This window comes from Pinus tabuliformis, chromosome 1_1, assembly GCF_031772625.1.
Source record: "Pinus tabuliformis cultivar Carrire ecotype Pingquan chromosome 1_1, CPIR1, whole genome shotgun sequence".
Lineage (NCBI taxonomy): Eukaryota > Viridiplantae > Streptophyta > Pinopsida > Pinales > Pinaceae > Pinus > Pinus tabuliformis.
In genome coordinates this window covers 522,209,600-522,497,957 of record NC_142297.1, presented here as the reverse complement: position 1 = coordinate 522,497,957, position 288,358 = coordinate 522,209,600, and positions in this window count along the sequence as shown.

The window sequence follows — 288,358 nt, the reverse complement described above, 5'->3', positions numbered from 1 at the left end:
AAACATGTTTCAACAACCTTATCTATGACTTAAATACATTCATTAATCAGCTGCTAATCCATGTCTTTGAGTGTTATTATGTCTCCAATATTGTTGCAAACCATGCTGATTCATGACCTAACTGTCCTGAAAACAAGGAGACATAGTTCCTCCTCTTTAGCCCTTAATCCTTTATGCTTATCTTCGAGTAGTTTTGCTGGCATTGTTTCATATATGTGGCAATGTGTTAGTAATCCATTAAAACTTGATTTTTCCACCTGTGAAAAAAAGGGAGCCTCGAACAAATGAAAAAGAGGATGAAACATAACTTGGTTACGAAAATAGTCTGTTTTCGTAGCACAACTTTTATACCACTTATGGAATACTTCTTTGAGCCATTATTTTTGCATCACTGCCATTCGAAACTTCATCTATGATCCTCATATGTCTACCAGCTTGGAATTTATCAGGCCTTACCTTCGAAATACATCTATAAAGTGCTAAAAGGTCACCTTCAGTAGTTTCATAGCACGCTACGAAACTGCTGTGTATGCTCTTTTTTCAACATGGTTTTCGAAAATCTGTAGTTTGGGAATTTCAAAAATTTTATAAAGACTGATATGATCACCAAAAATCAAAACAACTTAACCTTATAAGATGTTCTTCTTTAGAGATGACCTTCTTTTTAATACCAAAATTGTTTTAAGATATATCCTTTACTGCCCTTTTTCATCACCCTGTTTCATTATTGTTGTAGCCTTTCTTCAAATTTTGTTAACTGTATTTCTAGGTCTTCAATATGTCTCTTCAATCTCCTGTTAGTAGCTCTCAACTGAGCATTCATCCTCCTTACAAATCCAGCTTCTTTGATTGCAGGAACAGTCCAAGTAAAGTATTGAGTTTCACTATTGTCTATTTCTAGTCTGGAAACTTTTTCAACTTCCCAGAGGGCCTTTATCCTTTTGAAATATGTCTTCTCATCATTGTGCCTTCTTGCTCTCATCCTTAGTCTATAAATTTCATTATTAGTTTCTCTTAACATTTCTTCGTAACTGGTTTTTTTGTTTGAGTGGAAAAAAAAATTATTTTTGTCACCTTTAGGTATTGGTGATGAAAATTCTATCAACTCTTCTTGAACAACGGAAGCTTCCTCTATTTTCCCTAACTCAATATTGGACTCTTGTATCATTTTAGGTTGCTTGATTAAGGGTTTTCTAGGCTTGAACACAAATGTTGTAACATCATCCTCAAATTCCAGTTTCTTAGATGATTTCATCTTCTTTGACTTTCCTTTATCAGATTCTATGACATCTACCTGTACCAAAAGGGATTCTGCAATATCAATGGCTTTTAAAATATCATTTAAATTACCCTTCAAGCTTGGACTTTCTCTTGAGATCAATGATTTACCCTTCTCCTTTGTAATTTGATTTCTAGTCAATCTCCTTTGAACTGGTTTGTTAGCTGATTGTTCTTGTGTCCTTTCTTTAACTTCAACTATCTTTCCCTTCGTGTATTTAGGAGTCTCAAGAATAACCATTGATGTTTTTCTCACTTTCTCTTTCACCTACTTTCTAGGTTTCAGCTTAACAAATATTTTTTACCTAGACATTACAGACTCGCTAGTTTCTGCTGATGGGGTTTCTTTAACCTTAGGGCTAATGCCTGTATCTTGATTTTCCCCTCCAAAACCAGATCAAAACAAAAATGAATACCATTCTCTGTTGATCCTTTTAAGTTCATGTAAAACTATCAGTTTAAATAGACTGTGATGAAAAAGGGAAGTTTCATGTCCTTGAAATTTCATTTGCACTTTATCTGCCATCTTAGCTATACTCCGATACAGGAAGTAAGGCAAATCTAAAGAAATCATACTAGTAAATTGCAATAGGAATTTAAAATGACATGAATAAACCTTATGATATCTGCCCTCACAGGTAAAATAACGTTGAATGTTGACGAGCAAGTTGGCATAGATGTCTTTGACGTGGTTCCTTGGAATTGGCTTGGTTAAGTCTGTTTCTAAAAACTCTAGATTTAGGAACACTTTACATGGTTCCATGTCAAATCTGAAGTTTTTGAACCATATATCTTGCCCCCTAGGAATCTCTATAACCAAAGCTATGATCTCTGGAGAAATTTGCAAGTTTAGGATTCCAACCTTTGTGTTTGAGCCAGTGAAATGTAGTGCAAACTCTGTCACCTGAGTATGTCCTCCCTACAATTTTTTACAAAACTTCCAACATCTTGCTTTCTTGAAGGCTTCCACAACTGAGTTATCTCTAGCTAAGACCTCGGTGCTTTCAAGCTTTTTTCTTAAATAATGACCGGACATGTGACTTTTCTTTTCTTCTGTCATCTTTGCCTTTGAATTCCTGTAACAAACGAGCCTTGCTTGCTTATGGTGGTCAGCCTCGCTTGAATTATAGATGAGAGGAGCTTTGGTAAGAAATTACCATAAGCTTACCATTCAAAAGAAAATGATCTGTTTGAGAGTTCGCATGCAAACTATAAAAAGGAACTAGCCAACCCTTTTGAATTTGAAATTTCCTATCATGATGACCCCTGAAATCGAAATGATGAATTTTGGATGGCTACATGCTTAAGAACTGACTCCTAGCTAACACCTAATAATGAAAATTTAATAGAATCTTAATGAATTTATGTTTTGACAATATTTCTTACGAATCTGTGCTTTTGTAGCACATAGGGAAAAGTGATACGAAAATAGCAACATTTTCATAGCGCAAAACAAACATTTTACACTGTCTGTGCTACAAAAATGTGGTTTCGGGGCTAATTCCAAAAAAAAATTCAAAATGGTTTAAGATATGAGTTTAAAAACAAAATGTGAGACTTATGAGACATGGAATAAGGTTTTTAAACTTTATTTGGATCTGAAAACGAGGCCTCTGAGACTCTTAACCTATCACCTACCCATTAAAACATAGGCTGACTTGACACTTATCAAAGACCATGATTAGGAACAATGTAAAGTCTTATTTTGGTGATAACACATGCTACGACAGGGAAGGGACCAAGATGTGTTAGAGTTCACAAATACTTTCCATACCCTTCTCACAAAGTTGGGTATCAAGGATACTAAGTGGCATTTTATGCTCAAGTACCACGGCTATATACACAAGTACATCCAGGATGAGATGGAGTTCCTATACATTTCCTCACTCGGCATGTCGTAGTGGTAGGCTGTAAAGATTGAGCATATGTTTAAACATAAGAAGTGGGAATTTGGATCTACGAATCCAAAGTAAGGAAAAGGTGCCCCCAAACCACATAACAAGGGATGAAGCCAAGGCAGGGCTACCTAAGACAAACTGTTGAAGCTGCAAGAAAAGAAAAACACCACAAAGACAAAGAAGGACATGGGAAAATGGTGTGAGTTCCATAAGAGCTCCACTCACAATAAAAGTGAATGTTGGGCCAAGCAGTCACTGGTGGCTGAGCTGAAGGCTTCCGAATCAGACGTAGGTTTTGACTCTGAATCAGAACCCGATAAGGGGACTGACAAAGGGGATCATATCATTCATGTGGAGCCCAGTGCCATCATGGTCACCACAAAGATTCAGAAAATTGATCCTCAAGATCCAAAGGAGGGGGAATGCCTCTTCCACTCATAGATGTGGGTGAAAGGTTCTCCGCTACAGTTCAATGTTGATAGTGGGAGCCAAAAAAACCTCATTTTAGCAGAAGTCGTGAAGCATCTGGGCCTAAAGACTATAGCACCTCCACATCTGTACACCATTAGGTGGCTTCACCAAGGACGAGATCTTCACATCAACCAGTAGTGTCGCCTTCCCTATAACATCAAGCCCTTCACGGATGAGGTATATTGTGACGTTGCTAATCTTGAAGTTTTTGATGTATTGTTAGGAAAACCATAGTCGTGGAAGGGACATGTTGTATATGAGTCTAGACCTCACTCTGTGATTATTACTTTGGCTAATAAGTTGTACAAGATACCGGAGGTAGCCCTACCTACCTCCATCTCTTTGATCACTGCAAAGCAATGCAGTAAGATCATTTCCCAGACCAAGAAATTGGTTTTCCTTATGATTTTCCCCCAAGGAAAGAAGAAGGTTGTGGCCATAACTTCCAGGGAGGGCTCCTCTGCACAACAACAACAGATGGTTAAGGTTGTGGAGGAGTACAGGGAAATTTTTGCCTCACCCATAGGGGTGCCTCTGCACTGTCAGGTCAAGCACTCCATCGATATGACCCAAGGCGTGTCACTGCCCAATCGACTGATCTATCAACGTTCTATTATGGATAATGATAAGATCAAGAGGAAGATTTAGGAACTACTATAGAAAGGGCACATCAAGCCAAGCTCATCACCCTGTGGAAGCCCAATTGTATTGGTGCAAAAGAAGAATGGGACCTAGAGACTTTGTATTGACTATCGGGTGCTGAGAAAGATCATTGTTCGGAATAGGTACCCAATCCAGTGGATTGATGACCTTCAAGACCAACTCAAGAGGGCCAAATATTTCAGCAAGATTGACTTGAAGTTAGGTTATCACCAGGTTCCTATCAAACCCTTCGATGTGTGGAATAATGCCTTCAAATTTAAGGAGGACCTTTTCGAATGGTTGGTCATGCCATTCAGATTGACGAACATCCCTACAAACTTCATGGGACTAATGGACGAAATCTTGTTGCCCTTCACCAATGCATTCTTGGTGGTGTATTTAGATGACATCTTGATCTTCAGCAAGATTTGGGAAGATCACGTCCACCATATTCGACAGGTCCTTCAAACCCTTCGACAACACAACATGTGTGCTAACTTGGAGAAATGCACCTTTGGCCTGACCCACGTTCAATATTCTGGGGTACATCATTGATGAGCAGGATGTACATGTGGACCCATCCAAGATACAAGTCATTCGAGATTTGCCAGCACCAGCCACTCTAATCGAGTTTTGCAGCTTTTTGGGTCTTGTCAATTTCTACCATAGGTTCATGTTGGGGTTCTCTCATATCACTTGGATTTTAAGTCAAGTCACCAAGGGCAGAGTGAAAGAAATGTTATTTTAGTTGGAAACCCAGCAATGAGCATTCTCTGAGGTGAAGAATCGCCTCTATTCTGCACCAATTCTCACATTACCAAACTTCCAACAACCATTTGAGATTGAGACAGATGCCTTCGACTATGCTATTGGGGAAGTTCTTACTCAACATGGGAATCCAGTGGCTTACCACAATGAGACACTTTCAGACACAGTCCAAAAGTACCCCAATTACAATAAAGAAACGTATTCCATTGTGTAGGCTTGCTGTCAATGGAAGCATTACATTCTGGGGAAGGAAATAGTCATCCACATAGACCACCGACCTCTACAATTCATACAGACACAAGCAAAGTTGCAAAATGATCGCCATTAGAAATGGTCCATCTATCTTCAACAGTTCCATTTGAACATTAAGTATAAGAACGGTAGCACCAATAATGGAATTGATTGCCTCAGTAGACCACCGGTCATGGCGCTGATCACTATGCTCGACTCCTGTGGGCACGAGACATCAGGGTGACCACATGTTTACAAGAGTGATCCAGAATTTGACATCATATACCAAACACTCCTGGAAGTGAATAAAGTTCCAATTTTCACCTTCAGATGCACTATTAGGCCACTTGGGACACATATGTGTTCCCTCAAGTGAGCATGTCAAGATGATTTGGGAGGCGCACTACAGTAAGATCTCTGGACATTTTGGAGTAGAGAAAAAAATGGTGGTATTGTAGAAGTATTTTTATAGGCCAAAACTTCATCAAGATGTTGGGAAGTACATTAGATCCTACACCACCTATGCCATTTCCAAACAAACCATCAAGAAGTAAGGCCTGTATCCTCTTCTACCTACTCCTAGTCAGCTTTAGGAAACGGTCTCCATGGATTATATGTCTACCTTTCCTTCTACTAAGCACAACAACGATTGCATTTTCATGGTCATCGAAATATTCTCTAAGATGACCATCATGACTGCATGTAAGAAGAGTATCTAAGTAGAGGCCACTGCTAAGCTCTTATTTGAGCGCGTGTGGGTACACTTTGGGATCCCATAGTCCATTATCTCAGATTGAGACAACATATTCCTAAGTGCATTTTGGTCAAGTTTCTGGTCAACGCTGGATAAAAAACCCACGAAGTCCATGGCTTTCCATCCCCAAACTGATGGAAAAATAGAGGTTGTCATCATGATGGGATGAAAGCCTCCCCTATGTCCAACACAACTACAACAGAGCTCTCCACAGCTCAACAAGCCAAAACCTCTCTCAGGTAGGGCTTGGATTTTAGCCATTAATCCCCATTTATGTGGCCATACCATTTACAGCCACTCAGGTAGATTTGGCTCACATGTAGTTTGAAGCTGAAAGGGATAATAGATTCATTGAGCGCATTCAACACATCTGCCAATAGGTCCATGATATATTGGACAGATCCAGTGCTAAGTACAGGTAGCATGATGATCAACATCGAGTTCTGCACAAGTGCCAGGTTGACGACAAAGTTTGGCTTCATTTGTAGAGAGAGCACCTTGCTGGGCCACACCATAAGCTTTGCCCACTCTGATATGGGCCATACACCATCACCAAGTCCATGGGTGACAATGCTAGTGAGCACCAGTATTGCAAGAAGAATGCTACAACTCCTGGGCTACCAGCTTTACTTTATCAACCCGGGGTTTGTACAAACTTAGAGGTGTCAGTGCTATATGCACAAGTAAAAGTGATGGTTCTACCCTTTGTCACTATTCAATTCGCGAGAGACCACTAGGGTTTTCAGGCCAGTCTTCCATGGATTCATAAGAAGCTTGATTCCTTGATGAAAGATAGAGGAATCTACTCTAAGAGAGAGTTGATCTACTGCAATAATGAAAACGACTGAAATTCAATGCTAAGACACACCATTTCCTAATTAACTTCTAAGAAACTATGCTTTGCAATAATTTTGAATTGACGTGAACAAAATGCTACTATCCTAGGAATGGAAGTTAAAAACATTAAACATCACTATGGTGCATGTAAAGGACTGTAATAAATTTCTTTTTGTCTTTTTATGCTTTTCATGAAAAATCAACTGTGCAAGCTAATCTCTTTTGTTGATGTGGCAGGTGGCTTAGGGATGTTGGTGGATGGCTGGAAGGTTTACGAGATGGTTGGAAGTTTTGGGAGAAATTGGGTGACCTTGGGTGGATTCCTAGAGGTTCTCCCTCAATTCGGCCTCAAAACAGACCACTACAAGGAAACCTATAGGATGTACTAGAAACCTATAAGATTCCCTGTATTTCTACAGGATACAGCTAAGAGAAAAACGATGGGTGTTGGAGGTGAACGAAGGCATAGGGAAGGTAGTGGATGGGTGGAATGGAGTCATAAAAGGCCTAGGATTTCTCAGAACCCAAAACCAAGTTTAGGATATGGTTGGATTTGATCAACATGCTTGGGATAATTTCTATGTAAAATGATGGAATTGGTTAAGGTCTTGGTGAAAACAAGCAATGACTGTGTGCTATAGGATAAAATGCACGGTGTATGGAGAATGAAGATAACCTCAAAGGTCTTCCTGGGACCTTCGGTAGACTATAAGATTATCTACAACTGTCACAAAGTTACATGCATGTTCATAAACAATAACTAACTATCAAAGTAGGAGAAGTAGATTACCTCAAGCCTTCATGTAGATTTGCTAGAAAGCACAATGCAACTAGGTGGAAGTCCCCTAAGCCGGCTCCAGATCAATTCCTGCACATAGAAGAGACAAGAATAATCACAACATACAAATTTTATAACTAATACATGAATACATAAAAGAACATCTAATTATATATAAGTAAGCTACTCATGCTTAAAGGTATTGAACAAACAACTAAATGAATGATAGTACCAACACCATGGAGTAGACAGTACAACTGCAGTTTTATATTAATGTTGGAAGAGTGAATACAACCATCTGTTGCATCAGCCTTGCTTTACCCCTCCAACTTCTCTCTCTCTCTCCCTTCTTGCCAACTTCTTATGATTTGAGACAATGCTCAACAGTGAAGTATGTTATCCTTTCAAATGCTCTGACCTCTATCACCATAGCCCTAACTTTGCTTATGTAGCAATTAAGTTAAAGTTGCAAAGTTCCTCCTTGAGTTCCCTAGGGAAAAAGCAATGAAGTTGCCATGATTTTCAGCTCTTTCCCATTTTCCTCCTTCTTTCGGATTAGAAATCCTCCAAATAGGTCGATTTTTGGATGTTTCCTTGCTTTTCTTGAGTATTTTTAGGAACAAATATCTAGATATTTATGAGTCAATTCGTTTCTTTAACCCTTAGAACTTCACCAAGTTTCACTAACATTGTTCCCATACTAGAAACTTGAGTTAGTAGGGTCACTAACGCACCCTTAGACTTTCAAACAAGCTTTATAAAGCAGGTTGTTAGTGCACAGCCAATGTTAGTGTGGAATTAAGGTTTGTGATTGTGGTCTTTGCTTCAACTATCATGTCTTTCACCTCTGAGTTGATGAGGAGGTAAATTTTTTGTATAACAGATGCCCCTTAAAGTATGAGATCAGAGGCTACAATGATGGCCGAAATACTTTACTTTAACTGTAATTTTCCTTCAAAAGGAGAGAGAGGATCAGAGCGTTAGGTGGTATGGGAAACCTGATACAACATATATATATAAAACTGCTAAAATCATGTCCTGAGTTGGGAATTCCCATGCTCAGTAGCTATGTCAGAGTGCTTTTTCTCCAAAGAGATATGACGATATTGGTCACTGATAAGCACAATGCGGATCCGGTGTCATAAGAGAATCATTCTGATAAGTTGTCTCCAAAAAACAATATCTGAAACTTGTGAGAGGAAACAAGGCTGAGTGATGCAAGCCTCTACCCAAGGTCTTGATTTCCACTTCACCAAATAGAATAGATCGATACATGTGAATATATGCATTAACATCAAACATGCACAAAATCATCTGATTACCAGTCAATAATGGGGACCGTTAACAGACGTGAGGAAGGCCACCAATAATGGTGATGGTCTCCAAGATGCACAATACAATCTAACAAGTGTGAAAGATGTCTTTGTCATCGAACACCCGTAGAATCGCTTAACCAGGAGCCAATAATGAGAACCCCTGATCAAACACGAGGCAACCTACCACTAATGTCTGCAAGTACCAAGGCACTGAATGTGTTTTTTGGTTGTCTTCCTAGATAAAGTGTTGAAGTCGATAGGAAGAAACCTGTCGAAAGGTAGGCAATAATGTGTCCTACATCAGTTGACACGAAACAAGACAAGAATGATTTTGTTTTTTGAGGAATCTTTTGACCATTTAGGTCTAAGCAATAGAGGGCATGATGAAAGGATATGCTCGATGGGTTGATGGAGGAAACAAAAGGTTAACCCTTGAACAATAGAAGGCACAACAACAATTTTAACCAGGCAGCACTAAACTCATGAACACCAAAGAGTGTTAGGATACAAAGATGCAAGAACATCAAGGTATATTAGCTAAACTCATAGGATGGTAGGATTCATATTGAGAGACCATCAGAAGGAAGGTTTATCTGAGGGATTGCCATGTTGAAAGGAACAACTGCTGCCAAACCACGCTTTCTAATATGGAATATAGTTGTATTGTCCACTTTCCCTGTTTGATTAGTTTAATGAATCCAAATGGGTAAACTCATCGATCTTTTCATATTTAAAGAATATGAAAAGGACCATGAAAAGAGCGAATCTCTACCCTATTTGATTAGATTAACAAGTCTAGGCAGGCAAACTCATCGATATTTTCATGGTTTAAGAGTCTGAAAAGGACCGTAAAAAGAGTGACTCTATATCTTGTCTATGTAATTTGAGGAGTGTAAACTAGACAACTTGGTGGTGTTTTCATATTTAGAGAGTCTAAAAACATGGTAAAGAACAACTCCTTGGTGGTCCCTTTGTCATACTTGTTAACCGGGTGTGACAAAAGGTTAATAGTATGCCCAGATCGATTACTTTTCCGTTAGTTAATCTATTGAATCCGGATAAAGAGAAACCTATGTTCAATAGATGTCAACCTCATTTTGTTATAAGTACGAGGAGACAGACTAAAGTCATTTTTCGTCGTGAATTTTTAATGAGTCATGCGATGACAAACTCAATGCCTTCATCAAATTTTAATGAGTCAAATGAAGAAAACTCAAGGTATCTTTTTCAGCTTAGTGAGCGAGGAAAAAGAGGTAAAAGAAATGCTCATTCCTTCTTCGTGGATTTAACAAGCCCGAAGGAGGGAAAAAACTTTGGGATTTTTCGATTTTAAGAGCGAGAAATGGTCCCAAAAAAGCAAATGCTCTTGTTTGCTGCCATATATTGTTAACGAGCTTGGTGACAAAAACTCAAGATTTTTCAGTTTAACGAGCGAGAAAAGTACCTAAAAGAATGCTCTGGTCATCTTTATAAATGTTTAACAAGCCTAAAGATGAAACTCGAGATTTTTTCAGTTTAATGAGCGAGAAAAAAGTGCCTAAAAAGAATGATTTAATGGTCTTTTTCAGTTTAATGAGCTAGAAAAAGAGTGAAAAAGAGTTGCTCAGACCATCGTCGTATATGCTTAACAAGCCCAACGATGAAAAACTCGGGATTCTTCAAATTTTTAGAGCAAGAAAATATCCCATAAAAGAAAAATTCTCTTTTAAGAATAAATAAAATTACAAAAGCACATGCCTAGTGTAATACTAGGCATAATACCTTTTCAGATAGAGCCCATTTCTAGGCTCTCTGACCGGGACTCCTTCCCAGTCCTGCAGTTCATATGGCCCTTTTGAGAGGACTTTCTTGATGATATAGGGACCTAGCCATAAGGGTTGAAGCATTCTTTCCCCCAACAGGTCATGTTTCTGATCATAGAGAAAAACAAGGTCGCCCTCTTGGTAAGAATGAAGCTTAACCTTTTTGTCCAATTCAACATCTTGACGGGTTTCGTCCAGTTGATTAAGGTATAGTAAGCATTCTTCTTCGGCAGTTGTGTCAGGCAGGAGTTCAACGGCTATTTGCAGGGTAGGGATCTGAAACTCGATGGGTTTTTCATTGTCGTAAAGCTTGATCTCATGCGTGACAATATATGGATTGATACCAAGAATTTCCTCATGAGACCAGGTGAATACATCGCATAATTCCCTTAATAGTTAGGAGAATCTTGCAATTTCCTCAGGATTGCAATCGGCTCCAATCTGAATGTTTTCCACGATGCCTATCTTGACAAAAATATCGATGACCAATGTTTTTGAAATATTGCCCATGTTTCCTTCCACCTCCAAAGTTTGGATGATTGTATAGGGCGAGGAAATGATTTTTGGTATGTCAAGGGATAGGATTTGAAGAGGCATCATGTCTGAATCAGATATTGAAACACGATGGTGCCAATCCTCCCAAGGTCACTCTTTTAAACTCATGATTTCTCGAATAGCTTTGTCCATAGGTAGGACTTGATTGAGTAGATTGAAAGAAGGATCATTTATGGGAGGGGCAGTGGTACCATTTTCCATAACCAATGCGACCGAAGATGCGGATGCAGATTGAATGGCTTGGTAGGACAATTCAGCTAGTGACAATGGCATTTGGTCTCAGTATGTGTCAACGTCTGAAGGAGCCAATAGGATACATGGATCGATCTGTTCATGAGGAATAGATGAAGGCATGTTGACCGTCTATGAAACCTTGGGTGGCTGAAAAGGAAAACAACCCATGAGGGAAAAAGCCTTCAATAGACCAGTACCTATACTAACATAAGGGTCAGGTACACCACCCACTAAGGGTACAGAGCTGCTAGGTAACAGAGAGTAATCTAGGGTGCAAAAGGATAGCTGGTCCACTGTCACTATCTTTCCATCCAAGGGAAAGAGGATGATATGGAAGACCGAAGACACAATGGCCTTCATGGCATATTTCCAAGTGCGGCCCAAAAGCAGATTATAGTCGAGTTTATGATCCACGACTTCAATATCTACCATTACCATTTTCCCACTCAAGGTGATGGGATAGCTAGCTAGGTAACCTTTTGGGATGAAGGTGTGGCCGTCAAAAGCTTTAATGGAATTTGATGGTGGGAATAGGGTTGGAGAATCCAGGGCGAGCCAGAATGAAGCTAACATGATGTAGGTAGAAGCACCTTCGTCAATGACAGTTCTATGTATACTTTTACCTTTCGAAGAAATTTGCACTTGAAATGAAAGCTGGTGAGAAAGGGGAGGTTTACACTTTTCCATGTCAAAAATTGCAGGCATTGAATCTTGTGGGTCAATACCACCAATAGCTGAAGGCAAAGCTTTCCTTTGTGCTGGGCATGTTTGTAATACTTCGAGCACCGACATAGTCGATGGTGCTTGAACCAAGTCTTCTACAATGTTGTAGTTTTGAGTGGCACATGCAAATGTATTGTGTGTTGTGCATCGAAGTGACCCTTTGGGGGGGCGAATTACAAGGTCAACAATCGGCCTTTCGATATGCAAATCATTGGGTGGGGGTGGGTTGGACTTGAGGAAGGTTCCTCTACATGAGAGATAGGAGCTCCATAATATTTCGCTCATGTTTGTAGATCTATTGTTTCATATGTGTAAAGGTAGAAGATCCTTCACTAGCTGAAGGATGTTATGAACCATAGTTGCCCCCTTGTGAGGGTTGTGGTTGGTTTGCAATAAGGTTTTGCTGCTGCTAAGTGGGAAAAGGATTTTTGAGGACAGCGGGGGTCCAACCAGTATCCTTTTTAGCAATATATTATGTGCATTCTTGAAGACACGGACAACGATAGGTCATGTGGTCTTCAGTACAGATTTTGCAGGGAAATATGGTGACTTTATCCATTTCATCGTTAGGAGGTGCAACGGCCTTCTATTTTGGGTTTAGTTTCTTTATTGACTGCTCCTCAAAAGGAGCAATATTTGTCTTATTCTTCTTGTTCTTACCACCGGTCTTTTGTGTAGACTACATAGAGTTTATCGTGGTGGTAGGAAGAGCAGTCGATTTGGTAGAGGGGTCGAATGTCATCTAGGTAATGTGACCACTGAGTTGTTTTACAATAGCCCCGGAGGTTGCGCTGAGAATCCTGTCGGTGTACGCTCCAGGTTGCTGAGTAACGAAGACATTGGAGTTACAAGGGGCATTGGGGATTATGTCATAAAGAGTGCCATACTGCGAATATATTAGATCCAAGTGCTAGGCACGACGTATGGATTGATCTTCTGTGACTGCACCACCTAAAGCGACATCTTTAGCAATTTGCAGGTGTAAGGACTTGTAGAACCAGTCCGCTAAGAGATAGTCTAGGAGGGGAGATTTGAATAATCGCCACCTACATCTCCATTCATGTATATGATTGGAGATGTGGGTGGTGGTATCCTGACGTAATGAAGTGAGGAACTCTGTCTTAGTGTCATAGCGGACGGGTAGCTGGAAATGCTTTAGGAATTCCATCGCTAAAGTGTCGAAGGTGTTTACTGATGCACGTGGTAACTCAATGTACCATTTAGCTGCGTTTCTAGTGAGGGTGCAGGGAAAAAGATGTAACCGGGCACTATCATACACCATAGAATTTTAAACACACCAAAGATGGTAGGTGGTGATATGGGTGCCCGGATCCTCCCCTTTCTTTCCTTCGAATTTGGGGATGTCCGTTGGTATTTTATGTGGGAACGATGGCCAAAGTAAGTTGTGGTAGATGGGGTCGTTTGTGAGTTTGTACAAGTCAGGTATATCCAATGTTGCCAAGAAAGGCAGTGAGTGTGGTGCCCCCGACTCGGATGAGGGCGATGACAATTGACTTGAGGAGGCTTGCACTCCTCCCATCGTTTGAGTCCCAATATTACACGTGGTTGTGTGGTATAGTAGTTTCCTTGAGGTATGGCATTGTAGTGTGGATTTCCATGGGGATTTTGATACTAGGGTATAGAATTTCCCCAGGATAAGCAGTGCCCCCTTGACTCATTTGAAATTGTGAGTAGGGTGCCCCCATGGATTGGTTGGGACCTCCTTGAGGATTCTCGCCCGTCACAGAACTAACCATTTGTCCTTGATTGATATAAGGAATGCTCATGTCAATTAGCAACTAACCATGCATGCCTGAGAATGGAAGGGGAACTGTTATGTTCCCTACTAGCATATGTATATTGGGAATACCCCCAGATATTTGAATATGGGGAATTGAACTGTACAATGGCGGCCAACCATATTGTTGGTGGATGGGAACTACTCCCATATTGCTATGTTGAGCATTATAGGGAGCATTGTATGTAGCACATGTTGAAGGTATGTAGTTTGACACTAAAGGGGTGGAACACGACATTGGCTAGGTTCCACTCATAGAGGGTGTCATGTGAGTGGTTGTACGTGGGACAAATGGGATAGCGGGGTTCGCCATCAATGGTGTTGTGGTGACTACCAACTAGGGAAGCGGTGGAGGACCAAAAGTGTCCCTAAAGTCCCATGACCCGTTAGTCATCGATGGGATAGATGGAAATGTTCCAACTACCGAAGCAAGAAGTACAGGTACCACCGGAGCCAAGATTGTTGTAGGTTTTAACCCCGTACAGAAATTACCTGCATAAGAATTCTAAAACACAAAAAGTAAAAAATGCAAGAGCATAACACATAAAACACATATACACAGATATTTTCCCTTGGATCCCAAAACTGGGACTACCAGCTTGATTTTTCATTATATTTTCCTTTCAATGTTACAATACATATTTATACATTTTAAAGCATCCAATACCATGGACCGAAATCCATCACATCCAAAACCATGGACCGAAAACCATAGGTAGGTTTTCCCAACCTAATATAGGGTCCAAAAAAAAAATTCCTTGGGTGCTGCCCCGGACCCCATAGAGCGGGGCTACCCGCCCCCCTAAAACCCCCTACTACATAATCGACACAATGAAGGGGGGGCTCCACCCCCTCTCTAACCCCTCGGTTCACTACATAGGTTAGTCGTGGAAAGAATATAACGCAACCCAACATTCTCCCACTTGTTGTTTTCTTTCCAAAGGGGGCCATAGGAGAGCTTAGTCATTTTTCTAGCCCTGAAATGCCCATTATTTATCTACAGCAAGAGAACTTCTTAGAGCTCACAGATTTTGTCAATGCATCTACAATATTATTCAAAGTGTCCAACTTTACCAGCAACACCTTTTTGTCTTCTATAATATCCCTCACAAAGTGATACTGAACATCAATGTGCTTTGTATTTCAATATATGCAAGGTTCTTCGCCAAGAAAACTGAACTTTGGCTGTCATAGTCTATCCTTATAGTTCCCTATACTAACCCCATACTTGAACACAATATCTACAACCAAACTACTCCCTTGCTTGCATGAGTGGCTTCCATGTATTCTGCCTCTGTACTTGATAATGCCACTACAGATTGTTTCTTACTCATCCAACTGACTGCACCTCCAAATAGGTTAAACACATACCCACTGGTAGATCTTCTTTGATCCAGATCTCCAACCCAGTTTGCATCAACAAAGCCATGAATATCCAACACTCTGTCCAATCCCGGTCTTCCTTGGTAGCACAAACCATAATCACTAGTGCCACGCAAATACCTGAAAACCCACTTCACTATTGTCCAGTGCTCCTTCCCTGGCTTTGACATAAACCTGCTCAATGCTCCCACTGCATGTGTAATTTCTAGTCTAGTACAGACCATTGCATACATCAGGCTACCGACTGCACTTGGATGTGGAACACAAGACGTATCCTCTTCCTTTTCTTGTGTCTTGGGACAGTGTTCAGAAGATAATTTTACACCTACATGAATAGGAAGATTCACCGGTTTATTATCCTACATATTAAACCTCTACAGTATTGTCTCAACATACTTCCTCTAGTTTAACTAAAGCTTCCTCTTTGACCGATCTTTTTTAATTTCCATGCCCAAAATATAGTTTGCAGCATCAAGATCTTTCATGTCGAATTTGGAGGACAATTGGGTCTTCAAATCCTGGATAATTTCTTTGTCATTTCCAACCAACAACATATCATCCACATACAAGACCAGATAAATAACATGGTCACCAATTGATTTAAAATACACACAATGATCTGGTTTTCTTCTGGTGAAGCCAAGTCTCCATATAAATGTATCAAATTTCTGATACCACATCCTTGGTGACTGTTATAACCCATACAGAGACTTCTTTAACTTGCATACCCGTTCTTTCTTACCCTTCACTGCAAAGCCTTCAGGTTGCTTCATGTAGATCTCCTCTTCTAGATCCTCGTGAAGAAATGTTGTCTTCACATCCATCTGTTCTACCTCAAAAACAAAAGCAATAGCAATAGATAAAAGTAACCTAATAGAAGTTACCTTGGCAACAGAAGAAAAAATATCACCAAAATCAATTCCCGGCACCTGGGAATAACCTTTTGCTACTAGCCGAGCTTTGTATTTGTCCACCTTTCCTTTTGCATTTGTCTTCTTCTTGGACACCCATTTGCTGCCAATCGGTTTCCTTCCAACTGGCAACTCCACTAGATCCCAAGCCTCATTTTTGTGCAAAGATGCCATTTCATCAACCATGGCCTCTTTCCATAGTTTTCCATCCTCTGAATCTACTGCTTCCTTCACAGTTCTGGGATAATCGTCGGTAATAGATATAGTAAAATTTGAATAGAAAGAAGATGGACTATACCTTTTTGGTTGCCTTCTTTCTCGAACTGATCTTCTCAGACCTGGAGTTTGTGGCTCTTCATCTTTTGATTCCTCCTCTGCTGTAGAGTCTGATTCTTCCTCCTTTAGCTCAAATTCTATCATCTCAGGTTCCTTTGGTTGGATTTCATGTTTAATAACATCTTTCACCTCTCTAAACACCACATCTCAGCTGTACACAACCTTCCTTGTTGCTTGGTTCCAAGGCTTATAACCCTTTAAACCATCCTTATACCCAATAGAGATGCACTTTTCAGATTTACTATCCAACTTGGTTATTTCTCCTTTGGAACATGTACATATGCATCACATCCAAATACCCTCAGATGTGAAAGAGAGGCTTTCTTACCAGTCTAGACCTCTTGTGGATTCTTATCCTCCAACACTGATGAAGGTGATTTGTTGACCAGGTAACATGCTGTCTCCAATGCCTCTACCCAAAATTCCTGTCCTAACCAAACACCATTGAGCATGCTTCTTTCCCTTTCCATCAACGTCTTGTTCATTCTTTCTGTTACTCCATTTTGCTGATGTGTATTTGGAGTAGTCTTCTGCCGTGCTATACCACACTTCTTACAGGATTCTTCAAATTCCGTACTACAAAACTCTCCATCATTATCTCTCCTTGACACCTTTATCTTCTTCTCTCTAGTTTTCCACCAGAGCCTTAAATTATTTAAACCTGTCAAAGAAATCAGATTTCTTCTTAAGGAAATATATCCATGTATTCCTTGAGAAGTCATCTATAAATGATACATAGTACACAGACTTACCTAGTGATGGAACCTTCACAGGTCCAAACACATCCCTATGCACAAGCTCTAATATCTTTTCCACCCTCTTACCACCAGAGGGGAAACTCACACGATTCTGCTTCCCATATACAAAATTTTCACAGAAATCAAAATCTAGAGAGCTACTACTCATACCTTCTACCATACCTTTACCATGAAGTATTCGAAGGCCCTTCTCTCCAATATTTCCAAGCCTTCGATGCCACAACATGATATTCTCTCTAGAGACCACTATATTTTCTGCTCCACTTTCAGGAACCACAAAACTGTTGCACCCATAAAAAACGGTGCTACCTTGCAGCTTGTATAAAGTCCAATCCAAACTCCCCGCATCAATACCAATACCCCCTGAACCATCTTACAGGTATCCTTCTCGAACACTATTTTTACACCTGCATCATATAGCTTGCTTACAGAAATCATATTTCTAGCCAATGGAGGAATATGCAGAACACTTGCAAGTGTTCTAAGCGCTCCACCTTGCAACTTCAACTTTACTTTTCCACGACCAATGATTATAGCCTTCATATCATCCCCTAAGAAGACGTCACAACCATCATATTTCTCATACTCGCAGAACTACTCTCTATGGGGAGTGAAGTGAAAGGATGCACCTAAGTCAATCAACCATGCCTCATGATCTACATGTGTACTTGAAGAAGCCAAGTACACATCCCCACCTTCATCTGAGGTGGTTTTCGCCTCTGCAGAAGAAGCATCATCAGATGCCTTTCCTTTGTTAGGAGCTTTAGATTTACATTCCATTTTGTAGTGCCCTTCCTTTCCGCGTTTCCAGCACACCACCTTTACAGGTTTCCCTAGAGATTTAGATCAACCTCTAGATTCAGAGATCCCACTCGATGACTTTTTTTTTTTTTTTTTCTGTTCTGGGACCGACCTTGTGTAGACAAGGAATCACCATTCTGGCTCTCCATATTTTTCTGTCTCATCTCCTCCTTCAACAAGGATGAGACTATTTCATGAAACTGCAAGGCAGTTGCATTGCTACCTATTGCAATAACTAGACTATCCCACGAATCTAGTAGAGAACACAAAAAACTGATGCACTTATCTTCATATGAAATTTTAATATCAACAGATGCTAACTAACCTACCATATTATTAAATGCATTCAGATGCTCTGTCACCGAGTCTCCATCTTTCATCCTCAGGTTATACAACATTTTCTGCAGGAACAATTCATTCACCAGAGACTTAGATTGGTAAAAGCTCCCTAACTTGTCCCACAAAGCCTTTGTCGTAGCTTCCCCTGATACATTCAACAATACTGAATCTGAGAAACACAACCATATTGTGCTCTTTTCCTTCCAATTCAACTTCTTCCATTCTTCATCAGACACTCCTGTTGGTTTAGTACCCGGATCTACCTCGATTCACTAATCTTTATCCACCAACAGATTCTCCATCTTGAGTTTCCACAACTCAAAGCTCTAACCATTAAATTTCTCGATCTCTATCTTTCCACTGCTCACCATCTTCTTTAACCACCAAAATCAATCTCGCAGATCTCCCACTCAATAGGGTCTATCATAGGCCCAAGCGAAACCCCTCAGCAACAAAGGCATCCCCTTGAAGCCAAATCAGCTCCGATACCAAATGTAGGTTTTAACCCCGTACAGAAATTACCTACATAAGAATTCTAAAACGCAAAAAATAAACAATGCGAGAGCATAACACATAAAACACATATACACAGAGATTTTCCCCTGGATCCCAAAACCGGGACTACCATCTTGGATTTTCATTATATTTTCCTTTCAATGTTACAATACATATTTATACATGCCGAAGCATCCAATACCATGGACCGAAAATGATAGGTATGTTCGCCCAACCTAATGTAGGGTCCAAAAAAAAATATCCTGGGGCGTTGCCCCGGACCCCGTAGAGGGGTGCTACCCACCCCCCTTTAACCCGCCAATTCACTATGTAGGTTAGTCATGGAAAGAATATAACACAACCCAACATTTGGGTTTGACAGATTCATAAGAAATGGATTAAGGGAGGAAGGAATCCTTCGGTAAAGAAATTCTCTGGCAAACTTGAATCATTAGTTGTCCAAACAGATTCCATGTGACATCTAGGAGACTGATTCCCCAAAGATGGGGAATTCGGTTCACTAGAGCTTGGAAGATCTTCCACAATGAGTGGAGGAAGTCCTAGCAATCGTCTATATTGACAACGAGGGCCGAATGTAGCCACGTTGGCCGTTGATTTTTATCAATAAACTTGATCATGATATTTGTTAAAGTCTGAAAATGATAACGCTCAGGTTCCTAAAAAAATATAAAAAAATACACTAAGTTGATCAATCAGCAAACAGAGGGAAATTACCCTATCTGGTAAGCACCGATCACTAGATATGAAACCCAATATCTCAATGAATAATAGAGAAGGTTGGCCAGATGTACAGTTACGGTTACTCTAGAGATTCGCCCGAACCTCAAATTGAGGGGCCAACTACTCTCGTGAAGATGAGCACCCTCCCAAAAATTGAAGACAGAGTAGATCCGTCTATGTTAGGTACCAGGACAACTCGTCCCAGTCACCTTCTGTAAGTCCCTAAAAGTTTGGCCACTAAAGATACCTAATATCACAGACACCACCGGGGGGGACATAGTTGTAGACAGTACGTTGTGTGGGCAGGATACTTGAGTCCCTGACTTAGTTCCAAAATCCCCGAAGGGATCCCCAATACACAAAATACCCAAAGGAGTTGTAAGAGAAGGCGGTCTACCTTCACTTACAGTCAATTGTCGTCTCGTATTTTGCTCTGCTTTTACTGGAGTGGTCCCGGTAGTATGAGTGCAGAAGGAATTTTTCTGTCTTTTAATGACACTAGTTTGGTTTTCAACCTTGGGCAGTTTACTCACATTGCATATCCCAAGATCCTAGCCTGCACTAATGTTTGTTTTCTCAATAAAGAGTTACTGATTGATTTTAGGTAAATTTTATGTGTACTTGATTATGAGACTCTGACTCAATAAATCATGCACAAGACAATGCTTTAAAAAAATTTCAATTCGATGAAAACAAGTTGTATTCTACAGGTGATAGTTTTTCACATATTCATATTCTTTCTCTGCATCTTAGTCATTTAACACATGCATAACCAAAGGACTTCTTTCCAATGTTTCTTAATAACTACTTGAAACCAAAAATAGATCAAATTTTAACCAGTTAAACGGAAGGATGAATAAAAAATGTGGAACTTTCTTTCGTAAAAAAATCTTTTAAGAAAGAAAAAAAAAACTTATTTCCCAAAAAAAACTTTTTAGGACATCTATTTTACTAAAAAAATGTAGTAACAGATCTTCTTTCAGTCCATGAGAAGGCTTCCTATCCCTTTTGGCTTACAAACACAGCCGAAAATCAAGGTTTTGGGAGACTAAAGCTTTGTAGCAGTGGCCATAGAGAGTTAATAGGTCCACTAATGCCCCCTGTGAGCAGACACAGTACTTTATAAAGCATTGTGTAGTCTGCTAACCTGCATTAGTGTGGGAGAACAGTAAAAAATATGGCTTTCTAGATCAGGTTCGATGATGAATACATGTAGGCAAGATGCAACAAGGTTTTTGGTGGGTCAAAAAGGGAATGTAGAAGTTTAGGGAGCTCTTAGAGGGAGGAGAAAACCGAGAACTGTCCAGGAAAACTAGGAACTAGATGTATAGTCCCCAGCGGAGTCGCCAATTCTACTATAGGATAAAATGCATGGTTTATGGAGAATGAAGATACCCTCAAAGGTCTTCTGAGGACCTTCAGTAGACTGTGAGATTATCTGCAACCATCACAAAGTTACATTCATGTTCATAAACAATAACTAACTATCAAAGAAGGAGAAGTAGATTACCTCAAGCCTCCGTGTAGATTTGCTAGAGAGCACAATGCAGCTAGGTGGAAGTCCCCTAAGCCGGCTCTAGATTAAGTCCAGCACATAGAAGAGACAAGAATAATCACAACATACAACTCTAATAACTAATATATGAATACATAAAAGAACGTCTAATTACATATAACTGAGCTACTCATGCTAAAAGGTATTGGACAAACAACTGAATGAATGATAGTACCAACACCATAGTGTAGACAATACAACTGCAATTATATGTTATTGTTGGAAGAGTGATTACAACCATCTATTGCATCAACCTTCCTCTACCCCTCCAACTTCTCTCTCTCTCTCTCCCTTCTTGCCAACTTCTTATGATTTGAGACAATGCTCAATAGTCAAGTATGCTATCCTTTCAAATGTTCTGACCTCTATCACCATAGACCTAACTTTTCTTATGTAACAATTGAGTTAGGGTTGCCAAGTTCCTCCTTGAGTTCCCTTGGGAAAAAGAAATGAAGCTTCCATTCTTTTCAGCGCTTTCCCATTTTCCTCCTTGTTTCAGATTAGAAATCCTCCAAATCGGTCGATTTTGGATGCTTCCTTGCTTTTATTGAGTATTTTTAGGAACAAATATCTAGATATTTATGAGTCAATTCATTCCTTTGACCCTTAGAACTTCACCAAGTTTCACTAACGTTGTTCCCATACTAGCAACTTGAGTTAGCAGGGTCAATAACGCACCCTTAGGCTTGTAGACAAGCTTTATAAAGCAGGTCCTTAGTGCACAGCTAGCGTTAGTGTGGAATCAAGGCATGTGATTGTGGTCTTTGCTTCAGCTATCATGTCTTTCCCCTATGAGTTGATGAGGAGGTCAATTTGTTGTATAACACTATGGTTGGATGAAGTTGGAAGGTGGCTTCTCACTTGAGATCTCTTTCTACTTCTGAAGCACCTACTATGCATCAAACATGTATAATTGCCCAAAAAGTCATGTAAACAAGAAGAATTCCAATGATCTAGGAAAGAAAAATTTAATGAACTAGCTGACTACTTCATGCATGAGAAAACCTGCTGAGTAAAATGGAATAATGAATGAGATCTACTATAAGGTTTAAGATAGAAGAGATGGTGATTAAATCCTACACTTGCAAAACTGATCAAATTCTAGTTCAAGTACAGTAAATTCTAAATCTTATGAAAGAAATGAAAATCTGTCTTTTTGGGGCTGCATAAGGGTCTTTTCATCAAATCATGATTCCAGAAGGAAGAAGTGAGGCCAAAACACCTACTTACAGCTTTGTGGTACTTCTTTTATCCCTTATAATCTGCTATTGAAGTAAGGCACAAATCGAAGCAAACTAATAAACAACTACTCAAATCTACACTACTTGCAATGAAATACTTCTAAAAACAATTTAATCATGAATCTATGAAACCAAGCTAAGCATACAGATACAAGAAAAGAAGCCTTTTCTGCTAGGGTTGGGTCCTAACTCAAGAGCTTCAGCCCTCTGAGTTAACTTAGTGCTAGATGTTGGCTTATATGGGTCTGACCCAAGTTCGGAAGAATTATTTATCTAAGCAAATCCCGCAGCTACCAGCCGTTTTGGCAATAGTCCGCGAAGTGCAGACTGAGGTCTCACCCGAGGTAGTAGGGGAGGGTGCTGGAACTAGGTTTCTGCACCCTTGGGGTGTCTAGATGTGATCTATAGGGTTTGCGCAACCTTTTGGAGCGTCGCACTAGCCTGTTTCACTTAGATGTAAACCTGGAACACTCTTTGCTAGTTGTCAATGCGTTGTTTACAGATCTACTTTATGTGATGAAGTATTACTTAGAAAGGTATTTAAGCAAACATTTATTAGCTCTACTCAGTTGACATACCTAGATTAACCACAAATTTGTATGTATTCAAAATGTAAGCAGATGCACATCGGTCAAAAAGTAATATTAATCATTCTAAAAAGCTAGATCCACGATACTTCAGATTAACATAGAATTATATCAAATCAACTTATCTTTATTTCCTTTCTTCACCAATACATCTAGATCTGCCCTGCGCACTCGGATGCAGCGGTCCATGCACATAGCTGCGGACTCTTCCAGACCTCTGCGCACACAGCTACAGAGCCTCTACCCACTACCCTCACTCTCGACTCGGACTTACAGATGCTTACCGATTCTTCTCAAAAACCCATTACATGAAGATCATAACCAAGACTGAGCTACCTTTACCCAGAGAGCCTCGCTCTATTTATACCTTTCGATGGACCGTGATCCATGGGTGGGCTGACTCAAATTGCATTTCTTTACATTATTTTCAAGTGGACTACCCTTTGACTTTGACCTACTACACATCGCGGTCTGTGCTTCTCGAGGAATCTTTACCTTCACCTTTCCCAAAATTGTGGGCTTCACGCTCGATGACCATTGTGTAGGGCTTTCGCTACCCAATAGTCCCCCAACACAATCATCGTGACTCATCCCAAGTCACTCAGCTGGTGCTGATATCTTTGCGCGGAGATTGGTTAACAACCTTTGTGTGTTGTTGCTGTTAGCGGAAAATTCTTCTGTCATTTGCTACATTCATTCCACATGTGTTGCAGACACCTTAGTTATTGTCTCTGCTATCTCCATGGTGGCATACTCAGCCTACATGTGGGCTACCTGGCACTCAATAGTGGTTTAAACCACAAATGCTTCATCCAGCCAAGGCTAGAGATGGGCTTTAATCACTGCTTCCGTTTGTCTGGTGGCATCGCTTAGATTTTCAGATCCTGAGCCTCCCGTTTCTTAGCCAAGCACTACATAATTGCAACAGTTTGTACAGATCCTTGGATCTAATCATAATCTGGTTGAAGTTCACGAGCCTCGGTTTCCAATCGACGAAGTGTTGGATCCTCCTGAAGGGATGTGAGCGTAACAATCAACTGAGTGAGCAGCTCGATACATTCTTCCATAGACCGTGTAAGCATTGCATGCCCCATAGTGATAATGTTCCTACGTTGCTCCAGGATCTCTGGTGGTACTGTCGGTGGAACCTATAGTTTTAAGTCCGCAATCTGCATGCTGAGTTCGCACTGGATCTGTGCGGACTCCTCCTTTGTGCGTCAGAATCCAGTAGCCAATTTCTAGATTTGTGTCTCGACAGGCAAGTCTGCCACAATCTCTAGTTCACAGGCGCTCGAGCGAGCTTTTGATATGACCTTTTCCACATATTTCTTCTATGTAACTGCTTCGTCCCATTGAAGGCGCAGTTGGTCAATATTAATTTTTCATTCCTGGAGTACTTGTTTGGCGCGGGTGGTCTTGGCATGGAGCTCCATTGTGGCACTATCCTGGAGCTGCTACAAACTCTCTCGTGGTAGAGCAGTGACGTTTAATCCCAGCCCTTTAAGTCATCCTAGCACTACGCGGTCCTCTGCATTTGTGGTGATCAGTGCTCCTACCGGAATTGGGATGGAATGAGCCATTTGGGCCTTCAACAATGGTTCAGTGGTAGACATGCCAGGACTCTCCTGCGTAGTGTTGGTGCTTATTGGCACGATCCTTGTTCCAAGTTCCTGGAGTTGTGTATAGATCTCCCCCAACACAATCTGCTGCTCGGACATAGCTTCATCGATGGCATCCCGAGCGACGTCCCGCATAGTGTTCTCTATATCATTTAGGTCCCCCTCAGTGAGGGTGGTCACTCCACTATCCGTTGTGGATGCCTTTGCCTTTTTTTGTGGCTTTGTCCTTTCCTGTCATACTGGTCATTTCAAAGGTGAAGCCATGCTAGTTTTTGGTGTTGCTTTCACAGTTGTCTCAGTGGACGACTTCTGACTGGTCTTGGCCATTACCGATGTAGCCCCTCCTGGTGGTGGCTTTCCTGCTGCTGCCTGCGCCACTTCATGAGCTGCCTGAACTTCTGTAGTGAGTTATTCATTCCCTTTCTATTATGTGGCACGCTTAGCTTCCTCCTTTTGCCATTGGATAGTGGCCTCGTTGCACTCTACTGCCCCTAGTCTATGCCATGCCGGTGGCCAGGTGTCCAAAACCCCATCTATAATGTCATCAATGGCAATAAAGCAGAGTGAGGTCCATGCCTGTGTCGGGTCCTTGCACGCCCTAATGTAAATGCGATGCATGTCTGCTTTAATCTCGGAAATATTCTTCATGCTTTGATATATTTTTTAGAATAGGTGGGGTAACTCATTAATCCAATGTCGCACAATCGTGTCCATCAGTACCCAAAAGATTTTGATATCTCGAATTTGTCATGTGTCCCTTGTCACCTAGTGGGAAGCATATCACGTGGCTCCTAGAAATTCTATGCCCAACATCGGAAATTGGCTTTCTTCGAGTAAGTCAATGGTGACTAGCATGATGGACAGGAGCAGCCACGCATAATGGAAAGTCTTGCCCTCCTCCTGCACTTCGCAACAATTTGTCAAAAACTCTTCACACAGGAACTGTGACCAATTGAACCATACACTGGCTACGCATTCCTCAGCAAGTGAGAACTACAGTGGGAACCTTAGTGCCACGGCATTTCCGCATTAATTTTCCTGCCAACAACTGAGTGGCAACATGGACCATGTTGTCTGAGACACTATCAATGATGTACCCTCGTTGTCCCTTGGCAAGCTGATACTTCTTTTTCAATCACTCTATCATCACGACATCATTACTTCTATCAATAATTTCTCGAGGGTTTCTTCCATCGCAGGGAAGATGCGAGACCCAATGAACAAGTTCTGCAGTGATACTAACGGGTTTGATAACCCATAATATTTCCTCATGTACTAAACGGAGCAACTTCTTTATGACCAACATGGTGATCTAAGGCCGTAGAAAGTGAGGAATCGACAATAGACAGAACAACCTGGCTTTGTCCACCTTTTGCAACCACTCTTGTGGCTATAGTGTTGTCACCATCCCTTCTACATTATGCTCCATTAGTGCAGTTATTGCCAGGTGGGGGAATTTTATGATATTTGTGAGGTCCCAATCTTCAAACTTCATTATTGCAACATGGCCAACCACCGAATTTTCCACTGGGACAGCTTTGGGCAGAGACAGGGTAACCATTACAATGTTGACTTCATCTAAGTTTCCAGGTACCTTCATCTTCCCCTTGCTTGGTGGTACATACTTGGGTCATCGCACTCGCTGTATGGGGTCCTCCTCAGGGTTTAGTTCTTCAATATATGTGGGAGACTCTTCTACTTCCTCGTTGCTATCAAATGTAACAGTGTTACCCTTTTCCTCCATTGTAAACTTGCTAAAGTGCAGGTGTCACAGCGATCATCTTATCGGTTCTGGACCTTGAGGGTCCTTCCTGGCCTTTGGCGTCCAGGGTGATTTAGGGAGCTCGGCTACTTGTGGCATGGCTTCCTGTGGACTACCTATGGGAGGGTTTGTTTCTTTGAGGATTTCTTCCTAGTAATGTTTTGGCAATGCCTGAAACCACGAACTTGCTTTGAGGTGCTCGTCACTCATCGTGCACTTGTCTCGAATCCAAGGCGGCTTTCTTGCAGGACGGTAAATCATGGAAGTGTGACCCTTATTATGCTTATATATAATTTCAAATTTTCATTTGGTTGTTTCTACATGTGGCAACAAATAAATGCGATTTTGGTGGTTACTCCTCCATCTTAATTGCCTGTCACCCACTCCATGGTGTCTTAAATGGGCCATCATATCATGAATAGTACCGGTAATGGTCGCTTTCCACCTCTCCTTCGCGGTAGCGAATCCCCAAGGATGCAAGTGTGGTTCTTGTGTGTATGCGGTGGCCATATTACACAGCTTCGCAGCAACCTATTTTATAGTCCCACACCCTCTTCCAACTGCGCGAGGTGTTGGGACTATGCTACAGACAGATAGTTAGGTGGGTGAATCTCTCACACGGGTCTTCCATTTCCCGGCTAGCCCGGGCTGCGAGCACCCATTACGTTCCTTTGATTCTACTAACGAATTGCAGTGTGTGCATCGTTGTCCTCCCAGGTGTGGGCGCAATCATGCTAGCGGCGCCGTTGCTTGTAGTAGGGTAGGAGAGTTAGCCATGTCTATTTTCTTCATTAGCTCCTTTGTATAGGCGACTTCTAACTATAGCTTATCAATTACTTCATCTAACTTGACACTCTGTGCACGGAGTCTGGCCTCTGATGCTTCTAACTTTTCAATTTGCATTTTACCTCGCCAAATGGCTTCCCAGAGCTGTTGAATCCTTCCATGGGTGTTGTCCCTGGAAGGGTGGGTTGTATCTGTGCTAGGTTGCTTGGTTGTAATGAGACTTTCTTGTCCAGCTGTGTGATCCTCCGATCTGCGCAGATCCGAGTGGGTGGATGACCGCCTGATAAATACCCATATTCTTCGTCGTTGAGGTGTGCCCACTCTATACCAACTTGGCTATCGCGCACATCCTTCAGTCCCTTCTTAGAATCACCTCCTCCATTTCAGCTTCCATGACCCCCTTCTAGACGTGCGGAGCACATCTTCTAACCCACTATACTGCTCCCGTGCTACGCATACCTTGCCAAGTTGGATGAGCTACCTTTCCTTTGTTGCGGCACTTTCTTCTGGCCTTTGTCATTCCTTGATGGTTATGCGTCGCAATGATCGAGTCATCAAATTTCAGTTCAATGTCATAGCTTTTTTCAACTGGTTCTGCCATTTCTTAATCTCCTCATTAGAATCCATTATATAGGTGCTATCGCGTTCCCACACGACTCCTGGATCCTCTGCAGAATGCACCAGATTTGGGTTTTGTGTTATTATCTGGTAGATGCATCCTAGTTTGTCATCACTTCCCTCATCGTGCATGGGTTCAGTATATCATTCTCCTTCGGCTGGGTCCAACGGAACTATTACTCGCAGTCCCTTCTTTTCGAATGTAATTTTCTGCCCTTTTAAGTTAATGATCCCTTTCATGTCTGTCACCCAATCAATCCTGAGCAGTGCATGGTAAGGATTACTATCATCAACAACCTTTATGACTTTAAAATTGGTCTATGTACTTACACCATCGATATCCACGGTTACCCCTGGTAGTCGGCCCATTGGTTAGATCTTTTGTTGGTTGGCCATTCGTAGCTGAATCGGGGACCATTACAGTGCAGGCTTGCCTGTACATTTCCAGGTTTGCTTAGGTAATACGTTCATGTCTAGCCTAGGTCCAGGATGACCTGATCCATTTCATACTCACTAATTTGCACTATCAGTCTCATTTCCCCCCAGTGCACAGGGCATGCCTTCCTATTTTCTGGACTACCTATGGCTCATCCGATCCAACGCACCTTGTGATTAGCTCCTGGAGTTCCTGAACGGCTTTACTATCTCGTAGCAGTTTCATGCATGTTTCGAGGAAGGTAGTAATCATGGAGGGGTCCACACCTGGCCCCATTTGATCCCTCCTACCTGGAGTAGAGGCTTCCATGAAGCTCCTCTGAGCTTCTCCCGGCGTCTTCATCCTTGGTTCTAACTCAGAATCTGGTTCCTTTGAACAAGTGTCGTGCCTCATTCTGTTTTCTTCACCTTCTTTTCACATATCCCCTTTTGTAGATTCTCCACTTCTCAATACCATATTTACACTAGGGTCCCCTTGATGAGGTTCTGATCGCACCACCTGGACATTCTGGGTCAACGAAGATTGTAGCACTCCCTTTTCACACATTTGGGCGATTAGCGTTGGACAGTCCACCATTTCATGATCAAACTGTTCATAATAGGGGCACGAAATCCTAGTTGGGTTAGTGTAGTCGTGAGCATAGTGTCCTGGCCCTCCGCAGATATAATAGATCAGCTCTCCAAGGCCTCGCGTGGGATGCATTCCTCTTCCCTGGCTGTGTCCTTGCAATCCTCCTCACACTTCAGCCTACATTCGGTAAGCTGGGGTTCTTTCCATCATCAAGTCATAACTTTGACATGTTTTCTCATCGTGTCCTACTGACCGATAAAAATTGCAATATAGCTGCTGTGGGGTCTGGTTATACTTTTGTAATAAGTGGTAGTTATCTGTTGCATGTTTTCCATCCACTTGACAAATCGCTCACTAGAGCACAGTCGTGGCACTTGGTCGTTCTTGTTGTTATAGACATTTTTGGGCACTGAAACTCAAATCATAAATGTCCATAAAATAAGGGCTCTTAAGTCCCTAAAATTTTTGTTCCAACCTCTAAAAAAACAAGGTCAACTGATTACATATTCTCCCAGAAGTTCTTCATGAAAAACTGCTCATAACTGGTCAAAACTGGACCATCTCTCCTGCCCCATGGTCAAAGTGCACTGCATCCCACCTAAATACACACGGGACGTGTGATGTATCTTGAAAAGCCCTTCTATGGGGTGCGATGGGTGAGAGTGGCCAAATGGCAGGGTCAATCTGCAAGGTGGAGGATCATGGAATCTTCCAGAAACTTCTCCTGTGACACTTGCCTCTCTGCATTCGCCCAGGGATGAGTAAGAGATCATCAATCTCCAAGTGGAATCAAGAGCTATCAGAGAGATGAAACTAATCAAATCTCAAAAGCTAACTCACCCCCCTTGCAAACATCTATATATGGATCCCTCATCCTAGAGATATGGAGGCTAGAATTTTGTATCTTGTAAGGAAGTGCTGCTGGTTTCTTGGTGCAACATCATAGTGTTGTCTGATCTAAGATTTTCATGAGGTGAAGGGCTTTCTTGTTGAGAGGATGATGCTGGGTCAGAACAATTAGTTGTAATCCTCTTTGCTATTCTTGATTATTAATAAAGCTATTCAAGTTTTCCTCCACATTCTGGTATGATTGATGATATATGCATTTTTGTGGTCAATATATATCTGGTCCTATATTGTTTATGATAGTAGATCTATGTTCTTGGATAGTGTTATGTTTCTTTGACTCTACAGGTTCTCTTTGAAGCTCGATAGATGAGGAAGCGAGTGGCAAAGATCTATCAGAAGGGAGAGGAATCAAGCAAGGAACCAAGCGTAAGATAGAGGTTGGTCTCCTTTATTCCCCTCTTATCTATTTCTCATAAAGGAAAACGAAAGTGGTTTTAGTTTGTTTGTTTCTAAGGTAGCTACTAGCCTTAGTGGGACTAGCAGCCCTGCATAGACACTAGATTTCCTGATAAAAAAATGTCGACTCCACTGGGGAGCGAATAGAGTGTTTGTTTATCTACATTTGTTTACTTTATAAACTTACAGACAGAGCCTGAAGTCAAGCCAGCTAGCCTTCGAACTGCATTTTCTATGCAAGTGAAAAGTAGATCAATGCTGCTTCAGTCTATCTCCGGGTTTTGTTTATAAATTGAGCAATCAATTTACAAGCTCTCTAATTGCCCTTGTGGTCTCTCTAGTAACCTCCTTAGATCTACCCCAGTGATTGATTTACTGATTACCACTTACTCGGCCTAAATCCCTGAACTGAGTTGTAAACTGTGACCCAGAACCCAGTTAAAGTCTCGTCCCTGGTCTAGCGCACTATCTCTTCTTTGGATTCTAGATGCATTTCACTTCCTGAGTGTAGTAGGTGCACTGCATCTCTTTTTCCCTGTGTTATAGGTGCGCTGATCAAACAAGGCCTTTTCTGCTCTTAGATTTTGGTTTCTGTTTTCACTCTTTTCAGCTCTATTCAGGAGTTTTGCTACCTGTAGTCAGTACACCTCTATTGAAACCCCCTTCCTTGCCATTATTCCACCTCCATTGTGCAAATAGCTGTAAATGTTTTTATGTATTTTGAGCCATTTTCAATTCTCTTTTACAAAGAAGTAGCGTAATTGAACTGTCGTTTCTTGATATGAAAGTGTCGCAAGTGTCGTTTTCAGTCATAGAAGAGAATCTGATTGTTCTTGATAGTTTATTACACTGTTACTCTTGTATTTGATTTGAATTAGTAGTTTTTCAAGTGCTGAAAGCAAGTTTTCAATTCCAAATCGTAAAGTGTCGTCATTATCTTCATTTTGTCGCGAAAAGAAACCTGTTAGTAACGTCGCTTTGAAAAATAATTCAGATTTGTGCTTAGCTTTCTTTTTATCATTCACACATTAAGAAAGCTGAAAACAAATACATGCATGTGCATTTGCATTTAGACTGTTTGTTGGTTTGATTTAGGACAGTGCATATAGTGTGTGCTCTCTGCTCTATGTTGAAAGAACGCCATCTCTCTTTCCTTAGTAGCTAGGATTTTCATTGAAAAAAGAAGATTAAACGATTGTTTATCATCTTAGATTGCATTTCAGGAATTGTACATCTACATCACGTGGTGAACCTGAAAGGAAAATTTCTTAAACAAGATCAACTATAAAATAAATTTAATGAATCTAAAAACGCTTTGGAACCTAACGCACAAAATTTAGAAGTCTAGGTTAGAGACGTATTCCGGTGTCGTAAAGCCTGGTAACTATTGTTTTCATTGATGGTTGGGTGATTCCTCCACTTTTAGACGATAAGTGCCAGTACGGACTTGTGCTCCCACGTACTGTCGAGTATATATTGGGAGACCATAATAGGCTTTATCCTTTATCCATAGGAAGCCGTGTCTGCCGCCCTATTGATTGCAATGCACTGAACATAGCATTCGGGAATATTGACTGTCGTACCGTAAAAAGTATTCTGCAGTTTTGCAATTGGTTTGGTAATCCTTCTGTCTAGATTTCCAGAGTAGTCTCTTTCGTTCCTTTTCAGACTCCTTAAAGGAAAAGGTCCATCTGAGCACTTGTCACTTCAGGCTCATTAAAAATCGAAGGCAACTAGAGTCATCTTTTGTTTTTTCTAGACTCTTAAAAATTGAAAAAGCAAGTTGTGTCAAAGCATCTAAAATTGATTTTAATCATAATAAATATCACCTTTCCTATGTTGGTCTTAGGTTGAGAAAAATGGAGTCCACCAACCAAGGAGTTCCCCTTGGGGGAAATCCTAGTCATTTCTCCTCTTGGGGAGATGTCAGTGCATCCCATATGGCCACATTGTCACTTCCAGGATTGACAATTGGCTTGCCCGTATGGCTCTTCTCAACTTCTATCGTTCAAAACACTGTGATTCCTGAACAATCAAGTCAGCAACTAAATGATACCAGAGTTACCCCCCAACCTTCTACTTCATCCAATTCTTCCTCTCCTCCTTCCTCTTCGCTTGATGAAGCTAGTAAAGCCAAAAATCAAGTAACTGAGAAGAAGAAGGAGAAGAAGAAGAAAGAGAAGAAGAAGAAGGAGCCAAAGGCGAAAAGGGGCGACTAGGCATCGTCTAGCAAAAATCCACACACTGCACCATCCAGGCCTAAATCGCCATGTGTCATTTGCAAAGGAGACCACTATCATCGAGATTGTCCTTGCATCCCTTGGATCTTAAGGGACTGGTCTCCTCGTTTGCACGATCCGGTGTCATCAACCTCTGATGATCATGTTGAAAGTACACCGTCAAATAGTGAAAGTGAAGCCCCTGGACAAAAAGGAAAATAAATTTCCTTGTAAATTGTGTGAAGGCGATCATGTCGTCCACCATTTTCCCTTCTTAGACGAGGCTAAAAGAGTTTTGGACGATCATCCGATTTCACCATTACAGCTTCCTCCTGGATATAGGAAGCTCTTGCCGGGTCCGTCACTAGCTGAAAATTCGGCTGACACGCCCTTGTGGTTGGCCAAAGTTTCTATCATTGAAGATAAACCATCTAAATCCACACTAAACGAAAGTAAAAAGGTCGAGGCGGCAGTTGACCCAGTCTTGCCTTCAAAGGATCAATCTTCAGAGGATACAGTCACCGAAGAGAACAAGAATGACACCGTTCAAATTCTCTTCGCAAGCACAGACTCCGATGAACATGGGGGAAGTCTACCCATTCCTTTACCGCAGGAAGGAAGTTCTTCAGAGTTATATCCGGCCGTCTATTCGGTCCCACCTCCAAGCAACCTGGTTATTTCCTTCGATTGGAATCTACTAGGCAAACCCTGTTTACCGGCTAGTGTACCATTTCGTATCATTGCTCAAATATACAGAATGGTCATGGCCGGTACCATCATAGATGAAGGGGCTTCTGTGAGTATCGTTTCCTCAACTGCTTGGAAAGTGCTTGGTTCGCCATTGTTTTTACCTAAGATGAGAAATCTAACAGGCTTTGACAAAGGAACTAGTCGACCATTAGGGATCCTTCCCGATGTGCCGATAACATTGAGAAGGAAAACCGTTCGCCTGAACGTAATGGTAGTCCAAGGACCCCTAGATTATAATCTAATCCTTGGACGTGACTATATTTATTGCATGGGAGCCATTGTCTCCTCACTCTTTAGAGTAATGTGTTTTTTTCATGAAGGAAGAGTGGTCAAGCTCGTAGACTAGCTTTCATTCCCTAGTTCACACATAGCAAATAGTCATACACCAACCCTAAATGGTATTTTCATGCAAGGAATGTCTCATCAATCCCCAGTTTGTCCTCCTGATGAGCGCGAGTGATTCAGAGGATATGACTGAAACCCAGGGGGCATGCACCCTGGCCTGTTTCGACAGGAAAACCTTGGGTGTAGGGTAGGTTTCGGCAAAGGATATATGATTGGTCGACACACCTGTCCATTTAGGAAAATGGGGTTAGACTAGAATAAGATACCTCTGTTAAGGTAGGCCTTTCCCGATAGAGCAAACGTTTTTGTCTGCAAATTGAGGGGTAACCTAGAAAAGGTAGGCCTTTCCCGATAAAACAAATGTTTTGTCTACAAATTGAGGGGTAACCTGGAAACTCTACTTCACTATGCCTGGGGGCATGCAAACCTTTTGGCATGCAAGCGAAGAGTGACCATTTATTTTTTAAGTTTATAGGTCCTCTAACCCTTTAAACTCGTAGGATTGGTCGTTTCCTAACTTGCATAAAGAAAGGATGTGGGGCAAAGCTTTGAAAAAATGCCATTTTTATATGAGACATCCTTATTATACGACTGGATTATCGAGTAGTTTTAATGCGAAATTCAAGCTCGTTAAAAAATAAACATAATCAATGAGAAAATGTTCCCCCAGAGTTTAAGCTCATTAAAAAATGAACCATTTTCTGGTAAATAACCATCGTGAATGTATTATTATCAGCCTTTGAAGCCTTGGTCGTGTTCTCATCATCACCTCCACTTTGTTTTGGCCAATCATTCACCTCCATTTGATTGTTTACCCTTTTTGAGGAACAACTGCGAAGAGTGATCCTATTAGCCATCCTTGTGACACTGTCGTGATTGCAAAATTCCAAACCTTACCTGGAATCAGTTGTTACCCGAATTTATCACTCGTTCCTCAAAAAATGAGTCTCCTTTAAGCTCTTTTCAACTAACTCGTAAAATATGAAAATATTGCCGAGCCATTGGCCTCTCCAGCTCGTTAAAGTGACTGGAAGTGCTATCCCTCCTTTATATTTTAATCTTTTTGGACTTGAGGGATTATTACACAAAAAGATCGAGTGCTTGTTCTGTTCGACTCGTTAAAAGTACCGAAAATTCATCCCTTTTGTATTGTTTTATACTTTTTCGGACTCAAGGGATTGTATGACGAAAAAGGATTATTGGATTTCTCTTTACGTCCCTTTTTCTGACTCTCTAAAATTGAAAAGGACTGAGTTATCCTTGTCTTAAACTCGTTAAAACCGAATAGCGACAAACTTGTCCATACACACAAGAACGAGTTTCACTATCTCTAGGCTCGTTAAAACATAGCGATGGGTTTGCCCGAAGGGCAAATTATAGAACAAGCATATGTTATCCTCCTCAAGCTTGACAAAAATAAAGAGGTACTGGTCAACAATGACTGGGGAAAAATTGGGAAGAAAACTTGAAGAAACTTTATTGGTAGCAAGTCGCTCTTGAACATGACACTTTCACTCTGCATCCGAGTTGGATTGGGTTGTTCCATTCATTGGTCACATCACCATGGTTCCATCACACCATCCATATTTGGGCATCCATATTTGGGGTTAATGCTACCGATCCATCATGTCAGTGTCGCTAATATGTTCAAGAGAAGTCGCTCAGAGAATTCACTTGTGTCTCACCCACTGCAATACATTTACGCTTCATTCTTTCATGACCACCACCCTCAACCTTATATCACCAGATCGTTTTCACCTCCATTAAAATCATTTGCTCCATCCCGTGTCATTGATGTGGGATTCACTAAGGCCCTCCTATGACGGATCACTTCTTGTCAACATCAGCTCATTATCCAAGAAGTCGATCTAGGAACAACCATTTCAGTAATTTGAAGCTTGCATGCCTCAATGGCAAGTTTCTCACTTCCGGCGACAGGTTTACACCAATGGCCTTCGACCGAATGATTTTGCGTGGTGTTCAATGCCAAGTCTCTTATTCACACCACGTGAATTGTACTGCAGTACCTTGAGGGTCATCATCATTATTGGTGATTCCTCTTGTGCCTGTTAATAGCTTACATCATTGGCTGGTAATCAGGTGATGTCTTTCCATGTTTGACTCCAGAACATCTCTCATGTGGATCGACTTGTACTTTGAGTCAAGATCGAACGAGATTGAAGACCCCGGATCTAGTTTCATCCATATGGGCTGCCATATATATTCAAGAAAATAAAAACATCAAATGTACATCATTACTGCACATATAATCATCCAACCTAAGGGATGATGGCTCTACTAGAATCATCAGTCTACACTCAGACGATTGTCTGTCTTATGTACATGAAAATGAATTTATAAAGCTGAGCATGGGAATGCCCGCCTCAGCTAGATCATGAAAATATTATGAAGATAATGTATTGTATTGTATCTTATTACAGGTCGCCTTCTAGCTCGAAAAAACTTCAGAGCCTCATGATAAAGCAATTCACCCGACATCAACAGATTAACGACCTCATGCTTTAGGGGGCAACTTTTATAGACATTTTTGGGCACTGCAACCCCAATCATAAATGTCCACAAAAAAAGGGCTCTTAAGTCCCTAAAAGTGTTGTTCCAACCTCTAAAAGAACAAGGTCAACTGATTACGTCTCCTCCCAGAAGTTCTCCATGAAAACCTGCTTAGAACTAGTCAAAACTGGACCATCTCTCCTGCCCGATGGTCAAAGTGCATTGCATCCCACCTAAATACACACGGGAGGTGTGATGCATCTTGAAAATCCCTTCTATGGGGTGCGATGGGCGAGGGTGGACAAATGGCAGGGTCAATCGACAAGGTGGAGGATCATGGAATCTTCTAGAAACTTCTCCTGTTACACTTGCCTCTCTGCATTCGCCCAGGGATGAGTAAGATATCATCAATCTCCAAGTGGAATCAAGAACTATCAGAGAGAGGACACTAATCAGATCTCAAAAGCTGACTCACCCCCCTTGCAAACATCTATATATGGATCCCTCATCCCAGAGATCCGGAGGATGGAATTTTATATCTTGTAAGGAAGTGTTGTTGGTTTCTTGGTGCAACATCATAGTGTTGGGTGATCTAAGCTTTTCATGAGGTGAAGAAGGGATTTCTTGCTGAGAGGATGATGCTGGATCAGAAAAATTGGTTGTAATCCTCTTTGCTATTCTTGATTATTAATAAAGCTATTCAAGTTTTCCTCCACATTCTTGTATGATAGATGATATATGCATTTATGTGCTCAATATGTATCTGGTCCTATATTGTTTATGATAGTAGATCTATGTTCTTGGATAGTGTTATGCTGCTTTGACTCTACAGGTGCTCTTTGAAGCTCGGTAGACGAGGAAGCGAGTGGAAAAGATCTATCAGAAGGGAGAGGAATCAAGCAAGGAACCAAGCGCAAGACAAAGGTTGGTCTCCTTTATTCCCCTCTTATCTATTTCTCATAAAGGAAAACGAAAGTGGTTTTAGTTTGTTTGTTTCTAAGGTAGCTACCAGCCTTAGTGGGACTAGCAGCCTTGCATAGACACTAGATTTCCCGATATCACTTGTACTTCCAATTTCAACGGCATTAGGCCTCCCCCAGCTAGAAAATTTGCAAAAACAAGGCAATGGTCCTTGTCGTGCCCCTTGCTCTTGCATTTAATACATCCTACCTCTACGCGTGTCTCCAGCCAGGACACTCTTTCTTGCTTCAGGCTTTGTATTTCTAAACTTAGGTTTTGAAGCTGCATGAGGATTTGTTGAACTCCCAACCCTGGATCTGGCATGGGGGTCTCGTGCAGCCTCATTGCTGTCTCCAATGCCTCATCTTGGGTTGAGATCTTTTGCTACAATAGAGCCATCCTCAAATGTGGTATCAATGATGCCACAAACCACGTGCAATGCTGCGCATCCATCAATGTCATATTAGGTTCGTGAATAGTGCTCTTTAATCTCTAGTCCAAATCCCATGGGGTTTCGCTAGGCAACATTACGATCTCCTTGAACCCAATAATCGACTGGGTTTCTGATTTTGGTCATCCAAATTCTTTATTTAACGCATCTTGGATTTCTTCTATTCCCGCATTTAGATGATCGGCCGAGTACTTTGTGTACCATGTCAACGCACAGTCCTGTAATGCACTAACTAGGGTGGCCTTTTTTATGTTTTCATCTGTTATGTCCTGGGCGTCCCATATAGACCATATCACAAACTAGAACCGTCCTGGTTCTTCATTTCCTACACCCTTAAATATTGGTAGCTTGATCACACTCGCCATCTCGACTTTTGGTGGGGGTGGGGTTGGGGTGGGGTGGATGGGTTTGATGAAGGTGATGCAAGGGGTGGTGTGGATGGAGGTGGTAACAGTGGGAAGCACTTTTTGATCAACCAAAGCGCGCTCCCTTGTGAGAACCTAACAAGCTCTTTCTCGCATTCCCAGGAAATACCAGCTAAAGGATTGTTCTCTACTCCTTCTATTTCACGATAACCTCTTACGCTCCGCGTTACCCCAGGCATTAGTATACGCGCATAATCTGTTTTTCACACAACAACATCTTAATCCAAGTATTTAAGGATTTGATATACCTACCCCGAGGTCCTTGAACAAACCATCTTTCTTCTTCACTATATCTCACAATTGTATCTATTGCAAACTCATTAATAAATCCTCCAATTACCCGATCCAACCAATGATCTACCACATGTGTGATTTTATCTTCTGTGGCTTCTAGCCTGTGCACTAGTTCTGGGGTCCACACAATAGGCTGGTCCAGTCTACACCTTCCCCCATTGTCAGCTAGCCTTTTTATCCACTCGTATAGTTCTACTAGAAATGTCGCAAAGAAGATCTCGTGAATGTCTATGAATATATAGTGGTCCAGCCACTCTTCTTCTGATACTCGCGGGTTTCTATTCTCCTAAGTTGCAAAATCATGGAGCTTCAAATCCCACCACTCTTTAATCTCTTTGTTGATAGGGTTTCAACATCCCAACATCAGACACCCCTTAGGCAGATCCCAGTCCTAGAAACGGAACCATTTGTTGGCTTATATGGGTCTCATCCAGGTTCGGAAGAATTATTTAACCAAGCAAATCCCGCAGCTACCAGCCCTTTCGACAATAGTCTGCAGAGCGTGGACTGAGGTCTCACCCAAGGTAGTAGGGAGGGTGCTGGAACTAGGTTTCTACACCCTTGGGGTGTCTTGATGTGATTTGGAGGGTTCGCGCAACCTTTTACAACATCGCGCTAGCCTGTTTCGCATAGATGTAAACCTGGAACACTCTTTGCTAGTTATCAGTGTGTTTTTTACAAATCTACTTTATGTGATGAAGTATTACATAGAAAGGTATTTAAGCAAACATTTATTAGCTCTACTCAGTTCGCATACTTAGATTAGCCATAGATTCATATGTATTCAAAATGTAAGCAGATGCACATAGATCAAACAGTAATATTAATCATTCCAAAAACCTAGATCCGGGATACTTTAGATTAACACAGAATTATATCAAATCAACTTATCTTTATTTCTTTTCTTCACCAATACATCCAGATCTACCCTATGCACTTAGCTGCAGGGGTCCACACACACAGCTGCAGACTCTTCCAAGCCTCTATGGGCATAGTTATAGAGCCTCTACCCACTACCGTCACTCTCGACTCAGACTTACAGATGCTTACCGATTCTTCACAAAAATCCATTACATCAAGATCATAACCAAGACTTAGCTACCTCTAATCATAGATCCTCGCTCTATTTATACCTTTTTGTGGACCATGATCCATGGGTGGACCGTCTCAACATACATTTCTGTACATTATTTTTGGGCGGACTAGCCTTTGACTTTGACCTACTACACATCGTGCTCTGTGCTTCTCACAGAATATTTACCTTTACCTTTCCCAAAATTGTTGGCTTCCTGCCCCATGACCGTTGCATGGGGCTTCCGCTACCCAACACTGGATCAAGGAAAAGCTCATTCTTATTACCAAAATAGAAAATTACATCAAAATCTTCGACAATTTTGGAGCTCGAAAATAACTAGAGTTTATACAACCAAAATTCAAATCCTAATGAGGTTGTAGGCCTATCTACTTATACAACTGAAGTCCCCAACTACTTCCTTAAATTTAGGGAGGCTTAGATCCAAAACTCGAGATGAACTAACTCTCTATCTATCACTTGCTCGGCGGCCTTCTGATCTTCATGACTTGGCTACTTGCACTCCGAGCTGGTGGAATTAATGGAGGAATATTCGAATGGGGGAGGAGTAAATGAGGAGGATTTACCTCCTACAATCTCTCTCCCTTGTCCCATTTTAGTTTCAAACCTTAGTCTTTCCAAAATTCCTCGATTTTCTCTTCCAAACCTGCATTCAATGCATATTAGTTCACTAGGCATAATATATCACTTTAACTCATCTCATTAAACAAAATATAATTAAAACATGTAATAAGTTGTGAGAATAATTGGTTTGACTAATCTAGGAGGTGAATTAAGGCCCATACAATTACCCAATTATGAGGCTCATCATCACTCCCCTACTGAATGTGTTGCTCATCCTTTGAGCAACTTAATCAATATCCATGTCTTTCATAGCCCTAGTGGCCTCTTTGACATCCCATGCCTCTGTTTTGGTTTCCTCTTCTTGTGCATAGAATCCTACCCTCTTTTATACCTCCTCCCACTGGCTTCTTTCTTCTTATTTCTTCCTTCTTTCTAACATCCCTAAGAGTAGTGGTGGACTGAGTCTCAAGCCAATCCAATTGACTTTGAGCCTTTGAATGGATTTCTTATACATGGGTGTCCTGTTCAGTGCTTCTCGCATCCTTTAAGGAGAGTGGTATTCTCTGATCTTCAAAATGTATGGAAATGTGTTCCAGTTCTTCATGCAAGATTTCATGCTGTCATCCCCTAATAACCTGAACATGTCCTCAAAATGTGTAATTTCTTACTCTTGGGTAGAAAGATACCTAGCTGCAAGTTAAGGATAATTTGCAATTAAATTATGTGTACTGATGAGTGTCATTGGATTGGACGCTCAGCTCTGATCATAAGAGGCTCTGTTTTTTCTCTTGCCAATATCTTCTTCATTTCTGCAGCCCTTGCTTCCTCATGGTTCATCCATGATGGCAAGGCCATCAACTGTAAATCTCCTAGCTTGGTATTTGTTGGCTTATTGGGGCCTGACCCAGGTTCAGAAGTGTTTAGCAAAACAAATCCCACACTACCGACCCTTTCGACAATAGTTCGTATTGCGCGGAATGAGGTCTCACCTGAGGTAGTATGGGAGGGTGTTGGAACCAAGTTTCCACACCCTAAGGATGTCTTTATGAGGTCTAGGAAGTTCATGAACCAGTCTTGTGCACTTGTACTGTTCTACACAGCTATCTGACCTTCGCGTTGCCCTTATGCTGAGCGTGAAGAGGTGCTACCTAGATCCCTTACTCTTAGTATGTTATTATTATAGATCTGACTAAATTGAGTAGTCTTTATCAATCATTCAATATTCATAACAAATGTGCACAAACATAAACCTTAAAGAGATGCATAAAACCATAACAAAAGAACAAACCCATAGATCTGAGAGTAGATGCATAATATTTCAGAAAAACTTATCTTTATTAATTCTTTTTCCAGTTACAATCCACTTCCTACCCCGCGCACACAGCTGCAGGGGTTCGTGCACACAGCTGTGGACTCTACTAGGCCTCTGCACACATAGTTGCAGAGCCTACTCTTACTACTACCAACCACGACTCAGAATTACAGACTCGGAGCGAATATCACTTTTAGGAACCCATACACTTAAGATCAGACTCCATCAAAACTTACCTCTACCCTTAGAGCCTCGCTCTATTTATACATTTCCATGGTCTGCAAACCATGGGTAGGCCGACACACTCTATATTAAATTACAATATTTTAGGGTGGACTACCCTAGACTCTCACACTCCGTGCTCGCCGTTTGCGGGGTCTTACATTACATTGACCCAAAATTTAGCTTTTAAGCCCCAAAAACCCGCTATTGAGGGATACACTACCCAATCGGCCTCTAACAAAATCATTGTGACTCGTCTCAAGTAACTTGGCTGGTACGCTGATCTTTGTGTAGAGTCCCTCCAACAACTTCTATGCTTCACTTACGGTGGCAAGGCACTCCTCCATTGTCTAATGTATCAATTAGGCGCGACTCTCTGATGCATCATTGTCCAGGGAACCTTCTTGCCTTTGCCTAGATGCATTCTGCATTTGTACTAGCTTTTCCTTGATTATGGCGGTGACCAGGAAGTCTTGCTCGAGCCAAGGCTGAATGCGTGCTTTCAACATTGCTTCTTTCTGGTGCGCAGCATTCACCTGTTCCTTAAGAGTTTGGGCCTCCTTCATTCTGGTAAGGTGCTGAGTAAGGGCAACTATTTGTGTGGTCCTTCTAACATTGTCATATGCCTATTGTAGCTGCCATGCTTCTGCCTCCAGCTGCTATATGGTTCGATCTTGCTGTAATGAAGTGAGTGTGAGGAGGAGATGATCCAACAATCCTGTGTAGTCCTATACCACCTACTCTATCACTCCCAACCCTGATTGAATGGCACGTTGGTGTTTCTCTCTGACTTCTGGGGGTGTAGCGAGCTATGTCTTCAGTCGCAGCTTAGCGATCTACAAGTTCAACTCTAACTAAACTTTCATAGCCTCCTCTTGGGCCCTACGGAATCCTTCCACCATGTGATGAATATTTTCGACTACTGGGAGTTCCGCTGGCACAGCCAGCTTTGGTATGCTTCTACAGGCCTCCTTGATGGCCTGTTACAATCCTTGGTTGTGTGCAACCAAGTTGGCGCATTGTAGACTGATCTACTCTAGATTTCCCTTTTTCTCTTTTAACACCTAGAGGGTGCGGCCTTCCTTGGCACAGAGCTCAGCGGTTACCCCATCCTGTAGCTAGTATAGGATCTCTCTAGGAAGGGTGACCAAATTCAACCCACAGCCCTTTATCGTGGCCCCATCATCCTCGATTTCTACCAGAACTATTCCTTCTGGTAATCCAACGGTGCAGACCATGTGGGTGTGCATCAACTGAGTATCTTTGGATGGCCCCACCACACCGTGTGGTGAACAGACTCCCGAGAGTCACACTTGTAATGCCTACAGCTGCTCTCTAAGCGTCCCCAACACAATCGTCTACTCCTTCATCAACTCCTCCAGAGCATCCTTAGTGATATTGCAAACTGGTCCACTACTGTCAAGAAGATCTCCCTCCAAGGTCTTCGTTGTCTTTTTCCTTTTGCATGCGGTTGGCTACTCTTGGATGCACAGCCTCTTGAGTTGGTTCAATGTTGTTGTAAGGAGCATCTGTTCCTGTGTCTACACCTCCCCCTGTATGTCCTGCTCCATGGACATTTCCTGACCTTCCTTGATCTCCTCGGTGGCCGTGGTTGTGGTTTCTATCATCTGCGTTGTCACTACTGCCTCAGCTGCCTTCCACTGCGCGGTCGCTTCCTATTCCTAGCGCTTTCTCTCTGCCAACTTTGCGATGCACAACTTGGCTTCCTTCTTCCACTGTTATGCGGAAATCCTTTCTAGCTTTGCTACATCCAGAGCGCACCACTCCGGAGACCATGTCACCATTACCTCGAAGATTGCATCATCCGTTGCAATGAATGGAAGATTTACCCATATTTGGGCTAGATCCTTTCTCGCCCGGATATACAGGTTATGCATATCCACCTTGAATTCAGACATGCTTTGCAAACTGTTGTATACAGTTGGGGAAAAACATGGCCTATGGTTGATCCATGTTTAGATGCGCGCCTCCATGAACACCCAAAACACCTTGATCTCATGAACCTTCATCGCGTCTTTCGTTGCCTAGAGCGAGTTGTACCTCATGGCTTCGGGTAGGTTCTTCTCAACGGTGGGGAACTGGTTGTCCTCGGTAGCTCCCCTACAACCAATAGGATGGATAAGAGCAACCACGCATAGTGGAAGGTCTTACCCTGCTCTTGGGCCTCCCTACAATTTGTCGCAGAGAAACTACGCCCAATTGAACTGGACCCCCTCTGCACACTGCTCTACCAATGCAATTATAGATGCTGGCACCTCGTCTGCGTGACATTTCCTCATGAGCTTGCCAACTAGCAGCTAGGTGGCAACGTGCACCCCTCGGTCCTTGATTCTTTCTATTACATACCCTCACTTCCTCTTCTCTAGCTTATATTTGGCCTTAATAGCTTCTGCGAGGCCCAAGTCACTACTATTCCTGCTATGGCTGCAGGATTATTTCCTTCGATAGGCAGCCGGGAAATCCACTATATTAAATTAGCCTTGGTGGGAATCGGCTCCTCTAGCCAGAGATACCCATCATATACTCGACATAGTAGCTGTCGGATGACAAAAATTGTGATGGGCAAGTAGTGGTAGTGGGGTATCCACCTCAAATGGAGTAATCCAGGCTTCTCCACACCCTGTAACCACTTTTACTACAGTAATTTCTCCTTGTCCAATTGTGGGAACTTCTCACTATTCACGAGGTCCCAGTCTTTGAACTTTATATTTGGTAGTTGTCCCAGTGGCAGACCATCAAATATTATTTCATCCGGAAGAAGTGAGGTCTGGAGCGCACTCTTAGTGGCCTCTAGGTCCTTCTGTATCTTGGCTTTCCCTTTCCATCGGGGGATGTATGGGGGTAGCTTTATCACCGAAGGTACTTGGGAAACATTTTCTGCCTCATCATCCTGTGCTTCAATTTGAGCAATCAGGGCTTGCAAATCTTCCTCTCCCTCTGTGGTTTCAATGGTGACATCTTTTCCCTTTCTTGCCATTAACACTTTACTGAATCATGGGTTCCGTGGTGATATCCTAACTGGCCCCATTGTCTGCTTGTCTTTCTAGGGTCGCTACGTTCTAGGGAATTTGGAACCTCTGGTGCAACTCTCACCTCTCCAAGCACCTCGCGGGTCACATGGGGTTCTTTCGCAAATCTCACTCTCATTCTTGTAGCCGCCATCATTTTTGTACTGGGTCCGCTTGGTCATGTACTCTTGGGTGGCCAGGAAGCTTGGTGCTCAGTGCTCTATACTGGCTCAAATCTCAAATTACCAAGTTTTGCCTCGAGGCTACCCCATGGGATTTTATAGTAACTTTTGTGTTTGAATTCATCCATTCCCTCCATTTCTGAGTCATTAATACCTTCTTGGTGGAAGATCATCCCAACTCTAGCTCTTAATTTCTGTCTTAATGGCCCGCTGCTCACTCCTTGCTGTCTTAAATTCGACATCTTGTCATGAACAGTGACATTAACGGTCACCTCCTAGCCTACCCACGCAACAACACAGCTAATTCTACGTGACCGCGATCCCTGTGACATACTGGCCCTACGCGAAACCTCGTTTCTGCGCAACTCTCCTACAGACTCGTTTATAGTCCCACACCTTCGTTCAACTGCTTGGAGCACTAAGACTGTGCTTCCTACAGATAGTCAGGTGGTTGCACCCCCAGTGCTAGGCTTCAATTTTCCTGCTATCCTGGGCTACAGGCACCCTTCTAATACAGTTGTGTCTGATAGTGCGTCATGTTCTTCTTTGTATGCTACGCTCCCCTATTTAGTAAGGTGAGGTCGCAACCATGATAGCAGGGTCGTGCCTCTTTCTAATGTAGTAGTAGGGTTGGCTAGACTTGGCCCCATCATGCTTAGTTTCTCACAGTCTGCTTATGCAACTCTAGTTTCCAGTTTGTTGATTTCTTTGTCCAATGTCACGCTTTTCTTCCTCAGTCGTGCCCACTCTTCATCGAGTTTTTGAAGTTTCAAACTCCCTCGCTGAATGGTTTCCTGTAACTACCTAATTCCTTTACCCAGGTCCTTGCATCCTATCCCAACTGCGGAGCTATGGTCTGGGGATTCTTCTCTGTCCTCTTGGTTTCATCTCTGCTTGCCACTGTTGGGGTCATTTCCACAATCTGGTTTTTGCTTATGGTCCTATGGGCCCATCGAACCGTTGGTACGCACAGGTCACAATCAGTTCATCCCATCTGGTAAACCCTATTCATGATTTTGCATATCTTTGCGAAGGCTCTGATATGGAATTTTTGTAGCATGTGCCATGTTCCCTACGTTGGGTTTGGATTTCCGATCCTTAATTTGGGGTATGCTTGCAACTAGGTTCGTTGACACAGGTGCACATGCAAACTGCTTCATCTTGGTTTCCCATCTCACGTTTGATGTTGGGGCTTCAAAACTGTATGCGCATCTACCTTCTACATTCATGCTAGTTTCCCATAGTCTTCTGATGTGTACTCCACCATTGTGTGGGTGTCGCGTGCAACACCCATTTTAGCGCATCATACTGTCGTTGTTCTAGTACTGCACTTTCACACTGGTCTAAGGATTCCTCCACGTTTGTTACCCCATCATCTATTGGAAGCTCCCTTGCTTTGATTTTCATGCATCGTAGTGATCTAACCATCATGTCGCAACTCAGCATTGTTACTTCGTGCAACCAGTTCTTCCAGCGCTCTATTCTTCATATGAATCCGAAGTGTAGGAACTGTCGCTCTCCCATGAGATTCTCCCATCCGTTGTTAGATTTACCTGATCTTGGTCTTGCGTCATTATCTGGTAAATGCAGTCTAGTTCATCCTCACTGTCATAATTGCGTATAGATTCAGTGTAGTGCACTCCTTCGGCTAGATCTAGTGGAACTACTACACGTAGAGACTTTTTCTTGAATATCATCTCCCGCTTCTTCAGGTTGACGACTCTATTCATATCCGTGGCCCAGTCTATTCCTAGCAATGCGAGGTAAGGGTTGCTGTTGTCAACAATCTCTATTACCTCAAATTTTGTCTGCGTGCTCATGCATTCAATGTCCACTGTTACCCCTTGCAACCTTCCCATGTGCAAGATCTTTTGTTGGTTCGCCATCCATGCATTCCCACATCCGCTTTGGTAACACATTTACATCCGAACCCAAGTCTAGGATTACTTGATCCATCTCATACTTGCCAATCTATGTTGTCAATCTCATTTCCCTCCTAGTGTGCAATGCATTCTTTCCCAGTTTGCAGACTACGCACGGTCCACCCGACCGTGCACACCTAGTGATTAACTCTTGTAGTTCCTTGACTACCTCATTGTCATGTAGCAGCTTCATGCATGTCTCTAAAAAGGTAGTAAGCATGGAAGGATCCATCCTTGGCTCTGGTTGATCCTTACTACCTGATGTAGAGGCCTCTGTGAAGCTCTTCTTAGCTTCCATAAATGTCTCCTTTGAGCGTTCCAAGTCAAACCTAGGTTCATTTGTTGGAGCCTTGTGAACCCATGTATCTTCTTTGGGTTGCTTCCCCTTATCTTCCCCTATAGTCATACCACTTTTGAGCATCATGTTCACAGTGGGGTCTTCTTCGTGAGGTTCATATCTCATCATTTGGATGTTCTGGGTCAGAGTAGGCTGTACTACCCCTTTCTCGCGCATCTTTACGATCAGCGTAGGACAATCTACTGCTTCATGATCAAATTGAGCATAGTGTGAATAAGATAGTCTCGTCGGCTTGGTGCAGTTGCAAGCATAGTGCCCTTGTCCTCTGCAATTGTAACAGACTAGCTGTCTGCGGCCCCTTCCTGACCCCATTCCTCCTCTTCCTCGACCTCGCCCTTGAAATCCCCCGTGCGCCATCCCCACGGTTGGGTCAAAGGCCTCGTGTTTCTGTCTACATTCTATATACTAGGGTCCGCTCCATGATTAACTCATAGCTACAACACATACGCTCATCATGGTTCACCGATCTACAAAAATTGCAAAACAGCTCTTGGGGAGTCTGAGTGTACTTCTGCAACAAATGATAGTTGTCGGTCGTGTGCTTTCCTCCCACCTGACAGATCGCGCACCAGAGCATGGGTGCCACATTTGGCCTTGCCTGTGCCTCTGGTCTCAATGACATTGGTCCCCCTCCTACCAAATAGTTTACGAATACTGGGTAGTGATCCTTATCATGGCCCTGGCCTTTAAATTTTATGTATCGTGCGCTTCTGGCAAGGGTGCCCTATCTTGCTTCAAACTCTTCATCTCCAAGCATAGGTTTTGTAGTTTCACGTGGATCTGTTGGACTCCCAACCTAGGATCTTATATCGGGGTTTCATGCAACCTCATTGCCATTTCCAACGCTTCCGCATCGGTTGAAAGCTTCTGCTATGATAGTGTTGTCCTCAGGTGTGGTGTCAAAGACGCCAAAAACCACATGCGGTGCTGTGCATTCGTTAGTGTCATATTAGCCTCACGGATCGTACTTTTCAGCCTCTAATCTAGATCCCCGAGGGTTTCACCTGGAAGCATTGTGATCTCTTTAAACCCAATGATTGATTGCGTCTCTGACTTCGACTGGCTAACTCTCAGTTTAGTGCATTTTGGATTTCCACTATTCCTGCATTTGGGTGATCGTTTGAGTGCTTGATATACCACATTAGCACGCGATCCTGCAGCGCGCTCACCAATGTGGCCTTCTTAATGTTGTCATCCACAACACCGTGTGCTTCCCACACTGCTCTTACCATGAACCAGAACTGATTTGGGTCCTCATTCCCTAATCCCTTGAATACGGGTAGCTTGATCGCACTCGCCATGCTAAACTGTGGGTTTGGTGGAGGCGGGGTGGTTGAAGATGGAGGTGAAGTAGGTGAAATGGATGATGGTGTAAGTGGAGGTGATAACTGTGGAATGCATTGCCTTATCAAACTAACCACACTCCTCAGAGAAGCTCGAGCACATTCTTCCTCGCTCTCTCGTGAAGGTGAAATTAAGGGATTGTTTCCTAATCCTTTGATACCTTGGTAGATCCTTCTACTTTGCATTGCTCCAAACATTAATGTATTTGCATAACCTGCTTTTCACATAACAACATCTTAATCTAGGTATTCAGAGATTTAATGTACCTACCTCGTTGTCCCTTGAGAAAACGCCATTTCACTTCGCTATAGCTCACAGTCGTGTCTACCGAAAACTCAATGATAAACCCTCCTATTATCCGGTCGAGCTAGTGGTCCACGACCTGTGCGATCTTATCTTCTGATGCCTCTAGTCTGCGCACTAGCTCCGGAGTCCACACTATTGGTTGATTGATCTTGTACCTTCCCTAGCTATCGGATAACCTCGTGATCCAATCATATAGCTCTGAAGAGAAGGGCGCAAAGAAGATCTCGTGGATTTCCATATATACGTGGCGATCCAACCACCTCTTCTTAGATATTCGAGGAGTTTTTCTTCTTGTACCATGAATACATGAAGCTTCTAATCCAACTAATCTTCAATTTCCTTCTCCGTGGGGTTCTAGTGTTCTAACATCAGACATCCATTAGGCAGATCTTGGTCTAGGCAATGGAACCATTTGTTGGCTTATTGGGGCCTTACCTAGGTTTAGAAGTGTTTAACCAAACAAATCCTGCACTACTGGCCCTTTCGGCAATAGTCTGTGGAGCGCGGACTGAGGTCTCACTCGAGGTAGTATGGGAGGGTGTTGGAACCAGGTTTCCACACCCTAGGGATGTCTTGATGATGTATGGGAAGTTCGCGAATTGATCTTGTGCAATTGTACTATTTCACACAGCTATCTGACCTTTGCATAGCTCTTATACTGAGTGCGAAGAGGCGCTGTCTAGATCCCTTACTCTTAGTATGTTATTATTATAGATCTGAATGAATTCAATAGTCTTTATCAATCGTTCAATATTCATAGCAAATGCGTGAAAACATAAACCTTAAAGAGATGCATAAAACCATAACAAAAGAAAAAACCCATAGATATACAAGTAGATGCACAATATTTCAGAAAAAATATCTTTATTAATGCTTTTTCCAGTTACAATACACTCACTACCCTACACACACAGCTGCAGTTGTCTGCACACACGGCTGCAGACTCTACCAGGCCTCTACGCACACAGCTGCAGTGGTCTGCACACACAGCTGCAAACTCTACCAAGCCTCTGCGCACACAGCTGCAGAGCCTACTCTTACTACTACCAACCATGACTCGGACTTACAAACTCAGAGCAAATATCACTTTCAGAAACCCATACACTTTAAGATCAGACTCCATCAATACTTACCTCTACCCTTAGAGCATCACTCTATTTATAGATTTCCATGGTCTGCAGACCATGGGTAGGCCGACACACTCTGTATTAAATTACAATATTTTAGGGCAAACTAGCCTATATTCTCGCACTCTGTGCCCACCTTTTGCGGGGTCTTACATTACATTGACACAAATTTGGCTTTTAAGCCCCAAAAGCCCGCTATTGGGGGATTTGCTACCCAACAACATTAGGGTACCATACATTCATGTCTGTTAAGGCCATGTTATGAAAATAGAACTCAAACATCTTGGCCCTATCTTCCAATGTGCTTTGATCACAAAGATCAAGGAACTGCCTATAATCCTGAAATGGCAAGTGCCTCTTTGTGCTAGGGTCTTGATTTGGAACTGCAACCAATGTTCCTTAAGGTATAGGGCATAGGATTTAGCTGGCATCCTGCACTGGATTTCTTCCAAAGAGACTGGCCATGGATGCCAATTGATTCTCTCTTTCTTGCAGTTATCCTTTCAACCATGCATTTTCTATCTCTAACTTATTTTTCATTATGGCCTCTCTGTCTCTCAAGCTACTTAGTTCTCTGCCCATCTCTTTGAGCTTCTCCTCCATGTGACCAATGTCCTCCACCCCCTTGGACTTGGTAATCTGCATCCATCTATGAGTTCTGACTCTCTCCTTCTCAAGCTCAAAGAATAATGGAATGGAAAATTTTTGTGGAACGACCCTACCCCTCTCAATAAATCTGTAGTAGGAGTCAAGGTTAGGTTGGGGGCTAGGTTCCCTTAGCTCCATGTCTTCTTTTTTAGTTTCTTGTTTTAGGGTTCCCTCCTTATCCAATTTTTTAGTCTCCTATAGGTTTAGCAGTGTCTCTTGTAGGTCTGCTTCTGCTTCCTATAGGTACTGCTATGTATCTTGTAGGATTTATTTTCCTTTGGATGAGGTGGATCTAGTTACAGGCCTTCTCACATAGGTGATAGGAGACTTAGGGGAGGTTTGTGTTGAGGAACCTTCTTCTTGAGTTTTTATAGGAGAAGGCATTTTCTCTTGCTGTTTAGGTGAGTCCTCAATAACAATGGTAATTTTGGTGGAGTTTGGGGTTTCCCCTGCCTTATCCTTGTGCTTTTCCTTGTTCTAAAGTATAAGGGTGTATGCCTCTATCTTTTCCTTTTTGTTTTATAGGGGTGCTAAGAGCATTGAGGGCAGATGATGCCTCTCTCTTAGTGGGTTTTGGAGACACCCTAGGTGATTCCTTCTCATCTTCTTCCCCCTCTTTCCCATTTCCCTTTTCTCCTATGCCTTTCCCTTATTTTTCTCCTTGTAGATCCTCATCTTATTTATCAGTTTCCTCCTTGTCATATTCCTCTATTTCTTCATCATCCTCTTTCTCTTCCTCCTCATCTCTCTCATCTTCATCCCTCTCACTGATAGTAGGACCAACATCATATGTGAGGGCTTTGATATCCTCCTCTGTCTACATGTATCTGAAAATTGACCATTGGATAGGAATTATGATGTTGTGGAGGGCATCTTCTATAATGATTATAATTAATCCATGGTGAGATAACTTCTGGGGGTTTCCTTCCCTCACCATTATGCTTGTGTCTATCAGTGACTACAGAAGGAAGTATGGTATGTTGAGCCTGTCGTGAGGAGGTGTTTCTTGTTATACAACAAATTGACCTCCTCGTCAACTCAGAGGGGAAATACATGACGGCTGAAGCAAAGACCACAATCACAGGCTTGGTTTCCACACTAATGTTGCCTATGCACTGACAACTTGCTGTATAAAGCTTTTCTGCAAACCTAATGGCGCATTAGTGACCCTACTAACTCAAGTTTCTAGTATGGGGATAGCGTTAGTGAAACTTTGTGAAGTTATAAGGGTCAAAGGAATGAATTGAGTCATAAATATCTAGATATTTGTTCCTAAAAATACTCAAGAAAAGCAAGGAAACATCCAAAATCGACCGATTTGGAGGATTTCTAATCCGAAATAAGGAGGCAAATGGGAAAGAGATGAAAAGCATGGAAACTTCATTACTTTTTCCCTAGGGAACTCAAGGAGGAACTTGGCAACCCTAACTCAATTGCTACATAAGAAAAGTTAGGACTATGGTGATACAGATCAGAGCATTTGAAAGGATAACATACTTGATTGTTAAGCATTGTCTCAAATCATAAGAAGTTGGCAAGAAGGGAGAGAGAGAGAGAAGTTGGAGGGGTAAAGGAAGGTTGATGCAACAAATGGTTGTAATCACTCTTCCAATATTAATATAGAACTGCAGTTGTATTGTCTACTCTGTGGTGTTGGTACTATCATTCATTCAGTTGTTTGTCCAATACCTTTTAGCATGAGTAGCTTAGTTATATGTAACTAGATGTTCTTTTATGTATTCATGTATTAGTTATTAGAGTTGTATGCTGTGATTACGCTTATCTCTTCTATGTGCAGGACTTGATATGAAGCTGGCTCAGGGGACTTCCACCTACCCACATTGTGCTCTCTAGAAAATATACACGTATGCTTGAGGTAATATCCTTCTCCTACGTTGATAGTTAGTTATTGTTTATGAACATGCATGTAACTTTGTGACAGTTGTAGATAATCTTAAAGTCTTTTGAAGGCCCCGAGAAGACCTTTGAGGTTATCTTCATTCTCCATACACCATGCATTTTATCCTATAGTAGAATTGGTGACTCTTCTGGGGACTATACATCTAGTTCCCGGTTTGCCCGGACAGTTCTCGGTTTTCGCCTCCTTCTAAATAGCACCCTATACTTCTGCATTCCCTTTCTAACCCACCAAAAACCTTGCTACATCTTGCCTACATGTATTTATCACTGAATCTGATCTAAAAGGCCCTATTTTTGACTATTTTCCCACACTAACTCAGGTTAGCAAATTACAGAGTGCTTTATAAAGCACTGTGTCTGCACACAAACAACGTTAGTGGACCTATTAACTTTTTGTGGCCATTGCTACAGAGTGTTAGTCTCCCAAAACTTGATTTTCAACTGTGTCTATAAGCCAAAAGGGATAGGAAGCCTTCTCATGGATTGAAAGAAGATCTGTTACAGCATTTTGTTAGCAAAATAGGTGTCCTAAAAAGTTTTTTTTTGGAAATAAGTTTTGTTTTTCTTTCTTAAAAGCATTTTTTACAAAAGAAAGATCCACATTTTTTATTCATCCTTCTGTTTACCGGGTTAAAAGTTGCTCTTATTTTGGTTTCAAGTAGTTGTTAAGAAACATTGGAAAGAAGTCCTTTGGTTATGCATATTTTAAATGACTAAGATGCATGGAAAGAATATGAATTTGTGAAAAACTCTCACTTGTAAAATACAACTTGTTTTCTTCGAATTGAAATTTTTTTAAAGCATTGTCTTGTGCATGATTTATTGAGTCAGAGTCTCATTACATTTCATATGTCAACTCCCCTACCAAAGAAAATAATCAAGTACACGTAAAATTTACCTAAAATCAATCAGCAACTCTTTATTGAGCAAACAAACATTAGTGCAGGCTAGGATCTTGGGATAGGCAGTGTGAGTAAACTGCCCAAGGTCAAAAAACAAACTAGTGGTCATTAAAAGAGAGAAAAATTCTTTATGCACTCATACTACCAAGAACACTCCAGTAAAAGCAGAGAAAAATACGAGACAACATCGAACTGTAAGTGAAGGTAGCCCACCTTCTCTTACAACTCCTTTGGGTATTTTGTGTATTGGGGATCCCTTCAGGGATTTCAGAGCTGAGCCTGGGACTCAGGTATCCTTCCCACACAGCGTACTCTCTATGACTATGTCCCCACCGGTGGTGTCTGTGATCTGAGGTATCTTTAGTGCCCAAACTTTTAGGGACTTACACAAGGTGACTGGGACGAGCTGTCCTGGTACCTAACACAGACAGATCTACTCTGTCTTCAGTTTTTTGGAGGGTGCTCATCTTCACGAGAGTACTTGGCCCCTCAATCTAAGGTTTGGGCAAAGCTCTTGAGTAACCGTAATTGTACATCTGGCCAACCTTCTTTGTTATTCATTGAGATACTGGGTTTCATCTCCAGGGATTGGTGCTTATCATATAGGGTTATTTCCCTCTATTTGTTGATTGATCAACTTAGTTTATTTTTTGTATTTTTTAGGCACCTGAGTGTTATGATTTTTAGACTTTAACAAATATCACGATAAAATTTATTGATAAAAATTAATGGTCACAGTGGCTATATCTGGCCCTCGTCGTCAATATAGATGATTGCTAGTACTTCCTCCACTCATTGTGGAAGATCCGCTAAGCTCCAGTGAATCCTAGATCTCACACAGAATCTGTTTGGACAACCAACAATTCAAGTTTGCTGGAGAATTTCTTTATTGAAGGATTCCTTCCTCCCTTAAACGCTCAGCTTACAAATCCGTCGGACCCAATCTTGGCTCCCACGGTACCTGTACTTCCTGCCTCGGTAGTTGGAACATTTCCATCTATCTCGTTGATGACTAACAGGTCGTGGGACTTTAGGGACACTTTTGGTCCTCCACCACTTCCCTAGTGGACTATCACCACAACACCATTGATGGTGAACCCCCCTATCCCATGTGTCCAAGGTACAACCACTCACATGACACCCTCTATGAGTGGAACCCAGTCGATGTCGGGTTCCACCCCTTTAGTGTCAAACTACATACCTTCAACAAGTGCTACATACAGCGCTCCCTATAACACTCAATATAGCAATATGGGTGTAGTTCCCATTCACCAACAATATGTTCGGCCGCCATTGTACAGTTTAGAGCCCCAGATTCTAGTATCTGGGGGCATTCCCAATATGCACATGCCAGTAGAGAACATAATAGTTCCTCCTCCATTCTCAGGCATGCAGGGTCAGTCGCTAATTGACATGACCATTCCTTATGTCAATCAAGGACAAATGGTTAGTTCTATGATGGGCGGGAATCCTCAAGGAGGTCCCAACCAATCCATAGGGGCACCCTACTCACAAATTCAAACGAGTCAAGGGGGCACCGCTTATCCTAGGGCCAATTCTATACCCCGTATCAAAATACCCATAGAAATCCACACTACAATGCCATACTTCAAGGAAACTACTATACCATGCAACCCATGTATAATATTGGGACTCAAACGATGGGAGGAGCACAAGCCTCCTCAAGTTATTTTTCATCACCCTGGTCTGAGTTGGGGGCACCACACTCTCTGCCTTTCTTGGAAATGTTGGATATACCTGACTTGTACAACCTCACAAACGACCCCATATACCACAACTTACTTTGGCCACCAATCTCACATAAGGTACCAACGGACATCCCGAAGTTTGAAAGCAAGAAAGGGGAGGATCCGGGCACCCATATCACCACCTACCATCTTTGGTGTGTTTCAAACTCTATGGTGGATGATAGTGTCCGGTTACATCTTTTTCCCTGCACCCTCACTAGTAATGCAGCTAAATGGTACATTGAGTTACCACGTGCGTCAGTAAACACCTTCAACACTTTAGCGATGGAATTCCTAAAGCATTTCTAGCTACCCATCCTTTATGAGACTAGGACATATCTCCTCACTTCATTACATTAGGATACTGCCACCCACATCTCCGATCATATCCATGAATGGAGATGTAGGCAGAGGTTAGTCAAAGCTACCCTCCCAGACTATCTCTTAGCAGACTGGTTCTGCAAGTCCTTACTCCCACAAATCGCTAAAGATGTCACTTTAGGTGGTGTGGTCATAGAATACCAATCCATACATCATGCCAACCACTTGGATATGATATATTCATAGTCTGGCACTCTTTCCGACATAATCCCCAATGCCCCTTGTAACTTCAATGTCTCCGCTACTAAGCACCCTGGAGCGCACGCTGACGATATTGTTAGTGCAACCTCTACGGCTACTGTAAAACAACTCAATGGTCACATTGCCCAGATGACAGTGGATCCCTCTACCAAATCGACTGTTCTTCATACCACCATAATAAACTCTATGCAATCTACACAAAAGACTGGTGGTAAGAACAAGAAGAATAAGAAAAAGACCGCTCCTTCTGAGGAACAATCAACAAAGTAGTCAAACCCAAAACAGAAGGCCGATGTGCCCCCTAATGATGAAATCGATAAACCCACCAAATTTCCATGCAAAATCTATGCTAAAGACCACATGACCTATCGTTGTTCGCGTCTTCAAGAATGCACGGAATACATTGCTAAAAAGGATACTGGTCGGACCCCTGCTGTCCTCAAAAATCCTTTTCCTACTTAACAACAGCAAAACCTTATTGCAAACCAACCTCAACCCCTACAAGGGGGTAACGATGGGTGGAAACATCCTTCAGCTAGTGAAGGATCATCTACCATTTACACATTTGAAACGGTAGATCTACAAACACGAGCCAAATCTTATGGAGCTCTTGTCGCTCATGCAGAGGAACCTTCCTCGAGTCCAAACCCACCACCACCCAACGATTTTCGTATCGAAAGGCCTGTTTCTGACCTTGTAATTCACCCCCCCAAAGGGGCACTTCGACACACAATGCATAATACATTTTCACGTATTGCCCAAAACTACAACATTGTAGAGGACTTGGTGCAAGCGCCATCGGCTATGTGAGTGCTCGAAGTATTACAAACATGCCTAGCACAAAGGAAAGCTTTGCTTTCAGCTATTGGTGGTATTGACCCACAGGATTCCATGCTTGCAATTCTCGACATGGAAAAGCTTAAACCTCCCCTTTCTCACCATCTTGCATTTCAAGTTTTAAATTTCTTCAAAAGGTAAAAGTATACACCAAATTGTCATTGACAAAGGTGCTTCTACCTATGTCATGTCGGCTTCATGCTGGCTTGCCCTGGGTTCTCCAACCCTATCCCCACTATCGAACTCCCTTAAATCTTTCGACGACCACACTTTCATCCCAAAAGGTTACCTCGCTAGCTACCCAATCACTTTGTATGGAAAACGGTAATAGCAGACATAGAACTCGTAGACAAAAAACTCAACTATAATCTCTCGCTGGGTCGCAGTTGGACATATGCCATGACGACCATTGTATCTACTGTCTTTTGCATCATCCTATTTCCATTGGATGGAAAGGTAGTTACAGTAGATCAGTTGTCTTTCTGTACCCTTGAGTAGTCACCCTTACCAAGTAGCTCCGTACCCCTAGTAGGTGGTGTGCCTGACTCTTACATCAGTCTTGGTACCGGTTTATTGAAGGCTTCTTCCCTTGTGGGTTGTTTTCCTCTTCAGCCTCCGAAGGTTCCATAGATGGTCAACATGCTTTCATCTATTCCTCATGAGTAGACCGACCATGGATCCTACCAGATCCTTCAGACCTTGACACATATGGAGACCAAACGCCATTGTCACCAGCTAAATTGGCCTACCAAGCCATTCAATCTATATCCACATCTCCTGTCATGTTGGTTATGGCCAACGGTTCCACTTCCCCTCCCATAAACGCTTCTTCTTTTGATCTACTTGATCAATTCCTACCTATAGATGAAGATATTCGAGAAATCATGAGTTTAGGGGAGTGACCTTGGGACGATTGGCACCATCGTGTTTCGATATATGATTCGGACACGATGCCTCTTCAAATCCTGTCCCTTGACATACAAGAAATCATTTCCTCACCCTATATGACCATCCAAAATTTGGAGGTGGAAGGAAACATGGACAATATTTCAAACACATTGCTCATCGATATTTCTGTCAAGACATGCATCGTGGAAAAAATCCAGATTGGAGCCGATTGCAATAATGAGGAAATTGCATTCTTCACCTACCTATTTAAGGAATTTAGAAATGTATTCACTTGGTCTCATGAGGAAATGCCCGGCATAGATCCATCTATCAGTGCGCATGGGATAAAGCTTTGTGAAAATGCAAAACCCATTGAGTGTTGAATCCCTTCCATGAAAATAGGTGTTGAACTCCTGCCCGGCACTACTATTGAAGAAGAACGCTTACTATACCTTAATCAGCTGGACGAAACCCATCGATATTCCGAATTGGCACTCGAGGCTCACAAGTGCTGGGTAAAATCCCAATATGAAAAAAAAAGTTAAGCTCCATTCTTACCAAGAGGGTGACCTTGTTTTGCTCTATGATCAGAAAAATGATCTCTTGGAGGCAGGAACGCTCCAACCCTTATGGCTAGGTCCCTATATCGTCAACAAAGTCCTCTCAAAAGGGGCATATGAACTATAGGACTAAGAAAGAATCCCACTTGTAGAGCCCCGAAATGGGCTCTGTCTGAAAAAGTATTATGCCTAGTATTGCACTAGGCATGTGCTTTGTAATTTTATGTATTCATAAGTTTTGCTTCCCATTTTGGTGTGATTGGATTTTTTTGATATTTATTGGAGTACTTGTCTCATGCATTCTTCTCACAATGCAGATGTCTTCGTTACCCTCAGCATACGTAGGATAACCAGATGGTGCCATTCATCACACATGGCACATTACATCAGCTGCTTGGGTCATCTACACACCCGAGTAAGAACTATTTTTCTCTCGGGGAGTATTTCTTGGCACCGCCACCAACATTATTGTCGAGTACATGACCATCATTTCACTTCTCACATCAAGGGACATCTCTAATCTGGTGGTCAGGTTAGACTCCCAGCTAGTCATTATGAAATTGACAAATCGTTATCACATTCCTAATCCAACCTTGTTGCATCATTATCTAAGGGTACGACTCATGGGAAATCGATTTGAAATAATCACATATGAACATGTTCCTTGAGAATTAAATACAGTTGCTGATTCATTAGCTAAACTATGTATTAGATTAGCATCTGTCTCATTCTTTATAGAAGCATGCATGAAAAGTAAAAATTTACTGAGTTAAAAATTTTACTGAAACATTTAAGAAACATTTATGCCATCAAAATACCAGAATGTCTGTCTATATATATATATATATATATATATATATATATATATAGATAGATAGATAGATAGATAGATCAAAATCTAGTTTTTTACATCAAAATATTCCAAAACTTGGATGTTTTAAGTACAAAATGGCTACTAAGCCTAGCTACAAATAGCCATTTGGCTACACCAAAACCCCCGCTAAAAAGAGCCTATTTCTTCTGAAATGCTAAAACTACTCTAGCTATTCTCTGAAGAGGAACAAGAAACCGCTCAGGTACACCGACTGTGTGCCACTTCATATGAGCGGGAATGTCCCTCATATGAAGGGGGGGGGGGACACCCATGGTTAGGCCTTCTAGGTTCCTCAGAACCTAGCTAAGATTGTCAACATTGCCTCCTCCAGTAGGTAATTTACCTCCTCCTCTCATATGGCGATTTTTACCTGCAGGTCGTAATGGTGCCACATCTGTGTTAATCATAAAGTTTCATGTCAGTACTTATTTCGCCTATAAAAACATTACATAAACATTCAAAAGCTAAAAAATACTTAAAGTACTGTCAAAAATCATTCTCACCTTGAGGACCCCAGTTGGTCTTGGGTGCTAGCATCAATTCCGGGTCATCGGTAAATTCCATGCCCTAATAAGCATAGTCATCAATTATCACAATTTGGGCACGAAGCCACTGGAAGAAATATTCATAAAAGAAATGTCGGATCGGTCCTCCTCTGCAAGGATCAAGTGATGACCAGTGACCCTGCCTTGGCTCTCTCGGATCAAGGGGACCTAAGCTCATCCTTAGGCACATAACTGGTACCCTTTCAAGGAAAAATGAAACTATGATAGTACCATACCCAAAACTGTGTTGGGTACGAGTCTTGCATGTTGTTAATTCTGCCTTCAACTGGCGAAGCACTGCTTCACACCAGTGAACATTTGTGGTTTTACATAGTCAACTGCAAGAAACAGTTGGGCCTTTGTCGCAATGAGGGGACTCTTTAATCCCGCCAACCACACAATCAACCGTAAAACTGCCCTCATAGACCTGGACCTTATCCTCTCTATGGGGACTCTGTTGCTGACTAGTCCACTCTCAAGGGTGCAGTAGGATTGCACCAGCTCTAGGGTAGATCATGGATTTGGCCTACCACCACTGAGGTTTTCCTATGCCCCACGGCACGACAAACTAGTCAAAAAATATATGTCATCATGGTCAATAACTAGCTCCTGATCTCCAATCCTGAATAGTTGCTCGTGTTCCTCCCAACGCTGGATAATCCATCTCAATAAATCCTCCTACCCTTTCATCAGCTCCAAATTTGCATACTTTAGTAAACCACAGTGGTGCAATGCAAGTATGCATGCTGGAACATTTCACATCAGCAATTCGTGGCTATCATGGTCCCATTCTCTCCATAGGTGAGTCATTATGGCATAAAAAATAACCCTAAAAATAGTCTAAATGGGCCAAAATAAGTTTAGGAATCCTTGCATGAGGTTTTAAACTGTGACCATCAGCTCTAACTCCCCCCGCAATGATACAGGGAGGATTAATTCCCTCCAGTAGCTTGTACAGAGCATTTAACGCTCCCTACAGGCCATCTGGAGGGCGTTAGTGCGCAAACAGGGCTTTAGGGCACCTCAGATCTGCAAAATTCCACCCCTGAAACTGTCAAGAAAGGTTAAGCAATGCATAGAGCAAGGTTTTAGCCTCTACCTGGGACTGAAGGCATGTTGAATGGTCAATTGGATCTCTTGCAATGGTCCATGGAAAATCTGCTCCTCTTTAGCTCCAAAATGCTCTCACAAATCTCAAATAGTGAAAATGATGAATGTGAAAGCTCAAAACATTTCCTTATATTTATTTTTGGAGACATGATTTTTTGAAATCATTAAAGAGGAAGTAGTCCATTCTCCATGATTTTTTATCATGCATGAACCCATATGGTAAGAATTGCTGTCTTTTTATACCTTTTACCGCTTTTTTATTAAAGTACATTTAGGAATGAAAAGTAGCAAAAGCTGTATGAAATTCTCAAAAAGAGCACTTTTCTTTTATGGGATATTTTCTTGCTCTCAAAAAATGAAACATCTCCAATTTTGTCATCATTGGGCTCGTTAAACATATACAATAATGGTTTGATCAAGTCTTTTTCGCTCTTTTTCTTGCTCATTAAACTAAAAAAGACCATTAGAGCATTCTTTTTAGGCACTTTTTTCTCGCTTGTTAAATTGGAAAAATCCTGATTTTTGTCTTTAGGCTCGTTAAACATTTATAAAGATGACCCGAGCATTATTTTAGGTACTTTTCTCACTCGTTAAACTAAAAAATCCTGAGTTTTTGTTACCGAGATCGTTAAAAATATACGACAGTAGCAAGAGCACTTACTTTTTTGGGACCATTTATCGCTCTTAAAATCGAAAAAATCCCATTAAATCTACGAAGGAGGAATGAGCATTTCTTTTACCTCTTTTTCCTCGCTCATTAAACTGAAAAAGATACCTTGATTTTTCTTCATTTGACTCGTTAAAATTTGATGAAGGCACTGAGTTTGTCGTCGCACAACTCATTTAAAATTCACAAATAAAAATGAGTTTAGTCCATCTCCTCATGCTCGTAACAAAATGAGGTCGACATCTATTGAACATAGGTTTCTCTTTATTTAGATTCAATAGATTAACTAATGGAAAAGTAACCGATCCGGGTATACTATTAATATTTTGTCGCACCCGGTTAACAACTATGACAAAGGGACCACCATGGAGTCATTCTTTACGATCTTTTCAGACTCTCTAAATATGAAAAGACCACCAATTTGTCTAGTATGGACTCTTTAAATTACACAGACAAGATATAGAGTCACTCTTTTTACAATCCTTTTCATACTCTTAAAACATGAAAAGATCGACAAGTTTGCCTATCTGGACTCATTAAACTAATCAGATAGGGCAGAGAGTCACTATTTTTGTGGTCCTTTTCGAACTCTTTAAATATGAAAAGATCGATGAGTTTATCCATCTGGACTCATTAAACTAATTAGATGGGGAAAGTGGACAATACAACTGCATTCCATATTAAAAAGCGTGGTTTGGCAGCAGTCGTTCCCTTGAACAGGGCACTCCCTTAGATAAGCCTTCCTTGTGACGACCTCTCAATATTAATCCTACCATCCTATGAGTTTAGCCTATATACCCCAATGTTCTTGCATCTCTGTATCCTAACACTCTTTGGTGTTCATGAGTCTAGTGCTGCATGGTTAAAACCATTGTCATGCCTTCTATTGTTCAAAGATTAACCTTTTGTTTCCTCCATCAACCCATCAAACATATCCTTTCATCATGCTCTCTATTGTTAGACCCAAATGCTCAAAAGATTCCTCAAAAAACAAAATCATTTCTTGTCCCATTTCGTGTCGATTGATGTAGGACACATTATTCCCTACCTTTCGACAGGTTTCTTCCTATTGACTTCAACACTCTATCTAGGAAGACAACCTAGAAACTCATTTAGTGCCTTACTACTTGCAGACATTAGTGGAGGGTTACCTTGTGTTTGATCAGAGGTTCTGATTATTGGCTCCTGGTTAAGTGATTCTAGGGGTGTTCAATGACAAAGACATCTTTCACACTCGTTAGGTTGTACTATGCATCTTGGAGACCATCGCCATTATTGGTTGCCTTCCATGCATTTATTAATGGTCTCCATTATTTACTAGTAATCAGATGATTTCGTTCATGTTTGACGTCAACGAATATATTCACATGTATCGATCTATGTTGTTCGATGAAGCGGAAATCAAGATGTTGGGTAGAGGATTGCATCACTCAACCTTGTTTCCTCTCCCAAGTTGTGAATATTATTTTTTGGAGATAGCTTGTCAAAATGATTCTGTTATGACATCATATCCGTATTGTGCTTATTAGCAGCTAGTATCATCATATCTCTTTAGAGAAAAATCACTTTGACATAGCTACTAAGAAGGGGAATGCCTGACTCAGAACATGATTTTAGTAGTTATATATATGTGTGTTGTGTCAAGTTTTCCATACCGCCCGAAGCTTCGATCCTCTCTCTCTTTTTGAAGGCAGTTAAATTAAAGTATTTTGGCGATCATCGTAGCCTCTGATCTCATAATTTAGGGGGCACCTGTTATACAACAAATTGACTTCCTCATCAACTTAGATGGAAAACACATGATGGCTGAAGCAAAGACCACAATCACAGGCCTAGTTGACACACTAACGTTGGCTATGCACTGACAACCTACTTTATAAAGCTTGTTTGCAAGCCTAAGGGTGCATTAGTGACCCTACTAACTCAATTTTCTAGTATGGGGACAACATAATTGAAACTTGGTGAAGTTCTAAGGGTCAAAACAATGAATTGACTCATAAATAGCTAGGTATTTGTTCCTAAAATACTCAAGAAAAGAAAGAAACATCCAAAATCGACCTATTTGGAGGATTTCTAATCCAAAAAAAAGAGGCAAATGGGAAAGAGCTGAAAAGCATGGAAAATTAATTGCTTTTGCCCTAGGGAGCTCAAGGAGGAACTTGGAAACTCTAACTAAATTGCTATATAAGCAAAGTTAGGGCTATGGTTGGTGGGCTCCAGTATTGCAGCAATAATGCTGCAACTACTGGGGCTTCCTTCTTTACTTTTATCAACCCGATAGTTCGTAACAAACTTGGAAACAACGGTGCTATATGCACAAGTACTAGCTTTTACTGCAGGATGTCACTTGATCGGCTGGCGCAAGTTCGCTAGGAGCTTAAGCCAACTTCTATGAGTTTTCAGAAGAAGCTTTTACTATGATGGAAGAAAGCTAACTCTACAGGGGCTATTCTACTTGTAGAAAGAGAAGGAAAACTGAAATGAAACACAAACCCTAGCAAACCCTAGTTTACACACTAACCCTACTTTTGCAAGAAAAGATATGGAAACCAATGAAGTGAGTGCCATTGACTACTGAAAAGGTAAATTTCTTTTATTCAAGCTACTTCTGAAAAGAAATGAGAAGAAATCATCTTTTGTACTTTTGAATGTTTTTATGTGTAATTATTATGCTTGTGATTTATCTGGTTGTGACTGTGTAGAGGATTGGTGGCAAAGGAAGATGGAGTTGGTTGTTGCAGAGGTGGAGGAAGGTTTGGAGAGGTCCTAAGAAGCCCCTAGTACCCTTCTGAAGACTTTTAGTGCGATCAGACTTCGAAAAATCACTCACAAGAAATTCTACAGGAGGCTGTAGGGGATCTATAGGAGGTTTTACAGGAGGATCTACAAGAGTCAGACGAAAGTTGTTTTTGGAGTTTTGAAGGTAGAAAAATGATGGGAAAAGGGAAATGAAGGCTGGATGAGGGTGTTGAGGTGTCTAGAACTGGTCAAGGAAGATTAGGGATGAACATGATGGTTGAATTTGTTCAAATAGCAAGAAGGCAGCTTTATGGAAAAAAAACACAAAAATTAGGGCAGATTGGCGAAATGTGGCAAATGAGATGGGGAATCTATGAGGAGTGAGCTGGTGCTAGTTTTTTTATGGAGGAATGATGAGCTGGGATGTCCTGAAAGAGATCTGCACATTTACTTATCGAAACCGCCCAAAGAAAGAACTAAAAAAAAGAGTTTTCTCTAGCTTGACCTAATTTCTGACCTACAAACAGAAAAATGTTGAGCAGTACCTTATGAATAGAAAAGCATGAGGGATAACTATGGTAAAAGAACAAGAAATAATCTAAGAAAGTTAATCTGAACCAATATCAACTTTTCCAAATCAAGTTATCACACTAGTAGTTGCATGGAAGAGCAAAAACTATGTTTTTGGTGGCAGCAGTAGTGCCTTGACCTCAAATCATAGTCTTAGTAAGGGGGAAAGGAGATCAATAGTTGTTGTTGGCCTTTTTGAATCTATTTTTGTCACTGCAGAAACTTACTTAAGCAACTTGAAACAAAAACAACAATGGTAACCATCAAAATCAACCTAATCTAATGAAGTGAAACGAATCTATGCAATAGAAGTACAAAAAGAAGGTGCTGGGTAGCTTGGGTTGGGCCCTAACCCAAGAGCTTCAGCCCTTTGAAAGAGATGAGTGCTGGCTCAAAACCTGTTTCATCTTCATTATCAAAAATAACAGTTACATCACATAAATTGTTCTCAAAAAGAGCTCAAAAATAAGCTGAGCACCATGCTGCACAAAGGTGAAAAAATATACTAATAATTCGCTAACCTACTGAGGCTCTAATCCTTCTTATTTATACAAATTGGGACTTCCAACAATCCTCCTAAAATCAAGGAACTCGGCTTCTTAGAACTGAAGGTAAACAACACTCCTACTTGACTTGCTCGGCTGCCCATTGGAATCATCAATGTGGCCCTTTGTGCTCCGAGTTGCTGATGGAGGATTCGAGGAAAGGGGTCATTAATGAAGTAGACACCCCCCCACAAGTCCTCTTCCATGTTTTCCTTGAGTTTGGCTGTCATTTGCTCATTATTTCCTTGTCTTGTTCAAAATTGTCCAAAAAATCTACATAAAACACTCATTAGACTACATGGAAAAGTGACTAACCCAATTCAATCTATTAGCATAAATATATTAAAAAACATGCAAAAAACTAATAAGAATGGTGGATTAAGTCAAAATAAGAGGCAGAATGAGCCCATATAGTTACCCATTTCTAGGGCTCATCATCACCCCCTGCTGAATGGGTTGCTCATCCTCTAAGCAGCTAATCTATCTCTTCATCTTTAATAGCCCTGACAGATTCCCTGACATCCCAAGCCTCTGATGTAATTTCTTCCTCTCTATCATGGAAACCTGCTTTCCTATCCACTTCTTCCCATTGTTTCTGTTCTTCCTCCTCCTTAACACCTTCCAACAGTCCTAGTAGCAGTGGAGGGCTGAGTTTAAGTCCAATCCAGTTGGCTTTCAAATTTTCCATTGAGTTCTTATATAGGGGCACTCTCCTCATGGCTTTCCTCATCGTGTTTAGGGAGTGACACTCCCTCATCCTTAGGCCATGTGGCAATGTATTCCACCTTTTCATGCAGGCATGAAGGCAGTCATTGCCAAACAATCTCTCCATATCCTTGAAATGGGAAATAGCCTATGCTTGCTTGTCAACATAGTCAGGGAGAACATGAGGATTAGCTGCAAGGTGTTGGTGGGCATAGATGAGGGCTAAGGGTTCTGCTGGTTTGGATCTAATCATCGGGGGATCACTCAGCTCTTTTATCATCATTTTCTGAATTTCCACTGCTCTCTTCTCTTCATGGCTCATCCAAGAAGCCATAGCCATTAACTGAAAATCTCCCAATGCAGCATTTAGATCCCATAAATTCATGTCAGTGAGTGCCATGTTGTGTAGGTAAAATTTTGCTAGCTTTTCTTTATCCTCAACTAAGTTGTGATCACATAAATGCATAAATTGGCCATAATCTTGAAATGGTATTGTGCCCCTCTGGGCCAGTGTTTTAATCTAAAATTGGAGCCACTGGTCTTTGAGGTACAGTGCATATGATTTGGCTGGCTACCTGCATTGCAATGCCTCCATTTCCTAGTAGGCCATGCAGGCTAACTGGGCTTCGTTTTCCTGTAGCTGCCTTTTCAAAATCAACACTTCAGTTGCTGCCTGGGGTTATTTTTCTTGCTACTGTTTCATCAGTGTCTCACTATCTGTCTATGGTTATTCTTCTTGTTGCTGTCTCTATATTGCTTCACTATCTGCCTAGGGTCCCTCTTTCTGTTGCTATCCTTTCAGAGTTGATAGCTCATTACCTCCTTGAGGTTCCCTTTCTTGTAGCTACTTTTTCAACAATTCATTTTTTTCCTGTAGTTGAGCTCTTCTAATGCTCTCGGTATGCCTTACCATGCTCAATTCTCTGCTCATCTCTCTCAACTTGTTTTCCATGTGTCCTATGTCTACGACCCCTTTGGATTTTGCAATTTGCATGCAAGTGTGGGTCCTGACTCTTTCCTTTTCCAGTTCGAAGAAAAGCAGCACTGCAAATTTTTGTGGGATGATCTTTCCACCTTCCAGAAGATTGTAATAGGAGCCTAAGTTAGGTTGAGGTCTAGGCTCTGGTATTTCTTTTGCCTTACCTTCCTCTTGGGACTGTTCTTCTGCCTTCTTTTCTAGTTTCTCAGTTTCTTTAAGCTTAGCCAATATCTCTTATAGAGATATTAGTGCCTCTTGTAGGACTGCTTTAGAGTCCATTAATTTGATCCTTTCCTTCTAGGTTGATGTCTTAGGACTCCCTCTCTCGTAGGTGATGGATATTTTGGAGGTAGATTCATCATTTGTCACATTAGATGCATCCTCAATGATAATAGGTTCTTTCGAAGGTGGTTAGGGCTTGCCCACCTTGATTCCGGTGCCCCTCCAAGCTTTGAGATACATAGATGTTTGTCTTTTTCTTTTCCACTGTTTGCTTTTCTAGAGTGCTAAGTGCAGCAAGAATAGCTATTGCTTCCCTTGCTAGTGTCTCAGGGGACACTTATTGTTGTTGTTTTTCTTCTTCATCCTCTGTAGTTTTGCCTGTGTCTGTTGTTTCATCTTTTGTTTCTGCTGTCTCTGGTGGTGTTTTCTCCTTTTCTTGCTGAGTTTCTGCCTTTCACGTGGCAGTCTTTTTCTGAGTTGTCTTGGGCTTCTTCTTCTTAGATTTTGTCCTCTTCCTCTTCTCTGCTTTTGATGCTATTTTCTTCTCTGCTTTAGGTTCAACTATGGTTGTGTCATGTTTCTCCTCTTCTCTCTGCTTTTCCTCTTTTTCTTCTTCTACTTGAATATTTTATGCTTCCTCATGGATTTCCTTTTCAAGTTCCTCTTTCTGCTCCTCCTCCTCACTGCCAGATGGGCTGAGGTGATCAGTGACAGTTTTTATGTCATCTTCTCTAGTCATTTTCCTAAACATTTCCCAGGCTATAGGGATTGTGTATGTGTGGAGGGCATCCTCTACTAGTAATTTAATGAGACCATGGTGGGCCAGTTGGTCTGGAACCCCTGCATTCAATTTGGTGCCACACTCTATCAAAGACTGGAGGAGAAAATATGGTAGATTAAGTTTTCTACATGCAGATAGGTCCATTCCATATCTTAGTTCATGAAATAATCTAAAATTATAACCATAGACTATATTGTATCTCCCTTCATAGGAGATATATTTCATGGTTTGGTAGTTGACCTCACCCCATGGATGAGGTATAATTGTCCTTTTGATCCCATTCTTATCCTCTATAGGATGTTCATCAGGGTGGAAAAATGTCTTTTTAGCAACCTATCCTAGTGGTTTTTCTTCTTTTCTCCAAGGGAGCCCAAGTGGAAGACCTATGATTCTGCTGATAAATTCTGGTGTAAGCTCTATTGTTAGACCCCTGAAGCTGACTGTAGCATGGGTTTTTGAATGGGGTCTTAAAGACATTAAAAATTCCTTTATCACTTCCTCATCATACCCATGAATTCTCTCAAAGAAAGGCATCCAATTTTCCCTGGTAAAGAGGGATACCACTTCTGGGTATTCATGTAATTTGGTTGAGTTTAAAGGCTCCTTTCTCATAAAACCCTCTATCATGATGTTTAGTGACTGCTGGAAATTCTCAGGTGAGGAGGAAGGCAACAAATTTTCAAAACCGAAAACAGAGGAACAACTGAGATTTTTCTTTAGAACCAGAGAGAGTTGTTTGTGTTTCTTCTTTTTAATAAAAAAACAAATTGTAATTTTCCTGCCCTTCAAACCCTGTTCTCAACCTAAATTTACTTCTCGGGCTTTCTGAGGAAATCAATATTTTGACAAAATAGAGAGTATATAAAATAGTGTTTTTTCTTTCTCACAAAATAGACAGACTTCCCAATGCAAATTCACTTTTCAGGCTTGGTTTTCTATGGTTGCATCTCTTCTTTACAGGATAATACAAGGAAGAAAAAGACAAACTTTTAGTGTAGAGAGTAAAATGGAGGGACTGTATATAATTTGGAAAAACACATGTAGACTTTTTTTTCCAATTTCCCTTCCTTTTTCAACCCAGTACTTTGCTTCAAATCCCACCACCTTTTTTAGATATATCACATGTAGAGTGGGTTTTTGAGCCTACCTTTTTCTGAGCTTGAATTTAGAAAAAGTTTTGAATTTTGCCTCTGCAGAGCTGCTTCCTGACCTTTCTATAGAAAGGCTCCTGTAGACTATCTCCACTCATGTAGAGTGCGATAATGCTCCTATAGAGCCCGATAAGTGGAAGGGTTTTGAAAACTGGCAAAGAGAGACTGCTTCAATGTTCTGTAAGTGGTAGGTGAGTTGTTGCAGCTGATAACTCATCGATGCAAATGAAAACAAAAGGTGGTGGAGGCTTCTACTGCAACGTATTTAAGCTTATGGTGTGATATGTGGTGACAAGGTGAGGTGGAAGGAAGGGTACATTATCCCCATCTGGACCATCGGTCCCTACTGCAGTGCCATTATGGTATTTCATGTCACCTTCCCACCATCACTTCCATCATTCCCGTTATATGCCACCACCACTATCGGTTTTCAGTTTTTCTTCCCGAGTTGACAGACCACACGTGATGACTACACCTTCTAAACGATGTTTGAATTGGACGAGGCTTGGTTGAGCAGGATGAGGTTGGCTAGTTAGTTGGCCACCAATTTCATTTAATTGCGACCATCTCAATGGTTCATGCAATTTCTAAATAGTATTCGTGCAACAGAGGAACGGGTTTAGCCACTTACCTATTAGTCGCTATCGTGCTCTGCATGCGCAGACTTTGGAACTTTTTTTTTTATAGCTGTTGTTGCTGATTTTTGTGGCCTCTCAACTGGTGCCTTGGCTACCTTATACTAGTGATTTCCGATCAGGAACTGCTCCTTGCACGTTGCATACGTCTTGGCTACACTAACCCTGCCTCTGGAGCTTGTTTTTTTAAAGGCAGCTGTTATAGGAATCCTGCAGGATTTCCTATAGCTGCTTCTCCCTTTAAAATTTCTGGTTGATGCTTGAGAAGGGGCTAAAGAGATAGCTGAGGAAGGTGTTGAAGGAAAGGAAAAATGGCTGGAATGTATCAGGTAAGAAACAAGTGAAGAATGCTACTATTTTATTCGTCATTTTTTTCTTTTGTTTAAAAAACAAAAGAAACAGAATTTCTGTGTTTTCTGTGCAGGGAAGAAAAAGCGAGTGGAAATGTGGTGGTGTAGGGATGGAATGGAGAGTTAGGAGGATGAATGGTGGTAGGGAGGTCCACAGGCCTTCTAGACAAATTTCTAGCCCTCGAAGTCTTTTCTGAACTTGATTTTGAGCTCTCTGTGGTTTCTACAGGAGCCTCTTGTAGAATGCACAAAGTCTCCTGTAGGATGCAAAATTTCTAGAACAAGTGAGACTAAGGCCTAGGGAAAGACAATGGTAATGGAGAAATGAGCTATCAAGGGTGTATGTAGCCTAGCCATTTCCTTTTTCTTCTATGACCCCCTTGCACCATCATTTTTTTTTTTTTGAGACAGTTGGGGCACCTCTAGGAGCTTTTCACCCTCACTTCCTGCCTTGGGCACTTCCAAGAGGTTTTCACCCAGGGATTTTTATTCTTTTTTCTATTTTTTTTTTGTTTTTTCTCTCTCTCTCTTTTTTGTTTGTTTGTTTATGGTGTGGGTGGAATCGAGGTAGAGAGCTGCTCCACTACCAACATTGTTTTACTTAGATTCTCAATGAATTCCTGCTTGTAAAGGGGCTTCTTGTAGATCTTCAACCTATGCCCATTGACGAGCATGGGGGTGGCTTCTTCATCGATGGTCCGGATCATAACTAAACCATTATCATTGCATTTTTCTACTGTGTATGGTCCCAGCCATCTTGTCCTCAGTTTGCCCTTGAAATATTTATATCTTGAATCATACAGCAGTGCCCAATCTCCTTCCTAGAATTGTTTTTCCTTCAAGTGTCTATCATGCCATATTTTCCTTTGAAGTTGTACTACCTTTGAGTGGGTAAGGGCCTGCAATCTCTATTCATCCAATCCATTTAGCTGCAGTAACTTTTCCTTTTGTGCATGGCTGAGATCTAGGTCCAGCTGAGCTACCATCCTTAATGTGTTATATTCAAATTCTATTGACAACAAATCCTTCTTCTCGTACACCGGCTCAGAGGGTGTGAACCTTGTGGTGGTTTTCCATGTGGTTTTATAGGCCCAAGTGGCCTCAACCAATCGATCTGCCCAATCTTTTCTACTGCTACTCACTACCTTGGTCAAAATCCCTTCCAAGGCTCTGTTAGTGACTTCCACCTATCCATTTGCTTGCGCATGATAAGGGGTGGAAGTTCTGTGCTTAATTTTGTGGTGTGTGAGTAGGTCTATAATAAGATTATATGTAAACTGACTCCCTTGATCTGTGACTAATTCTCTTGGATAACCAAACTTGTAGAAGATATTCTCCCTCAAAAACTCAGCTACTTTTTCTTCTATTTCTACCTTGATTGCCTTTGTTTCTTCCCATTTTGTCAGGTAATTAATACACACAATGATGTAAGATTTCTATTTTGAAGGAGGGTTCATAGGACCCACAAATTCTATGCCCCACTTCTCAAATGGCTCAAAATTCACTTGAGGTTGCAGGGGCATCTCATCCCTTGGAGTAGGTTTCCCAATCCTTTGACATCGGTCACATTGGCTGATATAGCTTCTGACATCTTGATGAAGAGTGGGCGAATAGTAACCTACTTGCAGAATTTTGAAGGCAGTCCTCTTTGCTGCAAAATGGCCCCCACAAGGCCCAATGTGACAGGTTAGGAGAATGTCAAAAAATTCCTCCTCCCTGAAACATCACCTCAAAATCTGATCTGGGCCAAGTTTGAAGAGATTACCCCTAATTTAGGTGAATGGAGCACTTTTCCTCACAATCTTGCTTTTGTCTTTTGAGGATAGGTGTGGCGGAAACTGTGCTGAAACCAAGTAATTTTCTATATCAACAAACCATGGAGAGAGTAACGAGATAGCAAATACTTGTTCATCTGGCATTTGATCATCCACCATTCCTTCTTCACCTGCAAGTAGATCTAATCTAGATAGAAAATTAGCAACAACATTTTGCTTACCCAGCTTATCAACAATGGTTAAATCAAATTGCGACAATAAAAGTAGCCATCTAATAATATGAGCATTTACATTTGGTTTATTCATCAAATACCTAATTGCAGCATGATCAGTGTGTACAAATGTTTGATAGTAGGTGATGTTGTGTCCGAACTTATTTAGGGAATGGACTACAGCTAGGAGCTCCTTTTCAGTTACAGTGTAATTTAATTCTGCCTTGGACAAGTTTTTAGTTACAAAATATATGGCATAATGCAACTTTTCATCAACTTGCCCTAAGGCTACTCCTATTGCTTTGTTCGAGGCATCTGTATGAATGTGGAAAGGTAGGGCCCAATTTGAACCTCTCAAGATTGGGGTAGTTACCAGTTTACCTTTCAAGGTGTCCAAAGCCTCTTGACAGTTTTCAGTCCATATGAACTCAGCATATTTTCCCAAAAGACCAAACAATGGAGAGGCTAGCTTACTAAAATCCTTAATGAATCTTCTATAATACCTTGCTAAGCCTAGGAAAATCCGAACATCTCTTACCTTTTGAGGAGGTGGGACCCTTTGCATGATGGCAATATTTTTGGGATCCACCTGTAATCCTTGCTAAGAAATTGTATGACCTAGCACAGTCCCTTCAGTCATCAGGAATTTTCATTTTTCAGGACTGAGGGATAGGTTCGTCTCAATGCACTTGGCTAAAACTTTTGCCAGGTTAGTCACAACTTCCTGGAATTTAGAACCATAAGGGGTAAAGTCATCCATATAGATTTCCACTGAATCATGAACTAGTTCAGCAAATATGCTCAGTACCGCTCTCTAGAAAGTGGAGGGAGCATTTCACAACCCAAAAGGAAGGACCCGGTATGCAAAAGTACCCCACGGACAAGTGAAATTGGTCTTATCTTAGTCTTTCGGGCTGATTTGGATCTGGTTGTACCTGCTAAACCCATCTAGGAAGGAGAATAACTTCTTCCCTGCCAGGCCATCTAGCACTTGATCTATGAAAGGCAAAGGGAAATGGTCCTTCTTGTTGGCCTTGTTTAGTTCTTGATAATCTACACAAATTCTCCACTTCCCGTTTTTCTTTGGCACTAGCACCAAAGGAGAGACCCATTCGCTGTCAGAGATGGGGTAGATGATTCCTGCATCCAGCAACTTTTGCAATTCTTCTTTGAAAATGTCCTTAAGGGATGGTTTCATCCTCCTTTGAGGCTGCCTGACTGGTTTACAATATTCTTTAATGTAAATGTGATGGGTACAAACTGAAGGGTGGACTCCCTTCATCTCGTTATAGCTCCAAGTAAAAGCATCCAAGTGGTCTTTCAATAAGTTACACAGTTCTTTCTCCTGAGAGGTGGATAGGGATGAGTTGATCTTCAAGGTTCTTTCTAGGCTGAATTCCACATTCTTAACTTAGAGAGAGGTCAGATCAGCCACACAGAGATCAACTATAGGATTGGCTTGGGTTTCTTCCACCAACTACTCTAATGGAAACACATTGGGGAGAGGATTCTGAATCAAGTTTTCAATAAGATCATCCTTAGTTTGTGGGCCCCCCATGGTAGCTTCCACTCTATAGAATGGTGCAGAATAGATTTCATCCTCATCTTCCTCTTCCAACCAGAGAGGTAATCATGCTCTAACAAAGGTTGAGTAGGAGGATATAGGACTAGCTGCTTGGACATATGCCCATTCTTGATTGTCATGCTCCTAGCTTGACAACTGATGTAGGCATTTGTAGTAGCCAACCAAGGTCTTCCCAAGATGAGAGGATACCCAGTGAGCTTTGCCTTTGGCTAGAGAACTAGGAAATTAGTAGGGTACTCCCAGGAATCAATAGAGACCATTACATCTTCCACAATCCCCTCACGGGTCAGGGTGGAGCAGTCTACTAACTACAGTACTATTGTGGTCTTTCGCAGGGAACCCTAAAGGTTGAGCTTGAGCATAGTGTCCCTGGTCATCACATTAATGGCAGCCCCAAGATCAATCAAGGTATGGGGGATTATGGTGGCATTGATGTGGATATCGACTACAGGACTCCCAGGATCTAGATATTTCGGATAGATTACCTGCCCCAACATCAGGTCGGATAGTTGTCCTATGACATTGATAGTTGGAGCATCTCTCTTGCACCTACTTGGATGCTTGAAGCACTTCTCCTTGATCATCTTGTTGTATATAGGCACATCCTTTATGGCTTGGAGAAGTGGGATCTTTACACATAACTATTTTAATTCTCCCAAAAGTTCAGTTTCTTCTGGGGTCAATTATGTGGTTCCAATTAGTCTCTCAGGAAAGGGTGGAATGAATTTTGGTTCAATTTCCTGTTTTTCTCCCTCATCCTCCTTAGGAGGAGGTTGGATATCTAGGAGAACCTTCCCAGATCATAGGTTAATCTCCTGAATTTCCACAGCATAGGTCGAACATGATGTTTCTCCACTATATACCTACTGGGCCTGTCTGTTATTGGGGTTCAGGTTTGGTTGAGCAGGTATTTGGGGTTGTCTTGGTGGAGCAGGAGGCAATGGTTGTGGTTGAGCATGTGGTGGAGGCAAAAGAGCAGGAGGAGAGTTGTATTGGGGCCTCCACCCCTGATGAGGTGCATTCCACTGAGGTTGTGGCTGAGCATAAGAGTGAAATGAATGAGCAATTGGCGGAGCCTGGTATCGAGGAGGATATGATGAAGGAGGGGGTGTGGACCAGGAAGGGTGAGCAGGGGGACCCCAAGAAGGCATGGAAGTGGCTTGATTGGGGTTGTAATAGGTCTAGGATGTCCCTTGCATTCCATGCTGGTAAGGTTTGGGTCCATGTGGCCTCCTTTGGTTCATGAAAAATAGTGGTTCAGTGGCTCCTTCGGCCCCCCAATATGCAGCTTTAATTGCGGGCAAGGAAGGGCACTGATTTATACGATGGTCTTCTTCACAGACTAAACACACTTCTATAAAGTGTAATGGGCATTTTCTCCTAGGATGCTTTCTAGTGCACCTGGGACAAAAGATGGCCAAAGCTCTCTCGACTTCCTCTTGTTTCCTTTTGATATGCAAGGTATCCATTTGCATGGCAAGATTCTGCCTCATCTCACTCTTGAAATCTTCCAACCAATCCTCAAGTTCGTTTCTAAGGGATGAACTGGATGAGGGTGTACTGGCTAAAGGTTGACTTCCCCTACCTCTCTTTCTAAATGACCTAGAATGGTTTCTAAACATAGTCTTTATGTCATCATAAGGTAGTTGGTAGATGTCTCCCCCAGCCAACAAATGGAGGGTATCTAGAAGGTCTTCAGGGACTCCTCTGAGCAGAACCAACTTCAGAGATTCGAGGTCAAGTGTGAACCTGGCCCTTTTATAACTGAGTTGAAACCTCTCTTCATAGTCTTCTAAAGATTCATCACTTCCCCCGGTCATTCGAAAGATTTATTCCTTGGTATCCTTTGACCTACAGTAGTCCTGGTATTTGTTGTTAAAGGCTTGTTGCATCTAAGCCCAAGTTTTGATACTGTTTCCAAGTAATCCCATGAACCAACACAATGCTGCATCCTTAAGGGTAGAAGGAAATAGTTTCAACTTCTACTCGTCTTCTGCATAGTCATAGGTTCAACAGAGAACAACAAGTTCAAACAAAAAGGTATCAGGATCTTCGGTAGTCAATCCATGGAAGTGAGGTAAGGCTGAAAGACTTATGTTTTTCATTTTTGTGCCCCCATCGGTCTCTTAGATAGGAAAGGCACCTTCTATTCTTTCCCCATTTCCTCTACCGTTTTTGTTTTCAGCCATGGTCTCAGGAGGAATGGTTTCTTGCTCTTTCTCTATTATAGGATCTTCGTATATCTCTGGAGGTTCACCTATAGGTTCTTCTAGATCACTGCCACCAAAGAAGAGAGAAAGGTGACTTAGTGATGTGGTGGGGGTGTTGGGTACGAATTTTCCTAAATTTTCTCTATTCCTATGAGGCATGAAAACAAATTTCTTTTTGGGTGATTTTTTTTTCTTGTACCTACAAAACTGAAATGGATTGAACAACAAATTGCAACTAACTGAAATGGACTTACTGAAATGGAAATTGCAGAATTGAAATGAAAGCAGGAAATGATTAATCTACTCTTGCTGAAATGGAATTATAGAATGGAAATGAAAGCAAGAAATGCCTAATCTATGCTTGCTGAAATGAAATTGCAGAATGGAAATGAAAGCAGGAAATGCCTAATCTACTTTTGCAAAATTGAAATGAAACAACTACTCTACTTTTGCCGAAAGAAACTACTTAGCAGAATGTTGCAGTAGAAAATAGAAGAAAAGTAATAATCACAAAATAATCTAATGCTTCCCCGGCAATGGCTCCAAAAAGAGTAGTGGGCTCGAGTATTGCATCAATAATTATACAACTCCTGGGGCTTCCTTCTTTACTTTTATCAACCTGGTAGTTCATAAAAAACTTGGAAGTGATGGTGTTGTATTCACAAGTACTAGCTCTTACTGCAGGCTGTAACTTGATTAGCTGGCGCAAGTTCACTATGAGCTTAAGCCAACTTATATGAGTTCTCAAAAGAATATTTTACTGTGATGGAAGAAGACTAACACTAGAGGGGCTATTCTACCTGCAAAAAGAGAAGAAAAACTAAAATGAAACACAAACCCTAGCAAACCCTAGTAAACCCTAGTTTACCCACTAACCCTACTTTTGCAAGAAAAGAGGTGGAAACTAATGAAGTGAGTGCCATTGACTACTGAAAACGTAAATTTCTTTTATTCAAGCTACTTTTGAAAAGAAATGAGAAGAAATCATCGTTTTGTACTTTTGAGTGTTTTTATGTGGAATTATTATGCTTGTGATTTATCGGGTTGTGACTGTGCAGAGGATTGGTGGCAAAGGAAGATGGAGTTGGTTGTTGCAGAGGTGGAAGAAGGTGTGGGGAGGTCCTAAGAAGCCCCTGGTACCCTTCTGAAGACTTTCATTGTGATCAGACTTTGAAAAATCACTAAGGAAATTCTACAGGAGGCTGCAGGGGATCTACAGGAGGTTCCACAGGAGGATCTATAGGAGGAGGCTGAAAGCTATTTTTGAAGTTTTGAAGGTGGAAAAATGATGGGAAATGAGAAATGAAGGATGGATGAGGGTGTTGAGGTGTCTAGAACTGGTCAAGTACGATCAGGGATGAACGTGATGGTTGGATTTGTTCAAATAACAAGAAGGCAGCTTTATGGAAAAAAACGCAAAAATTAGGGCAGATTGGCGAAATGTGGTGAATGAGCTTGGGAATATATGAGGAGTGAGCTGGTGCTAGATATTTTATGGAGGAATGATGAGCTGGGATGTCCTGCAAGAGATCTGCACATTTACTTATCAAAACCGACCAAAGAAAGAACTAAAAAAAAGAGTTTTGTCTAGCTTGACCTAATTTCTGACCTACAAACAGAAAAATGCTGAACAGTACCTTATGAATAGAAAATAATGCGAGAGAACTATGGTAAAAGAATAGGAAATGATCTAAGAAAGTGAATCTGAACCAATATCAACTTTTCCAAATCAAGTTATCACACTAGCAGTTGCATGGAAGAGCAAAAACTGTGTTTTTGGTGGCAACAATAGTGCCTTGACCTCAAATCATAGTCCCAGGAAGGGAGAAAGGAGATAAAGACCTTCTATTGGCCTTTTTGAATCCTTTTCTATCACTGCAACAACTTACTTAAGCAACTTGAAACAAAAACAACTATGCTAACCATCAAAAGCAACCTAATCTAATGAAGTAAAACGAATCTATGCAACAGAAATTAACTCATGAATGGAAGAAAAAAAATATAAGTACACAAAGGAGGTGCTAGGAAGATTGGGTTGGGACCTAACCCAGGAGCTTCAGCCCTCTGAAAGAGATCAGTGCTGGCTTAAAACTTGTTTCATCTTCATTATCAAAAATAGCAGTTACATCACATAAACTGTTCTCAAAAAGAGCTCGAAAATGAGCTGAGCATAATGCTATTTAAATATGAAAAAAATACTAATAACTGGCTAACCTACTAAGGCTCTAAGCCTTCTTATTTATACAAATGGGGACTACCAACAGTCCTCCTAAAATCAAGGAACTCAACTTCTTAGAATTGAAGGTAAACAACACTCCTACTTGACTTGCTCGGCTGCCCCTTGGAATCATCAATGTGGCCCTTTGTGCTCCAAGTTGTTAATGGAGGATTCAAGGAAAGGGGTCATTAATGAAGTAGACACCCCCCCCTACAAGTCCTCTTCCCTGTTTTCCTCGAGTTTGGCTGCTATTTGTTCATTAATTCGTTGTCTTTGTCCAAAATTGCCTAAAAAATCTGCATAAAACACTCATTAGACTACATGGCAAAGTGACTAACCCAATTCACTCTATTAGAATAAATATATTCAAAAAATACAAAAAACTAATGAGAATGGTGGATTAAGTCGAAATAAGAGGCAAAATGAGCCCATATAGTTACCCATTTTTGGGGCTCATCAATGGTGATAAGGGTCAGAGCATTTGAAAGGATAACATACTTGATTGTTGAGCATTGTCTCAATTCATTAGAAGTTGGCAAGAAGGGAGAGAGAGAGGGAGAAGCTAGAGGGGTAAAGGAAGGCTGATGCAATAGATGGTTGTAATCACTCTTCCAATATTAATATAAAACTGTAGTTGTACTATCTACTCTGTGGTGTTAGTACTATCATTCATTCAGTTGTTTGTCCAATACCTTTTTGCATGAGTAGCTTAGTTATATGTAACTAGATGTTTTTTTATGTATTCATGTATTAGTTATTAGAGTTGTATGTTGTGATTATTCTTGTCTCTTCTATGTGCAGGACTTGATCTAGAGCTGGCTCAGGGGACTTCCACCTAGCTGCATTGTGCTCTCTAGAAAATCTACACAGATGCTTGAGGTAATCTCATTCTCCTACTTTAATACTTAGTTATTGTTTATGAACATGCATGTAACTTTGTGACAGTTGCAGATAATCTTACAGTCTGTCGAAGGTCTCGATAAGACCTTTGAGGGTATCTTCATTCTCCATACACCATGCATTTTATCTTATAGCAATTCTGCTCCAAACCTCAATTCTTCAAGAAGCCTAAAGTGATATCCATAAACCACACTATACCTACCCTCACATGATATGTATTCGATAAGGTGGTAGCTCACCTCATTCCAGGGATATGGTAGACTTGTTCTCCTTACTCCATTCTTTCCCTCAATGGGCTTCTCACCCTCTAAAAAGAATTTATTCTTGGCAGTCTCACTATCTCCCTTGTCTTCCTTTCTCCAAGGCACTCCTAGGGGAAGTGTGGTAATTCTACTTATGAGTTGAGGGGTGATATCTATGGAGAGGCCTCTCACCACAACAATGGTATCAACTCTGGTTACTGTAATGATGGAGAGAGAAAAATCTAGGGTCACTTCATCATCATACCCTCTTAATTTTTCAAAATACGCCATCCAATTATGCCTTGTGAAGATTTCTAACACCTGAGGGTGTTGGTGGATTCTCACAATGTTAATGGGATCCCTTCTATTAAATCCCCCTGTCATTTTCCTTGGTGAATTTTGAGGATCTGAGATGGTTGATACAATTTTTAAATGCAGATGTAAATAATTGAAATAACTCTGGAGACAATTCCCTTACACAATTGCCAAATTAAGTCAAACTAGGGGATTTTCTATTCAATTCACTTGGAAAAAGGGAATTAATTATAGATACTACCTCCTCATAGTGTTTGTTGTAGCCTACCCCCATGTTTTCCCCTCTGAAACTCCTCTTAGCCAATCCTGTAGACTGTGGGTCTATATCCCGTAGGATTCCTGTGTGATCTTGTACGATTTCCTATGCAATCCTATAGGAAGTCATGTGGAGGAGAAAGATAGTGTTTTCCTCTTATTTAGGTTGGTTGGGTATGAGAGCGACTTTACTAGAGTGAGCCTTGAGGAAATGAATGCATGAGTGCATGGGGATCAATGATTATTTCCTCTTATGGTCGAGTTGGGTGAGGTGGTGTGCTAAAAGATGAGGTACATTTTCCATTTTTGGACTGTTGGTCCCCACTACCACCTCATCATTCCCCTCTCCTCATAATCAACTCCCACTTTATGCATATGTAGCCTTAACTACTTTTTTCCTTCTCCTTTCTTTTCTTGACTTGACTGCTACCACATGTGGGAGGACCAATTGTTTTGTCTTTATTGACTGAACGAAGGTGGCCAAGTTAACTGGCCCCCTTTCACTTATAAAGAAACTTGCTCATAACCTTTACATATTTTGACTACATTATGCAAATGAGAGAGTGAAGAGAGACACTTATCTATGGTGCTAATAACTTGCTATAGTTTGTTGAAGACTTGAGGTGCTTGCTATGTGTTGGCTGCATGTTATTTCTCCTTTCTGTTTTCTATTTTTATTTATTTATTTTGATGGTTCCCTTGATGTGTAGGTACCTGGTGTTGAAGATGATGGTGTTGTTGCTTTCCTGGAGCTTCTTCTGCCCTTGGATCTTCATGCTGGAAGCTTGCTTCAAATCATGATTTTTATTCTGTGGGATAGGCTGCTACAGAGTTTCCTACAGGATGTCCTATAGCTGCTTCTCCATCAAAATTTCTAATCATTTCCTCTACTGGTATTTCGAGGATGATGACATGGATTGAGAGGAAGTCTAGGAGTGTGAAGAATGAGAAATACACTTAGGTGATGCTCCCTTCTACTCTGTTTCTTTTCTCTCTGTGTTATCTCTTGAAGACTGTGAATTTTTTTTGCTTTTTTTTTTTTTTTTGAAACTAATTTTTAATGGTGAATGCAAAGGTGTAGATAGGTATGGTAATGAATTTATGATGTAGGGATGTTATGGAAGATCATTTTCTCACCCTAGGGTCACTTCCTGTAGGATTCCTGAGCCATTGTTATTCCTATAGGATCATCCTGTAGGTTTTCAGGGGATCTTGTAGAAAAGACAGTCCCCTTGTAAACTAAGGTAAATGATTGAAAAACATGAAATAAATGGTGGAGTGATGAATGAAAATGAGTGGAAAAATAAAAATAGGAGTGGAATGGGTCCCTTCTTGATTCTCCTTTGTTCTCTGATCGTCCTCCATGTTGACCTGCAAATTGAAATTTTCATGATTTTTCTTTTTTCTCTCTTTTTTTTTTTGTTTTTTGTTTTGTTTTGTTTTGAAAACAACTAGCCTGCCTCTAAGAGGTTTTCATCCTAGTTGTTTTCCCTAGGCACCTCAAGAGAGGTTTTCAATTGGAGATCTTTCCATTTCCCCCTTTTTTTTCTCTTTTTCTTCTTGACACCATTGAGCCGCCCCAAAAGGTTTTCAACCCAATAGTGGGACTCCGGTGCCTAATGGAGGTTTTCATGTGAGTCTCCTTATTTCCATTTTTTCTCAGTGACTTGATTGGGCAGGGGCTGAGACTTGCTCCAATACCATCACTGTTTTACTGATATGATCAATGAACTCTTGCTTTGACAATGGTCTTTTGTAAACTTTCAATTTGTGTCCACTAACAAGTAAAGGAATGGCCTCTGCATCTATGGTTATGATCTGCATAGAACCATTATCATGACATCTTTCTATAACATAAGGCCATAACCATCTTGTCCTTAACTTGCCCTTAAAGTCTTTGTATCTAGAATAATATAACAAAGCCCAATCACCTTCGTGAAATTGCTTATCCTTGATGTTCTTATCATGCCAAATCTTCCTCTGAAGTTGGGTTACCTCTGTGTGTAGGAGGGTCTGCATTTTGAACTCATATAAACCATTCAACTAGAGCAATATCTCTTTTTGTGCACTTCTGAGATCTAGATCTAGTTGGGCTACCATCCTTAATGTGTTATACTCGAACTCAAAGGACAACAGGGCCTTTTTCCCATAGACCATCTCATAGGGTGTGAATCTAGTGTTGTTCTTCCATGTGGTGTTATAGGCCTAGGTGGCCTCAACTATTTTATCTTCCCAATCTTTCCTGCTAGTGTTAACTACTTTGGTCAAGATGCCCTCCAACACTCTGTTGGTCACCTTGACTTTCCCATTAGCTTGTGGGTGATAGGGAGTGGAGGTCCTATGCTTGATCTTGTGCTAGTTGAGAAAGTCTTCAATCATGTTGGAGGTAAATTGGTTGCCTTGATCAATGACCAGCTCTCTAGGGTATCCAAATTAGTAAAACATATTGTCCCTTAAGAACTCAGCTACCTTCTCCTCTATTTCTACCCTCATTTCCTTGGTTTCAGCCAACTTAGTCAGATATTCAGTGCACACAGTGATGTATTTTTTGTTCTTGGAAGGAGCATCAATAGGTCCAATGAAGTCCATGCCCCACTTATCAAATGGCTCGAAAGTCACTTGAGGCTGTAGAGGCATTTCATTCCTTGGAGTAGGCTTTCCCATCCTTTGGCACTGATCACAATGAATAGTATATATTTTCACATTCTAATGAAAAGTGGGCCAATAATAGCCTACTTGTAACACTTTGAATTTTCTCCTCTTTGCTGCAAAGTGACCTCCACACGGCCCATCATGATAGGTCAAAAGGATGTCAAATAATTCATCCTACCTGACACACCTTCTTAGGATTTGATCTGGGCCAAGTTTGAAGAGATTGCCCCCAATCCAAGCGAAGGGGGAGCTCTTCCTCACAATCTTTCTTTTCTCTTTGGAGGACAAGTTCAATGGGAACTGTTTAGATACCAAATAGTTTGCTATGTTAGCAAACCATGGAGAGAGAACTAAAATAGCAAACAAGTGCTCATCCGGTAACTAGTCATCAACCATTCCCTCCTTTCCTGCAGGAAAAGTTAACCTGGACAAAAAGTCTGCAACAAAATTTTCCTTGCTAGGCTAATCAACAATAGTTAGATCAAAGTGCTGTAATAAAGGTAACCATCTTATAATACGAGCATTCACATCGGGTTTATTCATTAAATATTTGATTACAGGATGGTCAGTATGTACAAATGTTTGATAGCCTGTAATATAATGGCTAAATTTGTTCAATGAATGTACAACAACCATGAGCTCCTTTTCAATCATTGTGTAGTTCAGTTTGGCCTTTCACAGGTTCTTACTAATAAAGTAAACGACATAAGGCAATTTTTCATCTATTTGACCTAGGGATGCTCTTATGGCTTTATGTGAGGCATAAACATGAATATGAAAAGGAATGGCCCAATTTGGGCCTCGGAGAATCAGTGTAGTGCTTAACTTGTTCTTTAGGGTGTCTAAGGCCTCTTGACAGCTTTTTGACCATATAAACTTAGAGTCTTTGGCAAACAACCCAAATAAAGGAGAGGCCAACTCATTGAAGTCCTTTATGAACTTTCTATAGTACCAGCTAACCCTTTGGATGATAGCTATTTTGTTTGGGTCCATCTGTAGTGCTTGCCAAGATATTGAATGACCTAGCACAATCCATGCAGTCATCAATAATTCACAATTTTCGAGACTGAGAGACAGGTTCATTTCAATGTATTTGTGTAGTACTTTACCTAGGTTGGATAGAGCCTCTTGGAAATCACATACGTAAGGTGTAAAATCATCCATATAAATTTCTACTGCATCATGGAATAACTCGAAAAAGATACTCAACATTTCTCTTTGGAAAGTGGCAGGAGCATTGCATAGGCCAAAAGGAAGGACACGATAGGAAAAATTGGCCCAAGGACAAGTGAAGGTGGTCCTATGCTAGTCTTCAAGGCTGATCTGGGTTTGATTGTACCCAATGAATCCAACTAGGAATGAGAAAAACATTTTCCCTGCCAGGAGATCTAGCACTTGGTTGATGAAAGGTAGAGGGAAATGGTCCTTCTTTGTGGCTTTGTTAAACTCCTTGTAATCAACACAAATCCTCCACTTACCATTTTTCCTAGGAACTAACACCAAAGGAGAGACCCACTCACTGTTGGGGATAGGATAAATGAATCCTGCATCTAGGAATTTTTTCAATTCTTCTTTGACTATATCTTTAAGAGCTAGATTCATCCTCCTTTAGGGTTGCTGGATTGGCTTGCAACCTTCTTCGATGTAAATGTTGGTGAGTACACACTGAGGTGTGTACTCCCTTAATTTCTTTGTAACTCCAAGCGAAGGCATCCAGATGTTCCTTTAGTACACACTGAGGGGTGTACTCCCTTAATTTCTTTGTAACTCCAAGCGAAGGCATCCAGATGTTCCTTTAGCATGTTGCACAACTTCTCCTCTTTGAGAACAAAAGGAGATGGATTTATTTTTAAAGTTCTCTCAGAGCCAAATTCTATGGTTTTGACACAGATAGGGTTGGAATCAGCGAAGCATAGATCAATTGGATGGTTGTTCTAGGTTTCCTTTACAACTTCTTCTAAGGACAATGTACTGGGAGTTGGACTTTGGAGTAGATGTTCTGTTAGGTTCCTATACCAATAGGAGTCATAATTTTGAATGACTAAGGTTAAGCCTTCTAATATTGTGCATACCTTTTCTTTCTGCAAATGTTTTCCATATTAAAAAAATAAAAAAATGTAAAGAGGTTATGTCCTAAAAGAATAATGAAAGGACAAAAAAGAATGAGAAAAGGTGAAAAAAGGAAAATATATGAACCCTAAAAAACAAAAAGAGACCATGAAAGTGAGCAAGTCTAAATGCAACTACTATTTAATTTTATGCATAATAATGATTGTGTGCAGCTTTTTATTCATGCCACAATCCATGGTAATCAAACTGTTTAATTTTGATTATATCATGCTTTGAATTTTATGTTTATAGTCAGAGAATAAAATTTGATCAAATAGTTTAATGTTGGAAGATCATTAGATAGGCAGAGAAAATAAAAGGAGCTCATGAGTTTAATTTAAGCCCTTGGATGATATAAGGTTATAAATAGATAGTTTTTTTATTAAAGAAAAGATAGAATAAAGGTTTGCTAGCCTAAATTAACCCAAATAAATGAAGAAAAAATGTTACGGTAAGAAATGGGTAAGTAGAAGAAAGGTTGATGAAGTATAAAGTTAATTGGATCAAAATACATGCATCATGCTTACATTCATATTTAAATATGTATGATCAACCGTGAAAGCAAAAACAAAGGTTTGCAAGTTAACGTGATTAACTCCCCTCATAAATTTTTCCCCTCTACTTACTAATTTCCTGTCCACAAGTTTGTTCTAGTACTTTAAATCCGACAAGTCAAAGAGGCTCAGAGCATTTCTCTGACTTTTGGTGGGACCAAACCCTCAGGTTAATGACTTATGGACACAAGTGCTAGAATCCCCTTCATAAAATCCATTCCCCCTTCATTTCCTTAATAAAACCCCCTTTTTCCTATGGTTAAACTCTTTTGCTTAGGAAAGGTAAAAACAACTCCATGTATATCCCTTTTCACCCAAAAACCCACAAAAACCTTTTATCCTAAGCATTGAGCATATGTGCGCTAAAATTACATTTTACCTTTTTACTTAAGGAAAAACCCACTCCACCACATTTCATATTAATTATTAACTTTATTATATAACTCCCCGATGAAACCCTTTTCCCGTATATTAACTAAATCCCTATGTAAATACCCCCAACCCTTAGTTTTAATTAAAACTAAGACATTTACCCCATATCCCAACAAAATAAGTTAAACCTACATTAAGCCCCGCCCGATCGTTTTAAACCCATGATTAAGTCTTAAATAAACCCATACCATCGACGATTAAGGCCCTGGGCCCCCCTTAGCCCATGCTTTTATCACCCGCGCACCTCCCTTGCCCGATTGTCACCCGATCAATATCCCCCTCATCCAACGGTCTACAGCCATATCACCTGTGCCCGATGGCTAGTCACGACCCACCCGATAAAGAGGTTTTCCCTGACCCCCTGAAGGCTATGTGTCAAGCGCTAGAGTATATCGGGTGACCCCTCCCGAAAATCGCCTTCGCCTCATAAGTGGTGCGATGACCTGGGAAAATGCCTCCCCGCTCAACTTGATAAACCACCTATTATCCATAATATGAATTTCCATGCCAAATTCAAAAATTTGCCCATTTAACCTTGAAAACCCTTGTTTTTGTGCCTTTCACCCCGTTTCACAGTAAAACCCATTAAACTCTTCAGTGGAAACTTGAACCTATGCAACATAATTCGTCCTCTGATTACATTCAAAACACTACCATGACTCGTTCCTCAGAAATCCCTGTGCCATAAAGCCCTCAATTGCCTTTTCTGTCGACCTGTGTTTTCTTAATAATTGTTGAATTTGGCAGGAAATTAGCAGAAGAACAAACCTTGGATAAGAAATTTCGATACTAGCATCGAGACTTGTTCACTCCAAGACTTGATAGGAAACCCATTCAAAAATCCTGTATTGAGAAGAAGAAGACAATTACACATAGAGCCGTGAGGAAAACATTCACACATAGAATTGACTGTCAAAATAGAGGAACCAGATAGAGTATGTAGTTAGAAGATAAACAGATGAAACATACAAAAACTTGACCAATCTCCAATACCAGATGCTGATACACATAAAAACTAAAGAATCTATTGTTGAAACACATCATAAAAGGTTAAAATGTACAATAAAAGAGAAATCACAGTAAAGGATATTGACATGTCAACAAGTCAAAAGTATCAGTGTTAAAGAGTATCAAGTGAAAGCATAAAGTAAATGAAGCCTCCAGCGTGAAAGATCCAAACAACAAAGAGCATAAATGGCTAAAACCAAACCATAAAGGCCAGTAGTACCATAATAAATGGGACAGCATGAAAGAAGTTCAATAGTTGTCTCTATCTTCTTGCCAGAAGATATTTGTATTTCCTAGATTAAATCTCAAGTTAGTTTGAGATATTTTGTAATAAAACTTTAGTATAAATACTTCACAATTCGAAATATGTAGTGTGGATTCTTAGAAATTTATATAGACTTCTTGATCAAAAGACTGTAAAGCTATTGTATCACTGACTAGACCAGCAAGCTGGATTGATGAATAAAGACAAGATGTTTCGCAGGATTCATGTGTAGAGCGAAGTGTGGACAAGTATTTTCTCACATTGTTGTTATATTTCTTAAAGTTTTTTCCACAATGTATATCTGAATCTGAATGTTATAACATAGAATGATATATTAGAATTTGCTTAATTTCACTATGTTTTAACTATTACGAATTTAAATGTTTTCTACTAATTATCTAAGTTAAGGAATTCTTAATTGATCCTTAGTTTAGGTTGTCTCTTTGTAATATATAGAAAAGGATTCTTAATTGCCCTTTATTTCTGACTATCCTCTATTCCTTGTATTAATCCTAGTCTGAGAATTCTTAATTACTCTCTCACCCTGGTTAAGACCTTTTCACTCCTCTGGCCCAAAAGACCTGTACTTTAATCTACTAGCTTGCCCTTTGAACACTCCCTTTAGTGAGTTAATTCCAGTTATGCTGCCCTTCTGTTGACTCCATAGCCTAATGGTCTAAAGACATCATTTTATCCATCTGTTTTAAGGATTCCACCATCCAATCTTCAATACAAATCAAAAACCCCCTGAACATTCAGAACTAGCCTAAAATCCCAGCAAACAAAAGTAAATCATATAGAGAGAGCCATCTCTGAGCCATAGGTTGGCTAGAGCTTATGCTTAAAACTTGGTTTGTGGTTACCTCGATCATTTTCTTTCTTCTAATAACTTCTAGAGAAAATTCTAAGTGATAACATGTTCAATCAAATCATCTTCATCCTGATGTGCTCTTCCCATGGTTGTTTCTAAGGTATAAATTTGGGTGGAATAAACTTCATATTCTTCCTCCTCTTCCAACCATAAAGGTAAATCATGTTCTAGAGATGGCTAAGAAGGAGGGTATAGGACTAATTTCTTGGACATATCCCCATTCTTGATGGTCATATTCCTAGCTCTGTAGCTGACGTAGGCATTGGTAGTGGCCAACCAGGGCTACCCAAGAATGAGAGGGTAACCAGTAAGCTTAGACTTTGGCTGGAGAACTAGGAAATCTGTAGGGTACTCCCAAGAGTCAATGTAGACTATGACATCCTCTACTGTTGTGGGGAAAAGTATCCGACTCGGATGACCCTATCCCTACTCTAAGGGTGACAGTCCTTAGCAACAACTGAAAGTAAAGCTTTGATTATTTTCCTTTATGAAAGTACAGAGAAGGAAGAAAAGATTGACCAACCGGTGTCTTTCGCTTTTGTCGATCCTATCCTCTCTCTTTGTCTCTTGTTCCCAGCTCCCTGCTTCCTTTGCCGGTCCAGCTACACACAGACCCTGCACAAACACGAGAGAGAAACTACAAGAAACATGTACTCATAACTGATGCATGGATTAGAGTGAATCAGATATACAAGTAAATACAATACATCAATGCAATACAAGCATATAGGAGAACATTCAAAGCTTTATTGATAGAAGTAAAAGGGTTCTGAGAAGGTTACAACCATCAATGGCTCCAATCCAGCAGCACCTCCCCAGCAGCAAGAAATCTCCTCTTCACCTCTATAAAAGCAATCACCCAATAGCTCTAACTGTAAACCAACATCACTTCCTTGCTTTGCACAAAATTCCAGCCTCCTCTAGACCTCATAGAAGAGCTCTATATATAGGAGAGAAGAAGAGAGGATGAGTCAGCTTGAGGCTGGCATGAAGCTGACTAGTGTCCTCTCCATCTTCAGTTAATCTTCAGTTCTTGAGTCCACTTGGAGATCCTTGCTTACACATGGAGATCAAGTACCTCTTACTCATCACAGGGCGAATCTCTTGAACCAAGTGTCAGTTTGGAAGCTTCCTGGGTAATTGACACCTTGCAGAATGACTGTGCCACTTGGCCAATCTCGCCCAGCGCAGGTAGCCTTCATTAGATTTGACTTCCAGCGCAGGTACAAGGAGGAGCAGTTGCATTACAGCGCAGATGCTCAGTGGAGCAGCTGACATGATCCAAAAATAGCCTGTTTCTGAGTGTTTTCAGGTGAGAACTGATGGGAAGTGCTGTGGTTTGCTGACCTTGTTCTTTTAGGGGTAAGAACAACATGTTTAGGGACTGAGGATCCCTGTAATTATCGACATTTCATGCTCCATGCTGCGAGGCACAAAAATGTCTATAACAGTTGCCCCCTAAAGTATGAGGCCGTTTATCGGGTGAAATGCTTTATCTAGAGGGTCCGAAGTTCATTCCAGTGCTGAGGAGGCGCCCTGTAATATAATACAATATAATACAATACAATACATTATTTTTTTCATTTTGTTTTCATGATCTAGCTGAGGCGGGCATTCCCATGCTCAGCTTTATAAATACATTCTGGTACATAGAACAGACGATCGTCTGATAGTAGACTGACAATTTTCTGCTGAAATTATCATCCTTTGAATAGGATGATCATCTACTGCAATGATGTACATGACAAATGCTTTTATATTTCCTGAATATATATCGCAGCCCGGATGGATGAAACTAGATCCGGGGTCTTCAAACTCGTTCGATCTTCACTCTAAGTACAAGTCGATCCATGTGAGAATTGCGCTGAAGTCGAACATGGAAAGACATCGCTTGATTACCGGCCAATAATGAAAACCGTTAACAAGCGCGAGAGGAATCACCGATAATGATAATGGCCCTCAAGGTACCGCAGTACAATTCACGTGGCGTGAATAAAGGACTTGGCGTCGAACGCCACGCAAAATCTTCTGGTCGAAGGTCATTGATGTATACCTGTCGCCGGAAGTGAGAAACTTGCCATTGAGGCATGCAAGCTTCAAAGTACTGAAGGGGTTGTTCCTAGATCAACTTCTTGGATAATGAGCTGAAGTCGACAAGAAGCGATCTGTCAAAGGAGGGCCTTGATGAATCCCACATCAATGACACGGAACGGAGCTAATGATTTTAGTGGAGGTGAAAACAAACTGTGACATATGATTCAGGGTGGCGATCATGAATGGATGAAGGATAATGTATGGTAGTGGATGGGACACGGTTGACACTTTCAGAATGACCTCTCTTGAACATATAGCGACACTGATGCGATGGATCGGTAGCATTACCCCAAATGCGGATGGTTTGGCGAGGACCATGGTGATGAGACCGGTGAATGAAACAACCCAACCCGATGTGGTACAGAGGAAAAGTGTCATGTTCAAGAGTGACTTGCTACCATTAAACTTTGATGTTCTCCCAATTTTTCCCCAGTCATTTCTGACCAGTACCTCTTTATTTTTGTCAAGCTTGAGGAGGATAACATATGCTTGTTCTATAACCTGCCCTTCGGGCAAGCCCATCGCTATGATTTAACGAGCTTAGCGATAGGGAAACTCGTTCTCGTCTAAAGACAAGTTTGTCGCTATTTAATGAATTTAACGAGTCTAACGACAAGGATAACTCGGTCCTTTTCATTTTTAGAGAGTCTGAAAAGGTACAGAAAGTTAACTCCATGATTCCTTTTTCGTCATCTAATCCCTTAAGTCCGAAAAAGTATAAAACAATACAGAAGGGATGAATTTTCGATTGCTTTAACGAGCCGAACAAGACAAGCGCTCGATCTTTTTGTGCAATAATCCCTCAGGTCCAAAAAGATTAAAATCTAGAGGAGGGATAGCTCTTCCGGTCGTTTAACGAGCTGGAAGACCAAAACTCGGCAAACTTTTCATATTTTACGAGTCAGTGAAAAGAGCTCAAAGAAGACTCGTCTTTTGAGGAACGAGTGATAAACAGGGATAGCAGCAGATTCCAGGTACAGGTTGGAATTTTCCAATCACGGCAGTGTCACAAGGATGGCTAGGTGAAATCACTCTTCGCAGCTGTTTCTCAAAAGAGGTAAACACACAAATGGAGGTGAATGATCGGCCAAATGAACAGTGGAGGTGACAACAAACACGACCAAGGCTTTTATGGCTGATGAATTTACGATCTCAAAAGGTTATTTACCGGTTCATTTTTTCTGAATGAGCTTGAACTCTAAAGGAAAGCCTGCTCATAACTTATGTTTATTTTTTAACGAGCATGAACTATGTGCTAAAACTGCTCGGATCTTGCGTTTATTTTTTAACGAGCATGAACTATTTGCTAAAACTGCTCGATATACCAGTCATAATAAGAACGCCTCCTATGAGATAACTATTTTTTAAGGAGCTTTATCTCACGAAGCTATGCTCCAATTTTGGCAAGTTTTTACTTTTGCCCCACAGGCTTTCTTCACGCAAGGTCGGAAACGGCTAATCCTACGAGTTTAAAGGGTTAGACCTACAGGTTTAAAGGGAGGACCTAAAAATTTAAAAAAATAAATAGTCGTCCCTTGCTCACATTCCAAAAGTTTGCATGCCCCCAGGTATAGGATAGAATTTCGAGGCTTCCCCTCCTCTCCCCTACCTATGCTTTTCTTTGGGTGTTCACAGCTATTTGTCACCTTGCCAATCTAATGTTAACGATACTAGTCTTCTCGTTATTTTAAGGGGTCTTATGCGGTACTCAGGCTTCCCGTCGGCCCAACTTTTAACGAACAGCTATTTATGACAAGAGAAGAACACTACTGAAAGACAAAACATTGGTATTATCGAGGGAGGCTTGCTTCTATCTTATTATCCGAAGAGGGTTCTATTTGCTGCCGCAAATCAATCTCTTTCTTCGGCGATGTCTAACATTAGGTTACTAAAGATGGTGGCCACTTGATGTAACAATAGAATCTCTTTCTTTGGAGACTGCCCCTACTTATCCTTTAAAACATATGTTTTAATGGGTGAGGCTTGACTTCAAAGATGGTTACTACTTGGTACAGCAAATGGTCCTCATCCTCGGTATCTTGATTATCTAGACAAGGGGAGTGAGAAGCTTATTATCTCACTCACATAACTTTGACAAAAGAGTATTATTCCAGAACAACCCCTCTTCCTTCTTTCAGACGGGGTACGGACTAGTCATATTCTTCTGCGGAAATTCTTCCTTATACCCAGGGTTTCTTCTGCTCGAAGCAGACCAGGGTGCATGCCCCCTGGGTCCTAGTCTTTCTTTCCGAATCACTCGCACTCATCGGGAAGGAGGACTGGGGGTGGAGGCGAATCTTGAGTAAACAGACCATTTAGTAATGGTATTTGACTATTTGCGATGCGAGATCCCGGAAACGAAAGTTGGTCTACGAGCTTGACCACCCTTCCTTCGTGTGGAAAACACATTACTCTAAAGAGTGAGGAGACTATCGCTCCCATGCAATAAATATAGTCACGTCCAAGGAGTAGGTTATAATCCAAGGGTCCCTGGACGACCAACACGTTCATATTAACGGTCTTCCCTTTCAATGTAACAGGTACATTGGGGAGGATTCCTAATGGTCGACTGGTTCCTTTACCAAAACCTGAGAGATTTCTCAACTCAGGTAAAAGCGCTGGGGAACCCAGTGCTTTCCAAGCAACAGAGGAAAGGATACTCACAGACGCCCCTTCATCAATAATAGTACCAGCCATAATCATTCTATAGATCTGGACAATGATTCTGAATGGTATACTGGCTGGTAACCAGGGTCTGCCTAGTTGATTCCAATCAAAGGATACAACCAGGTTGCTTGGTGGCGGGACCGAATATACGGCCGGGTATGACCCTGATGATGTTCCTTCCTGCGATAAAGGAATGGGTGCATTGCCCTGACGCTCATCAGAATCGGTGCTAATGAAAAGAACCTGGATGGTGTCATCCTTATTCTCTTCAGTGAGGGTGTCGCATGAAGATGACTCTTCGGCGACAGTGTCATTTGAAGATGGGTCTTCAATGACAGAGTCATTGGACGATGAAACCTCTGAAGGAAGAACCGGGTCAACTGTCGTTTCGACCTTTAGACTCTCATCTGGTCTGGATTCAGTAGGTTCATTCTCAATGACTGACACTTCAGCTGACCACTTGGGTGGGTCAACTGGATTTTCAACTATCAAGGGATTAGGCACGAGTTTTTGGTATCCAGGAGGAAGTCGTAACGGTGAAACCGGACGATCTTCCAAAACTCTCTTTGCCTCATCTAATAATGGACATTTGTGGATGGCATGCTCGCCTTCACACAATACACAGGGTGATCTTGGTCTCCCTCTTCGTCCTTCACTCTTGCTAGTTGACGGACTGCAATCAACATGTCTATCAGAGGTTGATGCTACCGGATTGTGCAACCTTGGGGACCAGTCCCTTAGTATCCGGGGAATACAAGGACAATCACGATGAAAGTGGGTCCCTTGGCAAATGACACATGGCGATTTAGGCCCGGTCGGTGCAGTGTGTGGGTTTTTGTCAGTTTTCTTCTGCTTGCCCCCAGTCGCCTTCGCCATAGGCTCCTTCTGCTTCTTTTCTCTCTTCTTCTTTTCCTTCTTCTCCTTGGGAGGCTGAATCTTGCCAGCTCTACCTCGCGAAGATGAAGGATCAGAGGAAGTATCGTAAGAAGTGGAAGGCTGGTGGGTAGTTCTAGATTGTTCTGACTGTTGATTCGACTGCTCATGATTAGTGGCGATCTGGACTACATTAGTTGAAAAGAGCCATACAGGTAGGCCGATTGTCAACCCTGGAAGTGACGATGTTGCCATATGAGGCGCACCAACATCTCCCCAAGAGGAGAAGGGATTTGGACTTCCGCCAAGGTTACTTCCTTGGTTGGTGGGCTCCATACTTTTCAACTGAAAGATCAACGTGGGAATAACAGGTGATTATGTTCCGCTTAAAATAAATTTTTATTAACGACGATTTTAGACACAAACTTGCTTTTTCATGTTTTAAGAGTCGAGAAAAAGCTAAAGATGACTCTAGTCACCTTCGATGTATTAACGAGCCCGAAGTGACAAATGCTCGGTTGGACTTTTTCAGTTATAGAGTTTGAAAAAGGCCAAAAGAAACTGCTCTGGAGATCTAGGCAGAGGGTGTGCCAAACCTTTCGCGAAACCACAGAATACGTTTTACGGTACGGGTGGTCGATCTTCGTGAATGCTGTGTTAACTGCATCGCGATCAGTAGGGCGGTCGACACGGCTTCCTAAGGATAAAGGATAATTGCCTATAGGGGTCTCCCAATATACGCGACGGTACGCGGGAGCACAAGTCCGTATTAGTGCCACCGACTCTCAAGAGGAATCACCCACCTTCGTAGAGATCGACAGTCACTATGTTTAACGACGCCGGAACACGTCTCTACCTAGACCTCTAGATGTTTGCGTTATGTTACAAAGCGTTGTTATGTAAATTGGGTTTATTTTAATGTTGATCTTGCTTAGCAGTTTGCCTTTAAGGATCACCACGAGATGTATATATACAACTTCCTAAATGCAATCTAAGATGAGAAGCAAAACTTTTCAATCTTTCAACTTTGAAAACCTTAATCTACTGAGGGAAAAGAAAGACACAACTTTTCGCACAGATCATAGAACACACACTAAAATGCAAATTTTCCTAAATCGTCAAGCACACAGTCAAATGCAAAATGCACAATGCATATATTTCTTTTCGTTATCCTTAATGTTGATGTAAGACAGAAAGGAAAACTGTTGTATAACTTTGAATCTAATTTCAAGCAGAAATAAACAAGCTTGTCCAAAATCAAAAGACACCTTAAGATCGACTTGTTTAGACACTGGAAATGTATAGATTCAAACCATAAAATGAAAAACAAACAAACTCAAACAGCCATGAACAATAATAAAACTAGCTCTTAAGATCACAAAGACACTTTTACAGTTCAGGATCTAAGAGGCCACAGCTATACTGGTTCGCTTTTCACAATGGGAAACTGTAACTGAAGTAAGAAATACTGAAAGAACAATCACAGCTTCATCACACAACTGAGGCGGAATAATGTCAAGGAAAGTTGGTTTACAGCAAGTACAATGACAAGCAATCAGCAGCAAAACAACAGTGAAAACAGGGCTCAGACACAGTGGGAAACCTCAGGAAGACATAGCCTAACTGGATCAGCGCAGGCTCTGGTCTGTCAGATTGAATTTCAGCGCAGTTCCCGAAGGGAGTACCTGCGCTGGAATGCAGACTGCCTGTGGACAGCCTGCACTAAGACACGAGAGTTGCGTTTACAAGGATTTCCGGGTCATAAAAAGCTCAAAAATGCACTGTTTTTGCTGAAATAAAAAGCTATAGGTCAAGTACAAGCTGAGGGATGATCAAGAGGATGAAAAGCTATCACAAAGAGTACAAGAGTCTTTTGTAGATCAGCTCTTCAAATCATGAATCTGCTCAAAAATGAGCAAGAGTAGCAGCCCCTCTACTTCGCTTTTGATATAGTCAAAAGCTTTTCGATTCGGTACTCTTTGGTTCAGGAAATGAATAGCAAAGATACTACAAACACCAACAAGATACTAGGCTCCCCAGCGGAGTCGCCAGTTTGTTGTGGGGAAAAGTATCCGACTCGGATGACCCTATCCCTACTCTAAGGGTGACAGTCCTTAGCAACAACTGAAAGTAAAGCTTTGATTATTTTCCTTTATGAAAGTACAGAGAAGGAAGAAAAGATTGACCAACCGGTGTCTTTCGCTTTTGTCGATCCTATCCTCTCTCTTTGTCTCTTGTTCCCAGCTCCCTGCTTCCTTTGCCGGTCCAGCTACACACAGACCCTGCACAAACACGAGAGAGAAACTACAAGAAACATGTACTCATAACTGATGCATGGATTAGAGTGAATCAGATATACAAGTAAATACAATACATCAATGCAATACAAGCATATAGGAGAACATTCAAAGCTTTATTGATAGAAGTAAAAGGGTTCTGAGAAGGTTACAACCATCAATGGCTCCAATCCAGCAGCACCTCCCCAGCAGCACGAAATCTCCTCTTCACCTCTATAAAAGCAATCACCCAATAGCTCTAACTGTAAACCAACAGCACTTCCTTGCTTTGCACAAAATTCCAGCCTCCTCTAGACCTCATAGAAGAGCTCTATATATAGGAGAGAAGAAGAGAGGATGAGTCAGCTTGAGGCTGGCATGAAGCTGACTAGTGTCCTCTCCCTCTTCAGTTAATCTTCAGTTCTTGAGTCCACTTGGAGATCCTTGCTTACACATGGAGATCAAGTACCTCTTACTCATCACAGGGCGAATCTCTTGAACCAAGTGTCAGTTTGGAAGCTTCCTGGGCAATTGACACCTTGCAGAATGACTGTGCCACTTGGCCAATCTCGCCCAGCGCAGGTAGCCTTCATTAGATTTGACTTCCAGCGCAGGTACAAGGAGGAGCAGTTGCATTACAGTGCAGATGCTCAGTGGAGCAGCTGACATGATCCAAAAATAGCCTGTTTCTGAGTGTTTTCAGGTGAGAACTGATGGGAAGTGTTGTGGTTTGCTGACCTTGTTCTTTTAGGGGTAAGAACAACATGTTTAGGGACTGAGGATCCCTGTAATTATCGACATTTCATGCTCCATGCTGCGAGGCACAAAAATGTCTATAACATCTACAATCCTCTCATGAGTCACTGTGGAGTGGTCTGCAAGTTGCAAAACTCTTGTGGTCTTCCTTAATGAACCTTGGAGGTTGATCTTGAGCATGGTATCCTTGGTCATCACATTAATGGCAGCCCCAATATCGATCAAAGTGTGTGGAAAAATGGTACCATTGGTGTGCACATCTACTACAGGGCTTCCAGGTTCCAAATACTTTGGATAGATTACATGCACCAACATTAAGTCGAACAGTTGTCCAATTACATTAATGGTAGGGGCATCTCTTCTTCGCCTCCCTGGATGCTTGAAGCACTTCTCTTTAATAAACTTGTTGTAAATAGGTACATCTTTAATGGCTTGGAGAAGTGGAATCTTGACACATAGGTTTTTCAATTCTCCCAGAAGTTTAGTCTCTTATGGGGTAGGCTAGAGTGGTTGGGTTAATCTTTCAAGAAAGGGTGGATTTACTCTAAGAATGCTTTCCTCTCTTTCTTTCTCAACCTCCCTAGGTGGAGGTGGAGGTTGGTTATCCCGGAGAACTCTCCCAGATCTCAGGTTAATTTCCTAGATTTCTACAACATAATCTGGATATGATGTCTCTCCACTGTATACTTGATGTGCCTGTATGTTTTTTGTGTTCAGATTTGGTTGGGTAGGAATATGGGGTTGTTTAGGTGGAGTAGAGTGCAATAGATGTGGTTGGGAAGGTGGTGAAGGAAATAAAGTTGGAACATTGTTGTATTGGGGCCTCCACCCCTTGGGCGGTGCATTCCACTGACATTGTGGCAGAGCATATGGTTGAAATGACTAGCTGGCTAGCTGGGAATGATACTGAGGTGCAAAGGACGAAGGAGGAGATGTATATCAGGAAGGATGAAAAGGGGGTCCCCAAGAAGGTATGGATGTGGTTTGGTTGGGGTTGTAATATGCATGCGATGACCCTTGCATGCCCTACTGGTATGGCCTAGGCCCATGAGGTCTCCTTTGGTTTATGTAGCAGAGCTGCTCACTGACCCCCTTGGCTCCTTGATATACAGATTTGATTCTAAGCAAAGAACGACACTTGTATTTGGAGTGGGTTTCTTCACAGACTAAGAAAATTTCAATAGAATTCAATGGACATTCATTCCTAGGGTGCCTCTTGGTGCATCTAGGGCATAAAATGGCTAAGGCTATCTCTGCTTCCTCCTGCTTTCTCTTAATGTGCATATTTTCCATCTATAAGGCAAGGGTTTGCAACATATCACTCTTGAAATCCTCTAGCATGTTTCCAATTTCACCCTTGATGGATCAATTGGAAGAGGATGTACTGATAATAGGTTGACTACCCCTACCCTTATTCCTAGCTGCATTAGAATGGTTTTTAAAGACAGTCTTGATATCCTCAAAGGGTAACTGATATATATCTCCTCCTGCTAACAACTGTAGGGTATCCAAAATGTCTTCCCTTACTCCTCTAAGCAGGAACATCTTCAGTGACTGAGGGTCAGGTGTGAACCTACCCATTTTCTAACTGAGTTGGAATCTTTCCTCATAATCCTCTAGGGATTGATCATTGCCTAAGGTCATCCTAAAAATTTCCTCTTTAGTATCTTTAGACCTGTAGTAGTCTTGATACTTGTTGTTGAAGGCTTGCGGTATCTGAGCCCAAGTTGTGATGATATCCCTAGGTAAACCCATGAACCAGTGCAAAGCTGCATCCTTCAGGGTATATGGAAATAGTTTCAACTTCTGCTCATCATTTGTGCAGTCATAGGTTTGGCATATGATAGAAAACTCAAATAGGAAAGTGTCAAGATCTTATGTGGTCAGGCCATGGAAATGAGGAAGGGCATAGGGGCTTATATTTTTCATTTTGGTGTCCCCATTGGTTTCCTTGATGGGGAAAGCACCCTCAACTCTCTCTCTATTCCCTCTGCCATTTCTGTTTTCAGCCATTGGTTCGGTAGGAATGGGTTCTTCTTCTTCTTCCCATGTAGGTTCTTCAAATATGTCTAGTTGCTCACCTAAGGGTTCCTCCAGTTCAGAGCCACCAAAGAAGAGGGAAGGTTGGTTGTTTGATGCACTGGGGGTATTTGGCAAAAATTTCCCTAAGTTATCCTTATTCCTATGATGCATGAAAGGAAATGTTTTTGGTTTGGTTTTGTGTTTTTTCAAACTTTGGGAAGTACTTTGCAGAAATGAAATTGCAAACTGAATGGAAACTGTTGACTGAATGAAAAGATAATTGTTGAATTGAAACCTTACTTGCAAAATGGAAAGGAAAGCATAAAATGTAGAATGAAAAAGGAAGCAATTGAATTACTTTTGCAAAAATGAAACTAATGGAATAATATTAGAAACAAGAAATAGAAGGAAGAAAGCAGTAATCACATATTACTCAAACACCTTTCCGATAATGGTGCCAAAAAGTGATGAGCACCAGTATTGTAGCAAGAATGGTGCAATTCCTAGGCTACCAACTTTACTTTATCAACCCAGGGTTCATACAAACTTGGAGGTGTCAGTGTTATGTACACAAGTAAAAGTGATGGTTCTTCCCTTTGTCACTTTTCAGCTGGCGAGAGACCACTAGGGTTTTCAAGTCAGTCTTCTATGGATTCAGAAGAAGCTTGATTCCTTGATGAAAGAGATATTAATCTACTCTAAGAGAGAGCTGATCTACTACAATAATGAAAAGGACTGGAATTCAATGCTAAGAAACACCATTTCCTAATTAACTACTAAGAAACTATGCTTTGCAATAATTCTAAATTGACATGAAAAAAATGCTACTATCCTAAGCATGGAAGTTAAAAACATCAAAAATCACTATGGTGCATGTAAGGGACTGCAATAAATCTATTTTTATCTTTTTATACTTTTCATGAAAAATCAAGTATGCAAGCTAATCTCTTTTGGTGATGTGGCAGGTGGCTTAGGGATTCTGGTGGATGGATTGAAGGTTTAGGAGATGGTTGGAAGGTTTGTGATACCATTGCGTAGCCTTGGGTGGCTTCCTATAGGTATTCCATCAATTTTCCCTCAAAATAGGCGACTACAAGAAAATCTGCAAGATGTACTAGAAACCTACAGGATTCCCTGTATTTCTACAGGATACAACCAAGAGAAAAGCGATGTGTGTTGGAGGTGAAGGAAGGCTTAGGGAAGGTGGTGTATGGATTGAATGGAGTGAGAAAATGCCTAGGATCAGTCAAAACTGAAAACCAAGTTTAGGAAATGGTTGGATTTGCTCAACATGCTTGGGAGAATTTCTATGTAAAATGATGGAATTGGTGAAGGTCTTGGTGAAAACAAGGAATGACTATGGTTGGATGAAGTTGGAATGTGGCTTCTTGCTATGATATCTCTTTCTACTTCTGAAGCACTTGCTCTACATCAAACATGTGTAATTGCCTAAAAAGTCAAGTAAACAAAAAGAATACCAATGAGCTAGGAAAGCATAATTTAATGAACTAGTTGTCTACTTCATGCATGAGAAAACCTGTTGAGTAAAATGGAATCATGAATGAGATCTACCTTAAGATTTAAGATAGAAGAGATGGTGATTAAATCCTACACTTGCAAAAGTAATCAAATATTGGTTCAAGTACAATAAACTCTAAATCTTATGAATGAAATGGAAATCTATCTTTTTGGGGCTACATAAGGGTATTTTCCTCAAATCATGATCCCAAAAGGAAGAAGTGAGGCCAAGACACCTACTGAGAGCTTTGTGGTGCTTCTTTTATCCCTTCTAATCTACTACTGAGGTAAGGCACAAATGGAAGCAAACTAACAAATAACTAATCAAATATACGCTACTTGCAATGAAATACTTCTAAAAACAATTTAATCATGAATCTATGAAACTAAGCTAAGCATATAAATACAAGAAGAAGAGCCTTTGTTGCTAGAGTTGGGCCCTAACCCAAGAGCTTCATTCCTCTGATTTAACTCAATGCTGGATCAAGAAAAACTCATTCTTATTACCAAAACAAAAAATTACATCAAAAGCTTCCACAAGTTTGGAGCTCGAAAATAACTAGAGTTTTTACAACCAAAATTCGAATCCTAGTGAGGCTCTAGGCCTCTCTGCTTATACAACTGAAGTCCCCAACGACTTCCTTAAATTTAGGGAGGCTCAGCTCCCAAACTTGAGATGAAAAATCTCTTTGTTTATCACTTGCTTGGTTGCCTTATGATCTTCATGACTTGGCTGCTTGCACTTCGAGTTGGTGGGATTGTTATCACTCAAGTTTTTTCCTTAGAAGTTATCAAAGAAGGAATAGTCCGAGGTAACCACAAACCAATATTTTAAACCTAGGTTCTAGCCAACCTAAGCCCAAAGAGTGCTCTCTCTTTAAGATTTAACTTTGTTTTGATATGATACTAGGCTAGTTATTAATGCTTAAGGATTTTGTTTTGATTTGTTTGGTGGAATTAAGGAAACAGATGGGTAGAGTAGGTATTCAGGCCATTGGGATATGGAGTCAAGTAGGAAAGGTTTAATAGGATTTAATTAATCACCGAGGTAAGATTTCACAAGGCAAGATAACATAGCAAGAAAAAATCTGAAGGTCTCAATGGATGAAAATCTTAACCCGGGCCAAGGGTAATGAAGAATCCTTGACAGGGATTAAGATGAAGAAAGCAGTATTAGAAAATAGCAAGGGCAATTAAGAATCCTGTACTAGGGGCCAATAGAGGGAATGAATTACAAAAGTAAAGGGATCAACTAAGAATTCCTAGATTTAAACAATTTAGTAGAAAACAATAAAGACACAAACAGTTAAAACAGAGAGCACTTAAGCTAATTTTGATGATATTATTCCTTGTTTGCTTTTAAGAATTATAAGAAACACATATGATATTTCATAACATAAAGGAAAACGATAATCAAAATCAAAGAAATGATACTTATTTGTTTCCCACAGTGCACATGAATCGAGTGAAATGTCCTCAGCTTTATTTAATCTAGTAAACCAGTCCAACTTTGATTACAATCATTCCTTTGGCTCAAAACAAAAAGTCTACAAAAATGCTTTTCAATCCACCCTAATTAATTCAATTTGTGAAGTATTTATACAAAATTTGATACAAAATATCTCATAACTATATAAGAATTAATCTAGGAAACAAAAAATATCTTCAACATGAAGATAGAGACAGATGGAAAACAGATTGTTTGTTGTCCCTTTATTTGTGAATGTGCTGGATACTAGAACTCAGATTTGGCTCTTGCAATTTCATTGGTCGTTATGTACTAGATTCACTCTTATCTTCACCTACTAATACTCTCTACATGTGCTTTTTCATCCTTTCATCCTTATTACCAGACTTTACCATAGTAAACATCTTTTTACTCCAGTAAGTCAGTCAAATTGGTCCACCATTCATTATCTGGTAATTTCACCCTAATCATCTTCCTGTAAACTTCATCATCTTCTATATACTTAGCAAAATTGGGTTTGTTGGTGAATAGATGTTTTACTTCATGCTCTATGTAGAATAGATTCTCTATACCATCATAAAGTACCTTTCTTGTAGGTAATGCTTTTATTGCTGAAGAACTTGCTTGACTTTTGGCCTATTTCTCTAATTTCTCAATATAGTCTTCCTGTATCATTAACTTCTCATGTATAACCATTGGGCTAGGAAGGCCTTTCTCTCTTAAAATGCCATATTTCAACATGAAGCTATCTATGTCTGCATGAATACTCTGAATTAAGGATTACGTTCCTTTTAATAAGAACTTTCTTTATTTCAATAATAGTAGTTGTTCTATCCTCAATCTCTAACTCGTCCAACTAGTATCTATTTATTCTATTTAAAAAATCAATCAACTGATTTTCCTCTTCAGGTTTATCTCCAAGTTCTTCTTTAGTCTTCTGTACAGCTTCCATAGCCATTTTCATTAATTCAGCCTGTTCAAATATTACTTGGATAGAAGGCCAAATATCATTGATGGAATCAATGATATTGGCCCACAATATATTTTTTATGTCTCCCAATGGTTTTCTAATGTCAAATCCTTCTCCAGGACTCTAGTTTTTTCCTCCATCCTTTTGTTTCTTCATTCTTCTTCTTTATTCTGAATTTGTGCAAGCTCGTAGTTTGTTTCCAAACTTGCCATTTGTTCTCTGATCTTTTTCAATTTTGTGGCCTGGATACTCATTTGTTCCATGGCTTTAAGCATTTCATCTATTTTTTCTGTTGATGTCCCTGCACTGGTTGATTTATCTGTGGTTGAAATAGTCCCAGCTACTAGTAATGCTCTCACTGGTGGAGGTGTTTGTGCCAAGGAAGTTGCTAGAGTGGAGGGTACTATTGTAGAAATTGTTGGTGTAACAGTCTGAGTGGTGGCCAGCTCCCTCTACTTATACTGTATTGCTTTTTCCAATTCCTTCTAAGTTTCTTTCAACTGATCATTTAACTTAAGGACTAGGTCCATAAGTTCTTCCTCTTTTTGCCTCTCTATAACTTCTGCAGTTTGAGGATAGTGGAGAGGAGGGATCTTAAGCTACTTCTTCAATGCAGCTATATCATCATTTTTCTTTTTAATCAACTGTTCTGCTGCTTTGACATCCTTGGGATCATGTCCCAACTCTATCACCAAATATTCTAAAGTTTTTATCTTGGTTTCTTTAGCCTAAGAGGAATCCTTTTCCAGTTGGAGCTATGCAGAGGTATTTTCAATGAGTTATGAAATTGATGTGCTATGATAGCCTTATTAGTCAATGTAGAATATAACATCTCACTAGTTTGTTTGTGCAGTTCTATTTGGTCAATAGGATGAATATCCTTGGCCAAAACTTCAAAATTAGTCTTTAAATAATCAGCCATGGATCTTAGTTGTTGCACAGTTGGCTTTAGGAAGCTCATCTGCATCTTTCCTTCCTTTATATCAAAGGCTGACATCAGCCTTGTCTGGTTTGTTGGGGCCATCTTCAAATAATGGGCATAGCTTTGCAGTTTTAATCTTTCATTCCTTGCTTTGATTTCTTTATATTTTTCTTTAATATCTAGGCTCTGTTTTGAAGGAGCTCTGAATGAAGACACCTCTGTGCTCTGTTGTCTTTCTAATACCTGGAACTGTGAGGTGGATGGTGAACCTCCTGAAGGGATAGTGTGCCCACTTCATGTCCTTTCTACCACTGTGTGGTCTTTTATTTCCTCAGTGTACTCTTGTTTTGCATATGGGTTTAACCTTTTCCTTTTAGCAAAATTTTGATCAATGGGTCTGTCAGAAGGAGTGGCCTCCTCTCTATCTATTTTAAGGTTTATTTCCTCTTTAAGAGGAGTCTGCAAGACAAGAGGATTGATCATGATTTGTTTAGGTTGAGCAAGCTCCTCTGAGATTTTTGGTTGTTCGGATTCTTCTTTTTGTTCTGACAGCTCCCGTTGTTTTGATGATTCTAGTTGGCCTGATGACCCTGCTTGTTTTGAATTCTATCCACTATGTTCCTGTGACTATCTTTGTGATGAGGTTTCTCCTGGCACCTGTACAAATGAGTCTTCATCAAGCCTTCTTTCTAAATCAACTAATACATTGTCAACTACAACTTGTGTGCTATATTGATCTGCCAGAGTGCCTTCCACCCATTCAGATTGATTGGCATATTGTTCAATTTCTAGGATCCTATGGTGGATATAAGGAGATAACTTATGTTTCTACCTTCTATTACAAATGAAGCTGTGGGGGTCATAGGCCCAGATGAAACTCTATTTTAATCTCAACCATTGGAGGATTTCATCTGCCTCCTTTCCTGCTTCTCTATTATTACAAATAAATAGGCCTAGATGATCTTTTATTCTTAGCTGGGCCTTCTTCTTGGTTTTGACAAAGTGAATCTCATCAGAATTGATCATTTTCCTGTAGTACTCCAGAGAAAATAATCGCATGGGGAGATATCTAGGTAATTTGTAAGGAGGTAGCTCACACCCATAAATTCTAATTTCAGTATGGTTTTGGTACAAGTACCAATCCCCTACTTTGTATTGTTTGGACAGTTGGAGAACCCTCTTAATGTCTGCACTAATTCTGGGAGGGGGACTTCCTAATAACATTGTAGTCACTGGATGTACAAATAGGTCAATAAAATCTGTGTATGGATAGTGAGAAGAACTTGACCTATGGAATAGAGAGGTCCAGAAGATGACAGATCTAGGATTCCCTTTAGTATCAAGTTTTTGGACAGAGAAGGGAAACTTATTAGTTTGGTAGTAGAGAAACAAACGATACAGGACTGATGAATATTTGAAGACTCTTTTATTTTCTAATCTCATAAACTGGTCATGCATTTTATCTGTGATGAATTTGGCATCATCAAACTTGACTGCAGGAGGTTGACCAGGGGTGAAAATTGACATGTAGGAAAAAATAATCTCATCTACATATTCATTAGTGGTAAAACCTAAAATGCATGATATCATTGTTGTAATATCCTTGCCCAACTCAAAAAAGACAACTGACACATAAGGAGGGGGGTCTTTTGGCATGTTTTTTTCTTCAATAATGAAAGTCTAGAGGATTTGGGTACTTCTTGAACTAGATAGCTTTGAGAATCTTTCAAGCAAATCAGCAATGGAAAGGGGGCTGAGATCTTGACTAGGTTGTAACTGTAACATTTCATTTATGGATTCAGGAGTGATGGTGAACAAGACATTTTGGTCTGGGGACATCAAAACTCTCATGGTAGGGTCATAATTTGCGTGACGATAGCAAATAATTTCTGGAAAGACTTGAACACTATGGAATTGGTATTTGGGTAGGTTTGATTCCCAGAGGCCTATCTTATCTACATGGTTCAAATAATTGTCTCAGTATCTGCAATACAATTTCATAGGGGTTTCGTCGAAGGTGAGGGGTTTCCATCCTTGGTTCTTGTGGATTCAACGATGAGGGCAGAGAATTTCAAGGAATTATGGAAAACTGGGTCATCTCAGTGAGTATCAAGACTGTCAAACAACTTAATTTCACTAAATTACTTAATTTTTTCAGCAATTTAGGTCAGGTTTAGTATGAAAACATGGTTTCTTAGTTGAAAAGGGGTAAACACCTGGTCTTGGTTGTATGAAGGGAAAAATGGCATTGGTGCACTTTTCGCAGGGAGCACACGGGTCTGCAATGATAATCTGGAGTTCAACAGCTTCTGGAGGTTGACAGTTGGAAGCAGGGTGACAATTTGGACGTACTCTGCTTGTGCATGGAGAACAGAAGGTTATTTTCTTGGTGAAATAAAAATAATGAGTATTTTTGGTTTTATTTGCAAAGTCAATGTTTTGGCGGGTATAATGGAAATCGACAGTTGGCGGCAACTAGCAAAGGTGACATTTTGTCATTTACTGGAGGTGGTAAATGGAGTTGGTAAGTGGAATATATTACACCACTTATGAGAGCTTGGCGGTATTGGGAGAGGTTTGCCCGATGCCGTTCATCAAGCGACACGTAGCAGCGGGATGAATAGTAAAATCGTTTACATTAGGCTGGTAAAGGTCGACATCGGGGGGCCGCCCAATATGAGTGTGAGCCATTAGACTTGAAGGGGTCAGATCATACTGTGGTCAAGGTAATGACTTGATTGGGAATTAATGGAGGTGCTTGACAGGATAATAATCATGGATTAGGGAGATTTAATGATGTCGGGGATGATTTGATTGGAGGATGGTTATTAATTAGTCACAATTTGATTAATTAATCCATTTTAACGCGGTGGAGGGTTATGGCTCTTAATTAATCATAGATCCATTAATTAATTCATCTAATTATTTTATTATGTTTTATATTTCAAACCATCGAGGCGGGATATCAACATATGGAATTTTTAATAATATATATGGGAAAGGGGTGTATTTTCAGGATTTAAATACATAAATAAAGTTAGATGTTAATATGAAAATGAAAACGGAAACGTGCTAAGTATAATGCTTTTCAAATATATTGACATTTCCGCATTTGAACATCATAACTTAGGCTTAAGTGCATTTGTGGGTTTTTATATGGGTGTAATTACTTTTCCCAAGCAAATAGTGATTTTACCTTAGAAAAAGGGGGTTTTTAGGGAAAATGAATGAATTATGGAGGGGGTGAATGTTGATAAGGGGCTTTAGCACTTAGAACCTGTAAGCTATTGGGCTGAGGGTCCGGTCCCTCCAAAATTCAGAGAAATGCCCTGAGCCCTTTTAACTTAAGGTTTTAGGTACTTTGATTGTTATTTGTGGGAAATTAGTGAAATAAGGGGTAAAATGAATGAGGAACTTAGTCACCTAACTTTGTAAATGTCTCCTTGTTATCCATACTTTTAAAGCAATGTGATGATGAAAGTAAATGATATAATGTTTTAACTAAACATTCATCATACATAATTCTACAACTATTTATCTACTTACCCAGCTACACATCCTACCATTTTTTCTACTTTTATTAGGATGCACTTGAATTGGCAAACCCTTATCAAACTTTTCTTTTCTTTTATAATGGAAATATATCAAAGTCTATCAATATTACATCTAAGGGCTCAGATTAAACTGTTGAGCTCCTTTTATTTCTCCACCTATCTACTAATCTGGCAAGATTAAACAGTTTGGTCAGATTTTATTCTCTATCTATAAACAAGAAATTCAAAACATGAAATAGCCAAGTTTGCATTGTTTGACTATCCATGGATTATGCCAAAGGTAACAAGCTGCACACAATATTTTTATTCTACATCAAAGAAAATGGTGGTGGCATTTTGACTTGCATACTTTCATGGTCTTTTTCTTTCTTCTTGGGTTCATTTTTCATCTTTTTTGACCTTTTTCCATTGTTTTTTAGTCCTCTGATTTTCTTTTAGGACATACCCTCTTTACATTTTTTAATTTTTTTGATTTTTTACAAATATGGAAAACATTTGAAGAAATCAAAGGTATGCACATATTACAAAGATAAACTAAGTCAATTATAAATTATGACACCTATTGGTATAGGAACATAACATGATTAATGGAGGAATATTCGAATGGGGTAGGAGTAAATGAGGAGGATTTAACTCCTACAATCTCTCTCCCTTGACCCATTCGAGGTTTAAACCTTAGTCTTGCCAAAATTCCTTGATTTTCTCTTTCAAACCTGCATTCAATGCATATTAGTTCACTAGGCATAATATCTCACTTTAACTCATCTCATTAAACAAAATATAATCAAAACATGTAATAAGTTGTGAGAAGAGTTGGTTTGAGTAAGCTAGGAGGTGAATTAAGGCCCATATAATTACCCCATGATGAGGCTCATCGAATTCCCTCGAGCTCAACGCCCCACCATTCCTTGCTTTGCACCTACTGTTCAATGTAGATATCCTTCGGCCATACTTCCCACCATTGCTGGACACATCTGATAGTGCAAAAAATCTCACACTAAGAGAGATAAACTTGGACTACATGAAATAGGCCACCATTGATCGGATCATGGACACAAAGATCAAGAGAACTCGCCAGTAGAAGATCCAACTATATTGGGTTTTCAAAGCTAGCCAACTCCTTCACCAAGGCAAGTGGCTCACCAGGGACCAAGTTTAGCAGAAGTTTCCCTATCTCATGGAGGCACTCAACACAATGGGGACCATTGCTTCCTAATGGGGGAGGAATTATCTAGGTGGATAGTGGTGGCCACCTGCCTATTACACTTGGACCCCAACACTATCTCTTTCAGTTTTTTAGTTTCCTTAATTGTAGCACAGTCTACTATTTTTTTCCATTATTCGGGTCCTAAACTTCTAGAACCATTTTGAGGCCCTAAATGACACTTTTAGGGAAAACAGATAAACCAAAAATGTCCCAAACTTGCATGACCATTTGTTTTTGACCTTCTCTTCAATATCTTTGAAACGAGGTATTATGATAGCCAAACGAAGATCGTATGACAAAGCTACGACCCCAGGAAGTTGATGTAGAAGTTTACCCAAATGGGGCCAACAATTTTGGCACTTCATCTCTTAGGGTTAGGTTTTTATATGTTTAGGGTTTTCCATTGTTTCTCAATAATAAATAGGCCTTTGAGACTCATTGTAAGATAGTTCAGAGTCATGTAGCTGCCACATCTCTCCTTAGAGATAAGCTACCATCACCCAAGTTATCTTATGTCCATTCTATTTGTAAGCATAGTAAATTATTTTTCTATTAATGAAATGAAGTGCTTTTCTACCGCATCTCTGTGTTTATGATTATATCTGTAAGTTTTTGTGTTCTTGTTTAAGTTCGGATCAAAACTTCACCCAGGATAGAGGCTTTGTCAAGATCTCAGTTGTTTTCTCATTGGTGGAGATATACTCGAGCTTCATTTCTCCCTTCCCATACCATCTGTTGGTACTAGATCTCAAGGTGCCTTGACCTATCATCAAGCTAGCATCTACACTTGACCAAACAATCCTACAAATTGGAGCCATACTTCTTCTCAACTTTCCAACCAAGCTGCAGTATACTTGACCACTATGTGCAATAGGTGTCTGCTTCTAGATCATCCAAAATATCACAACGGTGCCCAAACTGAAGTAATGTACAAACTTTGTCTATCTTCAACACTCCTTTTCCAATGTGAATTCCTGCAGTTGTACTTCTCTATTTGAGACATACTTCAAACCATAACTAATTATTCCATGACCAACTGCACCATGTTGGTACTTCAACACATGTTGAGCTACATTCCTTGGTTCAACCAAAAACTATTCTACTTCCTTTACTCAACCCATAATATTAGATGCATTGGTTACCCTAATTGGGTATTCTTTATTGAACAAATCCTGCCATGGAAATATTGATTTTCTCTTTCTTCCATTGATGTTATCATCTATCTATTCAAGATATTTCATCTTGAATTTTGAGCTCAACTCCCTTTGAAGCTAAGAAAATGGTTGGATAAGCCTTGAATTCTCACCCTAGACTAAATAGTTTGATCAATGCAACTCCCTTTGACACATGAGCTCTTCTACTTTTGTTAGAAAACAAATCATATAGGATCAACCTTGATCCATCAATCCAAGAGGAGTTTGTACAAATATTTCCTTCTATTTACAAGCATAATATTTCTTCATATACCTCACAATATTGAGGTATCTCTTATGTAAAATTCTTCTTTCATCAAAGAATATGATCTCTACATCCATCTAATGTAGTAACAAAAATCATAAAGATAATAAACTTTTAACAAAAGTGTACCTAACAAAAATCTCCCTTCATAGCCTTCTCCCTCTTACTGAGATAGTCCTTTGCCTTTTACTTCTTTTATGTTTCCATTATCTTGTGTGTCATTATTGTCTTCTTCTCGACATAGATAAAGACATATTTCAATCTTACTAATTTTTCTACTCACTCTGAACTTAGATCCCAACTAGGATAATATTTCTCAAAAAAAATCCCTATTCATGGGAAAGTCATCTTCTCGCAAATTTTATTTTTTCTTCCATCTATTTCCATAGACTAGGCAACCATTAATATATATCTACGATCCTCAATATGAAGCCATGGAAGAACAAATTTTGAGAATAATGTTTTCTCCCTCTTGATCTTGGCCTTCTTGCATCAACTTCATCCACAATTTCATCATGATATAATATCTTCCTTGCGTGAACTAAGATTTTTATCTTCAGTAGAAATGACCAATTCCATATTTCGCTACTTCCAAGGGCTTACAAACCCTAGATTTTCAATTTCATAACCAAATTTCAAAGTCCTAAAGTTGGAATTCCCTTCATATATCTAACGTTGTCAACAATGAATCGAGAGTGTCCAATGATGATATGCTTTCCTTCAATCATTGTAGCAGTGGTATTTTGTTCATAAGAGTTTGGCCTTCATTTAATGTATAAAGAATAATTTAATCATTCTTAGACAGTAGATGGAAGATATATTTCTTTGCATCAATACTTCCTTTGAAATAAAACCTTTTTATGTATTTATTCATTTGTGTCCTTGACCTGTCATAATGCAGGGTTTACAAATTAATTTATCAAGAAATCCTTATAAATTCTAAGCTTGAAGAGGGGCCCAACCTTTCCTTCTCAAATCGATATATTTGAATCAACTAAGTGAGCTTAAAATATTTATCTATAGATTCTGCCAAAATAATTTCTAGGCTTCATCAATTCAACAACTTGATATTCTGGGCTTAGTTAATCTTACGATAACTTCTCCCTCTATTTCCAAATATATCATCATCATTCTTAAGAGTCATCTCATCATTCTTTTCCTTTCATTGTAAGAAAACAATATTCAAAGGTATACATCAAATATACTTTCAACAATCAATTGCAACATAGAGTTTACGACATAGTAAAAAATTTCTAAGAAAGCACATGTTAATACTTCAATCTGAGCAAAGATAAAAAAAAAATTCCTTATGTGGATGTGATATGATCCATAACTTTCACAATAGAGTTGTCACTACTCTAAAGAATTAGCTTTACAATTCTTCTTGTAGGTTTAAATTCTCATGACAAATTCAAAACTATATACAATAAATTCCTCCTTTATACATGTACTAGTAATGAGGTTCATAAAGTTACTTCAGGCTTATATATCAGTCCAATTTGAGACATTTTCATAATTCCTTCCAAAAATTCACAAAAGGATGGCTTTGCTAGGATTTTTAGAGCGATATCATTTCAGATCCTTATCATATTAAGTGACTTGATTCAATATTAAGATAAGCATCATCGTCAATATCATAAACACCAACATCAAAATTATCCAATTCAATCTTCTTGACCTATAAAAATCATGGCTTCCATCAGTACCTATGGTACAACATCAATATCAACTAGTCACCATGATCTGGTCGATGCCTCAACCTCATGGTATCCTATCTATTCCTTGTTCAGGATCACATGACTAGTGCACATAGTCTACTTGAAACTACTTGAAACTCCAAATGGCCTCAACCTAGACTAGATGTCAAAACATGCTCTCTCTAAATGGATATCTGAGTAGCTCTCTAAGAGATTATAGAAAAGCTCTCAAAGATGTGAGCATCTCTTTGTAAGTAAAGAACTAAGTAACTCTCTTGTCGATGTGAGTATCTCTCTCAAATATCCTATAAACTCTCTCAGAGATCTGAGAAGGATCATGGGAGGCACCAACTAGACTCTACCGAATCATTCTCCCTAATTAGAATCACAATACCTGACATGGGGATAGGTTCCCTAATTATGGTCACAATACTCAACACATGGAGAAACTATATCCATGATGTAATTATCAGCCTTGCTTCCTCTCAACTAAGGAGGAAATTTTCTCAAGTCCAATATTGTCTCAAATGTGCATAAACTTCCTTATAGAAATATTTTTTTGATAGCATATCAGGTATTTGATCATTATACAATCTTGCAAGTAGACTCTCTAAATCCATATTGCTTCTCAATTTATAAATCCATCTAATATACTCAAGATCCACCATATGTGTTGACTTTCTCATTCATTATCATGAGGCCTATATTGAAACTGAATGTAGGAATCTGTATAGCTTCATAGGATCCATTATCACAGATGCATAGATATTCGGTCTCATTCCTAAGGTTTCTCGAACTATATAAATGATTGGTTTAGGGGATTAACCTTGATCTATCATCTTTTATCCTAAATCAAACAATTCAAAATAACACTTTCTATAGAGTTTATTACTCATATATCTCGATCATAGATACTTATTTAGTGCATTTATCAATGTCTTGCCTTCTTGTGAACTTATGTCCTATACGTATTACAGACCACAAGTAATTCTAAGGTGGACCCTTATTATCACCATTGTATATTTTTATGCCATAAATTTTGGAACAAAAGTAACTTGTTTATGTTGGATCGGAACCCTAATATAAGGTGCCACAATCTTTAGGTTTGTTGGTAGACATACATCAACTCATTGTCTTTCATAGGCTTAGATGTGAACTTTAACTTCCTTGCTTCACCAAGGCTCTAATACCATGTTAAAAAATAGATTACAATGGATACAAGTACTATTTATGAACTATGGGAATTACTTGTGAATATATATTATATATTATAATTCTTTTATCTTCATTAAGTAATCACACTTCAAAAATTCAACCAATAACCATGAAAAGAAAGTAGAGATCACAATGTGGAAAACATAGGATATGTGAGATCACATGTGTAAGATAGAGAGATATGTGATTGATGACTGAATGTATAAAACGAAAATCTTCAAGTGTATTTTATACTTAGGTGCCCAAGATACATGTCCTTTTGTAAATTAGATCATGTCTCATTGTAAATTAAATTCTAGTAAGTCTACACATTTACATTTTTACTCATATTTGTTAAAGTGTTGAAGAACACATATATAATAGTGGGCAGTAAATCTTGGTAAGTATATTTATTTACATCATGTTCCTTACCCCATAATTTACACAAATACTTGTTTAAATTTTGGTGGGTAGTAACTTATGGTAAATATGTTATTTACATGAATATGAGATATTCTCAAGGATCTTAATTTTAGGTGGTTTTGTTTATTTCCTTTATTTTAATTTCCTTTCTTCTAATTTAAAATTTAATCCAATTTCATGTTTTTACATAGTATGATAAACACATCAAGGATTATGAGGATTGATCATAGCTACATTCTTTAACACATATTCACATTTATTTTCTACACTCAGAGTGTGAGATCCACTCATTTCTAGACATCCACATATTGAACCTTCTTCTATTAGTTTCTTCTTATGTGTGATCATATACACATACAACTATTAGATCAATCAACATATATGCAAAAAATGAATTATCACCTTGGCTTGTCGTTTCTAATCTTCATACACAAGGCTAATGGAAACAATACACCTCAAGGTAGCACATAATTAATAATAAAATTAATGTTAGATAATTAGTACCATAATACACACATATATCAACATGAAAACATATTAAACGACACACATACTCAATCCACACAACAATTAGGTTTTTAACACCTATCACCCTTTTTTTAAAGCCTCATCTGATCTCCAAAGGTCGATTATTGAACCTCTTCTCTTATACCACTATGTAACATACCCACTTACCACCCATAGCCAACACCATGGATATAAGGAGGAAGCTACTATGATGTCCCAATCGCCAAAGTCCAATTATGGAAATGGGATCATTTTTTTATTTTTTATTTTTTTTAACTTCTCAGATCCCAAACTAATAAATGTCGTCGCATTTGTCTCATCAAGATATTTCTAACAATACAAAAGTTATGGCCATTTAAATATTGGCATATCAGTTTCTACCATGTCATCTTAACTTGCCACATGACACCCACATGGCCCCCACATTGTGCCACATGGTTGTCTAATAGATTGACATGCAACCCCCTTGACTATGTGACATTTCTATCAATAGCTGCCACCCTAGCCCGTGCCACCTCACTACTCATGAGACCCCCTTTCATGGCTTGCATACTATATATATATATATATATATATATATATATACTATTAAATCCCCCACCGTTTTGACCATATACATAACATATGACACAACACATGCTACATTCAATTAGGCCCTCATTTTTACATCATCTTGAGAATAAAATCTTGAGAGATCCCCTAGATACCTCTCGCAAGACCCTGATATGCTTTTATTCAAAATATCTGGGATGACAGGGATAATATGGCTAAGTATCCTCCTTGGTGACATATACTTATCATTCCATATGAACATAAACCTAAACATATGATCCTAAAAGGCCATATAATCCTAGGAAGAAAATCATTGGAGGTCCACGGAAAACTTCCAGGGTACTAGGAGTGGGATAAAACACCTCAACATTAATAAACAAGAAAATACCCCATCCTAAGACATAAATCCTGAACTTCCACCAAATGCTTCTCTTTTAAATTCCTATATTATTTCATCCTAGGTTGGCATCATACTAATCTTACCCTTCCAATCCTCTTGGGATAGAACTTCCTGCTCTAACATCTGCAAAGAAATTTCTTATTCCCCTAGGACATATTTCCTTAGGCATTCCTCGTTGTGATCCCTTTCAAATTTATAGGATGAGGTCACAAATCAAAATTTTTAAGATGACGCCGACTAACATTTCCCACTCTAGAACATTTTTCCCTTTTAGTTTTGAACCATTCCCCTCCTGAAATCATCGAGGTGAAATCATGTTAGCATCACACCCTCCATGTGGACCCTTGTGATAGTTCCATTTATGAGACAATTATCAGGTACTTGGCCTTACTAAAAACTAAAATTATGAGTGACACGTGTCCTACCACCATGGCACCATGTCACTCCTAGGCCATGTCATTTTCCATGTTGGCCATGGGCCACACCAAGTCCTCGACCCTTTGTAAACCACTCTTCTCTTATTCTAATCAAGTTTGGTGATTTTTTGCGTTTTCACTATTTTACAAAGGATTATGCCCTTTTTGTGTTTTCCTCCATATATATATATATATATATATATATATATATATATATATATATATATATATATCTATATATATATATATATATATATATATATATATATATATATATATAGATATATATATATATATATATATATATATATATATATATATATATATATATATATATATATATATATATATCTATATATATATACACACACACACACACACACTTTTCACTTGATTGTGAATGGGACCTACTACCATGTTACCCCAAGATTTAAATCATGGGAATTTTCCTTCTTCCTCCCTTTGAAACCTCTAGGATTCATCCTACATTGGAAATTCCCCATGGCCATCAATAGCCTTGATCTCCTCTACTCCTATGTTTGGTCACCACACTTGTTCATATGGTTGATTAAGGCTCAAATTCGTTTCCTCTAGAATCTTAAGATTTCCGTCACTCACACATTGAAAAATATTGATACATATGTAATGGGGCCTTTTCTTAGGACCTTCGATGCATAATATATATATATATATATATATATATATATATATATATAATATATATATATATATATATATATATATATATATATATATATATATATATATATATATATATATATATATATATATATATATAAAGAGAGAGAGAGAGAGAGAGAGAGAGAGAGATGAACACATATATAAGCGCTTTCAAGCTATTCCACCAAAACCTCAGATAGAATCAACCCATCCAAGTCTAAATATAACTAGAACATTATCTCTCTAAAGCTTAGCAAGAATTTGGCCTATCCTGACATTACTTATGCATATACCTATTACTATAAATTTAAATTCACTATCCTTCCTGAGCTTATAATTCCTCAGCCCATCTTTTTCTATGGCCTCTAACCATATAATGGTAATATGCATATATATACACAAACAAAGCTATCCCTCCTAAGCTTACAATGTTTTATCCCAACTTTACCTACAAAATATAATTAGATATATGTCTATATATAAATGGAGCTATCCATTGTGTGATTATGAGTAAATACTAGCTTGACCTAGCCATTTATATATATATATATATATATATATATATATATATATATATATATATATATAAACAAAGTTGTTCCTCCTAACTTTACCAATTTTAAACCAACCTCTGATAGATAAATCAGTTCAATAAGATATTCATTTGATTTAACATATATTTGTCTATCTATCCATACTCAGGCCGTTTATACCAATTAGAGACTGAGGATGAACACAAGAATTAACCCATTCCTGAAAAAAATGCTCAAGGAAAATGAAACACATTTTCATACAAGAATCAAATCCCTTAATATTATTCTAAACAGGTCATCATCTCTATGGCCGACATATAATATTCAATTTTTAGGATAATAGAAAAGCATTAACACCTCAAACATACATGATTTAACCATTCCTAATCGACTACATAGAGGTTAACATTACAAATTTACACAAAAATCAAAATTCCTTAGCATAACATATGCATTGAACCAACAAAGGAATTTCACCCAATCCTTAGATGTTACATAGGAAGCCATCACTCCCACTCTTACAAGAAATAAGCATTCCATTTATTCAAAATGGTATTTAAATATCAAAATAAATATTCATATAGCATTCACTAGAACATAAGGAATTATAACATGTATCTTATAGTGACAGATCTAGCAATTGAGATTGGGACTCTAACTCTCCAACCAACCATAGATTGACCTATATTGCATTTTATCGTGCTTCCAATCATCCTCGAGCTAGATTCTAGAGCTTGAGGAGCAATTCTTAACGATATAAAATCAATGTTACCAGCTAAAACAAGGCCTCCCAAGGCTACATGGCCTCCACCCACGAGCTAATTAGGTAATCACTTACATAGTGATCCACTTCCCTCAAATTTTCTCAACAATTATATCACAGGGTCTTAACTCAGTCAGCTTCAACATAGGGGCCATTTGTATGCATAGAAAATCATATCTCTAATTCAAGAGAGTAGTTTCATTATAACATGGAAAGGTTGATCAGCTAGAAAAATACTAATAAGTTTGTAGGTTCATGATTCCACAAGTCTCCTAGTCATTTCTTTAGTCCCAAATCAAGCCACACCTAGTCACAGGAGGTGAGTTTTTATGAAAATATGGGAAGGATATTTAGTTGTAAATATAATGATAGATAAATAGGTTCTTTAGTTGGCAAGCCAATGATAAATAAGTAGGTTCTTCCATCCATAATAATTCGAATGGTTTCATAAGGCAAGCCACTACTCAGCCATAAGAGGAGGAGAGCTCAATATGGGAAGGTTCCTCAACTAGATAAAATAACATGGAAGTAGAAAAATCTCCTTTTCATGTACTTATTCTGCGAGTGCAAGCACTAGTATTCCCAACATACGGCCACACCTCATGTTTCCTCATCCCCAAGTACATGGGTGTCTTTGTCTCTAAGCTAGTGCTTTCCTCAATTCCAAAAATTCCCAGTGGTTTCTTCAGTCCCAAAGAAAACCAATCTTGGTGGATTCATCAATCCTTGGCAAGCCACTATTCTTTATCCTTAGCCAGCAAGACCTCACGGGTTTCTTTAGGTGGTATGTTATTGAACAACTATCCCTATCAAATATTTTTCTTGTTTTTCCTTCTCCTTTCTAATGAATTTCCCTTTATTCCCTTGCCAACTCCTACCATTTCTTCAGTGGGATCATGAATGAATGAATTCCCTTACAAAATTCTCTCTTCATGTTGTCATTCTTATGTATTGAGAGGTATTTTTCCATAACCTCTTGTGTTCTATTATTTTCCACTCATTCTGACCCCCAACACATTGGCTCGGTCTACTAGTGCCACTTCATGGCTTGTCTCATCCTCATGTCATCTTCCATTATATTAGTTGTAACAAGCGACTGCCCCTCTTGTCACACATTCTACTCAAGGTGGTTTTGCTACCTAGTGAAAGCCACTCTAAAAATTTAATCCTTGTCTTCTTTTCTTATAAGTATTCCCAAGGCAGCATGACACTCATCCTTTGACCATTAGGTGTATAAATTTGTATATTTATCTCATTTAAGGTAGGAATTTTAGCCTCCAAGTTGAAATTAAATATCCCATCTTCCTTAAGAAATCTCCCTTCCCCAAGCTCTAGAACTCATGTCCCAATGTCTCATCCATTTTAATTTTAATAAAAAATAGTTACAATGTTTATAATAGGAGAATTTGAACAGGTGTTGTCACAAATCACAACTTATTTCCCTTAATTGGGTTCCATACTTAGTGAAATTTCAGAAAAATTATGTGATTTACACACCTCTTTAGAGAAATTCAAGAATCATTAAAGGAATCCTTATATTCAATGAAAAATGTGGTGATCTAGAGCAATTCAAATCAATTGTCTCATGTTTCCATGCAAGACATTCCTTTTTAATTTAGCTTCCATTTAATATTTTCACACGTCCCAAAGAATATGCTACATGATGAAGGGATGTTTGACTAAATTTCATTCATAAAATGAGCTTTAAAGTAGCTAAGAAATTTGTAATGTACAATTAAATGAACCACATATATCAAAGTGTATTATTAAATAAGAATATCAAAACTAGGAGGAAAGAACCATTTTTTTGAAATACCATCAATTTTGTCTCCCACTAGTATAAGAACTTTCATTAATATTAGTGGTTTTCAAATTTAAATCTAGAACAAATGTTGAAAAATAGAATTTGCACAACTTGTTTGGTGAATGTTGGGTGTGTCCCAGAGGTGTTTGATTTTACAAAATTATTTTCTTGGTATTCTTACTGCTTTGATGCAAAGAGCAAAACAATTCAAGTAGTTATTAAAGGGAAGAATCTAGTTTTCCTCACACCCAAGTTCTTTAGAAGGATGATGTGACTACCTAACCCAAATAAAAGCCTCAATCTTCCTAAGGCCAATTATTTTCTAGACTCCCAAGATGATCGGTTGAACTTGTTGAAATATTTCATGGTTTAGTAAGCCAAAATTCCTACTAATGTTTCAACAACTGACATATCCTTGTTAGCATAGCCTTATCTCAGTTTCTTTTGGTTAGTTGCATCATTAATGGGATGAGACTCAACATCCCTCATTTCTTGCTATGTTTTGTATGTTCCATATTTCTATTTTAAGGAAGTGATGTTTGACTAGGTAGAGGTTATTTCAATAAGATTTATTTTCAATTGGCCAATTATTTGAATATGAAGAGGATTTTTATGACCATTAGATTTAGTCATGGTGGTGGCTTTATATAATGTGCTCAAAGTTTTACCTTGAATAATTCAAAAGTCAATATTGCCAAGTTACACCCTTCAAGGTAAAAGAAAAAAATAAAAATATTCTCGACAATGGGACCAGTAAGAAGAGCTGTAAGGAAGGGAAGGGCCCTCAATAAGATGTTTTTGGTGTTTTTGTTTTGGGGTTTTTGCAAACTTTATACATTGATTTTTCAGCAAAGAAGGCAAATCCATTTCTAGGTACTACAGTATATCAATAGCCCCCATATTCCCTTCACGCAGTTCCTTATCCAATTGATCCGGGGAGAGATAGAGAGATAGCATTAGGGGAAAACACAAACCAACAAGTTGAATTTTATGAATAAAAAAATTAGTTTACCCAAATCGGGCATACCTATAAGCAACAATATTTAAATGTTGAATTGAACTAGTTCAATTTTGGTATAACATTTTCTAGAAACAAAAGGCTCTTGTAATTCCTCCTCCCGCATTTACCTTCCTTTACAAGATCTTTAGGGTAAACATGATATGTGCGCTACTATGAAATGACCCTACCTCCACGTTATAATGATGGAATTGGGGCCTAGAATATGACAACTTACTGACATCCCCTAGAGACTACAGACCAATCAGGAGATTGACAACCACCCCAGGTGATCAATCCCTAAGTTGAAACTCTTTTTCATTGACTTAACACACTAATTGCACCCTTGACACATCGTGCTTGCAGTATTTAGATACAAATACACCCATAAGCTTGCCTTCTAGTGGTTGTGACAAAAAATCCCTTATTATGTGCATGCAGACACAAGATCTATGCCACTTTTTTAGGAAAGCCTCTAGACCACTGCCTAAAGCTTCCTCTAATTTTCTAGAAACATAAATAAAATGATAAGAAGGCTAATGATTCAAAACCTAAACAAGATCTTGACTAGAACATGCCTAGTACATGATAGACATTTCATAAAACATATGGTAAACACACAAGTTATCGGGCACGAATGCATATATGATCATAAACTCCTAAACCTCATAGGAGAATCACCAAGGAGGTTCAATGCCATCTCAAGCTAGCTGCAAAAACACTTTTTAGCCCATGCATTCATCAACCATTCAATAAAATATCAAATCATGAACAAAATCCATAGTTAGAGTACATCATAGAACCATGCTTATAACCAACATATAAACAGAATAGAAACTATGACAAATCATCCATAAAATCCACATAATATCAAGTACATGTGCTCATTCATTACATTAGGATAATATCTCACATTAACTTATTCAAAATCGAACCATGTCAGGGACTTCCACATACCACCCAACCATAGATTGGGTTGAACCAAATGTTTCTTTTAGGAAATCACCCTTGTGCCATATTCCAAGCATGGATGTGGGATCTCATGGGATAAAACAAGACATAGCCAAATAAGGAATCCAGAAATTAAACCACCTCCACCCTCAAGCTACCGTGATCTCAACTAAACTGGTTCTGACATCACAAACCGAATGAAGCTTCGATGCCTTAGAATTCCTTACCATACTTTAAGGAATTGTCATGTCTCCACCCACTTATCGAGGGCTTCCCAAAGAAAACCATCTCCCTCCCAACCCAAGGGATTTTCCTAATACCACCTCACCTAGTTCCAAAACATTCCAACAATCAAACACTAAACCAATAATGAATCTCATCACACCATAGATATTTAAGAAATGGAAAGTCAATGTTGAAACCACTATCAAACTAGGAAAAATTGATGCCAATGACAGCAAGTGAACCAAATAAAAAAATGCATGTACCATGCATTAACATCCCAACAAGGAAATCACACATGTAACCTATTACCTACAAGATCTTCCTGCTGAAGTTGTTGATCCACCCTTTTCATTGTTTTCCTTCGCTCTCCTCTAATTGCTTTCTTTCCTTTCTCCAAATCCAAGTGAATGCTAAAGTGATCCAATAATGCTTTGTGTGTAATAGTGAATGAGAGTTAAAAATAAAGTGACAAAAGTTGTGAATTTTTTCTTTGATGCTTTTTTTTATCATTGATGTCTCATTTTTCTTCATTTTTCCTCTAATTTCCATTGCATGCAAATTTTTGTCTCTTCACCTTCATTTTCTACTATTTTCCTTCCTCTCATAATTAAATGCCAATTATTGCCTCTTTTCCTTTACGAATGCCTTTTCCAAATTCCATAGCCATTATTAAACCATAAGTGATGCCCACTAATGTTTTTTTCCAACATTTAGCTTGGATTATGTGTCCCATGACCTTGGTCTTATTTTTCCTTTATTATTCTTTATTACATGAAACTTTATCCCAAGGTTGTTACAAACCCCTCCCCCTTAAGGGAACATCACCCTCAGCATTCTATGACACCTATGACCAAAAAACCACTGAAAATAAAACATACTGCCTATGGAGATTTATAACATAGCTCGACGCAGTATTTACAATGACATCCTATTGAAAGAAAAACAAACATATTTCTTATTGGAGCTTTATAACACAACTCATTGTGGTATACACACACACACACGCACACGCAGATATATATATATATATATATATATATATATATATATATATATATATATATATATATATATATATATATATAGAGACAAAAAACTCATTTGCTTAAACTAACAAATAATGAAGGATACAAAGGCTGTATCTGATAAACCATCTCCCATGTAGCTTCATCACGCCCAAGGTGCTTCCACTGACCTTTAACTTTATCTATTGCTCAGATATGGTACGTGAGTTGTTTTTATTGCAATATGCTTTAAGACTTTCGCTGGAATTATCCCTCTCGTTCCACCTGCAATACAAACCAATCAATTACATGATAAACATCCTCCACATATCTCTTAAGTAGCGAAACATGGAAAACATCATGGACTTTCACTTTTGGCCATAGTTCATGTGTGTAGGCCACTGGTCCAATCCTCTCAGGGATCTTAAAAGGCATGCAATACAGAGGTGTCAACTTGGCACATGACCCAATCCTCAAGTTTTAGAACCCTATTTTCCACTCCAATGTAGTGAGATAAACCCAATATTGACTTACCTCAGTTGTTTGGCTAAAATGCATCCATTCTTACCTTTTTTTATTATTATATGATATTTATCCCATGATAAAAGGTTGGAATTACATGATTGAGTTATTTTTGATAGCTAATTTGCCAAAATATTATAATTGTGAGTTCATATTTATTTAATAATTGAGATAATTAAGAAAAATATCATAATTGTGAAAAAGGTTTCTAGAGTTTTCCATTGCGAAGGAGACCAACTTGACCACTTCTATATGAGTTGGCTAGGGTTCCATTATTCTATAATTTTCATAACTTCTGAAGCCCCTATGTGTCTAGATACAGTCTCCTAAAGGATAGAATGGGCCTATATAATCTTACCAAGAGGAAAGCGAGTTAGGTCAAGTATCCAAACTGTAGCATGAGAGCTCTGTTGTATTAGGAGAGGAGACAATACTACAAGATTGAGGAGAGGATCTCCTTTTTTGGAAGGTATATTGATCTACTTTCACTTATATGCTTAATAAAAATATATGTTCCTTCCCCTTATATCAATTTTGTATTAGTTTTTATGTGTGATTTCTAGATGTTTTGAGCCGACGATCTTCTGCAGAAGATCAATTGTCATCTCTTTTTAGTTGTGTGTGTGTGCAGGATTTCGATCAGAAGTGGATGAAGGAGATTGCTTGATTGAAGCGCAAGGATTTTGCATTAGGCCCAAAATCCCTCATCAACCTGCGAGTAGGCAACGCACTTGCTCATACTTTGTAGCATTAGAAATTGCATCGAAACTACATGCATGGACATCTAGATTGGGTATTGTTATTACATTGTCTTATCCATTCTCTTTTTTTTTTTCTTTTTTTCTATTTTTGTTGATCTTAATCAGGCATGAGATCGAGGAGCAATAGCTCCTTGTATATAAAATCCATTGTAACAGAATTGATGCTTTCAATGAGAGCATTTTTTGTTTGCCCTCGTTGTTTTTAGATATCCTCTTCTTCATTATGTTTTTTGGTTTTCATTTTTTCCCATTGAGTTCTCTGTAGTTAGTTGGATTAATTTTTATCTCCATTAATTTTACTTGCTTCAGATTTGAGCTGATCTTATATCTGAAGTTTTGTTTTGTTTTTTATATGAGAGAATAATAGATCGTGCGTTTAAAAACAAATTCTAGAATTTTTTGTACATAATTTGATTGAGTTGACCACATATATGTATTCCTCTCACAATTTCCTCCAGAAAAGGAACAACCACTGAAAATGGACTGCATATGAGGATTTTATGGCTAATTGAAGTTATCTAGTCAAATTATTTTCCCCATTTGTTGGCACAACACTACATCAGAATGACTATAAGTTTATGGTCATTGGCTTTCCCTTTTATGCAAGTGACCTGTCACTTTTTACATGGTTGATCCATGTGACTGGATTTCTAGCCTTGAAAACTCAAAAATTGCTCTCTGAAACTTTTGCCTCTATTTTGGTTATGTTTTCGCTTCCTGTTTCTTGATTGGATTTGTCTCAGATTTGTTCTCTGGTGTTTGATTTCCTTGGATTGGATTTGATTTTCATTGAGATATTTTTTTTTATCTATTTTGTCGTTATACCCTCTTATTTCTTTCTGGTCTATTATAGATATGTTGGATCTATGTTTTATGTTGCTACTAGTTGCTAATCACTATTGGTCTGAGAAATTTCTGGATGGATTATTTGAGGTCTTCCATAGCTAGTATATTTCAATGTTTTCCTGAAGATGTTTTTTGGGTTCTTTGGGTTGAGGCTTGGCTTTGGCCTCTAGATATCATTTTCACATTTTCTTGGTTGCTTTTAGTGACTCTTTCGATTTGTTTCAGATCTCACTTTCAAATTCTTTTGGCCTTTTTTTGTCACTTATTTTTTAGTGATATTGCTTTTATCTTAAGTCATTTTTGTCACAATTGGTGGCGTTGTGATTGGTTGAGTAGTTGTCATCTAGAAAAAGTTCATTTGAGTGTGTTTCCATTGCTTCTTATCACGCTCATCTGATTTTTTTTAGGCCTTCCTTCCTCTAGGGTCTGGTATTGAATTTTGTAGAAAATTGGCCTTTGTTGAGCCATTGTGCTACAACCCTAGCTTGTTGATATCGCCTTCATTTTTCACTTTTGGATTTCTTCTCAATTTCTTGAGTGTATTTTATTTTTGGTTTTGTTTTCCTATTTGTGAGGCTTTTGAAGTGCTTGGCGTTCTTGCTTGGGTACTTTTCTTTGGCCTCTTTTTGGTTATCTTCTCACTTTGGATTGATTCTTAGGTCAACAATTTATAAATTTTGGTTATTTTCATTCAAGAATTTAGTGAGAGGTGCATTATTTTAGGCATTGGTGTGTTGTGCAAAAATCTTACCCTCCTGTAGTTAGGATTCATTGAAGTGAAAAGAATAATTTTCATATAGGTGCATGAGGGTTATTGATCCAAGATATTTTACTTACAGATGCATCAGAATTACATATAACAGAGCTAATTAACCATGGAACTTAAAAGGACATAGACAATGTGAAAATAACTAGAAAAACATCAAACCATGACACATTAATTTTATTACGAAGTTCATCCAATTTGGACTATGTCTTCGGGCCTTGCTCAATAGTGGGGAGGCCTTCATTCATTAAGTGGCATAAAAAGAGATAAAAATATAAGCAGCATTCTTTACAATCCTTATACCTCTGATCTCGAAGATGGATGAAGAATGGAGAAACCAGCTTTAGAAATAGACAATACCACTAAACTCCTGGTGGAAAATCGTGCAAAACCACCTGTCCAAACACCCAATTAGGATAATCGGGCCTTCTGCAACTTCTCAGAACCTCCCTATTGCTCAAGGTGAGGTCTCAGCCTACTGCTAGCGTTAGGGTCTATTGCAATCTTCTTCTCTAAACTATTCATCTAGTGTTGTCTCCTTCTTCCAACAAAAAAGGGTATTTTATAAGCATGGCGACAATCCCACAATACCTGGGCAATTTTAACACAATAAACCAAGTTAAGTAGGTAGTATTGGGCTGAAATGATACGTGGATACAACCTTACAATTATGGCAAAAGCCCTCACAAACATGGCATGAAACTTCTTCAACTGTCCGTGGAAACCAACAAGTTTTACTATTGGCATTTCCAACCATTGGCAGACAATCCCAAGCCCAAACAATCTGGAACTTTGTGATACAATAGACCCACCATGGTTATAAATCACAATGTATAAATTATCGCATCTGGGAACCCCATCTCGAATCATAATATGCATTTTCCATTGGCAGATACCAAAATCCACACAATTGTGGGCCCACCAAAATTATCAAACCTAGGTCATAAAATATCAGGTCTTGAGCCCCATTGCAAATCACAATTGACGCTTTCTATCAGCGGATACCAAAACCCATACAACGACGGACCACCGGGATTATCAAACCTAGTCCATAAAATATCGGGTCCGGAGCCCCATCGCAAATCACAATCAACGGTTTCCCTCGGTGGATATCAAATTCTATACAACTGTGATATCAGCGGACCCATCGGGCTATGGAATATAGTGTACAACATATCGCATCCAAAACCCTATTGCAATCACAACTGGGATTAATCCTCGGTCTGCTTCATAAAAACTCTCCCCTTCTACAATTGCGATATGCAATATATCGCACCGCAACTAGGCTTTGCCAGGGGCTGATTCATAATGCTTGTCCACCTCCGATATGTGATATGTGATATTACAATGGAAAATCAGCAATGTTGAGGGCCAATTCCTTAACCCGCGACCTCTGTTTTCCCATGATGTGTGATTTGCGGGACCCAATGGCAGCCTGCCACTTGATGCTTTCCCATTTGCTGAAAATTTTTCCGTGTCATCTCCTCTTGCCACATGGACAAGTCAAACTTGAACTTTGACTTGCTCTAACTTCTTCATATGAACTCGGATTTGAGTGTCAACAACACTGTTTGAATCAGGATGACGATCACTTCAATCTAATGCTAAGTTTATCCAGATTCGTTCACTTTGAGTTTTGAGCCTTTTACCATGACATTGGTACTTTCTAAAGATCCAACTAGATCAATCCTCCCCACTAAGAGATTTTGGACCCCCAAAATCATTTTCAGTCCATTAGCAAGTGAGGAAATTTCTCCCACACTTTTTCTTTCTCCATCCATTGAACTTTACTCGAATGCATTCCTTTGAAGCCCACATGAATGTATTCCACCAAAAGCATTAACACATCCAACATGTTGTTTGTGTCCTCACCAAACCACACTTTCAACCACCTAAACGCAAAGCTAGTGCATCCTTTACAATCATATACAAACCATACATGACTTAAACAACTCCCTCACTTGCCAAGAGTTTATAACACACACTCTTTGGTAATGGATTACATAATAAAACCATTACCTAAACTACTTAGAAGAATAGGCCACCAACATCATCGTTGAATTTTGAAGTGATGGAAAACACATCATCACTTTTACATTTACTTGCAACACATGATTTACAAACTATGGCCATAACAAGCTACTATATCTTCAAAACCATATTTTACTTAATAAAGAAGACCACCATGAATGTGGTGGATTCATTTGTTGAAAATTTTCACCCGTTGGCTTCTTTATTGATGCTTTCTCTACATGGAGCATATGACACGTGGCTCCCTAGTGTCCCACCTCGTTGAAGTGACTATAATGATTATTTCCCCTCCAAACTTTACAAGTTGTCTTGGAGAACTTTCCCCTAATGTGCCTCTGATAAGTGTTCATGAATCCCTCACTATCATTAGAATGTGATGAGGTGTCCTCATCATCTGTCATTGGTGGGTCACTGGCTATTTTGGAGCATCCCCCAACTTCCTTCGTGACATACCCAAGTCTTGCATGATTATGAAATTCCTCCACTTTGATGGCGTTTACAATGCAATGGCCATTAATGTCGAGGCTCTTCCCCTGAAACCCCATTTTCTTCAATAGTTTGAATTTGATACCTGTAGTATGTTTTCCAAAAACAACAAAATCATAATTAGGAAAGGTACATGAAGCTAAAGAGTCACTTTCTACCTCACGCTGGTTATGTTGTAGCTTTCCAAGGCTTCGTCCTTGGCTTGCAACTGGCATAGAAACCTTTGTTTCTCCCTTTCGACTTCCTATAAGAGTCGCCTTAGCTTAATATTTTCTTCTTGAATGCTTTTGTTGATCTCCTCAAGTTCTTGGAGCCATGCCACATTGGGTGTCACTTTCATCTTTGGTACAATATCTATTGAGACCTTTGCTTCATCACCCAAATCAAAACCCAAATCGATGGGTCCATCTACTATGATCCCATGAGTTGTGATCTTCCTTTTGTCACCTGAATCTGACCCCAAGTCAATTGGTCTGCCTCGTGTAAATCCCAAAGTTGTGACCTTCTCATCTTCCTGTGATTTAGACTCATGATCTTGTTACATGATGGAACCTATATTTTTCCTCTCCTTTCTATCATTCCTCTTAGGTCTCAGCTCAGGGTGTAATTTCTAGTAGTTCTCTTCATTGTGTCCCTATTTATCACAATGTGTACAAGAGGGCTTTGCCCCTCTTCTCTTAGTTGTTGTGGCTCTTTTTGGGTGGTAATTTTGTTCATGTGTCCCCCTGCTCTCAAGATGCATGGCCTTCACTGTGGCCTCATCGATAGTAGCAGGCTCAAACAATAATAATGAATGTCATATGTAACTATGTAAGGAACCAATATAGTTAGTTACAATCTCTCTTGAATCTAATGGAATGCTCAAATTCAATGCCCGCTCCCTAAATTCTTCGGTGAATTTTTTCACATTTTCACCCTTGCTTTCCTTAGGTGTTGTCATTCCATTAATTCTTTTTGTTTATATCCCAGAGGATAAAACTAATTCTTCAATTTAGAAATAGAATTTGACCATGAGGAAAAAATGTTACCCATTTTTTTGTTGGCTTGCAATCTTCTCTCCGACCAAATGAGAGCGGTGCCACTCAATCGAAGGGATGCCAATTAGACCTTTTCCTCATCATATTTGGTCTACTGAATATGGAAGTAAACCTCTATCTATGTAATCCAATTGTTAAGATTTTCTACATTACATTCTCCAACATACATAGGAAAGTCAAAATTTACATATAGTTTAAGGAAAGGTCTTTTAGAGGTATGTTTGGAATCGTGATTGGAGTGATGAGAACTATCACTTGAAGATGGAGAGGGAAGGGGATCTTCTCCACCATCTCCATGATGTGCCGATTTTTGATCATTTGGATCTTTCTTCTCGTGCTGGAGGGCCTTCTCATACTATGAAAACAGTTTGTCCAATTTATCTACCATATTGTAGAATATCTTGCAGAAATTTTGTTCCTCTTCCCAATGGGCCTCTTCATTTGCCATGTTTCTTCTTCTTTGTGCATGTCCTACTTCAGGATCAAAGACTTAAGTGTTTCTTCTCCTTTTCACAACTTTTCTTGGGTTAGCATATACTCATGCAATTCACGTAAAAAATGACCTGCTTTGATACCGAACTTGATCTAAGATCTTTTCCTTACAAATGCATTGGAATTAGATATAATAGAGCTAATTAACCATTGAAATTAAAAGCACATAAACAATGTGGAAATAACTAGAAGAACATGAAACCATGACACAATGATTTTATTACGAAGTTCATCCAGTTTGGACTACGTCTCCTGGCCCTGCTTAATAATGGGGAGGCCTTCATTCATTAAGTGGCATAAAAAGGGATCAAAGTACAATAAAAATTCTTTACAATCCTTATACCTCCAAGATGGAAGATGGACAAAGAATGGAGAGCCCAGATTTAGAAAGAGACATTACCATTAAACTCTTGGCGAAAAATCGTGCAAAAACACCTATCCAAACACCAAATTTGGCTAATTGGGCCTTCTCCAACTTCTCGGAACCTCCCTGCTACTCAAGGAGAGGTCCCGACCTACTGCCAAGGTCAGGGTCTGCTGCAATCTACTTCTCTAAACTATTTTTCCAATCCTCTCTCCCTTCTTACAAAAAAAAGGGTCTTTTATAAGCATGATGGAAATCCCAACACAATAAACCAATTTAAGCAGGCAGGATTGGGCTGGAATGATACATGGCAACAACCTTACAATTATGGTGAAACCCCTTACAAACATGGCATGAAAGTTCTTCAACTGTGTGTGGAAACTGAGGGTTTTTACTATCGACATTTCCAGCCATTGGCAGATAGTCCCAAGCCCAAACAATCTAGCACTCTGCTTTACAATGGACCTGACTTGGTTATAAATCACAATGTATAAATTATCGCATCTAGGAACCCCATCACAAATCACAAAGGGAGCTTTCCATTAACAGATACCAAAATTCATACAACTGTGGACTCGCCAAGATTATAAAACCTAGTCCATCAAATATCGGGTCCAGAGCCCCATCACAAATCACAATCGGTGCTTTCCCTCAGCAGATATTGATGAGCCCCAAAAATGGACAATTATTTGGGCTCATTCAACCTCCTAATTTGACTTAATCCACCATTATCATTAGTTTATTGCATGTTTTGATTATATTTATGTTAATAGAGTGAATTTGGTTATTCATTATGCCAACAAGTATAATGGGTGCTTTGTGTAGCCTTTTTGGTCAACTTGGAGACAAAATTGAAGGTCTTAATGAGCACTTGGAAGCCAAATTCGTGGGAGAACAAGCTAGAGGATTTGTAGGAAGGTGTCCCCTTCATTTATGGGCCCTTACCTCGAATTCTCCACCATCAGCTCGGAGTTCAAGGGCCACCGAATCCATCAGCACAAGGGCAGCCAAGCAAGTCAAGTAGGACTGCTGTTAACTCCAAGTTTTGGGCAGCCGAGTCCCTAAATTTTAGGAGGACTATTGGGTCCTCAAATTGTATAAATAAGAGGGCTTAAGACCTCATTTCAGTTAGTCAATTTGGTTAGCCAGTGTAAGCCAATTTTGGCATGATGTTAGACTCATGATTATGATCTTTCAATAAAGGCAGGCAGCTTTGGATTCAATTATGAGTTTTTAAGGGAGCTATAGCTCTCAGGTTAGGGCCCAACCTGAGAGCAATAGACCTCCTCTTCCTTGTATTGCTACTTGTTTCCTTTCAGCACTTTATTTCCTTGTTTTGATATGCATTTAGAATTTACAGTCTACTGATTTGATTTCTTTTATGTGATTGAGTAGGATTAGTTTACCGTTCAAGTGCTTTTAGTTGTTTAGATTAGAGTAGGAGGATTGTAATTCATTAGAGTCAAAAAAAGGGTTGATAGTGCACTCGCTGCCATCTCTGTTTAGAGATTGGGGGTGTGGGCTGTACCAACCACCAAAAAAACGCAGTCTTATGCTTTCATGCAAGCTGCCACACAATCATTTCAATTGTTGATCCATCCATGCACTCCGCTCTTGAGCACTACTGCTTCATTCCAACACCATGCACGATTTTTCTCCACACTTTACATTGTTGTTCATTGGTTTAATAACACAGTTAGAATAGGTTGATGGAATTCTTGGTTTTGTGCAAGACATAGAGGATTTGTTTCCTTTACACTGCATTGCATCACGCTGTCATCTTCCTTCACTCTTCGACCGCACCTAAGACCACCTACTCAACCTCTGTTCGGCTCGTTTACCTTCCAGCACCTCTACTATTCACGTAGCTCCATCTTATTGACTTTTCATTACTTCCATCCTTCTATCCATCAACCGACTGTACCCACTCTTTCTCCATCTTGTTTCTCTGTCCCTGAACCATCACAAGCTTCCTTTCCATCCTACCTCTCCACCCATACCACTCCTCCACTCCTCCATCACCCAAAACTCCATCCACAGACCATCCTGTAGAATTCCTGAGTTTCCTGTAGGATCCCCTGCACACATCCTGTAGAAGCCTGGAAACTCGGTTGCCGAGCACCTGAATGTTGTGGACTTCTGTGGACTGATGCTAGGGATCCCCTGGGACCTCTCCTAGCCCTCCTGACCTTTCCCAAGCTTTCTTTCCCTTTGCACCACCTCTGCACAGCCAAACCCTAATAAGAACAAAATCATAATCACTCCAACCACTTAAGCAAAAATACAAAAGCAATGTTCTTTTCAATGGAAATAGTTTAAGTTCATGCATTTCATATCACTAGCAGTAATCACATCATTCTTAGACATGTGCACTCCCACCATTGCATCATAGAGATTAAGCTAGTCAGACAAAGCCTTCGTCCATCATTTAGAAAGCTTCTTCTGAGAGCATATAGAAGTTGGCTTAAGCCCTAGCGGACTTGTGCCAGCTGACCAAGTGACAGCTGCGACAAGAGCTAGTACTTGTGCATACAACACCGTCGCTTCCAAGTTTGTACGAACTACCGGGTTGATAAAATTAGAGATAGGAAGCCCCAGGAGTTGTAGCATTATTGCTACAATACTGGATCTCACCATCTTTTTGGCACCGTTGCCGGGGAAGCGTCAGAGTATTAGTAATTGTTGCTTTTCTTCTACTTTCTTACTCTTGCCTTCTGCTAAGTAGTTTACTTCATTTTCATTCTGCAAAAGTAGCATAGACATTTCCTGCTTTCATAGATTAGCATTTCCTGCTTTCATAGATTAGCATTTCTAGCTGTCATAGATTAGCATTTCTTGCTTTCATAGATTAGCATTTCCTGCTTTCCTAGAATAGCCTTTCAATTCCGCATTTCAATTCCGCAAGCGTAGACTAGCATTTCATTCCTGCAATTTCATTTGAGCAAAATAGATTAGTCCTTTCCTGCTTTCATTTCAATTCCGCATTTTCATTTTCGCAAGATAGTTAGTTGCAGTTTAATCTATTTCAATTTTGCAAGTAGAAGTAGAAAAAAGCAAAAATCAACCAAAAATATTTCATTTCATGTCTTGCAGGAGTAGAGATAATTTAGAAAAATATTTGCACAACACCCCCCACTGCTTCACACAGCCAACGTTCTCTCTTCTTCGATGGCAGTGATGAAGAAGAACCCCTGGGTGGACATCAAGGCATATTTAAAGAACCTCTAGGGGAGAAGAAGAAGAAAACATTCCTTTGGAGCAAATGGCTACAAGCAGAAATGTTGGGAGAAGTCCCTTGTCCAAAGATGAATTTGAAGATCAGATAGAAGATTTCAAGAGTGATATGAGGCAGTTTCTTGCCATGCAACTGGATACCTTGCGGATCCAAAAGAAGCAAGAAGAAGCCAAGAGGGCTTTGGCCATTTTTCATCCTAGATGCACTAGAAATCATCCTAGGAACGAATGTCCAATGCACCCCCTAGAAGTGTGTTTCATTTGTGAAGAATACCACCCTACAGATCAGTGCCCTTCCTTGCCCAGAATTAAAGTTTCATATCAGAGAACCAAAGAAGCCACTGAATCACTCTATCATATGAACCAAAGGAAGCTGCCTGGACCTAGATCTTACCAGCAGGAACTGCAAGGGACACCTGAGACCTATTATGACCCTTACCAAGCCACATTCATGCCTTCTTGGGGTCCCCCTGCTCATCCTTCCTGGTTCACACCTCCTCCTTGTTCCTTCATAGATCCATATTATGCCCAACCAGCTGCTCATTCATTTCACTCTTATGCTCAGCCACAGCCTCAGTGGAATGCACCTTATCAGGAGTGGAGGCCCCAATACAACACTCCTCCCACTTATTTTCCTCCACCACCTACTCATCCACAACCATCGCCTCCTCCTCCACCAAGGCAACCCCAAATGCCTACCCAACCACAATGCCATCCATCTCCATCTCAATTCCACACCTCCAATCAGCTACCTGTACCATTTCCAAAGCCATACAATGGAGTAGCTCAACCCCATTGCAAATCTGAGGCACAACATATCCAAACAACTCCTCTTGAGCCCAATGATCTTCACCAAAGCTTAGGAAGAGTGTTGCAAATCAGAGATTATATTGACAACATTGAAGGACCAAAAGCAAAAGAAGATGCCAAAGAGGAGATCAAAGAACCATGGGCTGCACTTGATGAAGAGAAGAGATCAGAATCAGAGATCAAGAGAGTTCCCTCATGGTTACCATCAAATCTTCCATGTATTCAAGAGAAAGATCAACAAAAAGAGGAAGATCAGAAGGTCATGATAGAAGGTGACATGAACAATGATCCAGATCACCAAAAGAACCAAGGATATCAAAGCTATATTGAGATATGGTTTCAGAAGGTCACTAAGTTGCAGCAGTACTTTCTTCCTCAGCTTTGTTTGATCCCTTCAACACCAGATCATTTGGTATCTGAGATCTGGATACTTGTCCAAGCATGCATTTCGAGCCTTCACATCATTTTTTCTCTAATCTCGATGTGCACATGGCTCCATTGGAAGTATTCTTATACTTGAAAATGATTTTGTTTTTCAAGTAGGGTAGGGTAGAAAAAAAAAGAGAAAAAATGAAAATAAGAGAAAAATAAAAATATAAGGTGAAAACCTCCTTGGAGGCGCCTTAGATTGGCGCATTGATTGAAAACCTCCATGAGGCGGTCAATGGGTTTGGAAAAAGAGAAAATAAAAATGGAATAAGATCCCTGGGTGAAAACCTTCCTTGGAGGCGCCCAGGGCAGGCAATTAGGGTGAAAACCTCCATGAGGCGCCCTAGTTGTTTTTCAAAAAAAAAAAGAGAGAAAAATAAAAGAAAAATAAAACTAATCTCCATTGGCTAATTTCAGGTTGCAAGAAGGACGTTTCATGACAGGAGGAGCACTCAAATCAAGGTCAAAGGAATTTTCTTGTGCCTTCTACAGGAAGCTTTGTATTTCTACAGGAAACATCCTATAGAACCTTTGGACGAGCCAAATCCAATTTCAAAAGTGAATCTAATGGTGAGAATCTATTGATCAGGCCTACAAGCACTTGTGTGTCCATCGCTTGCCTCTCTCTATCATTTTTTCCACCTCATTGTGCTTCTCATTGTGCTTCTACAGGAACTTCCTGTAGAAATTGTGGGAAACTAGACATGGATTTCAAAAAGTGGTTTGGCGAACATGGTAGCTTCCTCAAGGGTTCAGAATCCCTCATGCAATCTTCCAACTACTCCTCCATCATCTCCATTCTTGCATCACAGCCCAAGCTCAGTTTTCCCTTCCATGCAAACACATGCAAAGTGCCTTAAAGCAAAAACACATGGAGCAAAATTTGTTTTTTCCATAACTTGAAAACCATGCATCCATTTGACAAACCGTTTTATGGGGAATTGTACAAGGGTGATGGCAACATGCCTGAGCAGTTTCAGCCAATTCCGGTGCACGGTTTCCAAGAAATCAGCCTCCATCACCATCAGACATTTTTGCATTTTCTCCATATCCGTGCATTCATTTCAAAACATGTTTCATGGGGATATGCATGTGAGTAATGGTAACCTACCCAACCAGTTTCATCCAATTCCAATGCACAGTTTCCGAGAAATCGAGCTCTGAAATATTCAGCAATTTTCCATTTTTCTCGAAATCCGTGCATCCATTGATCACGATTTTGCTATGGGAGATGCATAATGATGATAGGAACATGCTCACCGAGTTTCAGATCAATATGGTTTACCGTTTGAGAGCAATGGTGAAAACAAGTTCTGGTTTTGTGACCATGCAGCGGCAGCAGCTTGAAGGTGCAGATCTGAACGTGGAAACAATTGCATGTAGCTCAGATCCAGCCAGAGGACACTTGCGCAAGGAAAAGCAATCAAAAAATCATCAGCCAAACCCTCATGCAATCAAAGGATCCAAGCATGTAGCAGCAGAACATGAGCATGCAGTAGCAAAAAGCTTCACAAGCAGCCGTTTGACTTCAGGTACGTGACTAAACCTTGTTCTTCTATTGCATGAATCTTATCTAAGCATTGCATGAATGAATGAGATGGTTGGATTCAGCCAGGAAGCTAGCCATATTCGATTGCACTCATCCAGGCAAAAATCACACATCATGCATGGATCAGTCATTCACGTGGAAGTTGGAAAACACAGTTAGTGGTAGATCTATTGAACTCTCGTGCACAGGACGTCAAATAATTAACAGAGAGAAGAAGACATGTATCACTGCAGTTTGAAAAATCTAGTGCACATGTTTTTGCCACCTCATCACAAATCACGGAGCAATTAAAGACGGCTTGGCTGAAACTCATGAACTGCTATTCATCTGCACTTTCCACATCCTCAACTGAAGTGTGCACAATTTGTTAATTGGTTCTCTATCATCAACTCATTTGATGATTGTTTTATTTCTCTTCGAAATTGTTGTAATGATCATGATGCGAACATTGAGCCGTGGAAGTTTAATGACAGCTATGTTACTATTATGGGTGTTTATGGGTTTCTTTGCAGGGTATGCATTGTCACGTCTATCTAAGATGTTCAAGAGCACAAAACAGAGGAGGAACACGCTGAAACCACATTCTTGTTTCCAGGCATTGCCTTTTGCATTTTCTTTATTCTCAATGCACCACTATGGGAAAAAATCAGCTGGTGTAGTTCCTTTCAAGACTATGTTTGCCTCAGTCCTTTTATGGTTTGGAATTTCTGTGCCAGCAGTTACTTTGGCTACAATGAGCCTACAATTGAAGATCCAATGAAGACCAATCAAATCCCCAGGCAGATTCTAGAGCAAGCTTGGTATATGCAGCCCATTTTTTTCAATACCAATTGGAGGCATGCTGCCTTTTGGAGCTGTATTCATTGGACTGTTCTTCAGATTAACTTCAATATGGCTGCATCATTTCTACAGTATATTTGGGTTCTTGTTCATTGTCTTTGTGATCCTCATTGTTACATATGTAGAGATCACCATTATATTGTGCTACTTCGAATTGTGCAGTGAAAATTACAACTGGTGGTGGAGGTCTTATTTGACTGCAGGCTCCTCAGCATTTTACTTGTTTCTCTATGCCACATTCTATTTCTTCACCAAGCTAGAGATGAAAAAACTTGTTTCTAGAATTTCATATTTTGGCTACATGCCCATCATGTCATACTCATTTTTTGTTCTGACCAGTATAATAGATTTCTATGCCTGCCTTTGGTTTGTACGGAAAATATACTTATCAGTGAAGATTGACTGAGGCTCTGCATGCAGCTACCATTTTTCAGAGGGGCCGTTTAAATTTCAAGGTTTGGACATAATCTGATCATGGTTCAGCCTTTTGCAGGAATATACTTGCACACTCATACCAAGGCTGAGAATTCACTAGGAAAAGGAACAGACAGTGAGGAAGAAGAGCAGAAGGGCGAGAAGACGAGGGCTGCCACAGCCAAGCTGAAGGAAAGGCACCCTCAGCCAAGTAGGCTAAGACAGTGCGGACTGTTTCTACAGGAAGACAGAGAACTGTTAGCAGACCGTTTCTACAGGAAGTTAGCAGACTGTTTCTACAGGAAGACAGAGAACTGTTTCTACAGGAAGTTTGACAAGAGGGAAGCCAAAGGAGAAATCAGCCGAGATGTTAGCCAAACAAGCCCCCAGGGCCATCAAAGACGAGGAGAGAGATTGGTTGCTCAGAGGATGAGCAACACTTTCAGTAGGGGGGTGATGATGAGCCCCAAAAATGGACAATTATTTGGGCTCATTCAACCTCCTAATTTGACTTAATCCACCATTCTCATTAGTTTATTGCATGTTTTGATTATATTTATGTTAATAGAGTGAATTTGGTTAGTCATTATGCCAACAAGTCTAATGGGTGCTTTGTGTAGCCTTTTTGGTCAACTTGGAGACAAAATTGAAGGTCTTAATGAGCACTTGGCAGCCAAATTCGTGGGAGAACAAGCTAGAGGATTTGTAGGAAGGTGTCCCCTTCATTTATGGGCCCTTACCTCGAATTCCCCACCATCAGCTCGGAGTTCAAGGGCCACCGAATCCATCAGCACAAGGGCAACCAAGCAAGTCAAGTAGGACTGCTTTTAACTCCAAGTTTTGGGCAGTCGAGTCCCTAAATTTTAGGAGGACTGTTGGGTCCTCAAATTGTATAAATAAGAGGGCTTAAGACCTCATTTCAGTTAGTCAATTTGGTTAGCCAGTGTAAGCCAGTTTTGGCATGATGTTAGACTCATGATTATGATCTTTCAATAAAGGCAGGCAACTTTGGATTCAATTCTGAGTTTTTAAGGGAGCTATAGCTCTCAGGTTAGGGCCCAACCTAAGAGAAATAGACCTCCTCTTCCTTGTATTGCTACTTGTTTCCTTTCAGCACTTTATTTCCTTGTTTTGATATGCATTTAGAATTTATAGTCTGCTGATTTGATTTCTTTTATGTGATTGAGTAGGATTAGTTTACCGTTCAAGTGCTTTTAGTTGTTTAGATTAGAGTAGGAGGATTGTAATTCATTAGAGTCAAAAAAAAGGGTTGATAGTGCACTCGCTGCCATCTCTGTTTAGAGATTGGGGGTGTGGGCTGTACCAACCACCAAAAAAACGCAGTCTTATGCTTTCATGCAAGCTGCCACACAGTCATTTCAATTGTAGATCCATCCATGCACTCTGCTCTTGAGCACTACTGCTTCATTCCAACACCATGCACGATTTTTCTCCACACTTTACATTGCTGTTCATTGGTTTAATAACACAGTTAGAATAGGTTGATGGAATTCTTGGTTTTGTGCAAGACATAGAGGATTTGTTTCCTTTACACTGCATTGCATCACGCTGTCATCTTCCTTCACTCCTCGACCGCACCTAAGACCACCTACTCAACCTCTGTTTGGCTCGTTTACCTTCCAGCACCTCTACTATTCACGTAGCTCCATCTTCTTGACTTTTCATTGCTTCCATCCTTCTATCCATCAACCGATTGTACCCACTCTTTCTCCATCTTGTTTCTCTGTCCCTGAACCATCACAAGCTTCCTTTCCATCCTACCTCTCCACCCATACCACTCCTCCACTCCTCCATCACCCAAAACTCCATCCACAGACCATCCTGTAGAATTCCTGAGTTTCCTGTAGGATCCCCTGCAGACATCCTATAGAAGCCTGCAAACTCAGTTGCCGAGCACCTGAATGTTTTGGACTTATGTGGACTGATGCTAGGGATCCCCTGGGACCTCTCCTAGCCCTCCTGACATTTCCCAAGCTTTCTTTCCCTTCGCACCACCTCTGCACAGCCAAACCCTAATAAGAACGAAATCATAATCACTCCAACCACTTAAGAAAAAATACAAAAACAATGTTCTTTTCAATGGAAATAGTTTAAGTTCATGCATTTCATATCACTAGCAGTAATGGCATCATTCTTAGACATGTGGACTCCCACCATTGCATCATAGAGATTAAGCTAATCAGATTAAGGTTTACTAGGGTTTCCGTGTTTTGGTTGGCTTTCAGTTCATTCTTGCAAAGTAGATTAATTTCCTTCAAGATAGCCTTCATCCATCATTTAGAAAGCTTCTTCTGAGAGCATATAGAAGTTGGCTTGAGCCCTAGCAGACTTGTGCCAGCTGACCAAGTGATAGCTGCGACAAGAGCTAGTACTTGTGCATACAGCACCATCGCTTCCAAGTTTGTACGAACTACCGGGTTGATAAAATTAGAGATAGGAAGCCCCAGGAGTTGTAGCATTACTGCTACAATACTGGAGCTCACCAGATATGAAAGTCCATACTACTACAATATCAATGGATTCACCGGGATATGGAATATAGTGTATAAAATATCGCGTCAAGAACCCTATCGCAATCACAATCAGGATTACTTCCAAGGCCACTTCATAAACACAAGCCCCTTCTACGATTGCGATATGTGATATATCGCATTACAACTAGGCTTTTTCAGGGGCTGATTCATAGCACTTTTCCACCTTCGATATGCGATATGCGATATGGAAATTGCAAATACGAAATGCTGGGGTCTATTCCTTAACCCACAACCTCCATTTTCCCATGATATTCGATATGTGAGACCCAATGGAACCTTGCCACATGGCACTTCCCCATTCGCTGAAAATTTTTCACATCATCTCCTCCTGCCACTTAGACAAGTCAAACTTGAACTTTGACTTGCTCTAAATTCTTCATACGAACGCGTATTTGAGTCTCATTCACACTATTGGAACTAAGATGACGAGCACTTCGATCTGATGTCAAGCTTATCCAGATTCTGCCAGTTTGAGTTTTGAGCCTTTTACCATGCCACTGGTACTTTCTGAAGATTCACCTGGATCAATCCTCCAGGATAATCCTAGATCAGTTACTAACAAGAGTCATTCACACCATCTAAGTTTCATGCTGCATCATAATTATGTAAACAACATCCACTTAAAATTAATGCGATAATAAAAGCAACTAGAATCTTCCTTTTCTTTTACTGGTAGTACACCAGAAAATATCTTAGGCTAAGGTGTTGGAGATAGGTGTGTGAGTTAACTGCTCCAAGACTACAAAACAAACTTTGTAGCTTGTTGTTGGGGAGATAAATCCACTTTTCATAGTGCAGTCTAGGAATCCCTTCTAAAAAGAGGCTTAAGCACAATGTCACACTTAGGCTAGGAAGAGTGACATGAAACATTTCTCTTAGTTTCGGGTGGCGTGATATAATGGAATTTGCATGCATACAAACAATGTTATTAGCATTTTCTATAGCACTTGGGGACCACTTGATAGGAAAATATCAAGGGGGTTTTGGTCTTATCTCTTTTAGTTAAGTGTCCTTCCCTTATGTGTGGATTTTTCCTATGACCATCCCCCCAGGTCGTGTTATTTAGCGGTAACCATAGTGGCCTATCTCTTAAGGCTCATACATAGGTGCAGGGTTGGGGTCGTCTTCTTTGTACCTGGGATAGAAATTAGTCATATGATCTTAGTCCTTTCAGGGGGATTTACATGGCTAGTGAGGGGACTTGGATCGAGTTCACAGCTAAAAGCGCTAAGAAACAGGTCGCTAGTATAATTGCTTCATCGCCAACTTCTTTGTATTTCAGTTTGCATGTGACTACATTTTAGCACATTTCTAGTGTTTTTTGTTTCACCTGAGTCAATAGTTTTGGCCTAAGATTTTTTTCACTAACATAATTGTATTAACTTATAATTTCCCCCCCTGGTTGAATTTATCTTCCCTTAGTCACATGTTCTTCAAAATTTTCCTCCTGAACTAGGTGGACTTATCACTCCTACATGAAGAGTGCCTATCAGTGCCCAAGACTTAGATCAACATATATTTTTGGATTCTATACCTAGTCCTTTTGGTAGTGATCTTATCTCTATTGAGACTTTAGTATATGATTCAGCTACTCCTACCAATCCATCCTTCATCAATGCACTAGCACCTGAGTTGTTATAGTTGAACACTAAATATTCTACACATGCTTATACTTTTTACCATTTTCAGATGTTTGTCCTATGGCAGAGTCTGAGACCTATTTACCTTCTCCATCAATAGTGTCATTTTCCATGTCATCATTGTCACCTCTTATTGGGGCCATACCTACTCCTTCATCTACACCTCTCACATCCTCTTGGGGCATTCCACCAGTTTCATCTATAGCTCCCATAAATTTCCCAAATTCTTCTGTGCCTACTCCATCTTCCATGCCACACATGGTTATTCCTCCTAGCCAACCGGTAGTGTCAGGAGTCTTCTCACCAAATTTTTCTCAATTAATGATTCTTGTTCCTCTGTTAGGTGTGGTTACCTCTAGAAATGTGTGGAGGGGATCATCTGTTATTCCTAGTCATCCTAGGGGAAATGTTTCTTCTAGCATGTCGCAAGCCTGGTATAGTTTGTTGTTTAGAGGGATGCCACCTACCTGTACTTTTCCTAGAGGGGCTAGCTTACTTGGAGGCAACCTTGCTGCTAGTGTCATCACTCATAAAGGTTATTCTCCTTATGTTGGTCCTACTACACATGCTGGTTTGTCTTATCCTCCTATTCACAACCTTATGGTAATTCATGCTCTTGGGGGTCGTTTTGCCTCTATGGGCACATACAGTTGGGGAATAATCGTTACACCATTCATTCTAGCCCACAATAGTCATATGTTGGGGTGAACCCATTCCTTCAACATCAATCCATGCATCACAATCTCTATATGGAGGGAGCATAAGGTTGTTCAGGGGCTTCTCCTTCCTATGATCCATTTAGCCAACTACACAATCCATTTTTGTCTTCTCTTAATCTACCGGATTTAGCTAAGTTGACTAATGACCCCATTAGACACGATCCCTAGTGGCCACCTATGCCCGACAAATTTCCTTCAGATATACCCAAGTTTGAAGGAAATCCTAGATAGAATCTGTCTACTCATACTACCACTTATCACTTACGGTGTTCATCTAATTATTTAGTAGATGATTTTATTAAACCTCACTTGTTCCAACAGACTTTGACTAAAAATGCTACCAAATGGTACATTGAATTGGATATAGAATCCTATGGTGACTTTTCCTCTTTAGCACAAACATTCTTGACATATTTTTTATTGCCCACAAGGTATGATATGTATTTTGACCTCTTTTCAAAGTTAAAACAAGATGATTCCACTTTTATTTCTGACCATATTCATGAATGGAGTCATCAAAAGAGGTCGGTTATAACCAATATTCTGGATGAGGTCTTGCGTAAATGGTTACTTCGATCTTTATGAGCTCATATAGCCAAAGACATGTCTATGTTTAGAGTAGTCACTAAGGAGAAAGGTATATTAGTTTCCTAGCAATTGGATTTGTTTTAATAATAGTAGGGTACACTTTATGAGGTACTACTCAACGCTCCCAGGCCTTCCATTGACCCACCAAACCCTACTCCTAGCCCAAATGTTGATGGTGTGATTGCTTTTTTTTTTGTGATTCCATGAGGCAATTTGATACCTATCTTGGGCACTTAATTGTTACATCTCAAGCCCCAACAAGTGTGTTTGTATCGAATAAAGAACTCTCTTCTAAGCAGTCCACCAATGTTCTTACGGTGAAGTCCACAGTACCTAAGAACAATCCAGAACCTGGTGGTAAAACAATAACAAGAAGAATAAAAAAAAGAATAAAACTACTCAGGAATCTCAACCAAATCCCCAAAATCAGGGAGGTGGCACCAATGAGTGTCACAGAAAGATTAAATTCCCTTGTAATATTTGTCAAGGTGAACATATCACTCACAAATTCCATTGGATGGATCAATTTCATAGGCTCCTTGCACCACCACAATCTACCCAACAACCTATTGTTTTAATCCATCCATTTCTTGCACAAACAAAACAACAAATGGTTGCCCAACCTCCTCCAACTCCACTAGGGGGGAAAGAGGGGCCATTTTCCTATACTACCCATAGTTCATTTGTCTTTACATGCAAAGGATACTTGAATCTAACCACATGATCTAAGTCCTATAATGTTCTTGAGTCTATTTCTTCTCCTAAAAGCTCACCTACTCCAACGACTTCCACTGGACCTCTCACATTAGATAAGCCTTTCGAACTAGTTTATCACCGCCCAAGGGTGTCATCTATAAGAAAATATGAAATCCCTCTACCCAAGCTACTCAACATTAAAGTATTGTTGAAGATTTTTCTCAAGCTCCTTCTGCCATGTCTACCCTGAAGGTTTTCCAAAGTTGTCCTTAGCAGCGCAAGACCTTGTTGTCTGCGATTGGGAGGGTAGATTTATCTGACTCAAGTATAATTGAGTTTAAGGTTGACAAGGATTCTATTCGAATTTCCCATTAGATTGATTTTCATATTATCGTGTGTGTTTTCCACAAGAATATTCATCGCACTTTGGTGGTTGAAGGCTCTTCCACTTGTGTCATGTTAGAATCTTGTTGCAAGGCTCTCATCTCTCCAATGCTCACCACATCCAATTCTACTCTTCAAGCCTTTGAAAAACATAATTTTGTACCTAAGGGGGTTCTTCCCAAGTTTTCCATTGAGTTAGGAGGAAAATTGATCCAGATTTAAATAGAATGCAAAAATTTACAGAAATAACCATAAATACAGAGATGCAGTAGAAATAATACTTCATTTCATTAATGTAAAATACTGAAATATGCTTACAAATAGAAAAGGAAATAAACCAGCTAGGGTGATGGTAGCTTATCTCTGAGAAGAGATGTCGCGGCTACATGCCTCTGAACTATGTTACAATGAGGCTTGAAGAACTATTTATTGTTTAGAAACAATGGAAAACCCTTAACATCCCAAAACCTAACCCTAGAAGATGAAATGCCAAATTGTGGGCCCCATTTTGGGTAAGTTGGTACATCAACATCCCGAGGTCGTAACATTGGCACTCAATCTTTGCTTGACACATACAATAGCTCGTTAGAAAGATCTATCCAAGAAATACAACTATGGGAAGAGAAACATTGGTCCATGGTCCCATGTTGCTCCCAAATTTCCCAAGAAACGTTCTTTAGGGCCTTAAAATGGCTTTGAAAGTTCAGGACCCAAAAAAATGCTAAAAATAGTAAATTGTGTTATAATTACGGAAACTAAAAACTAAAACAAATATTTTTTGGGGTCCAAGTGGGATAGGTGGGTGGCCACCACCATCCACCTGGATCATTCCTCACCCCTTAGGAAGAAATGGTCCCCATTGCGTTGAGTTCCTCCATCTGCTGAACTTGGCCCCTGGTGTGTTGTTCTACAACTTCTGATGTGTCCAGTAATGGTGGGAAGCTTGGTTGATGACGTTCCACATTGAACACTCAGTGCAATCAAAGGAATGGAGGAATTTTGTGCTCCAAAGAATTGTTTCCCATGACCTTGGTAATGTTGTAAGGACCATGTCAGAGTGGTCTAAGCTTCTGATGGGTTCTAGTAAGGTGTACTTTCTGTCGATGCAACTAGACTTTGTTGCCCTCTTGAAACTTGTGTGGTACCCCTATGGATGAGGAGAAGATACTCTTATGTTCTTTCATGACCGTATCACTTTGTTGCTACTACGTGGAGGAACCCTTCGCGGGGGTCATGGATGTGGTGACGATCTTCCCCTCAATTTGGGAGAAAAATAGATAGAAAATGAATTTCCTAGTCTGGGAGATGAGCTTGCTTCCTTTCTTGGCAGTGATCAAAGAGGTGGCGATAGGTGGGGCTACCTCCGGTATCTTGTATAATGAATTATGCAAATAAATAATGACAGCACTAGGCCTTGACTCATACACAGAATGTCGCCTCCCCAAGTATGGCTTCCCTAATAGTACATCACAAACATCTATAGGTGTAACATCACACAATACCTCGTCTGTGAAGGGTTTGATGCTATAGGGAAGGTGACACTGCTGGCGAACTCAGAGGTCTCATCCTTCGTGAAGCCACCTGATACTATACGGTTACGGGTGTGGTGTAGTCGGTAGGCCCAACCGCTTCACAACCTCTGCTGAAATGAGGTTCTTTTGGCTGCCACTATCAACAATGAATTGCAACAGTGATCCCTTCACCCACATTTGTGAGTGGAAAAGACGCTCCCCCTCTTCTGGATCTTCGGGCTCATTCTTCTTGACCCTTGCGGTGGCAACAATGGTGTTGGGATCTGTGTCATTGATCTGCCTCCCTTTGCCATTCCCCTTGTGGGGTTCTGACTCAGGGTCGAAGCATGCATCTGATTTTGAAGCCTTCAACTCGGCCACCAGTGACTGCTTGGTCCAACACTCAGTTGTGTTCTGAGTGGGGCTCTTGTGGAACTCACATCACTTTCCTATATCCTTCTTTGACTTTGTGGTGTTGTTCTTCTCTTGCAGCTTTAAAAGGTTGTCATGGGTCACCCCACCTTGGCTTTGTCCTTTGGTCTTCAGATTCACAGATCCAAAGTCTCGCTTCTTTTGTTTGAACTTCTGCAAGATTTTGACAGCATATCGTTATGCCGTGCCAAGTGAGGAGAAGTTTAGGAACTCCATCTCTTCCTAAATGTACCTGTGTATGCAGCCGTGGTATTTGAGTACCAAATGTAGCTTAGAATCCTTGATACCTAGCTTTGTACGAAGGGTATGAAAAATTTTTGTGAACTCTGGCAGATCTTGGTTCCTTCCCTGTCGTAGCGTGGTCCGCTTTATGTATTTTTCCACATAGCTTTTGACAGGGTAATACTGCTTCTTGATGGCATCCAAGAATGAATTCCAAGTGGGTTCAACTAAAAATACTGAGCTCGTACTTTCATCCTTCCGTTCGCAGTAGTTTTCCCACCAGTCCTTGACATAGGGGGCTACTTTAGAAGAGCAAAAACAATCTTTTCCTGACTCGAAAATTCATGAACAGAAAAATACCCATCTAGTATATTTAACCATTTATCTATGAAATCTACATCTATTTGACCCTCGAAGATGGGGATTTCAAAATTAAATTGTACCTTAAAGGGTGTGGCATTTCCAGAGTAGCTGTTGGAAGCCGATGCATCACCTTTGGGTAGCCGTTGAAGGATCTGGGAAAAGCTATCCATCATCGCATTCCTTTTCCGTTCAAGGGCTTCTTTGAGCAATATTTTGATAGGATCTCCTGCCCCTTTGTATTTATTTTAATCCATCATGGGAGGCTGTCGGGATTTGCGAGGATGGTCTTGCAAAGGTTCGACTACTTCAAGCCCTAACTCCTTGTATCCTGACCTAGTTGGAGACATGCAAAGAAAAACAAAGAAAAAGCAGACCGCTCTGATACCACTGATCCGGATTTAAATAGGAACACAAAAAATTATAGAAATAACCATAAATTTAGAGATGCAACGGAAATAATACTTCATTTCGTTAATGTAAAATACTAAAATATGCTTACAAACAGAAATGGAAATAAACCAGCTAGGGCGATGGTAGCCTATCTCTGAGAAGAGATGTGGAAACTACATGCCTCTGAACTATGTTATAATGAGGCTTGAAGGCCTATTTATTGTTGAGAAAAAATGGAATACCCTTAACATCCCAAAACCTTACCCTAGAAGATGAAACACCAAATTGTGGGCCCCATTTTGGGTAAGTTGGTACATCAACTTCCCGGGGTCGTAACTTTGGCACCCAATCTTTGTTTGATGCATATAATAACTCGTTAGAAATATCTATCCAAGCACTACAACTTTTGGAAGAGAAACATAGGTCCATGGACCCATGTTGCTTCCATATTTCCCAAAAGACATCGTTTAGGGCCTTAAAACGACTTTGGAAGTCCAAGACCCAAAAAACTACTAAAAATAGTAAATTTTTCTACAATTACAGAAATTAAAAAACTGAAAGAGACAGTTATGGGGGTCCATGTGGGATAGGTGGGTGGCAACCAACATCCACCTGGATCAAAAATTTTTCTACGTTGATGTTGAAGTCATCAACACTGCTTCGGATTATAACCTCCTCCTTGGCTGTAGTTGGTTCTATGCCATGACCGCAGTTGTCTCATCCATGTTTCATGTCATTTTATTTCCTCACAAAGGAAATATTCTTACCATTGACCAGCTTGACTATTGTGTGCCATCGGCCCAAATTTCCACTATGGGGAATTTAGTCCCACTTGTGGATGATAACCCTCATTTTTTTCGAAGTGTTGATGTAGGAATATTCAAAAAGGCATCTCTTATGGATGTTTTTCCTCAATTAACAATGCCCAACATTCCATCCTCCTCTTCTAAAGCTCCTATGCATATGATATTTTTTTATGCTTGTGGACCCCATATACTTGGTGATCCTTGGGTGGTGTTAGTTGATCCTACAGAAGTTGATTAAGCTAGTGAGCATCATTTTATACCTATTATGGAATAAAGTTCCCCTCTAGAAGTCCCGTCGACACCTCTTGATGTTGCTCAAAAACTCCATCCCAATATGGAATATGAACAAGATAATTTTCAGAAACGGGCCATCACTCCGCCTATTCCACATGACTCCCTTGATGATGAGTCTTGTTCTTGACAAGTCATCTCATAGGTCATGTATTCACCTATTTCTCATCCTAGGGAGATTATGTCTCTTCATGCCTCTACACTTCCCAAATTGGAAAAGGTAGAGCTGTAGAGCTTGGTATCCAAAATCTTGAATCGATTTAGGGGGAATGTATTCATTCTTCCTTAGAAGTGTCACCCATGGACCAAGTCAAGCTTTGGGATTCTAATGTTGAACTTTCCAATGAATTGCCCACTTTCTTACCACTTTTGCATGAGTGTCTTGTACCGCTATGTCTTGATCCTCCCTTATGTCCTTAGGTTAATTTTGAGATCATGACTATGTTAGTGTGTCCTTAGCATGGTTAACCTTTCTAGATTGGAAAGTTTTATTTCCTTTGGCATGACCCCAAAATATTGAGGAATATGGTCCCCTTACATTCCATCAGTTCACTTATAGAAACCTTTGGCCTGTGTCTAGCTATGGGCACCCTTTAGCGTTACCTACCATAATATGTTGTGCTTGTATATATTATACATATGTGTGTGCTACTTTTCTCCCTTTTTTGGTTTGGTGTGGGATGCAAGTATTTTTCATGCCTTATTTATGCCAAAAATCCAAAAAAATTTATAAAATTAGAAAAAAAAATGGTCTTTTTTTCCCTTATCCATGTTTATTAGTATTTAATTATGTGATTTAACCATGGGTATAGTCTTTCTAGATGGTTTTTACAAGACAGGGTGGCGTGCTTATTACAACATCCATTGGGACTTAGGTGGATTTCTCTGAACCTAGCATATAGGGGTAGGTCACATATCATCATCTTCATTGCATTTTTACCGTCGGTGCCATATTTATGCCTTAGATATGACCCTGTCAAGATATGACTTTAGCCACTCTCTTTTGTTCACATCATCTCTTCGTGGTAGAGCCTACCCAATCATGGATACCCTAGTGTAGCACCTCTTTGTTGTCATGGTGTCCATGCTATCATTTTTTATTACCTTTTAGAATCCCTCCTTCTGACCCCCCATGATTTTGAATTTGAGCCTCATGTCCTCTTCTTCATATTTTTCTGGCCGTACCCTAGGAGGATTCCACAGTTTATCCCTTCTGATTTCCACTTTTTATCAACTTATTTTTTACAGATTCAGCCTTGGTTTCTCTCTTCCATCGTCATGATCTTCTTAGCCTATCATTTGCTTTCACTTGTTGTTTTACCCTTTCATCAAGAAACCACTGTGATGAGTGGCCTTATTAGCTAGCCTCTTTTCCACATTATGTCATGAACAATTCCATCATTACCGAAACCAACTATTATTCTTTATACCACTCGTTCCTCCAGGAGGAGTTTCATTTAAGCTCTCTCTAGACTCCTTAAAATAGAAAATATTGTCTAGGGAACTTTTCTCCTTCACGCCTGTAGAAGTACTTGAAGGGTCATCACCTAGTATAAGTTTAACCCTTTTATGGACTGTGATAAACTAGTTATGAAAAAGGAATACCCTAGTATACTATGGATAGGAGGTTCTCCCTTGTATACTTTTATCTATTTTTGGGCTTGGGGGATAACTTTATGAGAAATGAACTTATAAAAAGACAAGGAAGGGAACATTTATTTCTAGTAGTCGTCAAATGGTAGCATCCTTTGTGTCACCCTTGAACATGGCACTTGTCTGCTTCATTATATCACAGTTGGGTTTTAGCTTTCCTAGGAGTTGTACCATACATATGAGTTTGTCTACTCCTCTGGCTGGTTACTCTTCTAGTCATATGGAGCATGCTTCAATGCTTCCTACATTGTTGCAAGATATCATAAGGTGCTCAATCGTCATACTGCCAAGTCGCTCTTGTGTCATGCCACTATGTGTTCAAGGGAAGTCTCATCCTGTTTTAGCTATTTTCAATAGTACATTGATCTTTTTGAGTCGACAATCCCTGTGTCAGTTTTACTTGATTGCTCCATGAATTCATCCATACATCACATCATCTTGGTCTATTCCATGTCAATATATGGTGGATACATCAAGGCCCTCCTTTGATGGATCTTCTCTTGTCTACTTCAACTCATTATCTAAGAGCTTGATCTAGGAACTACTAGTACCTTGGAGCTTGCAGACCTTAGTGGTTCCATATTCATTGCATTTTTATCGTTGGTGCCATATTTATGCCTTAGGTCTGACCCTGTCAAGATATGACTTTAGCCACTCTCTTTTATGCACGTCATCTCTTGGCAGTAGAGCCTACCCAATCATGGATACCCTAGTGTAGCACCTCTTTGTTGTCATGGTGTCCATGCCATGATTTTTTATTACCTTTGAGAATCCCTCCTTCTGACCCCCCATGATTTTGAATTTGAGCCTCATGTCCTCTTCTTCATCTTTTTCTAGCCATACCCTAGGAGGATTCCATAGTTTATCCCTTCTGATTTCCACTTTTTATCAACTTATTTTTTGCAGATTCAGCCTTGGTTTCTCTCTTCCATCATCATCATCTTCCTAGCTTATCATCCGCTCTCACTTGTTGTTTTACCCTTTCATTGAGGAACCATTGTGATGAGTGGTATTATTAGATAGCCTCTTTTCCTCATTATGTCATGAACAGTTCCATCATTACCGAAACTAGCTGTTATTCTTTATACCACTCATTCCTCTAGGAGGAGTTTCATTTAAGCTATCTTTAGACTCCTTAAAATAGAAAATATTGTCTAGTGAACTTGTCTCCTTCGCACTTGTAAAAGTACTTGAAGGGTCGTTACCCAGTATAAGTTTAAACCTTTTATGGTCTGTGATAAACTAGTTATGAAAAATGAATACCCTAGTATACTATGGATAGGAGGTTCTCCCTGGTCCACTTTTATCTATTTTTGCGCTTGGGGGATAACTTTATGAGAAATGAACTTATTAAAAGAGAAGGGAGGGAACATTTATTTCTGTTAGTCATCAAATGGCAGATCCTTTGTGTCGGCCTTGAAAATGGCACCTATCTACTTAATTATATCAAAGTTGGGGTTTTTCTTTCCTAGGAGTTGTACCATACATATCAGTTTGTCTACTCCTCTAGCTGGTTACTCTTCTAGTCATATGGAGCATGCTTCAATGCCTCTTACATTGTTGCATGATATCATAAGGTGCTTATTCGTCATGCTACCAAGTCACTCTTTTGTCATGCCACTATGTGTTCAAGGGAAGTCTCATCCTGTTTTAGCGATTTTCAATAGTACATTGCTCTTTTTGAGTCGACCATCCCTGTGTCAGTTTTACTTGATCGCTCCATGAATTCATCCATACATCACATCATCCTGGTCTATTCCATGTTAATATATGGTGGATACATCAAGGCCTTTGTTTTATGGATCTTCTCTTGTTTACTTCAACTCGTTATCCAAGAGCTTGATCTAGGAACTAGTAGTACCTTGGAGCTTGCAAACCTTAGCAGTGGGCTTCCTCGCGATCGACAGTGGTTTACACCATTGGCTCCTGATTGGTCAAGTTCATTGGTGTTCAAAATTAGCTCATTTATTTATACTTTGTGGATTGTAATAGGTACCTTGGGGTCCATTCTGCTCATTGGTGGATTCCCTTGTGTGTGTTACTGGTTTACCTTATTGGATAGTAATCAAGCCATTTCTACCATGCTCAACTTCAGTTCATATATTCACATGTTGTAGATTTGTACCATTGGGTCATGACAAAGACACTAGGGTAGGTACATCTCACTTTTATATGGCTATGCCCTATCAGTTGAGTCACATAGATCCACTGTGTGTGTCTTCTTGGCCATGTTCTAGAATTTCATGTTATGCATCCAAAGTGTATTTTATGGTGGCCATGTTTATTATATTTTTATGACCAAGCATCGGTATGTACAGCTCAGCAGTGTTATCCATAGAGTCGACACTTCAAAATTTGAGTTCCTCTAATCAAGATTTGTAGTCTTGGATCCTTCATCCCATTTTGAGCTTTCAGTATTATTGTCATGCAATTCAGCCATCAATTTCTCTTCTAACCTCATGCATTAGGGGGCATCTGTTATAACCCTATTTTCTACTCCAATATAGTGAGACAAACCCAATATCAACTTACCTCAGTTGTTTGGCTAAAATGCATCACCTATCACATTTTATTTTACTTATATGAGATTTATCCAATGATAAAACTATGGAATTAAATGATTGAGTTCTTTCTCATAATTAATTTTCCAAAATATTATAATTATGAGATCATATTAATTTTATAATTTCATAATTGAGAAAAAGTTCATAATTATGAAAAATGTTTCTAGATTTTTTCATTCCCAAGGAGATAAAATTGACCACTTGTGTATGAGTTGGGTAGGGGTCAATTATTTTAGAATTTTCCTAACTTCTCAAGCCCCTGGGTGTCTAGATTCATTCTCCTCAAGGATAAAATGAGCCTATATAATCTCACCAACAGGAAAGGGGGTTAGATCAAGTATCCAAATTATAGCGTGAGAGCTTTGTTGTTTGAAAGAGGAGACCATACTACAAGCTTGAGGAGAGGATATCATTTAATTGAAGGTATATTGATGTACTTTCACTTATATGGTTAATAAAAATCTATGTCCCTTCTCCTTATATCAGGTTTGCAGTAATTTATATGCGTGATTTCTAGATGTTTCGAGTTGACGATCTTCTACAGAAGATCATTTAACATCTTTGTTTAGTTGTGCTTGTGTTCAGGCTTTGGATCAGGAGTGGATGAAATATATATCTTGGTTGGACCACAAGGATTCTGCATCAGGGCCAAAATCCTTCACCAACCTGCAAGGAGGTGAGATGCTTATTCTTCGTTGCATTAGAAATTCCATTGAAACTGCATGCATGGCGATCTGGATTGGGGATTGTTATTTGACTCTATTATCTATTCTTTTTTTCTTTCTAGTGATCGCAATCGGGCATGAGATTGTGGAGCAATATCTCCTTGCATGTAAAATTCATTACAATAGCAAGGAGCTCCTCTTGGGCTTGATGTGTAAGTACACATGCTCCCCAACCTGAAACTCCTTGAATGCTTTGTAAACATGATCCAGGTGGATATTAGTGGCCACCTGCCTATTCCACCTAGACCTCAAGTTGGTTTCATTGTTTTCCTTATTTCTAGCTGGATTTACCTTTGTAGTCATATAGACAAAAGGAAAGTTCAAAATGGTCGCCATCAGAAATGGTTCACATATATACAATAGTTCCATTTGAACATCAAGTACAAGAAGGGAAACACCAATAATTTTGCAAACTCTCTTAGCCAACCATCGGTTGTGGCACTAACCATTGTGCTTGATTATTATGAACATGAGACTTTTAGCTGGCCGAATTTCTACAAGACCAATTCAGAATTTAGAAACACATACCAAATGCTACTCGAAGGCAAGAAATTTCTACATTCTCACCTCTAGAGTGGATTTTTATGCCAGCTAGGACACCTTTTTGTTCCTTCAAGTGGGTGTGCCAAGATGATTTTGGAGGTGCACTACAATCTGTTTGTTGGAAATTTCGGAGTATAAAAAACAATGGCAATGTTACAAAAGTATTTTTATTGGCCACACCTTCAATAGGATGTTGGCAAGTACACCATATCTTTCACTGCTCATGCCATTTCCAAACTGACAATCAAGAAGCAACACCTACATACTCCTATGCCTACTCCTAGTCGGCCTTGGGAATCCATATCAATGGATTACATGTCAGGCCATCCTTCTACTAAGCATGGAAACAACTGTGTTTTCATGGTCATCGACAAATTCTCTAAGATGGCCATTCTGGCAGTTTGCAAGCAAAGTATCACCATGGAAGCCACTGCTAATCTCTTCCCTGAATGAGTTTAGGTACACTTTGGGATCCTAAATTCCATTATCTTAGGTCAGGGTAACATGTTTCTCAGTATATTTTGGTGAAGCCTCTAGTTGATTTTGGATACCAAGCTTACTAGGTCCATGACCTTCCACCGCCAAATTGATGGCCAAATAGAGGTAGTCAACAGGATGACCATGCACATTTTCTGTATGTACAACTTGAAGCATCCACACACATGGGATGAAAGCCTCCCCTTTGTCCAAAATAACTACAACATGTCTCTCCATAGCTCAACTGACCATAATTCCATTTAGGTGGGGTTGGGGTTCCAACCATTATGTCCCATTAATGTGGCCATACCATTTGCAACTACCCAAGCAGATTTGACTCATGACCAGTTCAAAGCTAACAAGGCTAATGGCCTCATTGAGTGGATTGAATAAATCCTATAGTAGGTCCATGATATATTGGACATAGCCAATGCTAAGTATAGGCAGTGTCATGATCATCATCAAGTGCCATAGAAGATCCAAGTCGGAGACAAAGTCTGGTTACATTTGCTGAAGGAGCGCTTCATTAGGCCCCACCACAAGCTTCACCCACATCAATATGGTCCATACACCATAACCAAGAATGTGGGGGTTAATTCCTTTAAGCTTAGCATTCGAATATTCCTTGGCATGCATCCAGTATTCAATGTCGACCAGTTGTGCCCATATTTTTCTCCCATTATTGGACACATCCAACATTACTGAGAATCTCACACCCAAATAGCTCAATGAAAGTTGCATCAAATAGGAAAAAATTGACGGGATCATGAAAATATAGATAAAGAACACTCACCAGCAGAGGATCTAGCTATATCAAGTTGTTAAAGGAGGCCAACTTCTTCACCAATGCAAGTGGCTCACCAGGGACCAGGTTCAACAGAAATTTCCTCACCTCATGGAGGCTCTACACGTAATGGGGACCATTTCTTCCTAAGGGAGGAGGAAATATCCAAGTGGATATTGCTAGCCACCCTCCTATTCCACCTATACCTCCATTCGGTTTCATCATTTTCCTTGTTTCTAGTAGCATTTACTATTTTTAGTAGTTTCTTGGTCCTTAACTTCCAGAGCAGTATTGACCCCCTGAATGAAATTTTTTCAAGGTCCAGAATAGGCCCATAGAAATAGGTAGGTAGGGGCATATTTTAAATCCTATAGTACTTGGAAATATTTTTCCAACGAGGTATCGTATGCACCAAATGGAGATAATATGACCAGGTTATAACCCTGGGAAGTTGGTTTCCCAACTAACCCCAAGGGCGCCCATAAACTCTTGACATTCCAATTCTTGGTGTTAGAGTTTGGGTTGTTTAGGGTTTTCTCTTGTTGTTCAATAATAAAAAGGCTCTTGAGCCTCACTGTAACACAGTTCAAGGGCATGTATCTGCCACATCTCTTCTTAGAGATAATATACCATTGCCCAAGTTAGTTTATTTCCATTTTGTATATAAGCATATGTCAGTTCTTTGATATTATTGAAATAAAGTTGTATTTCTGCTACATCTCTATGTCTATGTTTATATATGTATTTTTTTGCATTCTTTCATAAGTCTAGATCAGTGATATCAGATCGAGCTTCTCTTTCTTTATTTTTCTTTATATGTCCCCAATGAGGCCATGGTAAAATGAGTTAGGGATTGACTGGTTTAACCTTTACAATACTAGCCTCGCAAACCCTCAAGGCCTCCTATGGTGGAAGAAAAGAAAGATGATGGAGTAGGATATCCCTCCCAAATATTGCTCAAGGAATCCCTCGAGTGACAGAGAAACATGATGATTGATAACATTTCCTAGATTCTTCAGCAACCACCCATAGGAAACACATCTTCATCCAGTAGCCACTCTAGAGGTGCAACTCCTATTAAGGTACAAGTTAACTTTTATATTTACATATTTGAAGGATAGATAGATGCAGATGTCATAGATAGATGGTTAAATCTATTGAAAGGATATTTTTCAGTTCATGACTTTTCCAATCAGGAAAAGATTACTTTTACACTCCTGAAATTCGCCCCCCATGTTAAGGACTGGTGGGAAACCTACTATGAACAAAAGGATGAGACAAAATCCTCACTATTTCTAGCCACACCCACTTGGAATTATTTTTAAGACACCATGAAGGAAAAAAATTACCCAGTTGGGAGCTATGCATACCAATACGTAAAGTGGACCACGCTATGGCAGAGAAGGGACCAATATGTGTCGAAGTTCACAAATGTTTTTTACACCCTTTTTACAAAGACGGGTATCAAGGATTTTGAGTGGAATTTGGTACTCAAGTATCATGGATTTCTAAATAAGTACATCCAGGATGTGATGGAGTTCCTGGACATATCCTCGCTTGGCACCACATATTGCTACACTATCAAGATCAAGAAAAAATTTAAATAGAAGAAGGGGGCTTTGGATCTACAAATTTGAAGCAAAGGAAAGGCACCCCCAAACCATAAAACAAAGAACAAAGCCAAAGCAGTGCGACCCAAGACAACTAGCCGAAGCTGCAAGAAAAGAAAAATACCACGAAGACAAAGAAGGACATGGGGAAATGGTGTGAGTTCCATAAGAGCCCCACTCCCAACACAAGCTAGTGTCAAGCCAAGTAATCATTGGTGACTAAGTTGAAGGCTTCCAAATTAGATGAATGTTCTGAATCTAAGTCAGAAGCCAACAAGGGGCATGACAAAGGTAAGAATATTATTGATGTGGAGCCTAGTGCCACTATCATGACCACCAATATCCAGAAGATTGAGCTCGAAGATCCAGAGGAGGGGGCGTGACTCTTTCTCTCACAAATGTGGGTGTAGGGTTCTCTGCTATAGTTCATTTTCCATAATGGAAGACAAAATAACCTCATTTAAACAGAGGTCATGAAGTGGTTGGACCTACTAACCACACCAAGCCTGTAGTTGTACACCATTAGGTGGCTTCACCAGGGGAGATATCTTCACGTTAGCCAACAATGTTTCCTTCCCTACAACATCAATCCCTTAACAGAATGGCATATTGTGTGATGTTTCTCCTATTTAACTTTATGATGTATTATTAGGCCAACCATACTTGTGGAATCATCATGTTTTATATGAGTCTAGGCCTCGTGCTATCATTATTTCTTTAGGAAATAAGTTATATAGGATACTAGAGGTAGCATTTCCTACCACCATCTCTTTGATCTCGATGAAGAAATGTAGTAAGATCATTTCCCATATCGGGAAATTTATATTCCTTATGATTCAACCCCGAGCTAAGAAGAAGACAGTGGACACATCCACAACCTCTAGACAGGGCTCCTCCACACGAGAACAATAAATAGACAAGGTCATCAAATAATATAGGAACATCTTCACCTTAGCCACAAGGGTACTCCTACATTGTTAGGTCAAGCGCTCCTACCCTTTGGTAGCCCGATCATTTTGATACAGAAGAAACATAGCACTTGGAGACTTTGTATTGACTATTAGGTGATGAATAAGATCATTGTCTAGAATATGTATCCAATCCCACATATTGATGACCTTCTAGACCAAATCAATGGGGCCAAATATTTCGGCAATATTTACTTGAATTCCAGTTATCACTAGGTACCAATTGAACCCTCCAATATGTGGAAGACTGCCTTCAAATCCAAGGAGGGCATTTCTGAATGGATGGTCATGCTTTTTGGGTTGACCAATGCCCCCGCAACCTTCATGCAGCGAATGAACAACATCTTCTGGCCCTTTACCAACTCGTTTGTGGTAGTATATTTAGATGACATCCTGATATTCATCCAGATTTGGGAAGAGCACATACACCATATCTGATAGGTCCTCCAAACCCTGTGATAGCAGAAATTGTGTGAAAATTTGGAGAAATACACTTTTGGTATGACCCAGGTTCAATATTTGGAGCACATCGTTGATAAGAGGGGCATGCATGTGGACCTAACCAAGATATAAGTTATTCATGATTGGACAACCCCTACCACTCTAACATAGCTCGAATGTTTTTTGGTTCTTTCCAATTTCTATCAGAGGTTCATGTTGGGATTCTCTCATATCACTTGGCCTTTAAGTCAAGTCAGCAAGGGTAGAGTGAAAGAAAATTTATTTTGGTATGAATCCCAACATAAGTCATTTGTAGAGTGGAAGCACTGCCTCTTCTTTGCACCTGCACTCACATTACCAAACCTGCAACAACCATTCGAAGATTGAGACAGATGCCTCTGACTATTCTATTGGTGTAGTTCTCACCACACAAGGGAATTCAGTCTCATATCACAACGAGACACTTTTAGATACAATCCAAAAGTATCACAATTATGAAAAAAAATGTATTCCATTGCGCAGGTCTTCCAGCAATGGAAGCAATACATTCTTGGGAATAAAATGGTCATCCACCTAGACCACTGACCTTTGTAGTTACTACAGACACAAGGAAAGTTGCAGAACGATCGCCATAAAAAATGGTCCACACATCTGCAATTGTTCCATTTTAACATCAAGTACAAGAAGGGTAGCACCAATAATGTTGAAAATTGTCTTAGCCGACCATTGATTGTGGCACTGACAATTGTGATCGACTATTATGGACACGAGACTTTGGGGTGCCCGCATTTGTACAAGAGCTATCCATAATTTAGAAAAACATATCAGGTGATGCTAAAAGGTAAGAAAGTTCCATAATTTCATCTCGAGGGTGCACTGCTATGGCACCTAGGCCACCTTTGTGTTACTTCAAGAGAGCATGCCGATATTATTTTGGAAGCACACTACTGTCGAGTTGTTGGACATTTCAGAGTAGAGAAAACACTAGCATTTTTACAAAAGTATTTCTATCGGCTCACCTTCGACATGATGTTAGGAATTCCATCATAACCTGCACTTCCCACGTCATTGCCAAAATGTAATAAAAAAGAAAGGCCTATATACTCCTCTTCCCAATGCCACTCAGCCTTGCGAATCCATCTCCATGGATTACATGTCGAGACTTCCTTCTTCTAAGAATGCAAATGGTTGTGTTTTTTTGGTCGTCGATATGTTCTCCAAGATGGTCATTATGGTAGCCAACAATAAAATTATCACTGCAGAAGCCACTATGAAGCTCTTATTTGAATGATTGTGGGTACACTTTGGGATCCAATAATCCATTATCTCAGACTGGGACAATCCATTTCTGAGTACATTTTGGTCACGCCTCTGGTCAATGTTGGATACCAATCTCACTAAGTCCACAACCTTCCACCCCCAAACTGAGGGCCAAACAGAGGTCGTCAATAGGATGATTGTGCACATTTTACGCATGTACAACTTGAAGCATCCATGCACATGGGATGAAATCCTCCCCTATATCTAACACAGTTACAATAAATCTCTCCATAACTGAATTGGACATAGCCCCTTTCAGGTGGGCATGGAGTTCCAACCACTATGTCCCACTGATGTGGCCATATGATTTTCAGCTACTCAGGAAGATTTGACTCATGTCCAGTCTGAAGTTGACAAGGCTAACAACTTCATTGATCACATTCATGCATCTGCCAACAGGTCTATGACATATTGGACAGAGCCAATCCTAAGTATAAATAGCTTCACGACCAGCGTCTGGTGCCACACAAGTTCCTGGTGGGCGACAAAGTTTTGTTACATTTGTAGGAGTGCCTTGCTAGGCCCTACCACAATATTATCCCTCTCCAATATGGGTCATACATCATCACCAAGGATGTGAGTAGAAATTCCTTCGAGCTCATCATTCCACCATTTCTTGGCCTACATCAAGTGTTCAATGTGGACCAGTTGTGCCCATATGTTGTTGGAAATAATACTGAGAGGGGGGGGGGGGGAATCAGTATTATCAAATTCTTTTCAATATACCTTCCAGATTTATACTTTAATTTATTCCTCAGATATTGATCATTAATTTGTATGTCAGTTCCATATAATAATGAACAAGAACAAGAAAAATAGATAGGCACACCAAAGAACACCAGATATAAGGTGGAAACCCAATGTGGGTGAAAACCACCTGCTGCAATATGTCTCTATCTTCTTTCAATTAGAAACTTCTTTTACAAGGATTTTGTACTGGTGTAGTCCTTTACCAGTACACAGGCTGCAACCTGCAGAGAGCTACAACTCTCTCTCGTTTTCCAGTCTCTCCTGGAAGGGAGCTACAACCCCCTTTGCTCTTTTACTTCTTTAAGGACCACGTTTCATTAATTTTCAAACTGGATCCAAGAAGATCAAATAATCATCAAGTACATGCAAATCACCCAAACTCCTTATACAATCAACCAATGAATCACCCAACTTCTCAGAATGTTGTAAAAAGAAAAGTAATACCAGAAATCTAAACCCAGAGCTCTGCAGCAATAGATAAAAGACAGCCAACAAATGTTTCAAGATAGGTCCGCAAATTCACCAATAGTGGCCTGTGAATACCCGCAACTCTTCTGTGTCTAAACTGCGTAGATCCGCACCTGGTCGGTCTATTGCTTTGGGTATCTCCGCACCATTCGTTTTGCTGCCCTCCGTACCTCTTCTCAGATCCGCACCTGCACTGCCCGCCTGACAGCGTACCTCTGCAACTGGTTCTTCTATTTCCCTGCGTATCTCTGCACTGTGCCTTCTTTTGTGATGCGTACCTCACACTACGCCTTCTGCTGCATTGCGTAGCCCGCACTGTGCCTTCTCCTGCACTGCGTACCCCCGCACTCACGCCGTGGATCGCTTGCGAACCTCTGATTAGGACAAAATTAACAGTCCTCCAATGTGCCACAGATAGTCGGATCCACAGATCTGATCATGCGCCCGAGAGATCACAACTTATCAATAGATTCTCCTTAATTTTTCTCCTTGATTTAGATCTAGCTTTTAAAACCAATCACCCAAAATTTTAGATCTTAAGATATTCAAATTTCGCAAGTGTCTAGCCAAGTGATCTCTTTTCCTTTTTATAGGCAAGCCCTTATTCAAACCATGGGACAAAACCATCGAAAACCAATACAAGGGATCCAAACAGGGGTTCAAATAATTTAGATCCTATACCACAGACCAAAACCATAGGATCATGAATGACAGGCTAAATACCAAGGGCCAGACATAGGAAACCCCATGTGAGCGCACTTCTCTGCATTGGAGTGAGTGAACTGGGGGACCGCACCTTATGAACGGACAACCTGCGGGTATGTTCGCACTTCCTGGACAGCGAACCTGCAGGTCCACACCTTTTGAATGATGCACCTATGAACCTCTTATTTTCCATCATTTTCAGAGCCTAAACAGTGTTTTTCCACTTGAGTGAGTTGCCATCAAGTACAACACATGTACGATGGAGCCAAACCAGAATCATAATGTCAACAATCTCCCCCTTTGGACTTGATGGCAACCTCAAGATCCTCAATGTCATTCTCTGCCTTTGACATCAAGGGCAAAGGGTTATGCTCCCCCTGAGAACATGCTTAGCCCTTTGCTTTGCTGATCATACTCCCCCTGACTATAGATCAGATCTGCAAAAGAAAAATTTCTTCAAGAAGAACCATAATCCACCATACACCATAAATGACCGTGAAAGAGATAGAGACATATTGCAGCAATATTCAAATCAGCATCCATGTTCTCCTTCTGTACTTCCTCCGAGATCTTCTACCATAATGCCAACAATGCATTATTAGAAGAATATATGCTCCCCCTGAACCTGTGCCATATGATCTTTGACCAATCCGCAACCCAGCAAATGTACGCGTATACCCCATATGAAACTTGTGTACAACCAACAATCTCTGAAATAGATGAGATTCAACAACAAGATGATGCATCAACAACCCCCAGCTTTAGCCTGAGGTATTCAAAGGTCTCCCTAGGCAATGGTTTGGTGAGTATATCAGCAACTTGTTCCTTAGAAGGAACATACTCCAACTTGACCTTTTGTTCAAGCACTTGTTCCCTGAGAAAGTGATACTTGATCGGTATGTGCTTGGTCTTTGAATGCATGACTGGGTTCTTTGAAATGCTAATTGCACTTGTATTATCACATATGATGGCGATAGGTGGAGTACAAGTGATCTGAAAATCCTGCAAGGTCTGCATCATCCAAAAGAAGTTGAGTGCAGCAGCCACATATTCCACTTCAGCTGTAGATAAAGCAATCGAACTTTGTTTCTTGCTGAACCAAGATACTAATCTGGAACCCATAAAGAATGCACCACCACTTGTGCTCTTCCTGTCATCCACGCTTCTGGCCCAATCTGCATCTGTATAAGCATGAAGTGTGAGATCTGTATCTCTAGGATACCATAAGCCATATTTTTGAGTTCCTTGAAGGTACTTGAAAATTCTCTTCACTGCCTGAAGATGAGTTTCCTTTGGATTTGCCTGAAATCTTCCAACTATTCCCATTGCATGCATGATGTCTGGTCGGGTACCTGTCAAATAAAGAAGACTTCCAATCATAGATCTGTAGGTTGGTTGATGCGCTGCTGCTGATTCATCATTTGCACTAAGGCTACATCCTGTGACCATGGGAGTACATATTGGTTTTTCATCTTCCATGCCATATTTCTTCAAAATCTGCTTGATATACTTGGTTTGAGACAAGAAGATCCCGCCTTCATTTTGTTGGATTTGTAGTCCACGAAAATATGTCAGTTCTCCAAGTAAAGACATTTTGAATTCTTTCCGCATCACCAAGGCAAAGCTTTGACTCATAGCTTCTTCATTCCTGCCAAAGATAATATCATCTACATACACAACAAGTATTGGCAATTTGTCATTTTCAATTTTTATATAAAGATTGCTATCTGCTGATCCCTTTGAAAAACCTTGTTGATGAAGATATTTGTCCAAGCGGTAGTACCAAGCCCTTGGAGCCTGTTTAAGACCATAGAGAGCCTTTTTTAGTCTGCATACAAGATTTGGATCATTCCCAAGGATGAACCCATCTGGTTGCTCAATGTACACTTCTTCTTCTATGTCTCCATTCGGAAAGGCTGATTTTACGTCCATTTGAAATACTTTGAACTTCTGAAAGCTTGAGAGAGCAAGGAACATTCGGATGGCCTCAAGTCTAGCAACGGGAGCAAAATTTTCTTCAAAGTCTATTCCTTCTTGTTGAGCATACCCTTTACAAACAAGTTTGGCCTTGTTTCTAATTACTTCCCCATTTTCATTCAACTTATTTTTGAAGATCCATTTTGTCCCTATGACATTCTTATCTTTTGGTCTAGGAACCAACTCCCAAGTGTTGTTCTTTTCGATCTGCTCAAGTTCTTCATCCATTGCCTTGACCCAGCATTCATCTTTGCATGCCTCTCTTACATTTTGTGGTTCAGTGGAGGAGAGTAATGCCAAATAGCTTGAGGCTTCTGCAATTGTTCTTCTTGTTTGTACACCTGCCTCTTTCTGCCCCAAAATCTGAGATTCTGGATGATTCTTCTTAACATACCTAGATGGAGTCTTCTCTTCTATCCTTATCTGTTCCTCTGGTGCCTCTTGAGGTTCTTCTTCATCATCAATCTGATTTGGAGAGTAGTCTTCATCCTCTTCGATATTTTCATAATTTACTTGCCTAGGAATGTATCCTTTTTCATCAACCACTACATCAATGTTGTCAACAATTCTTCCAAGTCTTTTATTGTAACACTTATATGCTTTGTTGTGGGGAGAATAACCAAGGAGAATGCCTTCATCTGCTCTAGGTTCAAGTTTGCCAAGCTGTTCATCATTATTCTTAATATAACATTTGCTTCCAAAATTTTTGAAATGCTTTACCGAAGGAGTCTCAACATACCAGATCCCATGAGGAGTTTGAGTGCTGTTCACTCGGACATTTTTTTTGTTGAGAATAACAACCGTAGAAAAAGCGGCTTCACCCCAGAAGGTTGCGGGAGTCCCAGACTCATCAAGCATAGCACGAGCCATTTGTTGGACCGTTCTGTTCATCCTTTCCACCACTCCATTTTGCTGAGGAGTCCTAGCTGTAGAGAATTCCATTCTTATTCCATGTTCTTCACAGAAATCGAAAAATTCATTTGAGGTAAACTCCCCACCTCTGTCGGACCTGAGGCACTTAATTTTGTGATCTGATTCATTTCAGGCAAGGCTTTGAAAGATTTGAATTTTTCGAATGCTTCGTCCTTGTGTTTCATAATTCCCAACCAAAACATCCTAGAGAAGTCTTCAATGAATAATATAAAGTATTATTCTCCTCGAGGTGACCTTGTCCTAAATGGACCACATACATCTGTATGGACTAGTTCAAGAGGCCTGCTGGTTGATCCTTCCTTCTCAGGGAAGTTAGTTCTAGTTTGCTTACCAAACTGACATGATTTGCATATGGTGTTGTCTAGAATTTTGATATCCGGAAGACCACGAACTGCCTGGTATTTGCATGCTTTCCTTATTTGTGAAAGGCTTAGATGCCCCAACCTCTGGTGCAATAACCAATGTTCATCATCCTTGCTCAAATAGCATTGTTGTTGTCCTTCCTCAAATATGTATAGATTATTTGGAGTTCTTTTGCCTTTGATCACTGTTTTTCCTGTATCAAGATCACGAACACTACATCCATTTGATCGAAATATTACCTCTGTTCCTTGATCACACATCTGACTGACACTTAGTAGATTATGCTTCAAGCCATCAACATACAAAACATTTCCAGCTTTGACCTTTTCTTTCAACTGAGCAGTGCCTTTTCCTTTTGTGGCTGCAGGGGTATCATTTCCAAAAGAAACTTTCTTTCCCTTTTCTAAAGCAGTATATGATTCGAGTTTTTCTTTATCACCTGTCATATGCTTCAAACTTCCGTTGTCGATGTACCATAGATTTTCTTGTCCTTCTGCATAGAAAGCTATTCCACATTTTTTTGTTTGTGGTTCCTTTATTCTCCATGTTCTGGTTCTTGAGGCTTGTTCCTTTGTCTACCGAAACCTGCTCCTGCATTTAGAATCTTCATGACTGAAGTTATTACAAATGGAACATTCAATTTCACTTTCAAGGGCAGAAAAGTTGTTATAGGTCCTTTTCTTAATCCCAGTCATACTTCTTTGTTTTTGAACTTCTCTAGTCATGATTGTCTTATAAGCAACACATTGAGCTACTTTGTGACCAAAGTTATGGCAAGAGAAACATTGGACATTGAAGAAACTTCAGTGATTATCAAATCTACCAGCCAAATAATTGTAATTTCTATTGTCATCCATTCTTGAAGCAAATTGAGAAGTTTTTACCTGTGGCTGGTTGTAGCTATTGTTCACCCTTAAGATGGATTGCCCCTGGTTTACCTGGTAGTCTTTGTTTATTCTTGATGCAATTCGTCCCTGCCTTACCTGGTGATCTCCATTGGGCTTTTGCTCATTCCTCCTTGTTGCATCAAGATAACTCTTTGAGGTGGACGCTTGAGATGTTTCTCCATTATAACCCAAACCTGTCTTGATTAGAGGAGAACATTGTACATTGATAATCTCATCCAGAGTTTCAGATCCTTTAACAAATTTAAGATTAAGAGCCTTAGTTTTCTCAATTTCTTTTCTAAGGCCAACAATTTCACATTCTAACTTCTCAAGAGATTTTTCTTTTTCATCAAGTTGGAATTACAGAGTATCAATGATCATATCTTTTTCTTCTAAACATATTTTTAGTCGAGAAATATCTTCATAAAAAACATCTACATCTATAGCGTCCATGTAATCATCATCTTCAAAGGCCATTAAAAGTTTATAATCATTACCTTGTTCATCTTCGTCACTATTTGATAGGCCATCACTGTCTTCATGAGTGTAGTAACTTTTCTTAGTTGCATTTTGTTTCTTGTTCCATCTAACAGGTTCCTTCCCTTTGTCAATCTTATCCTTGTGAGGACATTTGGCAGCATAGTGACCGACTCTTCCACAAGCAAAGCATTTGAAAGGTAACTTACCTCGGAAACGACCAGTACCCCATTGAAGATTTCTGACAAAATTTGATTCTTCTTCTTCTTCTGACACGTGTCCTGACTCATAGTACTCTCCTTTTCCTAAAGCCTTGAAGGTGGCTTCTCTCCTATTTGATGGACCTCCTTTCCTCATTTCATAAGCAGTTAGAATTCCATGCAGCTGTGACATTTTAAGGCTTTGTAGATTCTCTTTTTCTTCTATTGTAGAAACTTTAGATTCAAACCTAGGGGACAAAGATCTTAGAACTTTTTCAACCACAACAGCCTCTTTTATTTCTTCACCCAAATTTTTCATACAATTAACAATCTCATCTAAACGAAGAAAATAGTTAGCCACACTTTCATCATTATACATTCTGAGATTTTCATACTGAATCCTGACGGTTTGAAGTTTTACTCGTTTTACCTAATCATCTCCTTCATAGCTCAGAACAATATTGTCCCATATCTCTTTTGCGGATTTAAACTGCATTACCTTGACAAATTCTGATTGAGATAGGCATCCTAATAGAGTATTGACCGTCTTTACATTTGTTTCATATTTCTTCTTCTCAGCTGGATCTATAGGAGTTGCTGATGGAAAAGTATACCTTGTATCTATGATATCCCAGACTTCTGTACCAAGAGATTGAAGATAGGAAGTAACTCTTACCTTCCAATAAACGAAGTTTGTCCCATTAAAAATTGGTGGCCTGATTGATGCTTCCCTCTCGTAGTTTCTCATGATGAAAGATCTTTCTTCAAGTGATCAAGCTTCTTATGAAGAACCTGCTCTGATACCAATTGTTGGAAATAATACTGAGAGGGGGGGGGGGTGAATCAGTATTATCAAATTCTTTTCAATATACCTTCCAAATTTATACTTTAATTTATTCTTTAGATATTGATCATTAATTTGTATGTCAGTGCCATATAATAATGAACAATAACAAGAAAAATAGATAGGCATACCAAAGAACACTAGATATAAGGTGGAAACCCAATGTGGGTGAAAACCACCTGCTGCAATATGTCTCTATCTTCTTTCAATTAGAAACTTCTTTTACAAGGATTTTGTACTGGTGCAGTCCTTTACCAGTACGCGGGCTGCAACCTGCAGAGAGCTACAACTCTCTCTCATTTTCCAATCTCTCCTAGAAGGGAGCTACAACCCCCTTTGCTCTTTTACTTCTTTAAGGAACATGTTTCATTAATTTTCAAACTGCATCCAAGAAGATCAAATAATCATCAAGTACATGAAAATCACCCAAACTCCTTATACAATCAACCAATGAATCACCCAACTTCTCAGAATGCTGTAAACATAAAAGCAATACCAGAATTCTAAACCTAAAGCTCTGTAGCAATAGATAAAAGACAGCCAGCAAATGTTTCAAGATAGGTTCGCAACTTCACCAATAGTGGCTTGCGAATTCCCGCAGCTCTTCTGTGTCTAAACTGTGCAGATCCACACCTGGTTAGTCTACTGCTCTGTGTATCTCCGCACCATTCGTTCTGTTGCCCTACATACCTCTGCTCAGATCCACACCTGCACTGCTCACTTAACAGCGTAGCTCTGCAACTGGTTCTTCTATTTCCCTTCGTACCTCCGCACTGTGCCTTCTTCTGCGCTGCGTACCTCGCATTGTTCCTTCTGCTACGCTACGTACCCCCACACTGCGCCTTCTCCTGCGCTGCGTACCCCCGCACTCACGCCGTGGATCGGCTACGAACCTCTGATTAGGACCAAATTAACAGTCCTCCAATGTGCCACAAATAGTCAGATCCACAGATCTGATCATGCGCCCAAGAGATCATGACTTATCAATAGATTCGCCTTAAGTTTTCTCCTTGATTTAGATCTAGCTTTTAAATCCAATCACCCAAAATTTCAGATCTTAAGATATTCAAATGTCACAAGTGTCTAGCAAAGTGATCTCTTTTCCTTTTTATAGGCAAGCCATTATTCAAACCATGGGACAAAACCATTGAAAACCAATACAAGGGATCCAAACAAGGGTTCAAATAATTTAGATCCTATACCACGGACCAAAACCATAGGATCATGAATGACGGGCTAAATACCAAGGTCCAAACATAGGAAACCCCACATGAGCGCGCTTCTCTGCATTGGAGTGAGTGAATTGGGGGACCGCACCTTATGAACGGATAACCTGTGGGTATGTCCAAACTTCCTAGACAGCGAACCTGCAGGTCCGCACCTTTTGAATGATGCACCTGCGAACCTCTTATTTTCCATCATTTTGAGAGCCTAAACAGAATTTTGCCACTTGAGTGAGTTTCCATCAAGTACAACACCTGTACCTTGGAGCCAAACCAGAATCATAATGCCAACATACTTTCCTTGGTTGTTGGACATATCCAACATTGATTAGCACATGACACCCACAAAGCTCAACCCAAGCTGCATCGAATAGGATTGTTGGCCTCTTGGGGCCTAACCCAAGTTCAGAGTTAATTTAGCCAAACAAATCTTAGTACTACTGGCCCTTTCAGCAATAGTCGACGGAGTGCAGACTGAGGTGTCACCTGAAGTAGTATGGGAGGGTGCTAGAACCAAGTTTCCACACCCTGGAGATGTCTGATGAGTTCAAGTGGTCTACGGTTTGACCCTATGCTCGGGTTTCTTCGCGCACTTGCCCGCACTTCGCAACCTGATATACAGCCTTCACGCAGCCCTACCCAAGGGTTGAGTGTCATGCTCTGCGTTATTACCCAAGATATTACTGGTATTCCACTATTAGATGATTATTTTAGCGTATTTGTGTGCTTTAAGTTATACTTAACAACATAAACCATTCATACAGGTGCGCGCAGTAAATAAATAGTATATTTTTGCAAATTATATCAATCATTCATTAACTCAAGAATAGATACACAAAATGATTACAAACTTCTCTTTTTTAATTCCTTCCTTGGTTACAGACTCGATTCTGCCCTGCGCACTCAGCTGCAGACTACTAGGCCTCTACAAACTCAGCTGCAGAGCCTTCCCCTACTCTATCTACTTAGAGCCTCACTCTATTTATACAATCCCATGGTCTGTGGACCATGGGTAGGTCTATCTAGCTGACATTACATTACAAAACTAGGGTGGAAAACCTTGTGACTCTATCATACTTTCACGCCCCACGCCCTCAATTCGTGTAGCTTTACAACAAGATTGGGTCAAAACTTGGGCTTTGAGCCCCAAAAAATGCTTTATGGGGAATTCCATGCCCAACAAGCCCCTGACACAAACATCATGACTCTATCGACGCGACAATATTTACATGTAGTCCCTACAACTGTTCTCAAACTGAACAAAGGTCAGCACTGCACTGAGCTGCTACTTGCTGGATCTGCTGCATATGCTGTTATGAGACCTCTGTGTCTAGGGTGCTTCTCTAGATCAATCTGTGCATCCCCTATATGTGCACGATATTTCCTTCAATGTTTGTTGTGATGGTGAAGGCCTTGTCGATCCAATGCTAGACACACACTTTTAGGACTACCTCCTTATGTCATGCCACATCAACCTGCTCCTTTAGTTCTTTAGCTTGCTGCATCCTCACAAGCCACTGGGTGAGCACCACTATCTGCACAGTTCCTCAAACGCCATCATACTATTGTTGGAGTTCTCACACCTCTGTCTCTAAGAGTTGGATGTTGGGGTCCTCTTGTAGAGTTGTGAGGAACTCAAGTGATTCTTCCAACATGCTGGTGCAGTCTCGCACTGCACCTCCGATTTCCTCCAATCCCCCTGTGATAGCGCTAACGTGCTATTGTCTGACTTGCGGGGGAATGGATGGTTGCGCCTTTAGCTGTAGGTCGAAGATCTGAAGATTCAGTTCCAGTTGAACCTTTGTCATTTCCTCCTTTGCCTCACGGACTCCAGCTGCTAACTTGTGGATCCGCACCTCCATTGGTATATCTGCTGGCATGGCCAACTCTGGGATGCTTCAGCAAGCAGCATCTACCACCTACACCAGCTATTGATTTTTTAACGCCAATGCATCGCACTGCAAGCTGATTTTTTCAATATTTATCTTCTTCTCATTGAGGACTTGGAGCATGCGACTCTCCCTAGCACGCAGCTTTGTCATTATCCCATCCTATAATAGATATAATGTCTCACGTTGAAGGGCAGCTAGATTCACACCGAGACCTTTCATCTTTCTAACTGAAAACTTGTTGGCCTCATTTGATGTCACTAAAGCCCCTTCTCGCAACACTATTGTGTTCGCCATCTGCACATGCAACATCTATTCTGCTCCCATGGATCCAACTGCGAGGTTGATCGAAAGGGTACCAACCTAAGGGGGGCACGCTTGTAATTCCTGCACTGCGCTCCAAGGGCCCCCAACACAGTCTGGTGCTCTTGCATGAAATCTTGGAGAGGCTCATTTGTCACATCACACAATGTCTCACCGTTGTCATGAAGATCACCATCGGTTAGGATGATCGGGTCGATGGACAATTTCAAGGCCTTGACCTTCTTCCGCGATCCTGCTTGCTCTGCTGGATGTTGGTGCTTAACCTGTGTGGACGTGGTTCGTGGGTCCATGCCTCCTTCTTCTGTTTCTTCTTCCTCTACTATCTGCTCATTCGAAGGTTTTTCTTAGCCCTCACTCGCCTTCGTGGCTGCTTCCAGTGTTGTTGTTACTACTCTAGCCTTTTCCTGCTCGGTTGCTTTTTGTGCCACTTCCCGCACTGCTCGCACTTTGGCTATTGTTGTTTCCTTCCGTCATTTTTCAGCCAATTGTATGACACGCAACTTGGCATCGTCTTTCTTCTTTTGTGCTGCGGACCTCTCGAGTTCTGCAATGTCTAGGGCATGCCATTTCAAAGGCGACGCCTCTAAGACATCGAAAATAACATCATCAGTGGCTACGAAAGGTAGCTTTTTCCACTTCTTTGTTAGGTCCTTGCGCACCCTGATATATATGTTGTGCATGTCTGCTTTAAATTCTACAAAACACTGAAGACTATTGTAAACCGTAGGCAATAACTACGACTTATGGTTGATCCACATTCGGATGTTCACCTCCATGATGTTATAGACATTTTTGTGCCTTACAGCAATAAGCATGAAATGTCCATAATCCAAGGGATCCAAAGTCCCTAAACATGTTGTTCCTACCCCTAGAGGAACAAGGCCAACAAACCACAGCAATTCACAGAAGTTCTCCACCAGAAACTGCTAAAAAACAAGTCAATTCAGGATCAATTCGGAAGCTCTACTAGCTGCCTGCGTTGAAATGCAGAGGTTACACTGGCTAGTTGCATTGCAACGCAGGTAGAAGCACTACCAGGGTGCGCTGAGCGGTAAGTGACAAATTTCAGGGTCTCTTGTGAGAGGTGTCAAGACTGTGGAAGCTTCCAGAATCTTCCTCCATGACACTTGCCTTGATGAGTTTGACTAAGTGATGAGTAAGAGGCTCTTAGCCTCCAAGTGGAAGTAAGAACAGACAGAGAGAGAGGACACTAGTCAGATCACAAGCTGACTCATCTTCACTCCAAACATCTATATATAGATCTCTTCTCCATGGGATCTAGAGGCTGGAATTTTGTTATTGCAAAGAATTGTTGTTGGTTTGAGACTGGAATCATTGGGTGCTTAATGCTTTGAAGGAAGGTGAAGATAGGAATTTCATTTGTTGGGAAGGAGATGCTGGATTGGAACTCTCTTGGTTGTATCTCCTCCTGAACCTTGTTATTCATCAATAAAGCTATCTTGGTTTCTCCTATATACTGATGTGTCTTTGATGTATGATTGCATTAGTGTATTTGGTTTATTTCTAATCCTGAACTAGTTATGAATGTGAATATATGTCTTTGTGTAGTGTTCTTCTCTTGTGATCTTGCAGGAACCTGTTGAAGCTGGGCGAGCAAGAAGGCAAGTAGCTGGGAACTCCCAAAGAGAAGAGAAACTGGATCGAGGGACAAACGGAAGACACCGGTAAGTCCATCTATCTCTCTTCATTCTCATTTCATAAAGGAAGAATACTAGAATAGTTGTCTTTGTTTGTTGCTAAGGCACTGTCACACCTTAGGTGGATAGGATCATCCTGCATAGGCATTTTTCCCCACAACACATGAGCACCCAGAATATCTTGCTATCGCATATCCTTGTAGCATCCTTTGTGGACCAGAGCGAAGCATACTTCGCAGCCTCCAGTAAATCTATGTCAATTATGGGGAATTGACTGTCCTCCGACAATTCCCCTGCTACGAGCACTATGGGCAGCAACAGCCATGCATAGTGGAATGTTTTACCCTACTCTTGGGCTTCACGAAAATTCTCTAAAAATTTCATGCAGAGGAATTTAGATTAGTTAAACTGGACCCCCTCCACGCACTGCTCGGCCAATGCGACCACTGGAGCAGGTACCTCGTTTGTGCAGCGCTTGCGCATAAATTTTCCTATGAGGATATGGGTTGCCACACGTACTGCTTTGTCCATGATTCTAGAGATTGCATAACTCCTCTTCTTCTTTTCTAGCTTGTACTTCTTCTTCATGGCCTCTACGATGGCCAAATCACTGCCCTTTCCTTCCAATATGGCCACGGGGTCCTCTCCTTTGTATGGAAGCCGGGAGACATGATGAATTAAGTCCGCTATGATGGGGATAGGCTCCTCCAGCCATAAACACCCATGATGCACCAGGAAGAGGAGTTTCCTGATGACGAAAATGGTTATTGGGGCACAGTGGAAATGCGGCACCCAGAGTAGGTTTAGTAGCTCAGCCTTTTCCACTTTGCGCAACAACTATTGTGGCTCTAATGCCGTCACCACCCCCATAGTGTTATGCTTCATGAGGTTTCCAGTTTCTAGGTGAGGGAACTTCTCGTGGTCAATGAGGTCCCAATATTCGAATTTCATGGTCGACACGTGGCATGCCTTCAAACCTAATGCCATCTAGGAGGAGTAGGGTCTAGATTGAGCTCTTGGTCTTGTCCAACTGCTTGGGCACTTTTTCCTTCCCTTCTCATGGGGGGACATAGGTGGGAAGTTTTATTGCAGAGTGCCTAGGATGAGTATCTACCTCCATGCCTTCATCTTCTTCTTCTACTATTGTAAGATCTTGCAAATCTTATTCTTCTTCATCTGTTTCTATAGTGAAAGCTTTCCCTTTCTCATCCATCAGCAGTTTGCTGTGTAGCAGGTTCTACGGGGACACTCATACGGGAGCCATTTCTTATTTGTCCTTATTGGGTCTTGTCATGCGCTGTGATTTCAAGATTTTTTCCACAATACCGACACCTTCTGGAACATCCCTCATAGTTAGGGCCTACACGGCCTCCTCAGAGGCCACTTCTGCTATCCCCATACCATCCTTAGTCGTTGTCATTGTATCTGTGCCACAATCTGTCACTCACGAATTCAGGGGCTCAATCAATGCTCAGCTCACAGCACTCAGGGTTCTATTGAATCGCTCAATTCACAAATGACCAAGTGTTGTTTGCTAGGCAACCCTTTGTATTTTATAGCACTTTTTGAATTCGAATTCGACCATTCCCCCCAAATCCTATTCATTAATTCTCCCTTGGCGGCAGATTTTCCTAAACCTTGCCCATAAATCGCGTCTTAAATGCCTGTGCCTGCTGCATTTGGCCTCAAACCTAGCATCACATTGTGAATAGTGACTTCAACAGTCACTTTCTGGCCAACCCATGCTACAACGTAGCCCCTCGTGCAGAGTCGCGGACCTTGTGACTCTTTTCTTCTAGGAGCATCTCTAAAATCGCACAGCTCCCGGGCATAATAGTTTATAGTCTCATGCTCCCTTCCAACTGCATGGAGCACTAAGACTACCTTTCCCTTAGCTAGTTAGGTGGCCGCACCACCCATATAGAGTTCCATCCAGTCCTCTGTCATGGTTCCTGGAGAATCCCAACCTTTTATTGTTACGGTAGTCATCATGCACTTCACCATTTGCAATGTGCTACCCTGGTCACTATGCTTAGCAATATGCAGTCCAAGCCAAGGCATCCAACTGATCAATTCATGGAAATAGGCCATAACCTTGTCATCGTGATCGCATGCCTCCTACCTTACCATGACAATCTTCTTGCCAAAAACATCTTTCTTTATTTCGTCTTCCATCTTCTTGACTTCTGCATCCATCAAAGTGATTTTCTTCCTTAACCGTACCCTTTCCTCTTCAAGTTTGTGGAGTCTAAGGTTTCCCTCTTGGATTTCTTCCTCAAGTCCCATGCATTCTGTTTCTTGTGCCTGTGTGATCCCTTCGTTCGGGGCTTTGTGAGCCATCATATCTATGGGTACTACTCTGTGTGGAGTAGGTTTTGCATGCACCATAGGGATTACAAAATCTACTTCATACTACAGCTTCGGAAGTGCTAGCATAGTCAAGGTTTTGTGCATGGTCCTATAAGCCCACAAAACAGCTAGTATGCCTAGGTCCCAGTCAGTTCACTTCACATGGTGGACCACGTTCAGTGCTTCGCGTGCTTTGTCAAAAGCTTCTGCATGGATATGTTTCTTCGTTCTTGGTCTTACCATACTTCCTAGTCATTGTTCATTCCATTGCCTTGCCCATTCCTACTCACCGATCATGTTTCCTTCCATGTGAACAGTTTTCCTTCGTGCAAGTTGCATACCATATGCCTCTACCCATCTGGACAGGTGGGCGCCTGATCTGTTCTGTCCATCATACTCGACTTTCATCCACGTTTGAGGCTTTCCAAACTGCATGTGCATCATCCTTCTCTATTCGCGCGAGTCCTCAAAATTCTACTGGTGTGTACCCCACCACCTTGCGGGCGTAGCGTGCAGTACCCATTTCAGAGCATCAAACTACTATTGTTCTAGCACTTCTTTTTTGTTCAGGAAATCATCTACCTCACTCAACCTATCATACATAGGAAGATCTCTTACCTTTGTTGCCACATAGTGCAGCGACCTAGTTGTCATCGTGTTACAGTTGAGCTTGGTTACCTCGTGTAGTCGATTCTGGAATCGCTCTATTTCCTTATCTGAATTTGACGTGTAAGAGCTTTCACGCTCCCATGAGAGTTTGTCGTCCACTGATGGATTTACCTAGTCCTGCTCCTGCGGGGTTATCTTGTAGATATAGTCTAGATCTTCATCGTTATCATAGTCACGCACCGGCTCTATGTAGCACGATCCTTCTGCAAGGTCTAATGGTACCACTACGCGCACTAACTTTTTCTCAAAAATCATCTTGCGCTTCTTTAGATTTATCACTCCATTCATGTTAGTGGTCCAATCTATTCCCAATAGCATGATATAGGGATTGTTGTCATCAATAATCTGTATCACTTGGAAATCTGCAAGCACACTCACACCTTCGATATCTACCATTATTCCCTGCAATCTCCCCATAGGTAGGATCTTTTGCTAGTTCACCATTGCCTGCCCATGCGCTCCCATGTCTACTTTGGTAGGAAATTCATGTCTGATCCTAGATCCAAATCACTTGATCCATTTCATATTCCTCGGTTTGCAAGGTCAATCTCATCTCTCTTCCTATTTGTATTGTGCGTTTCTCGAGATTTTGGACTATACGCGGTCCCAACACATCTAGTGATGAGTTCTTGTAGCCCCTTCACAACCTTGCTGTCATGCAGCAACTTCATGCATGTCTCCAAAAAGGTAGTGAGCATTGATGGGTCCATTTCTGGTTCCAGTTTGTCTTTACTACCTAAAGTGGAGGCCTCTACAAAGCTCTTCTTAGCTTCCATGAATGTCTCCTTAGCACACTCCAAATCAAATTCTGGTTCCTTTGTTGGAGCCTTGCAAACCTAGGCACTCTCTTCAGTTTGCTTGCCTTTTTCATCTCCTGTCGTAATACCACTTCGGAGCATGATATTTACATTCAGGTCTTCCTCGCATGGCTCAGACCTCATCATTTGTAGGTTCTAAGTCAAGGGAGGTTGGGCGGTTCCTTTATCGTGCAACCTCGCTATCAGCGTGGGACAGTCCTCTGTCTCATGATCAAATTGGGTACAATATAGGAATGATGGTCTCATTGAATTTGTACAATCGTGGGCATAATGCCCCGGTCCTCCGCAATTGTAGCATATCAGTTATCCACGACCTCTTCCTAGTCCCATTCCACCTTGACCTCGTCTGCGCCCCTGAAATCCAGTGCACGCCATCCTTGCATTTTGATCAAGGGCCCGTGTTTCAGTCTAAAATCTGCAGGTATGAGTTTGATCCATCATCAGTTAATAACTTCCATAGGTGTGCTCATCGTGGCTTGCTGACCTACAAAAATTACAGAACAACTGTTGGGAAGTTTGCATATACTTCTGTAATAGATGGCAATTATCCGTAGCATGCTTTCCTCCTATCTAACAAATCGCGCACCATAATACAGGTGTCGTGCTTGGTCCGGCTTGTGCCTCCGGTCTCAATGGCATTGGTCCTCCTCTCGCCAGGTAGTTTGCGAATACTAGACAATGGTCCTTGTCATGTCCTTGGCCTTTTCACATTACACACCATACCTCCTCGCGTGCTTCTGGATGAGCTCTCCTATCTTGTTTCAAACTCTACACCTCTAGGCACAATTTTTTCAACTGCGCTTGGATCTATTTGACTCCTAGGTTAGGATCTTGTATCGGGGTCTCATGCAGTCTCATTGCGATCTCCAAGGCCACAGCCTGAGTGGATAGCTTTTGATGTGACACTGCGTTCCCTAGATGCGGTGTTAGCGATGCTATAAACCATGTGCGATGTTTCCCATCCATCAAGGTCATGTTGGCTTCATGAATCATACACTTCAGTCTCTGATCCAACTCCCACGGGGTCTCACCTGGAAGCATCATGATTTCCTTCAATCTGATGATCGACTGTGTCTCTGATTTTGGCCTGCTAAATTCCTTGTTTAGTGTAGCTTGGATATCCACGATCCCTGTGTTCGGATTGTCATTGGAGTGCTTAATATACCATGTCAGTGTGCAATCCTATAGAGCACTGACCAGCTTTGCTTTCTTTATATTGTCATCCGTGACTCCCTACACTTCCCATACAGCCTTTACCACGAACCACAACTGGTTCAGATCTTCATTCACTACTCCTTTGAACACCGATAACTTTATCACGCCTGCCTTTTTGAATTGTGGTGGAAGTCGAGGTGGTGTGGGTGAAGATAGGGGTGAAGATTGTGAAACTGGTGGTGGTGTAGGTGGGGGTGGTATGCGTGGAATTTGCTGCTTTATCAAACTAATCGCACTTCTTGGTGAGACCTTCGTGAGCTCTTCCTTGCTTTCTCGTGGAGGTGAAATCAAGGGGCTAGTTTCTAGTTCTGTGCTACCTTCATTTCTGTGGATCCTCCCACTTCGCGTAGCCCCAAATATCAATTTATTCACATAACCCACTTTTCACATAGTAACGTTTTAATCCAAGTGTTCAAATATTTAACATACTTACCTCGCGGTCCTTTGAGGAAGCGTTGTTCCGCCTTGCTATAGCTAACTGAAGTATATACCACAAACTCGGTGATAAATCCTCCTATAATTCGATCAAGCCAGTGATCCACAGTGCACGCGATATTATCTTCTGATGCTTACAGTCTGCACACCAGCTCTGGAGTCCACACAATAGGTTTTTCGAGCCTACACCTTCCTTGACTATCTGTTAGCTTCACGATCCACTCGTACAACTCAGAGGGGAAGGATGCAAAGAAAATTTTGTGGATTTCCATATATAAGTAGCAATCTAACAACTCTTCCTTCGATAATCACAGATTCCTATTTTCCTGTGCCATGAACCCGTGAATCTTTCTACCCAGCCACTCTTCAATTCCTTTCTTTTTTGAATTCCAGTGATACGATGTCAGACATCTCTATGAAGATCCCGGTCTTGGCAACAGAACCATTTGTTGGCTTATTGGAGCCTGACCAAGGCTCAAAGTTAATTTAGCCAAAAAAATCCCAGTACTAGGGAGGGTGCTAGGACTAGGTTTCTGCACCATGGAGAGGGTGCTAGGACTAGGTTTCCACACCGTGGAGATGTCTGATGAGTTCAAGTTGTCCGCATTTTGACCTTGCGTGTAGTTTGCTTCACACACTTGCTCACACTTCGAAACCCAATATACTGCCTTTGTGCAGCCCTACCCAGTGATTGAGCATCGCGCTCTGTGTTATTACCGAAGATCTTACTAGTATTCCACTGTTAGTTGACTATTTTAGCCTATTTTTGTGCTTTAAGTTATACTTAACAACATAAACCATTCATACAGGTGCACATAGTAAATACATAGTACATTTACAAATTATATCAATCGTTCATTAACTCAAGAGCATATATAAAAGATGATTACAAACTTCTCTTTATTAATTCCTTCCTCGGTTATAGACTCGACTCCGCCCTATGCACTCAGCTGCAAGGGTCCACGCACTCAGCTGCGGACTACTAGGCCTCTGCGCACTCAGCTGCAGAGCCTTCCCCTACTCTACAACCCAAAGATACACTTCACTTAGTTACATAGACTTTTCCCTCTCTACCCTCCTTTGTCTACTTAGAGCCTCGCTCTATTTATACAATCCCATGATCTGTAGACCATGGGTAGGTCTATCCAGCTCACATTACATTACAAAACTAGGGCAGACAACCCTATGACTCTATCATACTTTCATGCTTCGCGCCCGCAATTCGCGAAGCTTTACAACAATATTGGGTCGAAGCTTGGGCTTTGAGCCAAAAAACATGCCTTGGGAGGAATTCCATGCCCAACAAGGGCATAACTGACTAGATCATGGACACATAGATCAATAACACTCATGAGTAAAGGATCTAGCTATAGCAATTTTTCAAAGAAGGCTAATGCTTTCACCAGGGCAAGTGGTTCACCAAGGACCAACTTCAACAGAAATTTCCTCACCTCATGGAGGCTCTACATGCAATGGGGACCATTGTTTCCTAAGGTGGTAGAACTTATCAAGGTGGACATTGGTGGCCACCTGTCTATTCCACCTTGACCTCCATTCGATTTCATTAGTTTCCTTATTTCTAACAGAATTTACTACTTTTAGTAATTTTTTTGGGACCTGAACTTCTAGAGCAGTTTTGACGTTAGGCAATTTCCTACTACAAATCTTGTTATACTCGGCGATATCTTTCCAATGAGGCATCATATGCACCAAACGGAGATAATATGAAAAATTTAGGATCCTAGGAAGTTGGCTTCCCAACTAACCCCAACAGGGCCCAAAAACTCTCAGCGTTCCATCTCCTGGGGTTAGGGTTTTCGTTGTTTAGGGTTTTCTCTTATTATTAAATAATAAAACATCCCCTGAGCCTCATTATAACATAATTCAGAGGCATGTAGGTGCCACATCGCTTCTTAGAGATAAGCTACCATGGCTCGAGCTAGTTTATTTCCATTTTGTTTGTAAGCATATTTAAGTTCTTTGATATTAATGAAATGAAGTTTTATTTCTATTGCATCTTAGTATTTATGTTTATATCTATGTTTTTTTGCATTCATGCATAAGTCAAACTAGTTGAACCTTTGCAAGATCAACCTCGCAAACCTGAACGACCTCCCATGGTGGAAGAAAAGAAAGATAGGGTATTAGGAGATCCTTTTAAAATATTTCTCAAGGAAGCCCTTGAGTGGTAGAGGAATGTGATGATGGATAATTTTTCCCAAATCCTTCAACAACTACCCAAAAAAAACACATCTTCATCTAGCAACCACTTTGGAGGTGAAACTGCTTTTAAGGTACAAGTTAACTTTGATATTCCCATATTTGAAGGCCAGATATTTTTTGGTTCATGAATTTTCCAATCGAGAAAATACTACTTTTTCGCTCCTCAAATCTGACCCCCATGTCAAGGATTGGTGGGAAACCTAATGTGAACAAAAGGATGGGAGGGTATCCTCACTATTTTCAACTGCACCCACTTGGAATTATTTCTAGGACGCCATCAAGGAACAATATTACCCTCTCAGAAGCTATGAAGATAAATACATAAAGTGGATAACACTGTGACAAGGAAGGGACTAATATGTGTCGAAGTTCACAAATGTTTTTCATGCCCTTCGCACAAAGCTGGGTATCAAGGATTACGAGCGACATTTTTATACTTAAGTACCTTAGATATCTACACATTTACATCCAAGATGAGATGGAGATTCCAGGCTCCTCTCTTGATCTGAATTTAAACAGGAATGCAAAAAATTACAGAGATAACCATAAATACAATGATGCAGTGGAAATAATACTTCATTTCATTAATGTAAAACACTGAGACATGCTTACAAACAAAAAATGGAAATAAATAGTTAGGGCAATTGTAGCTTATCTCTGAGAAGAGATGTGGTGGATACATGCCTCTGAACTATGTTACAATGAGGCTCAAAGGCATATTTATTGTTGAGAAACAATGGAAAACCCTAAACATCCAAAAATCTAACGCTAGAAGATGAAATGCCAAACTGTGGGCCCCGTTTGGGTAAATTGGTACATCAACTTCCCAGGCTCGTGACTTTGGCATACGATCTCCATTTGACGTGTACAAGATCTCGTTAGAAATATCTATCCAAGAAATACAACTTTGGGAAGAGAAACATCGGTCCATGGACCCATGTTGCTCCCAATTCTCGCAAAAAACGTCGTTTAGGGCCTCAAAACAGCTCCGGAAGTTCAGGATCCAAAAAACTACTAAAAATAGTAAATTGTGCTACAATTAAGGAAACTAAAAAGCTGGAAGAAACAATGGTGGGGGTCCAAGTGGACTTGGTGGGTGGACACCAATATCCACCTAGATCATTCCTCCCCCCTCAGGAAGCAATGGCCCCCATTGCATTGAGTTCCTCCATGAGATGAGGAAACTTCTGTTGAACTTGGTCCTTGGTGAGCCACTTGCCCTGGTGAAGGAGTTGACTTGCTTTGACAACTCGATACATTTGGATGTTCTGTTGGCGAGTGTGCTTGATCTATGTGTCCATGATTTGATCAGTTGCAGCTTGTTCCATGCAATTTCGATTTAACTCTGTGGGTGTCAGTTTTTTTGCAATGTCAGATGTGTCTAGTAATGGTGGAAAGTATGGTCGAAGGTGGTCCACATTGAACAATGGGTGCAGGCCAAGGAATGGGGGAATGCTAAGCTCAAATGCATTATCTCCCATAGCCTTGGTAATGGTGTGAGGACCATATCAGAGTGGTATGAATCTTCGATAGGCTCTGGTAAGGTGTTACTTTTGCAAATGCAACCAAACTTTATCGCCCACCTAAAACTTGTGTGGCACCCGATGTTGATCATGTCGTTGCTTTTACTTGGCATTTGTTTTCTCCAAAATGTCATGGACTTGCTAGCAAATATGTTGGATGTTGTCAATGAAGTTGTTTGCCTTATCTGTTTCAGACTGGACATGAGCCGAATCTACATGAGTAGCTGCAAATGGCATGGCCACATCAATGGGAAATAGTGGCTGGAATCCCAAGCCCACCTGAAAAGGGCTATGGCCAGTCAAGCTGTGGAGAGCCCAGTTGTAGCTGTGCTAAACATAGGGGAGGCCCTCATCCCATGTGCATGGATGCTTTAAGTTGTACATGCGCAGAATGTGTACAATCATCCTGTTGACAACCTCTTTTTGGCCATCAACTTGAGGATGGAAGGATGTGGACTTAGTGAGTTTGGTGTCCAACATCGACCAGAGATTAGACCAAAATGTACTGAGGAACTTGCTGTCCTGATCTGAGATGATAGACTGTGGGATCCCAAAGTTTACCCACACTTGTTCAAAGAAGAGTTTAGCAGTGGCTTATTCTGTGATATTCTTCTTGCAAAGCGCCATAATGGCCATCTTCGAGAACCTGTCGACGACCATAAAAACACAGTCATTTCCATGCTTAGTGGAAGGAAGGCCTGACATGTAATCCATGGAGATGGATTCCCAAGGTTGACTAGGGGTAGGCAACGGCGTATAGAGGCCTTGCTTCTTGACTGTCGGTTTTGAAATGGTGTAGGCAGTGCATGATCTGATGTACTTCTCGACATCCTGTCGAAGATTTAGCCAATAGAAATACTTTTGCAGTACTACCACCATTTTCTCGACCCCGAAATTCCCAGCAGCCCGACTGTAGTGTGCTTCCCAAATCATCTTGGCATGCTTGCTTGAAGGAACACAAAGGTGACCTAGGTGGCATAACTGGGCATCCTGGAGGTGAAAATCTAGAACATGCTGACCCCCCAAGAGTGTCTAGTCTGTGTGGCCAAATTCTGGGTCACTTTTGTAGAGAAGTGGCCAATTAGAAGTCTCGTGCCCATGAGAGTTGAGTACGGTGGTTAAGGACATGATTGGTGGTCAACTAAGGTAATCTGCAACATTATTGGTGCTGCCCTTCTTATACTTGATATTCAAATGGAACTATTGTAGGTATGTGGACCACTTTTGATGGCGATCATTCTGCAATTTCCCTTGGGTATGTATGAACTGGAGGGGTTGGTGGTCTATGTGGATGATTGTTTCCTTCCCCAAAATGTAATGTTTCCATTGTCAGTAGGCCTGCACAATGTAATACATCTCTTTGTCATAAGTGGGATACTTCTGGACTATTTCTGAAAGTGTCACACTGTGATATGCCACTGGATGCCCATGTTGAGTAAGGACTGCCCCAAAAGCATAATCAGAGGCATCTGTCTCAACCTCAAATGGTTGTTGCAAGTCTGGCAATGCAAGCACTGGTGCCGAGCAGGGGAAATATTTCAACTCTGTGAATGCCTTCTGTTGAGATTTAGACCAAAATAATTTTTCTATCACTCCTCCATTGGTGAGTTGACTCAAGGGCCAGGTGATATGAGAAAATCCCAACACGAACCTACGGTAGAAGTTTGCAAGACCTAGAAAGCTTTGGAGCTCCGTTAGAGTGGTTGGAGAGGGCGAATCCCAAATGAATTGGATCTTGGCTAGATCCACATGCACCCCTTGTTCATCAATAATGTATCCCAGATACTAATCCTGGGTCATGCCAAAAGTGCATTTCTCCAAATTGGCACATAACTTGTGTTGCCGCAGTTTTTGGAGAACCTGTTGGATGTGGTGGAGGTGCTCTTCCCAACTCTGGCTGAAGATCAGGATGTCATCCATGTATACCACTACAAATGAGTTGGTGACTGGCAACAAGGTGTCATCCATTAGCCTCATGAAGGTTGCAAGAGCATTCGTTAATCTGAAAGGCATAACCAACCATTTGAAAAGGCCCTCCTTGGCTTTGAAGGCAGTCTTTCACACATCGGAGGGTTCAATTGGTACCTAGTGATACGAATTAGATCCTCAAACAATATTATAGTTTCTTGAACTCTGTAAAAGTCATACCAAAATTTCAAAGTGCTATGGATAATGAGCTTATCAGAAATGACCTCTGAACAATGGCAATTTGCGGCCAGCATGGAACAACGAGGACCCTCGGTCAAAGCACTCTGATTGTTGGCCCATGGAGACTACGCATGGATGCAAACTGGCAATTAGAAGCCTAGATCCAGAAACGGAGGCAGTTTCCAAAGCACTAATTGTTTATTGCAGTGGAAAACTCTCAGTGAAGGAAAGCCTTGAGTACTCAGTCACGAGGAAAACAGGAAACCATGCGAAATCCATTAGAAGGCAAGTCCTGCGCCCAAAACTGGCAGGATATCGTGTGCACTTTGAGCGTAAGTAGGTTTGGTCGAATCCCACAAGATGCCATACATGGGGTGACGCGTGTCCAGCAGATGTGAGAGAAAACCACTTACATTGCGTGAGTAATGGTCGAGCAACTTACCCACATGATATAGACGGAGGCCATAGGATATGGTGGCTCTAGATAAACAATGAAGAATTAACACAATGGAAGACCAGATTTGATGGAGAAATAGGCTGAGGTACATGAGATTTGAGGTCTGAGATGACCACTGAGCTGGCAGAAGAATCAGTTTCATAGGAAACCTTGGAGTAATGAAAATAACGACCATTTAAAGAGAACTGACACTCAGTTTGTGAGGAAATAGGTGGCCACCTCTCTGTGAAGCGTTACACAACGATGATGACGCAGAGCGGAAATGAATAGTTAGGGAGCAAATTGGCGTTAAGCCACGAATAGACAATTGCAAAGGAAAAACAGAAGTAGAGAAGAAGTGAATTGCAGAGAATGGAGAAGCCAAGTTGACCTGTAAAGTCAAGGCAGCATTGAGCAGATAGAATAGAGAGAGTCCAAGAGTCTGTGAACTCCAGAGAAGGCTTGAGAGATTCAAGCAACTCCTTTGTGTATACCTATCAGGTATTGAGTACCAAATTGGACTCATACCATTGAGACCAGTTGATATCGAGATTCAGTAAGGGGGAGTCTGTGTGCTCTAGAGGCTCGGGGAATCCATGTACCACCCTACTGATCATCATATATTAAAGTGAGACTCAAATTGAGCTCCTTATTGTAAAAACTTTGCTTTAAGACACAATAGAAAAGGCCACCATTGAAGGCTGTACTAGGAGACGTAGCCCAGGAGGATTGGGTGAACTCCTTATTAAATTTGTTGGGTTTTGTATTTGCTTATTGTGTTTCTCTTACTGTTTCAAGTGTCTATGTATTTCACAATTTTATCAATCCATTGCTTAAAATAACATAGGCATTCCCCAACACATGGGTTTGTAATACATTCATTAATTTCTTGAGGTCATCTAAGGGTGATTTTAGATCAAGTGGAATTAGAGCTTCTAGGTTGTTTAAGGTTAGACAAGCTTGTGCTGGATTTTGTTGTTGAATGCTAACTAGATCAATGCTTAAATTAGGAGAAGGAGAGTTGGTTGAGGCTAACCCAGAAATTGGAAGAGTCTATCCTTAGAAGAAAATGTTAGAGGAAATTCCCTTGGGGCTGGACCCTCAATTCATAGATAGTTTCCCGGCCATGAGGTCCATGGTAGAGGAAATGTATAGGGACTTTAGGAAACATAAAGATGAAGATTCATCAAGCTCCAAACAAGATAAAGGAGAAGAATAGTCTCTCCTCCATGACCAATCAAAATGCAAAGGGAAAGAAGAAAACTTTCTCACACCTCCTAATAGCCTTGAACATAAAAGGAAGACATATTTGATTAAATTGGATGTTAAATTTGATTTACCAAGATAGGATTGAGAGTTGAATGCAGAGAAGCTAGATAATTGGATCAGACAAATTGATGTTTATTGCAGAGTGCAGAGTATCGACTCATACAAGAGTAAGATTCAGCTGGTCAGCCTACACCTCAGAGGCACTGCCTTGGTATGGTGGGAAGGAAGGATCGAAGCTAACATGAAGAAACATGGTAAGATTCTTTCTATTTGGAGTGAATTTGTTTCTGCAATAAAAAAAAAGTTCTATCCACTAGCTTACATGCAGCAAGCCATGATGAGCTGGCAAACTCTTCGCCAATTGTAAGGGAAAAGTGTACAGGGTTACACCCAAGAATTTAGGAAGAGAGATTTGATTCTAGGAATTTCATTAGACTCACCTGAGACTCTGTTGAAGTACATAGGTGGTCTACATAGCTACATGAGGCACACTATCCTAATGTTTAATCCCAGTAGTATAGATGAGGTATCTGTTCAAGCTATGAATCTAGAAGCTAGAGGAAAGAGTGGGAACCCAGAATTTGGAGGATCATCCAAGCCCATTGCAAGCAAGAATAAGGAGAAAAGAAAATAGAAATGGAAAGAGAGGAAGTCCAACACCGCAAAAAAAAAGAAATTCTTCATGCACTCACTGTAAGCAGGATGGGCATGATGATAAGAACTATTGGATTTTGCATGTGGAGCTGAGACCAAAGAAGTTCGAGGGCAAGAAGAAGAAGACTGTTGTAGCTATTCAGAGAGATTTGGGGTCAGACTCAGGATATGAAACAATCATTGTAGCCACAGGTATAAAAGGTAAAAATTCTGAAGCATCTAGTAGTAATTCTACACAATCTATTAATGATGAAGAAAGCGAGAGGAAAAAACATGAGCTTTTCCATATTCGAGTTATTTCCAAGCATCAAAAGATTGATAATTTGTTTGATAGTGGCCCACAAGTAAATTTAATTTCTGAAGAAATTGTAAAGAAGTTATTATTGACTACACCTCACAAGAAACCATATCCATTAGGTTGGTTAAGTGATGAAGCACAACTACAAGTGACTAGACAACGTAAACTTAAGTTTCCTTTTGGGTCAACATTTGTAAATGAGGTTGAGTTAGATATAGTTCCTCTCGATATATGTGGAATTGTTTTAGGGAGTCCTTACTTGGATTTATGTGGAATTGTTTTAGGGAGTCCTTACTTGTGCGATAGAAAAGCTATTTTCTATAGAGCTTAGAAAAAGTATCTACTCGTTAAAGATGGAATTGAATACTTTGTAAGAGCTCATAAGCTCAAGAATAATTATACTCTCATAAACTCAGGGCAGATGAAACGAATTGTAAATTCATGCAAACGATTTTTACTGATGATTGTAAAGGAAAAGAAACCTGATAAAACGAATGTATTTGAGGGCTGTGTTGCTAAACAACAAGCTGATTTACAAAAAGTTGTTTCAGAGTATGATATCTTGTTTCAAGAACCTAAAGGTCTACCACCCAAAAAGGAAATAGTGCATGATATTAATTTTCAGCAAGATGCTCCATTGCCTAACATTGGAATGTATAGGTTGTCCACTTTAGAGAATGCAGAAATCAAGAAGCAGGTGCAGGAGTTGCTCAAGAAGGGGTTCATTAGACCTAGCACATCACCAAGTGGGTCACCAATCGTTTTGGTGAGAAAGAAAGATGGCTCGTGGAGAATGTGCATTGATTATCGAGCACTCAATAAGATAAGGATAAAAAATTGTTATCCCCTTCCTCGAATAGATGATCTATTGGATCAATTGAAAGAAGCTGTTTATTTTTCCAAGTTAGACTTGCATAGTGGATATCATCAGGTCAGAGTTGTAGAACAAGGTGCATGGAAGACTGCTTTCAAAACAATGTAGGGATTGTATGAGTGGCTGGCTATGCCTGTTGGCTTAACTAATGCTCTTGCTACTTTCATGAGAATAATGAATGATGTACTCAGACCTTTTCTTGATGATTTTTTTATTGTATATTTGGCTGACATTCTTATATTTAGCAAAACATGGGAAGAACATTTAATGCATGTTAAATAGACACTAGATGTTTTGAAAAGAGAAAAACTTTATGTTAAACTCTCAAAATGTGAATTTGGAAAAACATCTTTGAATTATTTGGGACATATAGTAGGGGGTGGTGAATTGAAGATAGATCCCTCTAAGGTTGCAGTCATTATAAACTGGCCTAAACCCAAATTTGCTATAGAAGTTAGAAGCTTCCTAGGAGTAGAACAGTATTGGAGAAAGTTCATTTCTAACTTTTCTTTAATTGCAGCTCCCTTACATGCTTTGATAGGATTGAACAAGGTGTTTCAGTGGGGAGGAAAATAGTAGAAAGCCTTCGACACCTTGAAAGAAAAGATTAGTACAACCCCAATACTAGCACTTCCAGATCTTCAAAGACCATTTGAGATCCAAATGGATGCCAGTGACTATGCCATGGGAGCAGTGTTGATACAACATGGTAAACCCATATGTTACCATTCTAAGACATTTAATTCTACAGTAGTTAACTATCCCACATATGATAAAGAATTGTATGCATTAGTACAATGTGAAAAAGTGGAAACATTACTTAATGGGCAAAGAGATAGTTATACATACTGATCATCAACCACTTCAATATCTACACTCCCAAACTAAGTTGCAGTAATCAAGAAACTATTGGTGGATGGGTTTTGTACAACAGTTTCATTTAGTCATCAGATATAAAAAGGGCATACACAATAAATTTGCAGATATGTTATCCAAACCAATTATAAATGCATCTACTATACTTAAGCATAACTCAGTGTTGCATGAGAGCTACATTGAACAATATGCTCAAGATATAGATTTTAAAGATGTATATGCAACTTTAAGTCAAGGAAAACGAATAGAAGAATTGGATTATCATGTTAAGGACCAACTCTTGTATCATTGTGGGAAGCTATGCATTCCACAAACAGAAAGAATAAAGATAATTCAAGAAGCGCACACTTATCTAATATCAGGTCACTTTAGGGTAAGTAAAATGGTTGCACAGCTGCAAAGATTTTGTTATTGGCCAAAAATGAATAAGAAAGTTTCTAGATATGTAAGAGGGTGTACCATGTGTGTTAAAATCAAGCCCAGCAATAGAAAACTAGGCTTGTACACTCCACTGGCAGTTCCTTCTAATCCTTGGGAATGTGTTTCCATGGACTTTGTTGGAGGATTGCCTAAGTCTAGGAAAGGTCATGACTATTTCTATGTTGTTGTGGATAGGTTCAACAAAATGTTTATTTTGATACCTTGTAACAAACAGATTACAGCTGAAGAAACTACAAATTTGTTCTTTTAGCATGTATGGGTTCATTTTGGATTACCCACTTCCATCGTATCTGATCGAGACACCTGATTTGTTGGGAAGTTTTGGTCGAGTTTTTGGGAACTGATGGACACCAAACTGAAGAAAAGCACAACCTTTCATCCACAAACAGATGGCCAGACAGAAGTGGTGAACAGGACAGTGATCCAGTTGCTTGGAGGCTCTTGTAGCAAGCATCCCAAACTTTGGGATGAACATTTGTGTTATGTGAAGCATGCTTACAACCAAGAAAAACATTCTTCTACACAGAGATCTCCTTTTGACACCTGTTTTGGTTTCACACCAAGGTCTCCCTTGGATTTTGTCTTTGGTAATGACATAGCAGTTGATGGACACAGTGATGTGGACAAGGCAACCATGTTCATTGAACAAATCCAAGAGATTAACCAGGCAGTATAGGAACAGATGGAAAAGAGCCAAGCAAAATACAAGGCAAGGCATGACAAGCATCGGATGCAACATAGTTTCCAAGTTGGTGATCAAATATGCCTGTATATTAGCAAAGACAGAATGCAAGGGGAAGGTAAAAAGCTAAAGCCAATAAGGTATGTACCTTTCAAGATACTTGAGGAGATTGGTGAGAATGCTTTTCACCTTAATTTACCAGCTTACATGCACATCTACTTAATCGTTAATGCAGATAACATGAGACTATTTGAATGTTCATTAATTGAAGATCCCAAAGAGCAGAGTCAATTGCCTTCTATTGATGATCTATTACCTGAATATCTCAATGAATTGCAGGAAGATACAGTTTTGGACAAGAAGGTAAGGATGATGCACAAGGAAGATGTTGAGTACCTCAAGATTGGACTCAAGGGTTCAAAGCCAAGCAGTGAAAAATAGATAGAGATTGGACAAGTGAGACATCTATACCCTCACTTAGTCGATGCTTGAAAACCAACTTTTGGTGGTCCAAAAGATTTTTAGTGGGAAGGTCGTGATCCAAATTGGATCCTCAAACACTCTTATAGTTTCCTGAACTCTGTAAAATCATACCAAAATTTCAAATTGCTAGGATAACAAGCTTATCAGAAATGACCTCTGGAAAATGGCAATTTATGTCCAGCAAGGAACAATGAGGACCCTCGGTCAAAGCGCACTGACCGTTGGCCCATGGAGACTGCGCATGGACGCAAACTAGCAATCAGAAACCTAGATCCAAAAAAGGAGGTAGTTTCTGATACGTGATTAGCACTATCGTAGGGAAAAACTCTCAGTGAAGGAAAGCCCTGAGTGCTTGGTCACGAGGAAAACAGGAAACCATGCGGAAACCATCAGGAGGCGAGTCCCACACCCAAAATGGGCAGGATATTGCGTGCACTTTGAGCGGTAAGCAGGTTTGGCCAAGTCCCATGTGATGCCATACATTGGGTGACGTGTGTCCGATGGATGTGAGAGAAAACCGCTTACATCGCGTGAGTAACGGTCGAGCAACTTACCCACGCGATATACATGGAGACTGTAGGATCTGGAGGCTCCAGATTAACAACAGAGAATTAAATCAATGGAATACTGGATTGGACAGAGAAATAGACTGAGGTACATGAGATTTGAGGTCCGGCATGACCACTAAGCTGGCAGAAAAATCAGTTTCATAGGAAACCTTGGAGCAACGGAAATAACGATCGTTCAAAGAGAACTAACATTCAATTCATGAGGAAACAGGTGGCCACCTCTCTGTGAAGTGTTACATAGCGATGATGATGCAGAGTAGGGGAATTCCAAAGGATAGAGGTAGGCGATCCAGAGAGTCGGGAAGCAGAAACGAACAGATGAGGAGCAGATTGGCTTTAAGCTATGAACAAACAATTTGCAACGGAAAAATAGAAGTAGAGAAGAAGTGAATTGCAGAGAATGGAGAAGTTGAGCTGACCTACAGAGCCAAGGTAACATCGAGCAGATAGAACAGAGAGAGTCTGAGAGTCTATGAACTCCAAAGAAGGCTTGATAGGTTCAAGCAACTCCTTTGTGTACACCTGTCAGGTGTTGAGTACCAAATTGGACTCATACCATTAAGACAAGTTGAGTTCGAGATTCACTAAGGGGGAGTCTGTGTGCTCTAGAGGCTTAGGGAATCCAAGTACCACCCTACTGATCTTCATCTATTAAAGTGAGACTCAAATTGAGCTCCTTATTGTAAAAACTCTGCTTTAATTCACAATAGAAAAGGCCACCACTAAAGATTGGACTAGGAGATGTAGCCCAGGAGGATTGGGTGAACTCCTTATTAAATTTGTTGTGTTTTTTATTTTCTTACTTTGTTTCTCTTACTATTTCAAGTGTCTGTGTATTTTGAAATCTTATCGATCCGTTGGTTAAAATAACATAGGCACGCCCTAGCACATGAGTCTGTAATACCTTCATTAATTGAGGTCATCTAAGGGTGATTTAAGATCACCTGGTGATATCATGACTTCAAATCGATCTTGCTGAAATATTTTGCACCCTTTAGTTGGTCCAAGAGGTCATCAATCCATGGGATCGGGTACCTATTATGGACAATGATCTTGTTCATCACCTGATATTCAATACAGAGTCTCCAAGTCCCATCCTTCTTCTATACCAACACGATCGGACTCCCACAGGGCGATGAACTCGAACCGATGTGACCTTTTTGTAGCAGCTCCTGAATTTGCCTCTTGATTTCATCATTCTCCATAACGGAGCACCGATAGATTAGTCCATTGGGTAGAGATGCACTTGGGGTCAGATCGATGGAGTGCTTGACCTGACAGTGTAGAGGAACCCCTGCAGGGGAGGTGAAGTCGTCCTCTTACTCCTCCACAACCTTGTTCATCTGTAGTTGTCGTGTGTTGGGGCCCTGTTGTTTCTAGGAAAACTAGTATTCCTATAGAATGCTAGCCCTCTAGGTTTCACATCTACCCTAGAAACAACAGTTTAAAGCAATTCAACGATTTCTTCTATGTGTAACAGATAAGAGAAAGATAATGGAACCAACCTGGAACTTCCGCTTAATCCCTTGCTTGCTCTCTCTCCCCCTTCATAGATCTCGCAACTCCTCTCCATACTTAACCTACTTGAAGAGTACCTGCATAAGTACAGCAACAAAGAACCATCAAATCATCGTGATCTATTACAACATAAACATTATAGAATCAGATATATAATGAACAAATGATAGCATTCACAAATGATAACATTCACAATTGCACAATCATATGGAAGAAAACTTGAAGAACTTTATTAATAGAAGGGAGAATTACAACCTATTTGTCTGATCCAAAATCATCCTCCTAGCTTCAATCCTTCTTCTCCTCATGAAATAGCAAGATCACACCAACAATACAATGCTCCTTCCTCAATTACAAACTATCAGCGCTTCCTTGCAATTCACAATATTCCAGCCTTTGGATCTCTTGAATTGGAGATCCATTTATAGATATGTGCAAGGGTGTGAGTCATCCATGGGGTTTTATTAGTGTCATTCCACTTGTTACAATTGGTTCCACTTGGAGATTTCTTAGATCCATTATTCATCCTTGGGCGATTTCAGAGAGGTAAGTGTCATAGGAGAAGTTTCTAGAAGATTCCATGAGCAACCACCTAGCAAACTGTCTCGGAAATTTGTCAATCCTCGCCCATCATGCCCTATAGAAGGCCTAATCAATATGCATCACATTGTGGTAGTGTACCACTCAGTATGCATCGCACCCTGCTAGTGGAGTAGTAAGTATGGTTTACTTTAGGCCATTTCTGGATGGTTTCTCAAGTGAAACTTTTGGGGAATGATGTATTCAGATGACTATGTTCCTTTAGGGCATGAAGCAACTCTTTTAGGGGTTGATGAGCCCTAGTTTATTGACATATAAGTGTGGGTTTGATGTGACCAAATATGTCTATAGCAGTTTCCCCTTAAAGCATGAAGTCATAAATATTGATGTCGGGTGAAATGCTTTATCATGAGGATCTGAAGTTTCGAACTGGAAGGTGACCTGCATAAGTTACAATACAATACATCATCATAATATAATTTTCATGGTCTAGCTGAGGGAGGCATTCCCATGCTCAGCTTTTTAAATTCATTTCATGTACATAGATGAGATATTCGTCTGCATATGCAGACTAGTGGTTCTTCAGATATAGAGTCATAATCCATGGTTAAGAGGACCATCTGTGTAGAGCCTTTGTAAATTTGATGTTTTTATGTCCCCGAATATATCACAGCTCGGATGGATGAAACTAGATATGGGGTCTTCAAACTCATTCAATCTTCACTCGATGTACAAGTCAATCCATGTGAAGAGATGTTCTGAAGTCGAACATGGAAAGACATCTCCTGATTACTAGCCAATGATGTACGTTGTTAACAGATGTGAGAGGAATCACCGATGATGATAATGACCCTCAAGGTACTACAGTACAATTTACGTGGTGTGAATATATGATCCGACATCGAACACCACACCAAATCCTTCAGTTGAAGGCCATTGATGTCAACCCGTTGCCTAAAGTGAGAAACTTGCCATTGATGTATGCAAGCTTCAAAGAACTGAAAGGGTTGTTTCTAAGTCAACTTCTTGGATAATGAGCTGATGTCGACAAGAAGTGACTCGTTGTAGGAGGGCCTTGATGTATCCCACATCTATGACACAAAATGAAGCAAATGATTTATGGAGGTGAAAATGAACTGATGACACAAGGTTCAGGAATGGTGATCATGAAAAAAATGAGGTTAGAGGTATTGTAGCGGATAATACATTAACTGGATGGTGGTTTCTAGACTGAATGACTTCTCTTGAACATGTCGGCGACACTGAGATGAACTGGCAGCATTAACCGAAAAAGATGGATGGTATGAAATACCAATGGTGGGATGACCGGTGAATGGAATAACCCAACCCAACTCAATAATGGTGATGAAATGAAAGTTTCATGTTCAAGAGCAACTTGCTACCATAAATGTTATAGACATTTTTGTGCCTCGCAGCATGGAGCATGAAATGTCAATAATTACAGGGATCCTCAGTCCCTAAACATGTTGTTCTTACCCCTAGAAGAACAAGGTCAGCTAACCACAGCACTTCCCATCAGTTCTCCACCTGAAAACACTCAAAAACAGGCTATTTTTGGATCATGTCAGCTGCTCCACTGAGCAACTGCGCTGAATGTCAACTGCTCCTCCTTGTACCTGCGCTGAAAGTCAACTCTAATGAAGGCTACCTGCGCTGGGCGAGATTGGCCAAGTGGCACAGTCATTCTGCAAGGTGTCAACTGCCCAGGAAGCTTCCAAACTGACACTTGGTTCAAGGAATTCGCCATGTGATGAGTAAGAGGTACTTGATCTCCATGTGTAAGCAAGGATCTCCAAGTGGACTTAAGAACTGAAGATTAACTCAAGAGGGAAAGGACACAAGGCAGCTTTATGTCAGTCTCAAGCTGACTCATCCTTTCTTCTTCTATCCTATATATAGAGCTCTCTCATGAGGTCTAAGGAGGCTGGAATTTTGTGCAAAGCAAGGAAGTGCTGTTGGTCTACAGTTAGAGCTATTGGGTGATTGCTTTTATAGAGGGGAAGAGGAGATTTCTTGCTGCTGGGGAGGTGCTGCTGGATTGGAGCCATTTATGGTTGTAGCCTTCTCAGAACCTTTTTCTTCTATCAATAAAGCTTTGATGTTCTCCTATATACTTGTATTGCAATGATGTATTGTTTTTATCTGTATATTTGATTCATTCTAATCCATGCATCAGTTATGAGTACATGTTTCTTGTAGTTTCCCTCTTTTGTTTTTGCAGGATCTTTGTGTAGCTGGGCCGGCAAAGGGAGCAAGGAGTTGGGAACAAGAGGCAAAGAGAGAGGACAGGATCGACAAAAGCGAAAGACATCGGTTGGTCAATCTTTTCTTCCTTCTCTGTACTTTCATAAAGGAAAAATATCAAAGCTTTACTTTCAGTTGTTGCTAAGGAACTATCACCCTTATAGTAGGGATAGGGTCATTCCGAGTCGGATACTTTTCCCCACAACAAACTGGCGACTCCGCTGGGGAGCTAGTATCTTGTTGGTTTATTGTGTTTCTTGCTATTCATCTCATAAACAAGGAGAGCACCAAATCGAACTGCAATTGAGTCCTTCAATTGCAAAGTAGAGGGCAGCTGCTCTGGCTCAGTTTCTGAGCAAGTTTATGATTTGAAGAGCTGATCCACAAGGACTCTTGTGCTCTTTGTGATAGATTTTCATCCTCTTGATCATCCCTTAGCTTGTACTTGACCTATAGCTTTTTATTTCAGCAGAAACAGTGAATTTTTGAGCTTTTTATGACCCGGAAACCCTTGTAAACACAACTCTCGTGTCTCAGTGCAGGCTGTCCAAAGGCAGTCTGCATTTCAGCGCAGGTACTCCCTTCGGGAACTGCGCTGAGAGTCAGTTTGACAGACCAGAGCCTGCGCTGGACCAGTTAGCCAGTGTCTTCCTGAGGTTTCCCACTGAGTCTTGGCCCTGTTTTCACTGTTGTTTTGCTGCTGATTGCTTGTCATTTGTACTTGCTGTAAACCAATTTTCCTTGACATTATTCCGCCTCAGTTGTGTGATGAAACTGTGATTGTTCTTTTAGTATTTCTTGTTTCAGTTACAGTTTCCCATTGTGAAAAGCAAACCAGTATAGCTGTGGCCTCTTAGATCCTGAACTGTAAAAGTGTCTTTGTGATCTTAAGAGCTAGTTTTATTACTGTTCATGGCTGTTTGAGTTTGTTTGTTTTTCATTTTATGGTTTGAATTCATACATTTTTAGTGTCGAAACAAGTACCTGTAAAGCGTCTTTGACTTTAGACAAAACTTGTTTGTTTACGCTTCAAATTGAATTCGAAAATTATACGACAGTTTCCTTTTTTGTCTTACATCAACATTAAGGGAAAAGAAAAGAAATACATGCATCTTGCATTTGCATTTTTGATAAGTTTGCGTGATTGATCTAGGAGAAAGTGCATTAGTTTGTGCTTTGTGCTCTGTGTGGAAAGATAATGTTTTTCTCTCCCCTCAGTAGTCAGGATTTTCAAAGCTAAAAAGATTGTAAAGCTTGCTTATCATTTTAGCTGCATTTAGGAATTTGTACCAATACATCTCGTGGTGATCCTGAAAGACAAACTGCTAAACAAGATCAACTTAAAATATATTGAATGAATCTAAAAACGCTTTGTAACATAACGCTCACAATAGAGGTCTAGGTAGAGACGTGTTCCGGCGTCGTTAAACGTAGTGACTGTCGATCTCTACGAAGGTGGGTGATTCCTCCTGAGGGACGATAGCACTAATACGGACTTGTGCTCCCGCGTACCGTCGCGTATATTGGGAGACCCCTATAGGCATTTATCCTTTATCCTTAGGAAGCCGTGTCGGCCGCCCTACTGATCGTGATGCAGTGAACACAGCATTCACGAAGATCGACCACCCGTACCGTAAAACGTATTCTGTGGTTTCGCGAAAGGTTTGGCACACCCTCTGCCTAGATCTCCAGAGCAGTTTCTTTTGGCCTTTTTCAAACTCTATAACTGAAAAAGTCCAACCGAGCATTTGTCACTTCGGGCTCGTTAAAACATCGAAGGCGACTAGAGTCATCTTTAGCTTTTTCTCGACTCTTAAAACATGAAAAAGCAAAGTTGTGTCTAAAAGCGTCTAATAAAATTCATTCAATACGGAAACATAATTCCCCTTTTTGTATTTTAGTTGATCAAGTAATCCGCAACCATGGAGGAAAGTCAACTAAAACTCCGTTGTTCGAGGAGACTCGCGAGTCAACCGTCTTTGTCTCCGGAATCGAGAGTAGTACGGATGAAGCGAACTCGCTTGACCGGGTCAAAATCTCCCATTAAAGTTAGAACAACAGTTCCGACAACATCTGAGATTCTGGTCACTCCTAATATTTCTGGAATCCCTGCCTCTATTGAAGAAGTTCAACAGCAACAGAGGGACAGTTGTACTGATCCTAGTCTGAGGACAAGTACTTGCATAACTGAACCAGTTCCATCTGAAACCGGTCCACAGAGTCTTGTTGCTCAAACAACTGTCACTGTCGAAACAACCCCTTCTTCGGCACCAGAAATATTTTACGGACCTGACGGTCTTCCTCTTCCTCCTGGTCTGATTGCAATAAAGGAAATCGTAGAGGACCAGCAAGCAAATACTCCAACTCATTTTGGAGTAGGCGCCACTCTTTTTCCTTCTGCATCAGAAGTTTGTCCATCGCCACTGGAAGTTCCTGTAGAATCGTTAGGCAGTTTATTGGATAGACTTAAAATGTCTGAGCAACCGTCGACATCTAGGACTGTGCCAAGTGACACAGCGACGGCAGAAACTCCTGCTGTCACTCCAACGATGTTTGCCGGCATACCAGCTGTCCCGACTAGCTCTCATCAGCTAGAAGGAGTCCACCCACGGACTATTACGACAACTTGGTTTGTTCCAGTTTGTTCTTCCGGTATAATACCCGATAATTCTTATGTTGAAACTAGACAAATTGATCCCTTTGGAAATCAGTTTGGGCCATCCAGTCCTCAAAGGCAATCTATACCCTTGAGTTCTGGATTGTTACCATATGGGGGGCAATATGCCCTTTCACTTCCCCTTCCGGGGGGATACCCATACGGCAGTTTTCAACAACATTCAGGTTTGACTGAAGTAACGACGAGTGGTTGGGTACCTATGTTACCCCAAGAACCAAGAGTTGTATATTCCATGCAACAGTGTGTACCTATGTCTAGTATCCCGACGACGCCAGCAATTGTAACCGTGTCGCAAGTTCAATCGATGCCTGTTGTATGTCAACCCCAGGTTGTAATGAAACAGGCCATTGAACCTGCAACACAACCACAATCGCCAACTGCCGGGACGACACAGACACAAACGGGAACCATAACCCTGCATCTTGGTCCGTCGGTTAGTATCGCACAGCAAAACATGGCTTTGCGACCATGGATGGTGCAATACCAACAACCTCAGTTTCAACAGGTGTACCAAGGATCTGAACAACAGATCTTTGCAAATAGTGGGCAACCCTATATTCAGAACGGGTTAAATCAACCACTTTACAGTGGCCAAGCCCACCAGCCATATCAGTCATATCAACATCAGTTGCATTATGATGGTATGCAAAGACCTACTGCTCAGGCGATTCCATCGTATCCTGGGTACGCCTCGCCAAACCTGAATCAGCAGTTGCCATTCGTGGCAACTCTAGAATTACCAGATTTACATCGATTGGCGAACAATCCAATCGCCTATGCCCATTGGTGGCCAGCGATTCCTCACAAACTTCCTTCGGACATTCCTAAATTCAATGGAAATCCTGGCGAAGACCCGTCGAATCATGTGATGACATTCCATCTGTGGTGTTCGTCGAATACCTTGAATGATGATTCGATAAGGCTTCACCTTTTCCAGAGGACATTGACTGGTCCGGCGGCTAAATGGTATATTGAATTACCTAGAGCCTCTTTCGACAATTTTAGTTCCCTAGCCACGACTTTCTTAACACACTTTCAGTTACCTATAAGGTACGAAACTGGAACAGAGATCTTGACCAATTTCAAGCAGACAACAGCCACACATATATCAGATCATATACATGAGTGGCGTCGTCGTCGCAGAATGGTAAAGACCTATGTTCCAGATCAGCTATTAGCTGAGTGGTTTATAAAGTCACTTCTTCCTGCTATAACAGAAGATGTGGCCAAGGGAGGCGTCGTAACAGAGGAGCAGGTTATTGCTCGTGCTCAATATTTGGACTTAGTATATACTCAGTCGGGCACGCTCTATGATAAGATACCTGACGCCCCCAGACCGGAATTTTCAATCCCTCCTCCTCCCAGATCAAATAGTGACTCTCATGCCGGTGATGGCATGATTGGAACTGCAAACGCTAAGTCGACAAAGGATTCAAATAAGAAAGCCCGTAAGACTTCGAATCAAAAAGCAAATCAAGAGATTCTTGCTTCGGAGATAAATGTTGTATCTACGGATAAAGGCAAAAACTCCAATCAACCAGGGAGCAAGAAGAAACAAAACAAAGGGAAGAAGAAGAAACAGGGTGAGTCATCCCCTCAAAAAACTTCTTCAAGCCCTCCTAAGAATGGGAAACCAAAGAGTCCATGTCATATATGCGATGAGGATCATTGGACAGCAGATTGTCCATACAAAGCTAAGCTTAAAAGATTCTTTAAGAGTTCCAAAACCTCAGCTATGTTGACTGATCCGTTTCCCAATCAAGGTCAAAATATGGTTGATAGTGGAAATGCTTCCCCGTCACAAGTGCTTATGTTGTCGGTTTCTAAGCAATATGATGCTTTGATCTCGACCAGGAATAAAGATTATGGGGATCCGCCGGTGTCGAACGACAAAGGGAAAGATCAACCCAGTAGTTCGACAACAACTTCGGCAGAAGCTGTACCCCCCCTCACGCATGAATTAACAATAAAGCCACCTAAGGGAGTAGTACACAAGTCGACATTTAATCCTCGCGCCAGAGCGGCGCAACATTATAACATAGTTGAAGATTTGGCCCAATCGCCATCTGCTATGTCGACTCTTGAGGTACTGCAAAATTGTCCATCCCAAAGGCAGGCATTGTTATCAGCAATTGGTGGAGTGGATCCTAAAGATTCAAATCTTGTATCCTTTGATCACAGAGGATATGATCCTCAGTTACCAGCGCAACTAGTTTTCCTTATTCAAGTGAAAGCACTCAACAAAACTGTTCATAGAACGATTATTGATGAGGGAGCATCGACATGTATCATGTCGATGAGTTGCTGGAAAACTCTTGGATCTCCAACCTTGTCACGATCTTCGACGACATTAAAAGCATTTGACGGTAGGACGTACACTCCGTACGGTATCCTAAATAACTTTAAGGTTGAACTAGGAGGAAAAACAGTGGAAATTGATGTTGAAGTCATTGATGGCAATCTTGACTATAACATCCTACTGGGAAGACCATGGATATATGCCATGGCAGCTATAGTGTCGACATATTTTAGGAAGATCGCATTCCTGTTTGAAGGAGGGATTACGATCGTCGACCAACAGAATTTCCTCCCTAATGGTTCACAAGTTACTGGAAGCATTCCCATGATCCATGGGAGCGACCATACAGTGCAAGGTATCGGAGTAGGCTTGCTAAAAGATCCCACAATGATGGGAACTTTCGCGTTGCCACCTCCTTTCCATGCAGGGGATATCCCGTTTGTAGCAACATGCAACATGGTATCTTCTTCGAAGGTCGCAGGAGACAAAGTCGTCATGGATTATCAAGTGGTTTTGCCACCTAGCCCTATAGAAATATTGTAGCAATCAATGTTTCAGGCATGGGAGGCGAGCCCAAATCAACGCTCGTCAAGCATTTGGGTAGATAGGTCTGGAGAATATGGTACCCCATTAGATCCATGGTCAAAAGTTCATGGGACTGACGAAGGAATCTTACAGTCAATGATGATTGAGGGGGCACCATGGAATGATCACCACCATCGTTCCCTTCTTCCAGAGTGTGAAGAAGAAACTCAACACGACCTATATCACCATTCAGTGTTTGAATTCCTAAAAAATGCTGTAAATACGGTGGATTCAGAGCGAAACCTATCCAATATTGAAGAGACCGTAGCCATAAACATCTCGACAAAACCTGATGTTGTAGAGAATATTCATGTCGGCAAAAGTTGTTCCCCTTCAGAGCTGGAAATATATGGTGCTCTCTTTCACGAATTTAGAGATGTCTTTGCATGGTCATATGATGAAATGCCAGGCATTGACTCGAGCATAGTCGAACATGAGATTAAAATGTATCCTGATGTCAAACCAGTAAGACAACGGCTTCGGCAGGTGCACCCCAAGAAAGCCGCTGCCATTAAGGCAGAAGTTGAAAAACTTCTCCATGCTGGATTCATCTACCCGGTTCCTCTAACCGATTGGGTATCGAATATTGTCCCTGTTATGAAAAAACAAGGGACGATAAGAGTGTGCGTCGACTATAGGGATGTAAACCAAGCTTGTCCAAAGGACAACTACCCTACACCCTTCATCGACCAGATAATTGATGAATGCGCCGGATGTGAAATCTTTTCCTTTATGGATGGATTTTCCGGGTATAATCAAATAAATATCCGCCCACAGGACCAGTCTAAGACTGCATTTATTTGTCCGTGGGGCACATTCGCTTATCGAAAATTACCCTTTGGTTTAAAGAACGCAGGGGCGACGTTTCAGAGGGCAATGAATTATGCCTTCCATGACATCAAGAACATCGTTCAACCTTACCTCGACGATCTTCCGGCTCATTCGCGGAAGCGGACTGATCATCCACGGCATTTGAGAGCAATATTTCTACGTTGCCGACACTACAAGATAAGACTCAATCCGCACAAGTGTGTGTTTTGCGTCGGTTCTGGTCGTTTACTTGGCTTTGTAGTCTCTAAGGATGGGATTCGTCTCGACCCCTGTAAGGTTCAGGCAATCATTAATTTGCCTCCACCTTCAAATTTGCTTCAGATTCAGAAACTCCAAGGGAAAGCAAACTTTCTGAGGAGGTTCATTCCAAATTACACAGAACTTGCCAAAGGTTATACTCGTCTTTTGAAAAAAGATGTACCTTTTGTCTGGGACCAGGTTACGCAAGCTTTCTTTGACGCTCTGAAAGATTCCCTAATAAGAGCATCATTAATGTACGCCCCGGACTATCAAAGAGATTTTAACCTGTATCTAGCTGCAGCAGATACGACCATTGTGATGGTCTTAGTGCAAGAAGTCGATGGAATTGAACATCCTATTTATTATTTAAGTAAAAACTTAAATGACACAGAAAGTAAATATTCCTATGTTGAAAAACTAGCGCTTGCTGTTGTTCAAGCGATTCAAAGGTTTCGACATTATGTCCTCTTTAGGAAAACTACCATTCTGTCAGATTGCAACCCCATGACGTATATACTGTCACGACAGTTGCTTGGGGGCAAATATTCAAAATGGATAGCGATCCTTCAAGAGTTTGATCTGGATTTTGTAAAATCCAAATCGAAGAAAGCTCTAGTTTTCGCGGAATTATTATGCGATCTCCCATCGTCGTCCAACGATGAAACATCAGAAGAGTCAATCGTGGATGAAAATTTGTTTCTGATATCAGTAAGCGATGAGTGGTATGGAGACATCATTGTTTATCTCCAAACCCAAAAAATTAGGCCTAATACCTCACACTCGGAACATAAGCGTATACGATACCAATCTAAAGACTACATGATCGTCGGTGATACACTTTACCGAGGAGGTGCCTTACCCATGAGGAGGCCGAGAAAGCCCTGAATGATTGTCATTCAGGCGCGTGCGGGGGGCATCAATTTGGATATGCAACAGCACAAAGAATCTTACGAGCAGGATATTTCTGACCAACTATGTTTAAAGATTGCATAATAGCTGTCGGAAGTTGCCACTCGTGTCAGATCTTTGATAGCAAAACCAGGAGACCGCCCGCACCTTTGCAGCCTATAGTTGTTGTTGGGCCTTTCGCCAAGTGGGGCATCGATTTCATGCAATGTAACCCCACCTCGACCGGGGGGCATGGGTATATTATAGTCGCTGTTGACTATTTTACCAAATGGGCCGAGGCGATGCCTACATTGGATAACACTGATGAAACAGCTGCCCTTTTATTTTTTAATCATGTAGTCGCCAGGTTCGGTGTTCCGCAGGCTATAGTGACAGATCATGGGTCGCATTTTTGCAATCACATGATGGTTGAATTAGTTGCCAAACTAGGGCTATCTCACGACAGCTCTACCCCATATTATCCACAAGCCAACGGACAAGTTGAGGCAATCAACAAGGTCCTGAAGCGTATGTTGCAAAGGATGATCGGGGTTCACAAAAGAAGATGGCACCTACTCCTGTACTCAGCATTGTGGGCTTACCGAACCTCGGTAAAGAACGCCACTGGGTTCACACCATTCCAATTGGTGTATGGCCTGGAGGCAGTCTTACCGATCCAGTGCAAAATTTTGTCTCTTAAACTCGCAATTGACCTCCTCCCCGGAACCTCAGAAGAAGAGGCTCGTTTCTTGGAATTGATCCAGTTGGATGAAAACCGTCGTGACGCCACTTTGGTGAACGAAGCCCATAAGAAACGAGTCAAGGCACAGTTCGACAAGAATGTCAAACCTCGTATCTTCTCTGAGGGTGACTTGGTTTTGCTTTACGACCAAGAATCCGACAAATTAGGAGCGGGAAAATTTAAGTCCTTATGGATGGGTCCCTATATTGTTAAAAGGGTGTTAGCAAAAGGAGCCTACGAGTTAATGGATTATGACGGGATACCACTGGCGCAACCCCGCAACGGGTTGTACCTCAAGCGTTACTATGCCTGAATAGTAACCTGAGTGCTTTTGTTGTATTTTGTTTTGGCTAAAGTGTTTGTTTCGGTTTAGTAATCCACCCTTCTCGTTTGTTGCAGATGTCGAATTTTTCTGAGACATATGTAGGATATGCCGACGGAGCGAGTCGTAGTATGCGGAATTTGTGATCCAAGCGGCGAGTTAGTGAGTTTCAGAGGTGTGTGTATTGGGCAGTCAACGAACAACATCGCTGAGTATAGCGCGTTGATTTAACTCCTCTCTGATACCATCGCTCATGGTATACACCGACTAATTGTTAGGCTAGACTCACAGCTTGTGATACTACAACTCACTGGTATATATTCAGTCCGCAATCCAGCTATTTATCGAATGTTTCTAAGGGTTAAGATTTTGGAAAGAGAGTTTGATTCAATTCAATACCAACATATTTCCAGAAACTTGAACACATTAACAGATTCATTAGCAAACTATGTATTAGATAGACATTTACGACATATATAAAAAGAGATGCATCGGTGCTATGCAAGTGGATCGCAAATAAACCAGAATAAACCCCAAAAATCAAAATATATAAAGCTGTTTATAGTTTGTACATGATGTGCTGTAATCAAAACAAAATTGGTCGTATGACCTAGAACTCAAAAAGATGCTAGGGGGCACCCTAGCCTAGTGGTGCTCATGATAGTACGTCACGGTCTATGCAATCATGCGCAAGAGACGAGTCCATCGTCTAGGCACGCCAATAGTGTGCCGCTGCAACTGTAAAGGTAACTCGTCAATCTGTACATCCGGAAGACCACGAGTAAGGCTCTCAACCTGCTCCTGCACAGCTGCAAGTGTCTCAGTATCACCAAGATCGCGAATAACAACTCTCCTAGCAGGCTCTGCTACTGGGGCAGCAGCTGGCGATCGTGGACGGGCTGCTGGACGTACAGGACCAACATCTGCATGCACCCAAGAGTTTGATCAGTTTCTCACAGTAACATCATGAGTAAAAACAATAAACAGTGATATGGTCAGAGATTTTACCAATAGCGCCCCATTGCTCGCCATCCGGTAGCACCAAGTCCGGATCACCTCGGTAGTCCATACCCACATATGGATACTCAAAAAACACCATCTCCTGACGCTCGAACCACCTAAAGAAGGCCTCAGTGAAAGTAATCTGAGGTTGACCAGCATGTCGGGACATGTGGTCAACCCACCTCTGCATGCGTGGCTCGGTCGGAGAAGGCAAGTCAAGTATGATGTACTGAGGCTGCATCAATGGGATTTTCTCCAAGGCGAAGGCAGTCAAAATAGAACCAAATCCAAAGTTCTTCAGCCTCCCGTCCTTTACCTTGGTCAATTGACTTTTCATCTGGACAAGTACTGCATCGCACCAGTTAAACACTTTCGGTTGGAGACACTCCAAGGCGTGCTGCATGTAAGATCTGTTGGCAACATGTAAAGCTGTGCTACCAGCCATCCTACCAATGGTAAACAGAATGGACCTAAGAGACCTGTCAGTGAGGTCACGGATATTGATCTTGCCGTCTTTGCTCAACTGTGAACCTTCCCAGCAATACTGACGGATATAGTCTCTGGTGGAATTAGTCCCTCGAGCCGCACCTCACAAAGAAATGGGGGCACCCCGCCTTGACAACCCAGTCAAGAAGTACATGTCCTCTATGGTCAAGGGGATGGTTTTCCCCCTAATCTGGAATACTTGGTTAACAGGATCCCAAGCATCAAGCATATACTGCAGTAAAGAAATCTGTGCTCTCATGCTAGAGATACGGAAGAACTTCAGTAGGCCACAGTTTCGAAGCGCGTTCACCGTGACCGGGTCACGGAGTGCAACCATGTCCTCTGCTTCATGTTCTTGTTCTCGCCATGTAAGGGACATTTTGTTCAAAGTTCCCTGAAAGCAAACAAGAGAAGGAGTAAGTTTCTAATTTTGATGAAAAACTGGCGAAAAATCATCAAAAATCACATGCAGGATCAGTTTTTCTAGGCCCAGCGCAAGCAGAGAGTCTCTCCCTTGCGCTGAAGCGCAGTCTTCCTTAAGACAACCTGACATACAGCGCAGGTTTCGAAAGGAGAACCTGCGCTGATGCCAGGGCGCCTTGATGAAACCCCTGAGGCTCAGAAACCCTGAAAAATGTGCATGAAACTGAAAAACGAAACCATGAAAGTGAAGGGCTAAGGTTTAGCTCCTACCTGGTCCAAACGGCGCCGAAAATTGTCCACAGAATCTCCCGGAATCAGCTGGTGAAAATCAAGGAAGAAGAGGCACCTCCAGAGCTCCAACAAGCAAAATGCAAATGAAATGGTAAATGAGAGGTAAAGACACCTTTTTATGACTTTTTACACAGTTTAAAGTTAAATATTAGGGTTATAATCTCATTTTCATGCAAATATTGTCCATTTCTAACAAAGTTTGTTGCAGCAATTGAAGGTGAAGTACTACATTTGAAAAGAGAAAAGCTAGTAAAAGTAAAAAATCAAATTTGACCATGAATCGAGCAGTTTTACCGCGGAATTTATGCTCGTTAAAAAATAGAAAAGCGTGAGCAAAAGTTTCCACCAGAGTCCAAGCTCATTAAAAAATGAACCTATCCCGGTAAATAACCATTGCGATCGTAAAAGCCTTGGTCGTGTTTTCATCCATCACTTCCACCGTCATTTGGCCGGTCGTTCACCCCCATATGATTGTTTACCCTTTTTGAGGAACAGCTGCGAAGAGTGATTTCACCTAGCCATCCTTGTGACACTACCGTGATTGGAAAATTCCAATTTGTACCTGGAATCAGTTGCTATCCCTGTTCATCACTCGTTCCTCAAAAGACGAGTCATCTTTGAGCTCTTTTCTGACTCGTAAAATATGAAAAGTTTGCCGAGTTCTGGCCTTCCAGCTCGTTAAAGGGACCAGAAGAGCTATCCCTCTTTTAGACTTTAATCTTTTTGGACCTGAGGGATTATTACACAAAAAGATCGAGCGCTTGTCTTGTTCGGCTCGTTAAAAGTACCGAACACCCATCCCTTCTGTATTGTTTTATACTTTTTTGGACTTAAGGGATTAGATGACGAAAAAGGAATTATGGAGTTAACTTTCTGTACCTTTTCAGACTCTCTAAAAATGAAAAGGACCGAGTTTTCCTTGTCGTTGGACTCGTTAAAGTGATTAAATAGCGACAAACTTGTCTTTAGACGAGAACGAGTTTCCCTATCGCTAAGCTCGTTAAATCATAGCGATGGGCTTGCCCGAAGGGCAGGTTATAGAACAAGCATATGTTATCCTCCTCAAGCTTGACAAAAATAAAGAGGTACTGGTCAGAAATGACTGGGGAAAAATTGGGAGAACATCAAAGATTAATGGTAGCAAGTCGCTCTCGAACATGACACTTTTCTTCCGTACCACATCGGGTTGGGTTGTTTCATTCACCGGTCTCATCACCATGGTCTTCGCCAAACCATCCACATTTTGGGGTAATGCTACCGATCCATCACATCAGTGTCGTTACATGTTCAAGAGAGGTCATTCTGAAAGTGTCAACCGTGTCCCATCCACTGCCATACATTATCCTTCATCCATTCATGATCGCCACCCTGAATCATATGTCACAGTTTGTTTCCACCTCCACTAAAATCATTAGCTCCGTTCCGTGTCATTGATGTGGGATTCATTAAGGCCCTCCTTTGACGGATCGCTTCTTGTCGACTTCAGCTCATTATCCAAGAAGTTGATCTAGGAACAACCCCATCAGTACTTTGAAGCTTGCATACCTCAATGGCAAGTTTCTCACTTCCGGCGACAGGTATACATCAATGACCTTCGACCAGAAGATTTTGCGTGGCATTCGACGCCAAGTCCCTTATTCACGCCACGTGAATTGTACTGCAGTACCTTGAGGGTCATTATCATTATCGGTGATTCCTCTCGCGCTTGTTAACGGTTTTCATCATTGACCGGTAATCAAGCGATGTCTTTCCATGTTCGACTTCAGCGAAATTCTCACATGGATCGACTTGTACTTAGAGTGAAGATCGAACGAGTTTGAAGACCCCGGATCTAGTTTCATCCATCCGGGCTGCGATATATATTCAGGAAATATAAAAGCATTTGTCATGTACATCATTGCAGCAGATGATCATCCTATTCACAGGATGATAATTTCAGCAGAGAATTATCAGTCTTCCATCAGACGATCGTCTGTTCTATGTACCAAAATGTATTTATAAAGCTGAGCATGGGAATGCCCGCCTCAGCTAGATCATGAAAACAGAATGAAAAATAATGTATTGTATTGTATTGTATTACAGGGCACCTCTCAGCACTTGAATGAACTTCGGACCCTCTGGATAAAGCATTTCACCTGATAAACGGCCTCATACTTTAGGGGGCAACTGTTATAGACATTTTTGTGCCTCGCAGCATGGAGCATGAAATGTCAATAATTACAGGGATCCTCAGTCCCTAAACATGTTGTTCTTACCCCTAGAAGAACAAGGTCAGCTAACCACAGCACTTCCCATCAGTTCTCCACCTGAAAACACTCAAAAACAGGCTATTTTTGGATCATGTCAGCTGCTCCACTGAGCAACTGCGCTGAATGTCAACTGCTCCTCCTTGTACCTGCGCTGAAAGTCAACTCTAATGAAGGCTACCTGCGCTGGGCGAGATTGGCCAAGTGGCACAGTCATTCTGCAAGGTGTCAACTGCCCAGGAAGCTTCCAAACTGACACTTGGTTCAAGGAATTCGCCATGTCATGAGTAAGAGGTACTTGATCTCCATGTGTAAGCAAGGATCTCCAAGTGGACTTAAGAACTGAAGATTAACTGAAGAGGGAAAGGACACAAGGCAACTTTATGTCAGTCTCAAGCTGACTCATCCTTTCTTCTTCTATCCTATATATAGAGCTCTCTCATGAGGTCTAAGGAGGCTGGAATTTTGTGCAAAGCAAGGAAGTGTTGTTGGTCTACAGTTAGAGCTATTGGGTGATTGCTTTTATAGAGGGGAAGAGGAGATTTCTTGCTGCTGGGGAGGTGCTGCTGGATTGGAGCCATTTATGGTTGTAGCCTTCTCATAACCTTTTTCTTCTATCAATAAAGCTTTGATGTTCTCCTATATACTTGTATTGCAATGATGTATTGTTTTTATCTGTATATTTGATTCATTCTAATCCATGCATCAGTTATGAGTACATGTTTCTTGTAGTTTCCCTCTTTTGTTTTTGCAGGATCTTTGTGTAGCTGGGCCGGCAAAGGGAGCAAGGAGCTGGGAACAAGAGGCAAAGAGAGAGGACAGGATCGACAAAAGCGAAAGACATCGGTTGGTCAATCTTTTCTTCCTTCTCTGTACTTTCATAAAGGAAAAATATCAAAGCTTTACTTTCAGTTGTTGCTAAGGAACTATCACCCTTAGAGTAGGGATAGGGTCATTCCGAGTCGGATACTTTTCCCCACAACAATAAATTCTTTAAGTTTTCTTCCCCTTTTCCCCAGTCATTGCTGACCAGTACCTCTTTATTTTTGTCAAGCTTGAGGAGGATAATATATGATTTTTCTATAATTCTCCCTTCGAGCAAACTTGTTGCTATTTAATGTTTTAATGAGTCTAGCGACAATGAAACTCAGTCTCGTCTATATGGACAAGTTTGTCGCTATTGTTTTAACGAGTTTAACGACAAGGATAACTCAGTCCTTTTCATGTTTAGAGAGTTTGAAAAGGGATGAAAAGAGAACTCCACCTGTTCTTTTTTCATAAAATAATCCCTCAAGTCCAAAAAGGGAAAAAATAATACAGGAGGGATGACATTTCCAATCACTTTAACGAGATGAAAATGAAAAGCGCTCGACAATCTGTTCATATTTAATAAGTCTGAAAAGGGTTTAAAGAGGACTCGATTTTGAGGAACGAGTGGTGTCTAGGGTAGCAATTGGTTCCGGTGATTTTGTAACTTCTCAAAACATGATGATTTCTATGAAGAGGTTGGCTAATAAGACCACTCATCACAACTGTTCCTCAAAATGGGTAAGACAACCAAGTGGAAGCGTATGATCGGCCAAAGAGATGGTGGTGATGAGATGTACACAACCAAGGCTCAAAAGGTTGATAGAATGGAAATCACAAGGGTTCAAATATTGAGAGTGGGTTCATTTTTTGACAAGCTTGAACCATGGGGAAATATGCTTGGATTCAATTTCATTTTTACACAAGATCAAAATCAAGAAACTATGCTTGACTTCAGTTTCATTTTTGCACAAGCTTGAAACAAAGAAACTATATGCTTGAAGTCAGTTTCATTTTTACACAATCTTGAAACGATAAAACTATGCTTGTAGAAAGGTTTGCATGCCCCCAGCATGATAAAAGGGAGAGTCTCTTGTAACCAAATGGAAGTCACTGCGGTGAGGTAGGATGGTTTCATCCAAAATAGACAAAACACCTCTTTGGCTTCATCCAGAATAGACAAAACACCACTTTGGCTTCATCCAGAATAGACAAAGGTGAATGGTGTGTCAGACCAATCACATAACCTACAGGGAAACTTATCTTTTACAACTAGGTGCATGCCCCCTAAGCTTCATTACAATCACTAGACTACTCATGGTTATCAGGTGGAAGGAATGAAGATTGAATTGATACCATTGATGCAAATGGACCATTTAGGGATGATGATTGACTTGGAGCTATGCTTGGACCAGGAAATGAAAGTCGGTCAATGGTGACAATTTTGCCTTCATGGGAGAAACAAATCCCTCGGAAGAGTGTCGAAACAATAGCTTCCATGTTATAAACGTATTCATGCTCAAGAAGTAAATTGTAGTCTAAAGGTCCTAGGACTACCATCACATTCAGATGAATGGTTTTCCCTCCCAAAGTAATAGGTAATTTAGAAAGGATCCCTAACGATCAACTGCTTCCTTTGTTAAAGCCTAACATATTCTGTGTAATAGGTATAAGTGATGGCGAACCAAGTGTTTTCCAAGCAGTTGAGGAAAGGATACTCACTGATGCACCTGCATCTATAATAGTGCTAGACATGATCATTTTACAAACTTGTACTATGATCTAGAAAGGTACATAAGAAGGAAGGCGGGATCTTGATAGTAAATTCCAATCAAAGAAAGTGACTAGACTACTTGGAGGGGGTATCGAATAAACGGCAGAATTAACCCCTTGAGTTATGAGAACTGGAGGGTTTTCCTCCTGTCTACATGGAACAGGTGAATTTCCCCCAAGTTTGTTAGAATCTAAAGTAACAAAAGGAACTTGAACGATACCATTTTCACTCTCTTTGGGAAAGGCACAATTAGCTGAATGTGAAATTGGGTCAATTGTCACCTCAGCTTGTTGACTTGGGTCGGGTATGGACTCATAAGATTCACTTTCAGAGAGAGTGCTTTCGACCGATGGTTGATTTAAGTCAGTCAGTTTTTCAACTAGTGAAGGACTTAGTGAGAGCTTCTTGTAACCAGATGGGAGTCGTTGCAGTGAAGCAGGATGGTTATCCAACACTCTTTTGGCTTCATCCAAAAAGGGACAAAGGTGAAGGGAATGGTTACCTTCACATAACCTACATGGAACCTCAAATTTTCTCCTCTGTCCATGAACTTTACTATCACTAGTTGAAGGTGTGTTATCAACATGATTGTTGGGTCCCTATAATACTAGTGATTACCCCATTACTATTGTAGTTATACCCCTTATCTATATTTTTGTGCCCCTATTACCCCCATAGTTTTATTTCTGTGCCCCATAGAATCCCTCCCTTGTTATTTTTGTGGCTTTATATTATTATTGTTAGGTCGGCTGGATTATATGGTGACTCCTTAGACTCCTATATATAGAAAGGAGGTTTTTTCATTTGTATCATCCAAGAATTGTTCATTTATGTAATGTAAAGGAGGTTTCCCCCTCGAAGAGGCTGAATTCTAAGGCGTGGATCTCTCTTTTCTATCTTTTTGTGAGCTGGTTTCATAACATTTGGTATCAGAGCTTTGGATTCTAGGGTTTCGCTGCTCCAAACAGGTCATCGTGGAATTTTCACTATAACTTTTTTTCTGTGACGTTTCAGAAGTCGCAAAAAAAACCCATTTGAGAATAATTGGCGATGAACCTTGGGTCCGAATTGTAGAGCCTTTCGCACGATATTTTCGGAGATATGATCTGAGGAAGTTGGTCTTTTGCAGATTCCTGAATTACATTCAAAACAGGTGACCTGGGGAAAATCGTCATAACTCTCTCTCTGAGGATCGGATTGAAATTTCGTAAAAAGGTACAGAAAGAGGACGGACTGTAGTTTCCTGTGCGTGTGTTTTAGATTCAAAGGTTGAAACAGTGACTTGTGACACATCGTACAAGTTCGCTCTACTGAACTAGTCTAAAAGCAAGTCACTGTGGGAGATTTCACATAACTCTTCCTTGGAGAATCCAATTTGGCTCAGAATTGTGGCATTGGAAAGAGGACGCAGAAGGCTACTACAAGTAGCAATTTCAGAACTGGATGATCTGAAATTACAGAGATACATCAGATTCAATATCAGGCTTCTATAAAGTGAAAAAAGGTGTGTAGTTTTTTTTTTAAATTTGTGTGTAAGCTTGGTTTAACGGAATTCAAAGGGCATAGTAAAGCATTATTATCGGTAACTGATGCCCCGAGGAAAGAAAATGCAAACACCTAGTAAGGAACCTGAAAGCTCTAGCATGACTCATGAAGAAGAGGAAGAAATGCTACATGATATATCAAAATTACAAGAACAAGTGCAACAAATGTCACGCTCACAAAAGCTAACAGAAGCTAAGGTAAATGGCGTGGAATCTAAGATAAAGGGAATGGAAGCTAAGATGGATGGCGTGGAAGCTAAGGTGAATGGCATGGATGCTAAAATTGATGGCATGGATGATAAGATGGATGAATTGAAGAAGTTGCTACAAGAAAGGGTCACTAATGGTGAAAAGGTAGTAAAGGAAACTCATGATGAGAACAAAAGAAATGTTAATCATGATTCCATAGACTCTAATGTTGGATCGAAGACTCACCATGTTCCAAAAATCGATATGAGGAAGTTTGATGGCAAGGATCCCGCCACATGGATATTACAGATGGAGCAATTCTTCGATCTCAATAATGTGCAAAACACACAAAAGGTACGTATGGCAACTGTATATTTGGAACCAAATCAGTTTGTATGGTATCAATGGCTTTGTTCTCGTAAACAATTTATCACTTGGGCAATTTTTACGGAAGAATTGATAGCACATTATGAGGATACAAAAAGCAACACTTTTTTTAGCCAATTGATAAGTCTCAAACAAAAGGGTTCAATAATGGAGCACATTGAGGAGTTCCAAAAATTGAACATAAGGGTAAAAGATATTCCAGAGGAGCATAGGATTGATGTGTTCATAGGGTCTTTAAAGGATAATATCCAACATGATGTTCGCCTTTGGGAACCTGATTCATTAGAGAAGGCATTCAGGTTAGCAAGAAAAATGGAAAGCAAAATTATGGCAACTAGGAAGCATACCATTCACAACTATAAAGACGGAAGTGTTGTTGCCCATAGTCTTCCACAACCTACAAGGTTGACACCACAACAATTGGAAGAAAAAAGAGCAAAAGGGCTTTGTTACAATTGTGATAGCAAATACACAAAAGGTCATAAGTGTGCTGAGAAGAAATTATTCTACATAGATTGTGAAGAGGAAGAAGAAAAGGAGCAAGAAAGGTCAAAAGAAGAGGATATATTCCAGGAACAAAGCCTAGATGAAGAACAAATAAATCCGACCATATCTTGTAATGCATTGGCGGGAATTACCACTCCTCAAACCATCAAGATAGAAGGACAAATCAAGAAGAAAAAGGTAATAGTGTTGATTGATTCAGGAAGCACCCACAATTTTATTCATTGTAGGGTAGCAAAAGAATTGAATTGCTTCCTATATCCAGCACCAGAGTGTCAAGTGATGATTGCAAATGGAGGAACAATAAATTGCTTTGGAAAGTGCCATAATATCAAGCTATCCATGGGAGAATATGTATTGACTAGCCCAATGCTTTCCATTCCAATGGGAGGTGCTGATGTTGTACTAGGAGTCCAATGGCTACAATCCTTGGGTACAATAGCTTTTAATTTTCAAGAACTTTTCATCAAATTTTCTTCGGAAGGAAAGGAAGTTGAATTAAGGGGTATTGCAGGGAAACCAGGAAAGATAATCAGCTCTAATGGTATGACAAAGCTTCTAAAAAAGGAGCAAAGAGGTGTAATTGCACAATTATGTTCGCTAGATGTTTCCACATTGGAATCATCTATTTCTCCAGATCTCCAAAAAGTCTTGGACAATCATTCCAAGGTATTTGAGACTCCCAAGGTCTCCCACCTATGCGTGATCATGATCATGCTATTCATCTGATTCCAGGAAGTGTTCCTCCAAACATCAGGCCGTACAGATATCCCTATGTCCAAAAAAGTGAAATTGAACGTATGGTTGCAGAAATGCTAGAGGCTGGTATAATTCAACCGAGTCAAAGTTCTTTCTCAGCTCCAGTAGTATTGGTGCACAAGAAGGATGGATCATGGCGCATGTGTCCCAGATTATAGGGAGCTCAACAAGCTCACTATTAAAGATAAGTTCCCCATTCCTGTTATTGATGAATTACTGGATGAATTGCATGGATCAATTTACTTCACCAAGTTGGATCTTCGTTCGGGATATCATCAAATCAGAATGAAGATTGAAGACATTCCAAAAACGGCATTTAGAACTCATGAGGGTCATTATGAATTTTTGGTCATGCCTTTTGGCCTTACCAATGCACCTTCAACATTTCAAGGTTTGATGAATTCAATTTTCAAACCATTCCTTAGAAAATTTGTGTTAGTATTTTTTGATGATATACTAATCTACAACAAGTCTTGGAAGGATCATGTTGAACATGTTGACAGGGTGCTACAACTATTGGAGGAGAAACAATTATATGCAAAAAGATCCAAATGTTTCTTTGGAGTCCAGGAGGTGGAATATTTGGGTCATATTGTATCTCATGAAGGAGTTAAGGTAGACCCTAGCAAAATTAAAGCCATTAAGGAATGGAAAATCCCCACATCCATAAAGCATCTGCGAGGATTTCTTGGGTTGACAGGGTATTATCGCAAGTTTGTTAAGAAAAATGATTATTGAAGAAAGATTCATTTTCATGGACTCCGGAGGCAACAAAGTCCTTTGGACATCTTAAAGAGGCAATGTGCCAAGCACCGGTCTTAGCTACACCGGACTTCACAAAAACCTTTATTGTGGAATGTGATGCTTCAGGAAATGGAATTGGTGCTGTTCTAATGCAAGATGAAAGACCCATTGCTTTTGAAAGTCGTCCAATCAAGGGAAAGTTTTTAAGCAAAGCTATTTATGAGAAGGAAATGTTGGCAATACTCCATGCACTTAAGAAATGGCGACCCTACCTAATGGGAAGACACTTCAAGGTAAAAACGGATCATGATAGCCTTAAATACTTTTTAGAACAAAGATTATCCTCTGAAGAGCAACAAAAGTGGGTCACAAAGATGTTGGGTTATGACTTTGAAATCATTTACAAAAAAGGGAAGCAAAATGTGGTGGCAGATGCACTCTCAAGAAAGGATGAGGATGTGGAAGCATTGTTGTGTGCCATTTCTATTATCCAACCAGATTGGATAAACGAAGCAAGGGAGGAATGGAAGAATGACGAAGAAGTGTGGGCACTTATTCGAAAGCTACAACAAGATTCCAGTACTTCTGATACATTTAGCTGGAAAAATGATTCGTTATGGTACAAAGATCGCTTATACCTCTGTAAGAATTCCCAGCTAAAACAAAAGATTCTTATGGAATTGCACACTTCTCCCTTAGGAGGGCACTCAGGATTTTTAAAAACTTACCACAGGGTTAAGAAGGAATTTTTTTGGGATGGCCTTAAATCAGATATTCAAAAGTTTGTGGCGGAATGTTTGGTTTGCCAGCAAAATAAAGTTGAAACAATTAAGACACCGGGTCTATTACAACCTTTATCCATTCCAAGCCAACGTTGGGAGGAGGTTTCAATGGATTTTATCACAGGTTTACCCAAGTCTGAGGGAAAGAGTGTCATCATGGTGGTAGTTGACAGACTTACCAAGTATGCACACTTTTGTGCATTATCACATCCATTTAAAGCCAGTACAGTTTCTACTGCATTTATGGAAACAGTTCAAAAGCTACATGGAAACCCAAAGATTATTGTAAGTGACAGAGATCCCATTTTCACTGGAAATTTTTGGACAGAATTATTTTCTTGTCTTGGTACTCAGTTAGCTCATAGCTCATCTTATCATCCTCAATCTGATGGGCAAACTGAGATAGTAAACAAATGTTTGGAAGGATATCTTCGTTGCTTTGTATCTGATAAACAGACACAATGGGTCAAATGGTTGCCTCTGGCTGAATGGTGGTATAACACTTCCTTCCATACAGCAACAAAAATGACCCCATTTATGGCACTTTATGGGTATCAACCACCATCCATCACATCATATTTAAGAGAAAATTCTAAGGTTCAGGCAGTGGAACATCACATCGAACATCAACAACAAGTCCTCCAACTCTTAAAGGATAACCTCGTGTTGGCACAAAATAGAATGAAACAACAGGCAGATCAACATCGCAGTGAAAGAAGTTTTGATGTAGGTGATTGGGTATTCCTACGGCTACAACCATATAAGAAAATGTCCCTAAATAAAGCTAAGAAGGATAATAAATTATCACCAAAGTATTATGGTCCATACAAGGTGTTGCAAAAGATTGGTACTATGGCATACAAATTGGAGCTTCCTGCAGCTTCTCGATTGCACCTAGTCTTCCATGTTTCATGTTTAAAGAAGGTTATAGGTGACAAGCTTCCAATTCAAACAATATTGCCAGAACTTGATGAGGAAGGAAAAATTATATTGGAACCGGAAGCAGTCACAGAAACAAGAACTCGACAGCTACGAAATCGATCAATTTCAGAGTATCTTATTAAGTGGAAGAACTTATCTGCTGAAGATTCCACATGGGAGGATGAGAATTTTATGCAGAAGTATCCAGAACTACTCAAGCGTTGAGGACAACACTTTTTTGAAGGAGAGGGGCATGTTGGATCCCTATAATACTAGTGATTACCCCATTACTATTGTAGTTATACCCCTTATTTATATTGTTGTGCCCCTATTACCCCCATATTGTTATTTCTGTGCCCCATAAAATCCATCTATTGTTATTTTTGTGGCTTTATATTATTATTTTTAGGTCGGCTAGATTATATGGTGACTCCTTAGACTCCTATATATAGAAAGGAGGTTTTGTCAATTGTATCATCGAAGAATTGTTCATTTATGTAATGTAAAGGAGGTTGCCCCCTCGAAGAGGCTGAATTCTAAGGCGTGGATCTCTCTTTTCTATCTTTTTGTGAGCTGGTTTCATAACAATGATCTCCAGAAGTTGACGACATGGGATGGTGTGAACGGGGAGACCATTCTTTCAAGATCTGAGTAAAGCTAGGACAATCTCGATGAAAATGGTCTCCCATACAAATTATGCATGGAAATTTAGGTTTGGGATGTTTAATGGGCGTATTTTCATTGGATGATGCATTCGAAGCAATGGTTGCTTGGTTGCCCCCTTGCTAAATTGGCTTCTTTTTCTTCCCCTCCTTCCCTTTCTTCTTCTTCTCAGCCTCCTAGTTACTAGTATCACTACTTTCACCAAGCGAAGAGGAAGAAGGACAGGGAGAAACAAATGAGGAGTAAGGCAAAGGGTTAATTTCAGATTCAACCAAAGGTGTACTTGATTGCAGAGAAATCACAGCATTTTGAACCACAGAGGTTGAAAATAGCCATACTGACAGGCCAATGGTAATTCCTGGAAGGGACAATGTAGCCATATAAGGAGCACCAATATTTCCCCAAGAAGAAAAAGGACTAGGATTCCCCTCAAAAGGGATTCCTTGATCAGTTTACTTCGAATTCATCACCATAGATCTCAACCTAAGATCAACTAAGGAATAAGGATGTTATTCCAAATTCAATTAATTTTAATGATGCTTGGACAAACTTTGCTTTATCTGTTTTTAAGATTCAAGAAAACCCTAAATATGACTCTAGTCTCCTTGGATTTTTAATGAGCCTGAAAGGACAAGTGCTCATATGGACCTTTTCTTTTAAAGAGTTGAAAAGGAACGAAAGTGACTACTCTAGAAAATATAGACAGAGGGATTACCAAAACAATCACAAAACTGCAATATACACCTTGATGATAAATTAAAGAGAAATTACCATGGACTTATGTACGGCAGTCAATCTTCCCAAATGTTGTGTTCAGCGCATTGCGATCAATAAGGCAACAGAGTCACCTTCCTATGGGTAAAGGATATAAGCCTACTATGGTCTCCCAATATATACGCAATGGTACGGGGAGCACAAGTCTGTGCTAGCACTTGTTGTATCAAGAAGGAGGAATCACCCAACCTTCAATGAAAATGATAGCCACTAGTTTTAATGACGCCGAAACACGTCTCTAGCCTAAACATCTAGATATGTTGCGTTAAGCTCCAAAGTGTTGTTAGGTTCATTCAAATTTATTTTAAAGTTGATCTTGTTTAGAGCTTTCCTTTCAATGGTTTACTGCATGATGATGATTTGAAATTCCTAAAATGCAATCTACAAAGATAAACAATATTTGTTTATTTTTAGCAATGAAAATCCTAGCTACTAGGGAAAGAAAATTACAGTGCAAAGAGTAAAGAGCAAAGAGCACACACTAGTGCATTTTCCTAAATCATCTTTTCACACACACGTCTACAACTACTAAATGCAAATGCATGTATTTTTTTTCATTCTCCTTAACATGAAAAATCCCAAAAAGGAAAACTAAATGCAACAAAGATCTGAAATATTTCATTCCAAATGACATTTTCGACAATTTCTTCTTCAAAAGAGAAAGGAAGAATCCATGACACTTTTCAATTTTGAATAAAAAAAAATTCTTTCGACACTTTGAGTATATAAAAATCAAACAAAATACATGAAGAAAAGTTTAATCAACTATCAAGGGAAGGAAGAATCCATGACACTTCTCTTTTCAACACAAAATGACAATTACAACACTTTTTGCGTCAAAGCGACAAATCGATTTAAACAACTTTTCGAAAAAGGATTGTAAATGATGAAAAAATACACAAAAACATTCACTAATCCTATTCTAATTGAGGCTGATTTATGTGATGCAAGTAGGCTTCAGTAAGGAGGCTTTGTTCATATGCAGCAAAACAACTAAACAAAACTGAAAACAAGGTCAAAAACCCCCAATTTCTAGAATGGAAAAAGAGTTCAGTCAGTCATCGCACCTAGGCTTCATAGAAACAGGGATGCATCACACTTACCACACTTGGGAGGTGCGATGCATATTGGGTTATAGTGGAAGACAGTGCGATGGTCCAGGGAGCGCAACTGAAATGGGTTTTGGCTCAGATGTGCAGTTGTTTTCAGTGAGTTAAGCTGAGCTTTAATGAACAGTAAAGAGCAAGGTATGAAGGAATGTCTTGAGAGGTTACTGAGCTACCAAAAGGGCATCTAGAATGCTTGTAAGTCAAATGTTTAATTCATAAACTAAACCAGAGATTGACTGAATCAGCATTCATCTACTATGCAATTGTAGAGCAAGAGAAATTTGAAGGCTACCTGGTTGACTTTAGGCTCTGTCTATAGTTTAAAAACAAATAATAACAAAACAAAAACATCTTTTCTTCCGCAGCGGAGTCGCCAATTTGTTTCTGGGAAAACTAGTATTTCTATAGAATGCTAGCCCTCCAGGTTTGGCAGCTACCCTAGAAACAACAGTTTAAAGAAATTCATCGATTTCTTCTTTGTGGAACAGATAAGAGAAAGATAATGGAACCAACCTAGAACTTATGCTTAATCCCTTGCTTGCTATCTCTCCCCCTTGACAGATCCAGCAACTCCTCTCCGTACTTAACCTGCTTGGAGAGTACTTGCACAACTACAACAACAAAGAACTGTCAAAGCATCGTGATCTATTACAACATAAACATTACAGAATCAGATATATAGTGAACAAATGATAGCATTCACAACTACACAATCATATGGAAGAAAACTTGAAGAACTTTATTAATAGAAGGGAGAATTACAACCCAGTTGTCTAATCCAACATCATCCTCCTAGCTTCAATCCTTCTTCACCTCATGAAATAACAAGATCACACCAACAATACAATGCTCCTTCCTCAATTACAAACTATCAGCACTTTCTTGCAATTCACAATATTCCAACCTCTAGATCTCTTAAATTGGAGATCCATTTATAGAAGTGTGCAAGGATGTGAGTCATCCATGGGGTTTTATTAGTGTCATTCCACTTGTTACAGTTGGTTCCACTTGGAGATTTCTTAGATCCCTTATTCATCCTTGGTAAAATTCAGAGAGGCAAGTGTCACATGAGAAGTTTCTAGAAGTTTCCATGAGCAACCACCTAGAAAACTGTCTCAGACATTTTTCCATCCTCACCCATCACACCCTATATAAGGCCTAATCAGTATGCATCACACCCTGGCAGTGTACCACTCAGTATGCATCCCACCATGCCAGTGGAGCAATCAATATGGTTTAATTTAGGCCATTTCTGGATGGTTTCTCAGGTGGAACTTTTGGGGAATGACGTATTCAAATCACTATGTTCCTTTAGGGCATGGAACAACTCTTTTAGGGGTCGATGAGCCCTAGTCTATCCACATATATGTTTGGGGTTGATGTGCCCAAATATGTCTATAACACCTATCTAGAGGTCGTGGCCACTGTCTTCTTCTTTCCTTGAGGGTGTATCATTAGGAAAACAAATTTCCCGATTTTGGAAATGAGCTTACTGCATTGTTTTGTAGTAACCAAAGACATGGTGGTAAGTGGTGCTACCTCTGGTATCCTGTACAACTTATTTCCCAAAGTAATAATAATAGCATGGGGCCTTGATTCATACACAGCATGACGCTTCCACAAGTATGGTTGTCGTAACAATAGATCACAAACTTCAAGGGGAGCAATGTCACACAATACCTCATCTGTGAAGGGCTTGATGTTGTATGGAAAGCAACATTGCTGGCTCACATGAAGATCACGTGCAGCCACTCAATGGTGTACTGTTGTGAATGCGCTATGGTCGGTAAGCCCAACCAATTCACAACCTCTGCTGAAATGAGGTTCTTTTGCCTCCCGCTTGTTATTGGGAAAACTAGTGTCCATTCAGAGCTGCTAGTCCCACTAATACGGGCAGCTATCTTAGAAACAAACAAACTAAAGTCACTTGGGTTTTCCTTTATGAGAGATAGATGAGAGAGAAGAAGAGAGTACCAACCTCAGCCTTTCGCTTGGCTCCTTGCTTGTTTCCTCTCTCCTTCGACAAAACTTTTCCACTCCTTCCTTGCTTTTTCCGCTTCAAAGAACACCTGTAGACTCAAAGCAACATAATACCATCAAAGCATAGAGATATATAACCATAAACAATATAGGATCAGATATATATTAACCATACAAATACATATATCAATTCAAGATTCAGAAATATACAAGAATATGGAGGAAAACTCAAATAGCTTTATTGATAGAAGTAGTAGAAGAGAGGATTACAACCCATTGGTCTAACCCAGCACCATCCTCCCAGCATGAAATCTCTCTTCACCTCATGAAAAGCTTATATCACCCAACAATACAATGTTTCATAGAGAAACCAACAACAGTTCCTTTCAAAATACAAAATTCCAGCCTTTGGATCTCTAGGATGAGGGATCCATATACAGATGTTTGCAGGTGGGTGAGTCAGCTTCTGGGATTTCGGTTAGTGTCATCTCTCTGATAGTTCTTGGTTACACTTGGAGATTTCATGATCTCTTACTCATCCCTGGGTGAATTCAGAGAAGCAAGTGTCAAATGGGCAGTTTCTAGAAGATTCTCTGGGTTTCCACCTAGCCAACTGCCTCTGCCATTTGTCTACTCTCACTCATCACACCCTACAGAAGGGATTTTCAGTATGCATCACACTTTTTTCATGTAGCAGGTGAGATGCATCACACCCTTAGCACTGACCAGTCTATATGGTCCTGTTTTGACCAGTTCTGAGTATTTTTTCGAGGAGAACTTCTGGGAGATGATGTAATCAACTGACCTTGATCCTTTAGGGTATGAAACAACACTTTTAGGGGCTTGGAATCCCTTGGTTTATGGTCATATGAGATTGGGGTTGTAGTGCCAAATATGTCTATAACAGTTGCCCCCTAAAGCATGAGGTCATAAATCTTCTGATGTCGGGTGAAATGCTTTATCATGAGGATCAGAGGTTTTTCGAACTGGAAGGTGACCTATAATAAGATACTATAAAATACATTATCTTCATAATATTTTCATGATCTAGCTGAGGTAGGCATTCCCATGCTCAACTTTATAAATTCATTTTCATGTACATATGACAGACAACCATCTGTGTGACAGACTGATGAATCTGGTAGAGCCATTATCCTTTGGCTTGGATGATTATCTGTGCAGTTATGATGTACATTTTATGTCTTTATTTTCCTAAATATATCACAGCCCGGATGGATGAAACTAGATCCGAGGTCTTCAAACGCGTTCAATATTAGCCCGAAGTACAAGTTGATCCATGTGAAAAGATGTTCTGAAGTCGAACATGGAAAGACATCACCTGATTACCAGTCAATGATGTAAGTTGTTAACAGGTGCGAGAGGAATCACCAATAATGATAATGACCCTCAAGGCACTGCAGTACAATTCACGTGGTGTGAATATGAGACTTGACGTCGAACACCACGCAAAATCTGTTAGTCAAAGGTTATTGATGTAAACCTGTCACCAGAAGTGAGAAACTTTCCATTGAGGCATGCAAGCTTCAAAGTACTAAAACAGTTGTTCCTAAGTTGACTTCTTAGATAATGAGCTGATGTCGACAAGAAGTGACCCGTCGTAGGAGGGCCTTAATGAATCCCACATCTACGACACGAAACAGAGCAAATGATTTTTTGGAGGTGAAAATGATTTGATGATACTAGGTTCAGGGTGGTGGTCATGAAAGAATGAAGCGTGAAGGTATAGCAGTGGACGAGACATAATATGGGTTGGTGAATTCTCTGAGCGACTTCTCTTGAACATATTGGTGACATTGAAATGGATTGGTAGCATTAACCCCAAAAATGGATGGTACGGAGGACCAATGGTGATATGACCAGTGAACAGAATAACTCGACTTGACTCAATCATGCCGACGGAGTGAAAGTGTCATGTTCAAGAGCGACCTGCTACCAATAAAGTTTCCTCAAGTTTTCTTCCCAATTTTTCCCCAGTCATTTCTGACCAGTACTTCTTTATTTTTGTCAAGCTTGAAGAGGAGAGCATATGCTTGTTCTATAATTTTCCCTTCAGGAAAACCCGTGGCTATTTTTTAACGAGCCTCGTGACAGTGAAACTCACTCTTGTCTGCATGGACAAGTTCGTCACTGTTGTTTTAATGAGTTTAATGACAAAGACAACTCGGTCCTTTTCAATTTTAGAGAGTCTAAAAAGAGACAGAAAGGAAACTCCAGTAATCCTTTTTCATAATATAATCCCTTAAGTCTGAAAAATTATAAAATAATATGAAAGGGATGACTTTTCGATAGTTTTAACGAGCCTAACAAGACAAGCGCTTGATCTTTTTGTGCAATGATCCCTCAAGACCAAAAAGATTAAAATCTAGAGGAGGGATGGCACTTCCAATCGCTTATTGAGTTGGAGAGGCCAATTGCTCAGCAATCTTTTCATATTTTACGAGTCATATGAAAAGAGCTTAAAGGAGACTCGTTTTTTGAGGAACGAGCGATGTTTTCAAATAGCAACTAGTTCCAGGTAAGGTTTGGAACTTTTGAATCGTGGCAGTGTAAAGAAGGTGGTTAATAGAATCACTCATTGCAACTGTTCCTCAAAAAGGGGTAAACAATCAAATGGAGGCATATGATTGGCTAAAAAAGAGTGGAGGTGATGGTAAGAACACTACCAAGGTTCAAAAGCTAATAACTATGTGATCGCAATGGTTATTTACTGAAGGTGGGTTCATTTTTTAGTGAGCTTAAACTCTGGTGGAACATATGCTCATTTCTAGGTTTATTTTTCAATGAGCTTGAACTTCGCGTAAAACTTCTCGTGATGATGGTCAGAGATGTTCGATTCACCGTTAACACTATGTCCTCTTGACGGTCGTACTACCTGTTCAATTGCTCCACCAAATTAGTTAGAAATGAGAATACATGCTTGAACAATGAGCTAAAAAACTGATACCTTACTTCAATTACACGAAAAGTAACTTAAAGTAGTTTTTACCCCTCATTTTTACCATTTCATTTGAATTTGGGATTTTTGGAGCTTTGGAGGTGCTTTTCCCCCTCGATTTTCATCAGCTGATTCTGGGAGATTTTGTGGATGATTTTCGGCGCTGTCTGGACTAGGTAGGAGCTAAACCTAAGCTCTTCAATTTCATTCTTTCCTTTTTGAATTCTGAGCATGTTTTCCTACTTTTCTAGGCCTCTGGGGTTTGAACAATTCATTCTCTCCGCATCACACCTAGTATACATTGAAAGGTGATGCATACTAGGCTGGCCATTGGCTAGTTAGTATGCATCCCACCCAGTACATAGCTAGGGTGTGATGGGCGCAAGGAGGAAAGTTTATGCCCTTTTTTTCCAAATCAGGATCCTAATTCTTCTCTTATTTGTTTTTTATAGATTCATCAGAGCAAGATGGTCGTTACATGGCATGAATGAAAGCATGAAGAAGAGGACACGGTTGCCTTACATGATCTCGGTACGGTAACTGCATTGTGGAACTGTGGCTTGCTCAAGTTCTTCTGCATATCTAGCATGAGGCAACAAATCAACTTGTTGCAATATTTCCTTGATGCATGGGATCCTACCAACCAAGTGTTCCAGGAGGCAAATCCATCCCTTTGACTGTTGAAGATATATACTACTTGACCGGTTTATCGAGGCATGGCGCCCCTCTCTCATTATCAGGTTCTGCCTCTGGGGGCGAATCTGTGAGGGATTATATTCGCCGATACTATAGATATGGATCTCAGCCGAGCAGGGATGGCAAGATCAATATTCGAGATGTCACTAACCGGTCCTTGAGGACTATCTTATTCACCTTTGCTAGACCGGCTGGTAGGGCGACTCCTCACCTAGCCAACAGGTCCTATATGCAGTATGCCTTGGAGTGCCTTGAACCAAAGGTATTCAACTGTTGTGATGCAGTAATTCCGGTGATAAAATAACAGCTTACCAAGGTGAAGAATGGAAGATCTAACAACTTTGGTTATGGTTCTATTCTAACCACTTTTTCGTTCGAGAAGATCCCACTGATGCAGCCACAGTACATTTCACTCAGTCTACCACCGCTGACTAAGTCACGGATGTAGAGAGGGGTTGACCTTATGGCCAGACATGCTGGTCAATCGCAAGTTTCCTTCTCTAATGCCTTCTTTGAGTGGTTCAACCATCAGTAGATGGCTTATGCCAAGTATCCATATGCCGGGACGGATTTCCGAGGTGACCCAGATTTGGTGCTGCGGGTTGGCGAGCAGTGGGGTGTCATAGGTAAAAATCTCTGACCCTGTCTTTGTTTATTGTTTTTATAATGTTCTTATACTTTCTAAATGTTATCAAGACTAATCGAAACTCATGTGTTCGTGCAGATATTGGACCAGTGCCACCAGCAGCGCACCCGAGGGTAGTAGCTACCGTTCCAACAGGAGAGGTTGTAGGGAGGGCTGTCGTTCACGATCTAGATGTAGCCGAGACCCTTGCAGTATTGCAGGATCATATCGAGGGTCTCACCCTTGGTATTCAAGATGTGAGGACCAACGAGTTACCTCTGAGATTACAGTGCCATACCGCTGGCATGGCGAGCCGATGGACTAGGTTCTTACGCTTGATTGCACAGGCGGTGACTTGTTATCACTAGCACCATTAGTCTAGGGTGATTCCTTTCATTTTTTATTTTTTGGGTCGTATGATCGATTTTTTCCTAGACATAGAACATTATGTGAAAAACTAAAAAAAGTTATATATATTTTTTATTTTCAGAGCTTTATTTTGGTTAAGTTATATGATCCTGATGCAAATGTTGATGAAATGCTTTTTCTTTTATAAATGTTGCAAATGTCTATCTAACACATAATTTGCTAATGAATCGGTTAATGTGTTTAAGTTTATGGAAATGTGTTGATATTGAATAGAATCAGACTGCATTTCCAAAATCTTGACCCTTAGGAACATACGATGGATAGCTGGATTCTGAACGGAATACATGTTGATAAGCTGTAGAATGATAAGTTGTGAGTCTAGCCTGACGACAAGTAGGAGTATGCCATGCACAATAGCATTAGAGAGGAGCTCTATCAACGCGCTATATTCAACGATGTTTTTCATCAACCGACCAATACATACCCCTCTGAAACTCACTAACTTTCCGCTTGGATCAAAGATGGCCCAGGTTGTAGAAGATAGGTTCCGCATACTATGACTCGCTCTATCGACGTATCCAACAAATGATTCCCATAGGTTCGACATCTGCAACAAATGCAAAAGTGTATTACCTAACCAAAACGATCACTCTTAATGAAAACAAAAATGTAACAAAAGCATATAAAGAGATTACTATGCTTAATCAAGCATAGTAATGCTTAAGGTACAACCCATTTCGGGGTTGCGACAGTGGAATCCCATCGTAATCTACTAGCTCATAGGCTCCTTTTGCTAATACACACTTAACAATATAGGGAACCATCCACAAATACTGGAACTTGCCTACTCCCAATTTATCGGATTCCTGATTGTAAAGTAAGACTAGGTCACCTTCTGAGAAGACACGGGGTTTGACATTCTTATCAAACTACGCCTTGACTCGTTTCGTATGCGCTTCGTTAGCCAAAGCAACGTCACGACAGGTTTCATCCAGTTGGATTAATTCCAAGAAACGAGCCTCTTCCTCTGAAGTTCTGGGGAGAAGGTCGACTGCAAGCTTGAGAGATGAAATTTCACACTGAACTAGTAAGAGCACTTCCAAGCCATACACCAGCTAAAAGGGTGTAAATCTAGTCGCATTTCTCACTGATGTCCGGTATGCCCACAAGGCCGAGTACAGGATTAGGTGCCAACTTTGTTTATGGATGCCAATCATCCTTTGCAGCATACGTTTCAAGACTTTGTTGATCGCCTCAACTTGCCTGTTAGCTTACGGATAATACGGAGTAGAGCTATCGTGGGATAGTCCTAATTTGGCAGCCAATTCAACCATCATGTGATTACGGAAATGTGATCCATGATCTATGACTATAACTTTTGGAACACCAAATCTAGAGACTACATGATTGAAAAAGAAAAGAGCAGCCATTTCACCATTGTTGTTGAATGTAGGCATCGCCTCGGCCCATTTCGTAAAATAGTCAACTGCGACTATGATGTACCCATGCCCCCCGGTCGAGGTGGGGTTACATGTCATGAAATCTATGCCCCATTTGGTGGATGGCCTAGCAGCAACTACTGGATGCAAAGGTGCGGGTGGTATCCTGGTTTTGCGGTCGAAGATTTGACAAGCATGGAAACTTCTAACTGCAGTTATGAAATCTTTGAACATTGTTGGCCAGAAGTAACCTGCTCATAAAAACTTTTGTGCCATAGCATAACTAGATTGATGGCCCCCACATGCGCCTGAATGACAATCATTCAAGACTTTTTCAGCCTCCTCATGGGTGAGGCACCTTCGCAGAACTATATCAATACCATGACAGTAAAGTGTATCACCGACGATCATGTAGTCTTTTGCTTGGTATCGAGTACGTCGTTGTTCTGAGCTAGAGGTATTAGGCCTATATGTTTGGGTTTGGAGACAGATGATTATATCTCCATACCACGGATCGCTTGACGATATCAGAAACAAAGATTCATCCACGATTGATGCTTTGGATGTTATATCGTTGGACAGTGATGGGAAGTCACATAGTAACTCTGTGAAAATTAGAGATTTATTTGATTTGGATTTTACAAATTCCAGATCAAACTCTTGCAAAATAGCTATCCATTTTGAATATTTTCCCCCAAGCAACTGTCGTGACAAGATGTAAGTCATAGGGTTGCAATCTGACAAAATGGTAGTTTTGTGAAAGAGGATAGAGTGTCAAAATCTCTGTACTGCTTGAACAGCTGCAAGAGCTAGCTCTTCAACATAGGAGTACTTTATTTTTGTATCATTTAAGTTTCGACTTAAATAATAGATAGGATGTTCGATTCCCTTGTATTCTTGAACTAAAACCATTGCGATGGTCATACCTGCTGCAGCTAGATACAGGTTAAAGTCTTTTTGATAGTCAGGAGCGTACATTAATGATGATTTTATTAGGGGTTCCTTTAGAGCATCAAAGGAAGCGTGCACAACATGATCCCAATTTAAGGGCACTTCTTTTTTCAAAAGATGAGTATAACCTTTAGCAAGTTCGGCGTAATTTGGAATGAACCTTGTCAGAAAGTTTGCTTTCCCTTGGAGTTTCTGAATCTGAAGAAAATTTGAAGGTGGAGGTATATCGATGATCACCTGAACCTTACATGGGTCGAGACAAATCCCGTCCTTTGAAACTACAAAGCCCAGTAAATGACCAGAACTGACACAAAACACATACTTGTGCAGATTGAGTCCTATCTTGTAGTGTCGGCAACGTATAAATATAGCTCTCAAATGCCACAAATGATCAGTATGCTTTCACGAATGAGCCAGAAGATCGTCGAGATATGGTTGAACGATGTTCTTGATGTCATTGAAGGCATAATTCATGGCCCTCTGAAAAGTTGCCCCTGCATTCTTTAAACCAAAAGTTAGCCTGCAGTACGTGAATGTGCCCCACGGACAAATAAATGCAATCTTTGACTGGTCCTGTGGGCGGATATTTATTTGATTATACCTAGAAAATCCATCCATAAATGAAAATATTTCACATTCGGCGCATTCATCAATTATCTGGTCGATGAAGGGTGTAGGGTAGTTTTCCTTTGGACAAGCTTGATTCACATCACTGTAATCGACGCACACTCTAATCATTCCCTGTTTTTTCATCACAAGAACAATTTTCAATACCCAATCAGTTAGAGGAACCAGGTAAATGAAACCAGCATGTAGAAGTTGTTCAACTTCCACCTTGATGGCAGCGGCTTTCTTCAGGTGCACTTGCCGAAGCCGTTGTCGTACCGATTTGACATTTGGATACATCTTAATTTCATGTTCAACTATGCTCGAGTCCATGCCTAGCATTTCTTCATATGACCATGCAAAGACATCTCTGAACTCGTGAAAGAGAGTGTAATACACTTCCAGTTCTGAACAAGAACAAGATTTGTCGACATGAATATTCTCTACAACAACTGGTTTGGTCGAGATATTTATGGCGATAGTTTCTTCAATATTGGATAGATTTCGCTTGGAATCCACCGTATTTATAGTATTTGATACCAGAGAGAATATTCATGTCAGAAAATCCTCTGAATAGAAGATACCATATTGCAGGTTCCCACCGTGGCCACTTCCGCCAGATGTTTTGGAGGCGGTAGGGAAAAAGTACCCATTAATGTAGGGTATTTTAGCAGGGCTACTCCGATATTTTGAAGTGATTGAGAGCTTTCGTGGATCATTGGGATGCTTCCTGTAACTTGTGAACTATTGGGGAGAAAGGTTTGTTGGTCAATGATTGTAATTCCTCCTTGAGAAGTAAATGCAATCTTTCTGAAGTATGTTGACACAACAACGGCCATAGCATAAATCCAAGGCCTTCCCAGTACGATGTTGTAATCGAGGTTTCCATCAATAACTTCAACATCAATTTCTATCCTTTTGCCCCACAGTTCAACTTGCAAGTTACTTAATATCCCATACAGGGTGTATGTTCATCCATCAAATTCTTTTAATGTCATTGATGATCTTGACAAGGGTGGTGATCCTAAAGTTTTCCAGCAACTCTTTGACATAATGCATGTAGATGCCCCCTCATCAATAATTGTTCGATGAACAATTTTGCTGAGGGCTTTCACTTGGATGAGGAAAGAAAGTTGAGCTAGTAACTGAGGTTCATATCCTTTATGATTAAACACCACAAGATTGGAATCCGCTGGGTCAGTCCCACCTATTACTAATAATAGAACCTGCTTTTGGGAGGGGCAATTTTGCAGCACTTCAAGTGTCGACATAGAAGACGGCGATTGGGCCAGGTCCTCTACTATATTATAATTCTGTGCTACTTTGGCATGAGGATTAAATGTTGATTTGTGTACTACTCCCTTTGGCAACTTTATTGTTAGCTCATGAATGATGGGTGGCACAACTTCGGTTGAAGTCGTTGTCAAACTACTAGGTTCATCAGTAGCCTTGTTGTTTGACAGGTGTGGATTCCCATAATATTTATTCCTTGCTGATATCAAAACATCATTTTGTTGTTTCGAAATGGACAAAATAAGAACTTGGGATGGGGAAGCATTGTCGCTAGCAACCAAATTGGTTTCTGGGTTTGGAAATAGATCGGTCAATATTGCTAAGGTTTTTGAACTCTTAAGGAATTTTTTAATCTCAGCTTTATGAGGACAATTTCTCTTCCAATGGTCTTCATTGCATATTAGACATGGCTGACCAGGTTTCTTTTGCCTAGCAGGGTTTTCAGAAGGTTTTTCAGGAGATGAATCATCCTGCTTCTTCTTTTTAACTTTTTTTTTCTTCTTGCCCCCTAGTTGCTTTGGTTCATTGCCTTTGTTGGTCAACACGGCATTAACCTCCAAGGCAAGAAGTTCTTAGTTTAAATTTTGACCAAAAACCTTATGGGCTTTCTTAGATGTAGCCTTTGCGATTTTTGTATTGGTCATAACTATCACGCCATCACCGACATGAGAGTATTTGTTTGATTTAGGAGGAGGAACAAAAAACTATGGCCTAGGAGCATCAGGGATTTTGTCATAGAGCATGCTAGACTGAGTATAGATCAAGTCCAAATACTGCGCATGAGCGATAACTTGCTCTTCAGTGACAACCCACCCTTTAGCTACATCTTCTGTAATAGAAGGTAACAATGACTTAATAAACCATTCAGCGAGCAACTGATCAGGAACATATGTTTTCACCATTCGACGACGATGCTGCCACTCATAAATATGATCAGATATGTGAGTGGCTATTTTCTGCTTAAAATTGGTAAGAAGCTCCGTTCCTGTTTCATACCTTATTGGTAACTAAAAAATGGGTTGAAAAGGTGGTGGCAAGGGTGCTGAAGTTATCAAATGAAGCTCTAGGAGTTCAATGTACCATTTTGCTGCCGGACCAATTAACGTTCGCTGAAAAAGGCGAAGCCTAATCAAATCATCATTGAGAGTGTTGGACAAACACCACAAATGAAAGGTCATCACATGATTCGACAGATCTTCACCCAGATTTCCATTGAATTTAGGAATATCTGATAGAAGTTTATGAGGAATCGCTAGCCACCAAGGGGCATAAGCAATTGGATCATTTGTTAGCTGATTCAAATTTGGTAATTCTAAAGTTGCTACGAAAGGCAACTGTTGATTCAGGTTTGGCGAAGCATACCCAGGATAAGATGGGATCACCTGAGCAGTGGGTCTTTGCATACCAACATAATGTATTTGATGCTAATAACTTTGATAAGGTTGATGGGCATAACCATTATGATATGATTGATGGTAACCGTTTTGAATATACAGCTACCCATTACCCGTAAAGCTTTCTTGCTCAGGTCCTCGGTAAGCTTGTTGAAATTGCAGTTGTTGATATTGCACCAGCCATGGTTGTGAAGCCATTTGTTGTTGTCCAATACTGGATGTTTGACCAAGATGAGGGGTGATAGTACCCATTTGATCCTAAGTCGCTCCAGTTAAGGAGCCACTAATCGGCGATTGTGATTGTGTTGTGGAGATAAGATGCTGTTGTATTACAACCTGAGAGATTTCAGGTTGACATACAACAGGCAACGCTTGTACTTGCGACACCGTCACAATAGCTGGCGTAGTGGGGATCTTCGACACAGGTAGATTTGGTTGCATTGAATATACAACTCTTGGCTGTTGAGGCAGTATTGGAACCCAACCATTGGATGTGATTCTAGCTTGACCTGAATTCTATTGTGAACTCTCATATGGTTGTTCTCCCGGAAGGAACAATGAAAGGGCATACTGCCCCCCATATGGAGGGAATCTAGTGTTCAAAGGAAATATTGGCCTCTGGAGACTGGACTGCCCAAATTGATATTGTTGCGAAGGATCAATTTGTTTAGACTCGACATAAGAAATTCCAGATATTATTCCGGACAAACAAACGGGAACATACCATACTATCGAAACAGTCCCTGGATGGAATTCATCTAGCGGTTGAGAGCTAGTTGGGACATATGGTATACCAGCGAACATTGTTGGAGTGGTGGCAGGAGGTTCTACTGCTGTTGTGTCAGATGACACAGTTCTAGAAGTCGATGGTTGTTCAGACATATCGAGTCTATCAAAAAGATTTCCTAGCGATTCTACAAGAACTTGTGATGAAGGATGACTAACTTTTGTCGATATCGGTGGATCCCAGTCCCAAAATGCAATGGGGTAATGGATTGAAGATCCTCTATAATCTCTTCTATAGCAATCAGTCCAGGTGGAAGAGGTAGACCGTTAAGTCCATAAAATATTTCTGGTGCCAAAGAAGGTGTAGAATCTACAACGACAGATGTTGGAGGGGTGACACCTTCAGAATCAGCCCTAGATGGAGCTGGTTCAGGAATATAAGTGTTTACCATTACATAAGGATCAGTTCTAATGTCCTCTTGTAACTGCAAAACTTCTTCTGTAGAGGCAGGGATACCAAAAATAGTTGGAGTAACTGGAGTCTCTCAGGAGGTTGAAACACAAGTTTCAAACAAACCAAGAGACTTTGACCCAATTAAATAAGTTCGCTTGGCTCGGAATGGTTTCGTTTTCATAGTCAAAGATGGCTGACTCATTAGTCTCTGCGAACAACGGGGTTTTGATTGACTATATTCCACGATTGTGGATTACTTGATCAACTCAAAATAAAAAGGGGAAAATGTTATTTCAAATTCAATGAATTTTATGATGCTTTGATACATCTTGATTTTTCAATTTTTAAGAGTCGAGAAAAAGCTAAAGATGACTCTAGTCGCCTTCAATTTTTAATGAGCCTGAAGTGACAAGTGCTTAGATGGACCTTTTCTTTTAAAGAGTTTGAAAAGGAATGAAAGTGACTACTCTGGAAATCTAGACAGAGGGATTACCAAACCAATCGCAAAACTGCAAAGTACTTTTTATGGTACAGCAGTCAATCTTCCTGAATGCTGTGTTTAGTGCATTGTGATCAATAGGGCGGCAGACACGGCTCCCTAAGGATAAAGGATATAGACTATTGTGGTCTCCCAATATATACTCGATGGTACGTGGGAGTACAAGTTCATACTGGCACTTGTCATCTCAAAGAGGAAGAATCACCCAACCTACGATGAAAGCGATAGTTATTAGGCTTTACGACGCTGGAATGTGTCTCTAACCTAGACTTCTAAATGTTGTGCATTAGGTTCCAAAGCATTTTTATTTTCATTGAGATTTATTTTACAGTTGATATTTCTTAAGAAGTTTTCCTTTAAGGTTCACTGCGTGATGTAGATATACAACTCCTAAATATGAAATCTAAGATGATAAATAGTTGTTTACTTTCTTTTTGCAATGAAAAGCCTAGCTACTAAGGAAAGAGAAGTAAAATCCTTTCAACATAGAGTAGAGAGCACACACTAAGATGCACTATCCTAAATCAATTTCCACAAGCAGTCTAAATGCAAATGCACATGCATGTATTTGTTTTCCGCTTTCTTAATGTGTGAATGACAAAAAGAATGCTAAGTACAGATCTGAACTATTCTTCTTTCAAACTGGCAGTATTAATAATTTTCTTTCCAAAAAACGAAAGGAAGTCTAAGACGACACTTTGCGATTTCGAATTCAAAAATTGCTTTCGACCCTTGAAATACTATTAATTCAAATCAAATACAATGGAAAAAGTGTAATCGACTATCAACAAGAGGAAGACTCTTTTCTTTGACTAAAAACGACACTTGTGACACTTTCAAATCAAAAGAAGACAGTTCGATTAAGCTACTATTTGCAAAAGAGAACTGAAAATGATGAAAAATACATAAGAACATTCATGTTTCCTTATCAATGGAGGCTGAATAATGCAAAGGAAGGGAGTTTCAACAGTGAAATACTGATCATAGATAGAAAAACTATTGAATAAAGCTGAAGACAATGAAGAAAAAACCAAAATCTGGAGGCAGAAACAGTCTTACCTGATCATCACACCTGTAACACAGGGAAATAGGGATGCATCTCATGTACAACACACGAGAGGTTCAATGCATCCAGAATGCTAATGGGAGACAATGCAATGGTCCAGGAATGAGATTGAGCTTGGTTTTTTCTCACAGTTTGCAGCTAAGTTCAGGGGTTTAGGCTAAGCTAATGATAGGCTATAAACACAAAGTATAGGGGCTGATCTAATGAGGTTACTTGAGCTACCACCAGGGCACTTAGGATGTTTGCAAGTTAGTTGTTCAGTTCATAAACAAACCTGGAGATTAATTGAAGCAGCATTGATCTACTTTGCACTTGCATAGAAAATGCAGTTAGAAGGCTAGCTGGCTTAACTTCAGGCTCCCTCTATAGTTTATAAAGAAAACAAATATAAACGAGAAAACAAGCTATTCGCTCCCCAGTGGAGTCGCCATTTTGTTATCGGGAAAACTAGTGTCCATTCAGAGCTGTTAGTCCCACTAAGACGGGTAGCTATCTTAGAAACAAACAAACTAAAGTCGCTTGTGTTTTCCTTTATGAGAGATAGATGAGAGAGAAGAAGAGAGTACCAACCTCAATCTTTCGCTTGGATCCTTGCTTGTTTCCTCTCTCCTTCGATAGAACTTCGCCACTCCTTCCTTATTTGTCCCACTTCAAATAACACCTGTAGAGTCAAAGCAGCATAATGCCATCAAAGCATAGAGATCTATAACCATAAAAAATATAGGATCAGATATATATTAACCATACAAATACATATATCAATTCAAGATTCAGAAATATACAAGAATATGGAGGAAAACTCAAATAGCTTTATTGATAGAAGTAGTAGAAGAGAGGATTACAACCCATTGGTCTGACCCAATGCCATACTCCCAGCGTGAAAGCACTCTTCACCTCATGAAAAGCTCAGATTACCCAACAATACAATGTTGCACAGAGAAACCAACAACACTTCCTTGCAAAATACAAAATTCCAGCCTTTAGATCTCTAGGATGAGGGATCCATATATAAATGTTTGCAGGTGGGTGAGTCAGCTTCTAGGATTTTGATTAGTGTCATCTCTCTGAAATTTCTTGGTTCCACTTAGAGATTTCATGATCTCTTACTCATCCCTAGGAAAATTAAGAGAGGTAAGTGTCAAATGGGTAGTTTCTAGAAGATTCTCTGGGTTTCCACCTAGCCAACTGCCTCTGCCATTTGTCTGCTCTCGCTCATCGCATGCTACAGAAGGGCTTTTCAGTATGCATCGCACTTTTTTAATGTGGCAAGTGAGATACATTGCACCCTTAGCACTGAGCAGTCTGTATGGTCTTATTTTGACCAGTATTGAGTAGTTTTTCAGGGAGAACTTCTCGGAGATGATGTAATCAGCTGACCTTGCTCCTTTAGGGTATGAAACAAAACTTTTAGGCAGTGGAAGAGACACTCCTCCTCCACTAGATCTTCGGGTTCCTCCTTTTGGATCTTCGTGGTGGAAACAGTGGCATTGGGCTCCGCATCAATAATTTTCTTCCCTTTGTCATTCCCCTTGTTGGGTTCTAACTCAGAGTCAGAACATGCATCTGATTCTAAAACCTTTAGCTCAGCCACTAGTGACTGCTTGGCCCGACACTCACTTGTTTTGTGAGGGGAGCTCTTATGGAACTCACACCATTTTCCCGTGTCCTTTTTCAACTTCGTGGCATTGTTCTTTGCTTGCAACTTTGGTGGGTTGTCTTGGGCCACCCCACCTTGGCTTTGTGTTTTTTTCTGCAGTTTGGGGCCACCTTTCCCTTAGTTTGGATTCACAGATCCAAAGTCTCGCTTCTTCTATTTAAACTTTTGCTTGACCTTGATGGCATATCGGCATGTCATGCAGAGCAAGGAGATGTTCAGGAATTCTATTTCTTCCTGGATGTACTTGTGCAGGTAGCTGTAGTATTTGAGTATCAAATGCTACTCCAAATCCTTGATATCCAACTTTGTGCGAAGGAAATGGAAAATAATGGTAAACTCCGGCACATCTTCATCCCTTCCCTGCCGCAGCGTGGTCCACTTTATGTATTGATCCTCATAGCTTCTGACAGGGTAGTACTACTTCTTCATGGCATCCCAGAATGAATTCTAGGTGGCTACAGATGAAAATAGTGAGCCGGTACTTTCATCCTTCTGTTCGCAATAGGTTTCCCACTAGTCCTTGACGTGGGGGGCTACTTTGAGAAAAGTGAAAATAATCTTTTCTTGACTAGAAAAATCATGAACAAAAAAATAACCCTCTAACAGATTTAACCATCTATCAATGACATTTGCATCTATATAACCCTCGAATATGGGGATTTCAAAATTAACTTGTACCTTAAACGGTGTGGCATTTCCAGAGTAGCTGTGGGAAGCCGATGCATCACCCCTGGGTAGCCGCTGAAGGATATGGGCAAAGTTGTCCATGATCACGTTCCTTTGTTGCTCAAGGGATTCTTCGAGCAATATTTTGATAGGATCTCCTGGCCCTTCATCTTTATTTTCATCCGCAATGGGAGGCCGTCGGGTTTTGCGAGGCCGGCCTTGCAAAGGTTTAACTAGTTCAAGCCCTAACTCCTTATATCCCGACCTCATTGGGGACATGCAAAGAAAAATAGAAAAAAAGCAGCCCACTCTGATACCACTGATCCAAATTTAAATAGGAATGCAACAAATTATAGAGATAACCATAAAGACAAAGATGCAGTGGAAATAATACTTCATTTCATTAATGTAAAATACTGAGATATGCTTACAAACAAAAAATGGAAATAAACAGTTAGGGCGATGGTAGCTTATCTCTGAGAAGAGATGTGGTGGCTACATGCCTCTGAACTATGTTACAATGAGGCTCGAAGGCCTATTTATTGTTGAGAAACAATAGAAAACCCTAAACATCCAAAAACCTAACCCTAGAAGATGAAACACCAAACTGTGGGCCCCGTTTGGGTAAATTGGTACATCAACTTCCTTAGGTAATAAATTTGGCATACAATCTCTGTTTTACATGTACAAGATCTCGTTAAAAATATCTATCCAAGAACTACAACCTTAGGAAGAGGAACATCGATCCATGGACCCATGTTGTTCCCAGTTTTCCCAAAAAACGTCATTTAGGGCCTCAAAACGGCTCTAGAAGTTCAGGACCTGAAAATTTGCTAAAAATAGTAAACTGTGCTACAATTAAGGAAACTGAAAAGATGAAAGAAACAATGGTAGGGGTCCAAGTGCACTTGGTGGGTGGCCACCAATATCCACCTAGATCATTGCTTGGTGCCTCCTATCGATATGCTTTCAAGATTGAGAAGATATTTAGATAGAAGAAGCCAGAGTTTAGATCTACGAATTTCAAGCAAGGAAAAGGCACCCTACAACCTTAGAACAAAGGAAAGAGCCAAGGCAAGACAACCCGAGATAACTCCCAAGCAAAGAACAACACCACAAAGACAAAGAGGACATGGGGAAATGGTGTCAATTCCATAATAGCATCACTCACAACACAAGTGAGAGTGGAGCCAAGCAGTCATTGGTGATCGAGTTGAAGGCTTTTCAATCAAATGCATGTTTCGACTCAGAGTTAGAAATTGAAAAATGGAATGACAAAGGGAAGCATACTATTGATTTTGAGCTTGTTGCCACCTTCGTAAATACCAAGATCTAGAATATGGAGCATGAAGATCCAGAGGAGGGGGAGTCACTCTTCCACTCATAAATATGGGTGAGGGATTGTTTGCTTCAGTCCATTATCGACAATGGAAGGCAAAAGAACCTCATTTCAAGAGAGGTCATGAAGCACTTGGGACTACTAACTAGACCATGCCCATAGTTTTACACCATCAAGTAGCTTCACCAGGGGCGATATCTTCATGTTAGCCAACAATGTTTCCTTCCCTACAACATTAAGCCCTTCATATATGAGGTATTATGTGATGTTGATCCTCTTGAAGATTGTGATGTATTATTACACCAACCATAATTATGGAAGAATCATGTTGTGTGTTATCACTCAGGTTGTCCCTTTTCACTCCTAAAGGGATACGGCCGAGGTAACCACAAACCAACTTTGGACTGCAGGTCCTAGCCTACCTACAATCAGAGAGGGCTCTCTCTTTATGATTTAGCTTTGTTGAAAGGGATGATTTTAGGCTAGATATGATGTACAGGGGTTTTGATTGAGTTTGGTGGGAAGGATGAAGCTTTCAAGCAGAGAGGCATGCATAGTGTGATAAGCTCAAACCATTGGGCATGGAGTCATGGAGTAAGGCTGCTGGTGCGTTTTATTGGTGGCAAGAGGAATATGGAGCAAGATAGCTACACATAAAACAACATTAAAGGTAGATAGAGATGGAATGAAGGCTAAGTGATGAGAGGCAATTAAGAATCTCTCATTCGGCTTAACAGAGGGAAAGTGAATGAGCTCTATCTAGGAGCAGTTAATAATTCCTAGATAACTGTCATGCATGGTGAAATAGGGGAAATATGAGCCAACGGGAATTCATACTCATGCCTAAATCGAGAGGAAAACATAAAGAAGTTACAGAAACTGAGCATAGAGTGCAGCCAAGCAAATTCTAAGCTAATCTTTCATTCTGTAACTTAGATGGTGATACATGGGCAATATAAGCATATATGAATGGACAAAAAAGGTAAGAATCACTTATTGAGTCATGTAATAGCACGAGAATTCCACAATCACTCTCCAACCATTTAGACACAGCAAACAGTCCATTCTCCAAGCTTTTAAGAAGTCTTTGATTATAGAAAATATCATATATACACTGCGAGTCTCTCTTGGAGTGAATCAACCAACCAACCCTTTACACTATACAGATGGTGGTATTTATAAAGAAAATATCTAAAATATGTACAAACAACAGATCTGAGGGCAGATCTGGAGGAATGAATGATTCTAACCTAACATTTATTGCAAATAAATGAAAGAATGCCTATCTACCAGCTGCGCAGGGACAACAGCCATAAGAATGAATAAATTATGGTCCCTCGAGCCACGCACTGTCCTCATTGCCATAACTGCGCATGGGGCTCAGCGGTGCTGCTCCAAAATGTGGCTTGATACACTGTTCCGCAATAACTATGCTTTGAATTCCTTTATCTGCACCTTCAAGTGGTCCTGCTACCTTAAATGGAAAAAACTAAGTTGGTGAGCTTTTATGGCTCAATGAAGCTTTGCTATATCTGCTGGAGCCTTTCTGCTTTCACCTGCTTAGGAAGATCTCCACTGATACACTTTGCCTCTTCCTCTAATCTTCTCTGACATTGAATCGGGCCACTTTCTCTCTCTGATACTCTTTAACTATCTAATCGCCCCATTCTGCTCTTTGAATGCAAAATAACTGCTGCAAGTGCTTTTAGTGGCCCCTAGAATGCTATCGGCGCATGGCCGATCAAAAATGCCTTTAATCTGATAAATTTGCAACACTGGGTCGAATAAAGGAGCTCTTGGAGGCATGCCGAGGAGAAATCCCTGCATTTGGAAATATTTGGGCCCGGAGCGATCTCAAAATGGCCTGAGAAAACCATGTTTTCTTTATACCTGGGCAGGCACGGGCGCCGCACACAAAACATTAAAAATGGCCCTTTTATTATAATACAGGTGAAATGCCCAGAAACATGAATTTCATTGAAAAATTGGCATTGGGAGGACACTGTAGTGATCATTAAATCCTGGCCGTTGGATCCGGCGCGGGCCGATCCAACAGTTATGGCTAAATCGCATCGGGGCGGACCGGGAGGGTGGCCATATAGAATCGCCGAACTGCGCGGACCTGATATGCTATTATAAGCCCACTTTTTATTGATATCAGGTCCGGCCCATCGGCGAGTTCAATTGGCGAATTTTAATAAAACATATAAGCGGACCCGATATTCTTTTAATTGCCCTTTGTTGTATTTCGGCTCCGACATATCGGAGCCTCTCCATTTCGCTGTGCAACGGGGTCTTACGGACCCGAAAACTTTATAAGCCGCGCCTTTATTATTATTTCGGCTCCAGCCATTCGGAGCGATACATGGGAGCGATGCGATTAAATGCAGGCCGTTGATCTGGGGCCCTGATGGATGGCTGCGATTAAATCGCCATTCGCTATCAGCGGGGTCATGGGGACAGCTTTATTATTGTGCAATCGCTGAAATGGAGCGATCGCTGACAAGATTTGGGCCATCGGATGGGCGGGGTAATCGGACGACAGCGATTTAATCACTATATCGCAATCGGGGAAACCCGGGGGCGGGGCTTTATATGTAATGCGATGCGATATTTTGGAAAATGTGGGTTTTAACGTTATAACTTAAGTTTTATAAAAAACTTAAGTTTAAACGATAAAGCGGGTTTTTATAAAAATGTGGAGAGATATATATATATACAAAGGGAAATATGATGGGGGCATATATATGGGTCAACATTGATCGCTGCCCCCTCTTGACTGCGATATCGCATCGGAGGGGGACCAAAAAGACTTCTTTCTCATCGGAGCAATTTATTATGAAAAAAGGCAGGGTTAATGCATTCGGAGGGGTCTTCTTTATGCTTTTAAATGGTTTATAAGCCATCGGAAGGGGTCCAATGGCCCAAAAAGGAGGAATTCATGCCTTGGAAGGATTCCAAAGGCACTTGGGAGGATTTCAATGTGGTTTGAGAGGGGTTTAATGGCCAAAAAAGGGGTTTATGCCTTAAGAAGGTAAAACAAGGCCAAAAGGATGATTTTTATACATGCGGAGGGAAACTATGCAAAGGAATGAGTCCTTATGCATTTGGGAGATGGTTAGAGGGGGGCAATGAGGGTTCTTGCTAAGTTTCAGATAAACCTAGCAATTCCCGAAGGATACTCATGGTTATATTTCAACCAAGGGGAGGGGATATGTATATAAAGGGATTTATAACATATTTTTAGTAGGGGAGGGGTAAACAAATAGGGAGTTACATAATAAAGTTAGTAGTTAATATGACAATGATGAGAGAAAGCGCTAAGAATGATGTCTTAGGCTATCAAATGGGGGAAAATGACTGATAGAAGAAGTGTGAACATTCCTTGAGTGAAGCAGATCTTCACCAAGGCAAACGATATGGAGAATGATGAAACTAAGAGGTATCAAGCAGATCTTGACCTCTTTTAGGGGAAGTTAGTGAGTGACTTGGGGAAAGAGGAAGAAGGGGGGAGTTAGACATGCCTCGCTTGAAGTCCTCCAACTGAAAAACTGCCTCAAACCAAAAAATGGATTGCTTATCAAAATTGGAACACAGCAGTGGCAGTAGCAAATATGGAGCATTGCAGCATGCATAGAACGACATATTTGGAATGTGAAAATGTCGATCATGAAAGATGATTAACCTGCTGCAGCAGGAGGCTAACAGTGGCTCCACTTGGGGATGGCTTTTCCTTGTGAAAAGCCAAGAACAGCAGGTCAGACTGCCTTGTATTCAATTGTTGTTGTATTCTGCAAAATTCCCTTGGCTGGCTGCCTTATTGATCCTACCTACCTACCTACCCTAACCAGCACTTACTTTGCTGTTAGGTGAAATGAAATAACCAATGCAGCCACTTAAGCAAAAAAGACATGAGTGGGCTTTGCTGCTTGTGCTTGCTGGTGAAACAAACTGAGATCTTGCAATCTGATGTGGCTTTGTTAACCTTTGAGAAGATCAGGAAGCTACTGACCTCCTTCGCTGCGTTTACACACTGTACAAAACTATCCTGCAACATATATATACAATGGCTAGGCTGAAATAAAGGACTGTACAAAAGTTTGGGACAGCCATCATGCCTTTGAATAGGGAAATCATCAACAAATTGATACCGAACCTTGCAGCCTTCTGATGGAGAAGAGCACTGATTTACTTCATCATCCTGCCTGCTAGCAGATGGGTCATTCAAAACTTGCAGAGGTGCTTGCAATTTATTACAATCTGGCTCGAATAGGACTTGACTGATCTGCGCAGGGTGCTCCTCTTCTTCTTCTTCGAATAACTCAGATGGCTGAAAACAAAGAGGCAGGGGATCCACTTGGATCATTTGATCATATGGTGCTGATTCTAAGTCTTCCTCAATCTGATATCCGACGGCTCTTTGGGGCTGCAAAAATAGAGGCAATACCTATGGAACAATATCTTGATTAACCTCCAGGTGGTCAATAGCAACACACGGTGAAACTTGATCATATACAGCATGATAGTTATCCTTGATAAATTGAAAAGATTCAAAACAAAAAGGTAAAGTTCCTTCTTTGAATTCAACATTTGCTGCATTTTCCTCCTCCTCTTCATAGCTGAAATGAGCACGCTGATCATTGGATTCAAGCTGCTGAGCCTCAACTTCGCTTCCTGCCAAAATAGGATCTGATTCCTCTACAAGGCTGATTTGGTCGTTAGGCTCATAATCATCATCATACTCATCGTATTTTGGCAAGCAGCTGAAAGAGGGGAAGCTATTATATTCATATAGCATATCCGGAGACTGCTCCTTCACGTATGGCTGTATGAATACATCATCTGTTCTGTGGTAGGTTTGTTCGTGAATGTCACTACTTTCCTCTTGCACAACAGATGTGTTCTGGCGCTCTAAACATTCCACTTTCATTGTGATCTGCTGCATCATTTCCTCTGTCTTTTGTAACAAACTATGAAGCTTCTCTTCTTGCTCTGCTTTGCGCTGTTCTTCCCTCCTCTTTAGATTTGCCTCCACGTCCACAGCTATGTCTTGCATCTGTTTCAAAGTGGACGGGCATCTTTCTCTCAAACGAAATTCCATTTCTGGATCAAAAGCTCTTGGATATTGCAATAGAGCTAAATCAGGGGGAGGTCTTATATTCAAAGGCATAGAAAGATAAACTTGATTGAATCGATCAGAAAATTGCTGAACAGATTCATTTGGATGCCTTTCTAACTGATTATATTCTTCAATGAGCGAGAGGAAACTAAATTTGATCGTCCCTCTATCAAGGAAGAACTTAGCACACTGCTGAAGATTAGAGATGCTGGCCTCAGGAATGCTTTAAACCAGGTCCTAACTTCGCCTTGCAAAGAAAGGGCAAATAGTCGAAGACTGACATCTTCATATTCCACTTCAAATATATTAAGATAATCTTCAAAAGCCTGGATATGTTTCTGGGCAGTAATACCATTCTCTCCATCAAATCTAGGGAGATATTCAGGATGATTTGTAGGCAAAGGATTCAGCACAGGAGGAAAAATGAGTGGCTTGTATCTATCAGGAACATTACGAGACACATGAGTATATACAGGAACTGTAAGACTGGGCTCTATTTTTGGTTCCTCCTTGGCTGTATGATGATCTTCAACAGCATTTGAAGACTGCTGCTCTAATGTGCAAGGAGGCTTTTCAACCATATTTTCCAAAGAAAAAACATAAAAATCTGATATAAAATCGTCTTTAAAATACAATATGCACAACAAAATCTGGTGCAAGAGAAAGAACATGATCTCTTGGATGATAATCCAAGTCAAGAGCCTGATCTGCTTATATAATTCCTTCGGGTTCATTTCTCCAGCGGAGTCTTTATTATGAGGATGATGTGGAGTCGCCAGGTGGATGAATTAACCTTGAAGTGCCTGATCTCTGTCCACCGTCACAGATCAGAGCTAAACATGAAAAGCTCTGAAGAAAAGGAACACTTTCTCCAGAAAACAAGGAAAACTGGTCAAAATTGAGGATTTACACTAATAAACAAATGATTCAGGTCCCCAGTGGAGTCGCCATTATGTTATCACTCAGGTTGTCCCTTTTGACTCCTAAAGGGATACGACCGAGGTAACCACAAACCAACTTTGGACTGCAGGTCCTAGCCTACCTGCAGTCAGAGAGGGCTCTCTCTTTATGATTTAGCTTTGTTGAAAGGGATGATTTTAGGCTAGATATGATGCACAGGGGTTTTGATTGAGTTTGGTGGGAAGGATGAAGCTTTCAAGCAGAGAGGCATGCATAGTGTGATAAGTTCAAACCATTGGGCATGGAGTCATGGAGTAAGACTGCTGGTGCGTTTTCTTGGTGACAAGAGGAATATGGAGCAAGATAGCTACACATAAAACAACATTAAAGCTAGATAGAGATGGAATGAAGGCTAAGTGATGAGAGGCAATTAAGAATCTCTCATTCGGCTTAACAGAGGGAAAGTGAATGAGCTCTATCTAGGAGCAGTTAAGAATTCCTAGATAACTGTCATGCATTGTGAAATAGGGGAAATATGAGCCAACAGGAATTCATACTCATGCCTAAATCAAGAGGAAAACATAAAGAAGTTACAGAAACTGAGCATAGAGTGCAGCCAAGCAAATTCTAATCTAATCTTTCATTATGTAACTTAGATGGTGATACATGGGCAATATAAGCATATATGAATGGACAACAAAGGTAAGAACCACTTATTGAGTCATGTAATAGCACGAGAATTCCACAATCACTATCCAACCATTTAGACACAGCAAACAGTCCATTCTCCAATCTTTTAAGCAATCTTTGATTATAGAAAATATCAGATATACAGTGCGAGTCTCTCTTGGAGTGAATCAACCAACCAACCCTTTACACTATACAGATGGTGGTATTTATAAAGAAAATATCTAAAATATGTACAAACAACAGATCTGAGGGCAGATCTGGAGGAATGAATGATTCTAACCTAACATTTATTGCAAATAAATGAAAGAATGCCTATCTACCAGCTACGAAGGGACAACAGCCATAAGAATGAATAAATTATGGTCCCTCGAGCCACGCACTGTCCTCATTGCCATAACTGCGCATGGGGCTCAGCGGTGCTACTTCAAAATGTGGCTTGATACACTGTTCTGCAATAACTATGCTTTGAATTCCTTTATCTGCACCTTCAAGTGGTCCTGCTGCCTTAAATGGCAAAAACTGTGAGTTGGTGAGCTTTTATGGCTCAATGATGCTTTGTTATATCTGCTGGGGCCTTTCTGCTTTCACCTGCTTTGGAAGATCTCCACTGATACACTTTGTCGCTTCCTTTGATCTTCTCTGACATTTGAATTGGGCCACTTTCTCTCTCTGATACTCTTTAACTGTCAAATCGCCCCATTCTGCTCTTTGAATGCAAAATAACTGCTGCAAGTGCTTTCTGTGGCCCCTAGAATGCTATCGGCGCATGGCCGATCAAAAATGCTTTTAATCTGATAAATTTGCAACACTGGGTCGAATAAAGGAGCTCTTGGAGGCATGCCGAGGAGAAATCCCTGCATTTGGAAATATTTGGGCCTGGAGCGATCTCAAAATGGCCTGAGAAAACCATGTTTTCTTTATACCTGGGCAGGCACGGGCACCGCAAAACATAAAAAATGGCCCTTTTATTATAATACAGGCGAAATGCCCAAAAACATGAATTTCATTGAAAAATTGGCGCTGGGCGGACACTGTAGCAATCATTAAATCCTGGCCGTTGGATCCGGCGCGGGCCGATCCAACGGCTATCGCTAAATCGCATCGGGGCGGACCGGGGGGGCGGCCATATAGAATCGCCGAACTGCGCGGACCCGATATGCTATTATAAACCCACTTTTTATTGTTATCGGGTCCGACCCATCGGCAAGTTCAATTGGCGGATTTTAATAAAACATATAAGTAGACCCGATATTCTTTTAACTGCCCTTTATTGTATTTCGGCTCCGACATATCGGAGCCTCTCCATTTCGCTGTGCAACGGGGTCTTACGGACCCGAAAACTTTATAAGGCGCGCCTTTATTATTATTTCGGCTCCGACCATTCAGAGCGATACATGGGAGCGATGCGATTAAATGCAGGCCGTTGATCTGGGGCCCTGATGGATGGGTGCGATTAAATCGTCATTCGCTATCGGCGGGGTCATGGGGACAGCTTTATTATTGTGTGATCGCTGAAATGGAGTGATCGCTGACAAGATCTGGGCCATCGGATGGGCGGGGTAATCGGACGGCAGTGATTTAATCGCTATATCGCAATTGGGGAAACCCGGGGGCAGAGCTCTATATGTAATGCGATGCGATATTTTGGAAAATGTGGGTTTTGACGTTATAACTTAAGTTTTATAAAAAACTTAAGTTTAAACGATAAAGCGGGTTTTTACAAAAATGCCGAGATATATATATACAAAGGGAAATATGATGGGGGCATATATATGGGTCAACATTGATCGCTGCCCCCTCCCGACTGCGATATCGCATCGGAGGGGGACCAAAAAGACTTCTTTCTCATCGGAGCAATTTATTATGAAAAAAGGCAGGGTTAATGCATTCGGAGGGGTCTTCTTTATGCTTTTAAATGGTTTATAAGCCATCGGAAGGCGTCCAATGGCCCAAAAAGGAGGAATTCATGCCTTGGAAGGATTCCAAAGGCACTTGGGAGGATTCCAATGTGGTTTGAGAGGGGTTTAATGGCCAAAAAAGGGGTTTATGCCTTAAGAAGGTAAAACAAGGCCAAAATGATGATTTTTATACATGCGGAGGAAATCTATGCAAAGGAATGAGTCCTTATGCATTTGGGAGATGGTTAGAGGGGGGCAATGAGGGTTCTTGCTAAGTTTCAGATAAACCTAGCAATTCCCGAAGGATACTCATGGTTATATTTCAACCAAGCGGAGGGGATATGTATATAAAGGGATTTATAACATATTTTTAGTAGGGGAGGGGTAAACAAATAAGGAGTTACATAATAAAGTTAGTAGTTAATATGACAATGACGGGACAAAGCACTAAGAATGATGTCTTAGGCTATCAAATGGGGGAAAATGACTGATAAAAGAAGTGTGAACATTCCTTGAGTGAAGCAGATCTTCACCAAGGAAAACGATATGGATAATGATGAAACTAAGAGGTATCAAGTAGATCTTGACCTCTTTAGGGGAAGTTAGTGAGTGACTTGGGGAAAGAGGAAGAAGGGGGGAGTTAGACATGCCTCGCTTGAAGTCCTCCAACTGAAAAACTGCCTCAAACCAAAAAATGGATTGCTTATCAAAATTGGAACCTCATTTCAAGAGAGGTCATGAAGCACTTGGGCCTACTAACTAGACCATGCCCATAGTTTTACACCATCAAATAGCTTCACCAGGGGCGATATCTTCATGTTAGCCAACAATGTTTCCTTCCCTACAACATTAAGCCCTTCATATATGAGGTATTATGTGATGTTGATCCTCTTGAAGGTTGTGATGTATTATTACACCAACCATAATTATGGAAGAATCATGTTGTGTATGATTCTAGACCTCACAGTATCATTATTTCTTGGTGAAATAAGTTATACAGGATTGTTGAGGTAGCATCACCTAACCCCATCTCTTTGATCTTTACGGGTGAGGGATTGTTTGCTTCAGTCCAGTATCGACAATGGAAGGAAAAAGAACCTCATTTCAAGAGAGGTCATGAAGCACTTGGGCCTACTAACTAGACCATGCCCATAGTTTTACACCATCAAGTAGCTTCACCAGGGGCGATATATTCATGTTAGCCAACAATGTTTCCTTCCCTACAACATTAAGCCCTTCATATATGAGGTATTATGTGATGTTGATCCTCTTGATGATTGTGATGTATTATTACACCAACCATAATTATGGAAGAATCATGTTGTGTATGATTCTAGACCTCACAGTATCATTATTTCTTGGTGAAATATGTTATACAGGATTGCGGAGGTAGCATCACCTAACCCCATCTCTTTGATATTTATGAAGCAATGCGATAAGATCATTTCCCAGACCGAGAATTTTTTCTTTCATATCATTTCCCTGGAAGGCAAGAAGAAGAATGTGGCCACATCCACAACCTCCAAACAGGGCTCCTCTCAATGGCAGAAGTAGATGGACAAGGTCAGAGAAGAGTATAGGGACATCTTCACCTCACCCACAGGGGTACCCCTACATTTTCAGGTCAAGCACTGCATCGATCTGACCTCAAGCTTTCCACTACCAAACAGACCATTCTAATGACACTTTGTTCTGGAGAACGATGAAATTAAGAGGTAGATTCAGGAGTTGTTGTAGAAAGGGAACACTAGGCCAATTTCATCACCCCATGGGAGCTCGACCGTGTTAGTATAGAAGAAAGGAAATACGTTGAGACTTTATATTGACTATCAAGCATTGAATAAGATCACTGTCTGAAATAGGTATCCAATCCCACAAATTGATGACCTTATGGACTAGCTCAAGGGGGCCAAATATTTTCGCAAGATTGACTTGAAGTCCAGTTATCACAAGGTACTAATTGAAACCTTCGATGTGTGGAAGACTACCTTCAAATCCAAGGAGGGCCTTTTCGAATGGCTAGTCATGCCCTTTAGGTTGACCAATTCCCATGCAACCTTCATCTAGTTGATGAATGACATATGATATCCCTTATTAGCTAATTTGTTATAGTGTACCTAGACAATGTATTTATCTTTATCCATAGTTGGGAAGACCACATACACCATATCCGACAGATCCTCAAAACCCTGCGACAACACAAATTGCGTGCCAATTTGGAGAAATTCACTTTTGGTATGACCCAAGTTAAATATCTAGGGTACATCATTAATGAGTGGGGAATGCATGTGGACCTAACCACTCTAACAAAACTTCACAACTTTCTGTGTTTTTATAATTTGTATCACAAGTTTGTGTTGGGATTCTCTCATATCACTTGGCCTTTGAGTCAAGTCACCAAGCATGGAGCGAAAGAAAAGTTATTTTGGTGTGAATCCCAACATAAGGTGTTTTTCAAGTATAAGAATCACCTCTGCTCTACACTAGTACTCACATTACCATACCTACAACAACCTTTTGAAATTGAGCTAGACATCTCTGACTATGCTATTGGTGCACTTATTACCTAGCAGGGGCATCAGGTGGCATATCACAGTGAGACACTTTCAGATACAGTCTGAAAGTATACCACTTATGACAAAGAGATGTATTCCATTGTGTAGGCCTATTGACAAGGGAAGTATTACATTTTGGGGAAGGAAACAGTCATCCACACAGAGCACTGACCTCTATAGTTCATACAAACATGAGGAAAGTTGTAGAATGTTCACCATCAAAAATTGTCCACATATCTACAACAGTTCCATTTGAACATCAAGTGCAAGAAGGATAGCACCAATAATGTTGTAGACTATCTTAGCGAACCACCGATTGTGGTGCTGACCACTGTACTAGACCATTCTGAAAACGATACTTTGGGGTGGTTGCATATATACAAGAGTGATCCATAATTTGACAACACATACCAAATTATCTTGGAAGGCAAGAAAGTTCTAGATTTTCACATCCAGGGGCACTGTTATGCCACCTAGGACACCTTTGTTTTCCTTCAAGCGAAAGTGTCAGGATGATTTGGGAGGCACACTACAGGTCGCTAGAAATTTCAAAGTAAATAAAATAGTGGTCATTTTGGAGAAGTATTTTTATTGGCCACACCTTCGACAAAATGTTGGGAAGTGCATCAAATCCTTCACTGCTTGCGACATTTCCAAACTAGTAATCAAGAAGCAAGGCCTATATACTCTGCTTCCTCTTCCTATTCAGCCTTGGGAATCCATATCCATGGATTACATAACAATCCTTGCTTCTACTAAGCAAGGAAATGACTTAGGTTCTGTGGTCGTCCATAGATTCTCCAAGATGGCCATTTTGGCGGCCTGCAAGAAAAGTATCACTACAGAAGCCACTACTAAGCTCTTATTTGAATGAGTATGGGTACACTTTCGGATCCCAAAATCCATTATCTCAAATTAGAAAATCATTTTTTTGAGTATGTTTTGGTCAAACCTCTGGTTGATGCTAGATACCAAGCTCACTAAGTCCATGGTCTTCCACCCCCAAACTGATGGCCAAACAAAGGTCGTTAATAGGATGATCGTGCACATTTTGCACATGTAAGAATCCATGCACATGGGATGAAATCCTTCCCTATGTCAAACATAGCTACAATAGAGCTCTCCATATATCAACTGACCACAACCCCTTTTCGGTGGGGTTGGGGTTCCAACCACTATGTCCCATTGATGTGGCCATACCATTTGTAGCTACTCGGGAATATTCGGATCATGTCTACCCTGAAGCTAACAAGGCTAAAAACTTCATTTAGTACATTTAGCACATCCTCTAGTAGGTCCATGACATATTGGACAAAACTAATGCTAAGTACAAGCATCATCATGTTCAGCATCGAATGCAACACAAGTTCCACATGGGCAAAAATGTTTGGTTATATTTGCATAAGGAGCACTTTGTTGGGCCCCACGAAAACCTTTTCCCACTCTGATACGGGGCATACACCATCAACAAGGTTGTGGGGGACAATGCCTTCGAGCTCAATATTCCACCATTCCTTGACATACATCCAGTATTCAATGCATACCGGTTGTAGCCATATCCAAGTTCCTACCATCAATCCCATAGTAATTAGAGAGATATTTCCAATGATGTATCATAGATGCCAAATGGAGATAATATGACCAAATTGCAACTCCTATAATTTGGCTTCGCCACAAACTCTAGGCGTTCATTCTCATGGGGTTAGGTTTTTGGTTTTTTACGGTTTTCTCTCGTTGTTCAGTAATAAAAAGGACATTGAGACTGACCGTAACACATTTAGGAGGCATGTAGCTGCCACATCTCTTCTCATATATAGGCTACCATTGCCTAAGCTAGTTTATTTATATTTTGTATGTAAGCATATTTAAGTTATTTTATATTAATGAAATGAAGTTTTATTTCTATTGCATCTTCATGTTTATGTTTATAAGTGTATTTTGTTATGTTCCTACATAAGGCTGGATTAGTGGTATCAGAGTGGTCTACTCTTTCTCTTTTTTTCCTTTCCGTGTCCCCAACAAGGTCATGGTATAAGGAGTTAGGACTCGAACTGGTTGAACCATTGTAGCACTAACCTTGCAACCCTAATGGCCTCCCAGAGTAGGAGATCCTTTCAAAATAGTGCTCAATGAAGCACTCGAGCATTAGAGGAATGTGATGATGGATAACTTTTCCTATATCCTTTGACGGCTACCCATAGATGACGCATCTTCATCTAGCAACCACTTTAGAGGTGTCACTCCTTTTAAGGTACAATTTTACTTTCATATTTTGATATTTGAAGGCCAAATAGATGTAGATGTCATAGATAGAAGGTTAAATCTATTGGAAGGATTATTTTCAGATCATGACTTTTCAAATAAATAAAAAATATTACTTTTGCAATCCTCAAATTCACCCCCCATGTCAATGATTGGTGGGAAACATACTGTGAACAAAATGATGAGAGGGTATCCTCACTATTTTTGGCCATAACCACTTGGAATTGTTTTTGATATTCCATCAATGAAAAATATTACCCTGTCAGGAGCTATGAAGATAAATACATAAAGTGGACCACATTGTGGCAAGGAAGGGACCAACATGTGTCGGAGTTAAAATGCCTTTCATGCCCTTCACACGAAGATGGGTATCAAGGATTCTAAGCAACATTTGGTACTCAAATACTACGGTCGTCTATACAAGTACATCCAGGATGAGATGGAGTTCATGGAGATCTCCTCGCTTAGCGTTGCCTCTCTCTATGTTGTCAAGATCGAGCAGAGAATTAAATAGAAGTTAGGCTTTGGATATATGAATATGAAGCAAGGGAAAGGCGCTCGTAAACCAAATAACAAAGGAAAAATCCAAGGTGGGTGACCCAGAACAACCCACTAAAACCGCAAGAAAAGAACAACACCATGAAGATAGAGAAGGACATGAGGAAATTGTGTGAGTTCCATAGGAGCACCACTCACAGCACAAGTCATTGTCGAGACAAGAATTCGTTGGTGGCCAAGCTTAAGGCTTCAAATTAGATGCATGTTCTAACTCTAAGTCATAAAATAACAAAGGAAATGACAAATGGAAATACATTATTGATTCAGAGCCTAGTGCCACCATTTCCACCACCAAGATCTAGAATATTGAGCCCAAATATCCAGAGGAAGGGGAGCGACTCTTCTACTCACATATGTGGGTGAAGGGTTCTCTGATGGAGTTCATTATTGATAGAAAAATCCAAAATAGCCTCATTTTGGTAGAGGTCATGAAGTGGTTAGTCTTATCAACCACAACACACCTGCAGCCGTACGCCATCGAGTGGCTTTACCAAGGTCGAGATCTCCACATTGGCAAATAGTGTCACCTTCCTTATAGCATCAAGCCCTTCACATATGAGGTACTATGTAATGTTAGTCCTGTTGAAGTTTGTGATGTATTATAGGCCAACCATACTTCTGGAAGTGTCATGTTTTGTATTAGTTTAGGCCTCACACTATCATTATTTCTTTGGGAAATAAGTTATACAGGATATCGAACGTAGCATCGCCTACCACCATCTCTTTGGTCTCTGCAAAGCAATGCAGTAAGATCATCTCCTAGACCAGGAAATTGATATTCCTTATGATTCACCCCCAGGGAAAGAACAAGGTTATGGCCACATCCAAAGCCTCCAGGTAGGGATCCTCTACATGGAAACAATAGATGGGCAAGGTCATGGAAGAGTACATGGACATCTTCACCTCACCTAGAGGAATACCCCTACACTGTCAGGTCAAGTACGCCATCAATCTAACCCAAGCCACACCACTACCCAATGGATCGGTCTACCAATGCTATTTTATGGAGAACAATGAAATTAAGAGGAATATTTAGGAGTTGTTGCAGAAAAGGCACATCAGGCCAAGTTCATCACCATGTGGGAACCCGATCATCTTGGTTTAGAAGAAAGACGACACTTGGAGACTTTGTATTGACTATTGGGGGTGTTGGGTGCAAGAATTTCACTTAAGACACCTCCTTCAATACTTAATTTTCAACCAAGGGGTTTCATAAACTTAGAGACGAAGCATAGGTAATGACAGAAATGGTATGAACTTTTCCTATTCCTATTCTTACTTCTCAATTGAAACTTTGCAGAATCAAATAGAAAAATCTCAAAGGCAATTAACACCAAAGTGATTCTAGTGCTAGAATGTAAAAGAATGCATTTGAATCCCAAAATGACTTACTTAACGTAGTTGAATCCCAAAATGATATCTAATATAATGCACTGCATAAACCCCCATACTTAAATTCAAAAAAGAGTGAAGGGATCTCTACTTGAATGGTTCATGAGGCATAATACTTGCTAAGGTTTTGCAAATGGGGTAGCAAGCTAAGTGAGCTTGATTGTGGGGAAAACTCCACAGTTAAGCGCACTTGAGCTATAGGAAATTTGGGATGGGTGATCTCCCGGGAAGTCCTGGTTACCGAGTGAAAGCCCTGGAAGTGATGATTGATGCTATGTGATTCATTTCACTAGTTTCAATCCCACTTGTTCACCCCTTTGAGCATCACCTGGTGTAATGAGTGCTAGGTGAGCTATTCAAAAACCATGAGAAATTAGTCAGTTACAACTACCTCTCATGGAAAGCCAGAAGTGATGATTGATGTTATGTGATTAATTTCACTAGTTTCAATCCCACTTCTTCACCCCTTTGATCATTACCCGGTGCAATGAGTGCTAAGTGAACTATTCAAAAATCATGAGAAATTAGTCAGTTACAACTACCTCTCATGGAAATGGTCATACGTGAATGACTTACTCAACGCAGTTGAATCCCAAAATGATATCTAAAAGAATGCATTTGCAGAGAAACGAAATAAAGGAACTTTCACACTGCTGTGAACAATCTTAATTGCTGAAGTCAAACTCTATGTCTATCCTTAGTATAGGTGTTGTCTATTTAACAAGTGAGCCCTTAAAAAGATCTACCTTCTAAATGATTTTCCTTCTCACACTAAGTGGTCATTCCTGTACTCTTGCAATCTGCTTGCACTAGTGCAGGTACAGAAGTTATGTGAGAAGTATAACTTTCACTTATAGTAAAGACTTATATTTTCCTATAGGGTTTCTAAGCCTCAAGGATTGGAGCACCTTTGTTCCTGTAACAAGACACCAGTCCTTGTACCAGAATAGATCTTCCTACACCAAAATATTCCAAGTTGTTTTTCAGAAGATAGAAGAGCATGTTAACTATGAAAGGAATTACAAGTGTGAATAGAATCTGAACTAATCTTGCAAACAAAAAGAATGCTTTAAATCGACTGAATCTTATAAATAGAAATAAACTCTTAAGATAAAAACGATCTTTGAAAGTAAAGCAATCTTCCTTTAGCCAAAGTTGCAAGTAAACAAATATAACTCAAAATGATTCACTGTAATATTCCAAATTACCTATAATATTTTCCTTAAATTGTGAAGTGCAAATACAAATTGAAATATGCAACAATGCTCTTTTCTATTTTAATCTTTAAGAGTTCGACCTTAAGTATTGGATATGCCTTATTCACATGACAAACGCTTGCTTTGCAAAAATGGATTAAATCATGTAAAAGGAAAAGAATGAAACATTTGCTATAAAATAATTAGTGAATCAGGGTACAAGATCTCGCATGCACTAGTGTAGGAAGGATCTCACTTGCATGATCCAAGCGAAAGCTAACCAACAAAGAATTTCATGAAATGATTTAATTTAACTTCCACACAATGGATCCGTTCATACTTGACTATTTTAATGTAAATCAAAATTAATAGGCAAGCATAAAATCGAGATTCAAACCACACTTTTGTAAATGAATAAAGTTAACACACCTTTTAAGATAACAAGCAAGAGGGTAAACGGTTTGGGTTGGCTGGGGCCTAGCCAACCAACTCATTTCCCATTTTAAGAAATGAAAACCTGCATGCTATCAATACATAAATGAATAATTACATGCAGAATGAAAAAGGCATGATGCAGCTCCTTGTATTAATTTCGATCAGAAAATTTACATGAGACTTCAAGTCCATCCTAGAATGAAGGCAACAATGAAATTACAATTAAAACTAGAAATTACAATGATTTGCTATTGTTATCACCTTCTATCTAGTTCTATCTAAAATCTACATTTTATACAACCCTTCAGCTTGTGGCTGTAACCAAAAATTACAGTCATTCCAAATCAAGCCTTTCAGTTGAAATAAAAATAACAAACAAAATTACAACTTAAGATGATGACTATAATAAGGTGCGAACTATTCGTAGCCGTAGACTGTTCTTTGGCCATATCCCTGATTGTCCTCTGCTTTTATTTCAACTCTTTATATACGCAACTGAAATGGATTATGTGGACAAAGATGCCCGCGTGGAGTGATCAGACTGTTACGAAGATCACAGAATGGATAGTTGTTGGTGGTGCAAGAATCTTCCTACACTAGATCAAGCTAACATAACAATTAATACTTTAATTTATCCAATATTTATATGAAATTAAATATAAGTTACAAGAAATATTTAAAGGCATGAAATCTACTTAAAATAATTAATTAAGCACTTAATAAACCTTAAACATGAGATATGAAGTTTATGTAGGAATAGGCAGTATTCCTGGACTAGTGTAGGAATAAGGAGGTTTATGTAGAAAAACAGAGGTTAATGGTTGTGGTTTTGTGATAGGAAAGGGGTAAAAATGGGGCATTTTGGCCTACCAACATCCTCCCATCCCTAAGTTGTTGTGTGTCGTCACACAACCTTTACCTGCTGCAAAAATATTCAACGTGGGAAGTCATATTTCAATATTGCACCTGGATACTGATTCATGCCTTCACTATCTTCATCTTCTTTCCTCAGGCTTCCTTAAGTTGTTTAGTCACCTTATTGAGGCGCTTGTCACATTTAGAAGCCTGAAACTTCCATATCTTCAATTGTCGTTTATGTTATTTGACCTCTTCTTCTAACTCTATCTTGCCTTGCTTCTGCCAAGTCTTCTCCTTCATGACCTGGTTTTTTTCTTCCAAGTCACGAATTTGCTGCTCGCGCTCTACTATCCAATTGTTCAGATAGAGGGCAGAGGTCTCTGTTTCCATCCCATTTGGTATGAGCACTTTCTCTGCAACTGATTTGAAACATGTACCATCATTGCCAAGATCAAATTCGTCTTGGCCATCCAGCATCTGCATCATAATATCACCAAGGGTCTCAGTGCCAGGGGCTTCTATGTCACGAAGGGTTTGATACTCCTTTGCATTTAACTCATCAAGAGTTTTAATGCCCTATACATCCACCTCAACAGGGGCTTTAGTACCCTGTTCATTCACCTTGTCAGGGGTTTCAGTACCCTGTTCCTTCAATTCATCAGGGGCTTTAGTACCATGTTCATCAAAATTATTGAGGGCTTCAGTACCCTATTCATCAACAATATCGAGGGCTTCAGTACCTTGTTCATCAACATTGTGGAGGGCTTCAGAACCTTGTTAATCAATGTTTCTGAGGGCTTCAGTACCCTATTCATAAACATTTTCGAGGGCTTCTAGGTGTTGCGCCTCATCTTCTAACTGATCTTCTGCCGGGTCTTTACTTGCACTTGTTGTCATTCTTTTCTTCCTCAATTTATGAATGAAGGCTGACAAGAGTATGTCGTCTTCATTTTCTGCATATTCTTGATTCCCCAATGTGATTAGCCTGGGGTGCCTCATCGATCAAGATCGGGGAGCTCAACTGAGCACGACTTGTCCCCGAAGAGACAATCTTTCTCATAGTCGTTCTTATTTTCGCTGAGGTTGGGGTTTCTTCAACAACTTTCTTCCTTGCTTGCACCATTTTGTCTTTACTTTTCATCTCAAAATTTCTCTTCTTACTTGCACGTTTTCTAGTTGTTGGGCACCAGATCCCACCATAGTATGTTTTTTGGGCTTGAAGCCCGAGTTTTGGTCAAGGGTAATGTAAAGACCCCACAAAATGCGGGCGCGGAGCATGAGAGTCTAGGATTGTCCAGCCTAAAATAATGTAATTTAATGTCTGCTATGTTGGCCTACCCATGGTCCGCAGACCATGGGATCGTATAAATAGAGCAAGGCTCTAAGTGTAAAGAGAGTCATATGAGTTTTGGATGATGAATTACCTCTAAGTCTGTAAGTCCGAGCCTTGGGTTGTAGTAGTAGTAAGAGGCTGTGCAGCTGAGTGCGCAGAGGCCTAATAGAGTCCGCAGTTGTGTCTGCAGATCCCTGTAGCTGAGTGCGCAGGGTGGAGTTGGGATTGTACTTGGATAGAGAATTAATGAAAGATAAGTTGATTCTAAAATATCATGTGTCTATGCTTATGTTATATTTATGCATCTCTTTACAGTTTTATGATTTCACACACTTGTTATGAATGTTGAACGATTAATGAGAATATTTGGCCCACACAATTAAGTAATATCTATAATAATAGCATAGTAAGGATAAAGGATATAGGTAGCACTTCTTCACAGAGCTGCGCAGAAGCAGTTGCACAAGTTGCAAAGGGTAGATGGCTGCGTGCAGCAGCGGAAGCATGCAAGCTTGGTTCGTGAACATCCTAGACTTCTTCAGGACATCCCTAGGGTGTGGAAACCTTGTTCTAGCACCCTCCCATACTACCTCTGGTGAGACGTTAGTCCACGCACCGTAGACTGTTGCCGAAAGGGCCGGTAGTTTTGGGATTTGTTTGGCTAAATCACTTCTAAACCTGGGTAAGGCCCCATCATGCCAACAAATGGTTCTGTTTTTGGGACTGGGATCTGCCCAAGGGATGTTTGATGTCATGCCACTAGAACCCAACAAAGAAGGAAATTGAAGAGGGGTTGGACAAGAAGATTCACGAGTTAGTGAGACAGGAAAATAGAACTCCGTAGGTATCCAAGAAAAGGTGGCTGGATTGCTACGTGTATACGGAAATCCATGAGATCTTCTTCGCATATTTTCCTTATGAACTATATTAGTGGATTGCAAGGTTAGCCGATAGCCAGGGAAGGTGTAAGCTTGACCGACCAATAGTGTGGACTCCAGAATTAGTGCGCATACTAGAGGCATCAGAAGATAATATCGCATGAATTGTGGACCATTGGCTTGACCAGATAATAGGGGGATTTATCATTGAGTTCGCTATAGATGCAACCGTAAGCTACAACCAAGTAGAACAATGCTTTCTCAAGGGATGACGAGGTAAGTACATTAAATCTCTCAATAACTGGATTAAGATGCTATTATGTGAAAAGTGGGTTATACGAATTCATTAATGTTTGAATGATGTGGAGTGAAAAGATCTACAAAGGTAGCAAGGGATTAGGAAATAGTCCCTTGATTTCACCTTCACGAGAGAGCGAGAAACAGCTCGCCTGGGTCTCTCCGAGAAGTGCGATCAGTTTGATAAGGCAGTGCATTCTGCAATTAACAACCCCACCCATGTCACCACCTGCTTCACCTCCCTCACCTCCATCTCCACCCACTCCACCTCCACCAACCCTGCAGTTCAACATGGCGAGCGTGATCAAGCCACCCGTATTCAGAGGAGTAGGGAATGAGGATCTAGACCAGTTTTAGTTCGTGGTAAGAGCAGTGTGGGAAGCACAAGGGGTCACGGACAACAACATTAAGAATGCTACATTGGTGAGCATGCTGCAGGATCGCGCATTGACATGGTATATCAAGCACTCCAATGATCACCCAAATGTAGGAATAACCAAGATCCAGAATGCGTTGAACAAAGAATTTAGCTAGCCAAAATCAAAGACCTAGTCAATCATCGGGTTTAAAGAGATCACAATGCTTCCAGGAAAGACCCCCTGGGATCTAGATCAGTGACTGGGAGTACGATCCATGAGGCTAATATGATTCTCACGGATGCATAGCATCGTGCAGGGTTTGTGGCATCTCTGACACCACACCTGAGGATGGCGTTGTTGCAACAAAAACTTTCTACCCAGCCAGAAGAGTTGGAAATAGCGATGAGGTTGCATGAGACACCAATACAAGATCTGGGGCTGGGAGTTCAACAAATCCATGTGCAACTATAGAATATCTACTTGGAGATGCAGAGCTTGAAGCAGGATAGGGTGCCACGGCCAGAGAAGCGCGAGAAAGTATGGTGCATAAATGAAGGCGCTAAGGCCATGACAAGGATCACTGTCTAGTATTCACAAACTACTTGGCAGGAGGGGGGCCAATGCCATTCAGACCAGAGACACAGGTAGGACCAAGTGTGACACTCATATTATGGTCTGCAATCTGTTAGATAGGAGGAAAGCACATGACAGATAATTGTCATTTTTTGTAGAAGTATACACAGACTCCCCAACAGTTGTTTTGTAATTTTTGTAGGTCCGTGGGCCACAATGAGCATAATTTTTGTAGCTACGAGTTAATGATGGATCAGACCCCAGCCTATTGGATGAAGATAGAGATGCGAGCCCTCGATCCAGCAGCAGGGATGGTGCACACTGGATTTCAAGGGAGAGGTTGAGGACGAGGAGGAATGGGACCAGGAAGGGACCGCAGATAGTTAATCTATTACAATTGCGAAGAACGAGGGCACTACGCCCATGACTGTACCAACCCGACAAGAGTATCATATTCATACTGTGCTCAATTTGATCATGAAATGATAGATTTCCTGATGTTAATCACACATATGTGCGAGAAGGGGTACTCCAGCCCCCTCTGACTCAAAATATTCAAATGACGAGGGTTGAACCGTGCGAAGAAGACCCAAATGTGAACATGGTGCTTAGAAGCAGTGCAACCACACATGAGGATAAGGGGAAGCAGCCCGAGGAAGATACATGGGTTTGCAAGGCTCCTACAAAGGAACCTGAGTTTGACTTAGAATTTGTAAAGGAGATTTTCATGGAAGCTAAGAAGAGCTTCGTGGAAGCCTCCACTTCAGGTAGTAAGGATCAACCAGAGCCGGGGATGGATCCTTCTATGCTTACTACGTTTTTGGAGACATGCATGAAACTGCTGCGTGAAAATAAGGCAGATAAGGGACTACAGGATTTGATCACTAGGTGCGCAGGGTCAGAGGAACCGCTCGTAGTCCGGAAATTGGGGAAGCATACATTGCGCACCGGGAGGGAAATGAGATTGACGACGCAGATTGGCGAGTATGAAATAGACGAGGTAATCCCATATCTAGGTTTGGATGTGAGTGTGTTACCAAAGTAGACATGGGAACACATGGGCAGGCCTACATTAGAGTGGTTCCCTATTCAATTATGAATGGTGAACCAATAGAAGATTTTTCCCATGGGGAGGTTGTAAGGGGTAACAATTGATATCAAAGGTGCGAGAATACAGATGGACTTTGAAGTAATAGAGATTTTCGATGACAACAATCCCTATCTCACGTTTCTAGGAATAGACTAGGCCACGGATATAAATGGAGTCATTAACCTGAAAAAGCGGAAGATGATATTTGAGAAAAAGTCCCTACGTGTAGTAGTTCTGTTAGACCCAGCCGAAGGAGAGTGCTACACCAAACTTGTGTGCGATGATGGAAGTGATGATGAGCTGGATTGTATCTACAAGATAACTATGTGAAATCAGGATTGGGTGAATCTAACTGTAGATGGCAGAGTCTGGCGAGAGCGCGCAATTTCCTACACCTCGAATTTAGAAGAAGAAGACGAACACTAGCACAATCAGTTGAATGAAGTGACAACACTGAATTGCAACATGATGATTAGATCACTGTGTTGCGTAACAAGCTAGGCCCGAGGTCTACCAACATATGATGGATTGATAGCGGTGGATGAATCCTTGAGAAAGTTTGAAAGTGTACTATGGGAACAACAACAGTTCGAGGTGTTGAAGTGGGCACTGCGTGCAACACATGCATGTTGGTGGGGAACACATCAAGGAAATTTTGAAAATTGGTGCGGATGTAGAAGGATGATGTGCCTACGATTTTGGAAACCCCAACTATGGATAGAAGATAAATATGATGGACGAGATGACCCATGCATACACCTCGCGAAATGGACCAAGGCCTATGGGGAAGAACCTCAACCTGAATGGGTACACTTATTCTACCATACCCTAGATGTCATACCCATGAATTGGTATACTGACATAGAACTCCAACATGGTATGGGTGAATGGGATGTCTTGCTCGAGGGATTTTTGTTAACATTCACATTTGAAGACCGATGGTCAGACACTTTTGACGACGCGCTGAAAGTCATAAAAGTTGCCATCTTCACAATACCACAGGAACCACGGCATGTAGTACAACCAACATGGGCAACTCAGTTAAGCAGTGCCTTGGAATTATATAACATGCAAGTAGAAGAGGATGATGATGACTGTCGAAATATTAATATTCTAGAAACCAAAGGGTGTCATGAAGTTTGAGGACCATCAATTGAAGATCCTGACATCACTGCACTGCTAAAAACAAAGAAGGTAAACATTGGTATAGATGCGGAGCTGAAGTACACGAAACTTGGGGACTATTGGGATGATGCTATAGTAGATAAGGTTGCCAAGTTACTCCATGAATATCAATATTTGTTCCTGACCAAAATCACAGACTTAAATGGGATCATTGACGACTTACGGATGATGAATATCACTCTAAAACTAGACGCGAAGCTAGTTAAGAAGCGACTTACCGTTTGAATCCGAAGTATAAAGAAAAGGTCCGTGAAGAGTTAGACAAAATGGTTGCAGCTAGAATTATTGAACTAGTGGAAGAATTTGACTGGGTGAGTCCTATGGTACTACACCAAAAAAAAGATAAGGGCGAAATTAGAATATGCGTGGACCTCAGGAAGCTTAACGACGCCTGTGTTCATGACCCATTCCCAACACCATTTACAGATGAAGTATTGGAGAATGTTGGTGGTTAGGAAGATTACTCATTCACGGATAGCTTCTCAAGGTACCATCAAATCAAGATCGCTTCGAAAGATAGGAGAAACACAATCTTCACAACTGAATGGAGCTATTTTCAATACACCATTATGCCCTTTGGACTGAAGAACACGCCAGTGATATTTCTGTGCGTACTGGTGGCTGCATTCAAGGAATACATCCACAAGTTCTTTGAGGTATATCTAGATGATTGGACTGTATTTGGGTTATTTAAACACCATATAGCGAGCTTACATTTGATGCTGGATACTTGTCGACGACACTAGATTGTGCTGAATCTTAAAAAGTGCACCTTCCTCATCCCCTTTGGTAATCTACTTGGCCATGTGGTCTGCAAACAAGGCCTGATAGTGGACCCTATGAATATTGTCAATATTCTCAATCTGGAAGTGCCGCGAAGTGTCAAACAACTATGCGCTACTTTGGGACACATTGGTTACTATAGAAAGTTTATCAAGAGCTATGCACAAATAACAGCACCAATGGAAAAACTATTGAAAAGGGATGCTACATATTGTTGGAATGATGATCGTAGGAAGATTTTGGATATTCTTAAGTAGACAATGGCATCCGCTCCCATCCTGGTCTTCCCAAAATGTGACGTAAAATTCCATGTACATGTTGATGCATCGTGTATTGCGTTGGGAGCTATACTTACGCAAGAAGGCACAGAAGGCATGGATCACCCAATCGCATTCATGATTTGGAAACTATCCAAGGCCGAAAAGAACTACTCTACTACTGAGCGCGAAGGATTGGCAATGGTATACGCACTCCAGAAATACCAAAACTATTTACTTGGCAGGCATTTCAAGATGTATATCGATCATTCCGCATTGAAATACCTGGTGAATAAGCCTGTGTTGGGGGGGTGCATATGTAGATGGTTGTTACTGTTTCAAGAATATGACTTTGAGGTCATCATAAAGTCAGAATGCCTAAATCCAAGACCAGATCACTTATCATGAATTGAGACAGGCGAGGAGCCAACAAATTTGGAAGAAGGTCTACCTGATGCACAACTCTTTGCAATGCACGTCGTGGAAGGCCACTTCAAAGATATAATCCATTTTTTAACCACAGGGACTGCGCTAAAGGAATATTTAGTCTAGCAAAAGAAGGAGTTGGTGGTGCATGTGGAAGATTTTTCTGTCATCGCGAGGCACCTCTACAAGATGGGAAATGATGACATATTGCAAAGACATGTACCTAAATTTGAATGAGGATAGATCCTTCCGGAAGCACATGAGGGGGATGCAGGAGGACACTATGCAGAACCAGCGATGGCATAGAAAATTCTTCACACTGGGCTATGGTGGCTAACCCTATGTCAAGATTCGAAAGCACATTGTCGGGCCTGCAACATATGTCAACGGACTGGGAAACCATCGTGAAGGGATGAGATGCCACTCAATCCATAGATGACATTTCAGCCATTTGAAAAATGGGCAATCAACTTTGTAGGACCAATCAAACCTCAAGGAAAGATGGGTGCACAATACATAATCACCATGACATAATATCTGACTTGAAGGGTGAAAGCACAACTGGTTAAGGACTGCACGGATGCTACAGCTGTGAAATTCTTGTTCGAAAATGTATTGACACAGTTTGGTTGCCCAAAAATTTTAATGAGTGACCTTGGAACACACTTCCTAAATGAAACTATCAGCACACTCACCGAGGAGTTCCAAGTGTATCATCAACAAAGTACACTATACCATCCACAATCTAATGGGACAGTAGAAGCATTCAATAAAATTTTGAAAACAACACTGACCAAAGTATGCAACGCACAACGAAACGATTGGGACCTATGCATACCTGCCATATTATGGTCATACAGAACCACGTGCAAACAATTGACGGGTCATACACCTTGCAGGTTAGTCTATGGCACAGAAGCAGTCATGCTAATGGAATACATCGTACCCAGTTTGCGGATAGCAGCACTTACAGGCATGTCGGACAGTGAAGCCTTGGAAGAGAGGCTCGCGTAATTGGAAGAACTTGAGGAAGAATGGTTTCTGGTGGGAGTCCATTAGCAGGTACAAAAATGGTGCAAGAAATCCTGGCACGATTGCCATATCAAGTTGTGCACATTCAAGGTAAACGATTTAGTATTGCTGTATGACTACAAGTTTGAAAAAAATCCTTGAAAATTCAGAATGCATTGGTTGGAACCATATGTGGTAAAAGAGGTCACAGACAGAGGCATGGTCTAGCTAGTCAAACTTAATGAAGAACCCTTCCCAGGAAGAGTAAATGGCAGTCGCTTGAAGCCCTACATGGGTGGGCCGACTGTCTGACTAACCAACCAAAGCATAGCCTTCACGACCCGAGAAGCCGGGAAAAGGTGCGGGACTATAAACGCAGGTACTAGAAGCTAGCATCAAAGTAGAGAATCAAGTCAAATGCAGGTGACTCAAAAGCAGAAATGGAATGGATCTAGTGGGTGGTAGAATAGTGCACTACAGATCTTCACACACCACAAGCATAGTTGGATGGACTTCGCGCATAAATCGTTGCGCCGGCAGAGTGACTCAGGATGAGTCACGATGATTGTGTTGGGGGCCTGTTGGGCAGTGGATCCCCCCATAGTATGTTTTTTGGGGCTTGAAGCCTGAATTTTGGTCAAGGGTAATGTAAAGACCCTGCAAAATGCAGGCGCAGAGCATGAGAGTCTAGGGTTGTCTGTCGTAAAATAATGTAATTTAATGTATGGTATGTTGACTTACCCATGGTCTGTGGACCATGGGATTGTATAAATAGAGAAAGGATCTAAGCGTAAAGAGAGTTATATGGGTTTTGGATGATGAATTAGCTCTGAGTCTGTAAGTCCAATTCTTGGGTTGTAATAGTAGTAAGAGGCTCTGCAGCTGAGTGTGTAGTGGTCTAATAGAGTCCGTAGCTGTGTGTGTAGATCCCTACAGCTGAGTGTGTAGGGGAGAGTTGGGATTATACTTGGATAGAGAATTAATGAAAGATAAGTTTATTCTGAAATATCGTGTGTCTATGCTTTTGTTATATTTATGCATCTCTTTACAGTTTTATGTTTGTGCGCACTTGTTATGAATGTTGAATGATTAATGAGAATATTGGGCCCACACAATTAAGTAAGATCTATAATAATAGCACAGTAAAGATAAAGTATCTAGACAACACTTCTTTGCAGAGCTACGCAGAAGCAATTACACAAGTTGCGAAGGGCAGATGGTTGCGCGGAGTAGTGCAAATGCGTAGGCTCAGTTCGCGAACATCATACACTTCATCAAGACATCCCTAGGGTGCAGAAACCTAGTTCTAGCACCCTCCCATACTACCTCAGGTGAGTCCTCAGTCTATGCACCATGGACTATTGCCGAAAGGGCCGGTAGTTTTGGGATTTGTTTGGCTAAATCACTTCTAAACCTGGATCAAGCCCTAACAAGCCAACACTAGTTGACTCCCCTGCACTTCTTTCCGGAAATTATTTCAAGAATGCCTCCCAGGTTATTCCCTTGGCCTCCAACTCTTTCCTGACCAGAATTACAATGAGCCCATGATGGTACAGCTTATTTGCAACCCAACTAGCAGTCCCGTTCTGCACCCCTTTCACCATTTACTCTAGACTTCAAAGTAGGTAATAAGGGAAATTGATGCATTTCCCCAATTCAAAATGCAACAACAACCTGATTTGGTACACGAACGTTAATGTATAACATCCCTCATAAGTCAAAAATTTCTGTAATATATACAAGAGGTCTCGCGATTTTCCAAGCATGGCGCTCTGCGAAAGCCCTTTCTTCTAGTTGACTTTGAGCTTTCAATCGACCACAAACTGACGCCATCTTTTCCTTTCAGTCCTCTCCTTTTTGAACATTTTTCACCCACAATTGAAAAGCTTGTAGCTCACGCTATAGATTCCTTCGTCACTTCAAATTCCAGTGAGCCTACTTTAGCTTGACCCTCCTCGAATGTCCTTGTAAATTCTGGAGCTACGATTGTATCAAGCCTATCAAATTTCTACAAAAATGGGAGAAATCGTGATTCTTACAATAGTGCAAGACTCCCTTGATACTCAGTCGTTTGCTCTATCTCCCTCATAGAGGATCATTCATGTCTCATGGGATCCATCTCTGTGTCGAATTCACCTCAATTCTCTCTCACAGCTCTAGAGAGATTCACACTGTGGTGTGCAAGGGAGCTACTGAGAATTTTATGATGGAGATCGGGCCATTCCACTATCTTGTTAATTGCTCCCATCTAATCGCATTCAATCATTACTATCTCCTCTTTGATATGGATGCACACATGTATCACTCTACTATGGGCAGGCAATGATAATTGGAGGAGGCTCAAACTTTTGCGGTGGCGATGTAACGGTCATGGGGGATCAGATTATGAGGTAAGGTTGTCATGAGCGAGTGATGGAGGATATTTTCAATGGAGGTAAGTGTAGGATTTTAGGTGGATCTGTACTATCCCCAGTTGCTTCGTAATTCACATAAGGTGTACTTCAGTACTCATTAAAAAGATTAGACTTCAAAACCTAAAATATCTTGCAATTTAAATGATTCCTCCCTAAGTTAGTAAATGATGAAACAAATTTTTAACCGAAATTTAAATAATACAATGATATGATCTATATTTGTGACATTTATTCATTTGTAGGAATAGAAATGTAAATTCCTCAATAAATTTTTTGCTTTTGTATTGTGTTCAAACAACTCTCTGCACTATGTTTCCGTGCCTTGACTAATCATGCTTGGACTGATCCTGCTTGCACTATATTGTGCCTGCACTGAGCTTGCTTGCACTATAGTGTGCCTTCACTAAACCTGCCTGCACTAATCATGCGTATTCCTACACCAGAGACTTATATAGCATCGAAGAAAGGGGGATAATAATAAAAAATATGATAGAACTCGACTCTTTGGATGGATTTTTTTTTTTCCTAAATATACAAGAGAAGTTTTATTCAGCATTTTTTGTTGCTTCATGAGCATACCCTCTGATTTGACTGTATTAGATCCTGCAATCGACCCATGAGGGAACAAAGAAGTGGCAAGGGGTAATTTTCAGAATGGGAAGGAATGTCATATCATGGATTACAAAAATAATACTACCAAGGGGGATAAACGAGAATGGGATGTGGGAAAAAATTCAAGGGAGAAAAGAGGGATTTTATGGAATCGGATAGGGATAAAAAAAAATTAGAAGAAAAATGAGGGTGACTCATTATGTGATTTAGAAAAGAAAAATAGTGTGAATTACGAAATGGGAAAATAGAAGGAAGGCATAATTTTATCTTCAAGGTCTGTCTGCACTAGTGACGGAAAAAGTAATTATAATGGGAATTATGCATTTACTTGGATAAGAATTTCCATGCTAGCTACCCCTAACTTAGGTAAGGGTTGGGTTCCTTAAACCTGCTTCTTCTTGGTGGTAGTCAGCATATCTAAAATTCAAGTAACATTCCCTTTTTATTGAAATTTCAATCTTCCTGCCAGCATGCTGGTTTTCAAGTTAATCCTTCTACAATCATGTCAGTCAACTGATTTTCATAATTACAGGATGTTTTTTTTTACACTTCTTTTTGTCATTTTTTTTTCTTTTTCTTTTTTCTTTTATTATTTTTTCAATGAGGAAAAGAAAGAATCAAATATTCAACAGGTTGGTGTTACCACCTACCAACTCCTTTTTAGATTGTTGTTGGACTTGCTACATAAAATCTCCTTTAGTAAGGGGCTAAAAATACACCTTCAATCTATGCCCATTTACCAAGAACAAATAATTTCGTCCATCAATAGGTTTAATTTCCACTGCTCCATTTTCAAACACTTTGACCACCTCATAAGGTCCCATCCAACATGTATGGAATTTCCCTTTAAAATATTTGAATCTAGAATCGTAACGGAGTACCCAATCAACTAGTTGGAATTGCTTCTTTAGGATAGACTTGTCATGCCACTTCTTGCACTATTGTTGAACCAAGATGTTCTGCTAAACAAAATCCCTTTGAAATTCATCTAACTCATTCAATTGTAGAAGGTGTTGTTGTTTTGCTTCAAAGAGATCTGGCCCTAATTGGAATGCAGTCCTGAAAGTCTTGATCTGGAATTATATCGGTAAGAGGACTTGTTTCCTATACACTAGCTCATATGGTGTGTTTCATGTGATGTTCTTCCAAGTGTTTTGGTATGCCCACAATTCTTCTGGTAATTTTTCAGCCCAATCCTTTATGTGAATATTTACCATCTTTGTGAGGATCGACTCAATTATCTTGTTTGTGGACTCCACCTAACCATTTTCTTGCAGATGATACAGTGTAGATTTCCTGTGCCAAATTTTGTATTGCTCCATCACACCCTGTACCAAATTAGAAATAAACTATGGTCCATTGTCAAAATAAAATTCTCTAGGCACATCAAATCTAGTAAATGTTTCAGTAAAAAGAAAATCAACAACTCTTTCAATAGCAAAAAAAACATCTTTAGCTTCTACCCATTTTGTAACGAAATATGTACAAACCAAAATATGCTTTTTATTTAATGATGTTGGTTTTATTTTTCCTAAAAAATCAGTGGCCCATTTTTCAAAGGGCTCAATCATAACCTGAGGACATAAAGGCATTTCATTGGTTTGATTAGGTTGGCCAATTTGCTCATAGCTGTCACATCGCTTGACATACTGCTTGGCATCCTTAAACAAGGAGGGCCAAAAATAGCCAGCTCAGAACACTTTGTATGCACTCTGCTTATCGATGAAGTGACCTTCGCAAGGTTCATCATGGGCAGATTTTAAAATATCAAACACTTCTTCCTCTCTTACACATCTATGGATAATGAGATATACTCCAGTGTAAAAGAGGTCTCCTTGAATCCAGGAATATGCAATGCTTTTCTGTACGATATTCTACTTTTCACAAGTGGATAAGTGGGGTGGTAGTTTTCCAATGACTAAATAGTTAGCTATGTCAGCAAACCACGGGGATTTTGTTGACACAACAAAACGATGTTCATCAGGAAAATCATCATTAATAGGAATTGCTTCACCAAGATTATTTAATCTTGAAATATAATCTTCTACTACATTAGATTTTCTTGGTCTATCAATAATGGTAATATTAAATTCCTATAACAATGATAACCACCTAGTCACTCTACCACTAGTTAATGGTTTGTTCATCAAATATCTTATTGTGGAATGGTAAGTACACACAAAGATTTCATATCCTGTAATATAATGTTTGAATTTATTACTAGAAAAAATTACAGCTAAAAACTCTTTCTCAGTAACCGTATAATTTAGTTCAGTGGGTGACAAGTATTTCTAAGATTGTTTGTCTTCCTCTTGTCCTAAAGCTGCACCAACAACAGTATCTGAGGCATCAGAGGAAATTTGAAATGGCAGGGACCAGTTTGGTCCTGTCAAGACTGGTGCCTGGACTAGTTTTTCCTTCAATGTCTCAAAGGACTGTTGGCAAGCTATGGACCAAGAGAACTCACTATCCTTGGACAAAAGATGGAAAAGGGGGACAACTATCCTTGAGAAATTCTTAATGAATCTCCTATAGTAGCCCGCATGTCCTAGAAAACCTCTCACATCCCTTTGAGTTTTGGGTATAGGAAGACTCAAAATAATTTCTATTTTTGCAGTGTCAACCTGGATACCTTTGTTCGAAATAATATAACCAAGAACCACCCCCGCCTTGCGCATTAATCTACATTTTTTTTCACTCAAGGTGAGATGAGCTTCTTGGCAGTGAATAAGAACATTTTGTAGATTTTTGAGGGCTTCCTGAAATGAATCACCAAACATAGAAAAGTCATCCATATAGATTTCCACACACTCAAGCTCGGCAAAAATATCCAAGACTTCCCTTTGAAAGGTATATGGGGCATTACATAGCCAAAGGGAAGCATTCGGTGAGAAAATGTACCCCATGTACATGTTAAAGTGGTTTTTTCTTGATCCTCGGGTGCAATTTGTATCTGGCTATAACTGCTAAAGCCATCTAGAAAAGAAAAGTACTTCTTACCAGCAAGGGTATTGAGTAGCTAATCGATGAAAGGAAGGGGGAAGTAATATTTGAAAGTGATTTTATTTAATTATCTATAGTCAATATAAATGCACCATCTCCCATCTTTTTTTAGGACTAATACCAATGGAGAGACCCACTCGCTGTCAGAAATAGGACAAATAAAATCAAAATATAAGAGTTTTTGCAATCCTTTGTTTACAACATCTCTTAGAGTTGGTTTCATACACCTTTTGGGTTTTCGGGCAGGTTGGGCTCCATCTTGAATATAGATATGGTGGGTACAAGTTTCAAGAGGGATGCCTTTCATATCTTCATAGCACCATGTAAAGGCATCAAGATGGTTTCACAACAAATTCACAAGTTTCTCTTACTGGGAAGAATCCAAGTCTGAACTAATATGCAAGGATTTACCTATAGTAATCTCAACAATAGTAGTATCAGGCTCAAGAGTACACAGAGGTGTTACTAGAGATGGTGGTGAGAGAGGTAGAGAGTCATGACTTTCCTAAAAATCTAGACTAAAAATTTGACTCAATGACTCAAAATTGGGCATGGTGTCTAGATTGTTCAGGAAGTTTTGAATCTCACCCTCCTATGATACATTCTGATGTATCAAGGAAATAGGTTGAGTCTCATCATCACTACTATAGTCTGAACATAAGTGTCTTGGAGCTCCTGAATGGATCTAACGAATGGATAGAAGGTGACCTTCATCTTGGAATATCCATGGGAAATATACATGTCACTAGAACTGCATCTGATATAAGCATCAGTCGTAGCAAGCCATGGTCATCCTAAGATCAAGGGATGTCCTCCCATAGGAGTCTTTGGCTGAAGTATAATGAAGTTTGCGGGGTATCCCAAGAGTCTATAGAAACAACCATATCATCCAACACCCCTTTTGTCTTGATTTTAGATATGTATGCTAGTTCAAGCACAGTGGGAGTAGGATGGATATGGACCAACCCAAGTTGATCCATGGTTTTCTTCATGATAACATTAATTGTTGACCCCAAGTCTATAAGTATATTCGAGATAAGGACATCACCTATCTAAACAGAGACAACAGGGTTTCCAGGGTCGGTATATTTATCCATGTTCATACACCCTGTCATTAAATATACTGCTCTACCAACAAATTGAATAGTTTGAGGTTCTAATCTTCTCCTTCCTAGATTCTTGAGACAAATTTCCCTAATGATTTTTGTGCAAATGGGATCTTTTTAATAGCTTGGAGCAAAGGTACCTTTATGAAAAGGTTCCTAAGCTCATAAGACAGGCTAGACTCAGGAATGGGGTCCTTATTCTCCACAACTAACCTCTTTGGATAGGGAGGTTGGTTGGAATAATATGGAAAAGGCTCAGAAGGTATGGGGATAGGCTGAAAGGTGTGATATTTTTCAAAATGGTTAGGAGTTTCCTCCTCACCTTTCTCATTGATAATGACCATAAGCTTCTTTTGATTTTCTAAGGTTGCTATCTTTGCTGATCTCAATTGGAGGTAATTAACTCCAACTGGCATGGAATGATATCTGGATGAAGAAAGCAGGCTCATAGAATGGATCATTTGTATCGCTTTTTTATTGGATTTGGGTAAAGGTGGGGCAGGCAGCTGAGAATGTCGAAACGGTGGAGGTAAAGACAATGGTGGCATTGGCTGACTCAGTTAAGGTAATTATGGTTGTGGCATTGGGTAAGGTGCATATGTAGGAGGGTATGACTACATAGGTGCAGGAAAGGAATGATGTGAATGGTGTGAATGGTTTGGCCCTCTCCATCCTTGTTGCCAAGATTGGGAAGATTTTCCATAATGATATTGGTTCCCATGCTACCAATGTTGAGAGTGACTAGTGTTAGGATAGGAATATGAATCTGCATTATAACAAAAAAATTGTGGTGGAGGTTCATGGGCCATACCTACACTTACCTGAGGCCAGTTTCTTCGTGCTCCCATAGTATGTAGTGATTCATCTTCAAGTTGTCCTCCTTCAAGTACAACTTTCAACCCAAGTATGGAGGGATATTTTTCCGTGGAATGGTTCTCTATACAAATTACACATTTATTAGTTTATTTAATATCGAGAGGACATTCTCTTAAAATATGCTTTCTTATACATTTTGGAAAAAAAAAATAGACAATGACTCTTGTTCCTCTACAAGTTTTTGCTGAAACTTCAAAGAGTCTATTTGTTTACTAAAAATATTCATTATTTCAATTTTCATATTGTCCATTTTTTTTTTCTAATTCAATAATCATAGCATTAGTAAATTTGGTTTTCTTATTTCTATTCTGAATTCCTTTACCAAATCTATATTGGTTCCTCGAGAATTTCCTGCACAAGTCACATATTTGATCAAAAGATTTATGAGCAATATCCCCTTGTCCTAACAGATTTAGATTATTCCTAGCATCATCAGTAAGCCCACGTAAGAACAAGGTTCTAATGGTACTTAGATCAAATTTGTGCTTTGACCTTTGGAGGATGTACAGGAATCTCTCCAAGTAGTCCTCTAGAGTCTCATCATCATTTTGCACAATAGTAAAGATTTCATCTTGAATATCTCTAGTCTTACAATATTCCTGATATTTTGACAAGAACACTCTCTTCATTTGTTCCCAAGAAGATATAGTGTTTCCTCCTAGTCCCATGAACCAGCAGAGTATTGCGTCATTGAGAGATGTAGGAAAAAAAATTTAACCTCTGGGCATTATATGAATAATTATAACTTCTACACAAAATATCAAACTCAAATAGGAAAGAGTCTGGGTCTTCATGTACCTTACCATAGAGATGAGGAAGAGTTGATGCTGAAATATTTTTCATTTGTACTTGTGTATCAGGATCCATAATTGGAAATCCAAAAGTGGACTATTCCTCATTTACCTGATTTTCACCAGCTCCTTCTGCATGGTCTTCCTAATATTCCATTGTTCTTTCACGTGAACCACTCTCAATAGGCTGAGAAAGCTAACTATGGGTTCTAATAGTCCCCTTATTCCCCTTTGTGGGTTGTGTCACACATGGACCACTGCTATCAGAGCCCAAGTAGACTATTCCTACATGATGAGTCTGAGTTTGTTTAGACTTTCTGCCTGCAAAAGAAGTTCCAATATGAGATTTGGTTTTAGACCCCTACCTCTTTTAGGCATTCATTTCAAAAGTGAAAAAGCAAAATTCCAATAAAAATGTTGCAACTAAAAAATAACTAGACACCTATAGATTCCTTTAAGAAAATAGAAGCACACTGTAGGAAAAAATAATAGCAGACTTACCCCTATTACAAAAAATGAAAAATTCTTACCAATTCAAATCACCTCCCTGGCAACGGTGCCAAAATGTTGGGTGCAGGAATTGCACTTAAGAAACCTCCTTCAACACTTAATTGTCAACCCAGGAGTTTCGTAAACTTAGAGACGAAGCACAGGTAATGCCAGAAATGTTGTGAACTTTTCCTATACTTATTCTTACTTCTCAACTGAAACTTTGTAGAATCAAACAGAAAAATCTCAAAGAAAATTAACACCAAAGTAATTCTAGTGCTGGAATGTAAAAGAATGCATTTGCAGAGAACCCAAATAAAGGAAGTTTCACACTACTGTAAACAATCTCAATTGCTAAATTCAAACTCTATGTCTATCCTTAGTATAGGTGTTGGCAGTTTAACAATTAGGCCTTTGAAAAGATCTACCTTATAAATGATTTTCCTTCTCACACTAAGTGGTCGTTCATGTACTCTTGCAATTTGCTTGCACTAGTGCAGGTACAGAACTTATGTGAGAAGAATAACTTTCACTTATACTAAAGACTTATATTTTCCTGTAGGGGCTCTAAGCCTCAAGGCTTGGAGCACCTCTGTTCCTATATAAAGACACCAATCCTTGTACCAGAACAAAGCTTCCTACAACAAATATTCCAAGTTTCGTTTGGGAAGATAAAAGAGCATTTTAACTATGAAAGGAATTGGAAGTGCGAATAGAATTTAAACTAATCTTGCAAACAAAAAGAATTCTTTAAATCGACTGAATCTTATAAATAGAAATAAAGTCTTGTGATAAAAACAATCTTCAAAAGTAAAGCAATCTTCCTTCAATCAAAATTGCATGTAAACAAATATAACTCAAAATGGTTCACTGTAATATTCCAGATTACCTATAATATTTTCCTTAAATCATGAAGTGCAAATACAAATTGAAATATGCAACAATGATCTTTTCTATTTTAATCTCTACTAGTTCGACCTTCAGCGTTGGAGATGCCTTCTTCAAATGAAAAACGTTTTCTTTGCAGAAATGGATTAAATCATGTAAAAGGAAAAGAATGAAACATATTTTGTAAATGAATTAGAGAATTAGGGTGTAAGATCCTGCATGCACTAGTGCAGGAAAGATCTCACCTGCATGATCCAAGCAAAAGCTAACCAACAAAGAAATTACATGAAACGATTTAATTTAACTTCCACATAATGGATCCGTTCAGACTTGACTATTTTAATATAAATCAGAATTCATAGGAAAGCATAAAATCGAGATTCAAACCACACTTATGTAAATGAATAAATTTAACACACCTTCTAAGATAACAAGCAAGAGGGTAAACGAGTTAGGTTAGCTGGGCCCTAGCCATCCAGCTCGTTTCCTGTTTTAAGAAATGAAAACATTCAGCACGCTATCAATACACAAATGAAGAATTACACACATAATGAAAAATCCATGGCATAGCTCCTTGTATTAATTTCGATCAGCAAATTTACGTGAGAGTTCAAGTCCATCCCAGAATAAGGGTGACAACAAAATTACAATTAAAACCAGAAGTTACAATGATCTACTATCGCTATCACTTGGTAGCTAGTTCTATATGAAATCTATATTTTATACAACCCTTTTGCCTGTGGCTGTAACCAAAAATTACATTCATTCCAAATCAAGTCTTTCGGCTAAAACAAAAATAACAAACAAAATTACAACTTAAGTCGATGACTATAATAAGGTGTGAACTATTTATGGCCGTAGACTAATCTTTGGCCATATCCCTGATTCTCCTCTGCTTTGATTTCAACTCGAGATATCTACAACTGAACTGGATGATCTGGAACAAGATTCCCGCGTGGAGTGATCAGACTGTTACAGAGATCATGGAACAGATAGTTGTTGGTGGTGCAGGAATCTTCCTGCACTAGATCAAGCTAGCATAATGATTAATACTTTAATCTATGAAATAGTTTTAGGAAAGTAAATATAAGTTACAAGAAATGTTTAAAGACACTAAATATACTCAAAATAATTAATTAAGAACTTAATAAATCTTAAACATGAAATATGAAGTTTATGTAGGAATAGGCAGTATTCTTGGACTAGTGCAGGAATGAGGAGGTTTATGTAGAAAAAGAGAGGTTAATGGTTGTGGTTTTGTGATAGGAAGGGGGTAAAAATGTGTAATTTTGGCCTACCAACAGAGCACTGAATAAGATCCCCGTCGAGAATAAGTATCCAATCCCACAAACTGATGACATTATGGACTAGCTCAAGTGGGCCAACTATTTGAGAAAAATTAACTTGAAGTCTGGTAATCACCAGGTACCTTTTGAACCCTCTGATGTGTGGAAGACTGCCTTCAAATATAAGGAGGGCGTTTTCGAATGGGTTGTCATGCCTTTCAAGTTGACCAATTCCCCCACAACCTTCATACAGTTGATGGATTAGATCTCGCAACACTTTACTAACTCGTTCATGATAGTGTACCTAGATGACATCTTGATCTTCAACCAAAGTTGGGAAGAGCACATACACCATATTCAATAGGTCCACCAAAATGTGCGATAGAACAAATTATGTGCCAATTTTGAGAAATGAAATTTTGGTATTACCCAGGTTCAATCTCTAAGGTACATCAGTGACGAGCGAGGCGTGATTGTAGACCTAAAAAGGATAAAAGTTGTTTGGGATTGGTCAGCCCCAACCTCTCTAATCTATCTCCACAACTTTCTTGTCTTGAAAATTCTTGTCAGAGGTTCATGTTGGGATTTTTTCATATCACTTGGTTTTGAGTCAAGTCACCAAGGGCAGAACAAAAGCAAAGTTATTTTGGTCTAAATCCCAATAGAAGTCATTTGTCAAGTAGAAGCATTGCCTTTTCTCTGCACTGGTTCTCACATTAGTAGACCTAAAACAACCATTTAAAATTGAGATAGACACATCCAACAATGCTAGTGGTACAATTCTTACCCAGGAGGGGCATCCAGTGCCATATGACAGTGACACACTTTCAGATATAGTATGAAAGTAACCCTGTTATGACAAAGAGATGTATTGGCATTGCGTAGGATTGCTGACAATGAAAACCTTACATTCTGGGGAAGGAAATGGTCATCCACAGAGACCACTGACCTTTGCAATGCATTCAGACACAAGGAAAGTTGCAAAGTGATCACCATTAGAAATGGTTCACATATCTACAACAATTTCATTTGAACATCAAGTATAAGAAGGGAAGCACCAATAATGTTGTAGATTGTCTAAGTTGACCAAAAATTGTGGAACTGACCATTGTGCTCAACTCTTATGAACATGAGACTTCAAGGTGGCCTCATCTATACAATAGATATCGAGAGTTGGGCAACATATTCCAATGCCACTGGAAGGCAAGAAAGTTTCATGTTTTCACCTCCAAGGTGCATTGTTATGCCTCCTGGGACACCTCTATGTTCCTTCAAGTGAGCGTACCTAGATTATTTGGTAGGTGCACTACAGTCGGGTCACTGGAAATTTCAGGGTAGAGAAAACAGTGGAAATGTTGTAGAAGTATTTTTATTGGTTGCACCTTTGACAAGATGTTGGGAAGTACATCAGATTCTGCACTGCCTGCATCATTTCAAAATCGATAGTCAAGAAGTAAGGCCTATATAATCCTCTTCCTAATCCTAAATGGCCTTGGAAATCCATATCCATGGATTACATGTCGAGCCTTCCTTCTACTAAGCATGGTAACGGCAATTTTTTCATGGTCCTTAAGAGATTCTCTAAGATGGCCATTCTAACGACTTCAAGAAAAGTATCACCATAGAAGCCACTACTAAGTTCTTCTTTGAACGAGTGTGGGTACACTTTGGGATCCCATATTCCATTATCTCATATTGGGACAATAGGTTTCTGAGTACATTTTGGTCAAGCCTCTAGTCGATGTTGGATACCAAGCTCACTAATTTCACTTCCTTCTACCCCCAAACTCATGGCCAAACAGAGGTCGTCAACAAGATGATCATGCACATTTTGAGCATGTACAACTCAAACCATCCATGCACATGGGATGAAATCATCCCCAATGTCCAATACAGCTACAGCGGAGCTCTCCATAGCTCAATTGGACACAACGCCTTTGAGGTAGGGTTGGGGTTCGAACGACTATGTCCCATTGATATGGACATACATTTGTATCTATTCAGGTAGATTTGACTCATGTCTATCTCGAAGCTGACAAGGCTAATAGCTTCATTGAGCCCATTCAACACATCCTATAGTAGGTCCATGACATATTGGATAGATCCAATGTTAAGTACAAGATGCATCATTATTAGCATCGGGTGCCACACAAGTTCCAGGTGGGCAACAAAGTTTGGTTAAATTTGGAGAGGGAGTGCCTCGTTGGGCCCCACTAAAAGCTTTTCTCACTCCGATATAAGCCATATACCATCACCAAGGTTGTCGAGTGTAATTCCTTTAAGCTAAACATTCCACCATTCCTCGTCTTACATCCTGTAATCAATGTGGATCGGTTACAGCCATACTTTCCCCTATTATTGGACACATCCAACATTGTTGAGCAGATGACACCCAAAGAACTCAACCCAAGGTGCATCAAATAGGCCACCACTAATAGGATCATGGGCACATATATAAAGAACTCTCACTAATAGAGGATCCAACTATATTGAGTTTTCAAAGCATGCCAAATCATTCACCAATGCAAGTGGTTCACTAGGGCAAGTGGTTCACCAGGGACCAAGTTCACCAGAGATTTCCCCACCTCATAGAGACTCTGCACGCAATGAGGACTGTCACTTCCTAAGGGGGTAGGACTAATCCAGGTAGATATTGGTGGTGGTCCTCCTATTCCACCTAAAACTATAGTCAGTTTCATCAGTTTCTTTGTTTCTAAGAGCATTTACTATTTTTACCAATTTCTCGGGTCTTGAATTTCTAGAGCAATTTTGACCCCCTAAATGGTGGTTTTTTTAGGTCCGTAGAAGGCTAGTATCCATAAGAGCCTACCAAAAATCCTATAGTATTCATATATATCTTTCTAGTGAGGCATCATACACACCAAATGGAGATAATATGACCAAGTTACAACCCTATGAAGTTTGCTGCCCAACTAACCCAAATGGGACCCACAAACTCTTGGTGTTCCATCTCTTGGGGTTAGCATTTTTTTTGTTTAGGGTTTTCTCTTGTTGTTCAAGAATAAAAAGGCCCTTGAGCCTCATTGTAACATATTTTAGAGGCATGTAGTCGCCACATGTATTCTTTAAGCATATTTCACTTATTTGATTGTAATGAAATTAAGCTTTATTTTTGCTGCATCTCTATGTTTATATTTATGTTTGTATTTTTTTGTGTTCTTACATAAGTCTAGATTCATGGTATCAAATCAGTCTGCTCTTTCTCTATTTTTCTTTGCATGTCCCCAACAAGGTCAGGGTATAAGGATTTAGGGACTGAACTAGTTGAACCTTTGCAAGGATAGCCTCACAAACCCCAACGACCTCCCATAGTGGAAGAAAATAAAGATGAACGAGTAGTATATCCTTTCAAAATACTATTCGAGGAAGCCCTCGAGCAACAGAGGAATGTGATAATGGATAAATTTTCCCAGATCCTTCAATAGTTTCCCATAGGCAACACATCTTCATCCAACAACCACTCTGGAGGTGCCACTCCTTTTAAGGTACAAGTTAACATTGATATTCCCATATTTGAACGCTAGATAGATGAAAATGTCATAGATAGATGGTTAAATATGTTGGAAGGATATTTTTCAGTTCATGACTTTTCCAATCACCAAAAGATTTCTTTTTCACTCCTCAAAGTCGCCCCCCATGTCGAGGACTAGTGGGAAACCTACTGTTAACAAAAGTACGTTAGGGAATCCTCACTGTTTTTAGTTGCATCCACTTGGAATTATTTCCGAGACACCAACAAGGAACAATATTACTCTATCAGGAGTTATGAAGATAAATACATAAAGTGGACCATGCTATGACAGGGAAGGGAGAAAGATGTGTTGAAGTTCACAAATGTTTTTCATGCGCTTCGCACAAAGATGGGTATCAAGTATTATGAGTGGAATTAAGTATTCAAGTACCATGGATTTTTACACAAGTACATCCAAGACGAGATGGGGTTCCTAGACATCTCCTTGCTTGGCGTCACCTATCGCTAAACAGTTAGGGTCGAGAAAACATTTAAGGAGAAGAAGAAATACTTTGGATCTGCGAATCTGAAGTAAGTGAAAGGCACCCCAAAACTGTAGAAAAAAGGAGAAAACCAAGGCAAAGTGACCTAGTACAACACATCGAAGATTCAACTGAGGAACAACACTTCAAATACAAAGAAGGACATGGGGAAATGGTGTGATTTCCATAAGAGCCCCACCTATAACGCAAGTGAGTTTTGAGCCAAGCATTCATTGGTGGCCAAGCTAAAGGCTTCTGAATTAGATGCATGTTCTGACTCTAAGTTAGAAACTAACAAGGGTAATTTCATAGGGAAGCAGAGTATTGATGCAGAGCCTAGTGCCACCATCACCACCACCAATATCCAGAATATTGAGCCTGAATATCCAGGGGAGGGGGAGAAACTTTCCCACTCACAGATGTGAGTGAAGGATTTTCCAATTCATTTCATTGTTGACAATAGAGGCCAAAAGAACCTCATTTGAACAGAGGTCATGAAGTGGTTGGTCCTACCGACCACACCACACCTGCAATTGTATACCATCGGGTGACTTTACCAAGGGCAAGATCTTCGTATTAGCCAACAGTGTCGTCTTCCCTACAACATCATTTCCTTCAAAGATGAGGTAATGTGTCATGTTTCTCCTTTTGAGGTTTGTGATGTATTATTAGGCCAATCATACTTGTGGAAGCATCATGATGTGTATGAGTCTAGGCATTTCATTGTCATGATTTTTTTGGTTAATAAGTTATACAGGACACTAGAGGTAGCACCGCCTACTGCCATCTCTTTGATCTTCGCGAAGAAATGTAGTAATATCATTTCCCAGACCGGGAAATTTGTCTTCCTTATCATTTGCCCATGGGGCAATGTTGTAGCAGCTACAATCACCCTCCAAAATTTTTCCTTAGCTTCATTTGGGAGCCTCCCTACCAAACATCCTTAGTAGCATGTCTTGCATTGTCAAGTACATAGGCTTCATTGATTTTTAGGTGGATTTCTAGCCTGTGCATGTTAGTTTTCTTCACTCCCCTCACAGGCTACCATTCTAGACTTGAGTTAGTTTCTAGCTGAGAAACTCCGTCAGAAAATTGTGTAATTCTAGAGGGGAACCAACCTTCCCTCCAGAAATTGTGCAAATCTCCTGAGTAGCCTACTAAGCTCAGAAATTGCTTAATGTAGCCAGATAGACTTCCTTGAGAAAACTGCGTAATTTGGCCCAACACTGCAGCTCAGCCGAAAAATTGCACAATTATGGGCATCAATCACCTACTGACCCTATAAATTGTGCAATGCGTCTGGGACAGCCAACCCAAGTCCTCCCAGAAATTGCGCAAATCCCTCTCTCAGTCAAGTAGGATTTTGTATGTGCCTCCAATGATGAGCCCCAAAAATGGGTAACTTTATGGGCTCATTTTTCCTATTATTCTCGATTAATCCACCATTATTCATAGTTTTATGAATGCTTTTGAATATATTTATGTTAATTGAATGAATGAGAATAGTCACTTGACCACAAAGTCTAATATGTGCTTATTGCATAAGTAGGAAGGCTTCAAGCATTTATGAGTAAGTTGGCAGCCAAATATGAAGGAACAAGGCTAAGGATTTGTAGGAGGGGTGTCTCCTGCACTAAATGACCCATTTCTCGAGTTCTCCACCATTATCTCAGAGTTCAATAGCCCACCAAAGATGATTTCAAGGGGCAGCAGAGTAGATTTTGTGAAGTGGCTGATTAACTATAGTTTTAGGTAGCCAAGCTCCTAAAGTTAAGGAGGACTGTTGGGAGTCCTCATGTTGCATAAGTAGGAAGGCTTCAAGCCTTGGTAGTTTAGCTATTGAACAGTTTTTTTTCGTACTTGAGGGCAGCTTTGCATTTCAGCTCATTTTCGAGCTCTTGCTGTAAACAATTTTGTGACATGACTATTATTTTTTGAGTAATGGAGATGAATTCCGCTTTGAACCAGCTTTGAGATTTCTTGGGAGGTTGTAGCTCTTGGGGTTGGGCCCAACCCAAGTGCCAGTACCTCCTTTGTGTACTTTTATGTGTTTTCCTTGCATTCAGAGAATAGTTTATGTTATTTAGGTTAAGATCTTGCTTTGTTACTTAGGTTGTTTTTGATGATTAAGATAGCTTTATGCTTCAGGTTTATTTGACAGTTTGGTAACAAAAAAGATCTGAAAAAAGGCCATCAAGCAGTCCTTGATCTCATCTCTCCCTCCTTGGGACCATGAGCTGAGACCAAGGCATACTTGCTGCTACAAAAACACTGTTTTTTCATTCCAATGCAATTGCTAGTGTTAGATTTTAAGTTGGAAAAGTTGATATTAGTTGTGTTTGCATGTTTAGATCTATTATTTCTTAGTTTCCATATCTATCTTGCATGATTTCCTGTCTATAAACTTATGTTCATCATGTTTCTGGTTTTTAGGTCAGATTAGGTCAAAATAGATAGATCTCTGGTTTTTCTAGTCTTTGTTCAATCAATTTTGGAAACTAGTGTGCAGAGCCCCTGTAATACATCCCTACCTACCCTTCCTCCACCGTACAACCTATTCCAGCCCTTGATCCAAGATTTATTCCCTTCGTTTGCCACACTTTCCCAGTTTTCCCTAATTTCTATATTTTTGTGCAATAATTCTCTCTCCATCCTTGAACCGATCCAACCACTTTCATCACTACTTAGCTTCATTTACCAAGTCCTAGACCCATTAACAGCCTTATCCATCCTTCATTTCCACTTTCCCGCCATTTCTCCACCATCAACCCTCTAAAATCCACTTTCGGCTTGTTCCTGTAAAACTTCCTGTAGAACCCCTGCAGACTTCCTGTAGAAGTTCACGTGAGTATTTTTTTTGAGATATGGTCACTATGAAATTCTATAGAAGGGTGCTAGGGACTGCTTAGGCCCTCTTCTCATATTCCCAACCTCCTGCAAGTGCTCACTCTATTTCCTTTCGCCAATCAACCTCCGCACAGTAAAACATAGTTAAAACACATGCATAATAATTCTGCAAAATTACTCAAAAATACAAAAAGATGTTTTTTTCCATATTTTCCTTCAGAAGTAGCTTGGTCACATGCATTTTACCTTTCCAAGAATCAATCACATCCATTTCTGCAGCTTTCATCTCTTTTCTTGCACCAGTAGGGTTAGTTGGTAAAACTAGGGTTTGCTAGGGTTTGCATTTCCTTTCAGCTTTCAGCTTCTTTTTGCAAGTAGATTAGCCTCTCTGGAGTTAGTTTTCATCCATCACAGTTAAAAGCTTCTTCTAAGAACTCATAGAAGTTTGCTTAAGCTCCTAGCGAACTTGTGCCTACTGATCAAGTGACAGCCTGCAGTAAGAGCTAGTACTTGTGCATATAGCACCTTTGCTTCCAAGCTAGTTACGAACAACCGGGTTGATAAAAGTAAAGAAGGGAGTCCCATGAGTTGCAACATCATTGCTGCAATACTGGAGCCCACCATCAGTTTGGTGTCATTGCTGGGGAAGCATCAGAGTATTTGTGATTTCTGCTTTTCTTATATTTTCTACTGCAACTTTCAGCTAAGTAGTTTATTTCAGTAAGAGTAGAGTAGTTACTTCATTTCCATTCTGCAATTTCGTTTCCACAAAAGTAGATCAAACATTTCCTGCTTTCATTTCATTTCAGCAAGTGTAGATTAGATATTTCCCACTTTCATAAATTATCATTTCAATTCCGCAATTTCAATTCTGCAAGCGTAGCTTAGTATTTCATTTCTGCAATCTCAATTCTGCAAGCGTAGCTTAGCATTTCAATTCTGAAATTTCATTTCAGCAGCATAGATTAGTCATTTCCTGCTTTCATTTCAATTTTTCAATTGTCATTCCAGTAAGGTTTATTTTAGTTAGTTGCAATTTGTTGTTCAATCAATTTTAGTTTTGTAGGTACCAGCAGAGAAAAACACAAGAATCAACCAAAAATATTTCATTTCATGCCTCGTAGGAACAGAGAAAATTTAGGAAAATTTTTACCCAACACCCCCACCACATCACTAAGTCACCCTTCTCTCTTCTTCAGTGGTAGTGATCCAGAAGAACCTATAGGTGAACCTCCAGAGATATACAAAGATCCTATAATAGAAGAAGAGCATGAAAACATTCCTCCTGAGACTGTGGCTAAACACAGAAATGGTATAGGAGATGAGGAGAGAATAGAAGTTTCCTTTCCCATCCGAGAGACCAATGGGGACACAAGAATGAAAAACATAAGTCCCTCAGCCTTACCTCAATTCCATGGATTGACCACTGAAGACCCTGATACCTTCTTGTTTGAGTTTATTATCCTTTGTTGAACTTATGACTATGTAGAAGACAAGAAAAAGTTGAAACTCTTTCCCTCTACCCTCAAGGATGCAACATTATGCTAGTTCATGGGGTTACCTGGAATCAATATCACAACTTGGGCTCAGATGCAGCAAGCTTTTAACAACAAATACCAGGATTAATGTAGGTCAAAGGAAACAAAGGGAGAAATCTTTCGGATGACCATGGAAAGTAATGAATCTTAGAAGACTATGAAGAAAGGTTCCAACTCAGTTATAAAAGGGTCAGGTGCACACTTGACCCTAAATCTCTAAAGCTGGTTCTGCTCCGAGGAGTCCCTGAAGATCTTCTAGATACCCTCCATTTGCTAGCTAGGGGAGACATCTACCAACTACCTTACGATGACATAAATAATGTGTTTAGAAACCATTCTAGGGCAGCCCAGAAAAGAGGTAGGGAGAGTCAACTTTCAGCTAGTACCACCTTTTCCAAAAATGAGTTTTCAAATCAAATGGAGGATCTTAAAAGTGAGGTGAGACAAACCATTACCATGCAAATGGATACCTTTGGAATCCAACAGAAGTAAGAGGAAGCTGAGAGGGCTTTCACCATATTTTGTCTCAAATGTACAAGGAAGCATCCTAGGAACGAGTGCCCATTGCATTCCGTAGAGGTATGTTTCATTTGTGAGGTAGAACGCCCTACAAACCAGTGCCCAACCTTACCTGGACTTAAATCTATGTACCAAGGGGCTGAAGGAGCCGCTGAACCACTCTACTTCCTAAACCAAAGGAGGCCACATGGACCCAGACCGTACCAGCAGGGGATGCAAGGGACATCCCAGGCTTATTACAACCCTAACCAATCCACTCACATACCTTCTTGGGGTCCCCCTGCTCATCCTTCCTATTCTGCACCCCCTCCTTGGTCATATCCATCTCAATACCACACTCAACCTATTGCTCATTCATTTCAATCTCATCTTCAGCCACAACCTCAGTGGACTGCACGTCAACAACGGTGGAGGCCCCAGTACAACTCTCCTCCCGCTATTTTTCCTCCACCACCTACTCAACCACAACCATTACCTCCTGTTCCTCCGAGACAACCCGAGATGCCTGCTCAACCAAACTCGAACCCCAATAACAGATGTTGGGTGTGGAGCCTGATTATCTTCTATATTCAAAGTTATCGCCACATTGGACCCCAATTTGAAATGGGGGCGACAACGCTGCCCATAAAATATTTGCTGCAGGGGGGGTCTAGGGGGGGACGACTGTGACCTTTGGGAGCTTCGGGGGCAGTGCCCCCGAAGCTAAAAACAACTGTAAAATTGCCTTGTAAAAGTATAGTAATTTCTAGTCAATATGGGTCGTTCATTAGGCGGATGATCTGACGGTAGAACTTATGTTTAGTTTAGGGTTTTTTACCCTATAAGGAAACCCCTCTCTTTGTATGAGGGCATTGTATTTGAGGGTGTGTAATAGATGTATATTGTGTGAGCGGGAAATATATAGGAGAGAATGTGAGAGAAAACATAGGATATTACAACGAATCTGTTGTAGGTTGTGTCTATTCATTTTGCTGGATAATAGAAAGGAAGGACTAGCTGTTCAGGGTGGACGTAGCCCAAACTTGGTGAACCACGTATATCTGTGTCTCTTTTGTATTATGCATTTTCTATGTTTATATTTCTGCAATATTTTATGTGTTCCATTGCTCCATAATATATAATTTTCTAACAATTGGTATCAGAGCTGAAGGTCTATTTGGCTGATAAACTCGCAGGAAAGAAGGGTTACTGGTTCGAGTGGGAGCAATGTTAAAAGATGGTAAGTTTAGGGTCGAGAAATTTAACGGCCAAAACTTCTCGCTGTGGAAGATGCAGATGGAAGATTATTTGTATCAGAAAGGTCTATACCTACCATTGGGTGGAAAATCAAAGATGTCGATGGATATGACAGACGAAGAATGGAACCTTCTCGATAGAAAGGCACTCGGAACAATACGGTTGTGCCTTGCTGCGTCAGTCACCTTCAACATTTCGAAGGAAATCACAACAGAGGGTTTGATTCAGGCGTTGTCGAAACTATATGAAAAACCCTCGGCCTCAAACAAGGTATTTCTTATGAAACAGTTATTTAATATGAAGATGTCGGAAGGTGGATCTGTTGCAGACCATTTAAATGATTTTAATACAGTTACAAGTCAGTTAAGTTCTGTAGGGGTAAACTTTGATGATGAAGTTAGAGCTCTGTTATTCTTGTGCTCATTACCAGAAAGTTGGATTGGTTTGGTAATGGCCATTAGTAACTCCGTTTCTAGATCTAGTACTTTAAAGTTTGATGAAGTTGTCGGTGCTATCCTTAGTGAGGAAATGCGATGGAAAAACTTTGGTGAGACATCAGGAAATTCTTTGAGTGCAGAGTCTAGAGGAAGAAAAATGGAAAGGGGAAAGAGCTCAGGATATCGCAGTAAATCAAGGAAAGGCAGATCCAAGTCCAGATCGGGGATAGTGTGCTGGAAATGTGGAAAGAAAGGACACCTAAAGAAAGACTGTAGATCTCGGAAGGGACAAGAAGGAGATGCACAACAAGAAAACAATCATGAAGAAAATGTGACAGGTGAGGTGTTACAAGATGCTTTGATTCTTTCTTTCGAAAATATTACTGATTCCTGGGTGGTAGATTCAGGGGCTTCATTCCATGCCACACCTGATAAGAAATACTTTCATGACTATGTTCAAGGAGATTTTGGACAAGTTCGTCTGGGTGATGATAAATCCTGTAAAATCGTTGGAATGGGTAAGGTTCTTATAAAACAGCAGAATGGAAACCAATGGCTATTAAAGGAGGTAAGACATGTTCTAGATCTAAAGAAAAATCTGATTTCAACAGGGTAGTTAGGCGGTGAAGGTTGTGTGACAAATTTCACAGATAAAGCTTGCAAGGTCACCAAAGGAGCCCTGGTAATAGCAAAAGGCGAAAAGATTGGTAAATTGTATTTATGCAATGGTATTTCTAACTATGTTAATGCTTTAACTTCCAAAGGAATAGATGCAACATTATGGCATCATAGGCTCGGACACATGAGTGACAAGGGGATGAAGATTCTTCACTCAAGGAATTTGTTGCCAGGTTTGAAGAATGTTGATTTGGACTTCTGTGAGAATTGCATTTATGGAAAACAGAAGAGAGTCAGATTTCTCAGAGTTGGGAAAGAAAAGAAGAGCGAAAAACTAGAGCTTGTGCATACAGATGTATGGGGACCTGCACAGGTATCATCTCTTGTTGGCTCTCATTATTATGTTACTTTTATTGATGATGCAACTAGAAAAACTTGGATTTATTGTATTAAGAATAAATTTGATGTATTTGATACCTTCAATAAATGGAAAGCTTTGGTTGAGATTGAGACAGGAAACAAATTGAAGTGTCTTAGATCAGACAATGGAGGTGAATATTGCAGCAAAGAGTTTGATAGGTACTGTTCAGAGCATGGAATTCACAGAGAGAAGACAGTTCCAAGAACACCACAAGAAAATGGTGTGTTAGAAAGGATGAACAGAACAATCATGGAGCGTGCAAGGTGCATGAGATTGCATGCAGGATTGCCTTTACAGTTTTGGGCAGATGTTGTAGATACTGCTATTTATCTAATAAATAGAGGGCCTTCAAGTTCCTTGGATGGTGGTGTTCCAGAGGAAGCATGGACAGGTAAAAAGGTAAACTACTCTATTTTAAAGCCTTTTGGTTGTGAGGCCTTTGTCCATTTTGATAAAGAAAATAAAACAAAGCTTGAGGCAAAGTCAAAGAAATGTACCTTTATTGGATATGGTGTTAATGATTTTGGTTATCGCTTATATGATTATGAAAATCACAAAATCATTAGGAGCAGAGATGTAATATTCAATGAAAAGGTCTTGTATAAGAATCAGTTGCAGGAAAAGAAACAAGAAATGGAAAACAAGGAATACGCAGTTCTTGATGAAATCACTGAAAAAGTAAAGGTGCCTGAAAATAATAATAATCAACAACCACAACAACAGCAACCATCACAACAACAACAGGCACCCCAAACACCTGAAAGTGGTGTTAGAAGATCTACCAGGATAAGTAGACCCCTTGAACAATACTCTCCTTCATTATATTATTTATTGTTGACTGATTCCGGTGAACCCGAATGTTATGAAGAAGCAATGCAGGTTGAAAGCAGGAAGAAGTGGGAGGTAGCCATGGAAGAAGAGATGGACTCCTTAATTCATAACCAGACTTGGGATTTAGTCAGGTTGCCTGCAGGAAAAACTACATTGAAGAATAAATGGGTTTACAGGCTGAAGGAAGAAGATGGAGGAAAGCAGAGGTACAAAGCTAGACTTGTGGTGAAGGGGTTTGAACAGAATAAAGGTATTGATTTTGATGAAATATTTTCTCCTGTTGTTAAAATGACTTCAATCAGAACTATTTTAAGTCTTGTAGCAGCTGAAGATTTGCATCTTGAGCAGTTAGATGTAAAGACAACCTTTCTCCATGGGGATTTGGAGGAAGATATATATATGCAGCAGCCACAAGGATATGAGGTGACAGGGAAGGAGAAACTAGTGTGGAGGTTGAAGAAGAGCTTGTATGGCTTAAAACAGGCTCCAAGGCAGTGGTAACTAAAATTTGACAAGTTTATGTCTGAACAAGGTTATACTAGATGTCACTCTGATCGTTGTGTTTATTTGAAAAAGAAAAATGATGGCAGCTATATTATATTGTTATTGTATGTAGATGACATGCTTGTTGTAGGATCTAACATGCAGGAAATAAATGTGCTCAAAAGAAAATTGGCAAATTCATTTGCAATGAAGGATTTGGGAGCTACAAAACAAATCCTTGGTATGAGAATAACTGGAGACAGGAAAAATCGTAAATTAACATTGTCTCAAAATGAGTACATACAAAAGGTGTTGAAAAGATTTAACATGCACAATGCAAAACCAGTTAGTACACCTTTTGCTACCATTTCAAACTTAGGAAAGAAATGTGCCCAAAGACCCAAGAAGACATGGATTATATGTCTAAAGTTCCATATGCATCAGCAGTTGGAAGCTTAATGTATGCAATGGTCTGCACAAGGCTTGATATTGCACATGCAGTGGGAGTTGTAAGCAGGTACATGAACAATCCAGGAAAGGAACATTGGATGGCAGTGAAATGGATTCTCATATATTTGAAAGGTACCACAAATCAAGCATTATGCTTTGGTGGTTCAAACATTTCCCTACAAGGATATGTTGATGCAGATATGGCAAGTGACAGAGATAACAGGAGGAGCACTACAAGATATGTATTTATTGTTGGAGGAACAACTGTTAGTTGGGTTTCAAAAATCCAAAGTGTTGTTGCACTTTCAACAACAAAAGTAGAGTATGTTGCTGCTACAGAGGCTAGTAAACAAATGATTTGGTTACAAAGGTTTAGGGGTGAATTGGGTAAGTAGCATGATAAGGGCACATTATACAGTGATAGCCAAAGTGCCATTCATCTTGAAAAGAACTCAGCATTTCATTCCAGGACTAAACACATACAACTCAAGTACCATTTCATACGATTAGTGTTGGAAGATGGAGAGTTGAAGCTGGAAAAGATACACACTAGCCAAAATTCTGCAGATATGCTAACAAAAGTTGTAACCAGGGAGAAACTGAGAATATGCTCAGTTTCAATTGGTCTTCAAGGATAACGATGAAGATGAGAAATAGCCAGGTCCAAAGAGGAGTCATTGTCCAGCATATGGAGTAGCGGTGGAGTTGCTACGATCAGTCTCCAAGTGGGAGATTGTTGGGTGTGGAGCCTGATTATCTTCTATATTCAAAGGTATCACCACATTGGACCCCAGTTCAAAATGGGGGCGGCAACGCCTCCCGTAAAATATTCGTTGCAAGGGGGGTCTAGGGGGGGGCGGCTGCAACCTTAGGGAGCCTCCCCCTGGCGGGGGGTTTCGGGGGCAATGCCCTCAAAGCTAAAAACAGTTGTAAAATTGCCTTGTAAAAGTATAGTAATTTCTAGTCAATCTGGGCCATTCATTAGGCGGATGATCTGACACAGTAGAACTTATGTTTAGTTTAGGGTTTTTTTGCCCTAGAAGGCAACCCCTCTCTTTGTCTAAGGGCATCGTATTTGAGGCTGTGTAATAGATGTATATTGTGTGAGCGGGAAATAGAGAGGAGAGACTGTGAGAGAAAACATAGGATATTACAGCGGATCTGCTGTACGTTGTGTCTATTCATTTTGTTGGATAATATAAAGGAAGGACTGGCTATTCGGGGTGGACGTAGCCCAAACTGGGTGAACCACGTATATCTGTGTCTCTCTTGTTTTATGTGTTTTCTATGTTTATATTTCTGCAATATTTTATGTGTTCCATTGCTCCATAATATATAATTTTCTAACAACAGATAGGCCCAACAGGTATATACTAGGGAGACAACATGCCCTACCTATGCTATGGAGATTCAGGAGAACAACCTACGATCTGGGAAGGTCCTCCCAGATATCCAACCTCCTCCTAAGGAGGATGAGGATGAGAAACAGGACAGTGAACCCAAAGCCATTCCACCCTTTCCTGAGAGACTAACTGGAACCACGCAACCAAACTCTGAAGAGACAGAACTTCTAGGAGAACTTAAATAGTTATGTGTAAAAATACCACTTCTCCAGGCCATAAAATATGTACCAATCTACAACAAATTAATCAAAGAGAAGTGTTTTAGGCACCCAGGTAGGTGGAAGAGAGATGCCCCAACTATCAATGTCATAGGACAACTGTCTGACCTGATGTTGGGACAAGTAATCTGTCCAAAATATCTGGACCCTAGGAGTCCTGTAGTCGATGTCCACATTAATGGCACCATAATACCCCACACCTTGATTGATCTAGGGGCTACCATTAATGTGATGACCAGAGACACTATGCTCAAACTCAACCTTCAGAGTTCCCTAAGAAAGACCTCGACAGTATTACAGTTAGTAGACCGCTCCACCGTGACCCCCGAGGGGATTGTGGAAGATGTCATGGTCTCCGTTGATTCTTGGGAGTACCCTACGGACTTATTGGTCCTTTAGCCAAAGGAAAAACTCACTGAATACCCCCTCATTTTGGGAAGGCCTTGGTTAGCTACTGCAGATGCTTACACCAGTTGTCGAGCTAGGAGCATGACCATTAAGAATGGGCCTATGTCCAAATAGCTAGTCCTATATCCTCCTGCCCAACCTCTACTAGAACATGACTTATCTCTCTGGTTGGAGGAGGAAGATGAGGATGAAGTCTACTCTGCACCATTTTGCACAGTGGAAGCCACCA